This window comes from Lichenostomus cassidix, chromosome 10 (genome assembly GCF_008360975.1).
Source record: "Lichenostomus cassidix isolate B80296 chromosome 10, HeHo_3.0, whole genome shotgun sequence".
Taxonomy (NCBI): domain Eukaryota; kingdom Metazoa; phylum Chordata; class Aves; order Passeriformes; family Meliphagidae; genus Lichenostomus; species Lichenostomus cassidix.
In genome coordinates this window covers 12191437-12427857 of record NC_139491.1, presented here as the reverse complement: position 1 = coordinate 12427857, position 236421 = coordinate 12191437, and the positions used below count along the sequence as shown (strand labels likewise).

Here is a 236421-nt window from a genome sequence, read left to right as displayed (position 1 = left end):
TGTAATCCTCTCTTCAGCTCACTTTAAAATGTTTGCATTCAAGAGAAGCCATGAAAGAGTAGTGAAAATCAAAACATCTGCGGTATCTTTATTTCCTGTATCTGTTAAATAAATACATAGTAAGTGCCTAAATTAATATTTTTAAAGGATCTATAATAGCTCAGCTTTTTCAGCCTTTTCTTTAAAAAAAAATAAATTTATACCCTAAAGGCACATTAAATATATACCCACAAGAAATCCAAATATTTCCAATTTCTGTAGAAAAACATAATAGATAATCTCTTTCTCCTGGATTCTCATGTCCCACAAAAGTATTAAGCTAGGAACTCTTATAAACAAATATATGTGGTCTTTCACAGGATCAAGAACACTGGAAAAGGTGTGGTCATGATACTTATTATGAGAAATTTTGAAACCGGGAAAATTTGTTACAAAAGTTCCCTTACATTTTTCCCCTTTCCACCTTTGCCTCAGAAGAAACACAAAGAATTAACAATAAAGCAAATTTATAGATATAATCTTGCAAGGCAAAAGTGTCAAGTGAGGAATTATAGCAAGGAAAAAGCCTTGAAAAATGTTTCCGAGAAGGACACAACAAGGAGTTTAGTTCTACGTGCTCCAAATGCCGTTAAAGTGCAATTCAAGAATAAGTCAGGTTTTGAATGCCGAGCAGAATGAAGTAAATAGGATTTTACCTTCCTCCCTGTTGGCACTTTGCTCCCTCTCCTGGCCAAAAGGCTGTATGACAGCCCTCGGTAATTGCAATAAATAAGCCGAAGCGGACTTATTACTCATATTTTAAAATAAATAACGTTGTGAAACTACCTCTTTGTTGGATCTAGTGTCTACATTTTACTTATTTTCGGGGAAAAACTCAAACAAAAACTAAATTTTGTAAATCCAATATGAAAATTATTAAGAGGTTGAATTCTGTATTACCAAACACTGCTCAGCTTTATTTCCACAGCGTAACAAGTACAGACGTATCTCACCCTTTTATCGGACATCAATTTGCGAAATTACATTTATTCTCATAAAGGTTTGCTGATTAAATCAACAGCATTCTTAGGTCTCCACAAGTCCAGCCAATGGTGAACATACCCATAGCTTATCTTTGCCAAACAATAGCTCCATTGACATGAAATGTGACATTTTTTCATCAATATTTCATCACATTATACATAAGATAATACAATAAATTCTCAGTACTTGACAACTATCCCGTAATGCAATCTAAGCTAATGCTGTTTCACATTTCAGTATGTGACATCTGTCAACAATGTTGTTAACCACTAATTGCTCTTATTCATCTCAGAAACATGCCTTGATTGCTAACTGAGGCCAGATTAATATTTTAGTTTATTGAAATTGCTTTGCAGCCCATTCAGATAACAAGGAAAATCTTTAAAAGAAGATGAAGAGAAGAAAACGAGAGAAATTAATTATTGGATGATGGTAACAACAGAGACTGAAATTATATGGTCTGAATGATTAATAAAATAGTGAGCCAACATTATTTTTTGTGAGAAGTAAGAATGTACCTATATAACTCCAGATAATAAGAAACAGGCCCAGTTCTTCACATTCCCATAGGTTTTTTTAAAGTTTTGAAGTGCTTTTCATTAATAGTTGTCAAAGCTTTCCACAATGGAAGTAAATGTAATTTTTAACTGAATTAGAGATGGGAAAAATAAACCAGTGATGGGCAAATTGGCTGCACAGCGTTTCCAAGTAGATGAACACTCAAGTCTGCAATGCAACATTGCATTTCTGAATCTAGCACTAGTTCACCAAGCCAAAATAAAAGTTCTTCAACAAAAAAATCTGAAAAACACTTTACAAAAGTACATTTTACCCATTCTGTTACAAATAATTAACTTTGGATAAAATGAGATGAAGTGGTGTGCAGGGCAAAAATTAAGAACTAGAACTAGAATGCAAGCATTCTGAAACAGCCCATCAAAGCAATGCCCAAGGAGTACAACTTAGCAATTGCTGCCTGTAGCTGTGATGCAGAAAATTCACTTTAGGAAAGAAGTCTGACTTCCTTCAGAAGAGATTTTTTCCATGCCTACATTGTTCCCATTCTCCACCCTTTTCCTTCATGTACATACTCATCTCTGGACTGCCCTTGCCCAATGCTGATTCACTGTGGATTTCAATTCAAGAATGTTCTGTAAACATCACAAGTTATTCATAAAAGTTGAGCCAAGGTAATCTTCTAGCTTGTTTTCATATGCAAACCCAGCTGATATCACAGTGGGTATGAGTTTGATGAGTCTGTTCATTCTGACTTCCCCATAATGCAGTCCCTTCCCAAGAACCATTGCCACAAAACAGGGAAATACAGAATACCTAATCTTTGCAATTTTATCTTCCTCTGTGAATCTTGTCTTTGCCACAACATTTTTAACTTAACGTGCATTTTTACTTATGTAAAAAATATTAAAGTGTTTACATGAAAAAAATATTGAACACAATAAAATAATCAAAGGATCAGATCTTTAACCTCATCTAATTACTCTTTTTATTAGTGCTATCGCCTATAAGGGATTTCTCAGTGGCGTAACAGCACCATTCAGTGATTCTCTTTGCTCAAGGAAATAACAAGATGGCTATGCCAGGGATAGTGAGAAAGGGACATGGTAAGGGATTATTTCACAGGAAAAGGTGAGTGATAGTTCACAGTTCTGTGAACCTGATCATCATATCAACACTTTCAGAAATAACACGCAAAAGTTACAGTAATGATTACAAAAATTGGTTCATCCTCATACTCAACACAAGTCCTTTTTTGGCATTATAACTAAGACCCTCAATTCTGCTCTTGAAACATGCTTCAAAATCTCACTTTCTAGTTTCTTAAGAGAAGTTACAACAAAGTTCCCAAACCCTCAACAATGCCATATTAAAAATCTTGTGCTATCAAAACTCATACCATTTGTTTTCAGAACCAAATCATTATTTTTAAAAGAACAGTGGGACATGAACAGTACAATTTTCAGCAAAAGTCTTTTAGTGATTGCCTGAAGGGGACCTAGAAAGAAGCTACAGAGGGACTTCTGACAAGGGTATGTAGTGACAGGACAAGGGGGAATGGGGCAAGGTTTACAGTGGACATTAGAAAGAAATTCTTTTCTACGAGGGTGGTGAAGCAGTGGAAGAGGCTGCCCAGAGAAGCTGTGGATGCTCCATCCCTGGAAGGATTCAAGGCCCAGCTGAAAGAGGCTCTGAGCAACCTGGTCTAGTGGAAAGCGTCCTAACCCATGGCAGGGATTTGGAACTAGATGGTCTTTAGGGTCTCTTCCAACCCAAACCACTCTGTGATTCCATTAAGTATATTTATAATGGTATTAATAATGTGTACTACTTTTATGAAGTGATTTTTTTTTCCCAAGACAACAAATACCATGCTGAAAGACAAAATAGAAATCACACAGTTTTGTGACCCTGTCTGGGCATAAGATGCAATTAAGGTCTTTGGTGTGACCTTCCCTTTGTGTCAAATTGTGCTAAAATGTATGTGACGGTTTTTGTTATGGAAACCTCCGTGTATCGATGATTAAGGAGAACCTGTCAAAATAATTTATTTAGGTTCACAGGCAGAATTCGCAGCTCACATGAAGTGTCAAAAAGCACAAGCAATATCTAGTTTATCCATTAGGTTACCTGGTCTCATACAACTATTTCACTTTCTTGGTAGAATTTTTTGACTACAAAAACTTTAGCTGAGGTTCCAGTTATCACTATGGACTTTAAAAGGGCAAGCGTTCACCTTTTCTGAGAAAAACAGTATTAAGGTTCTGAAAGTAAGTTGACTCTTCTCATTTTGACTTCAATATGATTATTACTAAAATCTCCATAAGCAAACTCAGAAAAGAGGTACCTTTGTAAATTTTCACCTAAGATACCATGTTTCAGTGTTCTACACTCGGCCTGATGCAGACTAATCAAAAATCACCCTTTTCATTAAAGGTCTATTTTCAGGACTTAAATAACTTATCTACATAGAATGATACATAGGGTGGAGTGGTTTCAGAAGTCTCACCTTCAAAGTTTTTTATTTTATTGTATTAAAAATATTTTGAAATCTAAACTGCAGAACTGCCATACAAAAATTTGTAAGAAATATGTTTTAATATGCTACAAATTTTACATGCTTTTGTTATTATTTATTGTGTTCACTTACCTTTAAAAATTAGCCTATTGATGCAGACTGTAATTATATTAGCACATTTGAGAACATTACTATTTATATCAAGGCAGATGTCTTGGGGAAATAGTCTTGGTGTAGTTATAAATTCAATGTTACTATAATAAAAACATTGCATACTTTAGCTACTACATTTATTATATTAAAATAGGAAAACCATAGGCAATAAAAAAAAAAGAAGCTACATCTCTTGATATCCTTCCAACCTGTGGGTTTTAGGCAAACAAATGTAGGAAGACAGGATTTTAAAGAAAATAATTTCTTTTTTATATAACGAGTCTCATGACTTTGTTTGCAGCCTTGGCTCTGACTGTCACAAAGCACTTCTGCATTGAGATGAACTCACCTGTGCACTGCACAGCCCGTTCAGCCCAGCTCCTCACAGGAACCTCCTGCAGACCTGAACTTCTCTGGGACTGACCTTTGAACAAAGAAGAAAGACTGAACAACTGAACAGACATCGCGTTTTGCGTTGTTACCGTATTCATTCAGTGCAGTCTATTAATTGTTTCCAATCTGAAACACCTGAGCTAACCAGGCGCATCCTCGCCGATCCGCAGCCCTCATGGCACCTCAGGGCTGACGAGGCTCGAGCTCCCACAGCTGCTGCTGTCCCACACCTGCGAGAAACCACGCAAATCCACCCGCCTCCTGCCAGAGGAAATGGTCTTTTCACCGTACTTAAGGCAGGGCGCACAGAGGACACGTTTCCTGTGCTTAATCACAGTGCGGGGTAGCTTTGAGGGGCGCCTGAGCGCTGTGCCTGTCCCGCGGCAGGTGGGCTGCGGCCGTGAGGGGAGCGCTCAGGGGAGCGGAGCGGCTGCAGCCCGCCTTTTTCCCACGCACTTCTTCTCCAGCCCAGTGAGGTGTTTCATTCTCACCGTTTCGCTCCGGGCGGCCGGACCAAGGAGCGGCCGCGGTACCTCGTTCGCTCAGCGGAAGCTCACCTTGGCTGAAGGCGGTCGTGCTGCCGGGAAATGCCAGCTGGAGCCGGCCGGTGCCGGGTGTTGCCGCTCCCCAGTGGGATAAAACCTGGCCCGCTCGCTCTCCTTCCCTTCAGCGCCCTCGCTGCCTCCGCGCAGTGCCTGGGAACCGCTGGAGGTAAGGGCAGATACCCCTCAGCGCCCCGCTTTCCTGCCGGGTCAGCTGCCCCTCAGCCCCCTGCTTTCCTGCCTGGTCAGCTGCCCCTCAGCCCCTTGCTTTGCTGCCTGGTCAGCTGCCCCTCAGCCCCCTGCTTTCCTGCCTGGTCAGCTGCCCCTCAGCCCCCTGCTTTCCTGCCTGGGCAGCTGCCCCTCAGCCCCCTGCTTTGCTCCTTGGTCAGCTGCCCCTGAGCCCCTCATCCTGCCGGAGATGCCCTGTGTGGCCTTAAGGCTCCGCTTCCTCAGGTCAGGTTTGCTAATACTGGGTTTCCCAGAGCTCTTCTGGTGGGAGCGAAGCCTTTTCAAGTGCTGCGGTTTTTATTCTTTGTTATTTGGGCAAATCTCGTCTGTTTCTGGTCGGTTTTGTTTGGCATCAGCTTTGTAACTTTCACCTCTGGAGTGTGGTGTTCCATGTCTGTTACTTCTGTTTTCAAGGTAGTTTTGTGAGTTACGCAGATTCCATTGCCTTGGCAGGTATCTGTTCGCTGAATTTCTTGGAGAAAACTAGCAATGTGAGAACACATGGAGTGCCAAATATTAGCTCCTTAAAGTGGGAAATTGCTTTTGTGCTATTTTGGTGATTCGTTATTGGGTTTTCCTTACTGAGTAGGTGCCAAGCATTAGAGTACAAATAATTTTTTAATTTTTTTTTTTTTCCACAGCGGTCCCATTTTCTCATGCAAATACCTCTGGTTAGAGGGTGCAGAATTTTTGAGACTTGCTAATTTATGAAATTAATTAGGATGGCTCATTTAGAGTTGGGGCATTTCTGTCATGATTGCTTTTCTAGTTGGTGCTTTGAAGAGTAGTAGTTTTCTGAATATATCACGAAATTTTAATGTGTTGGTGATGTCACTAGTACAGAGTTATGGTCTTTTTGGGATACCTCATCACAAAAATGGTTGTGGTGAGGTAGGTCTGCTTAAAAGGTTTGTGTCAGTAGGATTGATTACATGACAATATCAGGTTTTTCTCATTAAAAACTTTTCAGTGCTAGAATTTTAAGTTCACTGTGATGAAAACTGCAATCCATGCATTGTAATGCTTTGAATAAGTTTAGACTTCGATCCTGCTTCATAATAAACAGTATCTTTTTACTTAAGCATGTTAGACTGTGTATATAACAAATCATTCAGAGCTGTTTACACTAAACAGCTGCATGCCCTGTAGCAAAGAACAGTGCAGAGAGGTCTGTTTGTTAATTGAGATTATTCAAAAAGTAAAATTGAAAAATAGGTAGTTCTTCTTGGCAGACTTTAGAAATCCTCATTGTGATGCAATTGCTTACACCACTAATTAATGATTATTACATGAAAATCCAAAAAACAAGGGCTGGTGAAATGTTCTAGTTGTTTTATTTTCACCATCTGATTCCAATTTTGTTTGTTATTTAAACATCCCAGAGTACAGTGTAGCTGAACCAAAAACATAATCTCTCTGGTCAGCAAAGTTTTTTGTCTTAAATGAAGTCAAGGTCACTTGAGTAAGACAAAATTATTGACTTAGAGCTTTGATTCTTAATGCTTGCCTGTCAGTTTGAGATCCTTGTAAATTTTGCTTTTAGCTTTCATGTGCTTTGACTTTACCAGATTGTATGTTTTTTGTGTTAAAGCAGTGTAAATAAGAACAAATTCTGTAATTATGGCTAGACCATGCTAGAATTTGTGATATTTCATAAAATTGAAGGTCAGTCAAAGCTCTTGTAAAGTAGAAGTGAATTTGCTTACATCTATGGGATGTCCTGACACAGACTCCAAGTTCATTACTCTCTACACTTGCCAAGTTCTGAAGGCCATAAACTTGGAGATGACACTATCTTAGCAGCTCCTGTGATTCATATGGGATTATGTTGAGATCACTGACTCTTTAAAAGACATAAATGTGCTTCTGCTCAGAAAACAATTTATAGTTAAGGAAATGTAAGGAGCTGTTCCTTTAGTAGCATAAGGATGGAGCACTTTCTTGCATGGAAAACTGTTACTTTCAGTAAACCCAGGCGTGACTGAATGTATATAAAACTGAGGGTAAATTGTGTCTCTGTGTTTCATTGAAATCACAGCTTACATTCTGCAGAACCTGATGGCCCTTTCTGTCACATGCTTTCCTGTAGGAATTGATGTGTGAATGTCCTGAAACCTGATGGAAGCTCTGCTGCAGCAAAGTATTTCACCATTTGTACATGAGTAACTCCACTGGACATGACCTAGTGATCCATTTTTCTACGCTTGAAGCCTTGGAAGTGAGAAATAAGTTGCATGCATGTGGTTCTGCATAGTGCCTCAGCAGGGTTTCATTTCCTGGTGTTATCCATTCTTGTGGTCCATAGGACATTCAGACACCATATTCCAGACAGTAAAAGTAAATGTGATTTCTTTTTTTTTCTTTAGAGAAAATGTCTTTTATGGCTACACACACACACACTTGCATAATGTATTTTTTTTGGAATAAACTTGATTTATGTTCTTGATACATGTGATTTAAAACCAAGTTTGCTATCTCACATGTATTAATTGTTGTCTAACATGCTACCATGTTGTTGAAGCCTTTAATGACAGTTGAAGAAAGCGGAAGTCTCTATTTTTGGACACATTTTTGATTTATCTACTTAGCAAAAAAGCATGTTGTGATATTTTTCTAGGGAGCTTAATATAATGTAACAGTTTATGAGATAAAAAAGGGACTTCAAGGAAGTGACGATTATTTTACTGTGCCTTGTGACAGTGTGAAAAGCACAAATGTTGAGTTGCTATGTTTTCACTGCCCCATTTTCCAGCTTAGGTGCAACATAAACTATCTTAATTAATATTGTGTCACCAGAAGGTTTTGAGACGGCCAATTGAATTCTGCCAAGATAGAGTCTTTTGATGAAAGCATATCTTTATTGATTGTAGAAGAAGAAAATCATTCTTAAAATGAAATCCAGAGAAAAAAAATCATATCCCTCAGAGAAAATTTCTGAGTGGCAGGTTGAGATTAACATCATAAAATTGAATTTGTGCTGCAAACCTTTGATGTAATCAGCAGCTGGGAGATGGTGTTGCCCTTACTGTGCTCCTTCTGATTGTGGTGAATTATTGTGTGGAATGAAATAAGTGTTTCTTGTGTCACTCGTTCAAGAAATACAAACAAGGTATTACCAGGTGCTTCTTGCTAGTTAAAATGGGTTGTATCGATTCCTGGTCCCAGTGCCTTGCTCCCTTGGACTGCAGGAGCAGGACATTGCCCTCCCTGGGGAGATGTGGGTGTCACTCAGCAGTGACTCTGGCCCTTTAGGGTGTAGCCCAACAGGTCTTGAGGGAAGTCCAATCACATCTTAAACTGGATTACCGGAGATATTACACAACATCATTAAGGAGAGGTTAATATTTACATGATAAAATTTATTTACATGATAAAATAAATTGAGAAAGTTGTGAAAGCAGTATAGAATGGGCAAATACACTGCAAAGCTACTTTTAAGAAAAATAATTCTTTTTACTAAGAGTAAAACCAATATCAATTGAACTTTTTCTCATGTTGAAAGTCAGAGGATATGTCGGATAAGACCAAAGAACAGACAGGAGCGGGAGAATGAGATAGATTAGAAATACAAAAACTTTAGTAATTGGTCATGAAAACCTATCAGGCTTTGCCTAAATTTTAATTCCTAATGCTTCCTTTACTACAAGGATGAGTATAAAGGGGTGTGCATGGGAGGAACTTGTTGAATCCAATGCAAACATTTAAATTCTGCTGATACCTTAATATTTTTAGGACTGTAGGCAAATTTCTGAATATTTTTGTTTTGTGCCTGCATTGATTGCCAGACATTTCAATGGACTTTAAAGAAAGTGACCTATTGACAGTGTGGAATGTGTAGGAAACATGACATAAGTATGCCTATAAATTGAAAAATGTTGTTTTGACAGGTTGACTGTTACCTGTAAAGTGATATTTTGTTGAAAGAAGTCTTTCTCCTTCTGTAAATAAACTATGAATTTGTATTTGGTAGGTTTTTTTCTGGGTTGTAGTGATGAAAAAAAAATTTCTGTCACAACCAGGTTTATAAGGTGAACTGTTTGAGATTAGGTCCCTGGGGAGAGTTCAGCTCCTAATTTTAAGGACCTTGCATGAAATGTCATTTCTGAATTCATTGAAAGATCAGGGTATATATTTTCTTTATCGAGAAATGTCATTCTTACAACAGTAGCTAATAGTTTAACACTGAGGATGTTTCAAACATAAAGCTTCCTTTAGGCTGTTGAGCAAACACTGGAAATGCAAGGACCAATAGGGAATGTGTGTCACAGTCTTCTGTGTTGGCAAGCCAGAACCCAGATTTTTCACTTCAGATCACTGTGAGTGCATTGGGTGTGTGTGCTGCTGAGACCAAAGCCACTGTTCTGTTGTAACCCCTTATGTTCCCAAGACACTGAGTTTAGGATTATAATTTTTATTTTGAGAAAATGCACCAGAGGGAAGAGATGAGTGCCTGGGGTTAAGCAGTAATTATGTAGCAGTGATTGGAAGGTCTGAGATGAGCCTAATAGAGAAGCTAACAATTTTTTCATTTTGTTTTAAGGTCAGTAGAGGAGGCGAAGTCAAGATATACTTGGTATCTATAGGGAAAGCATATGTTAAGTTATGATGGCACTGTTTCTTTGTGGCATAATCTGATCTTTTTCATTCTCTTCAGTTCTTGACCAGTCCTAGTCAAAAAAGCTGAGTGATGAGGAAAAGACCTTGCATAAATATGTGCATAGTAAGGCATTCAAGGTCAGACCTTTGGCTTTCTGGCCTCTTAAAGCTTTTGATTAGACTTTTAAATATCTCATGGCTCCTGTAGAATAAGAGGTGGTGTACTTAACTTTCCAAATTAAGCTTTAATACTACACAAATGGTCCAAAGTAACTAAAGTAGTACAACCAAAGTCCTTGAAGTGGTGCAAATTTGGACAATTTTCCAAGTTAACAGAAGTTTGTGGTGTGAAACAGAAGTTTGTTTGGAGTGAAAAATCATTCAAAGAACTAGAGAGAATGCTAGAGATGTAACGAGTCGGTGGTGAGGTAGGCGGATATGGTTTTAACTAAAAATAGAGAACTTTCAGTAATGAAAGAGCACTCTTTGGTAGTGTGGTTATAAGAGCAGGACAAATAAGCTTATTAGGCTGTAAGCAGGGAGAAATGGGCAGTAGGACCAAGAAACGTGATTTCAAGTTGAATTATGGGTTAACACTGCAAATCAGACATGCTTGAGTGGGCAGAGCTGGAGGAATTTGACACGTGCTGATAAGCTACATGCAGCTCAGATATGCCTTGGGCAATATTTGACTTTGTGAAAACAGCTTTTACCTTTTAAAAAGAAACAGTCTGATAAATATCTGACTTTATTTCAAAAAAGTTTGCTTTAGGTGCCATCAGTATCACTAAAAAATTTGATTAAGTATTGTCAGACAAAATGTGGGCATGTGGATATGCTGTATTTCTAGTGAAGTCATGCTATGCTAAGAAGCAAAGATTTCATTCAAACTGGTTGTGCCTCAAAATATCTTAATCCAAAAGAAAAGTTAACCAAGAAGCAAGTGGAGAAAAAACTGAAGCACTGTTGCATTAATATGACAATTCATGAACTTTCAGCTTTCCTTCATGGGCTTCTGTCATAATGTACAGGAAGGCATACAAAATATGCTTTTAATATTTGTTTTAATTAATTCTCTTACAACCTGTGTTTTGACAGTAGCAGTAGCTTTTTGTTCATGTTACTCATGAGTAACTAAAAGGTCTGCTGATAGATCATTTACACATTAGCAAATTTTATCAGTTTTCTTTTTCACATCTGTTGTTGGAGTTCTCTGTTACTCATCACTTGCTCAGCAGTAGGTCTTTGGCTAAGAATATTGATCTTGATTCTATGCTTCCCTTAAAAGAAAATATAATTTATGACTTAATATTCAATATTCAATGCAGTGCAAACATGAATTCTGCTTCCTTATGATGTTTTATACTAATTGAACACTTGCATGGTACAAGTATAAAAGACTACACAATATGCAAGCAAATGCATTCTAAAGGTGTAGCATTTGCCTGATCAAACTCTTTCGGCAGCCATCCCTACACAAGCCCTGTGAAAATGACAACCTATTTTAGCTTATCTGATAACTAAAAACATAACATTAAAGATTGTCTAGAACAGCTTTTGTTCCAGGGCATAAAGTGCAAGAGAAAAGGATTTTGGTGTTCACCAGTAACCATAGTACTTCATATGACTAGTGATTTTTTTTAAAAAGTTTTAGAAAAGTCACATTCTAATGCTGGGAACAATAACATATCCCAGTATTTTTTTATATATTCGCAAAGAGCTTTAAAATGAAACTGAATGGGATTTACCCTGATAAACTCATGACCTCAGTTTTTCTTAGATTCTTTTTCTTCTGCCCTCAGCATTCTGTCTGTGGTTGTATGGCAGGACCTCGATAGTCTGCCATACCAGTCTTTTCAACCTTTTTTCTCAGTAGCTGAGTCCTTGATCTCATTTTCTTGCTAGGAAGCACGACCATTTCTTTAGTTCTGTGTCACTTCTCGCTTTTAGCAGTGGTCATGAAGATACCTCTTGTCTGTGTCCCTGCTTTCAGCTGCTCTTGTGCTGGGTTACAGCTTCTTTAAGCATAACTTAAAAGGCTGCTTCTGTACTCCATTTCTGTCCTATGGTCTTTTCTGAATTATCACAGGCAATGCTCTTTGTGTCACTTCTCACCAGTCCTATATTACTTTGACTCATTGTTAGTGGCTGCCATGCATTTTGTTCTGCCTAGTTCCTCACAAAATTTCTGCTTTACTGTCATGTTTTTTTTTGACTGAGTTCTCCCAGTTGCACTGCTGTAGCATCTTGTTTCATTTTGAACTTCTTTCCCAAGGATGTGCAAAAAGCTCTGGTGCCTCTTCTTTCTCCAGGGCATATAGGAGTGCACCTTCCCTGAAAGGTGAATTTTGCTTAGTGGCTTGCTCTGAAGTATGTCTTCAGTTGTATTATTGCTGTCTGGATTAAAAAAAGGTGACATACAATACTTTTGACAAGAACAATTAAAATACTTGTTTATTTAAGTGACCTCAGACAATGTCTAAGGCGAATCTGAAGCAGCTTTAAATCTGTTTCTTCTTGTTCACTGACTCATGGGAATGACATGTTGACATAATATGTAGACATATACAAACATTTTTGACATTGCTCAATCTGTCAGCTGTCTGTCCATTGCCCAGCTGGTGGGAGTCAAAACTGCCCTCAGTCAAATGGACAACTCCATTAAATCATTTTTTTGCAGCAGGGACAAATCTATTAGATGATAAATATTTTTGGGTAAGGAACTCATGTCTTGAGCAACAGAGAGAATCTGTTTATTCTGTTTCTCAGCTTGCATCTCTGCCTCCACCTTTATTCTGGTTCTTGTCTCTAGGAAGTGCCTTTTTCTCTTCCTCCTTGACCCACTACCAGTTCTCTCCTTTTGGCAATATTATCTCTCTTGCCTTATCCTCCCAGGAATCACAGAGTCTTTGACATCCTGCTCTTGCATCATCTCTGCTCCAGCAGTTGGCTGCTGCTGCTGCCAATGAGCAGCACTGCTGGTGGGAGGGAGCAGGGGAGTCACAGTGTACTCCACCAGCCCAATTTAGGGAGAACAACACAGGCCCATCAGAGCTAAGCCAGGCTGTGTGAGGCAGCACACAACTCTGCTGCTGTTTCAATATTCTGGTAGTACTGGACCTTGAAGATGTTGGTGTGATGTTGGCCACCTCAAGAAAATATTTCAATGCCTTGTCAACTTCTTACAGCAATATTTTATAGCTTCCCTTTTTAGATGTTGATTAAATTCCTCCTTTTTTAGATTATTATTTCTTGCATTTAATCTTACTTAGGATCATCATGACTTGTTTCTGTTTTCAGGTGTTAACCATGAAGACACTGGTACCGGCTGTGGCCGTGTGGGGGAGAACAGCTCCCTCTCACAGCATCACTGCTGTTATGATTACAGATGACCAGCAGACTATAGTTACAGGAAGCCAAGAAGGGCAAATATGTCTCTGGGATCTTTCATCAGACTTGAAGGTTTGTGTCCACTGTGCTACAGTTTGCCAAAACTGGAGTTTTGTCTTTTATTATTGACAATAGGATTATCTAGACTTGCACTTAGATGGATTTTTAAAGATGCTGTGCTATTTGTTATAAGAAATTCATGAAGCAGAAAGTGAAATACCTATATGAGCAACCTGTTATTTGCAGACTTCGGAGAATTATTCATGGATTAGCATGACCTGTGGATTATAATTTGAGACTCTGTGCTCTGAGTAACGACAGCAAGTAAATATATACAATTGTCATTATTCCTATCTTGTGAAGTTTTTTTCTTTTGTAAACCAATTGCTGAGCGTGACCTGCCATTTAAGGAAAAAGTATCTATTTATAAAACCAGAGCTGTTTATCAAGATGGAAGCAGCCAGATGAAACTTTTATTTTTGATGTAATTAAGATGCAAATTATTGCTTTTATTATTTCATATTTATTTTCCTGAGAATGGAGCAGAGTCAAAACAGTTCCTGTTTTTTTTATTGTGTTCATAGAACAGTGGTTCTATTTTATATTTATTTGCTCCATTTGTACTCAAATATAGCCTGAATGTTTGCGCTTTTATGAGGCTACCTTTTCCAATTTAGACCTTTGCATGCAGTGATAATAACCAGAGAGGTTATTTATACATGTGGTGTGAAACACATGCTTAAGAGTTTTGCTTTATCAGCTTCTACTTCACTGTGCCACTTTTGATGCATGCTGTGAGGTGAAGGCCAGAGATGTTCATCACATTTCCTGTTTTGTAGTATTTGATGTTCCATACATTCTTCAGAAGATGCAAGTTTTAGACTGCAGTGAATACTAAAACTGAACCTTATGCAAACTGCATAATTCATCCACATCTGCATGACTGAAAAACATAGGAATATAAAGCAGGTTGACATTTTGATATATTTACAAGTAATATTCTCTTGCTTTTAGATATCCTTAGTTTATACAGAAATTGTTTAAGATAAATCATTATATTATTCTCCTAGATTTCATCTAAAGAAATTCTCTTTGGCCATACTGCTTCTGTAACTTGCTTGGCAAAAGCAAGAGAATTTGAGAAACAGCCATATGTAGTAAGTGCTACTGAAAATGGGTAGGTAACTGAATATTAAATTATTCATTTCTTAAATCATGAGATGTATGTCAAATGTAGGTCAGATTATGCATTTGCAGAACTGTTTCAATCCACTTCCATGATATTAAAATGATAGCACTTAGGATAGTGACTACATTGTTAATATACAGTAGTCCATCTAAGAGCTCATCCCATGAACAACAGAATGGTTTGGCAGATTGTCGTATCCAGTTACTAGACAGAAAAATGAAATTATTCAGAGGGATCAGATAGTCCCTATTCAAAAGGAAATTACTGGATTATTGGCGGGCATCAGCAAGTTCAACAGCATTTGAATATCATGGTGTTTTTCTCTGTTTCTGCCTGAACTCAGTCTTGAGAACTAAACCAGTAAAAGAGGCTAATGTACTCTGATCTGGTTTATAGCTCCTCACTCAGTACATATGGAAACACAGACTGCCCTTGAATTAAAGGCATATATGTTCCTTGCTTGTCTTTAAATCTGGTGTGCTGTTTTGGAGAATATCCTTTTAGAGGGTCCTGATCTTGCAGCTTTTCTGCTATGTGTTTGACATAGCCTGTCACTTGAGTCCGACTAATTTCTACAGGTCTGCTAGGTTACACTCAAAAATATTTGATAATCTTTTCAGCTGAGATCTGAAGTCCATCTTTTTAGGATTTCATCTGTTGAAAATAGTTAGGGCTAGCTTCTTACTTCCTTAAGTAATTTTTTCTTGCTGCTTAATTATATTCCCCTCTTATTTTTGGGTTCATCTCTTCTAATTACCAGGACATTAACAGAGTTAAATCTCTGTTAAAATGTCTTTCCATGGAAGAGCTGCTGTCAATTGTCCTTCAAGATATACCTTACAGCACCTTAAGGCTGCTACTTTCTCTCTGAGTATCTTATTTATCCTTTCCAGCTCCTAGGATCCCTGTCTGATTTTCTCATTGAATCATGAGTATACAAGAAAGGGATAACCTGCAAAAAAACCCTATTTCAGGTTTCTTAGTCTTACAAGATGAGACTGCCTCACTGGACACCTAATCGTAAACAGTACTATTTGTTGTGTGAAGAGAGGGTGAGAAATCTACACAACCAGTTTTGTATTGCCCATCTACAGTTTGGCTCTACAGTTCTGAGATGAGGCTGTTTTCCATCACAGTTCTAAGTTCTGTAAGTGCAGTACTGCTTCCAGATCATACTGGAAGCAAAGATACTCTATTTCCAAAAAACCTGGGGTGGAAAGTGTTAAGAAACAAATTAGGATTTTGCTGTAGATAGACCATACAGAGAAGTTCACATCATAAAAATTCTACCTCTGAAGGGATACTTAGACTTGTTTGGAACATGTAGAGGTAGGATTGAATTGTCTTCTGGCCCCTTTAAGTGTTCACTTTTACCAAATTAGTGCTGACTTCTCTTCTGTGTGGGTAAAGCATCCATCGCAAATCCCTAGAAGGTTGCAACATGAAGTGGAGATAATTACAAATAGGAAGCCTTGTCTTCAGGAGATGGAGGGTTTGCCAAACTGTGTTATCTGACTTGCGAATAATTCACTTCTGCTATTTTCATTGAATATTATTTTTGTACTTTTAATATGGAAGTCTATAAATGAATCTCCAATGATTCAGAAGTTCTCACTGATGTCCTATGATGTCACTGATAAACCTGTCCTACAGCATATGCTATATGCAGTGTGTGATATTGCTCACTCCTTATTTGTACACACAGTAAATTGAATACATCATCCAGAAGCTGAAATTACATTCTGACATTCTGGTCTCATTTGTGCATGTTTGTATCTATGTATGTATCACAATAATGTAGCTAAAGTAGTAAAGTTCTGATATAAGCAAGGAGAAAATCATTGCCCTGAAAATTTTAACAAGTGTAAACATTCTGCTTAAGTTCTGACTTTGGGTCTACCAACTTTGATAGTGCTATTGCTCAGCTGAAAAAATTTAGTAATATTTTGAGATGAATGTAAAGTGGCAAAGTAGGTAGATTAAAATGTAAATCACTACATAGTATTTCTGATATAATAAAATACTCTCCCCAATATTTTCTTTAAGTCTGCATGCACAAAATGTCTTTTACAATGTAATGTCAGAAATCGTGACATGAATGTTTCGACTGTGAAGTAATATTTGTTTAAATAAAATATAAAATCATCAAAGTTTAACATTCAGTTGCTGAGCTATGATATTTCAAACAACCTCATTTACAACATCTAATTTGTTTGTGTCTTTTGTACTCCAGTCCCCCTCATGGTGAATACTGTGTAGATAAGAAAGATGTGGTAAAGTGTCTGTCTTAAGCAACAACCTTAAATGTACCCGAGAGTAGCTCTGGTGTTGCACAGGTGCTCAGGCTGTTGACTGTATTGGGAGCTGATTTCCTGGACGGCCTCATGATGGCACTGTTTCTTCTTAACAAAAGTTGTTCCTCTCAAAAACTGAAGTCTGATGTGGGAGAAGATGCATAATGCTTTTCAAAACGTGTGGTTTAAGTTCAGTGAAATGAATCATTTTCAGGAGGATGTAGTTCCAGTGACAGATAGTTACAGTGACATGTTGACGAGCTGTAGTGGCAGTATACCTGCAATTTGTTGTAGACCAGAGTTGGTCTTAAAGTCAGGTTGGTTGCAAGGCAGCAGGGTGTAATTACCAAAACAAAAAGAAACAGATACTGTATGTCATCCCCTGCTAACGACTACATTTTCTTACCCAGCAATCTGTAACAAAAAGCTTTATAAATGACCAGACTGCACTTAAATACAGCACTAAAAAAAAAAAAAAACTTGGTGGGACAAAATTATTCCAGCCAATTGAGTGGAAATGACAGAGAATAATATGAAGTTATCTTTGGCAGGGAGATGTGTGTTTGGAATGTCACTAGTGGACAGTGCATTGAGAACGCAAAGCTTCCTTATAGGCATACAGCAATCCATGTAAGTATAGCAACTTTCCATGGGATCTCTGTTCATTACATGAGTTTTGCTTTAGTAACATGATATTTTTCAGAATCAGTTTTAAATATATAGCTTGTAATATAGGAGAAAAAACCCTGTCACAATATAAGTAGGGGTTTTTTTTATTTTCTTTTTTCTTCTAAGAAATTGAGCCTTTTATGTTCCTCTGAATTCCTTAATCAAATCAGACTGAATACTTTTAAGCTGCAAATATTTGAAATGCAGTATTGATTAACTTACTGTTTGTGTATCAGGTAGCCTAGTGAAATGGTCTTAATCTTTGCTCTTGTCTTCTGTTAAAATTTGCATGGAAGCTTCAAGTTTAATGTTGGCTTTTTCATGATACTTTAAAAGTACTACTAATCTAGCCAAACATTGTGAGACAATCTGCTGAAAGACTTATTTTTAAACTTTTGATGGGTTTTGGTGCTTAACTCCTGACTTCCAAAAGACTGCTCTTCACCCCTTTTTCAAAAGTACACTTTCGTTCATTGCAGATAGTTAGGACAGATCCCCTATTTGCGACGTAGTTTCAATATTGCTTCAGACACTCAGAGGTATCTGGTTGAAACTGTATCCAGGCAAAATAAGTATCCAGATTTTGGAGTGTGGGTGTGTTTGAAATACAGGTCAGTAAGACTGAGGAGCCCAACATGCATGGGTTTGATTCCAGGACATGGCTTGTTTCTGGATAGGTCAGTAGAGAAGCTCAGGGCTCCTATGTTAATTAAAATGCTGCTTTTCTTCAGTGAGGAAGTCTAGGGTGGAACTAAGGTTTCAAGTGAGGGAAATCTGCAACTCCAAAGTACAACCAATTCAGAATCCAAAATTATCAAGGCTTCCAGAAGAAAATGTTTTTCTTGAAACTGCTTTGGTTCATATGAGGAGTTCAAACAGAGTTTTTAATTGTAAAGGGAAGAGGAAAAAGCTAGGATAAATTGCCAACAAAAATTAAAGATAAACTACTTAATTATATACTTTTTTCATATATGTGTGTTTATAAAAACATAAATTAAATTTTTCTACACTTTTATTTGTGCATATTTTTAAAGCATATATTTTCCTTAAATGAATGTATATTCCCAAACAAAACAATAGCTAAATTATAATTTATTAGAGGTGCACTATGACCTGCTTTATTCTAATGCTTAATTAGATTTTAATAGATGAAGTTACAGACAAGTTATGCAGGGAAGTACGCAAATCTGGCCTAGCTGATTAGCTGACAATCTGTACATTTTTTGTGGAGATCAGAGGCAGAGTATTCATTCTTACCCTTCAAGGAGGTGTAGCAAATATTTGTAGAAAATAGGTGCTTCATCTCTATTAGAAGTGAGCTAAACCTAGTTGTGGCTAATATTATTTTTGTTTAACTTGGGCATGATAGCTAAAGGAAAATAGGAACATCTAAAAGGAAAACCCTCTTAGGAAAAAGAGAAGATGTTGCTAGGAGGGGAAACTCTTCTTAAAATGCAGCCTTCAGATAGTTATAATAAATTGTGGTTTTCTGTGTGTGTGTTTTGATGTAGGTTTTTTCCTGTTCCATGGGGAATGGTTGCTTTTGCTGTACTTAATGTTTGGTTTTAATTGAACTACTAACCTATCTGCTCTAGTAGGTTCCTTTTGTTCAGCGTAGATGATTTAGCTATGAATGGCAGATGTCAAGTAGTGCAAACTGAATATTTGCCATTTGAAATGAAATTGAACACCAAGGTCAGCACTTAAACATTTGTGGATCTTAACCAGTGTGGAATTTTCTCAGAGGAATAACTGGCTATAAAAATCCTCTATTTCAAGCCTAATTTAATGGTAACAGTAATTGCAAATTCTAAGCCTTTCTGTGTCTGTTTATTATCTGTAGTACTGTTTATCCTACTTCCAGTTATTTCTAATTCTTTTGTTTTCACACTTCAGTTAGTTAACTGAAAAAGTGAGAATTATGTAAGAAAAACTGTGCAGAAAATTTGTAAATGAGGTGCAGTTTTTTTGGGTTGGCTGATATTTTTATCTGACTACATGATTGTTCCCTTGATTTTAAAGTTGGTATTTAAACGTAAATTCCATTTGAGGTGGCTGCTTGTGCGTTTATAGACATTGTGTGCAATTACAGATAGATACACAATACAGATATCCTTGCACATATAAAACACCTAGCAAAAAAGAAATCCTCATGGTCACTCTGCACCACTGTCATTTCTGTTCCTTTGCTTTGTCTGTTTTTTTTTTTTCTTGTGATTGCTGAGGAAGAATCTTCTGAACACTAGGGCATTTAGTGTCAGAATGAAGACTATCCTTTGGAGTAGAAATGCTTCCTAGAAAATAATCAGAAATTTATTATGAAAAAATCAATTACGAATATTCTGCATGTTCATCTGATTTTTCCTTTTCATGTAACTCTTGATGGCTGGAGCTTTATCCTATAATTGGACAGGAGCCTGTCAGAGAAACAAGACTCAAACTCCTTAGCAATTTATAGGGAAAATTAACAACGGTATTTCTTACAAAAATTACAAAAATCTTAATATTTAGGAAGGGTAGGTGCTGCTTTCAGTATTAAGCACCTTTTACTAAGATTTGCACCATGCTAGTGTCACTAGGAATATTGTGTATGGTTTCACATATGCCTTAGATTTTTTTTTAGTGATGCTACAGGTGTTGATTATGACACGTTCAATGTGAAAAATCTGCATGCCACTTCTGTAGTTCTGTGTGCTGACTCTCTGCTTTCCACTTGGACAGTATTACCATTGCTCATTCCGAATGACAGGTGAAGGCTGGCTTCTTTGTTGTGGAGAATATCAAGATGTTCTTATTATTGATGCTAAAACTTTGGATGTTCTTCACACTTTATCATCATCTCAGTCTTCTGATTGGATAAATTGTATGTGTGTTGTACACTCTGCAAGAATTCAAGGTATATGCTTTAGATGTATTTATGTATGCAAATTAAATTGATAAAATATTTCTGTATAGATAGAATGATCCTACCTGATTTAATATCCAATCATGTATCACGGAACTGTTCTGTAGATGTTAGTATTTCCTTGATAGCACAAGAGATGTTTTTAAGGCACCTAATGATGGTCCTGTTTTGTTTAATATGTTTTTTAGAGAAAAACAAACACCTTCTGTACTGGCTGTAAGCAGCTAATTTCTTGAATTTAAGTATAAATTAGTTTTGTAATATCAGAGAAATTAAAGACACAACACCACAGGTCTGTGCCTTCTGTTAATGCATTATTCACTGTTTGCATACATGTTTTGTATTTTTGTCTACCATTTAGCTATTTTTTGTGTGAAACTGATACTTCATCTAAGCACTGTCCTGTACAATCCCTGTTTTAGTGCTGAATATGTAGGTACTGTTTGAGCTTGGCTTCAAGTTGACTATCTCACTGTTAACTTTTCACAGAAGATTCTTTGGTTGCAGTGTCTGTAACTGGAGTTCTCAAAGTGTGGGACCTTTCTTCATCTCTGAATAGCATCCAGGTCAGTGATAACATGAATGTTCTCAAGGGAAGGTTACACTGAAGCAGAATATGAATAAATTTAAATCTTCGGGGTGTGTATTACATAGATTTTACTTTTGTTACAAAATTCTGAAAACATGCCTTCATAGTGTTATTTAAATTTAGTTGGGCCGTTGTACAGCTCTTGCCTTGACAACTACCTTTTGGCCAAGCTGCTTGTCTTTTAATATTCCGGGATGCCGAAGTTGCAATGCTTTACTGCCATCCTGATAATGTCTTTGAACCCCTTCACTCTGTCCTTTAAACTCAAAGCTCTTCAATATTGGCCTTTGTACTCCCTCTTCACCCTTGTTACTCTCTTCAAAATGGTCCTTTAGACTTTATTTTCCTCAGTCTGCTTTTCACAATGCTGTCTTCACTTGAAAAAGACTCTTGCTATGTCAAGTGTCCTATTTTTCTATCTTCAAGCTCACTTATTCTTTTTTGTGTTAATATTCTCAGCAGCTGTCACCTGACCTGAACAAGCATTAGAATTGGGATGCAACTGTTGTGTTTAATTAAAACTCTAAAAGCTAGATTGACAAAGGGACTTCAACAGTACAATTAAGCACTATGAGACAGAAATGGCAAAATATCAACAGACTTCTCTGAACCTGGGTAACTCCTCACTGCCTGGCTTGACAAACTGCAGGGCATGGGCAGCAAAACTTGTTCATGGGTAGAATCAGGCTCCTCAGGAGAGTCTGTCGAGGCTGATATCATCCTGGTGGTTTTGATTTATCTGCATTGTTTTGCAGTGGGTGGATCTTTCCAGCATTCCTAGAGCAAACCCCAGTGCCATGTTGTAAAAATTCTGAGGACTCTAACAACTGATTACAGATGTCAGAGGAACATATGGTGTGGTGCAGTCTTTTTACTGCCTGGGGCCACCTTTTGTGAAGGGACTGCTGCAGAGTTAGTAACTATCCAGCTAAATTCTAAAGAACAGTATTTTAATAAATACTGTTGGACTTAGTTGAAATTAGCTGAAGCTGCAAGGTGTTGTAAGAAAATGGCTTTTAATTTTCTAGCCATGATTCCAAGCATACATACCCCTGCTCTGAGAGGTTTTGAGATGCTTGCTATCTCTCAAAACAGAAAACATCGCTTTCAAGTGATTTAACAAATAATAAATATAATTCCAATAGGATAATTTTGAGCATGATTACTTTAATAAGTCTCATATTCACATAAAAAGTGTGAAAATACATACATTGTTTTTAACAATCTGTATGTTTGGCAATATAAATCTAAGAAAATTAATTCCTTTTACACTTTTACATTTTAAAGGTGTTAAAAGCAAATAAGACATATGGCAACGCCAACAGCTCTGACTGTCCTGGTTGCAACAAGAATGAGTGGAAAAGTATAATATTCATCAGCTTTTCTGAATCTGATACCCTATTTATAGGTTGTGGTAGCTATTTTTTGACTGAAGACTACTTAGCAGATACTCATTACAGCAGATGCTATTTATGGCCTGCTTTTAGTCCTTCTCCACATTCATTCTCACACTCAATTTCTTTGAGATCAAGGTCTGAGCCACAATGAATGTTCACATTCTTCTGTTTACATGTTAGTTGTGAATCCTGTTGTCTTTCTATGTCATTGTTAATTAAGAATTATATGTTGCTTTGAATTTTGAAAGTCTCTTAACAGAAAGTTATTTTCAGTGGGTTGTTTCTATCCTAAAACTCAGATATCTGAAACAAATTTTATAGCTTTTGTTTTCTTCTGTGCTGTAAAGGAAAAACAAAGTGTGTGTGAGAAGGAATCAAAATCTCTGGACTGTATAAATTGTCAAGCAGTAAGATTTTGTACTTACACGGAAAGGCTCCTTCTAGTCGTGTCCTCCATGTGCTGGCAGGTATATTATTGAGCATTATATTTTCTTTTTATTTTTTTAATTTTGAAAAGCTAGTAAGATTTTTACATGCAGATACTTATTTTTCTCCTTAGGTTAATGGAAATGTTCACAAATTGTCAGTTATAATTATGCCTGCAATACTTCTCGGCTTATCTTAACTGTGTGAAAGAGATGAAGCTTTTATTTTTTATTAATGTGTTTCTGCTTTAAACATTTAACACTAAATAAGCTGGATACAAGGGGGATTTAAGTACTAGACAGTTTTAGAGCGCTGGGTGCATTATAGTCCCCTCCACAGTGCATTTGAAAGGGAGACAAAGATTTTAAAACCCTGTTTAAGTATGACAGAAGTACTCACAGTTGGCAAGTCATCAGTAACCAGGGACCTTTGTTTGTTGATAGAATCCAACAAAACTAAAGACCCCAGGCTATATTGCTTTTTCTTGTAGCTGTAATAAAAGAACTAAAATTTAAAATAACCTATTAACAGTTGTAGGGAATACACAATGTATTTAAACTGAAATTTATTGTAAAAATTCTGGTTTTCCCAGTGCTACAAAATTTCTCATACACTAATCACTCAGAATTATTTTAACACGTATATCTGATTCAAACATCTCTGTGGGGACAGGAGTGAGTGAAAAAAATTCACATACAGCTGGGTCAACTTTTAATAATGTAGTTGTAGGCTATCCTTGAGATGCCTCTTGGGCTACTTATATTCTGTACAAAAGCATTTACAGAGAAAATTTCGTATCTAGAATGGATAGGCTTTTCATAAAAAATATCTGTAATGTGCATTGTTTTCTATTATTTTCTATAATGAGACTATAAGACTTTAATGCTACTCTTTGGGGTTTTTTTTGTTAGTTTCTTTAGCTTTGAACTGCATGGTTTGACTTAGCAGTAGTTTGTTAGTAGCAAAACATATTTGCCTTTAAAAGAAGCAGATCAGCTACAAAGAATTGAGCTCCTGTTCTATTTACTGATCCATTGCCCAAACCCAGTTTAGATTAAAATGAATTTGCCAATACTATCTGTTTATATTTTACTGTTTTTCTGAACTTAGGTCTATGATTATTGTGATTTCTCCTTGCTTTGTACTGAGTTCTGTAAGAGTGGTCAGTGCTTTGCTGGTGGAGAAGTGCTGGCAGCTTACAGACTTATCATCTGGACAGAAGATGGCCACAGTTACATCTACCAGCTGCTAAACAGGTGGGCTCAGATGGGAAATTCACTGAAAAAGTTCAGGTACAAGATGAACTTTGGGAGGGTTACTATGGAAAATCTCTGCATGTTGCAAATGATCAAAAACCAGAACAAAACCACTTTGGCACTCAAAGATTTACCCTGAGTTTGACAGCCCTCAGTCTTTGTTTGACACAGCAGGGGACATAGGAATAAGATTAGCCATGTAGAACTTGGGCAGCTGGTGCTGTGATTTTAAAAAGTCTCTTGTAATTACTTATTTGGTTACTTTTAATTGAACTTGTGAATCTTGGGTGTTACTGTTCTGCTTTCTGAAAAAAATGACTTTCTAAAGCTTGTATGTTTAATTTTTTGTTTTTTAAATTATGCAGTGGCCTTTCTAAAAGCATGTACCCTGCTGATGGGAAGGTGCTGAAAGAAACTGTTTATCCTCATTTACTCAGCTTTACTGGTATGAAGGAAAATAAGGTAAATTGATAAGGGTTTGAAAGTTTGTCTGTTTGCAATTACCAGAATAATCCCCCAAAAATGATGAATTCATCAACAGATTTAATTCATTTAGTTGTATGAAAACAATGAGTAATATTTATTCCTTCATTGTAAAATTGTTACTTTTAAACTTGAAGATGCTCATAGCATATTTTATGTTTGATTTTGGCTATATTTAGGGGTTTTTCATAGTGGAAAAAAACCCTTAATCTTCAGCTATAGATAGACTAGTTGTTGAAGCGGTTGGTGTTTCTTTTTTCTAATTTTGGCAAAAAGAAAAATATTTTTCTAACATAAATGTGTGGTTTAATTTTTTTAGAAGCTTTTACTTTCAAATAGGTAAAAAATTAATTAAAATAAAATACGAGCAAATTATTTTGTTCTTGTTTTATTAAGATACGGATGCATGTTTTAATGTAACTACATAAATAGGTTGCTTCCCATGTGTATCTGCCCTAAATTGAAGGGGTCTGAATCTGTATTTTATCCAGAATACTGTTGGCTTGAGCCTGCAGAGGCATAATCACATGCAGAACTTTTTTCACTGTGAGCAGACTGATATACCCACAGTGCATAAAATTAGACACATGTGACTCTCTTCAGGACCATGATCTTGGCTTGAAGAAGCCTCTGATGTTAAGAGGAAGCTGAAAAAGTAGGTGATCTTTATACTTTTATTTGAGAATTCATGTTTAGCAGAGCATGTCACACCAATTTCAAATTTAGAAGTTACTGTGTAGACAAGTATCTCAAACGGACTCAGCTGTGTTAGAAAACCTACATCATTTTTTTGTAGTACTTTGCGTGACCTCAAAGAAATAAATAAGGAAACCCAGTTGACTTAAAAAGTAGAAAATCCATTATAATTAGGAAGCTGGGGAATGGGGGAGCTGGAAAGATATGTGGTAGGCCTTCTTACTTTGGCAAAAAATGAACCAAAACAAATAGAACAGATTATTCTGTGTAGGCTTGGTTCTGTTTTTTTGGTTTGGTGTTTTTTTGGTAAGTCTGATTGCTAATGCTGTTATGAAATTGGAATTGTTTGAAGATGTGGATTTCATTCCTACCTGAAATTGCATTAGTTTGAGTGTTTGTGTGGCAGCTCAAGCTGGTCATTGAGCAGTTTTATGAAGATATGCAAAAGAAAGATATTTTTATTTGTAGCTGACTAGAAACAGTGTTAAATATATACCTGTGTGAGGTTTTCTAGTGTTCAGTCTTTCTGTTGACAAATGTAGGCTCTTAGAAAGCATGTTTGTTGCATAATCCTGTGAAGCCTGACAGATTTAATTTTCAGTTGAAGGGAGATAGCATAAGCCATTCAGCTTTACCCCCAGATGCTGTGATCTAAAATCAGATAGGATAACTGCTGGAGGATGCCAAAAGGTCAGGAAGGGTGAGGGAAAAGAAATAGCCAAAACACGTGGCTTAGGAAATAATAGGGTTACAGTGGTGGTAGAAAGTTCATGCATGCTTCCCTCTAAATAAATGCTTTTAAAAAATAATTACCTCTTTTTCAATATTTCTCCTTTAATATTTACCTTACTCCCTGAATAATTTTTATAGTGGATTTGTGGGACAACCAAATTGCCTTGTGTGATGGTCTGTTTTGAGCTCCATTTTGAGACTATAAATGGAACCATTTTACAGGACAGTTAATTATTTCGGAACTGACTCCCAAACTTCAATTTGTAAATAAAGATATCCAACATATGCGGTAGGAGCAGAGTGATAAATTTTCTCCTGAGCCTCCTTTTTCCCAGAACAAACAACCCCAGCTCTCTCAGCTCCTCCTCATCACAATTGTGCTCCAGACACTTCAGCAGCTTCATTGTTCTTTGGACATGCTGCAGCACCTCATGACTGAATGATGGTGTTATAGACTATTTACCTGTGCAAAAGCATAATTCTTACCTTTCATTATTTGTAATCATGCAAGCTGTGATGACTGAACCTTTACTGAATTTGTTTTGATCCAAAGATTATCAATATTTCACTGCATTGTTTTTCTCGAGCCCGACCTTGGTGCTTATGCTTGTGATACTATTGAGAAGATTCTGTGTTTAGAAAGTAAAGCTGGGGAGACATCACAGTCCACTTTTCCATTTGGGATGTAGGTTTAGCCAGGGTTATTTGCCAAGCAGAGGTGATCTTTGGCAGGCTTGTACTAGGCAGAGTAACTTGCTCTGAGCAGGGTTTAGTGGCAGATAAGGAATCAACTATGGTTTGTTTTATAATTTTACAGCTTTTGATGAAAAAAAGCCTTCACATTTGCAACTATTACATTATTTTATCAGTTGTATTCTTTCAGAATATTGATTTACTGTTCTTTTTCTCAGAGTCTTCCTTTTGTCATGGGCTTCATGAATGAAAGAAAGGAGCCTTTCTACAAAGTTCTTTTTTCTGGTGAAGCTTCAGGGCGGATCACTCTGTGGCATGTTCCTGATGTCCCTGTGTCAACATTTGATGGTTCTCCAAAAGGTTTGGCACTTTTGGCACCTTGCTACCATCTTTTTTATTGTGTCTTGAGGTCAATTTTAATGAAAATTGAAATTCTTGTGAAAAACTTTCCACACTAAAAAGTGATGACCATTTATTCATTGTGTGATGGTTGCCTGTAGTTAGGAGTAGCAACAGCTGATTTTCCATCCCTAGACTGCAGAAAGGATAACTTAAGAGAAATAATCAAGCGATGAAAATGTGTCTGTTGTTGAGTTTCACATTTTATTTTCTGTTTACAAAAATCATCTCTTGCCCCACCCTCTAGAGATCCCAGTTACAGCTATGTGGACTCTTCAGGATAATTTTGATAAACATCATTCCATGTCAGAGGGCATTATTGATCAACTTTGTGCATCTGAAGATGGATTTGGAAGTGCAGCTGTCAGTTCCTCTGTGTACATACCTGGTCTTGATAAGCTTGTGTGTGGATGTGAAAATGGGAAAATTTTTGTAACATTAGGTTTAAAAACTGCAAGAGCAAGACTTTTAGAAAATATATCTTTGCTTAAAGGTAAGTTTTAACAATTTGTTCAGATCGATCTCAGTCAAGCACAGAAGACTTCCTATTTCTAGCATCCCTTCCAGTGGTCTCTGTAAAAATTCTCAGAAAAATAGGCCTGGTGCTCAGGGATGGAATGAGGGAAATGGAAGATTCTTTTTTCCTTCTGTAGCTGATCTATCAGATCACAGCTTAGTACTGCCACGATGCTTTCTAGTGTTAGGAATCTGGGAGTGGCTGTGGGATGGGATATCATGCAGAAGTGAGGTATGTGGCATGTCACAATATTGGCAGTTTTCTTATTTATTTGCTCTCTAAAAGATCATTCCTCTGAAGGGAGCATAAAGGGTACATCTCAGTAGATGAAGTTCAAAGTGCAGAACTTTGTTCTCCCTTTTGGTTGTATTTAGTCTTTTGAATATCCTGACTTTTAGGAAATGTACTGTAAAATATGGAACTCCTATTCTTGAAGAGCAAAAATAATTTATGTGCCATCTTCTTTCAGATAATCTATCCTATACTGTTCTGAATGGTCACAGTAGCAGAGTCACTTGCTTACTTTATCCACATGACAAATCAGTAAGATTTGATCCGAGCTGGCTGTTATCAGGGGGCCAGGATTCTGTTGTGATCTGCTGGGACATATTTACTGGAGGCATCCTACACCAATTTAATCTGCAGTCTGGTCCAGTAACAGAGCTCTTACGATGCCCAGAACACTACAGAGTAAGTAAAAGCATAATAAACGATACCTTAAAAGAAAAATTATTTCTATATACCCATCTGTGAGTGTATGTGTGTGTGTATATACATTTATATGCAAGAGAAAATAAAAAGAAAACCCTATCTGCCAATACTTTAGCCCTTACCACTTCATGCATAATTTCTCTTCACTTAATTGTCTTCTTTAAAAGTTGCTTTTAATTTCAGGAAGTTGAGTTCTTTGGTTTGTGACTTATTATATTGAAGCTCTTAACATTCTATTCACCATTTTTAATACCATGATTATCAACCTGCATGTCAATCTGATTAACTCCTCCTTCTGAAATTTAAAAAGTGTACTCAGTAGGGCTAGGAGCTGGAACATAGTATTTTAATCTAATCTTTTCTATTGGTCCAAACTAGATATACTTCATTTTGGTTCCTGACATATCTTTGTGGTCCTTTGCATGTATATTTTTGCATTTTATGATACTTAGAATAATTTCAAGTTGTGTTCTAATTAATTGAATTTTGAAGCTAAATTTAGGGGAAGATTTACTGTACTGAATGTTCTATGTAACTTTTGAACATTGTATTCCCTGGGGCTGGGATTTCCATCTTTCCTCTTAGAAAGCCTGCAAAGACACATTACATAATTCTGAATGACTCACAGTTCACTTACGTGCCAGAATTAAGTTGTCAAGAAATGGTTTGCAATGAGAAATTTTTAAATGTTTGTAATGTTCCTTTTTGGTTTTATTCTGAAAATGCCTGCCTGGCTGGTGTTTCAGCCTTGTTTAAAGAGCTGAGTTTTCCTGAAGGGATATTCCTCTGTGTGTCACCAAAAATTACTTGCAGGAAGGGAAGGCTTAGCAGAATCAGATCCATATGGTATGAAATGAATTTGTAACTTCCTCAGCTTTCTGTTAGAAAAACATTGCCCTTGGCTTTTGTTTTTAGACCTGACATAATTTTATATCACGTGAACACCAGTTTGGTGTAAGGTAATTTTTTTACTACTTTCTCTTCAAGGACAACTGCTACTGTATAGTTGGTTATATAATACCTGCTTTGATATGCTAAATATTGTGAATAAATTGAATTACAATTATTATGTTTAAAATACTGAAAAACCAAAGGTGATTGTATATTTTCCTGTCAGGAGATGAGTTGTATAGCCAACCTGGTAAAAACAAGTTGAAGATGTTGGCTGAAATAAAACATAATTTTCTAAAATTAGTCGTGTTCTGGGAAAGAAATCACTGGACAACTTTTACTAGGCCTGTTAAAATGATGTGGTTGTGAATGTGGTTACAGTGTTGAAACTGGAGTTTTCTGTTTTGCAGTTAAAAGACCAGAGTATAGTGTGCTGTGTGTGCAGTGACCATTCAGTAGCAATCCTACACCTTCAGAAGGGACTATGTCTCTTACATGCCAGAAAGCATCTGTTTCCTGTGAAGAAGATAAAATTTGACCCTCTTGAGAATGTGCTAATTGTTGGATGTGAAGACAATTCAGTTTATATTTGGGAAATTGAAACAGGTAATAATATAGAGGGATGTTTTGTTTACTTTCCTGAAGGTTTGTCTGTCATGTGGTGTTGTACAATCACAATTTATAGAAGACCAGAACAGAAATATTAATACATTGATTATATTTATTGGAGAGATTCAATGTTTATATAAACAAGCAAGAAATAAAATTTTCTTGTGGTTCAAGGAAAGGTACTAGTAAAATAGAATAGTTTTAAGACAGATCCTGACAATCAGAAGTTTAGCTGTCATGGCAGTGAATTGAGTAGAATATTCCTGGGAGCTATAATTAAAAATGAAGCTTATTAAAAGAACTGATGTTTTCACTCTAAGCAGAGCCCAGCTGGAGCACAAAGTTATGCTTTCTTCCAAGAATTCATAATCTGAGATCTTTTGATTTACTTCATAATCAGTTAATAGCAGAAGATAATTCCAAAGTTCACAACTGTGTAGTCAGTAAAACTAAAGCTGAATGTTTTTGGGTAAAAGTGTAGATTCCCAGGCTATTTGAGAATGTAATGCTGTTCTAGTTTGAAAGCAAACCAGCAGAGGAATTAACTCCCCATAAATATGTTGCAGGAAACTCCAAGTCAGAACTACGATTTAATGGGAAAATTAAAATAAGGCAATAGTACAAAAACACTGGCCTAAGCTGACCAAGTAAGAATACAACCTGATACCCTGTTGGTCAGGGTGGTGACAGCAGTCCAGCTAAATGGTGGCTAAAGCCCCATTGGAGACATGGATGTGGTCCTGTCAAAGCAGTGACTCTGTAGAAGGTTCTGGTCCTTCTCTGGAGGTCTAGTGGTGGTTCTCAAGCTCTTGTCCTCTGGGAATCCAGTGGTAGTGCTTCTGTGGTGTTCCAAGCCTCAATTTATATACAGGTAGGAGTGGTCAGTTCCTCCCCTCACAATGTGGCATCTCACAGTGGCATGATGGAAGGTCTCCAGGAGACCTTGCTGGCCCTTTAGTGGAGATGGCTCCCCACAGAGTGGCTGCTGCTTCCCCAGAGGGTGTTACCAGGGCTGAGTTATGGAGAGGATAAATGCTGACCCACCTATTTTAACAGCTTATGTGGATGGTAATAGAATACATACTTTTGGTTACATCTTATATTATAACCCAAGGCAAATGGTCACTTATATGAGTGATAAGTGTAGTTATCTGAGCTTGGACAAATAGAACTACTAGAAGCTGTAATGGTACTAGATTAGGTACAAGTGTCCAGACAATTCAGTGTGTCCTGAGAGGGGGAAGGTGCTTTGAGTCCAGAGCCACTAAAATGTACAGCATGTTAAAACTGTATCAAAACACAATTTTTCTAACTGAGGACTGACATCACAATTTACTTTGTGTTATTACAACACACTACTTATACTGTTTAGACAAAACAGAAAATATCAGAGCATATTAAACTGTCTTTAGTCATAAAAACATTTTCTATTTCAAGATTAAAGAGGAAGTAAAATTGATGCCACTGCTCATGCATATTACATATTCAGAAAGGGTGCAGATGGTTAAAAGTGTGTATCTTTTGTTATGAGTATCATGGAAGAGTAAGTGCCACAATCACCACCTTGTTAAGAATCGCTGGTACACAAGAAAAAATGCTGTTATTTGCTATACAGGACAAATTAACAATTTCTTTTGGTTTCTGTTATGCATTGCTGACTAAAAGGTGCCATCTAGGTCAATACTTGAGAAAGCCTAGTAGGATATAATGTAGTTGCTTTAATGTTGAATTACATCTGTATTGCAGGAGAACACAAGAGGTCATGGCGTTGATCCTTGAAATTGGCCTGACCTAGATCAAGAGCTATGTAGATACTTCAGTGGCACTCAGGCAGACAAAGCATTGTTCAGTTGTATGACAGGGATTTACACAGCATCACCAAGGAACCTCTGCAGGAACACAGCACCTTTCATGATTTCATCTGTTGGAATATGAATGGGCAACCACACAAAGTACCACTAGCTTACACAGTTACCTCTGAACATGTTCCCTGACTCAGTTAAATAGGATAAAATGTAAGTGAAAGTCTTGTGGTTGCATTGTGTTATGGAAAGGGACACAAGTTAGTTTTTGTTGCTTTTGCAGTACAAAAATATTTATATTTCTTCTGGCTATGCAGTTAGCTTCATGACCGAAGCTTTGCCTCTAAGTTAAAGTCAGTGGAGTATTGTGTCAGACTCATATATCACTGTTTGTAGTTAAAAAACTGAATCTGAACAGGGTTCTTGTGCAAAAGTTAATGGATGACTGGGAAAACAGCCAGTCTGTTTATAATTTCAGGCTGTGGATTAAGAAATTTCTATGAATATTTCAATATTTACACTGTTGTAGAGTCAGCAATAATTCTGCTGAATTTGACAGATGATTTTAGAAAAGTTGAGAGGCCTAGTACCACTTTAAAACTGTTTTTCCATCAGGTAATTAATAGGATGACCCCTAAAGCACATGGAAGATTTCATTATGCATAACAGTTTGTTGTTCAGCTTCGTGTGACAGAGGTTGACACACTTGTACAGAAAACATTTCAAAAGACTTAAAAATGTTTTTTCTCAACAGGCTTTTATAATCATCAGGTTATGGGGTGGAAGAAATGTTGTATCCCAGATTAAAATCTAAGTCAGTACTTCATGTATAGCTTGTACTACATTTTCATGAGATTGGCAAAGATAAACTTATTTTCTGTGGTCACTGGAAAATTTTGAGTATGATAGTCTGTATACATTCTAAATAAATAGGATTTTCATGTAGTTTATTCTGAAGTGTTAAATACCAGGAATGTAGTTGACTTCAAGTGTAATTCAATCTGTATCTCTTCCCCAGACTACAAGGCAAGTCCACCAAAGGCAGGTGAAACCAGGCAAAGATAATTGCCCGCTGCTCTTACAGGTGTAGAATAAGATAAATTTGATTATATCCTTTTATTCCTTTGATTTATGGAGCAGAGTAAAATTATTCTAAGTTTAAATGTTGATATTGCATCTGCATGTGGGTAGTGATATAGAAAATAGTACAGAAGCCATGAAGTAACATCAGGGTAGTTTTTAATGTATTTTACCTAAATTTTAATGTATGGATACGGCAACTTTCCATTACAGTGGAATATCTTTCCATGACAATGAATATTGATCTAATCATACATTTGGAATAATATAGTATGTGTACAGGATATGCTCCAAACTTGTGTGTGCTGGAAGACAAATCTGCAAATCAATAACAAATTTTATTCTAATTAAAGTGCAGAATATTTCTTCCAATAGCCACCACTTGAAATCCACATCAATAAGGAAATTAGCTGTTATCTGTATTGCTTTTACATTTTCCTAACTAGTTGGTATCTTTGCTTTTTTAGAAAGGTAAATATCAGTACAATAAGATACAGTAATAAAAGGATCAAAGGATTTTTCCTTGCTCTGTACAGCGTATGGCAACATGTCTACCACTGCACCTTTATACCTAATATGTATTAGGAGTGAAGAATTAATTTGAATAGCAATCTTCCTTGCTCAGGGTTAACAATCTTCATTTATCAGAGATAAATTGTTTTTCAATTAGCACTGGTTTAATACGAATTTATTCCTTGAGGTTCATAATACTTGCAGAATGAATAATCTACTAATTTCCTGCTATTTTCTTTTGTCTTGCAAGTCCTGGTGTGTTTTATGATATGTTTAGTTTGAGTTTAAAGATAGACTAACATCACTTAAAAAGACTTTAATATATTGTTCATTTATCATACTACATACTTAGCTTTACACTGGCTATATTGTGTTTTTTTCAAACTCCCCCAGGGAATGCAAATTTTCAGAGCTGTCTTATATGCTGCTAGGTCTAACATGAAAAAAAAATCAAAATATACACTTAGAGAATTTTTATGGGGTCAGATCTCCTGAATAGTTGAAACTAACTCTTTGCTCACAATCCTTACTAGAAAAGGTCAAAATCATTAAAAAATAATAGACAATTACTAAATAAATATCTATATAATATTTTTATCCTCAGTTTGTATGTTGATTTCCCTGTTTAAGCTGTACCTGAATCCTCTTCTGAATAGAATACTTTTCCTCGTGTTTTGACGTGTTGATTATCACAGTATCTGAGTGCTTAGTAACAATAGTTCTGCCATTTTCTCCTTAAGTGCAGAAACATCAGAGTTGTCTTGGCTTCTAACTTCTGCATCTAAACAAAGCAGAAATCCTAAGAATGACAGTGTTTCCTATAGAATTATTCCTAGAACACTTTAGGTGTTATGTAATTTTAACCCCACCATGTTTTGATGTATAGAGTGTACCAGAGATTTGCTTAGTAGCATCTGCTACCTCAATTCGGAGGTTTTCTTTGATATTACTGCCTGATTTTGCAAAGGTAGCATCAGGGTGATACTTGTGTTTTTCTGGGGGTTTTTAATAGAGGTAAGTGAAAGACTGTCACTGTTATTTACTGGAATAAGACTAACTCTGTCATCATGTGGGATAGTCTGTATAGACCTCTCTTGGTTGAGGAAGCAGGAGAAGCAACAGTGCTTCCAGTAACTCTGTCACTGTGGTGAGAAGGAGGCACATTGAGCATTGGAGGTGCAGTTCACAGAAGTGAAATGTTCAGCTTTGAGTCCATACTTGAAGGTATGAAGTTTTTCTGAAACACCTATGTGTTTTATCACTTTAACAAGAATGATAAATGGCTTGAGACAATTCTGCTGAGAAAGAAAAAAGAAAAAAACCATGCCACCTTAAGATAACTGTCAAAGACAGAAAATTTTACCTCAAGCATTTAAAAGCTACACAGGTATCAATAAAATAAACCAGGCTTTTAATGAGATTGGCAGCCCTCATAAAATATGCTGTGTCTAACATTAATCAAATCCATCTGGATGATCATAAAAAAATCTTCATGAAAAATAGATAAGAGTTCAGAAATACTCTGAAAGTATTTCTTGTTGTGTTAACGCCACATCAATAAATTTAAATGTTGCATAAACCCTCTGCTGTTTTAGAAGCACACTTACCATGGAGAAAATGAAATTACTCTGCAGATAGCTATGTTATGGATCAAGCCTTTGATCATATTGATGGTCAAACATGCTGGAAGATTTTCAAATGCTGTTTAAAGATAATTTTTATATAGTTAAGTGTTCTCCAATATTTTTCAACAATGGGTCTTCTAAACCTGTGGTAAACAGCAGGCATCCCATGAGTTGAAGAATTTGTGGGGGAAAGAGTTTGGGGTTGGTTGGTGTTTTCTTTTTTTTTTTTTTAATGTAGACCTCCATTTAGTATGTCTGACAACTTTTCTCATCCCATACAGAAATTATGGATTAAACTGTTTAGAAAGTTAAGGCTTGGATTTCATCAGGTGGCTGTGAGAAAAATAAGTTGAATAGTTTTTAAGGAAACTTAGAACTCTATCAACGTAAATTTGCACTTTTATTTTACTAAGATTTATGCCTAGATAATTGTAGAACCAACAACAATTATACTCTTGTGGCCTTTTTGTCCTTGTAAAATTTAGTGATTTACAGTCTCTTGATATATTTTTCATTTTCCCTGTCTCTCTATTGTTCCCTTTTCTCTACAGGTTATTGGTTAGAATTACATCTGAGTGGTTGAATGTGGCCTAACTGATAAATGGAGGCTGTGGTGTAGGGTCAAAGTCATAATAGTCACTACCTTTTTGTTTCTTTTTTAATGAACTTTGCATAGACTAAAGATCTGCAAGTCTCCAAATAAGATTTAAACATTAATATAGATGCTTTGTGAACCTTAGCGTTTGGGTTTGGGGTTGGTTTGTTTTGATTTGTCAGTCTTAAGTTAAAACTTAACTAATGTTCTGCCTCTTTTTTTATTGTGTCTTATATTTTATGTGTGTAAGCCTCGAGTTAGTCTGTAGCTTGTACTTGAATATTTCATAGCTCTCTAAATTTGAGTCATCGTTCAGTAAATACTTATTGATGTAGAATAATAAAGGGTAGTGGAGCTTGGGAAAGTCTGTCTCAGGGTAAAAAAAAAAGCAGTGTCATCTTTTGTCCAATTTGCAGAAGATGAGGATACCTGACTCTTGTCTTGTATAAAGATATACAGGAGTGTACCTTTATATTCATATGTATGCATACACACATGTACATTTATGTACATTATGTATACTTGGAGGTACATGTATGGAATTTACCTGTATGTGTCTGTTCCCTCCAGTTGATAATTGATCTTCATTCTTATTAATAAAGAAATAAGATTTTCCTATATATAGTTATATAGAAAAGAAAAGGAAATGAAAACTGATTGCTATGGTCAGTGCAGTCAGAAGTGCTTGCCAGGAAGGTGTTTCATTCCAGACAGCAAGGGACAGATTCTCATTCTGTGTTTCAGATTGTGATAAAGGAGTAGACGGAAACTGCTTGCGTATCTTCCAAGTTCAGAGCTGACAACTTCCATTCAGCCCAGTTTGGCACGTTTACTGTGTCTTAGCAATTCATGTTACAGGATTATTGTCCTTTACTGTTTGGAATATGTTGTGTCACGGTGCTACAGGAGTAGTTTAGATTGAGTCAGTGAGAGAACCAGGGGAGTTTTCATGTCCTTTCATTTGGAGTCTTGTGCTTGCATCAGAAATCCTGAGGTAAGAACTGGCTGCGTTGGAGAATTGCTCTTTTTACTTATATAAGTAAACCAGCATTATAAATTAGATCTCACTAGTTTTCTTTGTGGTGTTCTTCATTGCTTTCTTCAGCTAAAGGATATTGACAGTTTACAAATACTCTTCTGAAAGTATGTATTCTGAAGAATGTCAATAACACACAGAGTTCGACATGACAGAAATCTTTCAAATGCAAAAATCAGTGAGGAGGGTCTGCAAAGACATTTTCCATGCTCCTGCATACATGACATCTTGATTGTTAATCTCTTCCTTTAAGTAAAATACCTTTTTAAATATTAAATTATTTTAGTAGGCTGAATTTTGTATAGTCTATCCCATTTCTATTTTCTAGATGGCATTTACTTTTGTTTTGATACTGGTTGGAATATATATTCTTAATGCAATGTTTGTTCCATCTGTTTTGGGCCAATTGATGTTGTAGTGGTAGCAGTAGCAATAAGGAGAAATTTTTCAAGCAAAGTGCTTGACAGAAGTCTTGGAGCAAGACTTTAGCATTGTAAAATTCAAGCATTTTTTTAGCAAGGAACATAAAATTTCTGTATGCCTTATTCTACCAGCACAGAAGAAAGTGCGTGGAAGGGTTTTTTCTGGTGAAATAGGTATTTATGGAAAAGAAGATCTTAACAGAAAATAAACCAACTGGTGTTACAGATGATGCTTGTTCTGAAAGGTGACTTTTTTGTTTTGACTACTAGTAAAGAAAAGGATTTGTTCTCGACCACATGCTGTTTTTAAATAAAATCAATTCTGAAATAATTTCTCATTCACAGAGCCCTGCTATGTTGTAAGAGTCACCTGAGTTACTAGGTCACAGCAGCACTGCAATACTGAGGATTTTCAATACTTTAGCTGTGACAGCAAACAGAAAGCACTGGAGCCTGATGATATGACAGGTCATGTGATGGCAGTGAATGCCTTGTCTTGAGGCAGGAAAATATGCTTGACCTCTTCAGTAAAAATGCATCATTCAGTACGAGCAGAACCCAGAGAACTGTGTGGACAGCACTAACACCAAGAGACACAATTTGTAGTACTTGGTCCACAGGAAGAATAAGATGTTGTAACAGTCTCTAGCCAGTCACATCTGGTGGTCCAGAGCTGCCCAGGAGAGTGAAATACTCCACTCTTGTCTGTTCCTGAGACTTGGTTGCCATGGTCACAGCTTTAGAGAGATAAAGACTTTCTTTTCCTGTATTTTGTATGTATAGTAGGGGGTCATAGCAGTGGTGTTGCTGCTATGCAGACACCCCTGTCCTTTCCTGTTCATTGTTATTTTATGCTCCTGAATCAAAATATTTTGGCCTTATTTATGTTTAAAATAGTTTAGGTTTGAAAGTGGATTTTATTTCTGCCCTCCCTCCTGTACTCTGATGTACAGCTTTGTCTTGTCTTGGTTTTTTTTTTCCCTTACAATCAGAGACAGACTATTACTAACAAATAACTGTTTCTGAACAATAACCACCTTGCCCCAGTATTATTCTGGCTGTTTGAAGTGGTCAGGAAGTCTTTGTCATATATGCAGGTTTCTAAGTCCTTTCCCCTCATCCTTCCTCCCTGTTTCTCTGAAGGATGTATTCAGGCATCACAGAATACAGGTCTCTTCCTTTATTTTGTCTCTGCCAACTACTTGCTCTGTAAATGAGTATTTTGGGCTCTTCAGAAGAGTAAAGTTAAACATATAAATACTTAGTAGTACTTTCAAGATCGCACATTTTCCTATGCACCTTGTGCCATTTTATTGCAGCTCCAGCTGTACATACAAACCTGGACATATAGATGTTCACATATAGGGGACAGGATTGGGTAGTACATGTAAGAAAGGGTGGGGGGTTTTAAAGAAAATAGCCATCTTCTGGAAGGTGCTATTTAGTGGGAATTCAAACAGCTGTTATGAATGATACATAAATGATTTGAAGATGTAACTGAAGTTTTTCAAATTGATTTTATGGTGTCATAGTGTTCTGTTGGTAAGAAGCTAAGCTGATTGTCCAGGGCATTTGCTATTCAATGTTCCTGTCTGTAAATGTGCTTTAAAAATAAAAATTAAAAACCCAGCCCCCAAACCAATTGTAGCTCGTCTATGTGAGAAGCCAAGCCCTCTTTCTTGCATAGTGTGAACCCAGAAGGGATTTTTTCAGTTGATAAGATGTTAATTTTCTCTTCTCCAAACTACTCAAGAAATTGTATGCTTGTAATGGCATTGTCTGACACAGTTAGAGAAGAACCTGTGAGTAGCAGAAGTGTTCAGTAACCCAACAGTCTGTTTGGTGGTTTCTTACTTTACATCTGTTAAGTCTGTAATATATGTAAGCAGATCTGTCATCTGTTTAAAATGTTTGTGTGTTAAATATGTAAAATATAAATTCACTTTCACATACATCAAGAATACCTGTATATTCCATCCAGGCCATTACCTTCAAAGGTTAAATTCTGCTGTTGCATTTTCTGTACCTTTTACTGCTTCTGGTATGTTTCATTCTCTGTCAACTAAAATTTTTTTTCTTCAACCAGAAGTTGAAAAATTGTCTCTGAAGCTGTTGCCAGAGAAAAGCTCTGATGTATGGAAAATAACCTGTGTTTCTAAAATGGATAGCCTTAACTAAATTATATTCTATTATACATCCACTAGATTATCCCACAGAATGGTCTGACTCTGAGGGATGACTGGTGAGACACTCCTGTGCATCTGACAAGAGCTAACAAAACATGCTTGGAAATTCATGTTTGAAAAGACTATGCATAATCAGGTGTTTGAAATTTAGTACTATGACCCCAAAAGTCTTGGATTTATTAAAAATTTATTGTAATTTCTCCTTGAAAGGAATGTGATACCTGGATATTATGATAGTCTTGAGGACTTCAGCAGTGAATTGCACTAACTAAAGTGTTGCAGAAAACAAGGTTGGATATGTGTTTGTATATACATACATACAAATACTCACTGTGTAGTGAACTTGCCACAGAAGGTGGTAGAAAAATCTTTGTCCTCCCCACTTAACAGCAAGGAAGAGCAATGATTTCTTTGGTGAATTTGTTCATATTTTGCTCTGAATAATCCAGATAGTTCTGTGGGGAAACAAGGAATATTTATATCTTGAAAGGCTACTTTACACATATAAAGAGGCCAAAATAATAGCTGAGTGACTGTATTATTTCCAAACTTCTTCACTTTGCAAATCCTATAGTATTTTTAAGGATGTGTTTGCTCACGTCCAATGTCAACTGTACAATCATCCCTTGTAGGCATCTAGAAACATTGTTTTTGTGTTCCTGAAATACTGAAATGTGTCAATGTTGGGAGCTTTGTAGACAGTCAAATTATGAAGACCTTTTGGGCAACTTATTTTCCTTCCAGTAACCCTCCTGTTCTGCAGTGGTCCATGATGCTGCAAATCCTGGGGAGAAATTAAGCACATTAAAAACAACTGGGGCTGATTCTTATCCTTTCAGTGTTAACATTACAGTAGTCTGTGGTATTCAACTGATTTTTATAGGGGGCAAAGAATCAGTTGCCCTGTTTTCTTCTGCTCTGAATTCAAAGGCTGTCATATGAGTAGGAGACGTGATACTGTAGTGAACAGAAATGGATGAGTTTCGGAGAAATAATTTCAGATAAAGAGATTTTATACACACAAACACTTATTGTATGAGATCCCTCAATCCCAGTCCAATATTTTTAGCAGGTGTTACTGATAGAACTTCAATGTTACACATTTTTTTTTCTTGTAGCAGTGAAAGGGAAAATTCATGTTGTATTACTTGAGGGTAGAAAGAATTCAAACTTAAGGGAAAAACATTTCATGTTATAGCTGATATTTAATACTTGAAAAATCCTTCAGATGTATTATATCTCTGATATTTATAGGAAACATGCTATTTCAGCAATTTCTTTTAATTCCTATGGGAAATGTGTAGTATATAATAGTAGCTCATTTCAAATACATTTAAGCTCAGTTTAGATATCTTTCATGTTAGTTATAATTAAAATACTATTGCTGAAATAATTACTAAATAAATTTTTTACTAAAATCATATAACTGGATACAACAGCTAGAGGATTTAGGTTTCAGAGAGCCACACAAACAATGAAATAGTCTCTGAAACATCATATTCATACCCCTGATGAATAAGCTACATGTATATTCATGTATAAATCATCTTTGTCTGACAATTTTTAGGAATGGAATGAAAAAAATTGAGCTTTCTCTTGCTATTTGTAATCCAGAACACTAGAGGACAGCACTAAAATATTACATAAATGTGTTGTTGTTTACACTGTTAATGATATAGATGCAGTGGGAGGGCTTTGTGAGGTGAAAACAAATTACTGTTTTGAACAGTTAGTGCAAGTGATATTTTTGTGAATATCCTTGGCTGCCTTTGAAAACTGCATCTCACTGCACTTGTATAAAATATCTGGAGCTGCTTCTTGTCTGAAACAAAGTTATTTGCTGCAGTGCTTTCTTTAGAAATTAAACTTTTTTTTTTTAATATCAATAGTGTAGAATACATTTTTAATTTTAAAAAAGTCGTTATTTGCCTTATCTGTAAATATTTTGTGATTTATTTGCTCACATGAAGTGTACTGTGTTCATAACATGATACCTGTGCAGAGATGTAATAGTGTAGCTCCTTGAAAAAGTTACAGCTTCTGTTGTGTTTCTGTAGGCACGCTGGAACGGCATGAGACAGGTGAAACAGCAAGAGCAATTCTTACTGCCATTGAAGATTCAGAATACTTAGTGGCAGATGCTCTACTTCCTGTATCTCAAGAATCAAAACGAAACAAGAATTCTGGATACAAACACTCCAGCTCCTGTAGGCATGGCATGGGCCCTCATCTTGCTCATACAGAAAAATCTTCAGATAAGGTAAGAGTGAAAAGTAGAGTGTTTCTCAAGAGCAACGAGTTATGATCCAAATTCTTTACCCTTTCACCCACTGATGTTTAAGTGGGATGGTGGCTTGGTTTTAAGTTTATAAAAGCTTCTTCTGGCTGGCTCAGTTTTTATGACTTCACCCCATTTCATAAACAAATGGGGAAAATGGATAGAGGACCTTATGCAAGGTCATGGGTAGGATTTTCTCAAACTTATTACCTGTAGTTAGACCCTATTTCCTTGTGCCTCTAGCTTGTGACTGCGCCTGTTAGTAGTGCCCTCAGAACAACTGAATACACCTTACACCAGTTCAAATGCGTATGTCTTGAGAGGAGGCACACCATGATCCAATGCTATTGGTCTTTCTCTTACTGCTTTTCTATGAAACCACAGATCCCTCTTGTAAGTCAGTGACAGTTTTTATTGGGTGTGTGTTTTCTGTTAGCATCATCACAAATGGACTGCATGCACCTCATGTTTTTATTAGTGTGGTTAAATTTGGCACCTGCTTGGTTAAAAAGAGAGTGGTGATGTTCTTGTGAGGAACTGGGCTGCAAATAATAATGTGCTGTTAAAACTGAGAAAATGAGTACAGAGGCAGCAAATCACAAGAAGTAAAGTTGAAAATGGAATAGTCACTCTATTTTCTTGTGGCCTAGATATATCTTTTTATCAGTTATTTGTAGATATTTGAAAAGCCTGTATTTGCTTTTGCTTTTATTTTAATTTGAAAAACTGATTATTAAAACTGTCTCTAACTTAATACAATCTCAAATTCAATGAGATAGGTATTGCTTTTTTCATGTAGGAAAATAATGGTACAAACCTATTTTCTTAAACCTCATTTATGCATCAGGAGGTAATATATTCACTGAACTCTTGTTGAGTGTATCTTAAGAATAGGGCTTCCATGTTATTTGTTCTGTTCTACCACTTTTTAATTAATGGGTTTTGGGTATTCTGTTCTCTGCAACAAACACAGGAAGTAATGTCTGCTATTCCTCAACCTTCAAATGTACATAGAAAGTATTTTACCGCAAGTATTGAGAAGGAAAAATGCTTTCCTGTTACTCACACATGGAAACAGCCTTCAGAATGGTCTCTGGCCTTTTTTTTCTGGCTTTATTAATTATAGGAAATAGAGAACCAGGTATTTCAAAACTGTCTGATAAAGTACAGCTTGATCCAAGTCCTCACGCTTGAATTTTATGGTCTTTTCTTCATTGTATCTTGAAATTTACATATCACATTGAGTTTATAATGATTGTAGTTTAACTCTTAATATTTTTCTTTGACCTTTTACTAACCTTAGTCTGATTTCTAAAGTTCTTTTTGATCCCATTTTCTGAAAAGTCTTATTAGAGCGTAATCCTGCTGAGCATGTTGTGGGGCAGATGGTGCACTAGTTGGCCATTGACACAGAATCTGATCTCCCTGTTAGTTTGTTAAAAGGAATAGTTTCTTCTTGCCTTTTTAAATAGGAACAAAAGACAAAAGTTTCAGTAGTTGTTTGGTGAGTAGTTTTAGGTATGTCTATAACATTGAGAATTGCATAAATTTAACAAGGTGGGAGGAAAGAAAAAGTGCTGATTATGAAATATGGGAAAGGAGGTTTTTGTAAACTTTCAAGTGTGGAGTTTAACAAGCTTTGAGAATTCTCATGGTCTTAAATTGGAAGAAATATCACAACAGGAAATGGTGGGATTGTAATAATTTGTAGCACTTTTTTTGATCTAATAGCGTCTTGCCTGCTCTGAAATCTCAAAATAATATTCTGTGTTCTTCTTTAAATATTGCTCATTAATTATATTGTCCAAATCAAAACTTCTTAGTTAGCAACACTATTGATGCCTCTTAGACTTTTTCTGTCAAAACCTCTTCTTTTTAGTTTCACAGGTTTTTTGTCATTACAGACCTGTTAGGTTTGTCTAATTTCATAATAAATTAAGTTCTGTACTGAGGAAAGCACTTTTCATTTATCAAACGTGTTATCCAGTACATTCAGAGCTTCTTCTTACTTGCATCTGTGTTAGAGAGGGTTCTGTAGATTGGTGTGGGAGATGCTGGAGGCTAAATATATATAGTGTAGCTGAACCTGGGAAAAATACAACAATGGAAGTCTCCTTAGTGCTATTGAAGAAGCCCACTGCAGGCTACACAAAAGGAGCGTGGAACTCTTCAGCTTTTTTAGCTCTGGTCTGTTATTGCTGAAATGAAGGCTTGTTATGAAGTTTGCTATTTTTCTTAAGTTTTGTGTAGGAAACCTTTTTTTTTTAAGTTTTTGAAAAAGTTCTCTATTTACTCCTTTGCATAATTTTGTTTTAGCATCTTGAAATACTCTAGTAATTCAGATTCCATGAAATTATTGAGAGGACTGTGGGTATCAGACCAACATTCCATACCATATTATTTAAAGCATATAATTCCTACATGCATAAAACTATCACAAAACTTTCAGATTATCAGAGGGTTTTAATATAGAGTATTTCATTATCAATTTCCTTCTCTGGCAAATTGTGTATTAGAAATTTAACAACATACTAAATTGTTAATAACTTTCCTATCAAAAACTCCCACATCATCAATTTTAGCATATATTAAAGAACTCAATTCCAGAAGATTTATGTGACAGAAAAAATGAGATGGTAGCTATTCTATCCTGTTGGGATTGTAATTGTGAATGATGTTTTTGTACAATGAGTGATCCACATGAAGATTGCAAGATTCAACATTTATTCTTAGTATTATTACATTGTTTTACTATTCATATTAGATTTAAGATGAAAGAAGATTTTGAAAATAATGGTCTCTTTTTTCACCATCCTGAGAAAGCTAATATCCTCACATAGTGGTCCAGCTTCAAAGGCTTTCTTTCAAAACGTTTGCCATCATGTAAATCACAGATACAAAAGAAGAATGTTTTGATTTCATGGTGTTTTGACCATTTTAATTCTTTTATTGTGCTGCACGTGCCAGTGGGAGTACCAATAACAGATGACTGTGACAAATGCAGTTAACACAAGATCCATATTAATGTTGTCAAATCCCCTTGATATATTTAAACAGATTTTAATTATTTTTAATGTTGAAAGACCCAAAATATATAGCTTAATAGTTCTTCAAGAAAGCTTTACTTAATATGTGAATGTAAAACCTCTCATAAAAATGAAACTTTTATATTGGCCTTAGTCATTGACATGGGGTATTCATCAAGTCAGCAATTTGTGTGGCAAAGTGCCATTTGAATAGTGTATTGTTAGAATACTTATGGTCCACTTGACAAGGGCTCTTGCTGTAAATAGTGCAATTTGACTCCAGCTGTTAAAGAGTGGCTTTGACAGCAGCCAAATAGAATGGAGATGCTTTACTGCACCGCAGAAAAATCAATATTGGGTTCTTGTTCATAGTAACCTGTTTTCTCTTTTTTTTTTTTTTTGCAGATTTATTCAAGACTATCTAGAGTTCATTTGTGAAAGTTTAAATATTTTGAAAGTGAGGCTGTTTTATTTTCAGATTAATGTTGGTGGTGAATGATGCTTGTGTTTAGTTAAAAAGAAAAAGACAGTGCTTTGTGGATATACATATACAATATGATGATGCAGCATTATTGCAACTCTGTTTATAGGGATGGATGTTAGGATGTGGGTGCATAAGTTGTGTAACTAATGACAAAAAATGTTCTTTCCTTCGTCTTTGTGGTTTTTTTTTCTTTTTGTAGTGCAGCTGTAGTATCCCTGTCAGTTTTCTAAGTATAGGGTTTTTTTAAAGCAGGTTTCTTTGTTGTTCTCCCTCTAACAACCCCCACAGATGTTGACAATCTGTAGTGCCATTGTAGATATTCCTGAAGCATGGTCTTGCTAGTGCTGAACAGTTTTCCAGCAGTATTCAGTGACACAAGGTTGCTATGATACCTGGCCAGTAGCAATAGGTATTGAATCATTGCTCTTAATTACAATAGAATACATGCTAGACTGTGCTCGTGGTGTTTATATGGAACTAGCTCTCGTTATACCTGTAAGTCATAGTTCTGTTTGAAAATTGGAGCTGTGTGGAAAAACTGATTTTACAAAAATTGAAATGCTTCAGTGCATCATTTGAAGATTTCATTGATGCACATAAAAAGCTGGAGGTATCTGGGAATTATTTACCTGATGTTTCAGAAACCTTTTGTGTTGGAAAGTTTCCTAGCTTTTCAGCTTCAATGTTTTGGATATAAATCTGTGTTTATCTTGCACGAATATTTCTAGTGATTACAATAATATAATCATAGTGGTCTGGGTGAAAACATTGGAGGGAAAAAAAGCTTCTAAAATCTGCAATAGTTGCTAAACCTTGAACTCTTAAATGATACTACTGAAAATCTAAACCAGAGAAGGGAATTTTTTTACTGTGCATATAAGACAAGGCAAAGATGGGGGAGAGAAATGTATTAATTTCTGTGTGAACTTTGATAAGTATATGTATTTTTTGTTGTATTATCTCAGGAATTTTTTTAAATGCTTTGAATTAGGAGTTCTAAAGAACTTGATCTTTGCTTACATAATAGTGTATATATTCTCTGAACAAAAATATGTAAGGGCAAGAACGTCCAGAAGTTATAAATAATAAAAGAAATAACTACTTTGCACAGAATAAATAAAAGGCAAATTAAGACTGTAGGTCATCAGCAGCTGTTTGTTTTAGTATAGCAAAAGAAGCAATTTGAAAATAAAATTATTATTGGAAGCCTGGAAAATCACAGCTAGTTAAATCTTACTGATGGAAAAGTTGATAGAAAAATGGAAATAGGACACAAACACAAATACCAAATAATACTTAGCACATAGGAAATCAGGACTGATACCATAAACAATGGTGTTACAGACATGGATTCCTTTAATTTCTTTCCTTTTGTAATTAGAGCATTATTATCAGGAATTAAAACGCTCAATTATTTATGTGAAGTGAATTATTAAGGACAAAGCAAAATAGCAAGTAGAACATTTCTCTAAGTTGGTTCTGCAAGGGTATTTCTTTTTTTTTTTTCTGGGACTAGTGTTCGGTAGCTATATTTAGTAGTTTATTAAGGAAATGTAACAGGAAAATGAGTGAAGAAAAAAAGGACTCAATATATACAGGTTTTTTTCTCTGTAATTCAGTTGCAAAGCATTTTAGTACATTTCCTGTGAAATTTCACAATCAAGTATTTTATCAAGGGACCAAGGTAGCAACATAACTACAGTGAAGTAATAACTTCAGAGTTATGAGATTAAATTTGTACCAGTTAAAAGGAATCATGATCCTGAGGGATATTGATAGCTTTGACCACATGCCATCTTTGATGGAAGTTACTGTAGTTTTTGAATTGCCTCACCAAGTCAAGAATTTGTTGATTTTTTTTGTGTTTACTCCATTGATTGCCTCAAAGTGAAATGAAACAAAAAAGTTGCCCTTGGGATATTGTGGCACATTTTAGTCTTGCAGATATGGATAACAATTAAGGCAGGATGATAGAAATCTGTTAATAAGTCTTAACTATTTCAATGCTTCTGACACTGGTTCTTTTCTACTCTCTTACTGTACTGAGGGTGACTGACTCAAAATTTCTTTCCCTTCCTAGACCGCTAATTGGACTGTGTGATAAAGCTAAAGAAAGTGCTATGGTATCCTACTAGAAATAAATCTGAGGTCAATATCAACAGTCCTTGTGACATGTTGAAGGATGATTTATTGAAGCTAACCTAGTCATTGCTTCCTTAGCTCTGTCTTTTCCTATACCTCTACTGCCATGCTGCAACTCCATTCTGTCTCTAGCAAACTTTGCTTTTTGGAGTTTTTAGGGATATACCTTTATAATTAGAATTATACAATTTCTATCTTATGGAAGTGATGCTCATGATATCATATTTGCCACTTAGGACTGTTTCTTTTAGGTGTGGGGGTGGAGTTGGGTACAGTTTCAATTTTCCCATCTTAGATTTTACCTTTACTACTTTCTAGTCCAGAAGTTGTGACTTTTTTTGTAGATCAGCCTAATTGATCTTCCTTCTAAGTGCTCTACCTAATTCTGAAATAAATTATGTGATCTTTATTATAACCTTTATATTTTCATGTTGTTCAATGGTATTCTTTAAATTCTTCACGATTCTCAATAGTGATTTGGTAGAATCTTTACACTTTTCTATTCTAGACATTAATTCCCTGGCTTCTTATAGTTAATTAGTATTCTTTTAGTGAAGAAAAATATTAACAGCAATTCAGAGTGAATTCAGTGTGAGACTTTTTCCTAGGTTTCCACCTCACACATCTATTAAAAAAAAAAAAAGTGACTTTTTCAGAAGCACATCATCATCATCTTTCATGCAAGTTTAGAAAAAGGAATTGCAGCAAACAAACCTACTCTGCAAAAGAAAGTCTCATTATCTGCTAGCTTCCTTTTGATAGCTAGTTGAATCTCTTGTCTTGGTTACACAGCAGAAATAAAATTCTAGGCTAACCTATGGTTTGATTTCAAACAAAGCAACAGCAGTGGTTGTATGTCCATTTTCATTATATAATTTTTTTGTATATTAATACTCCTTAATTTGTTCTAGTGCTCAGATTTGGTTCTTGTCATACTTAGGGCAAAGGATGAATCATCCTAACAGACATCTGAGAATGTTTGTTTCCAAATACTGTCCTTTTGGAAGCCTCTGCAATAAGATTAAGCAGCTTGCAAGGAGCTAACAGTTTGAAATCTATGTGTACAGAGACTTAGCTGCTATCCTGGTACATCCTAGAATGCTGTAGGATCTGAAGAAAGTCCAGCTGGCCTATTCTTGAGTTTTCAAGAATGGCATTTTCTAGAATACACAGGATTTTTTTTTTATTTTTCTTTAGTAGAAAGTTACTTGTTTATGAGTTGGTCTAGAACTTCTGTGTAGATAAGCTTTCTGGTCTGGTGTCTTATAATTCAAGATGGGAAATGCATTGACAGAACAGCCCCAGGGAAAATATGTTGTTTAGGTTGGAGTCAGCACTCAGACATGTATTGCTAACTTAATTTTTATACACATCACTCCTTCTTCAGACAAAGCAATATTCTCAAGCTCCTACTAAGGTCTTGTTGGCAGTATCTGTGTTCAGCATTATTCTCACAGATATTTGGATGTTCATTCATCCAGTAAATTGTTCAGTATGATAATTCCTAAATCCTGAGTCAGTAGTCTGTGGTTTTGGATTGCTGTAGCATTGCTCATCTAGTTGATGATCAAGGAAGCTTTGAAGATGTTCCATCTTTTCTCCTAAAGTGCTGAGTGAGGATGAAAATGTTTTCGTTACCACCCATCACTAAGCTGTAATATTTCCAAAGACATGGTTTGAAAATTTACATTCAAAATAAGTTAAAACATTAAGATGTAGGCAGAGTACTTGAATATAGTATAAATAAAGCTTAATTTAACCCCCACCTTATTTCTTCCTTCTGCTTAGACTTCTCATGTTGCAGAGACTATCCATCTCAGAAATGGATGTTAGTTTGTGATGAGTGGATCTACAGGTCACTTTTGTATTCTTTCTATGATAAAATTACTGGGTAAGACTTTGTCAAAAGTATTGTGTTTAGAATTGCCTTTCTGATAGCGTGCCCAGACAGGCAATGATATGAATTCTAGACAAAGCAAAAGTTTTCTATAAAAAATAGCCAATACCTTTCTTCAAATATTTTTCTGAAAAATAAAATGTAAACTTACTTCCTACTGTTGAAAGGAATTGTGACGTTTTGAAGACTATTCTGTATATTAATTCTAATTGTCCATTGTTCTTTGATCTCTTTCTGTGGTTTGTCTCCAGAATCACTTTTATATGTTTACTTTATTTAAATCCAATAAAAAACTCTAAGTTGTGTGTTAACTTGAAAACAAAATGTGCGAAACATTTAATTTTCATACCAGACCTCTACATTGAGCAATAGATGTGTTAGCAGTTCTTCCTGAGCAGCTGAAATTTTTGTGCCCAGTAGATCCATCTGGACAGCAATCTGCCCGACAGTGCCCTTCCATACATGATAAAAAGAGGGTTTATTCAGTTGCTTAGACTATTCATCACACAGCTTGAGCCTGAAGACTCCTTGGCTTAATTACTTACATTGTGCCACAGATGCATCAGGAGCAATGCTACAGTTACCGTTCAACGTGCTGTAAAGATAGTAAAGCCTTCCCCTGAGATTTAAAAAAAAAGAAAAGAGAGAGGAAGATTACGGTGTTAGGAGAAAAGAGGGTGGCTCTTCTTATGTTGCAGTAAAATGGATACATAAACACGAGGGCAAAGTCAAAAAATTATGTAGCCTTTTCTTTATGGGAGATGGATTCTTAGGAGCATCTGGGCATCCTAAGTAATACAGCCAGAGTTGCTGTAATGAATACCATAATAAAAGTAATGCAATGCAAGTTCAGAATAGTTTATTTAAACTAGTTTGTATGGGAACATTCATCATGAATTGGCGCATTTGTTTGGGACTGCATTGTCCAAGTGATGAAGCCTCAGGTCAAGCATAAATTGCATGTGAAAGCAAACTGGGGCACTACTACAGATTCCAGGCTTTTTACATATAATCCTTCACATGTGAGTACTGAGTTTTTAAAAGAGCAAATGAATGAGAAAATAGTCCTGAATGCCTCCATCAAAGGGATCCTCTGTCCTATGGCTAAGTGAAGTGTCTGAAGGTAAGGAATATGAATGACCTGGGGACAGTGACACCATAACTGTGTGATGCTCACCCTATGCACGCTGCTAGCATTGCTTTGTAGCAGGTCAGCCTGGCCTTTGTGCACTTTGGGAGACCATGGATACTCTTAGTGACAAAAACTCTTCCCAAGCTCCCTAAATTCAAAGCTCAGGAGGCAGGCAGGTTTAGATGAGGTGTGATATATGGACTGCTGATAGGAGCTAATATTGGATTAGGAGGTGCATATGGTTTTTATGTGGAGATGAAAGTGTAGCCAATAATTTGCATCCTTTCTTCCTCAGCAGGTTCTTTCAGCGATGGTGTATGGTGTATGTTTAAGTGCTATTTCAATTATATACCTGCTGTTTGTAACTATTTTTAAATAAATGCAGCTTTGCACATATCCTAGATTGCTCATCCTTTCAGCAGAGCAAGAAAATAAGATAGCTGTGTATTTGCACAAAGGTTATGAACTGAGGAAAGCAGGTTTGCTGATGTGATTTACCTGAAATAAGACACTATTCAATGCGTGGATTATTTTTAAGTTACATATACATAAATAGGATTGAAAGACCGTATTTTATATCTAGTTATTAACAATTCTTCAAGCATCAGCCTGAGAATTTGAAGTTTCTCTTAGGGAAGGCTTGGACCTTAATTTCAGATTTCTTTGCTAAGTTTCTTAAGGCCCTTGCTTTTTAACTTATTTCATCAAAATTCTAGTCATAAAATACATGAGTGGTCTGTACTCTCCAGCTGTCTCAGTACTATTCCACTGAATGATGTTTGATCATGTGCTGTCATGGGAAAAGGTTATACCAGTTTTTCTTCTTGCTAGTCTTTTAATGATGAAAGTAATGAAATTAGGCTTTCTAAATTTGGAAGTGACGTAATGCTAAGTAGACATGTGAGTTACATCCAGTTTTTAGTTTTATATGTAGAAGACACATCAAAAGAATACAATTTCCTAGCAGATAAAGAGGTGTTCTGTTCATGGCATGGGTTTAAGACATGCTATTTGAAATCTGAGGTTTTTGTGGAACTTGCTAACAATATTTTATGCTCATAAACCAGTTTGAAGCCCCAAACACAATTTCATTTATCTTTATATTCTAAGCTTTATAGAGTCTGCAAAAGTGTCCATCTGTTCAGTCAAGATTGCTTCAAATAGTGAGTGGTCAGAGAGACTTAGCTGATAAAGGTCAAAGGAGCCTCTTGACCCTGTGATTCTTGCCAAAGCAATTGGAGCGTAGGGACTGATATACAGTTAGATATAGCTTGCTAACGTGATCTCCACTTTAATTGGTAATGATAGAAAGAATACACAGTAAAGTCATTGCTGAAAGAAAACAAAAAGTATCCAATATAGTAATTTATTACCAGTCAGTGGGTTTCGCGCACTGGGTTGTTTTACCCCTGCAGTGGTCAGAGAAAGCAAAAAGGTACTCTAACACTTAACTGAAAATGGATGCCCTGCTGCTATCAGAGATGCATGGTGGTCAAACGATTGCCTGTGCCATTAGCTTGGTAATGTTTTCTCTATTGTAAACTCAGCTCCCCATGTTCTTCCTGTGCATCAGCTGCAGATTGAAGGCTTTCTCGTTTGTCTTCTATTTGTGCTGCCAATCATCAAGCTGCTGTTCACCAAGCACATTTCAAGGAGGCAATTTTTTTTTACTCCTATCGACTACCATCTCTAGCAACTGAGGGCTCAGAGGATTTAGAAATAAATTTAATGCTTTAATTTACACTGTGCCAGCCATTTTGAGCATTGTTTATGTATTTGTTTTCTGTGACAATTCCATGAGACAATTACAAGTTTCTTATTTTGAAAAACTGGACATGAGATAGAATTATGTTTTGGTGACACATTTGCATGTACTTTCCCTTGTGCTACTATTTTTATTATAAAGGTTGAAGAGAAAAATGTCTTTGCAAGACAATTTTAACCTATTCAGTAGTTAAAAACACACCAAAAATGCAAACCCAAACCCAACAAAAGCAAACATATTTATTCCATCATGTAGAATAGAATAGAGCTATCACTGGCAATATAAATTAATGTTTAGTTCCCTTAGGTGTTTTAGCCATGCTTCAGTTCAGTTCTTCAGTCTCCAAAAAGTACAAATGTAACAGGAGGGTAAGAGTACCTGAATAGTTTTTACAAGCAGATATGTGATGTACTTATTTTTTTGGAGCCCAGAGCCCAATGATGAGATGTGATTCTGAGGAGTTAGGACCTCTGAACTTTCCTTGACAATCCAGTGACTGGCCTGATCAAGACACAGAAAATTCTTAACACAGAAATTTCTTAACCATCAATAAATTTTTGGTTGACAAATTATGCTACCCTTCTCTTTCATTTCTGTAACAGGCTGTCCATAATTAATTTTTTAAAAACCAAATAGTTTATTGTCAATGTTAATGACTGCTGTAGAGTTAATGAAGGGTGATTCAGACATATGGTCTTTCAAGTTTCCATTTTCTTTGTAGTGTAGTAAAAGGTTAGATTGTAGTAAAGACAGATGACAAAAATAATTGTTAATTTCATTGGAATAAATATATTGATATTGCATTATCAAAGGCTGTTGTGATTTCAGAATTATCATATCAAAACATTTCCTATAGACTATAGTATATGGTAGCTTTAATGATTCTATATTGGGTTTTGTTTAAAAAATCTTGTTTGAAAGTATATGGTATAAGTGGATATTCACAGAATGTCTTCATTGAGCAAACAGTAGGATGCTGGTATTTTACTGATTAAGTTTGAATTAATTAATAAGTATATTTAATAATGAAACAAATACTCTTTTAAAGTCCATCAGACTTTACAGTCCAGTAAAGACTTACTCTTTTATCATGTACTTTAGTGGGCTGTTGTATTGTATGTCTATTAAAAGCCAATGGCCTAATTGCTGTCAAAATAGAAAAGTATATCCCTTCAAAAATACTCTCAAGCATATCAGAAATAGAAAATCCCTGTCCCCAGGAAAATCTCTGTCCCCAAGAAAAATAAAACAGCAGTGCACTTTCTATGAATGAAAGAACCTTACGCTCTCTGGCAATATTTCAGTTAAGCTCCACACATTCCCCTCCCCAGTCTCCACCTGCCTAATCTACCTAAAAATTCCCATTGAAGTAAGTTCTTCCATTTCTCTCTAATATTTTCTTGAGTCTTTATAGGTGGCAAGCAATGGATAAAGGAGGAGATTGAACTTGTTCAGTGTTAATGGATCAAAATATGCTCTTTCAAAGGAGAAAGCTCAAAGGAACAGAATAAAACCCTTTGAATATTACACAATTAAAGCTTATTTAGAATCAATATATGAGCTGTCAACAGGGTAGCTCACACTTATGCTTTGTACAACATGATTCATTCTGCAGGCACTGGGAATTTTGGGACCAATTTTCTGCCACTTTTATCCTGTTATGTGTGGGATAAATTGAGAGTGCAATGGATAAAGAAAGCCAAAAGCCTAGAAGAAAAGTCACATTTAATACTTCAGGGCTTGTTTGACATAGGAGTTGATACTACTTGTGCTGTGAGAACTGACAAACTTGTATTCAGTGGTATCAAAGTGGCATCTCAGTATATTTAGAGTATTGCTTGCCTTCTAAAATTTCTACCTTGAGATTTTGCCACTTTATTTCCTTTATGTAAAATGAATGTCAAGATCAGTCTTGTCAAATCTGTTTTTAGTACAAAACACACAATAGAATATTTCTGGTAAAGAAAGCTGTTCGTGGAGAAAGTACATACATATGAGGAGCTGAAACAATATGGGAATTCCTGCCAGCTAATGGAAGTGTGTATTTTAAGTGGAATGCCATTCCCAGAACAAGTTGTATCCCAGTGGAAAAATGCCTTTAGAGATGAGAAGGCAGCTAGGTAAAACAACACTTGAATTGTACTTCCCATGAAATTTTTATGTGATATGTCTGTCTTAAGCCTGTTAAAGGTAATAGTATGTATTGATGCAGTTGGGGGCCACAGAAAGCAAAGTCCCCTGCTGCCTCCCTCCTATAGTCATGGGGAAATTTTTCCTTGGGTGCTAAGGTAAGAATGAGTAAAGGGAGAAAAGACATAGAAGATCAGCATCGTAACTTGTGAAGCAGTGGTGAATTGCATACCAGAAAACTGTAACAGGCTGACTAGAGAGTTGCTCAATGCCCCAAGCCTGTGAGTGTTTTGTGAGTGATTGTGCCTTTGGACAATGACTTGTTGGACTAAATGATCATTGTAGGCTCCCTTCCAACTGAAATAGCCAAGTCTGTTCTAGCTCTTCTCTGATGCTGTAAATATCTGTTAATCTGATTTTCACTATTCAACAAATGCTGTTCTCAGCTCTCTAGTTTGTATTTAGTTGAATGGGTTTGCCTCCATTCTCTGTACTCTTCTGTTACAGAGAATAACTTGCCCATGTTTTCTAAATAGCATTTTATGTCTAAAGTTTTGGATGCCCACCCTCTTTCACTGGAATGAAATGCCTGTGGCAGAGAGCTAGGATGGCTTGGCAGACACATTTAGGATCCATGTCAATAAGCTTTCATATGGCAAATAAACCATAAATGTTTATTGTGACTTCACATGCAGTAGCATCACCAGATGTCTCAATGGATTGACATTGTCACAGTGTTTTTCTTTGTTTGGATGGTGATTTTACTAGAGGTCTCTAAATGTTAGTCAACCAAATGTAGGTGTATAGACAGAGAAAATCATAAGCCAGATAATAATAGGTTCAATTAATGTCAGAGCTGGCGTGTGAATTCCTGTGTTTGCATTCCATGGGGTTCTCCCTGTCTATTAGGAAACAGCATAATTAAAGATTAAAATAATCCTAGTGCTTAACTACAATGTATTTTTTTTTTTAAGAAAAAGGAAAGGGATAAAAAGAAAACCTGAACAAGCAGTTATAATCTCTTACTTATGACTCCCTATGGAGATCTTTAAATGAGATTATGTATTTAGAGTACATCCTCATCTGGTGGGAGCATCATTCCCTAAATAAAAAAAGGCAAATTATATTACTGCCCAAGACTAAAAACTCAAATGACACAGAGTTGCTACAGTTGATTCTTTCCTTGTGTTATTTATACTACAATATTAACAGTTGAAAAATTAGCTAATCCTATAAAATCATAGTTTGTAATGTAAAAGGAGTTAGGTAAGGAGTGGTCATGAGAAAGATGAGGTAAACAACACTGCATTCCAGCTAGAGCTGGTTGCTGCCCTATTTACTAACACTTGATGGTTTATTTTGAGATTTAACCATTTTCAACAGCAAGTTCTTATCATTAGTGGAATGTTTGAAATTATCATAAGAAAATTAAAACTAACAGTGATCAAGAAAATTCTGCATCACTTGTGATATGGAAGCTGGCATGATTGTTTGCAAAAGTATTACTGAGCTGGAAAGTTGCTTCTTGATGTGTCTTTCTGCTTGTAAAGGTGAAATAGACTGAGCGTGGTGATGAGAGCATAAACTTGTGCAGGACAATAAAAACATACAAGTCATAAATGCTTAAAGAAAAGGGCAGAGTGTCAATGAGGAGTTTATATTCCCTTACTTCTGGTGTTTCCCTGAAGTTAAAAGATACTATTTCTTTAGTAGATGCAGCAGGATTATGATATAAGATGCTGTGTCACTGTGTGAACTCATCAGCTGAGTTTTAAAGTGCCCAAAGACATCCCTTCCACTGGAGTTTGTCACAGCATAGTGTCTACTCCATGCCAAAGATGCCAGTAAAATAAAATATGTAGAATTTTCTTCTCAATGAAAATTTATCATCATTTAAAATTAATGAAATTTACTTTATCGTTTAAATAATGAAACTACGGGGGTAAAATAGGGTAAAGTTTTTTGTGAACATGGTTTTAAATATTTCCTTGTGTTCAGCTGACAGTTCGTCATCATTAAATTCTGCAGTTTAATACATGAGTCTAAAGTTGTGAGTAGCTGTAGCTCTTCTCAAATCTTTATTTCTGGTGTAAAAACTACGTTCTTTAGGCATTTATTAACAACAGTAATTATCCATGTGTATTTATACCAGCACAACTATTATGTTACTATATAGAACTAAAATGATGCTTTACAAATCACCATTATTGTGGATGGGCTTTAAAGTTGGGGAAGAAGTATGGAGAATTTTATAAAAATGCAGGTTGGAAATAGAGTGGCACAAGATAAAGTCAGATGTTCTCAAACATAGTAGCTCTGTAGCATTTTCCTCTTAATTATTTTCAGCTAAGATAATTAATTGTGTATGTGGAGATTTATTTGCTTAGGTTCCTTATTTTTCTTGATATGTGACTCGTCTCAGAATGAAGTAACTTTTAGATAGCTTTGTATGTTATGAAATGGTGAAAGGCATAGTCTTTATCCCATACAAATCCCCTATAAATATATTTATATACACTTCAAATATCAAATTGCAACAAAGCATACAGACACTCAGGGTTTGCAAGAATTTTGCAGCATTGCAGGATTTGCTTCTCTAGGTTTATTTTGAAAATACAAAGGTATTATGCTTCAAAATTCTCCAAAAAGTCTTTTAGTTTAAAATCAGACTTAGCAGAAGAAGTACCAGCCTAGAGGTTTTGCCAAGATATATGCAATCTGCAGTATGGCTATGTAATTGAAGACATTGAGGAGCCTGTCTTTTAGTATTTACGCACAGATGTCTCTGTGTACCTTAAGCTCTTTAGAAGCAAATCTTTTTTACTTAATCAAAACTGAATAAATATAATTGAGCTTAACAGAGTTAATAGATTTTGTCTATTCCATAGGCAATTCTGTGTTGATATAATGAATATTACAAAGTACTGTTGGATTTTTGTTTGGACATTTAATATTTTTTCTTTCAGTTAACTGATACCAGCTGCATCCAACAGCCCTTTACAATTTTACCAGCTAAGACAAAATGGAACAATGCAAACTTTCATATCCTCTTATTTGACTTGGAAAAGCTTGAGGAACTTCTCTCATCTCAACTCCATGTATTAAAGTCATCAAAATCCTTCCACAACCAATGCACTCTAGAAAGAGCTAAAAGTACTACAGAGAAAAGAGCACTGACATTAAAAAGAAATAAAACTGCTGCCCTCATACCTCCACAAGATGGGCAAGCAGATCCTATTTGTTCAGACCAAGTTCATAGGGATAATGCAGCTAGGCCTGTGGAAGAAAGCGGTGGCATGAAAAGACGGAAAAAAATGAAGAGTTCAAGAAAGATCAGAATGCAACCATCAGGAAACATTGATGTGAACGTCACCACTGATGCAGCTAAACTGCTTTTGTCATGTCTCCTACCATGGGGTGTAGATAGAGAAATAGATAATCTCTGTGTTAGACACTTGGATGTCTTGAGGCTTCAGTGTCCTGTTTCTTTTGGACTTGTGTCAAATGAAAGCCACCTGTCACTAATGTTGCCAGGATGGAAATGTACTGATTGTGGTGTGCTAGGAGAACATGAAGTTTTCAACTTGTTTTCAAAAAGAGTCCTTGATTTATCAAACAAATATCTTGCTGCAACTGAAGGACAAACTGGAAAGAAGGATGAACCTGAGAATGATGATTATGGAACAAGAGATTTGGAAACAGTGTTTTTCTTTTTTAGCAGAATAGCTTTAATCAACAGGATCATTAAGACACCTTCAGCAGTTACAGATGAAATTGAAAGGTAAGAACTTCTTCATGATGAGTCTTCTCTTTCTTTATAGTGGTTAAAAAATGGAAAATGAAACAAAGTTTCCTTAAATATGTACTTCTTCAGTGGAGCTTATGTTTTTTCTCTAGAGCTTTTTGGCATATGTTCTTTGAAGAAAAGGAGATTGGGATAAAATTAAGTATCTTTACATTTTTGTGATTAGGAGATGAGAACTGATCCAAGATTTTTTTTTTTCATAAGAACAAGAACTTGAATTATCCAGCTTCTCACTCCGTTTTTCCAGAGATCACTCTTTCCCTTGCAGTTTAAACTAAGTAGAATAATGAGGTCTCTTCAGGCACATTGTGAGATGTGCATTAAGCACATCTGTGCTGTTTAAACTTCCACTCTCTATAAGCAATATACTTCTTTTGCCATGGAACCCTTGACTTCACAGATAAATAAAACATAAGAGACAAGAATAGTCTGCCCTAGTTATACTATCTGAGGTACAATGCCCCCAGTAATGATGGCAGCTACTGGGAATGAATGCCTCATCGGCCCTTATGTTGTGAGAACCATCCCAAATAGCATTTATGTTACTCAAAACAAATTTATTGACTAAATGCTTTTTCAGCATTAAAGGAAAAGTAACATGCTCAACGTTATTTGACCAAGCCAAATAGAGCATGCTAATCAGGCAATGGATATTGCCCACGGATTTTTTGTTGTTCGGCAAACGTAGGTTGGTCTGCATTTAGTTTTTTAGGGACAATTAACTTCAGTGCCGGTGATGCTATGGCCCCAAGGCAAGAAGAGGGGACAGAAAATATTGATCTTCCTGCAAATATCTGCATCTCCCACAAAGCTCTAGGCACTCAGCATCTCTCAAGACATGTGCACCATCCCACAGGACAAGTGCACATTTCACAGTTGCTTTTGCTGCTAATCACATTGCCTATTGGTCCCTATTCAACACAAGCTCTTATATGAAAGCTTGTTTCAGGATCCCAGCTTGAATATAACTTCCATGCAAAAAAGTACTTGATGCTTGCATTGTGAATTCCAGCACTTTTTTTGAAAGACATTGTATAATTGAAATTAATCAGTGTACCAGAATTAAATACTTTTCCCAGACACACACATCCTGGCTTTGGAACATGCATCCTGTAAAATTATTAGCATTAAAGTTGCTGCAAGGAAAAAAATATCCCCCCCTCTTTTTTTTCCCCCCAAAACAAAGCTATATAATTTTCAGGTTTTTTTCTCGGATACATAAAGATATAAGCCCTAACATCTTTAGTGAATGTTATTTTGGTGAGTTTTCCTTTTAAAAGTACAGTATGGAGCCAAACCTCTTTGGACAGTTTCTTTAGCCAAAACTACAGTATGCTCAAGGGAAAAAACCTACATACTGAATTCTAATTCACCACAGTATTTGCAGAAGTAGTAGAACAGCTCTCACAACTTGCAAGGGTTCTGGTGTTTGTCTGTCTGTTGGTTTTTTTTGGTTTTTTTTTTTTTGCAACTTGACACAGCCTGTGAAAATAAAGGAACCTGTAGCAAAATGTGTCACATCATAAAAGTGGGACAAAAACAGGAAAAAGGTAGAAAGGTCTTCAGAAAATTTGTTTTCTCTTTTTTTTTTGACATTTGTGTCTCTGACTTAAAGCTCTCAAGCTGCAAGCTTTCAGAGTTGTTTAGCATTGTAAAGTCTTTTGAAGTACTATGATTCACTGATTGCTGTAGTGAATTTGAAAGGCAAATGTGTTGTTTGTAAATGACACATGAATATAGCTTTTGCAGGGTCACTGTAGTGATTTATTCAAAAGAAATAGTTTAAAATAGTGTGAGGGTTTGGAGTGGTTTTTCACTTTTTCTCCTGTGTCCATATACTTTGTTTTCAAGGGTTAAATTGCTGAGTTAGTGACTCAGAAAGAGCAAACATTTGTGGACACTAGTCTCCTAAATTGTAGCCATCTACTGAAATCCCAATTATTGTAATGATACTCTAAATAATTTACCACAGTGGAAAAAAAGAAAAAAATAGGAAACCTATAAAAAAGGCTTTTAGTTTCCCTTGAACTTTTGTCCTATGTATTAGAAAAAATTCCAGACAAGTTCTTTTATGAAAATGATATTTTAATTCAGTTCTTTACGTAATTAGTTTCTTTTTGCAAAATAAAACTTCACACTTGGCTCAAAGCTTATTAGAAGCAAGTTCCTGCATTTGGATGGTACTTTTCAGTATTTGGCTATGTGTGAATATTTCAATATTCACTATTTCGATATTTGTAGGCAAAAGAATACAAGTGACTACTGATAAGAAACTAAATTGTGGTTGATAGTAATTGTTAGCAGAGTACCTACTGTAAAAAAAAAGGAAAAGAAGAAACACCCTACATTAATATTTAACAATTTTTTGAATGTATGCTCAGGTTTTGTTTTATAGTTTCATATTCTTTTAGTCCACAGAAATCAGAATCTGTACATGACAAATGGCGAAATGTAGAAGCTGGAACACTTTCATGCCCCAGTTTTTATGGAGACTTACCAAGCAGTAAGTATGTGAAGTTGCAGTATTAACTTCTAAGTATTATATTTTTGCATGCTTTTTGTCATTAAAATATATGATTTTATTCCAATAATGATAAAAAAATATTGTTTAGCTTTGTGCAGTCCAATCCACAAATAGAGAAACTGAATTACTGTTTTCTTTTGTGAATGTTACAGAAAACATGTAGAAAAAGTTTTAAGTGGAATCAATGGTATTTTTCCTGTCATGACAAAACATTTAGCTGAGTTTCTAGCAATCTGAAAAACAGAAATGTAATAAGACAAACACTGCCATCTCCCCCTCCCCCTCATCACCCTTACTTGCCCACCCAATAATACATACAGCCCTCCAAGCAAACTGTTGCCTTAGTAATGCAAGAGCCATCCTGACTGTTCAGTGATGCCTTTAGACTTCTGGCTTAGGGCAGAATAAAGTAATCTGTTCCCGTTAATGTCCCACAGGCCATTGCTCATCAATCTTGGCTTTGCAAGCCAGCCTTGGTTTGTTTACAGTATGTAGCTAACCAAAGAACATTTAAATAAAACCCTAAACAGAATATGGACATTTGTCAGTAGACATTACCTAAAAGATGTAGTGTTCCTCTTACAGGATAAACCATGTCTAGACTGAAAACACAAATCTTTTTACACCGAATTTTGATCCTGTCCTGTGTAGGTAAACCTTAATATCCCCATCAAAAATCAGTTACTTTTCCTTCTCTGCATCAAATAAGCATCGTAAGTGTAGAACTTGCAATGATGGCAGAAATGCCCATTGGAAAAAAGAGATGGAACATAAAATCAAGTGACAATAGAAAATAAGTAGGGGAAAAGCATGGAAACGGTGTAGAGGTGACTGAAATGTTCCTGAACATAAAAATAGACTTACTGAGTGACCTAAAAATTCTAAGGTAATCTGAATCATATGCCATATTTCCTGGCTTAATTTAAGAATAAATGTTAAAGCAATAGATTGAACACTTTGTGCTTATTACATCAGATGAAAGCATGTTCTAAGAAATTACATTTTTTCAGATCTTTTTGGGTATGTTGTTGAAATAAAAATTTTAAAATATTAAAATATTTTTCTATTTGTATGTTTCTTTATATATTTCTAGTTCATAAACTATATATGTGTTTTTCAGGTAAGGGTAGATACCATTCCCCAGACATTGGGAGCATTTCATTGCTGAAACTCATTTGTTGTTGGAATGACCAATCTATAAAGGTAGGAAATAGCCTGTGTCAGTTGTAGCAATGTAAGCCTTAAGTACCATTTGCTATAATTTAGTATTAGGAACCAGTAATGTGACCTAATAGTTATAATTTTTGGAAAAGCTATTACATAAGTCATGCCATTCAGGTCTGTGGAAAGCAGATTGTTATTACAGAATGAAGTAAGCTACCCATGAAAATGTTTTGTATTAAAGTACATATTCAGATGTGACAAAGTAACTCTCCTACTAATCTTTCATCTAAGTGTTCTTTTTCATAGCATTTGTTTAAGGAATGAGTTACATGTGGTTGTTAGAGAAGACATAAGTTACATCAAAAATGCAATTTTGTGCTCCAGGAAAACAAAAGGCCAAAATAAGGACAGTGTCCTATACTAGTGTATTATTATAGAAGAAACAGAAAATGCCTTTTTGAAGGGCCAAAATCCTGAGTCCTTAATTATTACACCACTCTTCAATCATGAGTTGCAAGTCATATAATTATGGGTTCTTCAGGTCAGATGATGCTCATCCCTATTGTTAGTGAAGAATCTGAAGTCTTGAGTGATAAATAACTGTTGGAGAGTTTACGGGCAATGGTGGAACAGTCTGAGCAGTGAAATCTAGAGACCATTTTTCATTTTGGAAATATGTATTTAAATTGTGTAGTTTTTTGAGTTAATATTCAGGGATAGGAAAGTCAAGATGTTATATTCTGACCACGATGGATCTTATTCCAGAAAAGGGAAATACCTGTTACAAATCTAGTTTGTGATATTACTTTTGAAATTGAGTGCAACTGTGTGCTACTTCAAATGCAAAGAATATTTTCCAGAGCTGAGTTGTGCAGGGGTGCTGCAGTGATAGTCCCCTGTTCTATTAGACAAAAATGGTTTCTGCAAATATTCATTCAGTTGATTCCAGCAGTTCATCTTAAGCTTATCAGTTGCTTATTATATCCATACTGTCTGCAAATCTTCCTGTGCGCATTCACATTATTTCTGAATTCTTCTTCTCTACCCTTTCTCTTACAGTAAGATTTTTTTTTCCGTTTTTTGACACCTTGATAGCTGCAAGTGTCATGTGAAATGCATATAATCTCTTGCTGACCTGGACAGCTACTGAAACTCTGTAGAGAGTAGTTCATATAATCTTGAAAGTTGTGTTTGCAACATAACTGATTATGTGAGATCCAGGTATTTATATTTTGAGTGTATTTAGCAACTACTGGTCTTGTCTAGCACAGGCGGTTAATGTGCTGGAAGATAAGGTGTGGGATAAGCTGCTTCACACTTTTTCACCTGAGACGACTTTAAATTTAAGACACTGAAATTGTAAATACTGCAAATATCACGCTATCAATGCTTCTCAAATTTTAACTTTATTGAGGTACAGCATTATAGCTTCATTAAGCTTAGTTAATGTACTTAGTAGTGCAGATTTTGTATTGCTTGCCACCAAAGTGCCATAAAACTTTCAAGAGTAATAAAAAAAAGTTGGCAAGAGGTATGATATTTAGTAACAGTGGTTTATACAAAATTATAGTTTTTGTTGACAATAAGATGGTTTGTTAAAATATTATTTATGCAAACACAGTTTAATGGCCAATTTATTAATCCTGAGCAGCCTGATAAGGCTTTTTATTTATACATTTACCAAAAAACATCACTAGTTACTCTGCTTTTTAAAACTTTTTGTATTGTGATCTTCAGTGAAGGATACTGACTCTCAGATATGACCCAGAGGAGTTACCAGTTATTGATTCCTCATCTCCTTACAGCACTGTAACAGATCCTGTGCAAACAAAGAAACTGAAAAAACCTGCTGCAAATGTTTTATTAGGGGTCTACTGACTTGTTGAAGTTGAAGGCTGTCAGGAGGTCTTTTTCTGAATGAAATGTTAAAAATGTGTAAATTTTCAAGTATTTTTCTAGTATTTTCTTTTCCTCAGATGATTTGAAAGGAAAGGTCATCTTCATGTGTTTTGCTGTTCTTTCAGATAAAATACAGCCACTTCTTGCCACACTCCCATCCCACCCAAAAATTACTTAAGTGTGCTCATATTTCCAGATAGATATGTGAAGAAAAATAAGTACTTCCTTAGAAGTATCTAGACAGCTGTCCTGACAATTACTGTGCACAATTAGTGGAAAGAAGACTGGATAATTCAAGCTGATGTTTTGATCTGTGTTTTCTGCCCCATGATGTGAGTGTGCTATGGAGGCACCTGGGAGTCAGCTTCTGCAAGCCTCAGACCTGTGAAGGTTATGGCCTGAGCATTAACCAGGAGCAATATCTATTGACTTCTCTCCTTAAACCCACTCATTATAAGGAGAATATCCTTGGAAGTAATTGATAAAGTGTAGAAAGGAAAGCCAGTATAACTTAGTGTAGATGTAACAGTACAACTAACCTCAACTTTTGTTCACTTGTCTTTTTGAATTATTCTGTATTATTGCTGCTTCAGAGTCAAGCAATTACCTTTCACTTTTAATATCAGTATTTATAGGTTGACATATGCTATTTATACTTTCTCAGTCAAAGAAGCAGCATAATTTCTGTCACATTTAACATCCCAACTTAAAAAACACATTGTATTTTCAAGAGCAATTACAATTACAGGGAAAAAAATGAAAGCATATATAGGCAATAAGGTAGCTAATTTATATCCAGAAGGACACTAAAGATAAAGTGGAAATTATCAGGGAAAATTAAAGGTGCCCATGAAGATTTGTTATGTGTTAGAAACAGGAAAAACTGCTGGAGATTGTTGAACTTAGTGATAATGATAGATGAGGTATATAAATTTTAGGGTAAGGTTCAGCAAGAACACAAAACTAAATATGAAAACACACCAAGTGTGGAAATGCAGATTCAACAAAGACACAGACAAGAAACATGCAGACATCTACAGTTGCTTCTACAATAGTATCATGTTATGCCATTTGTTACAGTTTTTTGCTTTGTTTTAAGATGTTACAGGGAGTTATCACAAATGCTGCATGACTGACATACACAGCAGTGATACAGAAAAATGATATCTGATCCAGATTAATGACAGGCTCTTAGCAGATTTTTTTTGTGTACCTCTGCAAGATTTTTTTGTCAAAAATTTCCCCAGGACAATGAAAACATATCTGTGTTTCCTTCTCTTTCTTAAATATTGTAGGTATATTGTAAGAGCCTCTTGCAAAGTCAGGATCTGTAACCCCCAAAGCTCGAAGTTGTAGAGATGTGAGGCATTGGAAACTGTGTTTGGTTTCCCCTGTAAAAAAAAAAAAAAAGTTCTGTTATGACAAGATGAAGGTTTGTGCTATGTTCAATCACATACGTCTGGGTTCAGTTGCAGTGAACTACGTTGTGGACCTGACTATGGTATATTTGTCTGCAGTAAAGGATTTTGTCATCCCTAAGGGGCAGCACATGAAGGCTGTGGGGCTTATAGGGTACAGTATGAAATCAGCACATGGTCACAGCCTAGAACCCTGTGTGGAGTTCCTGTCCTGACCCTGCTGCAGTCCTAGGAGGTGGCAGCTCTATGTGTGTTTTTCTAGATCTCTTCTCTTCTTCTTTCTTCCTCTCTGCCTCTCTTTCTTTTCCTACTTCTCTTTGACTGGAACTTTTGGGTAACACAGCATTTTGTGAGTTTCGAGGTTTTTCTCGGTAGGGCTAAGTTTATGCTAGGTAAATGCTAAATTAACAATGAATACTGCTGTGATAAGTGATTTAATGTTGAATTATATGTTCTATTTCATCCTTTTTCAAAGGTAGTTGATGTTTGAGCCTTTGCTTTTGATATTTTTGCCAGTAAACTGTAGTGTGGTTTTCACCTCTTGACTCTGTCTGGTAGGGATTTCTCCTTTGCACTAAGAGAGAGCAATAGATCTTTGAGCTCAGCCCCTGGAACTAAGGCTCCAGGGCTAACAGGTGCCTCCATTGCCAGCTGCCCACTGTTTAATCTGTGCCACGGATGGTGATGAGCTCCTGTGGCCCAGTGCCCAGCTGCCCTCAGGGGCCTGAGTCAGGCTGGAGAGGTCTGAAGAGCCTGGAGCTGCAGGCACAGTGGGGCTGCAAAGGGCCTGCCGGGGCCATCACAGCAGGGCCCCAGCATTGCTGCTCCTGCATGTTTTTGAAGGATACCTGCAGCCTTCATTCTGCTTAATGATTTAAATCTATATCGGCAGTTAGAAATATTATTGAGGACAGGTACTTGGTTAGTGAGTTGAAACTGTCTCTCTTCCAGGAATTTTGAGGAGTCCTGCATATCAACTTTAATTCATTTTAAACTTAAATAATTTTAATAGCTTTTTTATAATATAAATATATGCTTAATAATGTATAATAAAATATTTTAAACTTAAAATTTTCATATTCAAATTAAATTAATATTTAAATTGGGTTGGAAACCTTAGGTTCACCGTGTTTTTTGAGAAATTTCTTGTACTTGAGAACAAATACCTTCCCCAGTGGGAAAAATTGTGTTCCTTTTCTGAAGGAAATACCAAATGAAGAGAAGGTGCATATTCCCATTCTGCACCATGCTGAAGTTCAGATTAAGTTACAAAGGTTTGAGGTCTTCTGTCTAAGGTCTTTGTGTGCTTTATAAGCATCTTACATCTTTAAATGTTCTTAGTACTCATGGCACTTGTTTGCTAAACAGAAGGAAGTTAATTACCCTGTTGTACACTCTCCACACTACATTGTGCAAATGCCTACATGCAGTGCATCAGCTACTGCAAGTGGCATTTACAGGCTGCTCAGACCTCCAGTAGATCTTCCTTTTGCATAAGAGGAGTTTGAGGAATGGTATTTTTCTTTGTGTTAGACAAAATATTATGGGGGTGTTATGTTTGAGCTAGAGGAATAGAGCAGCATTGTCGCTGTTGAGCAGCTAGCAGAGTAAAGAACTCAGTTCTCAGTGGCAAGAAGGAAAGAACTTTATTGTTTTGATTTCATCATGTATATAGAGTTTTCAAAAGTCACCCAGATTGGTCGGCCAGAAACCTCCCCCTAGGCCTGATTGGCCAGGCCTGCACCGTCCAGATCTTGGGACACTGTTTTTAATAACATCCAAACTTTATCTTTATTTATAAAACACAAAAAGAATTCTCATGGGAAAGACCTGTGCTAGCCACACAGCATTGCTAATAACACAACAATCTTTAATTTTATCACAAAGATTATATGTCAAAAATTCCAAAAAGAGTCAAAACACAAGGTCATTATTCAGTCTATCAAGCACTTTTGCACACATCAGGAAAAAAAATGAAGATACTTCTTATTAGCCTTTATCAGCTTGTACTTTACTAACGTATATTGTTAGTAATTGTTTATCCTTGAAATCAAGGAGGCAGTAGGTGACTGATTCTCTATTTGACATTAAAGAAAATGAATGTTTATTGGGAAGCAGTCCTGACTGACAACTTACACCATTTTATTGCTATCTAGTTAACCTTTTTTTTCCCTCAACGTGTATGTAGAGACACATAGTTATCACAGTTTGAAAGATTTATTAATAAGTGTTGACTTTCTAATGACATTCACCAGGACAGTCTCAAGATTTTGTGCTAGTTGGTAAAAATTGTCAAATACTTAGATTAATAATTGAGGTACTGATATCATCCAATAATCATTTGCATTTATGACAGATTATTGAGGCAATGCAAGCAGTGCTGCTGGCAGAAGTTCAAAGGACTCTTAATCCCTTGAGAAAGACAACAACTTGCAGAGAGCCATTGGCCATAGTAGAGAATGGAAATGGTAAGTTTTGTATGCTGCCAAAGACTGAGGAGAGAGATTTGTTGTACATTAAAAATCACAGAGTGGTTTGGGTTAGAAAGGACTTTAAAAATCATCTAGTTCTGCCCTCCTGCCATGGGCACAGACACCTTCCACTTGACCAGGTTGCTTAATGCCATGTCCAACCTGGCCTTGACCACTCCCAGGGACAGGCCATCCACAACTTCAGGCAACCTGTTCAGTGCCTGACTACCATTACAATAAAAAATTTCTTCCTTATATTTAAGCTAAATCTATTCTCTTTCAGTTTAAATACATTACCCCTTGTTCTGTCACTATATGACCTTGTAAAATGTCCCTCTCAGAATATTTTCTTTGCCTCATAGGTGGAAAATTCATTGGAATATTATTTTAAAATAATTTCCTCTAGTAATCAGAACAAGCTTAGGAGTATGACTTCAGCATACCTTATTTCTGTGTAAAAGAGGCCAAATGGCCTGTTCCTAACCTTATGAGTTTTCATATGTGATGGTCAAGGATTTAAAGGACTTTCATACACTCTCATCATCTCTGAATACTAAAGAAGAAAGGTAAAGTTTCTTTGACTGTATAATAGTTCTGGTATTTGCAAATAAAAGAAGCCCTGTGTTTGAAATAGAATCAATAAATCATATTGGGAAGAAGTTTTACAAATTTATCTTTCCAGTGACATCAGACCTTATACAGCACTAAAAATTAATTGCTTAAATTTTATAACTTCATAATGTAATACAGAATATTTTATTTTTCTTTTAGAAATAACCTCCCTGCAAGGAGATATCAAATGCATTTTACAATTAGATCATTTCATTTTACAAGAAGCTTACTCTTTGCAACTTTACAATGGTGCTAATGTTTATGGAAAAAAAGATTGAACCTGAATTTATGTTATGAAGTTATACTCTTTTTTTTTTTTTTTTTTTAGCCCATTAGCTGAGTCTTAAAATTAAGTGACCTAAATTTTAGATCCAATCTTATTAGTGAGCCTTCACTTGGGAAACTAATTTATTATCTCATTGAGTGTGTGTGTCTGTCATGAAAATTTGTTACCAATATCCTTGTTCCAGCCTACTAAAAATGATCAGTGATAGTTGCTTCAGGCCACAATACAAAGTGATGTCTCTATAATTTTGGAATACAAAACACTTTCAATAATTGCCATATGTGAGTTTATACTTTGCTTACATTGAAGATTGTTTTGAATCATTTTTTTACGTGGTTTGGCACAGGATGCATTGTAACTAAAACAGCCCCAGCTGTAAAGTTCATATATGAATTTAATTGCCAATTTCCTGAAATTTTAGGGTGTATTTCAATGTAGTCTTTTGACAGAGATTTACAGCTAAAATGGAACTAATTGAGAGTTGCAAATGCAGATATCTCCGAATTCCAGATGTGTTCAGGTCTTTGGGTTTATTTCAAAACCTTTTATAGTAGATAAAAAACCCATTTCTGTTATGTAAGAAGTGCTGGGACGATTCTATGACTGTAGTAGTCACTTGATGTTAGAGATTTAGTAATTAGAATTAAACAAGTTATGAATTCAGGGGAGTTATTTCCACTCTCTAAAAGGGAGATTTGTTTGTATGTCTAGTAACAGATGGTTTTTACTGTCATTTTATTCTTAACCTACTTATTTGATGGTTATTCAGAAAACAACTAGAAAATTGCCTTGCTAGAAGGAGAACAATGTGCATATGCATTTGTGCTGGCTATGACTTTCATACTTTATGATCTGAACTACGTAAATACATGCTGTAAAGAAGAGTGGATTTTTATTTTTTTTTACACATTCAGAATTTAAAGTAGTCTGAAAGAGGCAGAAAACATACAGAATGACTGGAAGAGAGATTTTGCACTGTATTTAATATTGTATTTGATTTCTTTTTGTTCTCATTTCCACTCATGTCTGTTGCATTATTTATCACAGTATGTAAATAGCAGAAATATTTTGATTTAGCTTGTATGCTTTTGTAATGTGTATTGCAAAACTTGGGTTTGCAGAGAATTGAACATATCTTTTTATGATTTCTAATATGTGAAATAGTATAACTATTTGTAGCTTTTAATGATATACAGAAATTATTAAAAACCCATGCAGGAGTAAGTCCACAATCAGTGTAATTGCTAAGACAAGTAATTATGTCTGGGTTTAGTCATTTATCTGAAAGGTATGTCATCCTATATTTTATAAATACTCTGTATTTATGGGTGTTATACAGTAGTTATCTTGAGCAACATCAAGGTAAAGGTTAAATATTGTTTCAGGTTTTTAAGTCATAATTCAAGACTGGGTTTGTGCCCTCTGATCCAAAGTAAAACTATCTGAATCATGGCTGCCATCATCATTGCATTGTGTTGCATTTTTATTTAATTGGAATTAATAGATTGGATCTAGTGATGTTTAATCTTAACATAACAAATTTCTGCTGAAGTCAATAGAAGATTTCCTTAAAAAGACAAACTTTAAAGATTCGCCATTCAGTTTTAATTTTCAAAGTTTATAGTATATTTTATAATTGGGTTGGTTTTTTTTTCAGAAAGCTCCTTACTCTTTTGAAACTCCTGCATCCTTACTTCATGGTTAAGGGTGATTGGATGTAGACAACAGCCTCACTTGATGAATAATTTAAAATGCCATATTTTTCTGTGATTCCATACAAACAGAATTGCTTATTTGAAAAAAAAAAAAAAACCCAAAACCAAAAATCCTAACAAACAAAACCAAAAGAAAAAGCCCAAGCCACCAAACTCATATTTTTCCAGAAACAACGATAAGGAATTAAAAAAAAAAAAAACCAACAAAAACCTCTGCATGTAAAGCATGCCAGAGAAAGGGTTAACTGTGTTATGTCTTAATACATTCTTCCATTGTTGCTAAAAGGAAATATAAATGCAAACAGCTGCAATTTCTTTATGTTAATGTCAGAGATAATAATTTTGGACCTGTTCCAAACATATTGGTAGCAATCTTACTATTGATTTCTGCAGGATTTTCTTCAGTTCTTCAAAGAAGCTTAGGATTTGCCTAATTTTTTTGACATTCTTCATAGTTCTGAAAAAGTATATTGGACTTTATCCCTTCTTGCCTTCTTCTACACACCAATCATCTCAGGTTAATCATACCATTTAACAGGTTGTCAGTGTAGTCTTGTTTTCCACTCTTATGTGAGTGAGAAGCAGTGATTTTCAGGTCTTAAGAGTTTATTTATCCACTTTTATATCCACTTAGCATAAAACTAAGAGGAACTATGCTGGCATTCATTTTCCATTTGTAGTGTTTGATCTCATGACATACATACCTAATCCATACCCAGTCATGTGCAGAACTTCTTTGATCAGAGGAAGTGTGGAGGTAATACCACTGTTGTCACTCCCTAGCCCAGTGGTTGGACACAAAGAAACTGGATAGTCTGTCCTGTAGTAGACTTGAACCTGTGTCTTTCTTGGTGCTAACTCAGTGCTTATCCTTGAGGCATTCAGCAGTGAGCCATCTACACAAATTCTTTCCCTTTTCATGGAAATCTCAAAATACTTGCAAGGGTAAGAGCTAGAAATGAGATTCTTTGCTGCCAGGTGCATGTTGTGTGTAGGACTGTGATCTCCCCATGGCTGCTGCACTGAAGCAGTTTAGCCATGTGCCATCCTTTGATGCCTATTGATTCTAATGCATAAGGGACCCCCAAATATCTCATCTGAAACTGCATTACAACATTCCAGTTCTTCTGGAATTGTGTGTCTCAACTTTTTGTAAAACATGAAGAACTGGATTTATTTACCTTTTAAGAAAATTGTGGGCATAAATGTGTATAAAAACTTAATATTCAGATAATAAATTGAGAAAATTATGCATGTGATATTCCAGGCATGACAAAAACTGGGAAAGTAAAAGGACAGCAAAGTACATGCTTTATTCCTAAATACAGAATAATATTTAAACTGCCTCCTATATTTGTGAAAAAATTAAATGTGAAAAATCACAACACTAAGACTAGTTTGCAATAAATTCTGGTGTGCACTTAAAAATTCCTAGTTTAAGCAACTACTAATGATTCAAGCTTTTAAGTATATTTGAAAGCTATTAGCTATAACCTCATCTTTTGTATGTGGTTTTGGAGCCCTTTAAACTATTCAATTAAATAAATTGGTTCTTGCAGGAAAAAAGCTTCTGCTGATAAATACCAGAGTGAAATTAATGGTAGCAATTGAATTCCATAGGTTAGTGTAAAGAATTGTCAAAGACTTATCTAGAATATAACAATATGTTTTGTTAAAATGAGGAATCCGTTCAGTAATGGTAAATCAATGAAAGGCGGGATATAACAGCTCCTGTTCACTAGAGAGGAATAGTGACCTGCGGCACAGGGCTTTAAACACTCCTATTGTCAGGGTCTCAGAAATCTGTCCAGCTGCAGACAACTTTTTAATGGCAGCTCTTAGGAAGTAATTCTGTGTCTGTCTTTCTATATGGCAAATGAAATTCCTTGCCTGCGTGCTAAGTCTGAAGGTTTTGTGAAGGAAGTGCAGCTAAAGAGGAGGGTTGTTTTCTCTGGTATTTTCTTTCACATTGTTGTCTTGCTGCAACATATTACCTTTTCATATTAGTCCAGATACATATTCTGATCCTGTATCTAAACAAAGACCCAAAAGGTAATCCTGACTTGGAGCATTTGTCCATTTGGGTCACTGGTACAAAGAAAGGTTACGCAGGATTTTAATGGAAGTTTTTGTTGCCTGACTGCTGGGGAAATAACTTTGTGATGTAAAAGCATTGATACTCTTGTTTACTATAAATACATTAATATAATTTATATTGTTTGTGCTCTGGTAAAATACTAAATTCCCAGAAAACGCCAGCAGAATCTGAGGAATCAGTTTCTGGTCTAACACTTTACATTCAGATAAACATACATCTGTCCTCATATCTTTACATTACCCTTAATGTGTTTCAAGTTTGGATTTGAGCTGGTGATATATTTAATATATTCAATCTTAGAACTGCTTGCCTTGCTGGGGCTGGGTTCCATATCCAACACAAATCCAGTAATGAAACACAATCTGGGAAAAGGTGTCCAGACAAAATATGCTGGAGTCCTAGAAATGCACGTAACCAGAAAATGAAAGCTATCAGTGCAGCTCTTGGGAAATTTCTCTTCTCTTGTGAATTGACTGCTTGTATGATCAGGGATTGTTGGGGAGGGGCAAGGGGGTAACAGGACACACAAAACCAAACTCATGGGAGGATTTCTTATAAACAAGAGCCTGAAGTGAAGAGGAGAATGAGAAACAAAGGAACTGGTGTTAAAAATAAAAAATAGGGATGTGGAGAAAAAAAAAATTATAATAGATGCATGACAATGTGAACACATATTAAGGAGTTTTTCAGTGGAAATTACGTCCAGGAAACTGGTTGTTGGTTAAAAAAATGGAAGAATAGAATTTGATTCATTTCTGGTATGACAGAGGTTATTGAGATTAATTGGAATGAGGAAATGAGGAGATTTTCACAGTGTGCATGATTTTGGATGAAAATAATTTGAGAAAAGAGACCATAACTGCACAAGCAGTTATGAATCCATGTAGCCTAACAGCATGGGTTTTTAATAGAAGTAAGAGAAAATGAGAGAAAATGTTCCTTTTTTAGCACATTCAAATCACTTGAAAAATGGAAAGACAATTTAGTTGTCCATATGAAAATCAAAGACAGTAGGAAGCATCTTTCATTGTGACAGATGTCCCAAAGGAAAGCAAGTGAGGCATTTGTGTTAGGTTTTTTTAACTTATTTGCTAAACTCAAAGATTTTTCTCTTTTTTTTAATTATGCAGATATTTGAAGAAACCCAAGGTGATTTACCCCATGTTTCAAAATTTTGTTGCTTTAGAGGAACTAAACTGTTTAGGAATAAGTGCAACAGGACAACTAGATTGCAGTTACTAATTGTGATACTACATTTGCATAAACCCACACTAAATTCTTTTCAAGAACAGTATTTCTATGTTATCCAGTTAAGTCAAAATAGAGTCCAGCGCAAAAAAGTTGAAATCTGAATCAGGCTACCATTGTCATGAGATAAGCACAGGCTCAGGTAAATATGACTGAGAATGCTGTCATGAAGAAATTTTTACATTTCAGGAATTCTTTTCATAGGTGGATCCTCCAAAAAGGGTAAACTAAAATATCCTTCTGAGCCTCGCAGTGCCTGTGATTAAAACTTGAAAAATTTCAAATGAAATTTATCAAAACTGTTCTGCTTTCTATGTAGTCCTCCTGAAGTATTCCCAAGCTTTAGTTGTAGAGCAACATCTGAACCAAACACTATAATCATATTGTGGTTTGTACTTTTCAGCTGTTTTGACTTTTGGCTTTAGATATCTTCCTACCTGGCATCTCTCACATTTTTCCAGTTTAACCCTCTTCTAGTTACATAGTCCACTTGGATTTCTTCCAGCCTGTTTTATTTCTTTCCATACTCATCTTTGACTTCCTCTATTTACCAAGAAATAAGAATGTTAACAATTGTCTCCATAATGAATTTTTTTCTCTGTCCAATTTGTTCTTCTTATTAGTGCAAACATTTGATGCAATAAGTCAACATTTTTAGATGGAACTGAAATTTTGTGCTCTTGGGCAAGTTCATACACGTAACAATTCATTAAACTATTAGACTTGGGGCTATTTTAAAAAGTTATCTGGCCGGCAAATTTTGTGTGTATGCGTTAGCAATAAGCAGTGTTAGAATTGTATAATCAACATTTCATCACTATTAATGAGAATTAGATTAATCTGTAATCTCATTTTAGACTGAGAAACAGCAAAGCAATTAATGTAGCATTTGTTTGATGAATGGACTTTGAGCATAACCTGGTGACAGCAGTAGCTTTCCTCTGTACAGAATATGCATTAAAAATGACTGTATTGTATCCTAGTTTCATATTACAAATATTTCCAGTAAAAGAATACAAATCAATGTTGTATTTTAGCATCTAACTTGCAGTTTAACTATAACCACTGTATCATGTCCTATATATCCAATTAAAACTGTAGTTTGATCCAGTAGTCTTTAATATTAGTGGTCAAGTACTAAAGGAAGTAAGCTTAAAGACTCATTCTAGAAGTACAGCTGATTTCATTCCATGCGTCATATATTTACCAGAGGACTCCTTAATGCAGCAGAAATCAGATTTGGTGTGTATTTTTACACAAAATCAAATTCTGCAGGCGCCATCTCAGACTCCTACAAAACATTAGGAAAGATAGGATTCATTGGTCAAGGAGGCATAAGGATCACATGTATTCTAAATTCAAATGCAGTTTTGCATCTTGTATTTTTTAAACTTTCAGGAGATACAGAATTGGTTCCTGGACCTGGTCTACAAGGGTATTTGAAACGTTTCTATCCTTGAATTCCTGAATATCAGACTCCCCTACCTCATATGAAAAGAAATTATAAAATTAACATCACTCAAATATTGAACTAACAGTATTAGTATAATTATCTGGCAGTAAGACAAGTTAAATAATTTAATAGTTTTGTTAGTTTAAAAAAGTCCTTGCAGAAAGAGAAATTACTTCAAGCTACTGCTAATAGTTTTCAGTAGATGGAAATTTTTCATTATGTGTTTTGTGAAAAACATGCTGAAAGGTAGAGCTACTTTATTTATCCAAGTTGCCATTAGTATGGAAGTAGAGTCCCAGCTAACACAGAGCAGATTAACACAACTGAACAGTGCTTGTCTCTAATAATGAGATCAAGGCATCTGTCTCAGCAAACAAAAAATGGAACTAGCTCCAAAGAAGCCTTTCTTTCCTACCAGGCTTATCAAGAAAATATTGAACCAGTTGGAGGTACACATATATCCATCATCAGTAGAATGTATCTCAACAGAACTGTTAAATTTCAGGATGGACAATGTGTTCATCTGTAGGTGTGTTTCCACACCTGCATGCATTTGTAGAAGTCTTAATGCATCCGTTTGTATTTCATGTCTCGTGTTTTGCAGAATCTATTTCTCTTTGTTACATAGAGGTAAGCTCAGTGTTGTTTCAGGGCAGATAGGTGTCATTAATAGAGAATTTCATATTTGGATGGTGCACACGACTCCCAAATTGTGAAACTTAAGTTGTTCAGTATTTTCTCCTGCCTGGTTCACATATAGTGTTTCACTATTTGTTTTATTTTAAGGACCAAAGTTGTGTGCACCAAGTATCCTATCCTGCTTCAGCATCATGTTTTAGTTTTTCAATTGTATTGCTAATAAAGATGACAATACAAATGTTAAAGAATACAGAAACATATCTGGTGTATCTAAAGAAATTTTTTCTCAAATTCCAAGTATATCAGCAGAAGATTTTTTTCTCCCTACTCTTGGAAAAATTCAACTTACATCACATTTAAGATATGTATCACTAATTCCCTAAAGACCAGGTGCCTGTACTGTTTTCATATGATGGATGTTAGTCACATCACCTGCTGCACTACTAGAAGATGCTCAGATAGCCTAGTGAAGAGGGTGAAGTAGGAACCTGAATCTAGGAGGTATTTCCTGTAGAATAATTAATAGCTCATCTGTGTATTATTGCTTCTCTTGCACCCTCTTATCTGAATAGGTTTTGGATTTCCTTTCTCCTTTTTTTTTCTTCAGAAGTTAAAAAAAAAAGAAGCAAAATCTGACATTATTAAAGCATGCAAGCTCAATTTTATGTATTGATAATATTCTATTGCTAAAATTTTTCTCTTTCTTTTAGAAATGCAGTGCTGTCAGGGTCTTGCATCTCACCAAACTGTCAAGTTTAATGCTGATAATGAACATAAACCTTTGTCTTGACTGAAAAGACAATCTATTTTTTTAATGTAAGTTAAGCAGTCACTGGTTCTAGTTTGTGTTTTCAGGGAAGAGAGTAGCATTTTGATATATTAGGCAGATCTTTCTAATAGGTGTGGCCCAGATAATTTTAGCAGATTAAGGCCATTCTCAATGCACAGGAAGGAATTTATCATTTAATTAGTATGTCCTCTTGAAAGGTTTAATAGGAGCCCCTTTCACTAGTGACCATTGTTATCACTGTCAAGGTGTGATATATAGTATATTATATGAATTACACTTCTGTCAGCAGACTATATTAGGGAATAAAAAAAAAATGACCATGACTTTAATCCTGTGCTTTTATGTACTGAAATGTAATGGTTTAGTTGCATGGTTAGGAATGTTTCAAAATAGGACTTGTATGTGGTTAAGGACTTACATTGGTGACAAGCACAATAGAAATAAAGTACAAGCACCAGCAGATCTGAGCTAACAGGCACAGCAAGCACATCTACCTCACATGGGAAAAGCAAAGCAAGTCACAAAAAAGGAACAGACTGGCAGTTAGGGCAAAGAGAATAGTTTCCAGTCCTCTTGTAATACTTGCATATAGCAGACATACTTGCAAAACAATTTCTTTAAGTTCCATGTCTCATAAGGGAGTAATTTCTCTTAGCCCAGAGTAAACTGGTTTTTGAACAGTCTTGGATGGTCAGCTCAAATGTATGCTGGTTTTTAGTTACTCTGATACAACTCATAGCTATTATAAGATGATGTTCTTTATCATTCTTAGCCTCTGCTTCTTAAAATGGGCTTTTGTGTTCTACTACCTATAGAGGATTTAAGGGGTAGAGCTAGTCTGGAATAATAACTTCCCCTTTCCTTGCTGCCCCCTGCCCTGAGTCACACCAAAGTTGATATTGCAGTTGTAGCCTTAGCTCTGTGATGTGGGTGTGTTTTTCCTAAATTGATGAATGAATAACATGACAAGCATAATCTAATTTATGGAGAGACAAAATTGATAATTTTGGGGTCAGTGCTCAGATGTGTATGGTTTTTATCTTAAAAATAGATACATAATATTGCAGTATATTTATATGTCCATTACATAGTAATAGAATAATACAGAATGAAGGATTTTCAGTCTTTTTCTTGCTGTCTTTGTGTAATACTTACAATTATTTATGATTTTAGAATGGAATGTGAGGGGCCACTGTCCCCCATATAAAAGATCTTGTTGTAGAACTCAGTGCTTTTAGGAGTCAAGCAGTAAAAACCTTGCAACAAAACAAAAACCTTTAAGAACCTTGTTTATTGAATTCTGTTGGCTAAAACTGCCAAAAATAAATTAATAGCTGTTACCACTGCAGTGCTTTTTTTGTTCACAAGAAAAATACCTTGACATATTTTTTCATTCTGTGATTGGTGCACATTTCAAGGGTATAAATTAATCTTCAAAGGATCCTAGGGAATATCTTTCCTGGACACTTCACTTATACATCAAGTTGGCCATGTTAGCAATCTAATCACAATCCTGTAATTCAGTGGACAACAATTCCTTATTGTGAACAGCATAGCAGCTTTTACTATCATTTAGGTCAGCCTAAGATTGCTGATGCACCATATGTTTCAGGCCATGGATGATGGATGGTATCCTCTGGTGCCCATCCCTAAGTGATTGGAAAGATTGAAGACACACAGTTCACTTAAGCTTGCTTACTATTACATCAAGTAATCAGTGTGATAGGCAAACCTGTGCTCTCTGTGTCACACTGCCCAACTTTCTGCAGGGACATTGTGTCAAAAAAACAATCTAAGAACATTTCCAGATGACAGGCCAGTTACTAGAACAACCATTTAACAACTGGATTCATCTAAAAAGCTTAATAACATGGAAAAGTCAATACATGTTTTTAAAACACCTTTATTTATATGAACCAGACACGGTGTTTTGTTTTTAAAGGGTTTTTTATTTCAAGATTGAATTTATGCAACAAAGGTATAATAAAGCAATCCTTTTCATAGTTCAGCCTTTAGTATGTCAAAACATAGTGTTCCTAATGTTAATCAGAGAGAAATACTACTTTGAGATAATATTAAATGCTTTAGAAATTGTTTACAATTTTGTGGTTAGAAACATATGACACCAGTTTAAAGTTTAGGACTGAAATATTTTTTTATTTCCCGGTGCCCATGTCTACTGACAGCACTCAGTGTTGTTTTCATTTTCCTCAACTCTGTTGGACCAGTATCAAACCCAGGAAATTGAGAGCATCTTCCTTTTTATGAGGTGGTACTGTGCTAAGGAGTCTTTTATATGATACAGGAGGAAAATCCTAGATGATACTCTAAATCTCATTTTGCATAAAAATCCTGCAAGACTTGCAGCGTGTGTGCCAGCAGTCAGAACGGATCCAACCAAATAATATCAAGAAAGGTGTTTAAAATATTATAGTTTAAAACTACTGGTGTATGTTATTGTAAAAATAGTCATTTTTCTGGTTGTAAAATAAGTGAATTGAAAGCTGAGTACATAGTATCTATGTACCACATATATATATAGTATATGTGAGTATAGTATATACTGAGTATATAGCATCTATATACCACATCAACCATGAAAAAGGAGCTAGGCAGTTCTGTGAATTCAAACTCGCATAGACAGTCATTAATGACCATATTTTTGTGTATGCATTTTTTAAATAAATAGCATAGCTCCTGTATACAATTTGATTGAATAGCTCGTAGAGCTACATAATGTTTTCCTGAAGTAAGATTCTGCTTATCTTGAATGCTAAATTCTGGCATCTATTCTGCTGTTATTTAATTTTGCCTCAACTTCTTTCCTTTATTTGATCAGTTACTGGTTTCACAGTTGTTCTGTTGGCCTAGTTAGGTAAGTGTAGTAATACCGAAATAAAACATTTTTTACATTGAAGTGTGCAGCCAGTGAGAAGTGCTAGAATTGTAGTTCTAAATGCATTTGAAAACTTACCACTTGAAAGTCAGAATTTCAGGGCAGGCTTCCTCTTGTCAGTCCTTTGATAGATGACACACTGAATTCCATAACCAGACAATTTAGGCAGCAGCCTCTAAAGTAAATATTAAACTAAGGTAATGGAAAGGAATAGCTATTCTGAGGAAAAGAGTTTGGGGAGCAGTGATTTACACTGACTTTAAAACCAAGGCTGTCAAAGATGTGGGGAGTAGATGTGTTGGTATTAGCAAGACTCATCACTGCAGAACAGAAAATGTTGGAAAACTGAATAATTCTTGTAGACAGTGTCTGAATACATGAACTTGTCCGTGTTAGAACTGAGGGTTTTGCAGTCAATGACACTTTGATTGCTTACTGAGACACTTCCTGGGGAGAGATGTTTACTGCTTTACTGTAACTTGTTCTGCTCTAAGGATGCTCACAGTGGAGCACTAGAGCTGAGAGAGTAGCTCAGAGTGAAGTCTACAAATGAATGCAAGGATGAGCTGAAGCATTTCAAATATTTATATGCACTAGACTAGAAGAGTTCATCTGGAAGGAGCCTACAACAATTGTTTTGTCCAGGACACTATTTGACCTTGTCAATGAGAGAGAGAGAGACCTATAATTAAGGAAAAAGAGCTTTAAATATCTGAAAACACTTTCTTATTTAAAGGACAGTTGAAGAGAGTGAATGAGAGCAACTTCTGGAAAGTTGCTTTAGCAACTCCATTAGCCAATTATGCTAATAGGAACTTTTAACTAAAATACGGCCCAGAGTCAAACTCACATACTGAGAAAAAATTTGTGTGGAATTTTTTGCTTTTCTAAAATCAGAAGTGTCAGTTGACGTGGAAATGTTTGCAGAATAAAGAGTGGTAATCATTACATTTTCCTTCCAACTGTTGTGACTTGGATAACAGTGAAAACATATTAATTTGGAAGTACTCTGTAGAAGTTAAAACCATCACCTAAAACTGCACTGAGGTATCTAGAGGGTAGTTTGTGTAGAGATAGGGTCAGAATCCCTATAAAACAGAGGTTAGGTATTTAAGCAGAGCAGAAAATCTTATTAGCCTCTTATACTTGTGTTAATACCAGAGAATAATATGGGGCTCAAGCTATGCATTCATCTTAAATGCTGAGGTCTGTTTGCTATATTATTATTATGTTAGAATAGTGATGAGGATGGGCTGCAGTGGGAGAACCCCTGCACTGCATTGCAGGAAGAGACTGGGTCATGGTATTTGGCTCCCAGTTGGACTTCAAACTAAAAAGGCAGTACAGCCTTAGCTAGTGTGAATCACAGGCAGCTAAATACCTCGAGAACTCCCAACAAAATATCTTCAAGTCATACCATGAAGAGAAGTCACTGCTCTCGCATCAGTTGTGCCCCACGAGTCAGGATTGTCTAGGTGGCTGTAAGCACTTAATATTGGTCAGGTAGTGTAGTATCTTTTCCTAAGAAATAATGTTTGCTAAAAATCAAAAACATGGAGAAAAGGATTCAATTTCTGCTAAAAGTAAATGTGCTATAATCATCCTCTGGCTTTGCAAATATGTGTTCTGTGATATCTGTAGGATCATGTCAGTGAATAATAGAACCACACCCAAGTCATTAGGAAGATAGGATTTACACTTCAGAAAAAGTAAATTACTTCATTACTGAGGGAGGCAGCACAAGTAGATTTGGGCTCTTATGCATAGCAGGGATTTTGCTGGATCTTTTAAATGGGGCACTTCTGCCTGAACAATCAGCCCTATCACTGCAATAAGAAGCCTGTGATAAAACTGATTATATTTTTTCAATCACCACAGTTAAACAGAAAGGAGGTTAAGCATTTAACTACTGCAATCTGCTGTCCCTTTTAAAATCGTGTAAAGATGGCAGACACTTATGTTAAACACAGTGGATTGTTGGTAAAGTTAACCGTGTGCATCCAAAAGTGGCAGAATATGGACTAAGGTGCAACCTCAATCTGCGCTGTAATAAAGTAGCTGTTCATCTGTGGTCAGAGATCGTCATGAAAGACCTTGAGTTCCTTCACTTTATTTTGCAGAAAGGCCATCAGACAGCTTTGCATCATCTAACTCTATCAATCAAGGACCTCAACCACTGCTTTCTGCTGAAAGCTTTCCTGTTTGGCTCTGTTTTTCACAGACAGCTCAATAACTTGTCTGTGGAGCTGTGATAAATGCTCCATGTGCTTCTAAACTGTCTCTTTAACACTGAACTGAATTTCAGCTCCTAGTGCTTGTAACTAATTGTTTTCATCAGAAACATTTTTTTTCCCAATTATTATTCCAAAGTCTCTGATTATTTCTTTTTTTCTTCATTTATCCTCTGGCAATGGTAACATTTGAAAGCTGCCCTGCATAAAGTGGACTGCTAGAAAACTAGATTTTACTCCGTGAATAAGATGCTTAGTATGAAGAATAAAATTAAAAGGAAACTGTATGAACAAGAGGTATAAATCTTTAATACCTTTTTTAGACAAGTATGTATGAAGACCAGAATTTCCTTACCTCTGATTTGTGAGCCAGTCCTAAATGAAGTCCAAAAAGAAGACTGAAATGAAGTGCTTTTTAAGGATTGAGAAAATATGATGACTTTTGACAAAAAAAGCTTGTAAAATCTCTTGTAGTAATTAAGGTCCTAAACAAGAATACAAGCAAAAGCTTTATGCTTTGGTTTGTTAGACATCTTGGGGGTAATATGCAGAGAAAGTTTTTCTTTGAAATAAAAAAAAAATTGATCGCAGTATGTTTATTAGTGTGATAATATGCAAGTTCTACTTAGACAATTCTCAGCTGATTAGTTCATGCAAGTTGCAAAACTGTAGTACACATTCAGAATCAGAATAAAACAGTCTTTTCAAGGCAAAGTGGCATAAGTAATTGCTTAAAAGAAAAGCCTCAGATAGCAGAAGCTGTTCCAGAATATATGAACGTGGCTCTTATTAAGCATAATTTTGCTAAAAAGCTGGCAACTAGGGCTTTGATTTGTCCCATATTTAGATAAAACATACCAAGATGAAGATGTAATTTCTAGTTTTCTTTGTAATAGGAGGAGAAGAGAGAGCATAACGTGTGTTAATTGCTTTTGGGAATACGCTATTCCAGGTTAAGAAGAATAAATATTGTACACTCTGAAACCCATGTTGATTTTTTGTGAACAGTACTAATTTACACATTCTTCATTTAGAGCACAGAGGTAAAATGGATCCTTTGGTGGATGTAGTCACAGCATAAATGTGCAGAATAAAAAATGAAATAGGATGGTGGTGTTGCACTGCATGAAAAGCAGGACAAGTGGTGGAAAGAGCAGCCCACCATGTTGTCACTACAGTGGTACGGGGGCAGAGGGTATGTCAAATCACAGCTAGATTTGTTTAACAATTTCAGTGTGTAGTACCTATCTAGGATGATTTTCTGTAAGATAATTGTTTCCTGTTCTTACAGTACCACTTGGGTACAGTAATTTTTCTGACTTCTTTCCATACATGTACCCTTGCAAGCCTACAGTGAGATCTAGTCTGTTATTTATATTTGCTCTCTCCTGCTGAGCAAAGCTAAATACAATTTTGGCTCACATGTGATCCCAATGGGTGGATCTCCTGAGCTCCTCCTCTCTCTCTTTGATTAAAGCATTTTCAGGTGTTGGTTAAGACAGGTATCCCAACTCCCTGATTCTAATTCCAGATTGCACTGTTCTGCTTTACAGTCTCACTAATAAATAATTAACATAAGTGCAGCTGATTTATTTAATAGAAAATTGCTAAGCAGAAACTTCTGCTGGTGCACAGCTTTGTAGGGTCTTGTTGGGGGAAAATGGGTTTCAGCTACTGTGAATAACTCTGACTTCCAAAATTTCTTGTGCTCTCATGGCTATGAAATAGAGACGCCACTTTAAGGCAGATTGAATGAAATGTTTTTAAGGAAATCTAGCAGAGTTACAACAATACACATAATTATCTAGTGGCAGCACAGAAATTAAAGCAGCAAGACTGAGTACATTTTACTGATGCACTGGATGCAGTAAGAAAGTCTTTCTCGGTAGTAGAAGTTACTCCTGTCTTAAATATAAGAAGCAAAGCTACAGGCAGATTTTTGAGCAACTTTTATAATTTAATCTATTTATAATCAAATTCTATTTCAATTGCATGCAGGCTGAGAGTGCAGGGGCGGGTTACTGTTACTGGCTCCCTAAATGAATGCACTAAGATTTAGAAGCTGGGTTCACTAACAATGAGTTTAATTGGTATCTACACACAGTACTGAAGTCCCAAAATTGTATTCTGGGCACACACTTGACTCAGTGAAAAATTGGGATAGATTATGTAGAGACAGTGTGTAATTCCCCTTGCAAAGTCCTCACAAGTGCAGAGGGAAGGCGAGTGGCCAAGACAATCCCTTGCATGAGCTACCCAAGCTATTGGTGGCTACAAGGTCTTTAGAGGCAGTGATAAATCTGAGGGTAGTCATCTGACTTGCCTTAATCAGCACTGATTAAAAAGAGCTAAATGGCTCCTGGCAGCCCCTGGATCAGAAGGATACAGATGCTCTCTCCCTAGTGGTCTGCCAGTCACCACTGGGTAGGTAAATTCCATCTATAAATGTCAGGGGTAACATTTCAGTCAAAAGTTGTACAGTGGCATGAAGAAGAGCTGGTGTACTGTGAAGATACGAGTGTAAAAAACACTGCAAATATTACAAATGTATTATGTACAGTGATTGGCAGGCCTTTTGGAGAGGTCATGTTCTTTATTACTGACTCTGAAAAGGTATCACTTAAAGAGAGAACACCTTAAAGATAGGCAAGAAAAATTAACAATATAAATGTAATTTTAAAAACTGGTTGGCTTAAAGAGGAGATAAATGGGAAATAACATTGTAAAAGTCTACATATAGTTTGACAAAATTAAATCAACTAATCATTCTTTATCCTTTTTCACAATTCAAGAACATGCAGGCATGCACTTAAATTGAAAGGTTGTAACTTTAGGAAGTTTAGAAGAAAATAGTTTTTCATGTAACCTAGTGTCTCAGATTCCCTTCAATGAAATGGGACAGTATTTTTCCTCCATCTCCACCAAATATTTGAATTTTTCTGGTTTCTTGAACACCAGTTGCTGTGTAAGTTAGAATTAGCTCTGCAAAGGAACACAGAATTGAATAGAACACAGCAACTTTTCTGTAGCATTTTTAATGTAGTTTCTAGGCTTCAGTGAGTGGCTAAAAGACATATTTCATAGAAGTAATAATAGTGACTTTAAAAAGACTGAGAAACTATTTTTTGTGGTTCCTGTAGTTAAACATATTCCCACTGAATTATTTGCAGATGAAGAGGACATAATCAGTTATCTTTCCTTACAAATCAGATCTCAAAAATGCTATTTAGAAATTTGGCCTTGCACTGCTAATTCATGCAGAACATAAATATATAGATGGATTCCTACAAATTCAAACAAGCAGTGGCAGTGTATCTGAGGAATGAGATGATGGTGGAACTCAGACTCAGCACCTAGGGTGAAATCAAAACTCAGGGTTTCTGAGGTCTGGAATGGAGTAGGCGATTTGCAGAGTGAAATATAAGGTAGGTGATAGAATGAATTCTAGCACACTCCCCTCTCTTCTTCATGAACCATGTACTCTGTAACTCATTTCTGGGTGGAAGTGTTCATGAAGCAATGAGAAGAAAATAGTCTTGGTCTTGTATACTCCAAGCTTGTCTTTTACTCACTAGGAAGAAATATGTTAGTTTGAATTTAGGTAAAATAAATTCAAACTTATCTTAGAAGTAATTTTTGTTGACTTTTATTATATTAGGTGCCAAGAAAAGGCACTACCAAAGTCTATCTTCTCAATGTACATCCACTGAATGGGAACCATATAAGCGTGAAAAGACCTTAGAGGAAATGTTAGTCAGGTATTATATTTTCTGGTTAATGGCCACCTAGGAGAAGCAGTAAAATAATCATTGTAGCGAGGATTACAAAGTATGTTGTATTGCACCTCACTGTAAATATCACTTTAATTTTTTATGGCACAGATTATTTGTGAGTTTATTTTATATACTGCATAGCACTTAAATGTCACTGGATCTAAAACCTTTATCCGGGAAGCTCATTAGTTGAGCTGTCTGCGTTTGTATATCTGCCATCAGCATCTGGTGAGAGGGCTGCTGCTGACCCTGCCAGACTTGGGTCATGAGGTCAGCAGGTCTCATTTATTATTCAAAATTGCTTTCTGACCTTTTATCAGCTAGGTCAAAGAATGCTGCATTCTCCTTGGTTGAATTTTATAGTGAAATCAGTATCATGCACAGATAATAAAATTACCAATTCACGTGAATCTCATCCCTCTCTCCAAAAATGTACTCACTTGGAGGTTGATGAAGTTGGAAGAGTTTCCTTTACAAACATGTCTGCTTCAAGATCATGAAGATGCCTTGTCATCCTTGTGAAATAACACACGTAGCTTCACATCTCGTTTGCGATTTGATTGTGCATCTGCTTTCCGCTGGTGTGGTACAGAGGCAGCTGAAGGCAGAGCTCTGTATTTAACTGATGACCTCTCATTTTTATCACTCCCATACTTTTGCACAGTTACCTATTAACTGTTTCTGTTTTCAACATGTTTTCACTGGTAACTGTTATCTTCTACCTTCAGCTGCACACTTGTGTCACTTAAATATTGGAGAACTTAGAAGTGCACTAAAGCAAGAAAAGTCAATAAATTTGAAGACTTTTTCTTAGAGATTATGACAGAATCTGGGAAGAGAAAGCATTGAGTCCAAAATATTTTTGGATTTGAGATGTGATACAGATCTAGGAAGTCACTGGACAGCATCATGTTAGTCCAAACAGAATCCTGCCAGTAGCACTGTGGCAAAATTAGAAAGAACTGATGATCTGAAATTTTAATTCTCTGATTATTGAAATAGGAAGCATAAATGATGTCACAATAAGAAACATATTTTTGGAATTTTAGAACGCTAAACTTTGAAGAGAAAATTAGCCATCAGATCTTAACAAGCCATACTACAGTATGGAAAATTGGAAACCATAAATGGCAGATTGATTCTTAAAGGGAGCTGTGCAGTTCAGCATTATCCCTCTGGAATGATTTCATCCTTTTTAAAAGAAGGAGCCAAAGGTCACATTGGTCTTGCCCTTGAAGCAGACAATATGAGATGTCAGCTTGTGCTTTCTGACACTGCATATGATGAATAACCTTAAGGTAGTAATAAACAAATAACCTATATTAATGTTTAGAAGCACAGTGAAGTATTAATGCAATATATACTTCAACAATGTATTGCAAATATACAGCTTTCATAGAAATGGATTTCCTCTAGTAATGCTGTCATGAATTTATGGTTTCTTAAATGTTGCTGTAAAATAAATTCTTTAAGTAACAGAATGTGTACCATCTGAAATATGACCAATCACATGTGCATAAATGAAGAAAATTGCTATTAACAAGTAGTGATAAATTACAATTATATTAAAAAATCCTGAACATCTGTATTCATGTAGACACTCAAATTCTGAATACTGTATTTCTAGTGTTTCAAATATCTGTAGTCAATTGCCTTTGTAAATGCAGAATACTAATTAGTATTCAGTAAGGTTATCAGCTCTTCTCTTTTGGTATTTCTAGTAGTAGAGAAAAAAATGTATACTAGTAAGGTGTTAAGGTGTTTATAACATTCGGTTAGAATTAAGTGTTTTCTTCTAACTGTGGAAAGTCTGCTTGTGGGGAGAGTTGTAACATGGTGCAATAGTCCTTTTAACAAATTCCTTAGCTTTAAGAACAGTCTTGTACTCGTTACAGTCTTGATGGCGCACTAAGGGTTTTTGTGGTTGGGTTGTTTTTAACTGAAAGTTAAACAAAGCCATTTGGTATTAATGATTTGCAGGATAGTATTTAGCCATGTGCAGTGTTTGAAGTGCAGAGTTTCTCTTGTTCATAAGTAACATCTGTATCTTGCAGCTATTCTGTACTTTTATACATAATACTTGTTTGCTTTTACCTACACTGTGCTCCCAAACAAGTTACCTATCTTTAGTATAGATGAGCTGTGTGGAGAATTCTCAGTGCTCCCTCTGAATCTTCTAGATGCATGGTCATGTGCTGCCATATGCAAGTTAACCTCAGGTCCTACTCCAGCCTGTATTATCATGGAAACAAACAAAAAAAAGATATGGTAGAATAAATATTTGCAGTAAGTGATAGTTTGAGAAACACTTACTGTCTTAACACTTGTGAAACACTCGAGCACATATGCCAGTGTACTTTAGGAAGTGAAAAAAGGCATTTATCATTCCTCCTTATGTATATTATGAGTGTTACATGTCCATGAAAGATAATTTGCAGGAGAGGTGTGTACAGAAGAGACCGAGTTTGCATTCCATAGTATCATAAAAACTCTTCAAAGGTTGTAAGATGTTGGTTAAAGAGATGTGGAGAATGATATGCCATTGCTGGATGAAAGAAAGCAATATTGCTCTAGTTAAAGTGACAAGCAACTCAACAATAATACTTGCAGACATATAATAAGCAGAAAAATACATAAAAAACAGTACTTACCAGATTAATGAAAAAATAAACTTCATCTTCCTTTTATAACAAACGTTTAACTGGTCAGAGAATGGCCTGTCTTTACAAGTAGCAACCAAATGAACAAGGAGAAAGGAGAACCCCTCTATTGGCTTTAGTTTGAGGGGTAAGTGAAGCTCCCTGAGAAGTCAAAAGTAAAGAAAATAAATATGCATCCAAAAGAGCATGCCAGTTGCAAAGAATCCAATAAAAAAATCTGCTCTTTAGAAGGTGACATTGTTAGAATAAAAAATAAGACAAGAAGGGAAGTGAGCCCTGCCTATTCATTTGCACTCTGTAGCTCTCTTCATGAGCTAAAACAAATCAAGTCATTTGTTCTTCTAAACCACATTTTCACTTTCCTTTAGCTCTGAATCAGTAATTCCCTGGGAATGGAGCCTGAAGTGGCAGCTGCGTATGCAACTCTAAAAGTGTCAGATAAATAGGAATAATGTATTTTATAACAGTACAGTATGGTAAATACTGCTGTGATCCCAATTTTTTAATGCTGAATTTGATATTTCCCATTGTAAGAACTACTTAAATATGTTCTTTAGCCTTTCATATTTTCTAGGAAAAATAGTGTCTCTAAGTAAGTTAATACCCCTAAGTACTAATGCCTTACACAGCTGCAGATCTGTTTGCACCCTCTTGAAGTCCAATAGGCCACTTGCACTGCAGGTATTTTTTCATATACTGCCACAAGAATTCTTGCAATTCTGTAGCAATGTGTAAATGTGAGGTGGAGCTCTCTTGCCAGAGGTACGGCATTTGCCTTTGGAAACAGCCTTGGGTTATGGGAGCAGTTTATGGCTAGAGGCTCACCTGCATTTGTCATTTGTGAAAAAGGATGTGCAAAGATAGGTGGCTGTGAGCTTCAGTGGGCTCTGTGCATTAAATGAACAACTGAAAGCAGTTACACTGTGGTGCTACAACTGTGTACTCTCAAATCATTGGAATAAGAAGTCTGAGGCTCTATTTTGGAGATTAGAGTTTACTTGGGTAATTTTGGAAAAGATTAAGCAGATTCCTGAGTGTCAGTTTTAAGTGAAGTTGTCTTCTGTTCTTTTCAATGTAGTTATGGAAAGTCATTTTACTTCCACAGTATCTGTTCTAAGCCTTTTCACATATCCATTAGAATTTCTACTCTGCTTGCTTCATCTCGGTCACCTTGGCCAAACTCAGATTGTGGTAAATCAAGAGCAGCTCTATTGCTTTTTATAAAAGTGCACCTAGTCAACACAGAGGTGAAGAAGGGAGTGAGCATTCTGTGATTTATTTTGCAAGACTGCTGTGTTTTCTGTTAATTACGCTACAGCCATTGCACAGTGCTTTTGAAACTGCAGTCAAGGTCCTGCTGCACATTTGTACCTTTTTTGTGCAGGAGCCCTTTTGGCATTTCCACTTCACTCATCTTACAAGCTAGAGTGCAACCTTCAGTGATCTCCTGAACTGGCAGTTTTGTATCCTGAAACACTAAATTTGTTTTTATCCTTCCATATGAACAAGAATATATATGACTGTCCCTAGATTCACCTCTGAATGTGCAGACAAGTTGGTAGTTGAAAGGAAATGGGAACAGAAACAAATCAACCAGTAAAAGAGAAGAATACCAGCAATACAATTTGAAGTACCTGCAGCAGACAGGTAGGACACTTCCATATGGAATTTCTTGTTGAGGACTGGAGTATTTCCAAATAGTCAGTGTATACCTGCCTTTCTGTGTGTTAATTGGAATGTAGATGGGCACAAATAAACCACACCTTAGTACACTTAAGTTTCATAAAACCTAAATAAAGATATTCAAGATGCTTTTGACTAGGTATATTGCAAAAAGCAATAGAATTTTTTGTTTTCAGAACTAACAAGAAACTAATGATCAGACATTAATGAAAAACCAAATTCTAATCAGTTATTTGGCTCCTGTGATAATAGAAATGCATGTAATGTTTCACCAACCCTCATAATTTTATGGTAAACATTATGGCACCTTGTGTATTTCTTTCCCCAAAGTCCCAGTTCATGTGGCAAAGTGATAGTATGCAATTACTGCTATAAGCAAATTGCTCTTCCTGTGGAATAAAGGCTCAGCATGCAAAAAGGTTAACACCTAAAAAAACAACTGAAAAAAAAAGAACTGAAAGAAAACTTTTCTTCTTTTCCTTTTTGCTTTTTAACCTTATACCACTGCAGACTTGAGTCCTATGCTGAAAGTGAGCAATACCAAAACTGATCACAGACTTTTAAGTTTGGCAGCATTGAGCAGCATCCTCCTGTTACATTTGACCAACCTTATTCAAGCAAAGTGCAGTGAATATGATATTTTTAAAATATCCTGCCAGTTTTCCATCTAGATAATTTCTGCCCCACACTCATACATGACACTTGAATGCATCACAGAGATCATGGAAGAGCTCACACTTGTGTTACTCCTCAGCTCTTTATGCCACCATGGTCCCTAACTCCACTAAGAACATGGTCTTGTACAATGTCTCACCTGTCAAAGCAAATCAACTGCACTTTTTGGACCCATGCTTTTTAGTTCTTCACACATGTGATTTCACACAGCCTCTGCAGCACAGAGACAGTTGTCAATCACTTCCTTAGATGTCCAGCTGCTTGGAAGTGCCTGTGGTGCCTGTCTTACCTCTTTTTTACCTGTCTCAACAGGGAAGCTCCAGGCTCTTCTGTAAACTTACAGATAGGTCTTGCTGATGGCCTGAAGAACAGGGCTGAGCGTAGGTGGAGTGGAGGTGCAGAATTTGGCAGGGATCATCTTCTACCCATTAAGTACTTCCCAGATTCTTGCTTACCTACTCATTTGAGGGAGTGCCACATTCCTTTTCTGGAGATACATCCGGTGGTGCTTAAAGGGCAGAGTGTTTCCCAAACCTGTGTCTGTTTTTTGGTAACTGGAGCAGATGGTCCACATTCATTACCAATATAATTATGTCTTCTCCACCTTTCTGATACTTACACATAGCAATAAATGCTGCTTATTAATTCAGAGAATAGCAAAGTCCAAATTTTGTTCTAAGTTGCATCAGGTGAAGCCTTGAAACTAATCTAAACTCATGCTTCTGTAGCAGAGCCCAGAGTCATTGTCCAAATACACACAACTCATTTCCAGCTACAAAAAAACAAAGGGAACCTTAGTATCTGGTGTTTGAGAAAAAATACAAAATTATAGCCTGAGATGTTAGTTTGCTGCCCTAAATACAGTTTGCTACAAATCTTAGCTATGTACTTGGAAATCATTAATTAAATCCTGTGCAGCCAAGAGTCATGCATAATGTAACACAACTACTGCAAACAGTCTGCTCCTCATCATTTAAATTTCCTTCTAGCTCTTACCGACATGAGGAGCTTGTATTTGAAGTAGTCCCTGATGAGATTTTGCCTTTACATCCTTGGAGAATGTCCTTGTGCATATTTATAGGACAAAGTAGAAAGATTATATATGTGTGTTTTTTGCTTTTAGGGTATTAAATGTATTAATGTAAAAAATACATACCTTGATACAATATGATCACCTCAAAAATCTTTTGGCTCCATAGAAAATAAAGGGTCTAATGCTCTAAGTCTTTAAGTAATCATAGTTTGATTGGGTCATGTTCATAAGATAGCCACTTTTACATTGAATATGCAATTCCCTGTGAAAAATACCATTTCCATATCTTCCATTAAATTTTATGAAGAGGATTTTAGTAAGCAGCCCACTCTAAGGAGTGGTATTATTTCTATTGCATTGTTATGTTAGGGGTGAGAATAGATAGGTTTCTCCATCAGCACTGCTAATGTTCAAAAAGGCAATTTGTTTAAAGGATAGGCACAGAAGGAGAAGGAAGTGGACTTCACAAATTAAAAACTGCGCAGCAGTTTCACTGCAAACCATCTACTAGTCGTAAAGTACTATCCAATTAATCCATTACTCTTAGAAGAGGAATCCCTGTATATCCAGGTACAATCCTTACCAAATATCTGGACACAATCATAGGCTTTTAGGATTACAAGTAACATAATAAAGGATAATGATCAAAAATTAAGTGCACCAATACAGAATGCTTGGGTTAACTGGACTTGCCATGTGCACTGTAAGGCAGCAGTCTGTTAGGTTTAAAGTGAGATTAAGGAGTTGTGTAACCTGTAATTATGCTGGTTTTCATTAAAAAAAATAAGATGATTTGGCTCAGTAGGGCCCTTCCTTATATTTACCTCTGTTTAATTGGATTTGGAACTGCTTAAACATCTTTGAGTTGGAGCTTATAAGAAGATGATCCCAGCTGTTTTTCAAAGCTTAAGACAGCAGGCAGACAACATGATCATGTCAAGACTCATACTAAAGCCTTAATCCTACTTTTTCATCAACTAGCACTACAGCTGAGTCTTTAACCTTCTAAGTACTAAATGTGCTTTGGATCTCTCACAATACATTTGCTGTCAAATGTTATTCTCTGATAATAATAATTTTGCTTCCTTTCTAAAAAGTACTTTAAAGAGTAGCCTCTATCTATCTGAATTTGGAGAGCTATAGTGTAAGCCTGTATTTCCAGTCCTTTCATTTTCAGTCCTTTTGAAAATACTACTTATAAACTTGCATGCATTGAAGTCTGTTGTTCTCTGTGGGGGTGAGGCAATGCATTGACATGTAGCTCACATTGCTATAATGAATAATCAACTATACTGGTAACTATTTTTCATTGTACGTGAATAACTGGATTGAATAGGTTTTGTTTTCAATAGGAAAGAAATGAGAACAATTCGGTTTTATTCAGATCCTTTTCTTAGGAACTGTCACTGTGACCAAAACAAAATTTTCCAGTTTTCCACTCTCAAAACTTGCACTATTTTGCAGCAGTGCATTATTTACCTTAATAATCCTAGGGTTGCATAGAAATTAAGTGTTCGAATGAGTTATTCCTGCATCTGTTAATAATACTCATGCAATGCAATAATCTGTGCTCCTCAGCTTTTCTCTCTTCTCCTCTTCTCTTCTCTTCTCTTCTCTTCTCTTTTCCTTTTCCCTTTTCTTTTCTTTTCTTTTCTTTTCTTTTCTTTTCTTTTCTTTTCTTTTCTTTTCTTTTCTTTTCTTTTCTCTTCTCTTCTCTTCTCTTCTCTTCTCTTCTCTTCTTTTCTTTTCTTCTTTTCTTTTTTTTTCTTTTTTCTTTTTTTTTTCCCCTTTCTTTTCCTTTTCTTTCTTTTTCCTTTCTCTTCCTTTTTTTTCTTTTCTTTTTCTCCTCCTCTGTTGGGTAGTGCTCCGATTTGTCCTAGTGACACAGGGCTGCCAGCAGGAAAGCAAGCGTAGTTAATGCTCAGCTGCTCAAACCAGTCAAGCAAGCTAGCAAGTCCCAGCTGTGCTACTTGATGTTTTTTGATTGCACCTAGTCCTCAATCTGTGAACTGTTTTCTGGACTTAGATTCATCAAGCTCTGCCGCTTTAAAAACTCATGCAGGCAGGCATCCTAGGATATGCCATTATAAGCTGCTGCCAGGGGATCTTCTAGGAGATAAATGGAATCTGTGTGAAGTAAATTAGTGTGAACCAGTCAATCTGTGTGTCAGCCTTGAGCCACATCCATGGGTAACTAGCTTGCTGACTGAAAAGTCCACTGTCTTTTGCCAATCAGAGGTCTCAGCCACCAGGAAGCAGTCCTATACAACATTAGTTTCTTGGAATAATGCCTGTTTGACCAGCTAGTGAAACTCCTCAGTATACAGTTCTGTACTGCTTGAGTTTACTTATTGCTTACAATTGAACTGAAAATCTTTTAAAGTCAGATAACATTTTAACAGTAGGGAGCATCACAGAAATGTCTTGGAAATAAGTACTTCCACTTTCCTACAGCAGCCATTCAGCAGAGTCATGCTGTGCTGCAGTTGGCTTTACCTCCCTATCAGTAATACATCTCCAAGGCTGTAATGCAAAAGAATAACAATAATCTGGCCAGAAGAGGTTAATAAAGAGGCTCTGTGTATTTTTTTTTCCTTGGATTAAGCTATTTGGACAGCTTTGATCGAGAGATGAGAAGAGTATACAAGCTGTAACGCTCATATTATGCACAGGGATGTGTCAGTGTCATAACTGTGCTACACACTTTCATTTTGATTTGGTTGTAAAAACAAAGTGAAGCAATCTACAGCAAGAATTTCTCTGTAGAAAGGGACTGAACCAGAATCCTCTGCAAGTTTCCTGTTTAATGATTTTACACTTGAATACCAAATCAATCTACTGTCGTGAAAATAATAATGTCAATACTGTCATTTATGCGATTTTAAAAATAGGAAGTGTTTCTTTGTTGGTTTTGTAGGTGCTACTGATACACTGATAGATTCACATCTCACTGTGTGCTCTCCCACACCATTCATCTAATGTACAGAAACTGGAGGGAATTTAGCTATATTTCTTTAGACAAAGGTTCTTCATCCTTGGTGGTTGCTGGTTGTGTACTGGAACAGCCCCCCAGGGAAGTGGTCACAGCACCAAACCCAACAGAGCTCAAGAAGAGTTTGGATAATAAATTCAGGCAGATGGTGGGATTCTTGGGGATGGTCCTGTGCAGGGCCAGGAGCTGGACTTGATGATCCATGTGGGTCCCTTCCATTTCAGCAATATGTGATTCTGTGATATTTTTAGAAATTTGGATAGGCGAGCAAATGCCTTAAGTACTTTATTAAGCAAGAGACTGATTATCTAGTAACTAACAAATTTCAGCTTTCTTTATTAATTCTGTGATATTTTTTCTTTCCTGTTGTCTCCCAGTTACTGAAAAAAAATGAGAGAGGGATAAACAATGTTGATGAAATAATTCAGTCTTACCTCATGTTTGATTAAAAGACACACTTGGGAAAAGAGAAATTTAGGCTTTCTAGCCAGAGAGGACATTGAGAAGAAGAAACCGTATATAACAATAGAAGAATTATTAAAAGGCAGTTTGGAGTTACATTTGCCATTTTTAAATCTTCCGAAGTTTTACAGAAGCTTGTGCTTCAGAGCTATGCAGTAGATGCTGTGTGGAATTTTATGGGAAAGTATTTTATTTTTTGCAGCAGAACCCACAGAGACAAATTTAACTAGTTAGGTGTTTTATAATATATACTGCACAGAATACATGGACAGAATCTGGTATAAATCACAACTAAGATCAAGACAACTGCTTTAAAATTGAGTGAATGTTTCATTGCACTAATGAAACAAAAATGGGATGTCCTTTGAGAGCATAATTTGTTACATGCCATTATATTTTAGTTGAGAGAAGTAGGGAAGTCCCTCTGGGTGAATAAAACTTAAAGGTATATTGGGAAAAGAATCACTGAAAATTTCACTTTTTCTGTCTGGAGGAATGCTGCCCTCATAGATATAAGGAGAGAGGAAAATGGACTTTCAGGGGTTTTTTTATATATATTAAAACCTTTCACACACAGAGAAGGAAAAGTATTCCTTAGTCACAATTCACTTGGCAAGCAGCACAAGCTCTGTTTGCCTGTGCCTTCAAAGTGCAGGAGCCACTTTGCAGCTCAGGCTGCCCAGGCACCTGGGTTAGGAGTTCTGCAAACTGAGCTCTGCCATGGCATGTTGAGTCCTACTTCTGTATTCATTGTAATGGATTCAAGTGACAGGACCTTCCTGTTTGACTGGTTCCATACTGGTGTATTTCAAGGACAGTTCCATATGCAGCAGCATTCACTTCAGCATAATAATGTGTTTCTCCAGGTTAATTTCTTCATCTTTCTTTTTGAAATTAAAATGTAATGAAAACTGGGCCAGTGTGATATTTAATCATCAGAAGATAACAAGTAGCCATTCTCAATTAGATGACAACTACATATATCTCGGCAGATTTTTTCAAATGACACTAAAAATTGTGAAATGACCGGCAACTGATGTCTATTGTCAGTGAGATGAATTAGTGGTTCAGAGGGGCTGAGAAATGGTCTGGGAAAAAAAATAGGGTTCAGCTCAATAAGGATCAGAGCAGGAATCTAGACTGAGGTAGGATTAATCTTCTGTGAAGAGACAGGATGGGGAAGAAAACCAAGATAACAGTTTCTCAGAAAAGAATCTGGATTGCAAGCTGGGCAGGAGTCAACAGCATTCGTGGTGAGGCAACAAAGGCAAGCACCATACCAGGGAGTATCACCTGGAAAAACTGTGAAGTGATCCTTGTGCTGTGCTCAGCACTGGTGCCATCAAGGGCACATCCCCATCCAGCCCCACTCCTGTCTGCTGGGACACTGCTGGGCAGGAGCATGACCTGCCACAGGGGCAGGGCAGGAGCTCCGTGGGAGCAGTGTCACCTCAGTGTCTGCCTTTCCTGGGGCTCTGTGATTGTGGGGAATGCTGCTGGTATTTCTCTTGGCATCTCATGAATATGTTCTGCATTCCTTACACATTAGTGAAATAATCTTACCTTTTCAGTTTACCTGGAACTATGTGAGAAAAGCTAGGTAGATTAGGAACAGTCAGTCTGGGAAAGAGAGAAAACAAAGGATTTCAGCTGCAGAGGTCAGGGCTCTTACCTGTGCCTTTTCTCAAACAAGAAGTTGCACATTAAGCCAACAGGGACTAAGCAGACAAACAAAACGAGATGCTTTCCTATGTGATAGAACTATGGAGTTTGCCGTGTCAAAGTGAGTTCGGGTGTAGGATGTTAAGGATGCAAAAATTCCACGTTTAAGGAAAAACTGGAGATGTTCATGAAACAGAAATCTACTGTGAATTATTATAGGAGGGCAAAAGAATTGTTTGTAATTCCTAGAGTTTCAAATTGGACTTTAGGAGAAATTTCTGGTGAATTTTTATTTTATGGCTGTTGGTCTCTTACAGTGATACTTTTTAGTCTCAGCAAACGTGGCTGTTCTTATGCTTTTCATTATATTATTTTTATGATACCTATGAAATGCGCTTTTAAAGTAGTACTCAAGGCATTTATTGCTCCATCAAGCTTCTTAGGTATAATACAGTAAGTGCCTGCAGAAGCCATGCAGCTCAGAAGTGACATTGCAGCACAATAGTTCTATCCATTTACAAAAATTTTTTAAAATACCACCATTTTGGTTCCCTTTACAGCTTTTCTTTCATGCAGTTTTATTTAGATTCAGGTTGCCCTGTGTTCCATATTGGATCTTAAATATATTTATCACCTGTGTCCTCTCTTGCCTAATATCTTTGAATGAAAAATAATTTTTGTTTCCTTGTCTAGCTGTTTTGAATGACAAACAAGTTCTTGTTTTCTCTGCAGACAGGCTTTTAGTCACTAATCCAGCTTATCAATAACAGGCATCTTATCAGAAAATGCTAAATGTTTTATTTGCCTGTGTTATGCAAACTTTTTTCTCTAGTGTGTCTGCCCTCTGAAAATTGGAATACAGACCATGTTATTTAGACTTTAGTGTGGGATATTTCTGGAGTGTAAAAAGGCTTTTCAGAGTTTCAACCAAATGTGTAGAAATAAATGACAGTGATCAGTTGTTGCTGTATTTCATGATTAGGCTGTATTCACAAAGAACACCTCCAACAGTTTGTTTAAAGACTGTTCTTTAAAGACTGTTCTTTAAAGACTGTTCACCAGTCTGTGGTATCTTTCTGGAAAGTATTTGTTTGTATTGTGTGGAATTGTTTGAAATAGTTTGAAACTAGATACATAAATGTTTCATTAAATACCATGATCTTATGGCATTCCTTTACTATTCTAAATCCCATATCTATTTTAATGACTTTTTCTGTTTCAATAATGTAAGAGAATGGGTATCAAGTTCAGTAAACAAGTCTTCAGAGCTCATTAAGATGCATCAGAAAAAAATACTACAATTCTCAAGATTGATCCTGTACAATGAAGATTTATGTCAGCTTTATATGCTAAGTTCAAGGTCATCTGCTTCAATGAAATATGTCCTTTTACCTTATTTCCATGCTAACAAAGGTAATCTCTACTGTCCATAAAACAATGGAAATGACACTGCGCTGAAGAGAAAGAAAATGTTATTGGAGTTATAATACCAGAAATTGTTTTTAATTTTCCTATGACTCGTAGATTTGAGGCTCATTTATACTCTACTTATGTCACTTTGACTACAGAGATTACCTTTCAAAGGGAAGCAAAAGTAATTTTAAGGTCCATTTAAACCCAAAGTAGGACAGAGTATCTTCTGAATAAAGATGACACTGTTTATGTTTAAATAACTTAAATTCCATCAGCATCCTCAGTATAAGCAATTCAGAACACTATTTCTCCTATTGATATTTGTACATAAAATCCTATTCCCCTAAGGGAACATGCAGTAAAGTAGGTGTTAGTGCTGAGATTTTTTTTCTATTTTTCCATGATTACATAATGCCATTTTTACTTTCCCTCTTTATTTGGGCCAGACTGTACTTTCCTTATTTTTAACTTTTCAATTCCCTTTGTTCTTTTATGATATTTTTAAGAAACCTTTCTTTTCCAGTTGAGCATATAACGTGATGTTTTAGAAAGGAAATCTGAAGGTCTCTGCCTTGATCCCTTTCTTGCTCGCTGCATACACTCATTATGTAACTTCATAAACCAGGGTCTTGTGAGGTTTATTTGCCTGGGTTTTGTCAAGGGAGGTGTGTGCACTTCTGAGAGGTGACAGGGCTGAGACAGACTTCCCTTCCTTGCACCGGGGACCCAATTCCAGCCTGTCCCAGCCTGGCTCCTGGTTTTCTGAGATGTGCACTTCCCTCCCCTCCCTCACACCTGCTGAACTGCCTTCTTTGTCAGCTGTTTTTGCACAAGTTGTCTAGAGTTCTGTCTCTCTGTCCCCATGAAAACCCTTTCCACCGCTGCTTCCCACTCCTTTTAAACTGTTCCTAATGACCAGCTATTACTGTGAATGTTTCATGCTTTTTGGCATTTTTCAGCTCTATCAACTCTGCCTGTCATCCCTTTTCTTCTCATTTTTGTCTTACTTGGCTTTTAATGACTCCATCCTCTCCCAGATTTCCCCAAACCTCTGCAATATCTACTCAGATATATCGACTGGAAATCCTTTGGCTCTGTCCAAGCATCTTGCTGTCCTCTCTTGGTTTCTTTCTTGTTCATTTCACATGTATGGACCTGCGTTTGGTTGTATTTGTTATGCTCTGAGTCACTTCTCAGCTGGATCTGCTACCTTCACTAAAAACTCTGTTCAGTGCTGTGTAGTAAAATCCAGCAAGTTAGTTGAAGTTGTCTGACTTGTGCTGACATGGCCTGGGAAGGAGCAGAGCACTTGAACAAGTTTTTCCTAGTCCCATGCAAGGCAATTGCAGCACAGACTCCCAGTAAGGGCAGTCTCAGCCTGCTCCTATCCGGGACTGAAGCTGGTGCTGTGGAAGTGTCTTCTCTCTTTGGTTCACTATGACAGTTCTTCACTGGGTGATGATACACAATTAGTTTTGAAAGGCTGGTTCTGAATTTTTGGTCACTGCTGTGAGACCAAAACAAACAGGTATTGTGATTTTTTGCTTTCTCTCCAAAGGCATAGCTGTATTTTCTGTTTTCTCTCTTTCATCACTGGCTACTCTGTTGGAAATTTTCCTATTGCTCTACTTCAGAGTAGTTCTGACTTTTAAATTCAAGCAGCTGTAATGACTCGATCTATCACTCAGCACAGTGGAGCTGCCTCCACTGTAGGAAGAAGTGCTTTAGAAAAAAATGTTCTAAAAATTTGGTTCAAAATTATTTTTATTTTAAATATAATGCGATTACTTGTATATTCCAATTTTTCTTTTTTGAAGGGGGCATCTTGGCCTTTAATTAGTGTATTTGAAAATTATTTAACTGTTGTAAAAAGTCAGAGAAAAGCACAGATATCTTTAAAGACATTTCTTCCTTTACGTCATAGCTTTTTTGTGTGTGAATAAGAACATTTGTTACTTGTTATTGTAATTGTTCTTCAATATCAACTCACGCCATGCAGATTAAAATGTCAACACTTCCTGCTTTACCTGGGCAGAATTTTACTGTACTGATTTTCCAAGAGAAATATTTCAAGCAAAATTTCCTGGTTTTTTTGTTTTTTCATGTGAAATCCTTGGTGTCACTATTGTAGATTTTTTTATATATTGTGTTTTAATATTACATTTTCAGTGTTCTAATTCCACAATCGTATTGAAGCCCTGATTGCTTCAAACAGACTCTGTGTAGTTGCAGGAGTCAAGAATGATGGAACCTTTTGGTGACCTGGGATCAATAGCTGCAAACCCATGGAAAGCACAGAGCACTGAAGTGGAATATGTGTCTTTTGAGCTCCTCATGTCTGCATACTGCCCTGAGGCCTTGTTGATTCGCTCATACTCTTGGAAAATTCAAATAGGTGTTTAAATTACATAATCCTTCAGCAAATATTCATTTGGTCTAAAAAAAAAAAAAAAAAAACCATCAAAATTTCTAAGGGAATGAATTTCCTGTTTTGAAAAGAAGACAAAAGAACACTGAGATTGTGCATAGGCATTGGTATTCCCATTCCCCTGGAAGTTTGGAACTTCGCTTTGTTTTCTAGATATTGAAAAAAAATATTTTCTAGCCACTGCTTTTGTCCTAGGAAACAGGATCAGCTAAGAGTTTTAACACGACAGAAGAATCGAGATGTAGTCTTTACTATGTTATTCTATAATATACTGCTTAATAATTGTACTTCATCTTCAAGCTTTATTTGTGGCTCCATATAGAGATGTGAAGCAGAAGAGAGGGAAATGGACTTTGACAAGAGAAATACCTCTCTACTGCTCAGGAAAAGTTATGTGGGATTTGTTCAAAAGCCAAGTGAATTAAGAAGTCATATATAGTCAAGTAATTGTTTCCCTGAAAATATTTGTATGCTCTGAAATGAAAAGGTTTTTAGCAATTAAGACATGTAACCAAATTTTGTAATCTCTAAACTACAACTCAATCTAAGTGTCTCTGCACTTTGGAATTATCAGTAATTTTCTTACGCATTCCAGCTTGTTGTATACAACATATTTTCATCTTAAAACAAACACCATTTCTTTCCCTGCTGAAGAACTCCAGTAATTACAAAACCATCTAATTGATCTTCTATGTTGTTTACTGTCTTCTTTGGTGAAACAGACAAGCATTTTCTAATGATTTCTAAATTATTTTATTTTTTTAGGGTTCTGTAAGAAAAAACTGGTTTTCTACTTCAAAGGGACTTGACTTAAGCTGATGCCTCAAACTTCACCCTGCATAAATTCTCGTCTATAGATTTTTCAACTGTCCTGTGGTTGCATATAAGTAGTTTGAGTTTCTGGGGTTTTTTCAGTCTGTTATTTGTGTTTACAAATTACATCTTCAGCGTTGAAAGCTCTGCAGAAAATCAGGAAGTGTTTGTTTCTGCATACATTACATTTCTCCCTCCCTGTGTTTTTGTTTTTTATTGCTCCAGTCAGTGTGCTGAAGCATGACAAGAGCTCCAACTCGGCAAACTTCCTAGACGTGGAGGATACACCTGACAGATGTGTCTTGGAAGAGTCTGAGAGTCCAGGTGAGAGGCGTTTAAAGACAGCCACCAAGTATCCAGTAATAAATCTGACACAGCTTTTGATCTGTAAAAAAAGCACATTGTAATGCTGTTTCCTTTTTAGCAGCTGCAATGTCAAATTAATGGTCACCTCCAGGGGTCACAGTGTGGAGCTGTTATCCTTTCCTCCTTCATCAGGAATTCAGGTCTTAGAAAGGATAAAGGCTTTATGACCAAAAAGAAAGCTGACACTACTAGTTCATTATAATTACTTTTGGACTACACTGCTTACTTAATATATGTACAACGTCTGACCCTTTGAAGGTAGTGTGAGATTATGAAAAATTAGAAGTACTGTATGTACTGCAGCTGAATGCAGCAGTGGACACTCAAACACCATTTCTCTGGAGGAAAGCAAATTGGTGGCATTAAATAGCTTGATTCTTTCCTTTAAATCAGCTCACAATCATTATTTCATTTTAATGACTCTTAACATTGATTCAGCTAAATACAGGAACATCCATAAAGTGCATCCTTTTTGGTAACTGAAAGATTTATCTTCATGTAGTTTCATTATCTTTCTCCTTATGGAACATCTACGAAATTTATTAAATGAATCCCAAAAGGAAACAATTAAATATAAATTGTATTGAGTCACAGATGATTAAAAACATTCTGTGTGACTAAATACTAAGATCTTTTAAGCAAACTGTGAGCTTGACCCATATCCACCACACACATAACCTGCACATAGTCCTCATTAGTGAAAGAGTTAAACATCTTTCTTCACTTGGTGTTTTCCTTCCCTGCTTTATCTGGTTTCTCTGTACCCTCCTGCATCTTTGTGTGCTGATCCGTGTATCATATTTTTGATTCATCGTCTCTGCGGCCTGTCAGCTTAGTTAAGAGATTTCCAAATCTTGCAGCCTGTGCTGACAGGGGGCAGCTGCCAACAGTCCCCTGATCCTTCCCCAAGGAACACTGCTGAGATTTAATTTTCAGTCAAAGGGTGCAGTCTGAAATCCATGTCAGGTCCCCTAAGTCATCTCAGAACCCGGATAGGACCCGTGTCTGGGGGATTAGATTTCAGCACACTCCACTCTTCCAAGATTCCTTGGGAGTTCAACTACTGTCATATACCTGATTTGAACTACATTCCCTTTTCATCTTTTCCAGAGAAATGAACACCAGTGTATGTTACAATAATTGAAACCAATGAATTGTAAATCTCTATTCATTTTAAAGCCACATAGACTTGGACTCAGTGTTGTCCAGCAGAAACCAGCACGAGATTTAGAAATAAATAGATAATCTACTCAGAAAGGAGCCGAGTTTGACAATCTGTGGTGTTTAGTATCTCTTTCAGAAACTGTCTGTAGTCCATTCAACAATTATGGGCCAAAATATGGATTATCCAAGGTTTGATCAGTTTTGAAATGAGAAAGAGTTAAAGCAAGGTGGCACTAAAGTGTTCAGGGGAAAATTGATGTACCTTAAAGACAACACTAATTTTAACCTTAAATTAATTCTGTCTGGGAAAGTGTACCTGTTTGGATGGGAACTTATATCTCTAATACTGCAGTCTGAATATCTATATGAAGTAATGGAAGGAATAAAAGCCTTTCAGGAGGTGAATATTGAATGGCAAAAATACATGTTGATAAAGCATCCAAACTTAAAAACTGAGTTCCAATCGGTCCATCTGACATCATTAAACTAGTAATAAACAATGAATTGCTCTGGCTTTTGTTTCTGTCCATTCCTGCATTTTAAGACATCTTGTCTTATAGGTCTGAAAACCTCAGGAGATTTCACTACTGGTCTCACTGCTTTCCACTGAGAATTTGTGGCTTGGTTGTCATGGAGACATCGTATTTCTCCAAGAATTGCTCATATTGATCCGTGGACAGGCGTAAATGGCCAGGCGAATGTGAGGAGTAAAGGGGGTTGGGCAGTACTATAAAATGACCAGAGGTTATGGGTCGGAAATAAGCTCATAGCAAACACTTAGGTAAAGAGAAAGAAACAGTTTCATTTTGTTTCAGGATTTCGTTTTTGCACTTTATGCCATTGTCTTCTTTCACTATAGACTGAAAGAAACTTGTTAGTCACTTGTCATGTCAGATCTTTGGTGCTTGTCCTGACACAGCTGTCAGCCTTCCAGCTCTGTGCAGTTCAGGGACACACAACAAAGAGCTAGGAACATGAATTATTTATTGCTCCTTGTGCGGATGAAATTCTGTGATAAGAAATTAAGACACTTCTGACAGAAGTGCTTGTTTGAAAGGAAAGATTTGGTAACACAATACATTTACTTAAAGCTTACCATTTACTTTTAGTAGAAAACATTGAAACAATAATATGACATTCAGTTTGCTATGATTTTCTCAGGTGCTTTAACTTTGAATTATGGAACCTGAGAATGCCTGAGAGGTCAGCATTTGATTTGGTGAAACCTGTGACTTTAGAGTCTCTCTCACACATATTCAAAGTTCAGAGAAACTTGCAAACTTAATTTATGAGTTTTTATTAATAACTCTAGAGTCTCTTGTGCTTTGCCTACAAGATATAGGTGCAAAAGTGATGTTAGGAAATATATTTATTATCTCTTCTGATGAGGAAAAGGTCAAAATATGACAATATACCTGCAAAGAATTCCAACTGTTTTTAGAAAGGGTTCTTTATTACAACTTCTACCAGGTTCAGGATAGCTGTAGAGCAGCTGTTAACACACCTGTCTGTGCGTTGTGTCTTTCAGTGATGAAAGGTGCAGTCTCTGTGCTTGACATTAGAATGAGCTTTATTTTCAAAGTGATTGTTTTCAAAAATCATATAAAGCTTACTCTGTTCTACTTTCACATTGTCTATGTCTGCACATGTTCTCACTGCTCTGAGTGGGCCTCCAGCAACTGCAGAAGAGGCATATACTCAGATGAATAGCAGGAATCCATTTGACTACCCAAGACACCAATCCAAGATTTACCTGTGATTTCTTGTGTTCAATGTGTGATCTGAACTACTCTCAGATAGGTAATGAAACCCCCTCAACCTGCACTTTTCTCTTGGATAATTCACGGTAAACACTTTTCACATGTGATGGACACAGGTAAATATCAGACTGCAGTTTCTTGTCTAAGTGAAATGGATTTTAGTTGCTCCCTTCATGTGGCTACAGGCTGCCATTATCTGTGATAGTGGCTCATGTCTATTTTAGGCCCCACACAGAGGAGATGCTGGGCTTCTCTCCTAGATGCCTAATAGTAGGTTTGTCACTGCCATTTTTCCCCACATGCTGAGGACTGCTCCTGTTTGACATGCAAAGCCTTGGCTTTTCAAACTTGTCTCTGCCCTGGCCTTGAACATAATGATCAGATAAGAATTGCAACAGTTTTCTGTAGAACTTGACTTTTAATCATATCAACCACCCATAAAGAATTCACTATCCCTTAAAGTGCTTCTTTCTTTAAATAAATATTCCCAGCAGTCTTCCATTTTACCAGACAAATGTTCCAGATTTAAAGAAGCTGAAAAAGAGGCTGAAAGTGAGTGTACATGGGTGTGTTAGTTAGACTTCTAGGTCTGAGCTATTCACCTGAATTTTCTTGTACAAACAATGGTGGAAAATTTACACCTCCAGGTGCAGATCATCTTGTCCAAAGGTAGTTGCTTGAGAGGGTTCTTAAGGGGATTGAAAATGCTCTGAATTTTGTTAATCAAACTCTCAAAGGATTGTAGCAAGACTAAACACAACTTGAGGTGTCTTAGCTTTCATAGGTGGTGCAGTCCTGCTAAGGTGGGTGCTGCAAGTGCAGCTCCTGTGGGAAAAAAGAATATATTAGAGCTGAAGTCAAAAGAAACAATGTAGATGTAGATGCCTCTTTCCTCTTATTTTCCCCAAAAGAGACATTGCAGGGGAGTAGGAAATAGACTATTACTTCACTTGGAAATAGAGGGAAACTCAACCTCACTGATGGAAGATGGAATTGGTAGCTGTAGGTGGAAAGTGTAGTGGTTTCCATCTTTTGGATAGTAACCACATAAATGATAAAAGGCAGTCTCTGCCTGAGTGTCTGCCTGGTCCTTTCTGCAGCTCATGATCTCTCCCATCACTTTATTCCAAAACCATTGCACGTATTAATTTTTTTTTCTTTTCTTCACTTTTCAGGACAGAATGCAATTCTGGGTGCATAACAGATAATAGGAAAAATCCAAGCAGTTTTCACAGTCTTGCTTAATTGCTTGTCCTAGATAGACCTTGGCACAGAGATGGGAAAGATCTCTGACTGTCCCTGAAATACAGTCTGTGAGAGGTAGAACTGCAGAAAACAGAAATGAAAATGTATGAAGAACAGCAGATTCTTATTAGCCACAGTGTGCTTAAAAATACAGCACTAAAAGTGTGACTATCTTGTTATCAGGCAAGTTATAATTACTGCATCAAATATTCACTTACTAGCTCCAAGTTCCATCCACTGAAGAGTGTTTTTTAAATCAGCACTGTGTCACCTCTATGGCTGTTGATCAGAACGCAGGCAGAATGTAAATATTCAGTAAATTTCCAGGTACGAAGCACCCTAGAAAATCATGGTTTTCTGTGTTTGCATCCTCATGAAAAGCAGGAGGCAGTAAACAAGGACTGATTTGGGAGTGGAGTGCTGGAGGCTGTTGCTGGTGAGGATGCATGAAGCAGGAAGAGGATGCAATATAAGGGCAGCCCACTGGTTACAGGCACAGTACTGTTCTGCTCAGGGATTCAGTATAAAATGTCAGTGCCCAAGAATTATTCCAGAAGGAAATTATGGAATTTCCAATGTAGGCATGGATGAATTCATCATAATTTCACTGTAGTAGATGTAATGTCATATCCTATCAGTGTCCTGGGTTACTAGAATCATGACTCATATGTTTTGGTTTGGTTTGGGATTTTTTTGTTTACTTTCAGTTTTGGGTTTTTTAATAGCAAATTAAACTGTAAACCCAGAAGACAGCATGATAGTCATCAAGGAGATGTGTATGTCTCTGGGTCTATGATGCAGATAGACAGAGAGATCATAGATAATATGATAAATTTACAAGATATTCATTAGACTGGGATAAAATAGTGTGTGCTGCTTTCTCAATATTTATGTACTCATGAAAGGTATGGTACCTGTTTGAGCATTGTTTCTAGTGCAAGTGGTATTTAAAATTCAGGTTGCAATTATTACCATACATCAAATTAAAAGAAATTACAAAGGTAAAAATTGGTGATTGAAAGCTTTTCTGTGGAATTCTAAAAAGCCTTGACAGGATTAAAATATAGTGTCTTATCAGTATGACTTATTACTTTGGTTTACAGCTGTTGTAGCATTATTTCTGCTAAGAGAAAATATATATGATTTGATGATTATTTTTTCAGAGGAAACATAAAAACCTTGTTACTTGAGAAGGTAAGTAAGTCTGCTGATCCACTGGAGCATTTTTCCTTTGAAACAAAAAAAAAGCAAGAAGCAGAAGACTGTGCAGGAGAAGAGTTTTGAGGAATGCCATACATTCTCTTGAGCTGTTTTGGGTTCCATATTCCTTCTTGTGGCATATCAGTTATAATGTGAACAGTCTTCTGGAGGTAGATTCCTGGACTTTTTAACACTAACGTGAGGGTGCTGAAAGTTTTTGTTCCACTACAAAAATTACAGAGTTCGTTACTCTATCAAAAGACTGTAAAATAACATATCTTTTAGTTACAAAGTCTCAGCTATTACCTCAAATTGTAAAATCATTGAGCCTCAAATTATAAATCATTAAGAAATCCTACATTTCTTTTCCAGATGACATGAAGCCACATCCCTGGATATCTAAGGTGTGCTCCTGCAAGGTGTGTTAGAAAAGTCTGCTGAGACAAAAGAATTAGAAGATGTACAAGGACAGCCAAGAAACAGGACATATGTGGACATGAAATGGCTGCTTGTATTTATTATGGTTCCTTTAACAACTCGCTTTCAGAAGAACTGCCTTTCATAAGATCAGCTTCTTGTGGCTGATTTACTGGCTTCAATTCATACTTGCATCACAAATAGATTTACATGTATTCAACTAAATTTGGATAGTTTTGACATAGAAGACATCAACTTTTCATTTTTAGATGTCAGTCACTTGTTTATGTAGTGATCCCAAATCTTTACAACTTTGATCACCATTTAACAATTATATCAATTATAGTATTGTTTTACATACATCAAATATAAGTTTTTCTCTCTCCTTGCTTCTGACTTTTCTTACCAATAGCATTTTAACACTGAGCAAAACCAAGTGGATTTCAAATAACTGGAAAATTTGTTTTCACTGAAAAGAGAAATTCACAATTTGAATTAAACATGGAATATTTAGAAATAACTAAAATACAAAGAATGTTCTGTGCACAGGAGAGAATGGGAAATTGATAACAAATCTGGTCATGTCTAGGATGTAAATTTTCCTTTTCTGTAAATGCTGCCGTTGCCATCATCTGTCAAACTGTAGTACCAGTACAGAACTGGAGAAGCCCATTGGAGTCCTCTTCTGAATTGATACACTTAATTGAATATCACTTTGTGCTCATTGGGGAAAACAGCTATACCTTTTTTTCTTTTTCTTTTCTTTTTAATATATCATTATATTTGTAGAATATATGCAGCTGATTAGATCTGTTTATCACCTGATATTCTGGGAGACTTAGGTTGGTTTGACAAATAATGGCTGCTCAAAGCAGTCAGCTCTTTTTTTGTATTGCCAATAGTTGGAGTGCCAGTGAAGGCAACAGGACTTAAGGATGTGCCTTTCTGGATCTGTACCTTATGGTGGAAATCCTGGTCTGATGTTATCTCTTTTAATTGTCACGTTAGCCATTAATTGCCCTAACTAGGAGACTGGAGATTTCTTCAGTGTGGAAGTTTTTTCTCGTTATGTTTTTTCCCACAAGGGAAAAAGAGAAAAAAATTTCTCTTTTTCCCTTGTGGAGAAATGTCATGGCTGCAAGAGTGATAAAACCTGGTTTCTGTTGCCACAATATGAATGAAGCAGACATGAAACCTTCTTCTGTTTTTTATAACCCATAAGTCCATGTCCCTCCATGCTGTGTATGGTCTTTAGACACACTGAGTGGTGGAAGGGCATTGTGAGAAGTAGTATCCCAGTTTTTATTCAGTTAAAAAATATTTAATTCAAATTGGCTGCAATCCAGAGAAGAGAAAGATATTTAATATTATTTTTCTGTGACTGTAAATACCATGTGGTAAAATGACATCTTTGGGCAGAAAAGCCAATGGTTTTAACTCATTTGATATTTTTCAGAAACAACTTTCCTTGAGTGTAGAAGCCATTTTCCTCTCTAAAATGTATCTTTTGTTCATATGTGGTTATATTTGAATTACAGTGACTGAATATTGAATGCTATGGGTTCATTTTTGCATTTCTTGGGCTGGATGTGTGGAATAATATCACTGATATGATATTTATACTTGTACAACACAGCCGAGAGCAGAACATATCTTCAGCTGACATATGTCCTCCTCTCAACTTTTGTGGCTGAATGAGAGTTGCAAACATCAAGAAGGTAAAAATAAAATTGTAAATATATTTACAGGAACTTAGTAGCCCTACAGGAGCCTTGCAGACATTAGAACAAATTACAAACAAAGGATGGACCTGTCTCCCTCCTTTGCTCCTCTTTCATGTAAACATCCACCTCCAGTTTTTGCAGTCTTCCATGGGCATCGAAAAGTCTGTTCACAACAAGAATCACTGCTTGGCATCAGCATTTGCTCACTTGGGCCAGCTCTGCTCTTGTGCCAAGGTAACAAATCTTTTGAAAACTCTTTCAGCTAGATATTTCAAATATGGATGTGTTCAAGGAGGGCTCAGAGCTCAAGGAATTGGCATTGTCCATAACACCCAGTGCTGCTGTAGTAGTAATTACATTTGTGCAACATGATATTTGATTGCTTGTCTTTAATTCTGCAAAGCAGTGCACATCAGCAGCCTGCCAATACAGCCAGCCCTTTGGAATGGTTTGTGCAGTGATGATCAGTGTTTGGCACATGCTTATGCGTGCTTTGTGCTAATTATAATTACAGGATCACTAAGGTAAGGCAGGAACTTTTTTATTAGGTGCATTTATTTCCCAGTAAAGCAAATATATTTCCCTTGTCTTCTGGATGTCTTTCAAACAACCAACTTTATAATATGTGCCCACGATGAACTCACTCAGAAAAAATCTTTTTGCAACAAAGTGACAATTTCAGAGCTGAATACAGAAATAGAGATAAACTTCCTGCAATAGTTTCTTGTAAGCCAAACTGAAGAAATATTTCTGTATGAATGTGGTCTGACATAGCACTGCATTCATGCTTATGGAGATTGAGTTTACAATGAAGTCCCAAGGTAATTAGGAATATATTTTTCTTTTGTGTTACTCTGAAGGAATCCTGTCAAAAGAAGTAGTATGCTATTTTGAGTAGTTATGTAAATTTTAAATATGGGGTACAAAACTGATGAATGCTTAAACTGCTTAAGGAGCCTGGTGTTTTGGTTTGGCTTGGATTCTTTTTCCATCCAGAAGTCATAGGGCTGAATGGCCTCTATGGCTCAAGGTGTGGTTTCACAACTGGGGATTTCTCCCCACTCCAGCCTCAGGCTTCTATGTCTCCTCACTTATGTTTGCACTTCTTGTGTACACCAGGCTGTGCCAAGTGCAAAGGCCAGAGGAGGAACAAGCAATCCAGAGGAAAATGTGAGACAGTTCACACAAAAATGAGCATGGAATTGGAAGTTTGGGGTGCTATATGCAGGGGTCCTACTTAAACATAGATTTTAAGCTTTGAAATCCTATAAGCATTTTTTACATTACATGCATGATTCCTTATATTATTATTTTAAAAAAATGAGAAGGCATGTACTGCTTTAATATAAGCCCAAATCAAAAGTCTTTGGCATCTCTTCATTTGAGGGATTTTGACTTTTCCAAATAATTCATACTTGGTTTGAATGGTCGAGCTGAATGGTCACTGACTTAGTTTCCTGTCTGGAAACCTCCCTGAAGTTTGAACTGTTCATTTATGTGTCCAAATCCAAATATAATATTTTGAAATCTCTTGAGACGTTTACATATTTCAAATTTGATCATTGTAATAAACTGCTTCCATTTTGGGATTGTATTTTGTTGAGTAATGCCCTTCCCCAGTCCAATGAAAGATGTTCTGAAAGCACATTGGCATGGGATTTGAAAAATATATGTATGAGATTCAGTGTCTCTGCCCAGGATTTTACTTCTTTTGAAAGAGCAAGTTCTCTGAAGGCAGACCAGGACAGTAAGCTTCAGCACAAATCCCAAAGACATTGTGCCAATGCTGAAAAGCATTGCACCCACATCCATGGTGGGGGAATCTGTGAAAACAAAACCCTTCTTCTTGGAATGGATATTTCTGCTGGATTTTGCAGGCCATTCTTCTTACATGAGAAGAGGAGGCAGAGGAATTTCAAGGTCTGGTCTTCCCGTTTTTCCTTCCTCATTGAATATGTAGTTTGAACTGCTAGACAAAGATCTTAGCCTTACTGCTAGCATTTGAGTTATCATTTGAATTCATAGATCCCCAAAGTGAAAATTCATCAGTCTTATTTTTGGAAAAGTAGTTGTGGACTTGGATGCAACATAAAATTCTCACAACAACCCAAGGTTGTTTTATTGGGCTCCATGGGAAGTTTGTTTCTTGAATGACACCTGCAGGAAAGTCTAGAGTATGTCTGTGAGCTGTGCTGGGGGACAGAGGCACATCACAGCAAGAACACCTTCCCTGTCTTCTGATGGATGTGGCCATGATGGGTGAGTACAGAGCTGCCAAGGTGAAGCAGTGTGAGTTGCTAAACAATATTGAAGATAATGAAACTTAGCAAACATCTGCAGAGTTTTTTTAGAGCAGATTGTGCATTTGACAAAATTTCTTGGTAGTACAAATTAATTACTTTTATCTGTTTCTTTCATATATTTCAAGAAGGTTTAACTTCAGAATACAGAATTGTGCAGCCTGAATTTACATTGTGTTATGCAAATATAGCAATAGAAACTGGTTTTCTTCCTCTGCAATACTCTCAATGAGACCATTGTGAAAAATACCATCACTGGATTAAGTACTATATGTAAGTAGTATATGTTGTTTCATTAAGTACATCATCCCCTCCAGTTTTACATCAACTGGCAGATTTTCTTTCTTTTTGTCATTTGAAAGCATAATATTCATCAGAAAAATACAAAAAATATCCAACACTAGTAAAATAGTGATATTTTCCTTATTTCTCACATTTTGTCAAAATAATGTGTGATCCTTTTGATAATAAGGACCTGGGGAAATCATTCCCTAAATCATTATGAATTTTCCACAGAGAAACTCAGGGTTATAAAAGATTCTCTTCAGTTTCAGAACTGTATTTCCTATCATCACACTGACCTGCAGACTTACAGCTCTGCCCAGTAAATGTAGCATACACATTTTTGTTGTTTGTTTTGGTTTATAGTCTTCCTGCCATGTAGATGGCAGCAGCACTCAAGCCTTGAAATTCACTCCAGCTTTCTTTTGAGTTTGTTCAAAAAAAACCCTTTTTAAAGAATATTATTGCTGAGACTGAACTCAAAGCCTGATTACTTTAAAGATGGATATCAGTTTAGTAACATATACCTCTAAGAAGCTTTTAACTTCCTAATATCTGTATTTAAAAGACAAGAAGTCATATCTGTCTGTATTAATATAGTTGCCCCTATTATTTTTTTTCTACATTTTGACTTTTTTCCTATAAATTAAATTTCTAGAATTTTTCCTACTGCACTAGATTGCAAGACATGCAGGATGTTTTTGAAAGTTCAAAATTTTATTTCCTTGCAGAATAAGAAGCAGCCTGGGCAGGAAAGCTGTTGACTGTGGACATCCTTGCCAACAATACAAAGAGGAAGGACAGATAAAGGTAGTGGAATACACAGTGTAGGATTTTGTGCTACAGGTTCCACTAATCATAGTGCTTTATAGAAAGTATCATGAATTATCCTGGAAAAAACATTTTGAAGGTTCATATAACTTTATCTTTGCATAGTGTGGAACTGTCTGCACTGATATTTACTTTGGCTAAGAAGTAGAGAGAGATTTTGAAAGAGAAGCAACAAAACTAAGACCTGGAAACAAAGCTGTCTAGCAGCATTAGTCTCTGCAGCATCAGCTGAAACCTTAGGGAGACTTTGTGGGATCATCTCCAGACCCTCAGAGATAAAAGCAGGTGTTACATGTGTAACTGTGCACAGAGGGAAAAACTAGCACAAGAAAGAATAATGATGATAGTGCCTTGAACTAAAAAATACTGTTTAAATGCTAGGGGCAAACAGTAGTGTTCTAGTGAGCTGTCATTCAAAGCAGACCAGCATTAGCTCCCTCAACACTTCTAAGCAGTAGCAGCTGAAAAGAGAGATTAAATGCCCAATGGACAGCATATCTCATTCCATAGGATCCTGTCTGAGGATGTGTTGGGTGGAGGTTTAATCCACACTGACGATGGAATCAGCTATGGTAACTGGGAAAGTGGGCAGACTGAGGCACTGAGCCACCCATCCTCATCCAGCTGGCACAGCTGCAGATTTGGGCAGAACTCTCTGCAATAGCTAGGAGAGAAACAGGAACTGATGACCCTGTGATGGCCTTGCCATGTGGTTTGAAACAGAAACCCTTGGCACAGGGTATCATGCAGCTCTTTGTCGGGCAGGATCCTGCAGAGGCCAGAATGCCACACTGCAGGGTCAGGATTCCACACTGGAGGGTCTGTCCCAGCTTCATTGTGCACTCAGTGGATGAGCTCTGACCAAACAATCTTTTAATGTCTAATGGGGCTATGACCCAAAACATGTTACAGATGTTGTGATACATGTCTTGGAGTCACAGCACTCCTTCTCCTCAGCTACTGCTTCAGACAAAGGACTGACAAAGGGAAGTACGAATTCTTGGCTGATAAAATGTGTAAAAGTAGATGTGTGGTGAGAAAAGGGCAGCAACTGGACATGTGTTGCATCAAAGCAGTGAGATAGCCAGCTTTTGTCTCCTACTCTTGTTGAGTACAATGTGTTGGACATTGGTCATGGGAACAGCACTTCCCTTCTTAAATGTCTTCCAGACTAATGCGGGCTGAGGCTCTATATTTTTGCTGCTTATGGAGTATGTTTTGGAGATTTGATGGGTTTTACTTCTCACTTTGTAGCATCCATTAAATCAATCTTAGATTTCATATCAGTGAGCAGATATTTGTCAAAAAGCTACTTCAAGGTCTCTCAAATCCACTTTTTTTTTTTCTATATTTTTAAAATTATGCCACTGCTTAAGTAATAAAAAAAATCTTCACCTTCCGTCTACCTCACTGGTAATATATTCAATGTAGTTATGGGAGAATTCTGTGCATTGCAATCATGCATAAATTTAGAATTTGTATTAGTGCTGATTATTCATGACCTATAATGAAAACATATTTTAGAAGCTCCTATGTACTTAAAATAACTGCCTCAGTGTTATCTCTGTGTAGTACATTGGAGAAGTTTTGTAAGGATATATAAAGGGATGGTAATGGCATTTTGCAAGTTAATACAAAAGCAAAATTCCACATTACAATTATTGGTAGATTTTCATTATTTTCATAAACTTACTAGGCTTAAGCAGCAAAATCACCTCAGTAATATGATATAGAAACTCCTAGAACTACCAAATAGGCCTTCCTTAGAGATATTTTTACAGAATAACTTTGGAGCATAACATTCCTTAGGAGCTCGAGATTTGCAGCAATAATATTTCAAGCTTTTAAAGAAGGTGATCAACAATTTTAATGGATTGGATACTGAGAAAATATCAGATAAGACATCACAAGCAAAGACTCATTCCGGGCACTGTTTCTTGTATTTGTTGCTTTAGTTATATGAAGTGACAGCCCAATGAATCACTGGGTGGTCTTTTGGTCTGACAATTTGGGTATTGTCCAAGCAATTAACAGGCAGACAGCCAGTTGCAGTGGCTAGTGATTAAATTACAGAGGTTCTTTGGTGGTTTCCATAAAGAAATCTCTGGGAAGTATTAGATGGATCTACCCACTATCATCATATGAAGAGCATGTGTCCTACTTTGTGTACATGTTTATTTGACTCGAGAATATTACATCACTTGAGAAGAGTTGATATTTGAAAGACATTCCATGCTTTTGGTTTCTCCTGCACTAACCCTGTGCGTGAGGAGAATTTATGATATTGTTGGAGTAAACCTTAAGCTTTGTATGGGTTTCTTGTATTAGATTTTAGAAATGTGTTTCCTTGTGTCTTAAGTCATGTTTCTGACTACCTGCATAAGTACTTTACAGACTTCATTCTAGATTTTTCATTTAAAAAATGCCTTCTCTTATATAAGTCCTTTAAACAGATATAATTGGTGTTAATGTTTGCTTAGCCCATGGAACATGTAGCATTCTGTGTTATTCCACTTTTTTTACAACACCTAAATCTATAGATATTCATCTGTGTTCCTGCTACTTGGATGATTGGTTTTTCCTCTATGTGTGGGAAAAATCTATCACACTTTTTCCAGAATTTTGAGTTTTTCTTCCTCCCATAATAGCCTGTGGTTAAACTTCCACAGGGAGAGAACAAGGTAAAAGCAGCAAAAAGGAAAAATAGGAAGAAATAAACTCTATTAGCTAGAGTAAATATACCAGCACAGTGAAATTATGATCACACTGGCCTCCAAGCTGCACTCTGATCTGCTGTGAGAATTCTGAACAGTGCTCTGAAGGGAGGTGTAAATGTCAATACTCTAGGAAGACTGCGAATTTCTGGGAATTTGCATAGGATACATATAACCAGAACTACAATCCTTCAGGGTACAGTACCCATGGCACTGAGCTCACACGTGGAATTTTTGAAAGGGAAAAGGAATAAAAGGAATCTCAGCAACACTAAGTTTTCTTTAGCATTTAGCCTTTTTCCAGGGGGTAATTTTTCTGGATTAGCCAGGAAAGTGCCCTTGCTGGCTAGCAGGAAGGAGAGTAGGTAGTTTTGTACATTTTAATGCTTTTACAACTTCTGTGCTAAAAGATACAGGGAATAGAAGGGAAGCTTGCACACCTTCCTTAGAGGTAGACTCAGCCTGCTTCCACACAAAGGTTTTGCCAAGGTTTTTATAAAAGGGATCCCCACTATAGATTATTCCTATGCTTATCCAGTATTCCGTCCTGGACTACATCCTCCAGCAGCTTTTATTCAGCCAAAGCTGCTTCCAAAAGGGCTCAGGGGCATCACTTGGTCAGCAGCAATCAGTGGGTTAATACAGCCTGGCTTCTGCCTCCCTCAGATGTTCAGGAGAAGATAATGAGGCAGGGATAGAGCCTGCAGGTTAATGAGATACCCCAACTGGAAGACAGAAATCTGAGAGGAGAGACTTGGGAAGTAGAAGAGGAAGGGGAAATGTGAGTGTCTTTATATTCAGGTGTTACTCAGTTAAGAGAATTGCTGGGGCAGGATTGTTTTCCAGTACTATAAAGACCATTTGATCTGTTAGTGCACTGCTGAAATTACTCATCTACCTGGCAAAAGCTGTCTGCCTTTTACACTCCTGTTAAAATCAATACTGAACTACATTTGGAACTCTGGTATGCTAAAAAGAAGTGTCCCCCCCCACCCCCAACCCTAAACAAAACACCAAAATCCAAAGGCATTCATAAACACTGGAATCTCTAACAAATTCTAATCAGTGCTTGGGTAAGCATTGTTAGAAACATCTGTCATGCATTTAAATAAAATCTATTAATAAAATGAATGAGTAGAACTTAGACAAGTATAGAGAGGTAATACAGTAAAACAAATGGCCCTACTACAGGGAGCTGTTGTACTATGCTGTTTTGAATATTGTCATGAAAGCAGCTTACCTTTCAGCTGAGTCTTTTCAATAATCCTGGACTGTAAATGGTGCAGCCATGTAAATAACTCTGACAGTTGCACTTTGACCATATAATATGAAAAATAGCTTGTTCTCTATAATCGCATTGTCAAAAAATTCCTCCTTCTTATCAGTATGCGACCTCCTGCTACAGACAAGCAGAATACAGAGCAATCTGCACAGTTTGCAGCATTCAAGATACTATTCTTACTGTTATTATCAGCAATGACGATTATCTCTAAATGCTCAACAGTAAATCCAGAGGAATATATGGGAACATTTTTCCTAAGTGGTGTATAACAATACCTGACATTTATATAGCACCTTTCATCTGTAAGAATCCCAAAGTGCTCTACAAAGTCTGCTGGGATCACTTCATCCACCACTGAAATGTACCTATCTCTAAGGTGAAATTCAACTTGTATTCCACACCACTGCCATTGCACAACGGTGTTTTTGAAAAAAGTGACAACTAAGTGAAATGCATTGAACTGTTCTTGTGAAAGCTATCATAGGGTCCTCTGTGGCAGTCCATGGCTAAAACTTTGCAGTGGCATCCAGAGAACAAAACAGCAGATACTTCATCCTCCTCTGCCCTCAGACACTTCCCTCCCACCAAGCACACTTCTGTTCTCAGAGCTGTTCTCAGTCAGTTGAAATACTACCAATGAATGAAATTCTACTAATGGAATCATGCTAGTAAACCTTGGTGTCTGGGGTTATCCTTAGAAAGCAAGTAATAATGAAAATAAAATCCTTAAAATTTTATAGGACAAAAATGGGCGTAACTAATCTATAATTGTGCTTCTCTGACAATCTTGCTCTATTGAGCCCAACACTGTGAAATTAAGTACTAATCTATTTTTCCTTATGAGGTATTTATATTCTTTTTCATGGTTTTAGTACTATGGCTATGTATTTATATGAGCAGGTATGACTGGGCCCTCACTGCAAGTTGACTGTAAAAACAGATGCTGTATCTGTACTGGTAAATTAGAGTGAAGTAACATTTTAAGTTATGGAAAATTACATACATTGATAAAATGATGGAACAATCTCCATGCTCTTGATCTACAGCAACTAATACACTCCTGATGACCATACCTGCTAGGAAGTGTTTGAACATGCCCATGCTTTTCTGGAGGGTAAAATAATTTTTCACTCAAACTGACTTTCTGTTCTTCTACTGGCAGTTGGCTTTATTGCCAGAAAGCTGAGGGACATTAAGTTGCTATTACAGATATATACACAAAGGGTATGCACAGAATGATGGAATGTATGTAAAGCATAATATTTGTGCATTCCTGGGTGTGATAAAAGTCAGTATAAAAGTGGATTGAATCCTCTTCAATAGAAATGCATGCTATGCAATATGAGCAATCTTGAAAGTGCTCTACCAATATTAATCAAATCATGGAGCTGAAAATACATGTTCTTGCTAGAGTTACCTATTATATTTTCATCTCACAGAAGGATGGGAGCAAGCCCAGCCAGGAGCTCTGAACCCTGCTGAATTTTGGAGAGCTTAGCTCTTGCTGCTGATATAGATTTGATCTTTCCAACTCAGTTTTATGTCTGTAATATGTCACTTTGAAAAAATAAGGTCCCATTTGGGTTCACTCCACTGCAGTGTTACTACTTTATCTTATATTTCATCTTCTCTGTGGTCTTGGCTTTTCTCTGGCAAAATGTGAGTTCCTTTTCTTTTAAACCTGGGGAAGCATTGGACATATGTCACCAGTGAACTCCAGAGTGTGTGGGGAAATTAGCTAAGTAGACAGAACCACTTTACTGCTGAGAATATAGTGGTCTCTGCTCTTCCTCAGCTACAGACAAGAAAGAGAATCAAAAGTGTTTCAGAAGTTACTGACCTTTTGAAACTAAGCTGTTACATTTCTTTAATGGAGCAAATGCAGGTAAACTGATTCATATAACATTATAATGATTATATTAAGATATTAAATGTAATTAGAGAGATATTAAATTAAGAGATTAAATGTAATTTTCCTTCTCCTAAGAAGCTTCACTGTACTTTTGAAATAAACTGTAGAGTGAAGCCTAAAGAAACAGCAATACCTGTGAATCCACTATGAGATATTCTAGTGGCATCTTAAGAATGCAGGGTGTGAATAGACTATCAGAGTTTATCCTGCACATAAATCCAGAAAATCCTGTGGCCAGAGAGACAAAATTATGCATGCTTATGATGAATGTCTGATTTATGAAACTTATGTGTGAAGGTATAAAATATATCCTTTTAGAGATGCTAAATTAAAATGTTTACTATGTTTTTAAAATGCATTAAAATTTAAAGTTGCAGATTTATATTAAGAGCATCACATTCATTTTCTGTGACCCCACTGAAACAGGTTTACTGATTCCTAAGTATTTCGAATCAAGCCTTGTATATATGTACAGTATGTGTACTCTTTGTTTGTATCTACTACTGTAGATTCCATATTGAGTCCTATTTTAAAAGTGAACATGAAGATTGCAGTTATATTAGGAAATTTCAGCTCTAGGACTGCAGAAAGAACGGTTGTGGCAATGCTTAACTCTTCCCTGTGCATGTGTGTATTGCACAGCAATCTTTATGTGTATTAGCCCATGTCCATTCATAATCAATACTATTGCCTCATCAAACCCTTCTATACTTTTATATACACACAAATGTTTAGCACTCTTAGAGGTATTTTAAAGATAAGTGTGTCTCATTTTGGTCCTGACAATCAGACTACAACAATACAATTGATAGATTTGGCTTCACATGTGAGATGTTAACCCATTATGACGCAGGTCTTAGCAAACATGCCAACAAACATAAAATCCAAATCTTACCACTTATTTTCCCTCTCTTCAAAGACTTCATCTTTCAGGCTGAAATCTACAGTGCTGCTTTTTATATTTCATTAATATTTGACTACTGCATCTTTAGTAAAAGCTATATCCTCCTTAAATTTTCCAAGCTTTTTTCCTTTATTTGACAGACAGTTGCTAATCACATGTATAATACCCTGAGCAAATTTCAGGCCATAGGGGGATAGGATAGCTTCCTGCATATTTTACCCCTTCCATCCTTATTTTTTCCAGTTTATATGACAGTCTGCTTGCATTTGTGAAGGAATGCTATGGTGTGTATTGTCTGTATTTAGAAGAGGGATAATGTGAATGTTAAGCTTTTAAACATAAATGGTGAAGTGTAACTGAGGCTTCAAAATTCACACATACAAAGACATTTACTGTTCTCTCTGCTCACTTTGAAGCTCTCAGCAAAGAATCTGCTGAGCACACACAGTCAAATATTGTTTGTACCAATCCTGGGCAGGTATTTTGCATTTGCCTGGCAGACAGGATAGGGCTGCATCTCTGCTCTGAATGCTGCGCTGGGCTCTGCTGCCGATGTCTCTGCTGGTGAGCGCAGGGGTATCAGAATCTTTAGCCAGCATTTAGCAGTGACATGAGAGCTCCAGGAAGATTCCTTTGAGACAAATCATCCACTCCTGAAGCTGGATTCCAAGTTTTAAAGTTTTGGCATATGGATTTTAATCTCTGAGTTGCCTTAACAGAAAGCAAATTCTGTAACTTCCTCTGCAAGGTCTGTTTGACTTTGCTGGAGGAAGAAGGTTTGTTCAAAGCCAGCCCGGCAATCATCATTCATCACCCTGCCAGTCCCACGCAGATACCAAGGTACCTTCAACAAACCTTCTGTATTGTAACCCCTGGCCTGGTTATTAGTGTTTCCCACAAAGATTCAGTAGTCATAGGACATTTTTTGAACTTTATGGGAGTTATATTAACTCATAGCAATCTTTGCAAGGTTGCCAGGAGGTGTAAAGAAACTAATGATTAACTAGATTCTTCTTAGTAATTTAGAAATATTGATGACTGCTAGTTCAAGTTGTTGCTACCAGCAGTGTATTGCCCCCAATGCTTGACTCTTGATAAGAAGAAAGTCTTCTACATGCTTACTTTTCCTTTTTTCATATTTTAATATGCAAAATACTTTTTTATTCTCTGATAAAATTTATTTTCAGCAGCTGCTAAAATATTTAAGTCCTCTCAAAGACAGTCATCAGCTGTAGAGTCCTGTGTCTAAAATAGATGCAGTAGTGTCCTCAAAAAATGTTGTAAACAAAACAAAGCTTATTTCTAATAATGAAGAATTATGTTACTTTGTATCTGGGAACATATGAATTAATTTCATGAGCAGTTATTAAGATATCATTATGGGTATGTAAGTTAAACTATAGATTTAAACTATAGATTTAGTCTTATTTTAGACTGTGAAGAGAAGTTGAAAAACATTTAGATTTTGTTCAAACACTCTCTTGTGTACAATTCAGAAAAAAGTACCTATCTGATAACAACAGTACCACGTGCACCTTTTCCCAGAGAAGGCTGTTTACTTAAGGCCTGAAGCAAGGGTCAGTTCTGAGGAAAACTTGACAAGAACAATTTCTTACTTACCTTTACTAGCAGACAAAGCACAATAATAATAATGATGGGTGGTTGCATTCCAAGCATTTCACTCACCTGAAACACTGCAGAGCAATTTATATGTATTTGGTTTTTTGCTCTCACTACACTATTACACAGCTAGCTGGGATTTCAAAATAAACCTAAGAAATGAAGCATTCAGCTCTCAGAAAGAGCTACTGAGCTGCTTGAACTATGCTCATTCATCCACAGCAATGCTGGGGTTTTTTTCTGAGGCCCTGTGCTTGGGAGTGGGAGGACCACACTCCTGACACTTCCTTGCATCACTCCTCTCTCTGCAATATTGTCACATGCATGGGGCACTTTGTGGAACTATAAATGGGATTCCTTTTTACTGCTTACCAAGAAAGGCTCTGCCAATCCTTTAGAGCAATTTTGCTCTTTAATCCATCTCACTCATCCTCTTTTCCAAAGATTGAAAGCCTTGTGTTCTTCTGCCTTTTGCAGCTTTCACTTAGCTGTGGATGTCTGAGGGATATCTGAGGTTCCCCTCTCCTCACTGAGAGATACAAATGCAGAGCTGACTGCTCCCTTCAAGCTTCATTGCTGGCCAGAGAGTGATTTTCCTCTGATACCTATCCCTGATCAGTACATGGGATTGGGAACAAAACAAATCACCCATTCACTTTCTCTGTTCCCTGTTAGTTCTGAGCTACAAATACAAGAGGTGAGTGTTTCCTGGTCAGCTTTTCTGTGGATATTCAAAATACCTGACAAATAAAAGGAACATTTATTTAGCTCTAGAAAATCTGTTCATAAGTATTTTGGGTTGAAGGAAAGTGTTTTTCACTTGCTTGTAGAGCTCTGTAATCAGGATCACATACTCATCCAAAACACTGAAGTACCATCATTGCAAGATCTGGCATTACTGCATTTTTCTGCTATGTGTTCTAAAGAAGACATTTCTGCATTCTAAGTTTAGACCTTTGTCCTGTAGCTGGACAAGCAGTCCTGGAGGGTAGTTGGAAGGAACAAAGATTGAGCTCCCCAACTCATCTCTTGTCCCATTAAGGCAGAAAGGTGCAGGATTTTAATGTACTTTGATTTTCAATATGTGTTTTTGTCCCCCATCAGATGATAAAATCTTTCCACGGATTAAACAGTTTTGTATGGCAAGATCGTTTGTCCATCTGACTCACACTCTGGTTTTGAGCTGTGGGTCTGTTTTTCCATGCTGCCTTTTGAAAGATGGAGGTATCAGTAGAGCAAACCAGAGCAGGCAGTTTCCTGTAATCATCTATGCCATCATCTGTGCTGGATCATGGCAGCAGCTGATCAATAGAGGAGTATTTAAATATGTTAGAGCCTGAATCTGATATTCTACATGTTTAACTGCATAAACAGATCAATGGGATGGGATTGATCTCCATTGATATTTGGCAGTTTTCAAATACAATTAAACCGCATTTGGAGTACTGAAAGCACTTGAAATAAACAACTGGGCACTATTTATAATTTAAAGAGCTACTCAAAAAATTTAATAGATCAAGTGGTTGTTTCAACAATGCCAGTGTCAAGGGAAAACTTGAAATCCATGTGCTGTATATAAATAGCAAACTGATATTGATGGCAAACTGAAATTCAATGTGTTCTTTAGCACATATTACTATACACAAATATTTCAGTATTTATGAGATAAGGATATGCAATTAAATTGTCATTAACAGATATAGATGAATGATTATGCCTGAGCAGAATCTGGGATAGGAGTTATTGGACATGCTGTTGATAAAATGGCAACCTTACCTTTCTCACTTCCATAAAACAATGGAATTCAAGATTTACCCAGCCAGTTTTTGGGTTTGCTGATCCCTGTTGGCTGTATTCTCAGTGTGTCTGACAGGGTTCCAGCAATTCCCTGTATCCCCTGTATGCTGACACCTGGCATCTCTATTGCTCCTTCTGAGACCTTGGCACCAGCCTGTGTTTAGGCTACCATCAAAAGCTATTTGCTCAAGTAGCGTCAATCTAGGAATGTCCTTGGGTTGCCTTTGAGGGTAATGTCATTGTCACCACAAAGGCACATCAGATAGCTAAAGGCTGCTCAGAGTGTTTGCCTCGCTGACATGCACAATGAATAGATACTGGTGGTCATTAAAGAACCAGTGCCCACAAGTTTCAAGAGTGGCCAGTTCAAGAGAACCACACGAAAACAGTCATTGGGGGAAATGAGATTTAGTTGCCCTCCCTCTGGACAGTTTTACACAGCAACACAGGTGCAGTTATAATGAAACCTACTGAGGGAGCTGAGGTCCTACTCCAGGATGTACAAGGTGATTGGGAGGGTTACTTTCTAAAGAATTCTTTGCAAAGAAAGGCTTATGGTTCAAATCAATTTGAAATACATAAAGGAAACATGGATCTTTAAGGCTACCTTCAGCTATAAACTCAGAGCACTGCTGTAAACCCCAGGTTCTGTAAAGACATAGACTTGATTCATTACAAGGACACTGAATGTCAGCTCAGCAGTACATTTACCAGACAATTCCAGTGTGGGCATGGGGAAATGTAATTTTGCACTTTTACTGACAACATTCTAAAACACAGCTAAGCAGTCTCAATGTGTTTTTCTTTCACTGGCATTTTGAAAATAATCCCCTATGTTTGTACTAAGGTCCTTATCCTGAAAAGTTAGGAAAGTGATTTCTGCATGTACCATTTGCTTAATCCAATGCCAGTGTGAAAGAACAAGGCTTTACTGATGATAGGGATTGTGAAGAGGAAAATATAGCAAGTTCCTTTTGCACAGGAAGGACTGATTTAACAGCATGAAGACAGTAGGGCTTCCCAGTGTATGTCTAACAGACTTGGGACAATGCAATCCCTGGCTCTTCAAACCTTCCCAACCCCCTCCCAGCTTCTGTAGGGCTCTGAATGTGTGTAGGAGTGTGTACCCTTCTACTTGAAGTGCACACGTATCATTCCAAGGGAACTGCTTTTTCTGTTCATGATATCAGCAATACTTTCACCTGAGAGGCTGTTGCAGGATGAGATCCAGAGGTGATATTCAATATTCAACTTTGCATTGTTCCAATGGCCATGGTACATTCTGCTACCTGTCTGTGCTACACAAAGCAGCACAGTGAAAACTGTACAGCAGAAATACTTTGGCATTTTACCTGAAGAGACATGGTGATGACTTATAGTACACCCTGAACAATATTTCTTCTCTGTGCTTTATCTGGACCAATAAATGCTTATGCTTCTGGATGCAGGAAGAGCTGTTTGTTCTCCTCAGCTGACAACCCATTAAAAAGAAAATAAAGTAAACATATCAGAATTAGTCCCCTAAAGCTTCCATCAAGCCTTCTGCCATGAGCACTTTGCTGCTGTTTTTGTTTTTTTCCATTGCCAGCTTTTGGCACTCAGGGGCAATCTATCTTTGGGAGAGAGAATAGAATCGCTCTCCTTCCCCAGGATGTATGATCCAAGAGCTAAAAATAGAGGCTATCCAGAACAATATCAGAGGGCTGAATAACAAATAAGTAGCCAAAATTGTTGAAGAAATCTTCTTCAGGTGTCAAGCAGTAAAATACCCTTCAGAAAAAATACAAAACCTTACAGGAAACAATTATGAGATAACTAATTAAAAGTTATTTCCTTACCCCTTGCAGTAGTGATCAGTTTAAATTCTGAACCTGTGGCAGTTTCTCAGAGGAAATACCTGAATTTTGATTATTTTTCCTAAAAATACCATTCAGGTTTTCTTGTTCACCATCACAGGGTAAAGAAGAAAGAAGCATCAACAAGATCAAAAAAATCCACAAGGTGCCATTTCACCTGAATTTTTCTGTAAGGACTGTCAAGCACTGGGCTTTAGGACCTACTGGAAATGCAAACTCTAACAGCTTTCAGGCAAGCCCTTGTTTTCAGCTGATCATTACCAGTTCTGACCTTTTAAATCTTCTGCTGCTAAGGGAGAATCTGGTCTTTACAGAAAAGCTGCTCTGTATTCCATTCATAGACAATGGAGAACTTAACTATATTTACTGGTATTTAACATATGGAGCATATTTGCCTGGAAGGTAGATGAAATCTCCTGCATTTAAGATCAAATCAATTTGAATTTAAGGTCACATTTGCAGAAGTCAATGTTCCGTAAAATCAAAGAAGAGCTTAATTCAACTATTTTTACTCTGTCAATCAACTGCGTGGTTTCACACAGCGGAGTGTGCTAGCCTTCCTCCCGGAAGGAATCCTTGCACACACAAATATTCAGACACAAAGCTTCAGCAGGAATTGGATCTTACTCACCTGAGTGGAGCTGGGAGTGTTCAGGTCCAAGTCAAGCTTCCTGTTCTTAATTCTTACTGCCATAAATAGTCTCAGTCATACTGTTAAGGCTCCTCGCACAAGTATCTTACCTGCTTACAGGGAGGCTCTCAGGACCAAACCTCTTTTCTTCAGATGAGATGTATCCAATTTGGAACACCTAATTCATGTGCTTCCCGGACTAAATGGAGAAAATAGGCTGATGTGATTTCAAGGTCAAAGTGTGTGTATCTTCATTCATAAGCAAGTGCTGCTACTTCAAAGGAGAAGAGATTTGCAGGAATCAATGATCTGCAATATCTTTTTGCTTAAAGTGTAATTGCCATCTAAGAGCAATGAGGGATTTTGCTACTGCAGAGGTCTGGGAAACACAAGCCCAAAATACAACTTTCTGGTTGGGAGATTTCTAATATTGGAACATTGTCTTTGAATGCTACTAACCCACAGCCTTTTCCCCTGGAAAATTAAACACCAGAGGAGACAATAGGAGCTGCTGTTGATTTCTCCTTCTGCTTTCCCTGAGAATGTCTGATACAGCAGGTCTTAAAATGGCGTTTATGTTGTTAATGAAAATATTTTTGTCTTTATTTTTAAATGAAAATATTGATTACTTAGCCTTGATGAAATAATGAATAGACATAGTCAAAGTGCAGTGGGAAAAAAACCCCAGTATTAATTGCTCTCTCATGGTATAAAAGAAGATTTTGTTTCATTTTTTAACATAATGGAAACAACAGCAGAAAAATAATGCAGAACAGTGGAGGAAATTCAGAAATGCTTTTTTAATGGATTTTTAATTGACATTATTCACAGTCCACCTGGGATGGTCAATTGAAATACATATAGCAGCATTTTCTGTTCTGATGAAAATCTGTCAGCTATTTAGAAAATGAGTTTGAATGATAAAATAGAACAGGAAAAAACAATATTATCATTGGCCCATTACTAACAGATTTCAGGAAAAGTTAACAGAAATTTCTTAGGTAAACACATGGCAAACTGTAAATGTCTCTTTATATATTTCATGTTGCTTAGTTGTTGAGGTTTTTGACTGGATAAAATAACTTTTTATATGAGGGAAACCACTGTTTGAACACCTTTTGGTAAGATGTCTTGATAAACATTTTTGAAAACCAGTGGTATCTTCAAATAATATTTGGAGAAAATAAAGAAATTTTGAAAGGAAAGGGGGAGGGATTTTTTTTTCTGTTTGATATGCCATGCATTTGTAAGCATTTCCAAGCCAAGCCTTCTTCATTCCTGGGTGTGTCATATCTTTCACAAAAATAAGGATTCCACTTCTATTCACAATAGCCATTCCTAATCCAGCATTCATAAGAAGTCTTCTCTCATATTGCTGAGTTGACAATCCACTCTTCACTCATCTGTGGCTGCTGGGATTTGAATCTCTGCTTCCATGCAGACTCAGGACAAGTTCACCTCTGATGTAAATGTGCTCAGTTCCATTGAAGTCAGACAAGTTGCTTTCTCTTGCACCATGGCTTAATTTGATCCCCGATGTTCAGATCACTAAACTATCCCCTCTGGCCTAGCAATTCTCCAGTTGAAAGATTACCTTCTGCCTGTAAATGCCAATAGTCTTTTTACTCTGGAAGCTGAAGAAGTAGTAAGTGCATGTAAGGGTTTCATGAATTGCTTCACACGTGATGAGACAGCCCATTGCATCCTGGAAGCATCTCTTACCCTTCAAATGAAGAAAAGGAAGTCTGAGTGAATGAAAGATTACTGTATTTTTGTGACTGCTACATCAAAACCAAAAGAGTTTGGGCCCTTAGAGGTGAGGAGGATCATTGTAACTCGTTTCCCTACAGGACTCATTCAGCTCTGAATCAACAGAGCTTGTAACCCTCTGACATACAGATCGACCTGAGGGGGAAGAGAGAAAGAAGGATGTAATTGTGCCAATTAATCTGGGAAGGCATCTGAGAGAACAATGTCTTTAAAGAAAGCCTGGTAATGATCTTGGTTAGATTAGAGTAAATCTAGAGCAATGTCACTGAAATCAAAATATCATCCTGTACTTGCTGGTTATAACCTGGATCAGAATTTGGCCTGGCATTGATTACTCATCCTGGACTAGTACCTCTCAAAGGAGAATATAAATGGTTGTAATTAATATAAAATATTAAATAAAATAGCAAATATTTTCAATTCCATAATTAGAAAACCCAATTACTTTTCAGTGTTGTTCACTGCTTTTGCATTTTTTACAAACCCCACAATATATTTTGAAAAGGGATTTAGTGTTGTGCTTGTCAGGACGGGAACCAGAACTGGTAATGTGTACAGATCTGAGTAATAAGTTTATTCTAAGACCTGCTGTATTCTACAGAGTCAGAACATCAGGAAGCCTAGTAACATCTTGCCAAAGCAGAAAGAAGATAATGAGCCATCTGTACTTTTGATGTATTTCACATTAAAATATTAGTAAATCTGGGAAAGAAGAGAAATGTAGAGCAGAAGTATATTCTCCTTCCTGAGAAACTGGGGCATTTGAGTCCTAGGGAGCTCTGCAGCTGGAAGCAGTGGAAGCTCTCATATGCTGTTCCCTTTGTCCATTGCCCTGTCCTACTGATGCAGAAGCAGAGCCAAGCTGTTTGCTGGCTCCTGCCATAAGAGGGGCTGCAAGCCAAGGAGAGATGTGCAGAATCCAACCTGTGTGTGTACCTGCACACTGGGGAGCACCAGCAGGTGCCTCTCATCCTAGTGTCACTTCCTGACACAGGATTTACTGGACATATTGGAAGACGCACTCTGTAAAGCCACTGTTAACACATAATTTAAATAATCCCTGATTAACTAGTGAAATTATAATTTTAGGAAGTATTGAGTGAATTGGAAAGTGTGGAGTCCCACTGAAACATAATATTGATTTGTTGCCTTTTAATTTGTTAGAGATTGTAACTAGCAACTCTGTTCACCTATTTACTCTTCCCAAGTTATTTATTATTGACCAGAAATAGGTCTGGATGAGAACTGTTAATACAGAAGTGCCAGGATCTGCCCAGACCTGAACAGGGGAATGAATGGTTGGAGGTAAACCTAAGGCACATCTGAGTTGTAGTCAAGGCTGTTTAGTGCCATGTTTTCCAAGCCTCTCCATTCCCTAATTTGCACATAGCTGTTTCTTGGAATAGCTTCCACATGTAGAATTGCTAATGTAAACGTAAAATGTAAATCAGAACCCAGTGTCTTACCCTGAGCCCCACGACACGTACAGCACTCTGGCGGCAATGATAGCCATTGATAGAAATGTTAGAAGGCAGACCAGCTAGCTTCTTTTTTTTTTTTCTTTCACTTATTTTGAAATGATAGTAAGCTTTTCAGTCAGAGAATATGCTATTTGGTGTAGAGAAAAGATTTGTGAATCCTAGATTTTTGGCTGCCTTTAGCATGATCATTTGTATAAGTTCAATTGCTTTGTGGGTAAGGGTTTTAACACAAAGTGCTATAATCAAAATTTTCCCTTCTCAGCACTGAGGATTAGTCCAACTGTCCAAATCAGACCCTGCTGGAATGGCTCAAGTCTTTTAGATTCAGTGGCTGCTGCCATTGTTTCTCTGATACTGCCAGACACAATGAGACATTAGGTCTGGATTTTAATCCACCTCTTTTCTTAGGAAAATGCAGTTGGGAGATTTAAGATCTGTTCCTGTAACTTCTGTTTCACATGAGCAATCTCACTGCAGATTAAAGACTAATCATAGAAGGATTGGGAGGATTGGGCCCTTTGATTTCTCTTCATGTTAAGGCTCCTTTATCTGGATCATCCCGTTGATTATCCTTCTCCATCTTTTGCATATGGCTTTAGAAGTAATTAGAAGGAAATAAGATTTTCTGACTTTCAACTTAATCAGTAACTTGTGTACTTTGAAAAGTTATATTTTTACATGACAGAGAATGCATCATCCAAAAGCAAATATATCTAAGGTATTTGGACTTGCTTCTAACTGACAGCCTGACGTTATCACAACTGTGTGGCTGCTCTTTGTTCTGACTCACAGACACTGTGAATGTTTGATAAATGTTACCTTTTTAATTCTTGATAACATTATGAAAATGTTAAGAAATGTTACTGCAGATAACCTTCCTAGACCAAACAGCAGTATTAACCATGTGAGGTTAATAACTGACTACGGGACATTTACTTAATTTACCTTTAAAAAAAGTTTTGCTCACACTGCTCAAACTTTCCCTTCATTTTTATCTCCTTTTCTCCAAGGCCACAGATAAGATTTTTCTCTTACTTACTTGCAGGTCAGCTTTCCATGACACTCAGGTCTGCCTACAACCAAAACCAAATATTTATGGGTATGTGGTATGAAACACCATAATGATAAATGTATGATAATACACCAGAATGAAAGATTTCAAGACAACAATGTTTGCTGTCTGCACTGGACATTTACTTAGTCTGTGTAGACAGGAGCAGGTACTTTGATATAAATCAGATGAAGTGTTTTGGAATGATTAAGTCTATACTGTGAAGTATGACTTCAGGGATCAGGACATACAGGCACACAGGTGTCATTTTGCAATGAAAGCTGCTAATGCTTTCTGTGCATGTCTAAAAACACTTTGTTTCAAGGTTGTGCTTCTGAGGATATAGCTCTGCAGGTTTCTTTTAAAGAATGAAGTGCTAAATAATGGATTAAAGGCTAAAAAAGGATTTGAAAGGTCTTCACCGTATTTTTAGCAGATTTCAGTTATACTTTTTCCTCCTTAGACACACACTTCCAGACTGTATTTAAATTTGAAGCATGTCATGACATTGCATATTCTTAGAATGATCAGATAGGTTTGGAAGATTTAATGTTTAACCTTCATCAATTATTACACAGAGCTCCTCACTTAAATAAGCAGATGCTTGATTTTCAGCATTTTAGCAGTCACGCTAGTTTTATTCTTAAACATTTTGCCAAACCAAGGACATAGTGGACTTTCATGAAATTCATAATAAATCCTTCAAGAAATATAAATATATGCTTTGTTTTATGCAATTTAGTGAAGAATGTAACTACCAGAGTATTTAAATTAGATGTTTTGCTGCCTGAAAACCCAAGCAGAAAGTCTCTTCCTCACTTTTGTCATTGATAAGAACACAATTCAGGTCCTTTCTACCTGTGCAGGAGTTCTCTACCACACACAGGAATTCTCATGGGAATCTGGCAGTCAAAGCACAGGTTTCACTTGGGTTGAGTGCGAATGGAGGCTTCTCCAAAAGAAACTACTGACAAAGGTATGTCACGAAAAGCTATACTTTAAAGTGACCACAACCTGGTACTGTCATTTCTTTTTCACATCCTGATATCTAATCATGCCTGTTTACACCACCCTACATAATCATGCTACTTGGGACATACATAGAGGAGCTAGTTTGAGGGCATGGGTCAAGGACAACCAAGGAAAATCTCTCATTATTCATCTGTGCACTATACCGAACAGTGCTTAACTGTGCTAAAAAACTAGAGGCCAGTTTGCTGATACATTTCTTCAAGGACCCCAACTCATTTGATGATCTGATGTCACTGATTTTGCCCTTGGAATTTTTCTCCTAGGAATGCATGACCTACTAGATTTTCAAAGGTAAACACCAGTTCTATCCAGCTGTGGATGTTAAGACATCTGGTTAATAAGAATAATCTTTCAGGATTTAGCAGTAGGAACAGTGGCAAAGTCCAAAATCATCAATAAAAACTCTGGGAGATGGATTAGACCTAATTTTCTTTTTTGTTCCCTGTCTTAAGACAAACCTTATTACACTAATTTTTCAGCTTGTTCTGTAAGCCCACTGCCATTCTTGCAGCATGATATGAATGACATCATCTCCTCTTTAAATTTTCGTGAAGTTCAAAGTACAACAGCGATAGAAGAACAGAGATTATTATTCTTTTATGTCCTAGAAATTATTTACTCTCAGTTACTGCCAGGGTTTGAAGAATTCTCTCCCATTTACATTTCTTTAATGAATTAAAATGACTGTTGGTATGTATTCTCATTTCCAGTGTTGAAGTCCTTAACCTTTGCAGCTGTAGTTTCTTGATTTTTACTTGACAACATTTAAAATTTGACCTGAAATACAAAATTATTTCCTTTTGTTTCCTCTGTAAATCAGAGTTCTGATTTACCTTGTGTATACTATTACGGCACCACTGCAGAAGTGCTTAACTGTGGTGACCTGTTACATCTGTTGAAGTGAACATCAAAAGACCATTTAATCACTTATAATGTTTTTTCCTTGTCTGGGCCAGGGTTTTGTAAGGGTAGAGTTCCGCTAATGCACACTTCTGCCAGGAAGCTTCCCAAGGTGGGGCACAAGAGATGCTAAGTGGCAGAAGGAGGATGAGCAGAAGCCATTAACATTTCCCCAGCAAGGTCAAATTTGATGTTTCCTTTGTTTGTAGTATCCAAATTAAGAAGATGCTTCTCTGCTCTGAGTGTTGCCTCTACATAAACATACTCCTGGGTAATCTCAGGCTGGTCACTTCTCCTTACCATTAGCCACCCATTAACAAGCTGATTGAAAAGGACCCAGCACAGCTTACACAAAGCACTGACCATTTTCCAGGAAGACCAAATTTCTCATCAGATTCATCAACACTTCAGACTATCAATATACAAAATAAAACATGCTTTTTCTGAAAGGCTATGATCACAGGCGAAATCTTTGCATTCTTTCTTCCTTTTTTTTTTTTTATTGAAAACATGTTGGGAGAAAAAAAGGTGTTATCTTTCTCTTTTTTTTTTTCCTGAAGCCAGTATTACCAGCCATTTTACTTGTACTTTACTATTATTATCTAGGTGATGGCTGTGACATGTTGATCATATATGGCAGTGAGAAAATTGATTTCCCTCAACAGAAATGCTTCCAATTTTCCCTGAGCCATAATTTTATGTCCACAACAAAATAAAAGGGTCATTTTCCTTAAGATGAGGGAATTGAAATCTTTGATAAAAGCCATAGTAAATGTTGTACTTTTGATTGCGGAAACTGCAGTTTTCACAAACATCTCCTTGTCTGTTCTGTATGTGAGTTTCTGGGTGAGGAAAGGAGAGAGAAAGGAGGCAAAAACCAGCTTTTGGAAAGACTGAAGTTGCTTTAAGAAGTTCCGCAAATCTACAAATTCTTCCTGGACACAATTGTTTGTTTTCTCACGGAAAACTTAGGACTCTATTTTTAGCTTTCAGTCAAGCTTCTCCTTTTCAAAAATTACTCTAGTTAAAACCACACTTCTCAATCACCTGTTTTTATGTATGACTGCCTGATTTTCTTGTATGATTTTAAAGGATAGGTTTGGAAATTATTCATATAAATAAAATTGCAAAAAAATTACCTTTCTTAAGAGACTATAATCGCAGCATACCCTCCAAAAAAAAGTAAATGGACCCTTTTTCCCTTAAAGAACGATCTCTTCTATCCTTAATCTTTTTTTTTTTTTTCTGAAAGAGTGTCTCTTTTATCCTTAAACAGTTCTGTAGCTATGTTTATTAAATTACCATTTCAGGGAAAATAATGGAAATATTGGCAGATGAGATGAAAAGCTACTTAAGACTTATTATTCCGTTTGAAAATTATTTAAATATGTAATAGACTTTTTTAAAATGTTTGTTTCTTCTTTGACTCTCAAGTATGGAAGCTCTGGGAAGTTGACCAGGCAATCTACAAGCAAGGTTTTTAGTTTAAATTGGTTTTGTTCAATAGCAAGAAGGAAATCTATGCTGAATCCTTGAATATTCAGGAAATCTTGAAAACTGACCTTTTGGTACTTTTCTGCATTGATCTTTTATGTCCACAGTCCCACAGTCCCATTACACATGTGTGAGTGTAATGCATGTGATAATGTCTCACTAGAAGTTTTTGCCTCTATCAAACTACACTCTTTGATATCTCACTTCTACAAGATGAAAGACTTCCATAATTGGCCTCATCTCAGTTTGGCTTGTGAAGTGGCAAGGGAATTGTGCCCAATCAGAGTTGTGTTTCCAGAATTTACAGTGAAGGAGACAAGCAACTAGAGACAAAGCATGAACAGCCTTTTACCAATGAGTCTGATCTAAGGCAAGTTCCTGAAGAGAGATATAAGGAATGGCTGTTATTTTGACAGAAACACAGTATCAGGTAAATAAGAAGTTTTCTCTTACTTCATAGAAGCGAGAGAGAGTTCACTCTGTTTGATGGCTTGATGGTTTTTACTTGGCTGCATTTCTTCATACGTGACTTTTTTCAGACTGTCCTTTGCTTATAAATAGGAAAATGTTGCAAGAACCCAGCACTTAAAGAATACAGGAGTGCAAAGTTTAATTAAGATGCTGAGATGATGTTAACATTGAAAGAGAATAATGATTTAGAAATGTCCTTGCATGCTACGTATATATTTTTCACAACATCCAGAAGATGTGCATTTGATGGAAGAGTTAATCTTGTGATCTCTTTGCTTATTTCATCCGTACTCCAGAGAGGAAAGAGATGGAGGTCAGTTCAGATGGATAGATTCTGATTGTTTCACCAGGGACATAAACAGGAGGCAGTAAGTCATGAAACAAGGATAATGTTGAAAAAAAAATCACAAAAGCTTTTTGTGAGACAGTAATTTTCCCAAAGCCAAGAAAAGTAATTCTTCCCCTTTGACTTGGAAGGTATTCTTTATTAATATCATATTAATCATTCTATTTTTTTTTTTTCAATTTCAGTGGATTGGATTGCAGAAAAAAGAAGGCCATGCTTTTTGCACACTGTTGGGAGGGCTTAGTTAAGAGAGGACTTTTGCATTTGGTGTTCTCTGCACACTATATTGTCGCTGTTGAGCAGCTAGCAGAGTAATGAATGCATCAGTTCTCAGTGGCAAGAAGGAATGACCTTTATTGTTTTGATTTCATCACATTTATAGAGTTCTCAAAAGTCACCCAGATTGGTCAGTCAGAAGCCTTCCCCCAGGCCTGATTGGCCAGGCCTGCACTGCCCAAGTTCTGGGACACTGTTCCAAAACATCCAAACTTTATCTTTATTTACAAAACACAAGAAAACCTCTCATGGGAAAAACTGTGCTAGCCACACTATATGAGAGAATACATTGGATAAATTTTCTGAGGTTGCTGCTGATTTTTGTGGGTTTTATTGAGGTACAGCACACAAGTTCCCCTGTGCATGGTATTTACCTGCAGAACTAGTGTCAAGGGAAGTACATCTTGAGGACAAAAGGAATTCTGCACTTTGCTTAGAAGTGTTGGAAAAAAGTCACCAACAAAAATGGAAAGACCATAAACAATCAAAAGCAATCTACTGTCTGGTGGAATGAGCAAGAGAAAGGTAGACAGGTTTAATATGACATTATATCTCAGCAGATAGAGCCAGCTCTATTGAATAAAAAGAACTTGAGAGACAGGAACAGATGCTAGAATAGGAGTTTTCTTCCTAGAATAGACACACTCTTGAGCTTTCCTCTTCAATATTGACTCAGAAAATAGTATAGGAATGAAAAAGTTTGGCTCTGAGGTGACATTGATACAAGCAGTGACATTATTGGTGCCTTTTGCTGTCCTCTCTCAGAGGAAGGAAGAACTCAAACATACTGAAATGTTCCTGGACACCAAAAGCAGCCTGGTTTGATCTTGGAGACTGACAACTGTGTTTTACATGGGCTGTGTTTTGCAACTCTTTGTTAAGTGTTTGGAATTGTGAATGGGGGTTTCTGGTGCACTGGAAGCAATCATCCTGTACAGCTGAGAGTGGATGATGGGAAATGGAATGACAAAGAGCAGCTGTGTCTGCTGGGATGTTGAAATTACAAGAAAAAGAGAACATATGGGAGCTAGATGTGCTTGGAAATCTTAGGGTATATGGTTATGCATAATACACACTCCCTATCTTCTTATTCCCAAAACTTCTTCAGGAAGACTCCTCAGCATCTTTTATTGTTATGTAAATGCAAAACCATTTGGGGGCAGCATGTAGAATTGTGCAGTTGTTCTCAGGACTGAGTAGGGCAGCTTCTACCAGGAGCTGCATCTGAGCAATTCTGTTCAGAGACCTCACACACATGACTGAGAAAGGAGCCTGGACCATCTCAGTGTGCAAACCAATAAACATGTTGGTGATCCAGTTGGCCTATGGCTCTTTAACAGAACATTTCCACGTGAAACAATTTCTTTGGGATTTTTCCAAAAGACAGGAAATGCAGTTGTTGAAGTGCAACTCTTCAGGATTCCTTGGAGCACTGGAGACTACCCAGTTTCACCCAGAGGGCAGATTTTAAAGAAGAAAAAGGTGATGAATATGTACCTAATTAAACAATAACAATACCATTGGATGTTCCTAATTTAGCTCAAATTTATCACCTTAAGTCATCTAGATCCCAGGTTTGTCTGACCAAATTTCAACAGCCCTTACAGGAGGAAAATTTCAACTAGCAAATATTTTACAACAGGCATTGTTTCTTTGAATAAAAGTCAGGTAAAAATACTGGGTATTCATAGTCAAAGTGGGACAAAATGCGTTGAAAACAAAGTCTGAATTGAAAGGGTAAGAAACTGACATCCTGGAAAAGTAAAAATCATCTTGGTATATACTCATGCAAAAAATACTTCTGAAAGTGCTGCTTTACAATGCTCAAGTTCACATCCTATACTGTGTCTGCAAAGGAAAGTAAAAATGTTTGCCACTGTCATCCCTAACATTTGCCTGTTATTTTCCTTAGGGAATCTGCATTCTTTAATTCTGGATTGTTTCTCCTAGACTAAGGTTATTTGTCCTTCCTTTTCCCTTCCTTTCTATTTCCATGGATCTCTAGAGATGTAGAATTTGTTAATTCAACTTTTTCACTCAGGTACTTTTTCCATCATCAAAAATGCTATTTCTTAAGGATCAAATCCATACCTACATGATGATCATTAGAGAATGCCATGAGGAGACACCAATAATGCTGCCTTACCAACACCTGCAGATATTTACAAGTTTTCAAGAATGGCAGAAAATGGCTTACTTCTCTAAATGAAACAGATATAACAATAAACAATATTTTTAGAAAAAGAGAGTAGTATATCATTTCCAGACATACAACTGTGGCTCTTGCCAAGGCACACACTCCTTTTGGAAATTAAGTCCTGAAAGTCAAACACAGAATATACAAAACTAAGACTCATCCAACAGGGTAGCTTTTGAAAATTTGAGTCTGACTAAGATATACGTCATCCAAGCTAGAATCAAGGAAAAAAACTTCCTATTTTATTCTCAGTTCTTCCAGATGTATTTCCTAGTGGGCAGTTTGCCAGTATAGGATAATGTTACCAAAAAATATTATTTCTCTTAGCAGCCAAGTGTATCACTGAAACAAAATACATTGACAAATGAGAAACAAACCACCAGGCAGAAAACAGGTGCCCTGAACAACCTCAGAAAACATTCAAACCACTTGGGCAGTTTATTATGGATCTCCTACAGGGCTGTCCTTTCTGCAGCACAGAGCTCCATCTGTGGCACAGGTCCAGTGCAGTAAATTGCATTGCACATCCATGTAAATCCATGCAAATTATTTCCTTTCATATCTGTGAGGTTACTAAATCCTGTCTGCTGATGGAGCAGTGTGAATGGGACATAATGGAAGAGAAACTGTAACTCCATAGCAGTAACAATGTTATAGCTGTTTTTGTATCCTACTGGAATGTTGCAGACACTGTACTGTTTCTTTTTTATCTATTTAAAATAGTATAGAATTTGGTACCTTTTATAAGAGTAAAGCTTTATTTCTTTCATGATTTTTAATTGATTTCTCCACGTTTCTCCTCAGTCATGTCATCCAGACATACCTCGTAATCCTGTAACATCAGATTTGGTGCAATATTATTGCATACTTATACTATAGACTGTAGACAGAGATGGTGCAATTGGGCCTAGTTAAATGTTAAATTATTGCTTAGGAATCACAGCCTGGTGGTCCCACCATCAGGGATGTGGGTGCAAATTCTTATACAAGAGCCAAGTGTGATTGCTTACTTCTCACCATATTAAAAGAGAAATTCCTAAATCCAAAGTTGGCAGTTGGAACCAAAGAGGCAATTCCAAAGCTAAAGCAGGGTCCTCTAGCTTTCCTTTTTAATGGGTAACAGGCCTCTCTGACTATTATTAGAAGTGATTTGGCACTTCAACATGCAATAGGCATAGAGTGAGATTTTTCAAAACCATTACACATCTAATTTACATTGACTGAAAGTCCCATGAGACACCTAAATACCTCTGGACAACCTTACTGTGTCAATTCATAAAGCTCAGTTAACTTCCTCTTTCTCACATGGAGCAAGCTCCTGATTTGTGCCATGTGAATCACTATGAATTCCTATTCCCTTGATTAGGATGCCAGGTTTACATGTAAACCATTTTCAGCTATTATGGGGAACATTTGTAAACAATTCTTTCTTTCTTTTTTTTTTTTTTTTTTAAATATTTGTTGCAGTTCCCTGCAGTCACCCTGCTGCTGAGCATGCGGATCAGATTCTGACCAGGGCAGCGTGATGCAACAAGCTGAATTTCTTGACTGACCTTCAGCCTTCCCCCTCCGAGGCGATATACAGCTTTCTGTTCTGCTAAGTAAAAGTCAGAAACAGGGGCCAACTGAAAAGTAATTCTTTTCACTCTTTTGCAGAAACAACAAAAAGGTTGCTTCTGTATTTGAGAATTCTTTTGCTCATCTCTACTGGAGACCAAATTGTTTATTGTATTGACTGCACATCATTGTGGGCTGGGTTTTAACAGATATGACAATTTATCTGTATCAAGGATTGAGGGGGTGCTGTTGTGATACATTAAATACCTTTGCAATCTTTTTTTTTTTTTTCATTCTATCTTTCTTTCTCTCTCTCTTTTTTTTTTTTTTTTAAGCACTAAATCTCAGCATGACTGTATCCTGCAGTGGAAAATTACTACCATTCAGAAATGTGCCTTGCTGCATTACGGTTGTATATTTGAAGACTCAAAGCTCTATCTGCAGCACAAAGGCAGGCTCAACAAATGACTTAGCATCTTTGTTCCTTTATCACAACACTTTATGGCAGCATTTTCTAAATGTTACAAGTCAAGGTATACTTGTGAAATTAGTATTTTTTGCTCTTTATTTGATATAACAATTATGCATCTTCATTGAAATGTCATGTTATGGTTAATACCCATCTGAAATTGTTTCTAGTAGCATCTATGAATGAATATTTTCACAGCACCAGATGACAAAATTTGCAATGACCTATCTCTTTATCTAAGCTATTGCTTGGGAAGATATTTAAAATGAGACATTATTTTTAGACCAAATTCAGAGAGACAGACTCCTTGTCAGCTCTGTATGTAAGATAGAAAAGGTAAGAGGATCCTGCTACACCTACCCTTTTGGGGGGTTGATTTTTAAGAATTTCTCTTTCAATATGCACTTGGATCCACATTAGAAGCAGTCAGAGGCTTTTAAGGGGAGAAAATCTCAGGACAGTGTACAGAATCAGAGCCAGGGTCATGACCTTGACTATTGATCCAGCCTCTCTTATTTCCACAGCTTGCTGAGGCTTGTTCTTCCAACCTGCTGGTGTACATTAGAGCAGAAATCCATAACATGGCCATGTTCATCCAAGCACAGGAAGAAACTAAATTAAATGTTAAAAAACAATCTGAGGCTGGAGTTGGAGACAATTCATCATGATCCTAGACGTCAGGCAGGTAGGATGACCAAGAGTTCCTCAGCCAATAGACCCCAAACAGAATATGGAGGGTCCTCACTGCCTCATTTGTCAGGTACAGAGCAGATAGTGGGAAAAACACTGAGGGAAAAAAAGTATACCGAAGGTCAGCATTTTAATTCCCAACCATGCACAAATATTCATCTTTTGGAATGCAACCTGTAATTGAGGTTTAGGGAAGAAAGGGAGGGCGATAAAAAAAATCTGACATTAATAAATTAGCAGTCAAAACTAGAAGAAAATAAAATTTAGCATGGAAGTAATGTAGTAAAAATTGAGGTCCAACTGAGTTCTTATAACTCTGGAAGCCAGGTTTAGGAGAGAGAATTTGACTACAGACTTGAGTAACCTATTAAAATCATAAGTCTGTCTAGTCTGTCTCTTTCACTTTCAAAGGTTATCTCTGTGGACTGCTAACCTTCCTTCTTGATGAAAAGGGTTTGTAGCCATGTGATCTGTGATGTATCAAATGGAGAATAAAAGAGTTCTGGGAACTACAGAGCATACACACCTTGGCAATACTGTGCAAATATTGTGGTGATTGAAAATATTCACAAACCCCACTATAGTCTGTGTAGGTGCTGTTTGAATTTTCCTGGCTGGTGAGAAAGAAGAACTTGCCAGTTTTGTGAACATTAATTAAATTTCTTGTGGTTGAATTGTGTTCTCTCTCAAAACATTGATAAGCAGGTATCTGAGCTGAAAATAGTCTTCTGCCCTTTAATTTTATTCCTAAGTTATGTTACACTATTTGTGCGTTATCAGCATGTGCTGTTAAACCTCATCATGCTGAATGCCAATCTGATGAAACATAATAAGACATAACACAGTTTGACAGCTAATATTTAAAGAAGAAATCTTATCTCTCAGTATCTAAATAGCAAAGGGCTCCCATTCAGACACTTAGAGATTCTTAGTGGATATCTTGAGAGAACAGTTAACCTGAGCTTCCTTGGAATGGTTCCCCAAGATAGACAGCAGCTTTGTACGTGTGTGAGCTTAAAACACAATGCACTCTTACAGACTGGGAAATTCACACCGAACAATTTCTGAACTTCCTTTTTAATCTGTACTGCTCTAAGCAAGAATATGTAGGAAATAGGGGTGAACTGATGGATTTTTGTTTCCTAGATCTCTCTTAGCAAATACTCTGCAATATCCAAATGAAATAATGTATTTTAACAAGTCAATGAAAAATGAGGTATTTTTTAGTCAAAAAAATGTGGGAAAGATGTGACATATCAGATATAGGAGTTTGCTGAACATAAATTCCTGCATGCTGAGCAGCACTAGTTGCTCTGTTTTCTTGTCTAGCTCTTTTCAGTTATCCCAGGGTGATTATAATTTCATTTTCCTGCATTATTATTACTTTCCATTCACACAAGCTTAACAGAGTACTTGAAGATCTACATATGTATAGAAGATCTATATTCTACTGCTTTGCCATCTTTTTCAAGTGTCTCAGATTTTGGATTCTTACTTTCATCCATCATTAGCCTGGTTTCTGTCACCACAAACTAACTTACAGTTAATACTGTTAACTTACAGTAATTTCAAAATAAAGGAAAACTATGGATAGTTATGGATAAATATATGGATACATATTGGGGTAAAAATACCATATGCTGAACACTCGATATACAAGCACCTCAGATTTCCTTATTTGGAAAATTTCACAAATAATGAAAAGATCCATCTGCTTCCCAAAACATTTTTTTTCTTTTCTGAAAATACAGGATCAACCTTATACCTGGCAAAATCAAGGAGATTTTGACACATGTACATCTGCTGCCACTGAATTACAGAAATACCTCTGATAGCAGAGACTGTGATAATCTCTGTGCAGGTGATGAGTTGTGCCCATCCAGAACCCCACATTGAGATGATGTCAGCACACACCTGGTGATGCCTGCTGCCCTCACCTGTGCACACACCTGTCCTCACCAGCATGCACACAAGTACCAGCATCAGATAAACATGAATCCTCTGAAAGAGCTGAAACAAAATGCAAGGCCTTTCTCGTTTCATCCAGGTAGGAACTGTTGTTATGGCAGTTCTGTAGCATGCTGTAAGAACAGGGTACTTCCCCATTGTGCTGACAATGCCCTATGGCTGTTCTCTGCAAGGCTTTACTCATGACAGTACTGAAATTTCTAGTTTCCCAACAATCAAATAACAGAAAACCTCACCAGCAGGGTCTGGGATATTCTTTCAGGGAAATTCAGGCAAATTTGGACAAATTCAGCAACACTTTGAAATATTGATTTCCCATAGCATATTAGCAGCTTGAATCTACATACACGTTTGTGTGATGTTAGTGATTTAGTGTATTTGAATGAACAGTAAGAGACTGAAGCAGAAATGTGTCAGAAGTTATGGCTCTGAAAATCCACTTAATACCATGACCTAAGAAATTAATTTTTTTTTTTAATCAAAAATACATGTTTCTGAGAAACTTGATGTTATATGGCAGCCCCACACAGTTCAGAGAGACAAACACACTCATGACTCATAAACGGCCATTTGCACTGATTTTGCAGTCACTGTTAAACCATAGAATCTACATTTTAGTGCCTTAATTTAGTGTTTATTACATCTTAATACAAAAGATTTTGCATAGTTATCTACACATTCTTAGGGTACCTTCAGCTGTGCTTGCTTTCCATAGATTAAATGTGATCCTACATATTGTTTCAACCTGAAATAAGAAAATAATAAATGAATTACACAGGCATTGTTTAGCTAAATGTAAGCTGAACTAGACTGCATCTTTTACAGCATCACATAAAGGCTCTTGAACATTGCTGTTTGACCATATAGATTCCTGAAATGCTATAAAAACATTTTCCCATTTCATTTGGAATCGGTATTCTTAACTTTTGTACCCAGTTAACATCTTAAAAAATAGATTTGAAAACAGTTTTGTGGTGCGGCAGTTAGAATGAGAATCTCTGAGGATATGTCATTTTAATTGTTTGCTTAATTTAGCTGTGAAATTTGAGTCACCTTTTTATTGCACTTGAGCCCACACTTCCTCTTCAAAATACATCAGTGCAGTTCCCCACTGCTTAGGTAATAGGCAAGAGTGTGTCTGATAATTTGCTTCACTGGAGTCCTTGTATTTTATTTCTTGCATGAAGGAAAGTGGCATCAGTATTTATGTGTGCAACAATAGAAACAGAGCAGGGTTTAAAAGTAAGAACTTAATTCATCGTGGTCTCTTTATGGACTGTAATCCAGTAGAACTCAATAATGTTCTGCAGTGAAAAAAGTACCATCAAAAGTAATGTTTGAATCTTTTTTAGTAGTACTGCACAGTTACGATTGTCTTTTTAAAGACATCACAGAGGACTTAAAGGACTATGACAGATAAATGCAGTCTTTAAAGCTACTCATGCATTCTTAATGGACAGCCTGTTAATTTGAGGTCTAGGTCAAGAATTTGAATGCCATTCACTAAACACCTCTTTGTCAACAAAAGCTAGTTTTCCCTTAGGGTAAATTGTAACTCATTAATTGTAATTAAATTAAACATATGCGACAACTAGAAAACCCAGGGTGCATTCTGTGAGGAACATCATTCCAGCAGTCCATGGCTGAGTGCTGGGATGGTCAGGGGTTCTGCAAATGAGCAGATAATATGTCTATAGCTAAGTAACACCTTGAATAAAGAGGGTAAGTAGTAAATATATTACTCATTTAATATATTTTTAATTAATTTTCCATTCGATGGTAAATATAACAAAAATTTTAAGATTAAACATCATTTGGGGGTTTTGGCAAGTTTAACCTAATAGACATGATATTCAAGATATTTTGCATCCTGTATATCAACCATAAGAAGGTATAATCAATTTTAAGCTTGTATTTATGTTTATGGCAGCAATTAAGCAGTGTTAACAGCAGAGACCTTTGTATTTGGAAGCTCCATATAATCCATCCTTGATCCTACATTAAATCAGTTTGGTTGTCACAGATGAGTCCCTAATGGGCAGTGGTCCACATCACAAAGCCATCATGTAATTGCCACTATTTGGCATATTTGGCAGTTCCGATTAGGCGAGGCCCAGGACTGAGCTGGTACACTGAAGCGTTACATCAGTGCAGATTGGAGGCAGCAAAACAAGGATTGGGAGGAAAAAGATATACCGGTTTGGACATTGCTTTTTTCGGTCAAAATGTGAAAGCAGATTTTATTCAAGAGATTTAGAGGCCTTTGTCATCTTTCTGCATGGTGAAGATTTCTATTTTGATCTAAACTGAATTAATTGGCTTTTAAGGGGTTTTAGCACTCTCATTTTTAACAAAAATAATGTTTTTCCAATTAATTGGCTATAATTATTATAAATCCATTAAAATTTTCACATATTTCTGGGAGAAAGAATATTTTTATTAGAATGTTTAGTCTGCTTTCATGTGAAAAAATATAGTTGGCAGAGAAACAGTGGGCTGAAGTCTGACACACATGAGGGGAGAGATAGCTCTGGTGCATACAGATGCTGCAGCTGCACTTGTGATCTGAACAGTAAGTGGTTAAATTGAAGACTGAGGACATTCAGAAACAGTAGATAACTGACCTTGTATTTTTGTTCAGCTGAGATATGTGCTTATAAAAATTCAGTTAACATGTTCTCTGCAGTTTCCTAGCTGCAACTCTGTTGGGAGCACATCTCTATTTAAAACACGTGTGTTGTTTAGCATCGCTATTTGTATCAAAATCCCCACTGTGAATAGTCGAGTGACAAATATTAAAGTGGGGAACCGTGTATAAACAGGAGTGCTAGGCCCCTTTGAATGTGTTTGGAAAATGTTAAATGGAGTGTAGGGGGAAGATATACCTCATGGAGGAGAAGATATACCTCAACTGTCTCCTATGTTATTTACTCAGGAGAAACATAATAAAATGTGTTATTATTAAGCACCCTGCTATTGCAGATGTATAAGCTCTACATAAAAACTAATCCATGAACTCCTGCAATTAAGGCTTCTTTCACATAACTGTGAAATATGTTATGTGAAATACAATCTAAGGATCATGGATCTGGCCAGGAGGAGAAGAGTGTCTCATCAGCAGCAAACATCCCACATTTAGTTCTGAATCAGAGAGGCAGTTTCGCTCACAGACCGCCAGTGCTGTAAAAAGTTTGAATCTCTCCCTGCTGTACAAAATGCAAGCTACTGTGCAACTGATATAAGTACATGAGAAATGCAAACTCCCAAAGAAGGCTGTAAAGCAGAGGGAAACAGGAAGATAAATATCAGGTTTGCTTCCTTTGCTCGCACTAGAAACACAATCTTGAGAAGAAGCTATTGCCTGGGAGCTAAGCAAGCCTTGATGTGAATGCTGGCTCCATCACAACTTACTCTTGAGGTCTGGGAGTTAATAAACCTACCTATCACAGGGAGTTCCTTTTTCCTGTTTCAAGTTACAACATAGTAATGCTTAGATAATACAGGAGTAATGAAGACTAGTAATTATTGTTTTAGTTGACAAAGCTTTATCCAGCTTTCTTTCAGCTCCTGTACTGGAGCTTGGCATAAATCCTTGTTTCTTCATGTCTTCTTTTTTGTTTACTTCCTTTGCAGAACTTGCCAAATCAAAAACTTGCTGAGAAATTACTGTCCAAGCTCTGGAAGCTTCTGTTTTACAAATAGCTAAATGGTAGCCAGGTGGGGTTATATACACACCTGTCGCTGTTGAGCCGCTAGCAGAGAAAAGACCGGGGTTCTCAGTGTGGCAAGAAAGAGGAAATTTATTATTTTAATTTCAATATATATAGACTTTTCAGAGGTCACCCAGATTGGTCAGCCAGAAACCTCCCCCTAGGCCTGATTGGCCAGGCCTGAACTGTCCAAATCTTGACACACTGTTTAAAAAACATCCAAACTTTGTCTTTGTTTGTAAAACACAATGGAATGTTCTCACGAGAAAAACCTGTGCTAGCCACACACACTGGTCTCAAAATCGACCTGTGAAGTTCTTTGCTGTGCCCTCTGGGTGGTGAGCTCTTCTTTCCCTTTCTCTATTAGTGATCATAGTGCTGTTGGCTCAAGTCTCTCACCTGTCTGACACAGTGTATTTGTATGACTGAGTGATGATCAGGAGGGGGAATACCTGTTCTGCTTTCCAAGGTGTTGTAGACTCCTCATCACAAAATATGCAGAGTACACTCCTGCTTGCTTTATTCTCTGGGGGGTTTTCCCATCTGCTTTATTACATATGAAAAAAAATTGCTTTCTGAGTCCTGACATTCATACATCCAGTCACCTCCTATCCTGCTACCAAAGCCTGAGAGAGAATGCCCTCTCCCTCCACTCAACTCATTGAATTTTCTCTCTGAATCCATAGTTTGGAAACATGATTGGGAATTTGTTAGGTGCAATATATAGTGTGAGGTTTGCCATGACCCTCAGCCTTGTCTGGATGTCAGACACATGTAGAAGATGCTGCTTATACCTAGGAAGGTACCACTCCTCTGTAGGCTGGTTGAACTGAGCACATTATGGCATTTTCTGACCATGGATGGACACAGTCTCGAAACTGCCCATCCATTTTCCCAAATCTCAAGGTTCACACTAGCATTTAGAACTGTGGCCATGGCCCTTGACCACAGCTCCTTATCTACCCAGCTGGCCATAGGCCACTTGATCACATGGACCTTTGTTACTGAAAATTACTTATTCAGTTAGGGCACATTACAAAATTTAGGTTTTGAATCCCATTGGCTCTGTTTTTATTGATGTTGCAAGGAAATAAAAAAATACCTGACTGGTTTTAGTCTATCTGGTCATCTCAAAAAAAGCCCCTTTTTATTTTACTTCTGCAAATACTAGGCATCCCATAGCAAGTATCATGCCATTTGTAATTATACCATGATGACAGTGATCACAGCTTTATCACTGTGGTCACAAGAAAATAATGGAGGTTCAGTAAGTGCAAGCAAAATACCCCTTACTGTCACCCTTTAGGGGCTGCTTGTGACCAGAATCTAAAGTCAGGAAGGACTGCAGTGGACTCGTGAAGGAGTGGTCACAGCCTACTCCCATCATCCCAAGTTGTTCAAAATCTCTCTCTCCACCCAGACTAAGTCTGGGCATGGGACAGCAGTGCCACTGCTTCTGGTTTCATTAAATACTCTATAAAATCTTCCACAGATGTGAAGAACAGGAAATCATGGCCAAAGCCAGTAAAAGAAAATAGTTCACACTGAGAGAAAGCACTGATGTAAGTAATACATCTTACTCATAGGTTGGTGTTAGCTTGCTTGGGGGTGTTGATTTCTGGCTGTCTGGCTATATGATTGCCATTGTTAAGACCTGTCAACTATTTGTGATTTGATGAATTAAGTGAGTGCTCTACTTCTCCATAAAATGAAGTTTTATGTAGATACATCAGTGCCATGGGACATCACTGCTAGCTTTTTTCTCCAGTATAAGCATCTGCTGTCCAAAACATTAGATCAGATGTTACTGAAAACACTTTACAATCAGAAAAAAAAAAAATGTAGGTAATTTCTGTGTCTGTAATAATTCTGAGAAGCTGTTTTTAACTAATGTTATTAATATTTCATTTCCAGTGTCAAGTGTTGATGACATTTTTCTGTGGGGATGTGTGCATGTATCTCTATTAGACTACTTCTCATGTCAAGAGTCTTCATGTTTCTCAGCAATTTCAGCCAAATCTAATGTTCTTTGCTACTTGCTTAGTTTACTATTGAGTGATACCAACTAAGAGAGAAGAGTATGGAAAAGGAATTCTTTCTGAATTTGCAAACAGAGTACTCACAGTCATCTTCAGCCATTTTTATAACAGTTTTGCAACAGCTCCTCGTATTGTCCCACAATGATGACAAAAAGAGACTTAAAAGATTTGCATTCTCAAGAAAGGTGTAACAGAAAATCTTGCCTCATGAGATCTATGTACAGGATTAAGTATTCCTTGGTGGGACAGCCAGACTTGCTGCGTGCTGATCAGTGTCACCTGTTGACAGAGCTGGAGCTGTCCCCACTAACACACTTCTACATTTCAAATATTTTCAGAAGACTAATTTATTTAAAGGTTTTTCACAAAAGCAATTATTAAAGTTAGCAAAGTATGTTGCCACTCTTACAAATGGGACGTTTCCCCAGTGAATGAGCTATCAGGTGTTGTACCAGCACATGGTGCAGACAGTGCTGTGGGGCACAGCCATGGCCCACAACCACCAGGAACACGCTTTGGGACAGCTCGGGACTGGGCTGTGGCCCAGGTGGCACTGGGGTCACCATGCTGCTCCTGAAGAGCTCATTAGGAAGCGTCAGTGAGCTAATGAGCCTCCACAGGTGTTCGCTGTTGACATCAACGAGCGCCTGGGGGAGGCTGCAAGGAGGAGCCTCTGAGGTGGGTGAGGCTGCAGTGAGGTGAGGGGATTTGTGTGCTCCTGAGGCTGCCAGAACCCATGAGGGCAGATATTGTTATCCTGCCCCAGTAGGACTAACAGGGGCCTTGGGGAGCTGGCTGGTGTTCTGGAGGAATGGTTGGTGTGTGCAGCACGCAGTCTCCTCATGGCACAGGGCTGCTGCAGCCGTGCTGGGCCTGCAGCAGTGCTTTCTGGAGCGAGGGGTGGCTGCCATGCCCTGGCATGAAGAAGCCAAAGGCTTTACTATGGAGGGCTGTGCAAGCCCAGCTTTTCCTGCTGGTTCTTGGCAGGCCATGGGGCTGCACAATGGCTGGGGTTTTCCATCTGTCTCTGAGGCCATCATGACTGAAGTGAGCAGCAGCCTCTCATCTCCTCCATTGTCCAGACAGAGCTCTCTCGGTGTGGCTTATGAGCTTAGTGACCATAATGACTCTGGGACAGAAAAAGAAATACTTCAAGGAGCTGTACTGACAAAAGAGGATGGATAAAAGGCATCATATGCCTTTCCATGGCAGACTGCATAAGGACACTTGAAAGCCAGAGTGGTGTGCACTACCTGCTGGGCTGTCTGAGGAGAGCGGCTGAGACACAGGTAAGAGATCTGTTGGGTGCTGTGGGTGCTCACCCCTGCTTTGGTTCATAGAATCGAATCCTCCTGCACTGAAGGAGTGTGTAGTTCTGTGATGAAAAGCAGTGAGGCAATCGATGACAGAAAATATTTAAGAATACAGAGAATGTAGTGGAAATATAGGGAACAGGACTGTGTGGCTACGTTCTTGGCTGCCTTACCCTTCTCCCGCTTTGGTTTCTTCATTTTATATTCTTTATTTTATAGAAAAGTAAAGCTTCAGGAATTCAGAAGCAATGGAGTATAATTAAAGTAAGGCATTCCACCTGTTGCTAGAGTTCTTGTTTGCTGTGAAGTCAGGAGACAAATATTAAAAAACTTGATCTTCTTAGGGGTTGATGCTATGGTACAGATTAAGGATAAGATATTAAACAGCAGAGTTATTAACTGTTTTGCGTCTGGTTTTACAAATGAAGATGGTGGAGATTTACTTAAACTGCATCAGATGCTTAAGGCTAACAGATGAAGAATTAGGAAGTGTGCAGATTAACACGAGGGATGATTAAGAAAAGCTTACAAGCTCTAAACCCTATTAACATTTCTGACAAATGACAAGTGATACAAGAAGGATATGCATAAATGTGGTTTAAAGGGGTTAGGAAGACCTTGGAAACAGGCAAAACTGTGCCTCTGCAAACAGAGCAAGGATGGCTTGGTTTGATTTGGGGCTCTGAACATCATTGCAAGGATAAAATTACTTTGACAAACTCCCAGCTCTTTAGATACCTCTAATTCACCCTCTTCACATTCTGTGACCTATTAACTCTGAATTTTTCATTATATTATTGTATAGCACTGGTTGCACAGTATTGAGAAGCACTCTGTGGCCTGCACGTTATTCCCTGTTTGCCTGAGATGGCACAATTCAGACTTGAAAGGCAAACCTGGGTCATCTGGTTTATATGTATCAAGCAGATCCTATCCTGGCACTCCATGCTTACTTCAGCTGCAAGAAAAAGGACTTATAATGCAGACATATGGGGTTTTGAGGAAACGGTTGTTGTCAGTGTAAAATATAAAAATATGGCAGAAGTTTTACAGAACTAGCAGCAATACAAGAGATTCTGTGCTTGGAAATGGTACTTTTACCTCTTGAGCTAAAAACATATTAGCATCTGAGAACTCTTACAATTAATATTTGATAACAGCCATCTTGTCTTTTTTCTGGGACCTGCTCTGTCACTCCTGGGGAAAAACAAAAGGAGAAGGCTGACCCATACAGATGGACTCAGGGGTGGGGGACATGCTAAGTGGAGTGTGTTTGAAATCGAACAAAAAATGGAAGGGGCTGTAAGAAAAAAGGGTTTTGGGAGTTTTGGGGGAGGGAGGTGGGCAAGCACATATGTTTGGAGATAAAAAGCCTGAAATAAAGGAGAGGAGAGGAACAGAAGATATGTGGCAAGAGGAATTTTATCTACTCCCCACCAAGCCTGGAGTTAAAAGACTGTAAAGGTAAGAGAAAGAGGCAGCTGCAAGTAGTGAGCTGGTGAGTATTGTGAAAGAAATGGGAAGGAGTTTGTGCCAGTATAGTGCTGATACTGCTTGGGAAGTCTGCTGAGAAGAGGGAAAGGGGGAAAGCCCCATGGCAGGGCTGGAGATGCAGTAAATTCTGGGCTGTTGGATGCCATTTTGGTGAAAGAATAAACAATGCCAAGGCAGGGTGAAATGCTGAAGTAGGAGGAAAGGTGCAGCCACTATTCTTATGGGAGGAAAAATGTAGTAAAATGGCAAACCTGGTTTTCATGATGGTTACTTTCTCTACTCTATTTCAAGACTGGATGGTCTGCCCTACTTGGTAAGGGTCCAGGGATTGTACTGGCTTGTTTCAGTTCTTTTCTTAGTCATAAATGTGTTTCTTCTGATTTCATTTTTGCTTAGTACCCACACCATCCCTGAAGAGTGTTTTTTGTATCTGTGAAAATGCAAAGTGAATCAAATTTGTGCCTGCTGTTGTAGGTGTTGCCCTCTTGTAGTTTTCATGTGGAAACTTCTGCTTACTCTTCTTTTTGCACTCAAAATACTACTACAGGGATATAGAATACTGTAAAAAATGTTATACAGCCTTATGTACCCTTTGATTACAACAAGTAAAAGTTGAAAGCCAAAGTGATTGTTACAACTGAATTCCCAAACCTTTTAAAGGTAATTCCTAAAAAGTACTTCTGTTATCAATGTATTTTAACACTTAGAGCTGGAGAAATATAGGGCTCTTTTACCCATGGTATAACCTAACTTGAGCAGGGCCACAGCAAAATCTTCCTGGGGGGTCCTGGCTCACAGTTCTGATTGGAGGGGCATTTTCCTGAGATACAATTGGAATGGTTCCTTCCCTTTTAAAGGAAGGTCAGCTGTGTTTCAGAAAGTGAAGCAATGTTTTCCTGAAATTGTATTTTTGGTAAATCTTTTCTCTTTCTATTGAAATTGTATTTTAGGTCCAGCCTCTCCAGATATTGCCTCTTCTCATGTCTTTGTGATATATTAGCTGGGAAACTGAATTACTGTAACTTAGGTTCTTATGCAGTCTTATGCTACATACCCTGAAAACTTACTCTGTTTTTGTTAATTTGCAGAGATAATAATTTCAAGAGAACTATTTGCTGACATGGTGACTAAATTCTTTGTTGATACAAAGAGTTGGACTCTTATTTTAGATCTGATCCAAGAGCTAATACTCTGCTTTTTTTTTTTTCTAGGTGTAGGCGACACTTTGTCTCTACTGCGCTATACTCAAGTTACTAAATCTGGTTGAGTGTTTTAGAATTGCCATTTTAACACAGAATGGGGTTTACCAGAAAACTACACAGCAGTGAAGTGTTATCACCCTAGGCCACATGTGTGTTTGCAGACCATATGTGTATCCAGTGATTGAGCACAGGCTCTCAGTATTGCCTTTCATATTTTGATAACCTTGATATTCACGTTATTGACAATGCTAAGGACTTTTTTCCCCAAATAAGCAATACTTTGCCAAATATGCAGAGTGAGAGAGGACTTGGGGAAATGGAGTCCTGCTCCCTGGATGCTGCCTTAGCTTGTCTAAGTGTGGGAAGCTGTGTCTCCATCTGAAAGTGATGACTTAGTGATCCCTCCTCTTCTGGGGGCTAAAACAGGGCAGAGGATTACTTCCAGGCTGAGCAGCAGGAGGTGGATGAGGTATCCCAGAGGGTATCAGGGTTCACTTTTTAACATAAGGTTGGCACAAAATCTCTCTGCCCCCTGTACAGAGGTACGGTACAGAGATCCTGGCAGTTCTCAGAACATGGAGATGGGATGTGAAAGTGAATCTGAGGTTGTTCCTGTGGGAAAGTGGGTATCACCTCATGGCAGTGGACTGCTAACATGCACCAGACTGTCATAAGGGCTAGAAATGATTTTTAGCCTTTGAGACTGAAGGGAAAGTTCAGCTGCTGGGCCAAGCTTTCAAAGTAAAGCACTGGGTGAGAGGTACCATGAATGGTAAAAATCTTTCAAGAAATAAAGAGTTTCAAATCAAAATTTTTCCATAAAAACTGATTTTAAGGGTATGAAGGAAGCTTAAAGAGAAAATGTAAACGAGTTTGACTATGTCATGGCTCAGACTGGTTCCTAAAACTATTCCAGTAGCTGGAATATGTTAAAAAGGTGAGGCAAAAATTCTGAAATCTCCTCTAAGAAGGGTAATTAAAACTGAAGAGCAAATTACAGTACAAATGAGGGTTTTTTTAAGTTAACTACAATAAAACAGGAGAGATGCAACTTAACAGCAGGGTTTTAATATACTAGAGCACATAACACATACAGGAGCCTCCTTGTTTTAATTTTAAGTCGTATTCCCTCCCTGGTGCAGTGGTGATCGCAGCGTCACCAAAGACTAGTGACCAGTAATGAATGTGTCGCACTCGAAGATCCCTCCAGGGTTCTGATTCAATCTTTTGAGTTATAGGATCAGGACAAAATGAACTATTTTTCAGGCTTGTAAATATGTGACAAATGACAGTGCAGGAACTATTGATTCCAATCACACTGATACAATGTTTCATAGTCAGGACAGACCCGCTTTACAAATTACTTGCAAGTTGAAGAGCAAAGCCATACATAACATGCTTCAAACCATATCAATCTTCTAGGGTGTTTCTGTCACTAGTTGCCTTCAGATTTGAATAAAATGCCCAAAATTGAAATGTATGTTTTAAATATTTTTCTGGATTAAGTCAGTGCAGCAGTGCTTTTGACTTGAAGCAGTCAGAGAGTGAGACTTGAGTCCCTCATGCAGGGTTGGGGCTCATGTACAACAGCAAGCACATGCTGTCATTTATCTAATGCTGACAATGTTTAAATAGCCTGTAAATGTGAATAATGGGTTCTCCTCTCTGCAGAGATTGTTACTGCAATTATTGCACTACAAGAAACATCTAAAGATGAGTCTAGGACATGTCAGCTGACTCTGAGGACCAAGTTAAGTTTTGGGGGAGTTTCTTTAAACAGTGGGCACATTTAGAAAATGTGATTAATTTTCTTTCTGTTTCAATAGCTAAGATTGTAATGGGATGTAAGTGTGATAAAACACTTGATTATGAATATTTAAGATTGCAGGCTACTAGATTATTACCATCTTGGTAAAGAAAGTCAATCATGAACAAAGAAAAACTCATGTTGTGTGCACATGTTGAATGCACAATTTTCTCCTGGGAGATGCTCAGAGGAGCCAACTGTGGCAAGTTAGTAGTGTTAATGTATTAATGAAAGCTGCCTGGATGCTGTGGTAATGAAGGCAATACATAACCTATGCAAAATGGAAAAAACACCTCTAGTCCAGTGCTTGTTGTATAAAAATAGGTTTCTTGGTGGTAGTGATTTGTTACAGCTGAGGACCTACACCATTGATAATGCTTGAAATCTCCCTTTGCTGTTCAGCAAAGTCAAATGAAAGCAGAACACTTTTTTTAGTTGGCGATAAAATTACAGGAAGTTTACAAAAGCTCATTTGATTAACTGATAATAAATGGCTTGCAATATTTTTAGTGGGACATGAATAAATAGTTTTACCTGAGTATGGCTCTTGGTCAATAGTAGTCATCTTCAAAGCTGCAGCAGGAAAAAAATAAAAAGAAATATCTATGTTTCTAATGAATTATTATAGTGCACTTTTGGTTCCAGAAAGGGATGCATTAATCTGAGCTATGTAACCATTATTTTTGTTTGCTGGCTCACTACTATTATCCAGAATTCAGTCCTAGTTCACCATACTTACCACGTACCTTAAAGGAGCCCTTTGTGATGATTTATTATAGACCTTTTTCCCTGCTGCTTCAAGGAATAAGCCATCTGTGTACCATGAAGGTATTATAAAAAGCTTTACAGTGTTGTCTGGGAGGCAGATCTGGGCAGTCAGTACAAAGAGCAGCTCTTGGTTTAGAAGGTACTTCTAACCACTGTGAGCTCTCTGGACCAGCTGGGATTCAGTTCCATCCTTTGCTTCACTTGCTTTCCCCTCCTTACTTCTAATCTATTTTTCTTCTCCATTAACATGTGATAAACCAAAAAGCAAGAGAGATTAGGAAAACAGTAATGCTACAACCAACCTCTCATTAGAAAGTCAAGCTTCTGGCAAGGCTGTAATTAATTAGTGTTTTGTCTGACCACATAACTATATCAAACCATATTATTGGCTCAATCCACTCAAGCCAGGTCAAGCTCCAACTACTGACCTCACTAAGTGAAATCTTGGTTGGGAAGCTATTTTAACTGCAGCATGCTTCTAAATCTAGGCTGTAATTGTCTGGAGTTGGCTGTGCAGGCTGCAGTTATAACCCAGTCAATGCACAAAGGATTCAGCTTTCCCAAGCCAGGTCAAGCCAGGCTTGCAGTTTCCCAAGTGAATTTTTCCTCAAGCTGGAATCCATTTTTTTGCTGCTTCACTTGGTTGATCAATGGATCCCATTCAATGATAATATTGACTTAAACTATCTCAGAATGTCAGATGAAGTTCATATCTCTCTGGCTTACAGGAGGCAGTGGTAATCATCTGCACTTCATAGACCAACAGTGCAAAATGAATTGAGATTTTACTTACTCCTTTCCCAAATCTGTGGGAGAATGCTACTTCAGTGCTTTGTCAGGGGGTTGGGGAAATACTTAATTGTAACTTTCACTAGCTTCTGTTATTCGTGGAGCCGTGTGCTTGCTGTTCCTTAAGTGTCTAGGGTCACAATTTCTGTGTCAATATTGAAAAAGAAGCCTGTTTGGGGTTGTATACAGCAATTGGTTTTTAATCTGTTGCTGTGTGAGATTTTGTGTTGACATCCATGCTTTGAAAGGGGAGGTTCACTTATGCCTTTTGACTTCAAGCAGCAAGTGAAAATGCAGTAGGATGTTCTAAATCCTCTTAACAGAGCACCTGTATGGGTTAAAGCAAACGTCAGAAAACTCAAGTTCAAATATCACGGTTCAAATATCAATGTTCCTATTGTTAGCTCAGTCAATTCAGATTCAAATTCTGCTTTATGGTAATCTTTGTTTGGTGTTAGCTAAAAAAAAAATTAAAGGATTAATAACTGTTTTACTTCCCTTTCCTATGAGTTGTCTACAGAAGTTTGACATTCCTGAGTTTCTTTGACTTTGAATGATACAGTACACAGGGTAGTTTGTACTGATGCAAGGGTGTAAGAAAATAAAATTTCTTATTTCTCACTTAGCATCCCCAACAGTGCTGCTGCTGATGAAAAAAACCAACTGCTGTGGCAGCTCCATAAGAAGAGGGATAGACTTGGCTCCACTTTGCCATACTGCACTGGTCACTTTAGCTGATGCTAAAATTGACAGTACACACTATGTGTAAACCTGAAAAAAAAGTGTTTCCAGTGTGTCTGTGAGAAGGGGAGATACAGCAGTGCTGTGATCCTCAGCTTTATGTTCTCAGAAACTCATGCTGACTCCAGCATGAAAAATATATTTTTTCAGGAAAAAATACATTTAAACCTCTTTCTACTCATGGTCTACAGAGACCTCTTTGTTGTGTGTACTCAGGTTGAAAATGTTGGTATTAAAAAGTTCTGTGAGGTTGTATGAGTAAATCTGCAATGCCTCCTTGCGTAAAGTATTTTCTGAAACTGTCTTCCAACGTGTAAGATTTTGTTTCTTAGAACTGAATTCATAATGGATATAAACTTATATCAGAATTTTAAGCAAGCTTTATTACTCCTTGAATGATAGAATGGTTCAGGTTGAAAGGGGCCACTGGAGGTGATCTTGTCCAATCACCCTGCTCAGACAAGGCCACCTAGAGCCAGTTTTCCAGTACAGTGTCCAGGTGGCTTTGGAATACCTCCATGAATGGAGATTCCATAACCTCCTTGGGCAATCTGTGACAGTGTTTGGTAACCTTCACAGTAAAAAAGTATTTTCTACAGTTCATACTTCTGTGTTTCTGTTTTAGTCCATTACCTCATGTCCTGTCACTGGGCCCAACTGGGCAGAGCCTGGTTCAGTCTTGTTAGCATAGGCCCTTCAGATATTCATATACATTGATAAGATCCTCCCAAACCTCCTCTTCTCTAGGCTAAACAGCCCCAGATATCTCAGTTCTTCCTTGTAGAAGAGATCTTGCCCTCTCTATAGCTCATTTTTGAGCTCTCCTCCTTCTCCTTTCATTTCTGTGACCCTTTGTTGGACTATCTCCAATCTGTCCATATCTCTTTGCAATGTAAACTTGTCAATTCCTGGACCCTTGGCAAAGATCTGTGTCTATACCACGTTTGGGCTTCCAGCCTGCCACCTCCTTTCCTTGTAACAACCAAGAAAATTGTAGGAAAACTGGTACATGTCTCCTACAACATTCCATTCCCACAGTCATGCTCTGTGCCACGTGGGCAGTTGCTTGTTAAACTTAAGAAGGTAATAAGCACCTTTAATCTGTTAACTTTTCATTAAATGCATGGCATTAAAATTAAAACCCAACTTATTCTCTCCTTTAGAAGGTGAGATTACAGCATTGATGCAGCCATATTAGTGAAGTGAACATTAGGGGTTCACAGCAGTGATATCCAGGGTCCCAGTGCTGCTTGAGCCTGGACTGCTGGTGAGAAGGGATTATGTCCTGGCAGGGTTTTTTCACAGTCCTGGAAGGGATATCTGCTGTCTCTGAGCTGACACAATTGCAAGGCTGCTCCATCTGCATGCAGACCTTGGGAGTAGCAGATGGCTGACTGCTGTTATTAAACTGTGCATCTTTCCCTGAAGAATTAACGTTGTCCAAGTGTAATAACCTTTCCTTTTTATCTCAGAATTCTTCTTAAACAACAGTAAAGAGGAGGAAAGCTGCTAATAAAATATTATTCCTTTATGTTTGCTACTTATTTATCTAAATGTTTGAAGCTTGTATAATGTAGACAAAAAAAAAATCATTTACTTAACACCAAAATTGGAAGAAAATCTGTTCAGTTTAAGTGGAGATCAAGTGAACTGCATGAATAAAGCTCTGTGCATAGTCGTTCTACAATTATTAAGAAGGGAACATGTAATACTTATTACCACTTTGGTGCTGGCAAGATTTTACAACATCACTAAATGATCCTCCCATAACCTCTAGCTCCTTAGCATTTTTCTCCCCTCAGAGGGAATGTTTTTATTATACATGAAAACATAAAAAATTATTTCATTTAAATTAGACATGTACATCCTCAGGTGTTCTGCTATATTTCATTAATACTGAGTAATGTCACCCTTCTAACTGATGAAATCCATCTCTAATAGAGCAATATTTTTGAAATATGTAATAAAGTGGCCTTTGAAGTGTCCACTACTTGTAAATTCACTAGATATTACTTTAATTTTAATGGCACGAAGTCCAGTAATACTTCGTTGCTCATTTACTCAAGATTTTTCTACTGAGAAAAAAAAAAATCTAACTCATATTTTTAAAATTAATATCTATTTTTCAATTTAGTGTTTTCAAGCCTTGTACACATTGCCATTTTATTCAGTGTTTAACATGAGCTCATGTGCATGATTTTGCACAAATAGGTAATGTGCCATTACTAATGGTCCAGTTTTTAAACCATATCAAGCCACTTCTCCCAGCATGAAACAAATTAACTATTGGGGATCCAAACCAGAAATCATTGATAGATCACAGTCAGGTCTTCAGGGTTAGCTTGAATCATAGTGCTAGGGGTGAAAGGTCAGAACTTCAAATACTTCCCAATTCGTTATTTCCTTTCTTAATAACCTTCACTTAGGTACAGCTGTTACTACTTCCCGGTCCAAATGTGTGGCCTTGTTTGATAAAGCTAAGATTTCATTCGGGAATACCTATGTGCAGTTTCTCCTTAACTTTGTAGCTGAAGCACTTAAATGATCAAACCCATTGCCAGGTCATTTGTACTCACCATTCACACTCAGCACCACTGCACCATCACAGGCATCAATTCCTGAGCAGAGCAGGGTAGAATAGGAAAAACCCCCTTTGCCCTTTGTTAATGAGCTACTTTGTGTTTATTGAAAAAAAATTAGCTGAAATTTGAAGGAGTTAAGATAGATCCTTGGCTGAAGGGAATTTTCTCATCCCATTCATGGGGGCTTCCATGAACTTCTCTCTGCGCAGGAATAGGTCCCAAGTCTGTATTGGTACCTGAGCCCTTGTAGAGCCTTGGTCTTTAAAGGCACGTCGAGGAGTAGAAAGTATATAAGCAAAGTCCAATAGTCCCTTCCTGGCAAGATGGGTCCCCAGACAGCCAATGCAGTTGGTTGGACCAATCGACTGGTTCATCTCATGCTTTATGAGGTTGCAGAGCCCAGCAACCTACTGGGTATGTGGGGGCAGCTGTGTGCAGGGGGGCTGTCTGGCCTGTTCTGCATAGAGATGAAGTCGTAAAGGTCTGCTCTTGTGAACACCTTGTCTGGGGGTACAGACCTTGTGTGTGGCTTTTCGTCTCGGCATGGCCTGCACAGTTTGCCAGAAGCAGTTGGAACACTTTTAGAGTGAAGATAAGAGTCACTTTTAGGGTGTTCTCCCAAGAGAATGTAGGTGCTATGGCTGCCTTCAGGAAGTATGGCTGGTTTTGAAATAGTCCTTTAAAGTAGTATTGTGTCATTTGCCTGTATCAATGTTTTTAGAACCTTAAATTAATCAATAGCTTACAAATGCCTGGAAGTACATGTCAAGTGAAATTTCAAAATCTGAGTAAATGCATTAACTTTAAACAGAAGCTCTCCTTTCCTGTTCTAGGTAAACAATTAGTGTTTGGCTTCTCTAATTTTGTCTTTCTTTCAAGTATTAGTATTTTCACCCAATTTTTTTTTCCTTTTCTGACTGATGGGAAACATATCATAGTTTTGGTTTTTGGTCATTTTTGTTTGGTTGGTTTTTTTGTTGAAAAAAAAAAAGCTGTGGTGTTTTTGTATTTTATTTCATCTTGCTCATTTCACTCTCAATCCACCAGTCCCTAAAGCAGTAACTCACTGCCCCATAGTGTAGTACATTCCCTGAATGCAAAGTCAATTGCTTCCTCCTTGTGAAACTTCTAGGGTTAGCTCTACTTAGGTGGCAGGTGAAAGCACACCTGGGTCCTGGCTGCAGCTTCCACTTGGAAATTCATCGATGCCAGGAAAACGTTGAAAATATAACACTTTATTTACATTCCCAAAAAGGACTTGCAGTTCCGTCATTGAACTTGTCTACTAAAAAAATAGTGTTTGTTATTAATCTTGGCCATCTCTTGCTGTTTCTATTTAAAGTCCAGATATATCTTTAGTCCATAAGAACTGTGTTAATAAGCTTAATGAGCTGTATGTATTCATGCTCTTTACTCAGTACATTGAAAGAACAAAATATGTACCCAAGTGAAAACAGCTACTAGCATACACTGCAAATTAACTTTTGGAGACAAGTTGTAAACTTTTTCCTCTTTACTGAAATCTTTGTTCATTAAGTGTTGTCTTTTTCTTTATTTATCAGATACACTTTTGTGTGAATGAATAGTTCATGTGAAGCTGAATGGATAATTCCATGTCTGTTTCTACCTCTGAAATTTTTTTTGCCTAGCATGGCACCCAGAGTACTGTTGCTTTACAGTTCAACATTAATTCCAGGCAGGAGATAACATTGTTTACTTGTCACAGTGCTATAATACTTCCATTGTTTTTTCTCTTGTTTAATATATTACTTGAGAGAGACAGTGAATATAATTTGCTTCTAGCTGCTCTAAGCAGAAACATATGAAGTGTCACTGGTCAGTAGTAGCAGTAGATATGTTCACAGCTTCATAGCTAAAAGTTGTGTAATTTGAAAGAGAACAGAAGGCTATTGAAACATATGGTAGGTCATTGTGATTGACCTTACAATCATCCGAAGTGATTTCAGGGCCAAAACTTAATCGATGAATTCAGTTTCTCTCTAGAATAAGTTTATTTCTGTCATTGTCAGGAGGTAATCTGTGTGCATCTGAATTCTTATCAGTGCTTCCAGGTTTAAAACTTTGGATGCACATTGTGCTCTCAAGCTGAAACTTGGGATGCGACATTGCATTGCACGCAACCAGAGCTGAGGTCAATAGAGAAACAGAGCAAAGCCCATGTGGACATGATCAGTGTAAATTGAAACACAAACATGCTTAATTTATGTATAAACTGTTCACCCTTTCACTATGAGAAAAATCCTAATGAGTGTTAAAGCAAATGTTAATATAAGTACAGCAAACATACTCGGGATCTATCCTATGACATTCATTGGTTGTTAGTCTCTGTGACTTCTGCAGTTTGCTGTATTCCTTTTGATTGATCTTCAGAGGGAGAATCGGGTAGAGCAATATCAGGAATGAAGTCTAATTTGCACAAAGTAAAAATTATGAAATTAAATAATTAGCTGAAATTATTTAAAATTGAGGCTAAACAAATCTGTAGGTTGTAACTGCTGTCACCACAAATCCTGCTTCTGCAGAACAGCTAAAGGTCTGAGATACCAGGAAGAAATATCGGGTTTGAAAAGTTAAACTTTGGAAACAAACTAATGGAGAAGTTAAAGCTATGTAATATTTCCATAAATTCTGATTTGTCTGTAAATACACACTATTGCAAAGACTTTAAAGGAGTCTTTCCATTCATTCATTTATAATGGGATTATTCTAGTATACACTATAGAAGGGATTTTCCATGCATCAGCTGCTATTGTATGACCATACATAATTGGGTCTAAGTGCTTACATCAGCTGCCTATTATGTGAAATTAATTTTTGGAACATATGCTGTTGTATTTATACCATTGTTGTTTCATGCTAGATTAATTCTTCAAGGGTTATAATCACATGACACTTATCATTTTAATTATGCCTCTTTAGTTGCAACATATGACAGCTTTTGACTTCTCACCCTCTCCTTCTACATGTGTGACAGATAAAATTATTAATAAATGCCTGTTTATTATGTAGTTATGCTGTACATGTCCACAGGGTGTAGGCTGGCCTCATGTATTTTACCCAGAGTACAGTGTCAGCAGAGCCTTTGTGGTTTGCTAATGAGCTAAATCCTGCTAAAACCACACACACTCTAAACTGCCAAAAGCCCTTTACACATTCAAACACATACAAAGACTCAGCTGGGTCCTTTGTATAAAAGATTAACTCTTTATTCCAATTAAAGATGAGCTGGCCTGACTCGGTCCAAACAATTAAGAACTGGAAGTAACGAACAAAGTGATGAGCAAGTTGGTTTCGTAGTAACATTCAACCTTGCGATAGTAAATAGATCTTTTTGCAGATTTATGAACTTGGTAGGGAGAAATAGTTGGGTCCTTGAGAACGTGTTCTCATGTTGGTCTCTGAGATGACATCTGTCAGACATCCTGATCCTGGCAAGTCTTATTTCTAGCAAGGAGGTAGATTTGGCTGGTGGAAAGGGAAACACTGGCATAATTTAGAGCACTTAAACCATAATGTTCTCTGTACTGTCACTTCCTACTGAGACGTGAATTGCACATTACTTGAATACACCTTCAATTAAGGCAAACATCTATTAGTAATTTCAAAGCATTTTGGCTTTAAAGAAAAGTTTGAAACAGTTGGATTTGGAGCCTGCTGGCCAAATTTTCTTGTTCTATTTTGTCTTTTCCTTTAATTTTCTGTGTCTCACTACTCTGAAATATCTGAAACCAGCAAAGCACATCTTTCATGGAACTGTTGTCAGCTAAGACTGACCAAGTCACGGTCAAGGGCACTTGACTACATGCAGTGAGAATGAGTAGCACAGACACAGTGCTGCTCAATATGTGAAGAAACTAAAAGGCCTTTTCAGCAAGAGTATCTGATAGGTGATTAGTGACACCTTCTCAGAAAGATGTATCCTTTACCTGTTTTTAAGTGCATGTAGGTAAGTAGTGCTGCTTTCAAACAGTCTGTCTCATTCCGTGCCTGGTCCTACAGGACATTTCTAAACCCTTGTGCATGAACTTCATTGCAAACAACATACAGTTGTATGCAAGGACCTTCAGGAGCTAATTACTCTAAAATAGCATAAATGTTTCTGATCTATTTAGGCATCCCTGACCTGTGTAGGCAGAGATTCATCCTGGCCCTGTTTGCTCTCAGTTTGTCTGGGCCATCAGCCCTCAGTGTCTACCTGTGTCTACCTGCCTTCCAGCTGAGCACTCTGAGGCTCAGGTGTGGGGTGGAATGACATTCCCTAATGACCTTCTGTTAGGGGAACAATTTGATAAGGTTTTAATAGCACAAAGTAGGAAAACCATGTTGTAATTTGTTCATTTGTTTAAAATTAATATCTAAATTAACGGAAGGCATTTTTAAAGCTACTTGGGCAAGATATTAGCTCTTGTAAAAGCAACTTTTAAATAATGTCTGTCATATATGTGTATTAATAGTTTTTGACAGAGACTGAACAAATTATTCTTATGTGCATTACATACTCTTTTATAAAGCATAAGTATTTACAGAAAATTCTATGCAATATGATGTGATTTGGCAACCTTGTGAAGAAAGATACCTTGTGACTTAAACACTACTTTCAGTGAGACATTCATTGTCTCAAAATGTGGAACAAGGTCTAATTGGTCTTTTCAAAACCTGAACTGACTACTCTTCTAGTTGAATTTTACTTAGTAAGATGAAAGAAAGCAAAACTTGTGCTACTGTTACATCATTTCAATGAATGGAGTTGCCTAATTGGAAGGAAAGGAGTTCATGTAACCTGCTAGTATTTGAATCTGAGTCTACAATTTTCCTTAGATTCAGCAGTAAAGGAAAAAAAGTTTTCAACCTAAATCAATTCTGTAAAGTTATTTAAATGACAAGAATGCTGCTGAGATGACAGTGGACATTTCCAAACTGTCACTAATAAGAATTACATATCTAGGCTCTCTTAAAATCCCAGTGGACACAATCTACTGTTTTAAATGTCTGAATACCTTTGGGGGAAAAAAAAAAATCTGTACTTCTGTAGGTTAATATCAGTAGAAAATTCCTGTGAAACCAAAGATGTCTCAGTACTTTCACGGCTGGATATAAATCCCCATTAATTGGAATGAGACAAAGGATTATTTGAAATTAATTTTTGTAATGTTGTTACTGTAACACTTGTTTGTCGTATTTTATAATCACACAATCCAGTAGATTCCATTGTCACTTTGAAGGCTGGCACAGAATAACCTTCCCAATGCATCAGTTAAAGCATGTCATTGGCAGCTGGGGGAGGGCTGGGCTTCTTGTTCTTGCTCTGCTTTTTTCACATGTTCTGTTTTTTCACCTCCATAACCTTGTCTGATGGGCATCCCTCACATTTACAATGCCTGATGTGCTTCCTGACATCTGTTCAATTTGATTTTCTATAATTTCCATTGATGCCCCTGTTTTCCTGCCATTAAACTAGTATATTGCCCAGCTGTATTCTGGGTCAAGAATGGGCAATCTTTTAAATCTAGTATAAGGTGAAATATTACTGTGGGATGGGAAGGGGAGGAGGGAGAAGACAAGGATTATAAAACTGACTGAGGGGCTGTCTGTCCTGGAAAGGGAAAGTATGTGTTTTATCTGGGAGAATGAAAGAGAGGGAAGGTGCATGTATATTTAAGGGAAGAGTATAATATATTTGCTGGCACTGGAAGGCTGTGCATCACCAGCAGCTGAAATTCTGTGGCTGTAGTTGAGATGAATACAAGCAGACAAAATCAACCTTTCTACCCCACAGTGACTAGCCATTGACCTTAACCCTGAAGGAAAGGGGCACTCTCACTAGGGGAATTGCATGCTTACTCAGCCCTAAGCCACATCTGAGCCAAAGCTGCCAATTTTGCCAAATTATGTGTGATGCTTTTGAAATGTGGACTATTGTCCACCAGGGACTAAGCTGGAATGACCGAATTCATTTCACTTAGGTTTTCAATGGCAATAACATTATTTTTAAAAAATACCAACTATAAAACATTTATCATTCTGATTTTATTCATCTTTGTCATTTACTTATGTTTCATGGTAGTTTGTAAAAGGCAGTGAAGTTAATGTCCCATTATTTCAAACCCCCAAGGTTAGATTTTCAGGCTTAAATTGAATTTTAAAACCACATCTATAGTTAATTTATATATTAACAAAATTTTTTCCTTTACAAGAGCCTTGAGCTTTTGCATAGTTTTTCACATTTTGCGGAACTCATTAATAGCTGAAAAAGAGCCTAGAGATACTGAGATGGGTACTCTGAAATGCCCCTGAGCAATAGACAAAGAAATGCTTCCTTAGGTGAATCTGTAGCATTCTTTGCTGTTCAGCATAGCAAAAAAATCTTAAGATCTCATTTACCTTTTGGTCATGGGTGCCAGGACTGTCAGAGCATCCTCTAATGGACTTGCTAGCAAGTGTAGTTACACAACATTTAGTCAGGCGATTTTTTTTTTTTTTCCCCCTAAAATTTTAAAGAAAACTAAGCCACAGACCTTTTTACGAAGCAACTAACTTAAAGGCGTTCACTAAATCAACTGGTAAATTTTGAACTAGTTACTTGGTAAGGAAATTTCTCATTTCTCTTTCCACTGAGAAATTTTTAGAGCTGTTCTGTCCTGTTTTCCTGCAGACAATGGAAATTGGTCACAGGACTTATTGTTCTTGGAGATATAATGATAATGTGTTTTGTATTAGTGTTTAAAAAACCCAGACCTTTTTTCTAAAGCAGTGAAGTTGTAGGAAAACCCTGCTGCTTATTCAGTTTGGAAAGGGAGTAGAAAATGCCCAGACAACAAAAGCTGTGCTGCAAACTGTGTCCAGCACAGGTGGAGAACGACTGCTCTGAGTATTATCTTCCAGACCTCAGCTATGAGTCCCCACACGTTTGGCTGCTTGCAGAGCCATACGTTTGGAAATGCCCATAAAGCTGTCTCTCATCTTGACGAGCTGCAGAATTAGAGACAGCCTTAAACTCTGTCTTGCTTCAGCACTCTCTAAACCTGTTTGAGGCCATACAAGCTCTGAGAAATCAATTATTTGATAGCCTATTCCTCTGTGGTCAATTGCTTGCAGCTCAAAACTAACTTTTGGCAGAGCTGAGGATGAACAGACATAGAGGCAGCCAGCCCAAACATTCCTTTTGAACAAAGAATGAAATATGAGAACTACCCTGAAGTAACCAAGGGACCCAGGATAATTTATCTGTGTTTAAAATAAACAAAAAAGAATTGGTCTTCTGCCCAAAACTTTGTTTTCCCATCCTACAAAAGGCCACGCTGCTGTCATACACTGTTCTTTCTGGAGACCTCTCTTTGCTCGGAAGCAAAAGGCTAATAATGACCCAGTTGACAACCAGGCCCTTGCAGGTCTGTTTGCACAATTATTAATGGAAATATTTACACCTTCACTGATCTGTTGCCTGTATTTATATTTCCTGAAAATTGTACCTGAATCAACTTCTTTCCATAGTATCTTGCCTGTTTCCTCTTACCAGCTAGGTTAATTTCTTACACTTGATTCTATTGTGCTTTTTAAAATCTAATTTCTCAGGAGAAAGGTCTATAACTCCTTATGCTATTCACCTTCTGAGAGTGAAAACACTGCCCAGGAGAAACAGTGCCCAGGCCACTACCCCTGCAAAGCTGCAAAAGCTACTAATTGTGGCAGGGGCTTTTTGAGAACTGGTGGCTCCTCTCTGCTGTATATTATGGTCTGTGGACCATCTCTTCTCATACAAAGAGAAAATGGATAGAATTTGTGGGTTTCAGATCTATAAAAATGAAATATTCTGATTTGTATGTATAATTATTTTAGGTTTTGGAAGAGAAGTGAAAATAAATTAGCTGGCAAACATTTTCACCTCAGTTCATCTCAAAGCCAACTTCTTCTGTAGCTTAGTAGGGGTTAGAAGAAAATTCATTTGGCCTCTTTCTGATAATCACATTTCTCCTCTACATTATTTAACCTTGTGGTAGGACTGAAAATGAATCTCCTTCCCCAGTTTGAAACCACTTTGACAATAAATATGAACCTGGCCTTTGAATCAGCTGTGCCTTAGGAAAGCAAGTGTGGTGATGGTGTCAGGCTGCTTTTCAGATGAAGATGACTCCTTGGTAACAAGAAGCATGTGCTGAGCTGACATTGCTCATCCTGGGAATGTCAAGATCCACCAGACCCTGAGCAAAAATGGAAGTGGCAACAACTAACAAATGATCTATGTGGAGTCCCTGAGTTTCACTGTGTGTGCTTTTACTCTGTGCACTGGGCAGTGATGGCATGTGGGCCTTTGGATGTGTTGCAGGAGTTGTGTGAAACTCTGGGTAGTGGAACACAACACCCTTTCAGAAAATGCATTTTGGGGAAACCTTGGAGGGGAATCTTCCCATGTCATTGAGTGCCGCAAGTCTTACTGTTCAGATGGTAATCTTTTTTCTTCTAAGTTGTAATAAAATCCTTATATACAGCTTTAAAAATGAAGCTACAGTGTTGCAGTAGAATCAGTGAGAGAATGATATTAAAAAAGTGCCATTTCATACCCATCATTTTTCATCATTGGGTTAGGCTGGGTGAAATGCTTCTATCTATCCCCATCAGAATCTCATTACAGGTCAACTTGCAAAGTAAAGTAATACTCAGTGAAAGTAAAAGGGACGGGATTTCTCAGCTGGCAGATGGCCTGATTCCACAATTATTCACCTTACATGGTAGTTGTGAATAATATCAAAGAGCTTGTTAGTGCTTTGCCAGCAAAACTTGTTAATTTACACCGGTATGTAAAATAAGCTGTGTAAATGAAATGTTTCTTTTCCATTTGGAACCAAAGAACATACAGTTTTCTTGTTATTTAATTTAGACTACCTCAGAAATGGTGAAATGTAAGAATGACCATACTGAGATGGCATTGAGGTGATTCTGAGTCTATTACCTGGCCTCAGAGAGGAACCTAAAGTAGATACCTAAAAAATAAAACCAGAACAGGGCAAGCATGTAGTGATACTTCACCAAGTGGATCTGTTCTGCTGTGACTTGTAGCTTATAAAGTCTTCTGTGGTACCTCTTCTATTCAGTAGCTCTAAATTAATTTTCCTTCCATGAATTTGCCTTGTTGCACTTTGACCCTCTGTACAGCTAATAATCAGAATTTATTAGCCTGTGTTCAATCTGGATGAAATCTGCATCGTAATCATTACAATGAGTCTGCCTGAGCATATGTTGGTTTCGGTTTTTTTTTTTAACAACTGAACGGTACCCTCTTAGATTCAGGAAGATTGGTTGAACCTTGATGCATCTGAATGAATTGTTCTCCAGCACTGGGGAGAGTGCTATGCATGCATAATTATTGGACAAATTTAAAATGGGTAGATAAACCTTACATTTTTGTGTGCAATCCTAGCAAAGCATAGTAAGCAAGGGGTGGGGGACTGCATGGAACTTTTTGAATCTACACTGCTCTCTATTTTGAGGAAACTGTGGGTTAATATTTTAGCAACTAGAGAGAGTAATTTTGAATTAATAGTTTCTAAGGAAAAACATGCTTCCAAGGAAAACAGAGGAAAGAGAATCTCAGGGAAAGGGTTTTAAGCACCTAAGGCTGCATTTCAAGGATTTTGACTAATAGTATTATTTTAGTGAGTCCTTTTTACAGACTAAATTTTGTATAAGCGCCCTCATTGTACACACAATGATTTTGTCAGCTGCCTACAGAAGTTTCTGCCTTTGTAGGACCTTGCTGATTCCCCCAGGTCCAGTTTCTTGTCTGAGGAAAGTGATTCCTCCCAAGAGCACTGCAGTTGCTCTACAAAGGTGGTTGCTTCCCCAGAGTTCTCCAGCTTCCCCACAGGATTAAAGCCACTTGTCTTTAGGGGTCTGTCTGACTGAAGACATTGAAGTTCTACTTTCTGTGAAAGTTCACTTTTATTGTTAAAAATCACTGTTTGCCTTACTTGGCTTAATACTTTAGACACAGATTGCTTCTCCTCACTACTCTAATTTTGGCTGTAGATGAATTACCTCTTCCTAGAGAGAAATAAAGATGAAACAATAATAATCCTTCTGTCACAAAAGAATATTGTTTGGGGGACTGTTCTTAGAGATGGAACAGGCTATTTTTTAAAAGGAAACAGGCTGTCAGTCCAATGTATTAGCTTCACTTGAATCTTTACCATTCCATGATATTTCTAGAAAAGGCAGAAATGCATTTTTCTGATTTTCCAGTTCTTATGTCCTATGCTATTCCTGCAACCAATTGAAAACACTTAGTGCAAATATTTTTTTATTTAATGTCCTAACTGTAAATTATGAAAAATGTGAGATTCCCTGGTGGTTCCACTTTTTTAAAACAAAAAACATGCTTTTCTATCTTTTCTGGGTTCTTGAGAAACATGCCTTGTTGCTAACAGATCTGGGTCACTTCTCTAGAAGGCTTTCTAACCCTAGGAAGCTGGCATAATGGGGAATGGTGCCTTTCCCAGTGATTGTTGTTTGAACTCATATCCTCCCTTTCATAATCTCCAGTCTCCTGGGTAGTGAAGGGATAGGCAGGGGATATCTTCTGCATGATTCAAAGCAATAATCAAGGAGTATTTCCCTCTTTAATGACCACATTACTATAAGACAGATGAGATATTTTAACTGTCTTCATTTTCCAGGGTATGGGTCCTTCATCTGTTTTTCCTTGACAGGGACAACTCCTCTCAATCAGGAAATGCAGTGCTAACAAAGCCATAATATGATCATTTTGGGCAACAGCCCCTTGTCGCAAAGGGAGGTTTGTAGACAGGCAAGGGTGGCAATGTCAAGAAAACAGGGAGGTGTCTGAGCCCAAGAAGAAGAAATTTGGAGCTCCCAATTAAGAGATCTTGTAGTGCTGCTACTCTTTAAGGCAAGCAAAACTTTGGACAGATGTATGGACAGATGTGATACCTTGGATGTCGTTGACTCGAGTGATCTCCCTGCATCTCAGTGGATGCTGTGTATCCATGCCACTCCTCCCAGGAGAAAGAATTTTACAAGCAGCATAACTCCACTCACACTACAGGGCCCTAGCAAGTTTTGCAGGAAGCCTTTCTTCCTCGTCATCTTTTGCAGTGCATTCAAATATTGGACTGAGGAAAAACTGGACAGTGAAGTTCATCTCCATTTCTTCTTTGCACATATTTTTTGGGACATAGAATTTCAGGCATCGAAGTGTGCTTGTTGTTGACCTCAATTTCAAATTAGGAAATCTCTGCTGACACTATCCTATCTGAGCTATTGGCTTTAAAAATGATGCAATCTTTATTTTGTTGACCTTATTTATCATAATAAGGGCAAATGCAGTAGTTTTTTCCTCCATTCCAACTTCATAAGCCCACACAAGTCCTTTTTCAGCTCCATTTGAAATCAATGTGAAGAAATTGATTTCAAAGCCCAGTGAATTTAGTAGGAGTTACTTTGTTGACTTTTAATGTGCTTTCAGGTGTGCTCTGTAATAGTGGCATGACCACGCCTGAAACAGGAAAAAATAATTTTAGAAATATGCAATAGGATGATGAAACTCTGATTAGAATGAGGTCTGTCCTGCAAGGTGGACTCTTGGGCTAGTGTTTGCCCCAATTTAGGCATGCATGGCTCCCACTGAGGAAACAGTCTTAATCAATTCAATGAGTGTAGAATCTGAATCCCCAAGGGCTGGGATAGGCCAACTATAAATTTTAAACTCTAAAGAAAGTATTCCTGAACTTCAAAAGGGAAGGCAGTACTATGGATTCTTTCAACTCTTTTTAACTTGCTTTAAGTTAAATTATGTAGCCAGTTGCTCCAGTACCTTTGAAGTGCCTGGGGATGCCTGTATATGTAAGCAAGTATTGAAATTAAAAAATACAGAAAAACAAGACTGGTCTGGTTTTAATTGTCAAAGTGGGTTATACTAAATTCCATCTGTATTTGAGATTAAAAAAAAGAAAATATTAACTCTAAGCTTTTTGGAATCTCCTTTTTAAATTAGAAATGAAATTTGGAGGCAATTTTTTGTGCTTACTTATTTAAATCCTTGAGCCATTTGCAGCGACAACATTATAGCACTGCTTTTAGGGAACTAGATCAATTCACAATAGCTTCACAAAGACCCAGATGCTTGTGTTATTTCCTGTACTCAGTGTTTAGTGTCAATCCCTTTTGATTTTTTTCTTTCCTGCACCAGGGCAGAGTGTACATAACTGCATCTGCAGATTCATTCCAAAGCAGCCATTAAATTAGTGCAGTAGGCAGTTGCTCCTTCAAACACTAAAAAGATGCTCCCTAGTGAACAGGGCAAATGTCACCTGTATTGGATCAGGCTATAGGTTATTGTTCCTTCTGCAATTAAATACAGACAGCCTTCAAATTCAACCTTATAATGGCTGATGTGGAAATGATTGTGAACATGAAGTGCTCAAACAAGAGTACAAATAAATATCAGTGCCTTTTACTGGGTTCGAGTTTGAAGATTTTCTTTGGTTTCCTTAGGCCCCAAGGTCCCTTAAAACACAACCAGAAACTTTACTCCAAGAATACTTCTACATTACTTTCAAAATATATGTTATTTTCAGAATACAGCAACTAGTTCTTCAGAAAAATAAAGATGTTTTAACAGTGACAAAAACCAGTAAGGTTTTCTATAAGTAAAAATTGTGAGTGAGTTCTTGTACATGCAATCAACTTTAGTTTCCTTGTGAATCAAGGAATCAGAATTTGCCCTGATGCACATAAGCTGCTGTCTCCTCTCCAAATCCTGCAGGAGAAAATTAACTTTACAATGTCTCCTGTACTGTTCTTTAGCTTATGTAATCAAATTTTACTTTTTTACCTCTAATGCCTACCAATATGAAAGATTACAAACATATAACACGCTGGAGTAGGAAATAAATACTAAAATGGACCTAAATAAACAGCACGTTGGTTAAAAAGTTATATCTCCAGATAATGTATTTGCATAATGAAAAATTGACTGATTTTGTTGTATTCCTGCCATTGCTTCTGTAAGTTTTCCATGAGCAGAGTTACTAGATAAGAGCAGTTTGAGGGAATACAAAAAATATTCCTGTTAAATTTCAATTTCTAAAACCTGTTAGGCAGTGGCACTTGCAAAAGGAAGCCTAGAAGTGTTCTATACCCACTGCCTCAGGAGGACAAAGCTTCCACTGAGTAGTTTGAGTTCTAGGAAGTTTCTCAATGACTGTGAACTGGAAATATGTCCAGGTAGATGATACCTCTACACCTATTCTTGCTTTAACCATGTGTGTCAAAAGGCAGGTAATTAGGAAGGAGCAATATACTATTTTAAACAAGTTCTAGCTTGAATTTTATTGTACAAAGATCTTCAGCTGATTTGTCATTATTCTCTTAAAGAATAAATTAAAAAATCAGAAGTCTCTAGAATGTCTAATATTTTCCACAAACAGCCCCATATAGTCCAAGGTCACTATTGTTGAGAGCTCAACACAAACATGAATTCAAGCACTTCTAACATAGGGCTTCTAGCAGAGCAGTATATAAGGGTTGCAATGTCTGAATTAATGTAGAAATAAATTATATTGCTGACATTCAGAAGAAGACACCTTTATGTGAAGTAAGAGTTTGCTTTTATTGGCTAACCATTGGAAAAAAACCCATAAATTCAAAATAAATAGGGCTAAGGAGTAAAGTTTGGAATGAGAACACAAAAATCCTCAGGGCTTAACCTTGAAGTGATTCCGTGTTACCACCTGCTGGAAGCTGATTTTCCAGTTGGCATATACCCTCTCTGGGTAAGGACAGGTTAATGCCCAGCTGCAGACCTGCTGAAGGGAAAATAACTTTATTCTTGTAAACACAGCATTTTCCATAAAGCCACATGGGTCAGTGAATGTTTGTCTAATACATATGGGGAAGCTGCAAAATGCAGCTTGAGGCAGCAATGCTTTAGTTACTCCACTAATGCAGTGTGCTAAAAAGAAACAAAAATTAACTTGCCAATGATTGCTACTCAACTTTTTATAGTTGCTGCAGATGCTGTGATATTTATTTATTTTTGCAATTAATAAGCTTGAATCATTTTTTAAAGCATCTTACTCTTATGATTTACAGGGGATATTGAGCCATCAAAGCTATCAAAAGCATTAATCTTTAATATGAGGGCAATTCAGTTATCTTGCCAGAAAGTTTTAATTAGAAGGAAATTCTTCATCTCTGTGATGCTTAGCTGTATTAATCTTTCTGCACCAGTGTATCAAGTTTTGGCTGCAGGAACAATGTTTTAACTTAATTAATTCTTCAGGAAAAAAGGTTGCTCTTGAAAATTGAGCTTAGATCTTTCTTGCTAGACAGCTACTTAGAGTTTCTTCTGCCCTTAAGTAGAAACTTACTTTTATAAATTGTGCCAGTTTGAAAAGTTGAATGAGGTTTTCTGAAAGCTTGTGCTTATAAACCTTGGAGTCCCCAAGTGGATCTGCATGTGCCAGCAGGACAGGAGAGAGGTTTACATTTCCAGGTGGGCCCTTTAATCAGCCTTCTCAACAGCAACTGAGATCAGGAACTTGGGCCTGTAGAAATGTATTGAATGCAGAAGACTTCTCCAGAAGTCATTGCAACTGTTATGGTAAGAAATGGTAGTGCAATTAATTTTTTTTTTTTTTGGTCCCATGATACATTATGAAAATGAGAATTTTTCCCTTGGATTCCAGGAAAACATTTCAGACATTATAATTGTCAATATATTAGTGGTAAACCTTGATTAAAATCATTTTTACAACACAAAAATATATTTCAAAGTTTCTAATTCGTCCTAAATTACATTATAGAGAAACCACTATTTTTCTTTAGTAAACCAATTGTATAAAACCAGAGAGAACACTTACATTAAATGAAGAAAAAAAGGAAACTAATTCTTGGCATTTAGAGACATTCACAAGGGAAAAAAATCCCCAAGCTAAGAATGGTCTAATTCTCACTATATGTTTATCTACTTCCCTCAGTAGTGGTTATTAATTGTAGTTGTCAGTTTTACAGGAATTTTTTAATGTATTCCTATCTAATATTTAATAATAGATACATATTTCTTTCTAAATGTTTATGCATATCTCTTTCAAGCACCAAATTTAAATGTTACCTTTTGCCTATTTCTGACCATCTTCCAATGGTTAGGACATAGAAATTCTGAAAATTTGTGAACAAGAATTTGCTGCAAATAATTTTTTGTTAAATACTTTTTTTTTTGTTATGAATATGCTCCTAGCATCTTGTTATACTTTTTTCCTGAACACAGTGATAAATTGTATCTTTCCCAGATGATCAGAATTCTGCATCATGTCTGTTTCTCATCCATTGTTCAAGCTCTTCCTAACTTGGTTTGCCAGAATAGAAAAGTGGAGTACATGCCTTTTTCTCATTTGTATAGTGGTTTGGAAAAGCTGAACATTTTAGGAGTTAAGTTTCTGCCTTTCTCTTTGACTTAGAGTAATTTCTTGGTTATAGCCTCTTCATGCTTATGCAAGGAAACACATCTATTGCGGAAAACAAAGACAGTCCTGCACCAGCAGAAATTATTTCACTGTATCAAATGTTGCTGATATTGCCAACAAAAAACCCCAATGAAAGCTTTCAAGCAAGTTGCTTTACAACTGTCATTCCTACACAAAAGGTATATTCTATTAAGTCTATATATTTATTTTTTTTTTAATGCAATATGTTTACAATCCTATGCTTATTCTTGGGAGAGAATGTTTCCTTTAGACATGAATTTGTACCTTTCTGAACACTGGGTTACAGCTGAATAAAAATAAGTTTGACAGGCAAGTACCTTTCAGGAGCCATTACACATTAGGCAAATTATGAAGAGCTAGTAAAACTCAACTTGTATCTAACTTGCCCTGTTTGTTAGGCTCTATTTGGAACCCTTTCTGTTTCAGTTAATGAGTGTTTGCTGTTTAGCTAGCTATTGCATTTCAGATATTACTGTTCATTTGGGCACTAAAAATATCGCTGAAAAGTGCCAGTGGGCCAAGACTGACTTACTTATATTGTCCTATATTTTGTCATTATTTGACATCCATCTTTTTGAGAGCAACTGTATCTGGGTTTTGCCCTTGAAAGATTAATACTTGTTTCAGGCAATCCCATTTCAGCATCAGTTTCCAAATCCAGGATGTTTTCAGAGTTGTGTCTCAATAGTGTGTTATTTAAAAGCTTGCTCAAGCTTCTGAGTATGTGGTGTATCTTCAAGAAAAAGGCCTGCCACACTTCTGTTTTTGAAGGATACATCATGCAAATATAGTCTTATGTGCTTTGGCTACATCAAATGCCAAGATCTAAAAAGGCTTCTAAATAATGAGCTGTGTACACTGCTGCTAATTTGCCATCACCATAGCCAAACATATTATTTGTGCATTTTCTGGCTCAGACTGTGAAGTTCAGTGACTCAAGAAGACTCAGCTCTTTCCCCTTCTAGAGATGGGCCCCAGGTCAGGGCTGAAGCCTGTTGAAATAGCTCTTCAGTAAAGTAGCTACTGTACATTGCCAGTGCTCTCTGTAATGTATTTGCCTGGTGGATCAATGGCTTAGATTTTCAGCGTCATAAATCTGGAAGTTCAACAGCTTTCAAAAGCAATGCATGCACTTACAAAAAGTAACCTAATGGTTGAGTAGAGATTTCAGTAATGGGATCAACAGTGCTCATGGAAAGCAAAACAACAGAGAAGGTATTTTTAAGCAGAAGGAATCCTGGCAAAATAAAACATTAATCAGATATGGCAGAGTCCTATAATTACATTACTTGGTTTTAAAATGCAGCCATGAATAACCCATTACTAAACATTTAAACTTCATAAAAGACTGTGCTAATAGGTACTTGCCAAAATACATGGCAATGATTTTGCATGTGTCAAATACCAATAACTCTGAAGACATTTATGCCTTGTCAGAATAGAAATTTAGCTCTCATATTTGTAGTTCCTTTGTGTGAATGTTTGTGATATGGGCCCAGTTGCTGTCTAGAGCACAGGAGGATTTTAGACTATTAATACTGTATTTAGAGCAGAGATTCCCAACATGTCTAGCATTAGAAGTATCAAAATATTACCCCCAAAATTTAAATTGTGATCAATGTGTACAAAATTTTTTATATATTCCCAGGAATTTAATGCCCCCATCAGTTTTGGTGATGTACACCAAATGTTCATCCTCTGTATTCATCTTGATGCAAAATAATGATAGAAGTGTATTAATTTTCTTGGGAAATTGTGTAGTCTCTTCAGAACATGAATGATACAGTCTGGTATGTTCCTGTGTACGTCTGAAGACAGAATCCTTCTATAGATTTAATGTACTATATCAAGAAATCTTCAAACTGCAATATGTATAGGGTCCACCTTCCTTATAAGGCACTTACTTACATTATTCTCTTTGAAAATTTTCTGGCTCACAAATACTGTGCATGAAGGCCTATTACATTCTCCTTTATTACAGCAACATCTCCTCGTGACATTCAAAATGCTTGTCTTTCAAGGATGCTGTTATAATAAGGTCCAGAGTGTTTGTAATAAATTCATAGAGATCAATGAGTAGTTCATGAAATAGCTTCACAGTCACTTTTGTGTGAAGCAGCAGTGCAGCAATATAAAAACTATGAAAAAGCAGTCTTATACAAAATTAAATGCCTTGCTGCTTTTTACATGATATTATAAGAGGTTATGCTTTTCTTCTAATCTACGTTATATTTCTGTCTTGAAAAGGAATCTTCAACAAATTGCTGAAAATTTGGATACAGAATTCCAACTTTTTCTTGCTCTGGGTTTTCAAAAATTCCTGTGTTTTGATGAAAATATGCCTAAAGGAATAATCATAGGAATAGTAAGCTAATACAATAATAGGTGTGTAACACCTGCTGTAACTGTTGACTCCATATTGTTGCTGCCAGTGAAAATTGTGACTCTCATGCGCAGCAATTACTCTTCCAGTGTTTCTGTATATTTAGCTTAAATGCATTGAGAACCTGGAAATGATTCAGCAATGTCCATGTAAGTAAAATGCCATAATAAAATCCAAATGCCATTTTGAAGTAGTATATTTTGATAAACTTTGATTTATCCTTTTATCATTATTTTATCATCTTTTTAAAAGGAGCATTTTTATATTTTAGAATGTGCATTTGTACTATTGCAATATAATTGTTTTCTTATTTAAAGTTTTTATAAAACACCCTCTAAAATCGTTTTATTGATACTACATGACTTATAAATAAAATTAGCATTTTGAGACATATATACTCTATAAATGTGGTAGTAATGGTTGAAGGTAATATCAAGCTGGTGCCCTGTGCTTAAGTGAGAAGATGATTCAAAATCCACAAGCTTTGAACTGTGTTTATTCTTTAAAAAGCAAATTTTAAATTGAATGCATGTAGATTAACTACACAAAAAGTCAGTTTCAAATAAAGTTATAATTAGAAACAACTAAAATTTTTATAGTTAAAACTTTTTATGAAAGAACCTTATTCATACTTGGTCTAGAAAGCTGATGTCAAAATTGGATAATTTCATGAAATAACACTGAAATAGAAATACTTCAAAAATTGCTTTTCTCACTCATAGTCAAACCCATCACTGTTGCTCTTTCAAACAGCTAAGCTGCTCTTGATTCCAAAGATGGAATATCACTCTGCTTTACAATTGCTTTAAGCCAGTTTTGCTCTTTAGAAATCCAGCAGAAAGAAGAATGAGGCTGTGTGGGATTTTTGTCTATCAGTCTGCATAATCAATATTTGACACAAAAGGACTAATTGCTCTTAGCATTTAAACAGAAGTGCTTATTAGCACAAAAGCTGTGTATCCTCTTATTGTAGCTAGTAACTCTACTATCCTGATACTTATCTACAGTCACAATCAGATAAAAACTGTTGATTCCAGCAAGGATCTAGCAATAACTAAGGACTGTAGGGAGGTGAGAAGAACACAGTGTTAGAAGTATAATCCAGTCTGTCGAGAAGTTTCTCTTTACTGTTATTGGAAGACTGGTCTGATGCCTTTCGATCTTACCTCTATTTTTAATATTGTGATCAAGACAAAATTGGAGAGAGAAAATATTTATTCCTTGAAATTCATTTAAATGACACATCATTTTTAATGTTTTAAAGCATTCTGCCTCTTAACATTTTGTAGCCGTGTCTGTTCAGCACTTCCTTCCTTATCTGGAATCTAGAAGTGTAGCAGAATTATAGTGAAAAGCTATCGCCATTCAGAGATGCTTTATTTTAAAACAGTGAATAGGAATAGGCATAAACAAAATGTAAAGTGCCTTCCACTGGCTGGCCACATCAGATAATGCTCCAGACAATTGATTTTGTTGCATGCACTTATGTATGAAGAAATGCATTGGCCTGATTCAGCACATGTGTATCACGAGATTGTGGAAAAGCCTTGGTCTGCTTCCCAAAGGTGGGGGTGTGAGTAAAACCAGATTAGTGTGTGCACACACAGAAAAGAGAAGCTCAGTTTGATGAATAAGTTTACAATTTATGCAAGACTTCTCAATGTTTCCCACTATCATTATGTCTTAGAAATTTACTGTACCAAATGCTTTTTGGAGTTATCTCAATTTTACATGACCTTTGTAGAAAGATTCCAGTAACGTTAATTAGCAATGCAGGAACTCAAGTGCCTTCCACACCCTGTTTCCATGTTGTTCCACAAAGATACACTGAAGTCGAATTAAATTAATGAGAAGATTCTTGCTAATTTCTGTGATATTTTGCTCACAGCCCATGTTCCCTGCAGCCTATGGCGGGGAAACCATGCACAGCTTCCTGAAAGTAGGACACTACAAAAGAATGAATGTCATCATCTTTTCTTAAAAATATAATTTATTGAGGTGGCTTGCTCTGGAGCAAGGGTGAAAAACGAAGGTATTCTATTTCCTATAGAAGGAAAGCATTTTTTGTGACCAAAAACTTTGTTAGGCACTGACTCTTTGTCTCCCTGCAGTGCCATTCCTCAGCTTTCAGCTCTCTTCATTTCCAGCTGTTGCTGCAGCTGGTGCAGCCATGGCAAGGTGAGGAGCAAAGGGACAAAACCCAAGAGGCTAAAGGGTGGGAAGGTTAGCATGATTTCTCCAGAATGTTGAATTGCAGAAAAACTTTGCTTTCAGATTTCATTTACCTACCACTAAATGTCTAAAACTATGTTTTGATATCTCTGTGGACATTATCTGTTAGCTCCATGTATTCATGAAACCCATGAGAATTGTAGAAGTACAGCATGTACATAATACACCTGGTATCTAGTTCTGCTGTCTAACCTCATGTGAGAAGGGTGCTACCAGGGCTGCTAATTCTAATTGGAAAGTTGCTGCTCTTTCTTGTCATATTAATAGAAAAAGCATATACATTATTACACAAAGATACTTTAAAAAACTCCTTTAACTCACATGGTTAGGAATGTTCTCCTAAGCAGCTATTCCTAACCAAATTCTCATTTATCCAAGAACTCAGAAGCCTTGCTATAGAACTCTGTGCAATACACAATAATCATAGCCTAGCTAATTTGGGGTATGAAATGGAGAAAAGTCTGTTTCTTAAAAGACATGTACTTTTTCAGCAGTGTCCCTGCAAAAGTAGGCTTTTTCTTCCCTTCTTCCATCTTACATTTATTCCTAAAGACTTTCTCCATCAATATATGGCAAAGTCATTCTTTTATCTTGGTTTTTGTGAAAAACTGCTTTTCCCTTATGGCTTCTTTTGGCCTAGAGCTTGTGAATCTTCAATCTTTGTCAGTGTGAAGTGAAGGAATACAAAATTTTCTGCAAATTGCCCCAGTGTATTAGCACTAGGGCTATGCAAACCTTTCCAAGTGTGATTTGAAAGAGCTACTTTCAAACCATGACTTCTATGGGAGATCCAGTTCATATGGGTTCACAGGCCAACCAGTTAAAGGAAAGGTTTCAGGCTGAGCCACCCCCTCCCTTCTCCCTACTCATTTTCCCATGGGTTGGATCTCATTACAAACCCACAGGCAAGGTACAGGGTCAATCACATCAGGTTAATTCATACAGGTTGACTGGTTTGCTGGGACTGGAAGCTGAAAAGGTGAGAAGTTTATCACAGCAACAGAACTCTGATCTTAGAAAAACAATCTCTAAACTAGGTCTCTTCTTATCATATGAATCAAAACCTTAAATAAAAACAAGATAATTTTAAATAATTGAGGGAATCATACAGGGAATCAATCTTCCCCTGCCAGGAGTACTCAGAGGTTGGCTTTACTTCTAACACAAGAAGATCTCTGATCTCAAGGAACTATTCCTTTCTGAAACTTGGATATAATTACATGGGCTGAAATATAAAATAATAATGAGTCAGTTCTATATACCTGGGAGAATTACAGTCTGAGGCACACAAGGGGAGGAAGCATTTTAATGACTTTTCTGGCTGGAGAGGTGAACTCAACTGAAATGTTTTATCTTTCTGGGGGGAGGGAAAGAAGTAAAAATACCCTCAGCTGAGCAAAAATGACACTAGGTAGCACTGATCCCATGCATTATTTTAACCTATGGGAAATGTAAGAAGCATGAAATACTTGTCCTCCATGAGCTCTGTTATGGGATATATTTGAAATAGTTTATAAACATCCTGAGTGTTACTATGCTTGCTCTGAAAACAGCCAATGGTATCCCAAACAGATTTTTGCTTCATTTCTCTTCACTTATTAGTATTGCATTATTATCAGAATGTGTTAAAAGGCTTTTAATCCTAGACCTAAGCAAAACCAAAAGCAAAGTTTGGATTGTTACCACTTTGTGGATGTCCATGCAGATTTGTACACATCCTTTTTTCTTTGTGTTTTCACTTGACTAGGTTGCCCCCATCAAAAACAGGGTTCAGTTTGATTTCCAAATGTGCTTTGCACATCTGAGTTGTCTTTGGCAACTATGGGGATATTCAAAAATGGGTAGTATGTCTGTATATATACTGTACCTAGCATGTGCTCTGCGTTGGAAGGTGCTGCTGTACAGTAGATTTGAACCTAAAATGGCTGACTAGTTTCTAAATAATCCCTAAGGAAACAGTTTAGTCTAGGCCATTATCTTGATAGTTCATAATTAGGTTCAATAATAAAGCTTGTTTTGCTGACCTAGGTCAGATCATGGCGTCCACCGCATCTGTGCGCAGTGACCTTGCTCTGGGAGTGTATTGTTAGAAAATCCATTATTATCATCACATACACTTCGGAGAAGTGGCTGTTTTGTGAATTGATGGTGTGATGTTGCCACTTTAGATAAAAGAATCCATGAATTATTGACTTAATGAGTTAATGTTGCTTGATTTCACAACAAGGTCTTTTTAGTCTGGGTGCTATTTACTGAACACATAATCACAATATATGAAGGAAGGTACAGATAATAGTACAGTGCATTTACAGCCCTCTCCACTTCTAATAAAGTAAATTGTTAGCTGAGAATTGTTGTTTCTTTTAGTAAACTGTTAAAACTTAGGTAATTACAAGCAACTCCTGTTTAAACAATTAACAAATAAAATGTTTATTTGCCACTGATTTCTTATCCTTTCCTTCTCTTTGGCTTAAACTTTATCCGCAAGAACCTACTCTTTTTTTTAGAATCTAAACATATCTTTGTCCCTATGACTAAGCCTAATGCTGCTGCCACATGGAAGCCCAGTAAAGACTGTTAAAAGTCAATCAATGTCATCCAGAGTTCATTGTAATTTTTTTCTTTTAAAGCAGAGTTTTCTGGTAAATTTATGATATTCAGAAAGCTTGAGAATATAAAGGTTTTATTACAGAATATAACTTGTGAGAGGAGAGAAGAAAAACATACGGTGCATGTCCCAGAGCAGATATTTTAATGGTATAAGCATCGGGTTTCAAATACCTATGCTCCTTTGATCCCAAGGTGTGAATCCCAGCTCTGTTAACTGCTCACTCCTACATGATAAATAAAATAAGGTCTGTTTGCAGTATCTTGTGGAAATATATGTCCTAGGAAAATATAACTCTGACTAAAATTTAATAGAGACTGAGGATTGTATAATTTTGGTCTACATATAGGTCTTTTGAAGGGGACCATATCAACCAAGACCTTCATTCTTCTGCGATTTACATTAGTTTTAAGTAACTCTATGCAAAATTAACTAAGTGCACAGAATTCTCCCAGTGGGACTTGATAGGTATGTAACTCTTGCACTAGGGTTCTGTAGAAATGGATATAGGTGTAATATGCTGTCTGTGTATGACCTGAAATACTGTAATGAGAAAACTTGATCTGGCACCTAATGTTCTTTTTTGTTTCAGTCTTTAATTAAATAGTTTTAATTGCATCATCCCTTGTGCTGTTGTCCCAGTGGTCTAAGGATCTGCCAGAAGGTCTGCATGTGTAGGTTTGCCTCTCCTCCAGGTTTCACAACTCGCTGGATTGTGCAAACTCACCAGTCATAGATCAGGGAGATGACAGACAAAGCTTTACTTAGGAGCGTGTGTGAGAGCTTTGGGGTACATAAAGGCAGTGTGATGTTTTGCAGTGCCTTATATCCCTCCATCCCAGTACATTACACAGACGTGGAAGGGAGGCAGTGCTTTCATTGCTGCTTTGGTTTAATGTTTCTCTGTGCAGTGGAATGATGTGCTACTTAGCCCAAGTTCCCAGTGAGAAATGCCTGCCTTCCACTGAGGCAGAGCACAGACCTTGACTTCAGTAGTTCTCTGTACATCCAACCAGTTAGTGAAAATGTTGGCAGTGTGTCCTGGTATTTTATTTAAGGCACAGAAGGAAAAAAATTAAATCCAAGCGTGTGACAGACTTCAGTTGTCCTTGGAGTAAATTTGATGTGAATAAACTCAGACTGGTAAAGCACAGAGCCACATAGCAGATGTATTTTGCAATTTTTAAGGACTGTGTGTCCATGCCCTTCTCTTTACTTCCTTTGTACTAACAATCTTCAGTGTTGTGAACTTAATTTTACAGGCCTTTCAAAGCAAAGAACCCGAATAATTAACTTCAGAATATTTAAGTATGAACTGAGAGCCTTTCTGTGCCTCACAGCACTCCAAATTGAAAAATTGACATATTATGATCTACCATGACTAAAATAAAAACCTTTACATCTAGTCAAGCCTATACTGAACAATTAAGGGAGTGAATTTGTACCTCTTCCTCATTTATATAAAGCACTCATTTCTAACCTTCAAGTGTTCTGAGATATTGGACTTTAAACTTGTCAGTGCTCCAAGAATGCCCTGAACCTCAGACCAATACATTTTGGGGGCAAATTCCTCATTTGTAGGAAGGAAGAAAACATTTTTTTTTAGCAGGTTATTATCTGAAAAAAATGATGGTTGTCTGCAAGCAGCTGATAGGTTTGGAAGGTTAGAGGTAGTCCTGGCAAAGATGGATTAGTGGGCAGAGTGCAGGTGAGGCGATCAGAGGTGCTGGAGAAACGCAATTTATCACTTGGTTTAAGAGTTTAGTACATGTATGTCACTGCTGCATATGTGCTGTGTGTAAATATTACATGTGAGGGATAATAGTGGTTTTAGCCTCACTTTAAACAGAAGCAGTGCCTTTACTAGTGAGATGATATAAACTAGCAGAGGAGTTGTAATTATATTAACTGGAAATCCTTTCTGGAAACTCTTTGACCACGCAGATCCCTATGCTCTGTTAAAAAAGGATGCTTCTATTTTCCATTTTGCATATTTGCAAAGTGGAATCTTTACACTGAGATTTGGGTTTCATTCTGAGTTTGGGTTGTATATTCCAAATAATTTGAATTATTTCGTTAGCCACACTTCCAATCAATCCCTTGCTCACTTTCCTCTTCTAGGGTCCTGTAACTCTGTGCACTTCCCTCTAGCTCCTACATTAGTCAGATTCATTTGAGCTATGCTGTCTTCTAGAAACTTCAAGTTCCTGCATAGGTTATGTTGAGGGTTATTTCCCCTTTCTGAAAGAAAGGAAATTTTAATTTTAGATGCCTTTACTGAAGCTATTAGCACTGTAAGCAAGAGTGGCAGAATTTGGCTCATTGGATTTACTACAAATAAGGAGTTTCTTCCTCCATCAGTAATTGATATCTTCACAGCTAGAATACCTGCTAGGAAGGAATCAAGGAAGGTGCTAAGAGCTCAGATAATCCTTCTGTTCTTTTCTAATAAAATAACAGTACTTGTTGAGAAATCTTCTGCAAGGCTGGCTGTACTGTTTCTTTGTAGTTTTCTGTAGTAAGTGGTGGTCTGCTTTTGTAATTGTGGGAAAAAATATTAGAATACTGGCACCAGAAGAAATCTTGCTGGTGAGAGCAGAGACAGTGTTAATGAGAGCACATCTGCTTTTCAAAAGCATCAATAAATTATTCAAAATACTAAAATGCTTCCTGTTCATTCCTACCTATAGCAAAACAGCACAGTGTTTTGTTGCATTTCTCCACTGGTGTAATTTTGACATCTGCTCATATTCTCTGGTGGAAATGGGGATCTAATGTAATTTTCGGACACATTAAACTTATATGGCAGTGAAAGCAATAACATGTTTAGAAGAAAAAAAAACCAAAACAAACATGTAGTTTTGATGTAATTATGTGTAAATTATAGTTTCTGCTTTGATTTTCTAAGTGAATTACTTCTTACCTTGTGTAACATACAGGTTAGTTTTATTTCTCAAACAGATGCCTGCTTTTCAGCCTGCTAGAAGTCACCTTGTTTGAGTCTTGCAGGGTTTTTTATGTTTCTCTTCAGGCAAAGACACCTGTCACTCATGCTCAGAAAGGCTTTTGAGCAGCATTGACAGCAGGCATGTCTTTGCAGGATATGCTCTATTGGGCATATCTCACATCTCACTACACCATGGCCTTAGAGGGGGCAAATGAGTAGATGTCTGAGGAAGGAAATTGTAACTTTGTAAAGGAATTAATACATATGATCCATTACACCAATGTGTAATATCTTAATAGAAATCACAGTAAAATCTGAGAAAGTAACTCTTAGGGAAGAAATCTGTCTTAACTGTTTAAACACACATTTTCAACAGGATCTGTCATTTGAGACAAGAAGATAGCAAACACAAGGCTCACTTCTGCTCTCAAGTGTAAATCAGAAGCAGCTTTAATTTGTTATTTAAACCAGTGCAACAGAGGCAGACTGTCTCCTGACTCCTAATAGTATCAATGGCTCCTGGCACTGCAGTTCCAGGGCCCAAATGTGGTCACTGCTTCAATTACATCTTGCTCAAGCATGGTCCATGCCTGCCTCTGTCAAGCAAAATAACTCTTCAACTTCTGTATTCCTCATCCTTTCACCAATCTCTTCTTCTCACGAGAAACTTGACCACTAGTTCAGTCTTGACCACCAGTGAAATGCTGAATTGACTCACCATAGTCAGACTTGACTGTGGAATGTTTTTGCAGATGAAGATGTCAAAAGACAATCTGTATGAGAATGACAGCATGATTAACCAGACTGAGGCCTAAGTCAGAAGTAGCATGGACCACTGGGAAATTAAGGCACCAATTTTCACCGTCAAGATTGGCTGTGATAGGGCAGTATATCCTAGCAACAGCATAAACCTTAACCTTGCCATCACAGCAAAAACTAATTTTGTTGTGTTATCTGTTTCAATGTCTTTTAATCCAAAGAGTCTTTAAACAGAAAGTAAACACTCACATGTCACTTTTCCTGGAAGTGCTTTCTTTTCTAATCGGGAAATACCTAATTTCATGAATTAGAGGTTACAGAAGCTTTAATACAGATTTCTTTTACCTTGTCTTGAAGAAGTATGGTGGGAAAGGCTTAGAATGCCTCTTTGCAGCTGCAACAGGTTAAGAAAGATTTTAATGGGCAATGGTTTTCTTCCTGCTTAGGACAAAATCTGTAGCATAAAATTCATGTTACAAAGCTGCATGTTGTAGGTTGGACCCGTCATGGAAACACCTTTTAGAAAAATTGCTAGTACATAGTAGGGTCAACATTCATAAGAAAAATGGTAGTATTAAGCACTTAATTTTTATGGAGGGCATATACTTCACCATATGAAGAGGAGTATAGCTTAAAAATCCTTTTATTTAAAGGATAATGTATCTGTCTTCAAAGAGCACATTTTAGTTTGCTTCTTACCTAGTAAAGGATTTCACAGTCAAATAGTCACTAGTGGATTACTTTGCATATTTTTAGAAAGGGACTGTCATGGTCTCAACAGTACAGTTTTTCTGAGCTTTGAGTGGCACCAGTGAATCTTTGGGCAAGGCTTATACAATCTGGGGTGGACACCCATGATACTAAATTTTGGACTTGTATTTTCTTCAGTCATTATGCAAAATATCTCTATTTTCAGAATCTTTTTCTGACTTGTGTGTACGTATATAAAGGCACATACCTGTGTGTATGTATTTATGTATGTATAAGCTATAAGAACAGGTGAGGAGCCTGTTTCTAGAGCCAGCTCTAGAGCAAGTTCTGCAATGACAGTGTGACAGGCCAGGACTTGAACTGCTGGTCTAAGACTCATTCATTTCCCTTTGGGGGAGATTCCATCCCACAATTTCAAAAGTGGGCAAGTTTTCAGCTAGAGAGAGAGTTCTCTGGGATTACTCTCTTTAAGCAGTTTTGAAAACCTTTAGAATGTGATTTTTTTTTTTTTTAGTCTAATTTTGATGGAGATATGCCAATACATCTTGGTAATTATGAAAATTGGGCGTTCCACAGACTTGGTATTAAAAGGCTGTGCATGGTTTACACTGGTAATCTCAATAATACAAACAAGTTTGAACATGATTACCAAAATGTTGATTCTATCCCATTCTCCAGCATCTAGGCAAAAGAAGCTATGTTTCCCAAGCTGTCAAGTACCTGAAGTACCTCTAATTGCATTTGGATTTCTGGGCATTTATCACTCCTGAAATTCAAGTCAATTCTATCAGGATCCCAAATTAGGTTCAGAGTTTTAAGTGTATCCATTAAGATTTTCAAATTTTGGATCAGACACCAAGAATATAATACTTTTAGCACACAATCCAAACATAATAGCTTTGAATAGTTGTTGTAAGACCCACACTCGTAAAAAGAAAACCAAATACTCCTTTTCAGTCTACCAGTTCTGGGAGATCAGAGCCACCATTTTGTAAAATTTGCAAGAAAACAGAGTAGAGCCAGAGAAATACTCCGATGTCATCCTGCTGTACTGGTTAATTTACATGTGGAACATGTATTCCTGTTAGCTTCCAGGAAAAGTTTGAAAATCTAGATGTGAAAGTTTGTCATTCTGTGAGCCAACTGTCCCATATTGATGCAAAAGGGAGAGGGAAAAAGCCAAGAAAATGCTTTAATTGATTCATCAATGCACCAAAGTGTGAACAGGCGTGATGAAGTGTAAAGAGGGATGTGACACCAGTGTGGCAGAACTGTCACAGTGGAAAGGATTTCCTGTAAAAGTGATGGCACTTAAATGTTATCCAGGCTTCCTGTCTGAGCTTTCATATTCCCTGGAAACTTATGTCTTGGGGGAAGTGTCTGACCAACTTGTGAGCAGCCAGGCATCATGCCATCTCAACAGGTAAACACACAGACTGTGAAGAACCCCTACTTGTACCAAGTTTGGGAGTTATGGGGAGTAAGTAATCTCTGACAGATCTAAACAGTTAACCCATTCATAGAGATATCACTGGGCGAGAGGTGATGATCATTAACAGTGATTCTGTGTGGTATCTTTTGCCCTAAAACATTAATTTAAACCAAGTTTAAATTTGGATTAATATCCTTGTTATTGAAATGATATGCTCTTCAAGGTATAATGCAGCAGCTCCTGGGTATTGGATATTAGACTGGGTTACAGTATGGTAGAGTAAGACTGTGAAGGAGAGGCTATTGATAATGAAATATAATTATAGCAGATGGATTTGAGCCAGAGTGTTGTACTGAAGGGTTGTTGCAAAGTTCTCTAAGGGATTTTTACTAAAGAGATTGTAGTGTGCATCTCGTCCAAAGAATAGGAAATCAAAGAGAGTAGAAGCCCTTAGAGTCACTCTGAGGTTTTGGCTCTGGATTCATTTGATTAACTGGGTATGAATGTTGCTGATTTAATATTGATGCTTCTTACAACACCCAAAATCACTGCTGTGGATAAATTCAGTATGCCAAGTTTGCTTGTAAGGGACTAGACACGTGAATTACTCTGAAAGAGGTTTTGACAACTTTGGAAAAATATATTTGGTAGGAACCCCTACCATTATGGCTTAGGCTATTTGCTTTTGCATTCAGAGATGCAAAAGTTCCTTTCTAGCTCTGGGAAACCAGAGATTCAAATACAATCTTGAACAGAAAACTTTGGCAGAAATACAAATGCAAGCAAATGTGTGTTGTTACTACTACAGTTACTCTGCCACTTGGAAAATCGCTAGTCAGGCTCCATTTGGAGTATCTGCAATTCTGCAATGTATTATAGGAAGGACATTGCTGACTGAGCTTGTAAAAGTGCAGTGGAAGGCAAACAAATGCATGATTTAAGGTTTTGGAGGTATGACTTATAAAGAAGGATTGAACTGACCTGTATTCTGTAAGTTAGAGGAAAAAGATTTGGAGGAGTGAGGAATCCTGGAATGGGCAAAAAAATACTGAAGTCATCTGGAGATAGATATATGTTCTAGTGCCACGCAGATCATATAGCATCACCAAATCAATGGCATGTCTGAGGCTAATTTAGACCACTATTAACTGTCTTATGATAAGATGGATGACTGCTGATCCAAGACCCTGTGCTTGGTGCTGTGTCCAACCAGGGAGCAGGCAGGAGGCTGGGGTGCTGTGAGCTGCCTTGGGCCAGAACATCCACCAGTAGCTCAGCACAGCCCTGAACTCCTTTTATCAAGAGCCTGGCTGCCCTCATATGGAATAGGGCTGTTAAACTGATTTTTAGGTGAAAATCCCTCTTAGCTTTCCAGAGGTTTCTGAAACACTCAGCCAAACTAAAGACCATACAGGAGAGGATGTAAGCGCTCTTTAAAAATAAAGGGTGGTGGAGTGAAATGAAGACAGGCAGGAACTTACCTCTGGCAGTGAGTCAGCAGAAGTATGGAAATCAGAATGTGCCCTGTAAATAAGAGAGAAATAAAGTGGGTTGTTTTTCTGTTATTTAGAGATGGCGGAGCCAAAGCAAAAGCATTAAAGAAGGTCAGAGGATGTAAAAAATTATCTTGAAGTAGGGTCTAAAATATATACACTTAGAAGGTGTGGCAGAGTGCTATATGAAGATGGGTAATGCTGGCTCAGAATCTAAGTGTTCAAAGCAGTTCATTTGGTTCCTGCTTGTACTCCAGCTGAAAGGAAAGGAAAGGAGGGCAGAGCCTGAGTTGATGGTTTTATATGTTCAGCTGCCTAATTTCTTGTGCAATTGCAAAGACTGGTGCAGCAGGGGAGGACCGGTGTGTGTGCTAGCTACACCAGCTACACACTTTGTATCTTGAAAGATATGTGTGTGACGTTGGCATTGCTCCTCTCAGTGAGATTGCACAGTGTATTTACTGTGTTGCACTGTGCACTATCTGTAGTGAGGAAGATTTTGAGACAATCCCATTTGTGACTATTTTTTCCTATTTTCACAAATCTACAACAGGATACACATCCAGTCATTCAAAGCTTATTTAACATTTCCATCAACACATCACTTCTGATTTTTCTGAATTTTTAAGACCTGAATCTTTGTGTGTATGGAGACAAATGCACCTCTCCTGTAAAACAGTTGGGATCCAGGTCTTAAGGATGAGTTTCTGAGATGCCTAAAAATACTTTTGCTGGTAAAAATGGATTTCCAATCAGTGTGATATCAGACGAAATTGAGTCTTTCACTTAAAGATAATTTGTACAAAGACCAAACAATTACCATTGATTTTTAAGTTCCAAATTGTACCTTTCTTTCAACTACAAATATAGCAAAGACAGTGAGAGGGACATAACCCTGAACTGAGCTTTCTCTGTCAGTAGTAAGAAGACAGCTCAGGTTTCCCTGCTGTACAAGGAACTGCTGGGTGATGATAAATTTCTCAGCCAGCCATATACTATCTCTGTCAGAAATGAGAGATGCTGCTAGAAAAAAAATCTCAAAGACAGGTACTGGGAATGAAAGAGTGGAAGAGATCAAACAAAAGGTGTAAAAGGTCTTTTGGCAGCAATCCTTAAATTCTAATTAAAGATCACTGTTTTAAAAGGACAAACAGCATTTTCATGCCATATGAGAAACTGGAATTTCAGGACTTTATAAGGAAACTTGCATTCATCCAAGGAACAAAATCATTATAGACAATCTAAATATCTACCTCTTCCTTGATTTGACACTCATCTATCTAAGGAATAAAATGGTCCCATTCCAATAATATTTGAATATCCTGCAATATCCAGCTCTGAAAAGTATTGATATGCTGTTTTTCCTCACTGACTGTTTGGAAGGGTGGATGGGAAAATGAAATGGTGTGACCACGATCACACAAAAAATTGTGACAAATTGTACAGCTTACTCAGAATAATACCCTGTCTCCCTTCAGCAGCATTCTATGAAAAATGCTGATGTATCATTTTGGGCTAAGGATTTTTTGACTGGTAAAGCACAGGTACAGGTTTAATACTGATAACATCAAAACCTTGTATTCTGTGTTTTCTGTTATGTTCTTACTCATCTATCAAACCAAAAGGGTGAGGAGCCCCAACTAGCTTATAGGCAAGAAACTTAACATACATCACCAAGCTTGGAAGACACTAAGGCAATTCATGGCATTTGAAACTTTAAAATGTTTCAGCAGCTGAGTTATGCAGAATTTGTAACAATGAGCTAGAGCACAGCTGAAACATCTGTGTTGCTAACAGAGTGCAGCCTCATGTCAGCTTTTGCCAGCTGCCCTATATTAAAGGTGTGTTTTGTCTTCTATGGTCAACTGATATTCCTTACACTGCATTAGTAAAGGAGATGGCTTGGGTTAATACAATGTCTAAATCTCCTGAAGCCACAAACTGCCCCAAATCACCCACTTCTGCCTGGCAGAGCTCCAGGAGCTGCAGGTGCACTGTGGACTGCTTGCTGCAGTGTGATTATGGGACTTTTGCCTCTCCTCTCCCAGCCACAGAGGAGAGTCTTCCTCTGCAAGAAGAAAATCCCACATTGTCCTGGAGAATCCCTGCCCACAGAGCCTTTCCCAGGCAGCTCTGAGCTGACTTGGGATGAAGAGGGAGCATCCAGGAAAGGTGGGGTGAATCTGAGCTTTGGGGATCTATGGCTGTGGACAAGCCATGCAAGTAGAGTGGGGCAGGTATTCACATGGTGCCTTGTACCAAGGACAGGCCAGGCTCAACTGCTCTAAAACAAAGGCTTGGCAAATCCTATGTGCTGTTTAGCTCCTACACTGAACTCTCTGTCAGTGCTGGGTTCCTTCTATGCTTTTGGGGTTTTTAATTTATAGTAAAGATTTTGTGCTTAACCAAGTCCCTGTTTTCTGTGAGACACAAGTCCTGTAAAGAGACTTGTGCTTTTTTTTTCCCCCTTTTGCATCATACATTTACACAGACAGAAAGAATCTACAGCTTTTTAAATATCTTTGGCAATATCTCTTCTCTGTGCTCATGAAGAACTCATATCTGTGAGCTGGAAAAAGGGACATTTTTTTCCTCTGCAGGTCAATAAAATGATAGATGGATTTGAGTGGAACTGCAGTAGAAGGCACACACTTCATTCGCTGTAGAAATAGCTGAAAAGACAAGTTTATACTCAAGTGGATAATATTGGACTGTCTTGCAATGTACTAAAATAAACTAGAGAAGATTGCCAGCACTATGCATATTCACTTGCATCAGCTTTCACATCTCTGTATAATACACATTATTGTGAGCAGCAGAGTTGGATATGATCTCCATTGGTTAAAAAGTAACAGTAGTTAGGTTTTGAAAAGTAATCCATGTTGGGTTTATATTTAGATACATCAAAGTCTGATTTTCCTCTCTCCGTGATCAACCTTGCTGGATTTCAGACGAGATATTCCTGTTTTGTACTTGTGGAAAGATAAGAATCCCACTCCTGAGGCTGAATCTTTTTCCCCATTATCCACACTCTGAACATTGTTGTTGTTCCTGCCAGGTGCTGAACCCCTCTAGGGATGTCTTGGCTCTCACTGCAGTACCCAACCTACTACAAATTCTGCATTTCAGCCCAGCTGAATCCTGCAGTCCTATGAAAATGTGCAAACATTTGGAGATTAGCAGGCAGTATTTTAACTCAGCAATTTGTGCTCTACTTGGTTCTGAAGTAAAGAAATAATGTTCCTGACTTTTCCCTGCACTGTTTTAAAACTCCTAAATATCTACACATAACAGATTCCATTACAACGTTGCATCAACAGCAGATAGCTAAATTAAAACATTAAGGACTTTTATAAGTACTTTTCTGAGGCACAGTCAGTGCAGAGCAGTGATGAGCTCCACTCTCCAGGTCAGGTTTACAAAAGAGCATAGGTGTTTTAAGTTTTTGTCAGGGAAAATCCACAGTAGGTTGGCATAGATGTCTAAGCACAAACCTATCTGCCCTCACAGACAATTGTATTACTTTGACTAGTGTGGCTAATCTACAAATATGTAAACTGAGATATGCTAAAGCATCATATTTGAAATATGTCAGCATAAATCTTCAACTGAATATGCTGGATCTAAACTTTTTTTAAATGTAAGCATAAACTTTACATGTATTTCGTTAAATATTTCTATTTGAAACATCTACAATTACAAACTAAAACCCTAAGCACCAAAACCCTAAAATTCCTTGTGCTGATCCAATGGAAAAGTTTGAAAAATATTCAATAGGTCTCAGAACTCTTTCATTTCTTTCCCTTAGAGGACTGCTTTGGTCATTAGGCAGAGCTGCTGATTAAAGCAAGTAGAGTCTTGTAGAATTTCTGAAATAGCAAAAAGTAGCCCCAGAGGCTCTGGGGGTTAGTGGAGAGGGTTTCACCGTGGCTGAAAACTCCAATTCAAAGGGAATTCCAGCTACCACATGGCCAGGTAGCACAGGGAAGAAGGTGGCAGGGCAGCAGCATCACTGCCTGGGCCCCAGGATGCAGGGTAAATGCATCACAAAATCCCTTTCCCAAAGAGTCTCTAGAGCCTCCAGAGCAAGAGTCATGTGCTGTGACTTCAAGCTGTGAAAAAGCTCTCAGGTGCTGCAGATACCTTGGCTGACATTTGCTTCACTTAATAGGCTGACAAATGCACCAACTCCTGATAATAATCAGGACCAAAAGAGGGTCCTGGGACAGCTGCTGCAGTGTGGGGTGGGGATGGGCTCACTCAGTGCCACTCCTCCAAGAGAGACACTTCAATCCCTTTTCACTTTCCACACTGGACTTCCTGCAACACTGCAAACAGCAGCTCTGCCACTCAAAGGGCAAAGCAGATGATGAAAGCTGCCTCTGGGCAGCTGTAGACTCACACATAGATATAGGAGTTCCAGGGATAGTGGAACTTATGTTTGGGATGGAGTTTTTTCCTATTTTTGTCTGTTCTGAGCACCTCTGCTCTTCGTAACTTCTATCTGCAGCCTCTTGTGAGGACTTATTGATCTTGAAGTTTGCTCTTGTGTTGGGCAGTCATTAATTTGGAGATGCTTTCCTGTATCACCATTGTATTGCAAAACTTCCCCTGTTTAAGGTGTTAAGGTAGTAAAGAATAAAATGTATTATGTTGGCCAGCTTCCCTGGTAGAATAAGCAGGTAGAGTTCCACTGACTAATGGCTTCTGACAGCTGTGAATTTGATCCCATACCTTCCCTGCATAATAAGATTTAAAATAATGTGAGTTTAAGGTAGGGCAGGAAGCCCTGGATGAAATATCTTATTGCATTGATTTGTCTCTTATTTTCTGTCCTATGAGAATACCCAAGTTGCAAATAAAGGGTCAAGAAGGACATTTAGCAATATATGGTATATACAGTATTAAAAGACCATCTCACAGTTAATCATATGATTAATTTCTACAAGAAGGCTCCACTAAGTCTGCAATAAAAAGAAGTAATGAGGTTTAATAATAAAATTGAAAAGCTTCTGTGATACACACAGAAGTCTTTTATACAGAAAGGTAAGAAAAAACAGTTGTCTTCCTTTCAGTCCATAGATTGCTGCAATAGCTTTCTCTGTGAGAGCTCTTGGGCCCTGGAATGACATCTACTGCTGGCTTGAAATGGTCAAGTTATAGGCTATGTTTGAGGACCCTTTTCCTTTTGCAAGGTGTATTTAAAGAGTGAGAGGAGTTTCATAAACTGTCTAATGTACTGTTATTAGGTTAGTGGCATTTTATAGTAAGAGTTGTTGATCTACAGGAAGGTTGACTCTGAGGTGTACAGGATGGCACTGTAATTGTGTAAGAACTGCCTGGTCCCTCAGAGATTGTGTGGAGGCACACATTCACATTTCAAATGGCAAGCAATAAATCTTACTGCAATGCTACACCAGCCATTGTTGTAGTGACTTGGCACCTATGCTCTGTATTATGAGGATTTTCAGCAAGCACATTAAATTCCACTGAAAATCTCAAGATGTACATAAGGATATCAGCTTTCCCAAGGACTAGAAAGAGCAAGGATTTGTGAAAAATACCTGGTTGAAATAGGGAGCACAGAATAATGCAGCTGAATACTAATCCACTGGCAAACCGTGCTGTGAACTGGTGTCACTGGGGCTCTATTGCAAACTGAAGGGAGTTTGCTTGTACAGAATCCAAATCATGGGGCTGTTGGGGGAGAAACCCTCAGCTTGTGAACTCTGTCAGTTCTCTGTGCACCAAAGAAGGTGGTAATTTTTGAAAACATCAGAGAGGTCTTGCACACTCTGTTTGGGATCCGGCAATGTGCCGTAGCAGCTATTTCAGCTCACAGGAAGCAATTTTTCTGCCAAGTCACATTTGCAGCCTCAGTATTGAGGCCACTACTGGGTTTGACAATGCCGTAGTGGTCCAGGTGAACCTGAGGTTTGAGTTCATTAAGTGGATTTCTGTAGCACAGTCCATTTAATATGTATGGATATATATTTTGTTAAATTTACCGTGTCAATCTAGTCACCAGTGATCAGTCAATATATAATGTTTCCAGGACTGTAGTTACTGTGATGTTGGTTCTTAACATTCCTTGCTTAAGCTATACTCTGAAAAGTACTTCACTTTACTTCATTGTAGTTAAACAAAGTATACCAAGGTGCCTTTGGCCACTATTTGCACAGAGGCCACTGCTTAGAGCAATTTATTCAAAATTAACAAAGTCTCCCAGGCTCCAGAAGACCAGGAATTCCTAACTGGAGCAAGCCATTAACTCAGTGAAATCCTGCTTGTCTGTAAATATAATAGTGAGAAACCTGCTGAGACTTCCAGTCTTGTCCTCAGGGAAGGCCAAAAAAAATAGTTTTGAGGCTAAACTGACAGTCCCACACATTGTGAATCTGAAATTGTTTTGGCTGATGGGTTCAAAAATGTCTCAAGTCCTTTATGAGACTCAAATATTACTCGAAAAATTTCACTACATGGAATATTTTTTTACTTTTTTCCTCAGCATAACTTAGAGCACAGCCCTTTGATATGAGGTTATTGGAGGGTTCTGACTCTTTATAAATAGAATATGCTGTTAAAATAATAAAGAGTTTCTCACCTTTTATAATGTCTGCATAATTTTCTAATTTCACTCATGTAATATTTATTTCATGTAAACTTGTGAATTTTAAACGTCTAGTAGGAATAACTATTTCAAAATATGTTAGTTTTCCTTATTAAAAAGAAAAAAAAGAAAATAACAAAAACCCTCAGTCAACTAAGAACAATTATTTTGACCTATCTCTTTGTGCAAGAAGTATTTTGGATTTGACCAATGTGTAGCAAAACTCTACATGACTCCAGTCAAACCCAAAGACCCTCCTTTGGAGTCTCTTTTAGGGTCAGTAACTCAATTGGAGTTGAAATATGCCTTATTTTGGGTTTTGGTAGTTCAGGAGTCGTAGGAGTGTCTTGGTTTTTGCAAGTAGAAAAGTCTTCAGGGAGTTTTGTGGTAACTGTACTTCTAAAAGGCCTCCAGATTCTGACTGATTCACGTAGAAATTGTCTTCAGGCAGATTAAGTTCTCTGAGAACCTCAACAAACTTCAGTACAAAGTTTCTCCCTTTAGTCTACCCTAAACCCCTTTTTCCTCTTAAGAAAAAAAAAAGTAGACATACAGGCAAGATGAAGGAATGGCAGATCTACAAAACTGGGCAAGCTGGAATGAAGGCATTGCAAAGATGGACCCATAGCATAAGCAGTTTGAGCAGACCAGGCATAGAGCTGCATGCAATTCCAAAGATTTACAATGAAAGTAAGCGAAATAATTTTTAGAAGCAACCAAGGAACTGCACAGAATGTCAGTGTCTGCAGGTCTCTAAAAACACTTAAGGCTGAATATCAGGTAGAAGCTGATCTCTGGATTTGTAGTTTTGTTTGCTATTATGGTTTTTACAGCATGCTGAGATAAATTGATGTTTCTGCTAAAGGGATTACATACCTTGGAAATCTCCCAGGCTGCAGAATGTGCCTTTAAGAAAGCATTTCTTATGAGATCTTCCCTAATGCACTAAATATCCTTTTAGATTGAGGGCAAACTGGAAGTACTTTATGATCCCTCTTCTGCATTGCTTAGTAAGAGTAGAACAAATCCCTGAGTCCTTATAAAATCATTACTGAAATTATTAGGCATTTTGTCTGATTAGGGATCGACTTTAAACTGAGCAGAGGCTTCATGACTTTTCCCCATGGGACTTCCAAGGCTGATCAAAGTTGGATTACTAATGCTGTGTGACTTATTCCCTTATGACTAAAATTTAAAGGGCACAAAAATAGGTTGAAACAGGAGACAGTCATCAATTCTAAATATCGGAAAACCTGTTAATCTAAGAGGCACAAGTGAAACACATGCATATGTATTTTATTTTTCATGTATTTCATACATGAGTGTGAACACATTTTCATTCTCATCTTTCATGTGTCACCTTGAACACATAAGCATGTAAAAATATGGGGAGCAGACTCAGTATTATGTTACCTGCAATGCTGATGTTGAAACTGAAACACAAAACAATCACTGCCACAAAAATGCCATCCTACAGTGTCACATACCAATTCAAACTATGGAAAAACTGTTCTATGGGTCAAAAATTATGGAAATTTTCCTCCTTGTATATATGAATTCTTTAAATTGTGGTGTAAAGGATACATGCAGTAGGATAATAGCATTTTGGGTGAAATCCTTGTCTATTACTGTCAAAGGGAAAATTCCACTTTGTCATGGGAACAAAACTTTATTATTTGTCATCACATCTGCCCTGATAATATCAATGTTGGCTGCTTTCCCCAGACTACATGAAGATGTAAGCAGTTGGCAGACCTGATGACAATATGTAAATTACTCAGAGTGAACCTAATCTTGTATAATAAATGCCAATTTGACTCTAAATTTGTTAACAATATTTTAATGTGGTAATTGAGGTCAAGGGAGACTCCAGTTAAATGCTAAGCTATCTATAACTGTCAGTGTTAAATAGTACTTAGGTATCCTTGCTGAAAATCAGATACCAGGTTAACATATATCATTGGGTTTTGCAGCCAGAAATCAAATAAAGTGTATTAGTCTTGGCAGCATGTAAGTATATTAGTTTAGAAATGTGCAGCTGCAATTATCCATAGTTTTTTAGACTTGTTTTGTATTGCAACAGACCTGTAATTGCACTTTTTCCTGTTCTGTATATACTTTTGATTAGAAATCCAGTAATAAATACATGCCTAAAGGCCTCTGGAAATTAACTGGCATGTTTCTGTTCTATCAGCTGATTGACGAGGTTCAATTTTAACCATTCTATTCATGGTTTCACTTATCATTCTTCTTTAAAAAGCTTTCCAACATCATGATAGACATGCAAGTGATGAACTTCAGTAGCAACTACGCTGAACTGAAATGATTTTGTCTATTAAAATATTCTGATTTCCCCTGGAGGTGTTGGCATTCATTAAACTGTGTAGGTAATTGTGAGCTATGTGTGTCCATCTCTTGTGTGCAACTGGGTGTGTATCTTGGGTGTAACTGCAGCAGGTATAGGTTTATGCAATAATCTCCCTCATTCTCCCTCCATTTAGCATGGACTTTAAACATGAAGGGTCCTATCTTTCCCTTATACCCCAGTAAAAATCCATACTAGCTGAAAAAAACAGACTCTTGTAGGCTTAAGGAAATTCAAAAATTTGGGTTTTTAAATGTGGAAAAGATGGGGGTTTTCGTTTGTTGGGTGCATTTATTTTTCTTTCTTTCAGTGAAAGTTTCAGCTGAGTAATATTTCAGCCAAAACAGAACTGTGCCATTTCCTTATCCCAGTTTGTCACTTGTTCAATTGTCTCTGTGTTCAGCATAAGACAAAACGTTTTTTCCACTGGAAATCAGCCTCCTTCAGTGTCATGAGCCTCTGTTTGCAAGGGACATCATCGACTGAGAAGAGTGGTCTGTCTCCTTCACTCCCCATGGCAGCACACAGCAGCTCTGGCAACACCACTGGAGTCTCATGTGCAGTGTGTGTGGAAGAGATTATGCAAAAAACACAACTGGAATGCCTCATTTTCTTTGGTCCCATAAGGAGTGGGGAATCCTCATGCAGCCCTTTGCACTGACAGGTACTCTCTGTGCACTGTGGGACAATTACAGAACTTCTTTGCACCACCCTCAGTGGTGAGGAGATGCAGAGCAATGAGGTTAACATGCACAGGTACTGCTCTTTAAAACAAGTCCTCAGCCACTTCCTCCCAGGCAGATGCTGGCAGCTACTGATGATGTGGACACAAGGCCATGGTGGATCAGATAGAGATGGGTTTAAAGTACTACAGAAAGGAAAGGAGTTTAATAACAGAACTGATTTTAAAATAACACTTGTGGAAAATGAGGAGGTCCTAGCTCATTTGGTTCCCACAATGCCTGCTCAGGACAGACAGCAGCTGCTCCTCTAGCACTCCTTACCACCCAGGCTCTGTTCTTAGGGGAGCACTGCGTGTGTTAATGGCCTAATAACAGTGATTTCCAATAGGTTTAGAGGAATTACTGTTTAATTCAGGATTTCAAACTTTAACAAACAACTCCTATTCAATTTTGATTCCAGAAAGGAAGGGCAATATCTAATTTTATCTGATCCTTTAAATATAAAATATTGTCTCCAATTCTGAACACTCGGGACCCTGTAGAGGCATTACTGACTAGAATTACCCTGACATCTATCTCAGCTAATCTGGTTGGTTTGGGTATTGTTTAGCACCTTGTAAACTTTGCAAATCTTATAGGTCTGCACTGACTGAATCACCAGATAAGTAATAGCTTCAATAAAATCTCCTTTGGTGGAAACACTTCATGATAAAATTTACCGAACAAGTAAAAAAGTTCTGTGTATAATCCCTCCCTCCTTATTAGTGCTCATAAAGGATAACACTACTGTAAAGTATGTTTATGCAGTGAATAAAGGTACAGCATGATAAACCAGTTAACAAAGAGCTGATGTTAAATTTAAGCAGATTCAATTATTTCTACTTCATCTGGTTTCAGGCTCCCATTGCAGGCAGTGGGGATGTTTGTCTGGGGGAAGAAAGGAAGGGCTGGGCAAGGACTTTAGGATTTAGCCCCAGGCTTCAAAGTGGATTTAATAAAAACAAGTAATAACCTGCAATACACTGTAAACCCTGCAAGGTATAAGGAAGGAGAAGGTTGGCTGAAAATGACCGTGCTTTTCAATACCAGTGAAGTGTGGGCTATTCATAGTTAACATAGTAAATCTTGAAAGTCTGATTCAAATCCCTTAGAAGTCAGTGCTTGTTACACAGACTCTGAATCAGGTGAGTGGCTTGTGCATTCACTGATCAACATAACGTTTCTAGAATCATCAGTTTTTCCCTGTTAGTGTGTTTATAATTTCACTGATTCCCAATTACATTAAAAATAGCATCACAAATGCTGTTAGTTCTCATCTGCCTGTTTGCAAATTACACACCAAACATTACTGTGGCACCTGAACAAAAGGCTGTGATATAATCTGGAGGAGTGCCACTATCAAAATCCCCACCAGGACTGAATGCAGTGTCTTGATTATCACACCTTCACATGTCATTTAAGAATAATGTCCTTGTCTTTATTGGGAGCCAGGGCTGACATACAAAAACATTATTAGTAGCTCAGCTAGAGCAGCTGCAGCAGTGCAATGGCACTGAATGCAGAAGAAGCAGTTCAGCCACAGAGCATCTTTTGTCTAGCAGTATTTCCTGCTCATCCTCAAGGGAATCCAGCTAAACCCTGGACATTCAAACCCAGAAAATTGCTCTGGCCTTGGCTGGACTAATAGAAGTCAAAACTTCAATCAGGCACTTATTAGTTACTTTGCGCACGCGATATAAGGTGCCTTTGTTGGTGGCAAACAAGTGCAATTGCAACTTGGAATTGACAATGAATTTTTTTGCTATCTTTGACTGCTCAATATAAGGTTAGGATTGGGTCATGTACCAGGGCTTTTACCAAATTAATGCTATCGGGGGAATTACGCTTAAATGGAATTCTTTCTATCTAAACAATTTAATCTAGTTTTTCTCCGCGGTTTTTCTTTGTCAGTTGGTATGAGTTTATAAAATAATTCAGACAAGTCAACAAATGAAACTATACATAAAATGTCATGTTTTGAGACAGAAACAATGGTGTAGGCATCAGATCTTGTGTTGCTGCTTCAACCTGAAAGTTCTAAGGAGCTTCTGGGTTTTTTCAGTCTTTGCATCAGATTTTTCAACTTGCTTTCGAGAGGAGATCCTAGTTTAGGTTAAATCTAGGATATTTGCCTGAATTTTAGAAGATAATTTGCAGTTTTACTGAGTCCTAGGCAGCACTGTCAAGTACTTACCATGAGTTATTCTGTACTGCTATAATGAAAAATTATTAATATACAACTCAGTTAATTTCCACTGTAAAGCTGTAGCCATATAAAGACTGATTCTTTACAAATGACATCTGCAGAAATCAACCAAAGTTGCACCTTGTGCATTTGCCTTTCAGGGTGATGTTTGATCAAGTGAAATGGCAAAGCTTTTCTTGCCCCAGAGGTTATTCCAGGTGTAGAACATTGCCAGAAGTAGAAAAAAAATCCACTGTATAAGCAATATAAGGATTTAGTGAGGTTGCACAATATTATCTGACTTCAGATTCCCAAAATAGAAGAATAAAAACAAGTTTGAGCGTAAACTTTCTAACTTCATAGTTGATTGCCTGATGAATGCAGAGCTAGTATCTGACTGATGACTCCAAATCTCATTGGAAGTAACTGAGCACCAATATCCTTTAGACCCACCTGAATCAGAAAGGAAACCTTTGAAACCAGCTTATCTAGTGCCTCATGCTGACCTCAGGAATCATGGGCAGGGCTATCAAAAGGAACGTGGTGGAGTTGTTTAAGTCTTCAAACCTTGTTTATCTCAGGAAGTTATGACTGACATTCATGTTTCCTTAGTTACATTTCTGCCATTGGAGCTGAAACAGTCAGAACTCTGCAATACTCAAACAAAAATGGGTGTTGCTCACAATTACATATTTATCATTTTATTAGACTTTGGGTTTGCTTTGTATCATCCCCTTCTTTTTTTGACAACACCTATGCTGATAGTATACAAAGATAACTGTAAGCAATACTTTAAATGAAAAATATTTCTAATACAAATGGATAATAATTTTCATTTAATAACATGGTTCTGTTAACAACAGGGAGGGAGGCAATGTTATGGAGTCAAATCATATGCTCCAAAAATTTAAAATTAAAGAAATCAAAGAATAAAAAGAAATCTGGGTGATCAGGTTTTTGTAAAGCTATATCAAAGCTAGCTTTCAATGGCAAGGATAGCTAATAAAAGCTATAGATGCTCTACTGACAAAAGCCTATGTGACCTAAATAGTAACGTACAGGTTTTCTATAAGTGGTGCTGTTTCTTCTTTATTATATTAACAATGTTTTGCATGTGTTTAATCAATGGAGTTTTAATCAGTTAATTTTGATTGCATTTGTGTGCTTATTTTGATAAATTATTTTAATATACTCTAACTTTAACTATGCAAGTATAGGCTGGTAGTCAATGAAGTTTAATTTGAAAGGAGTGCTTTCACCACTGACAAGAATTTAATTAACTTTTTATATTCTTCATGGCTAGGAAGCAATCCTTTGTTGTCCTACCACCTGAATGAATTGTGCATGATGCTGGAACATAGCTAGGGAAGATATCTGCCAATTTAAACCCCATCAAGAAGTTCCAGTACATCTCCATACTTGTTGATTGACAGCACTTTATAGATTGCTAAAATTTCTGTGACGACATCATGTAAATAATACTTTTCATTAGAATATTATACCACATTATTATTTTGTTAGTTCCTACTTTATCTTCTTTGAAATAGAAAGAAATAATTTTTACTAACAATATTTATGTCAGCATTCTCTCCCAGATTTAATTGAAATAATTTATGTGAAATAATTTTGAAATACTTTTAGAATTTTACCTTCAGATCGAGCACTTCTGTATAAGTGTGAACAGTTGCACCATAAGAAGTGGAGAAATACTAGGAAATAGAGAGGAAGAGTTGAAATCAGTTGTAGGCAATTTCTCTCTAGCTATCTTTTCCCAGTGCATACATTAAACAAAGATGATACAGCTGTTCCTCAGCCCATTTTAAAGTGCTGAGCTTTCCCCCTCCCATCACACCCAGGAGAGGCAGTGCAGACTGTCCATGTGCTCTTATCTCCCTGCACCCATTGCAGACTTTCTCACCCTATCAGTCTCCATTTCTCAGTAGCACTGGGGAGCTTCATCTACATCCTTAGTGCTCCTGCTTTGTGGGTTACAAAACAGCTACGATCTGCTGGGGTGACACACTGGATCTTCACTTCAGCCGTTCCAGGTTTGAAATCCTGTTCTTCCACATGCCCTAAGAGGCTCTCATATGGTTCTTGATTGTCATCTGGGAATTCCCCAGGAAAGAAAAGGAAAGGCTGACTTCTAGGACCCTGTCATGTCTCTGCATGGTTCCCTGCAGTCCAGCCTCTAGGTCTATTTCAGTCAAGCCTTAACTTTTCTGCTGCTTGCTCTCTTATCTGGACCAACCATTGAAAGATCTTCAGTAGTTCTTGTCACTTGTCAAAATGGGTTTCATGGAAATTGTCCTCATCTTGGACATCTTATAAGATCCTCAGGTAACTTCCTTTTTCTTTTTTCTTTTTTTTCTTTGTGTTTTTTTTCTTTGTTTGTTTGATTTTGTTTGGTTTTGTTTGGGGTTGTTTTGTTGGTTGGTTGGTTTTTTGTTTTTTCATTTCCAAGTCCCTCAAAATAGGATGCATTGGTTGACTGATTTCTGTTCTCTGCAAGAGCCACTCTCTTAATGTATTTCAGAGAGCGAATGCCTTAGAACAAAACCTTCCATGAAAGAATGCTCAGAGCTGACTTTAGAGCTGGCATTTAGCAACACAGAGGGTGATAAGGTTATACAGTGAGAAACAATTGTGGTTTATCTTAGTTCTGTGGGATGGGAGTTGGCAAGAAACCCGTGAAGACACTGTAGTACCTGATTTTGATGTTTTGATAGGTTTCTTTAGACATTATTCCTTTCAAGGATTTGTGAAATTTCCTGCATTTCTGCTGTCTATTTTTCGAGCGATAGATGAAATTTATAATCCTTTGAAGTTTTTGACAAAAATTGCTATGCAGGGGAGCTGTACTGCATATTTACACCTCCACACTACTGCAGGTGAGATAGATACACATTTTCAGACCAGAGTGAAGACTATGTTTATTATTGGCTATCAACTGTGGCAATAATATAGCAGGACCTATAAAATCAGAATGTTTTTGCATGGACATCCCATGGTCTTGGGAAAATTTCCACTGCTGTGACTTTATTTTGTTTTCTGAAACATCTTCTGTATGTATCCCCCAAAATAGGTGTGTTGGGAAGTAAAGGTGTTAGTAATGACAAATTGTACAGATTTATTGGGTTCTAAAAAGTAAAAGGGTTTGAAGTGTTGATTTGAAATATCAGTAACAGGTGTTACTTTGCAATTATCAGAGCTGACAAAGTATAAAAAGAACCCTCTTTTACACTAGTAATAAACTTTGGCAAATTTGTAATTAGCAAGTGTACCTTAAGCAGTCACATTTTAAATGGTTTGAAAATTTGCCAGTTTGTTTTCATGCATGTGAGAAGGAAAACAGTTATCACCAAACAAATCAGCCTCAAATGCTTGCCTTGGTATCTAGTGCTATACAATATGACCTACAGATAATATGTTTGTTTGTAATATTTAATTCTTTGCTAAAACTTGATCAAATTCAATTTTAATCCAATATTGAATTTTTATGTCAACTTAGAAATGTCTGAAAGTTTGCTTCAGAATTTCCACTGACAGACCTTTTAACTACAGCAGTGCATTAAATTCACTATAACCAGAATATAATTATTTGTCTTATATTATACAACAACTATATTACTGCCTACTAATATGAAGAAAAAAGGAAATAAAAAATGCCTATCTTAAATAGTAGGAAAAGAGTGATTAATCATCCTGTTCATGTAAACAGGGTTATTGTTCTTTTTATAACATGACATTGAGCCAAAAGTATGTGATTGATTTTATAAATCAGTCACTACCCTGTTCATACCATGATTTTTTTCTTTTAATGCACTCTGCATTAATATCCTGCCTCTGGCTTGTTTCATTTAATTTCTTCCTTGCCAGTAGAAAGTAAGTAGGTCTGTATGTTTGAAGGCAGTAAGCACTTCTCTGGAAAAAAAAAATAAGTACTGGAAAATAAAAGAGAAACAAACCACAAGGGAAAGGAGAATTTGGGGATCTTCCAGTGGGAATTCAATGATAAGCATGATAAGCTTGTTTTGTGTTTGGAACTGAAGAGTTAGATTTTCTGTTAGGCTTTCAGAAATTGCTCCTGCAATAATAGCTTTACTGCTGTTAAACCTCTCACATAATATGCAACACCTTTCTGACTCTTTATAAGGATTTCCAATATCTAGCAATGGTAGATAACACTCAAGACTGCATCCTGACCTTCAGCTCTATGACTGACTAGGCCATTTTTTCACTGTCCTTGCGTCCTTGTGAAGTACTAAGCTTTTTCTCAGCCTTTGTTTTTATTCTGATTGCTAACCAGGCAATAACTCAGCTGGCTTTTTACTTGGTTATAGAATCAGGGAATTTGACCAAGGCATAAAGGCAGAAATCCAGCCAGAGGGGATTTGAACTACAGTTCAAATTCTGTTTTATTTGTGTTAAACTATTTATTGACCCACATGTGTTGGAGCTCTTCATAATCCGTTTGATAAATTCATTAAAATCATCATAAATACTTAGAAGTGCAGACTTTGTTTTTTATCACTGGCCCCATCTTACTCAAAGTAAAACGTTGCTTCTACTTTTTTTCAATGTACCCTTGATCTTGTAAGAATTAAAGTACTGGAAGCTTTAACATACATTTTAATATTTGATAGTTTGAGAAAACAGATGAAAGTCTCAAATAATTTTCTAGTACAGCCTGTAAAGATCTTGAAATCTACTGTCATCTACTGAGATCACCTACTTTGATCTCTCCTGTGCTGCTGATATAGATTGCACTGCCATGTTGAAGTTGCTTCTAAGGTTTCTCTGGAAAGACCTCTTTGCCTTACAGTTGTTAGTTTGCCTTTGATAACTTATAGCTCTCTCTATCAGTATCCAGTGTCCACATCCTAAACAGACTCAACATGTCCTCCTAATTCTGGAGAAGCCAATTTGTTGGCTAAGATTTATTGAATTTCTTTTTTCATGATGAATTCTCTCCATTTAACATTCAATATCTTTTATAAGTGCATGTATGTTAGAAGATGTCTTGTTTCCTGCCTAATGTTTCAGTAAATCTCCACTTCTCCCCAGCTGTGTGTTAACATTTGGGGGGTCAATAATATAGATTGGTCTTGGCACTTGGCCCTTTCAGATGTCCTTGCACCGGTCTGTCACATCATGAAACCTTGGCTTGATTTGTTGTTGAGAATGCAAGAAACATCTGAAGAAATGCAGCATAAAATCAGCTTGCAATTATTTTACTGTAAACTCATATTAAGCATATTGCATCAAGGTGTTCTCATACCGTTTTAGTCAAACTATGGCATAGTGGTTATGTATTTATGTATTTTTTTAATTTTTCATTCCTTGTGTCAAGAAATTGGTCTTGTTATCTGCTAAGAAAATTTCACATTTCTTACAGTTGGTTAAAAGATGGTGCCTCTTATGTTGTTTTTATTGTACCCTTTTCATTCTTCTGTCTTCAGTTTCAGGACTTACCCTACAAGCCTACCAATCTCTACCCCACGTGATGGTTATATAAAGGCTTTTGTTGCTTCTTGTGCTATTTTGTCATTCTGTTGAAAGTCTGGATCGTGTGAAAATTATTCATTTAAGACCAGTGCATTTTTACATTGTGCCTTCTGCTACAGCTACGTTTCATACCTTGAAGTGTGTATCTTCCTGAACATTAGTTTTGCTCTTAAGATTCTAAACTGACCTCCAAACTATTTCAGTGCCAATTTACCTGTGTATGTACTCATTTATTTATTCCTAGAGTATATGACAGAGAGTGCACATGCCTCCCCTTACCTTGTAGATACCCAGGATTTTTTCCCCAGGAAAATATGAGCCTCTTTCTCCAGCAGTCCAACTGCTTCTTTGCCATGGCAGTTGAGCAGCATCTGCTGTGTGTTTGTACATGCAGTGGGACTAAGATGCCTGCAGCATCCTGGCTGAGCCAGGATTATTGCCACGTGCAAAAACCTTCAGACCTTTGTCATTTACAGTGTGCAAAATGCCTCTCACTTCTCTTGTGATGCATTGCACACATCCAGGAAAACTGACCTATTCTTCCTTTTCAGTTATGTGTTGTTCCTTTTCATGGTCTTATTTAACATCTGCTGGTAAATGCTTTTACATAGCAAAAGGCAGGACATGGCACAGTCACATTAGAGTAGCAGGCAATTTTTAAAGGCGTTATGTTTGGGATGGAAAAAAGGCCAAGATCTTACTACTAACCACATGATCAGAGTAGTTAAATGGACAGGCACATATTTAAAGCTGAGGCAGTAGATGTGGGGCTGTTTGTTCAGTGCTATCCCATCACAGAATTACACAGCTCGCTGTGGTTGCAGTCTGATAATTATTATTGATTCGCTCTCAGGCTGTCAATCTGGGGACAGCGCTAAAGCAGTCCATGATGGACAGAAAGAGGATTGGACAGCCACCATCCAACGAGGAAACTTCATCTTGAAAATGAACTTAGATGAGATGGTGCTAGTGGATAAGGGTAATTGATGATTGTTTCAGAGTGGAAGAACAGAAAAAGGAGAGATAAAAAATTCTTCTTTGGCATTCATCCTCAGTGTCCTGGAACACTCCAGGGACTGTCTGCAAACTCTATAAATTTAAAGTTTCCATTTTTAATGGTTAGGCAAATATATTGCTCTTACTATAAGTAGTGATTAGCTTAGGGTCATCAGGATCCAGGAGAAAGACAGAACAATACCTGAGGGAAATAACTTTTCTCAACCCAGATGTGTTATCTTGATCACTTTTGAGTTCCTAGACATAAGCAAATTGTGGCCCATTTAGGCTGGTTAAAGCATTTAGTACTTGAGATGTAAATATTAGCACTATGGATCACTACATTAATCACTTGCACCAGCAGCAATGAGACAGTTATAAACTGCATTTTGAAGCATCCATGCTTGTTACATTTTTCTTTTAAAATCTGCTCTATTTAAATGTCAACTCATCAGAGAGTAAACAGATATAACAGGTGCTGAACAGTGTAAGCTGACCAGAATCTCCATTTATGATGTGGTCAGCCTTTATACTTTTGAAAAGCCATACAAAATACCTGAGAAGGAGAAATCATAACAGAAGAAATAAAAACCTATCTACACACCTTGATGTATCTTTTTAGCTGAATTATGCCCAAGCTTTAATTTCAGCACTGATAGTGCTTGTTGCAATTTCCTTTGCTCTTTTGCTAACTGAAGTTGAGCCACTGTGGTTTTGGTTGGGGTTTTTCCCTCTTGGTCATCTTGCATGTGCAGAATATCTGGGATCTCAAATTTCCTATAAACTCCAGAAACCTCAGTGTGTGGATTCAAAAGTGCCAGCTAGAAGCAAGCATTTTTGATGTGCCTGCCAGCTGGTAGGAGTACCTCTGAATCTCTCCTGAAAAATAAACCTCTGGGTAGAGGGGAGCAAATGATGGCCCTTCCCTCTTCAGAAACACCAGATTTACTCCAGCGTAAGTGCTGCAGAGAGAAAATGGGGTAAATAGTGTCTTTTGCCAGCTGTGATGTCTTCAGCAGGTAGGGAGGGCTCAAATCTTCTCCTTGACAGGACAACAAGGTTTCTTGCAGCCCCAGGTTTTGGGGTGAACACTGCTGGCTTGGCTCATAGGGTTGACTTCTTGTTCACTGTTGTGTATAAATCTTTCCTTCATGTTCCTTTTCAACCTGTGCTGCTGTATTAATGTAAATATTTTCCCTGTTATTTTTTTCTATTTGCATTTTGGATTATGGCATATCAGCCACAACAGAAAGAGGTCATGTACTAAGGAAAAATGACTTGGATTTTCATATAAGCCCTCACAGAGACCTGACTTAAATGCCTAAGGTGTGATGCCAGTATCCCAAGATTTGTATAGAGGAAGAGATGGACTCCTGCAGAGGGCAAGTCTGAGCAAATGTGTGCCTTAAACTGGGTCAGTTTTGTGCCAAGGATCTCTCCTATCTTTTCCTTTTGAAGCTGTCCCTACAAAGGCTGAGGCCAAGAGAGATTTTCCTCTCTGAACCCAGGGAGAGTCACATAATGCTTGCTCTGACACAGCACCTTGGCTGCTGTTAGATCTTCCACACCTTCCCTGGAGTCCCCAAAGCAGCCAAGTGTCTGCCTTCAGCAGTGGAGAAGGGCCTGAGCACATCTGTACATTCCAGCTGAAGGTAGAGCTAGATGGAGCTTTAGCAAAAAGAGTATCAGACTGGAGACAATGGCACTCACCTGGGATGTGCAGCAGAACATGCACTCCATGATCAGCGAGGCTGTCCAAGCTTTGATGCTCTGTTTACAAGGGTTTTTAGGATGGGTCAGGTGGTACCTACCAGGTAGCAGCCTCTCCCAGGCTGTTCAACTGTGTTAGTGTCTACATCTGCTTGTATTTAATGGCCATGATGCTCTGTATGTAAAAAGTCTCTTTTACTCAGATTTGCTGACTTTCACGGTCATGGCAAGGTCTGTCTAATCTTCTATCCTTTCCCAGAAATTGTGAATTGAATAAGGCTGTGTAAGCTGAAGAATTGTTTCTCTGATAAGATTGTGGTTTTTCACTGCTGATATTAACTTGTATCTTTATTATTTATATTAGTTAGATTTCTTGGCTCTCCCTCCTTGCAGCAACAATAGCTGCTGGTCCTGGTCCTGGACCAAGCTCTGTAAAATGCCAGGAGAAAGCAGTTAGTTGTCCACAGACTATTTGTGTGCTGCTCAAAAATGACTTGAATATCACTGTAGGTACCTTGACTCAATATCTTGTCATATAACTGGGTTGCCCTGTGACACAGGTTATTGTTTTGCAGTCCCCTGTCCCAGGCAAGCTGCAAAGCAAAGAACTGAACTATCTTCCAAGGATATAAAAGGGAGGTTTGTGTGTTAGAGAAATGCAATTGCTCCCATCTTTTATCCCCTTGGTAGCAGAAAGAATCTGTGGCTCTATAGATCCTCACTTCTAGGAAATAAAGCCCATCCTGTGAGCTTGTCAGCCTGGCTCTGCCCAAGCCCCTCAAATCCCTCCCAAATGAAAGAACTAAGGGTCTCTGGGGCCACATGAGGTTCATACGTTGTAAGGAGCAGGCACAGGAGGTTAGAGCAACACATTTGTAGTGCAGGTTGTGCTTTGACTTTAGGGGCCATTTTTTAAAGTTCCAAGATGTAATTTGAGAACCCCAGCAGGAGTTAATTCCGCGTTCTGGTGAATTCTCCAAAGGCAACATTGAGGAGTAGGGGTGAAAGCATGGCAGTAATGGTGATGTCTGTACTCCAAGTGCTGGGCCAAAGTAGAGGAATAATTGACTATATTGGGCAAATGATGGGAGATGGCTGAGCTCTGACAGGGAAGCAGGTGCCCCTCTCATAACTGCTGGAAATAGAAAGTCGTGGCTACTCACAGAAATTATTAATACAGGAAAGAGACTGATCCATCAATTCCTTTGAAGAACACCAATGATTAATGGGCGTTAGCACCAGAATTTTCTCCTAGCACAAAGAGTGCCTGCATGTTCTTAGCTGCTAGAGGCACAGTGGTATGAACTGGTGTGTGGGGTGGATTTTCTGGAAGCCAGAGGTCTGCAATTGCTGGGAAGAATGCTGCAGCTGACAATATTGAATTTCTCTAGATCCCTAAGCAGACCTGCAGGTATACTAATTGATCACAGAACATTGTGGGCTGGTCTGAGATGTGCAGAGATGAGGCAGAAAAATGTGCCGTTCCTCAGCTGCCTCATTCTGCTTCTGTCCCCATCAGGCTTTTTGTGTCCCATCTGCTGCCCTGCATTTTTCAAGCATCTCCCACACCTCTGACCACTGAGTGGCAGCTATTTTCAGGTGATGACCATCACTAGATGGTCACCTTTATGTCTGTGTGCACGTGCATTTTGTTAATACTGCAATGTTTCAGGTGAATCCTTTGAGTCTGTCACGCTACTATTTTTTCTCTTATAGTACCAATGTTATATTCTGGGCAGGCATTAGGAAGCACGGATTTTTTAAAAATTAGGAAGCTCTTTGCCTAAGACTCAGTGGCCTAAAAGTAATGTTCTGCACTGGATAGTTTAGTGAGTTTCAACAGGTCTCTAAGTAACAGAGTAATAATCCAAAATAAGATTCTCATTCCTAAAACTTCTGCGATATTTATTCCCCACATTTCACAACTGGAGTTGGATCTCCCCCAGAAGTACCAGCTCTGGGTTTCTGACCTGAGTCGGGCTGGGGGGTGAGCAGTAGCCTCATGAAAGGAGAGCACGATAATCCTATAAATGGTTGGGACACACTTGTACATCATTTGAATGAGGCTGTGTCAGTCAGCAGGTAAGCAGTTTTGTAATAGAAAAGAAGCTGGTTTGCAGGAGCTGCCCTGCAGTCCCACCACTTGGAGCAGGTGTTACGATAAGATAATGGTCGCTTGTAGTAACCCTTGTGAATCACAATCCTTGAGGAAAAAGTAGGGACAAGCCCTTCAAATTGGGTTTCAAAAGCATATAAAGAGTTGACCTTACAGAGGTAGTTCAAGGAATAACCTAATCTTTCTGTCCCATATCCCCCCATGTACAAAAGCTTGCCTGAAATTGAAAGTGTGGGGGGGGAAGCTTGTAAAGGCAATGTTGATACCAAATAAAGAGACCGGTGTCCTCACAAAATCATTTACAGCCTCTCTCTGCAATCTGCAGAGGATTACAGGTTTGCAGCATGTTTATGTCTGGCTGAGACCAAGGAGGTTTTGCTGCAAAATGGTTATCAGTGTAGAATCAAAGCATAAACAACAGCACCGAAGTAGAAAGCCTAACGATTCGAATGAATTGAGTGGAAGAAATGATGCGTCTTAAAGACATTGTTGCTTGAAGAAAATTTATTTTCTGCTGTGGGTTTTTCCCATTATTAAGCTATAGCAAACCCCTGTACACTCACAGACTTGCCTTCTGCAAAACTAACATAATTTTAACAATTAAAGATTGAAGTGTGGACTTCTGAGATGATCCCTTATGACCTACACTTTATTAGATTTATGTTACCTTTTGATACGTTCTATTTGCTGGAAGCCCCAGCATCCTATCATTATGATTCAAACGTGCTTTGCTCTCTGCTCACAAATAATTGATGCTCCCTTTGCACAAAGCATAGTTTTCAGCTGATAAGCAGCAGGGTAATTGGCACCTTCACAGAATATTAGGCAGTAAAAAGCATCACACTTAGCAGACAGGAAGCAAACAGGAGAAGGTAACTAAATAATTGTGGTAGTGTACACAAGGCTAAAGGCTTCTTCACAAGTTCTGCATGTTTGCATTATCTGTAGTAAATATTAAGACTGTGTTTATCAGCAGAGGGGTGGGGGTATGGAAAGGGGAGCCTTTGTGACACGAATCCTTGTAAAGGAGGTGCATTGCTAGAAGTATATATATGTTACATGGTTTTATTCACTTAAAGCCACTGTGCAGTTTTAAATGCATCTACATGAAGCAGCTCTGTGGTCCCCTGTTAGCTTGTGGGTGTGACATAATTAACAGCACTGTCATATCAGATAGGTGGCTATGAACAACCCTGAACTGCAATGGATTCCTGTGCAGATGCATGTTACACATTGTGCCTACAGACTTGCAGTGTTAAAAAAAATTACATGTATTTGAGGCAGCCAAGAGGTGCTTTAGAGTCTACAACCTTAGTCTACCCGAGGCAGATAGAAGCTTTTTGGCTGCAGTCACTGGCAGTGTCACTGTGTCTGTCAAAATATTTTAGTTTGTTTGACTTTGTAATGCTATTCTGGTATGACTTTTGTGGTGTCCAGCAGCTAACAGCTATACATTTATTTTGAAATTATTCTTTCAAGTTTAGACATGTACCTGTTAAGACAAAACCATCCAAAAAATTAGTCATATCAAATGTGCAATTTCATCAACTGCAGCTTTTTAAGCTTTGGATGGTATTTTAAACAAGTGTGGAATTTCTCACTGCTAATTGCTTTTTCTTTATTTTCTTTGTATGTATTATGGACTTCATAGTAAATGTATTGGTGCATCTTTAATTTTGTGAGTCACTTGGATACTACACTGAGTGCACTGGAAATGTGTATAAATAGAAAGATTAAAAATCATCATAACTCTATGTGATGCACTATTTTTAGCAAAAACATTTCTTTTTACTAAGACCCACTTTTATTAGCTGCTACTCACAACTTCCTTATGTGCTGTGTAAGTGTGTGAGGGGAGGAGAATGTTATATTTACAAAATAATTTGGTGATGAACTAAATTCTATTTTCTGGACATAGGCCAATTCTTAATGCTTAATAGTTATTAAAATATCTTTTTGAATGTGTACAGAGCACCAATATATATGTATGAGGTTTAATTATTACTACCAGGTTACAAAGGCTGTGGCGATGTATTTTATTAGATAAGAATAAAGAGTGTCAGTGGAAATAAGACCTATCACATTATACAACAGCTTGTACCCAAGACAAGCACTTGTGTCTGTCCTGATGATGGTGTTGCTGTATTTGTTTTCCAATTACATCTTGAGTGAACTCAATAGAGCACAAGGCATGATGGGAGAAATCGCCTTTCGCTGCAATTACTCTTTGTGATCTGCCCAGAAATAGGAGAAGAAACATTGTGACTTCCCCTCCTTACCTGATTTCTCAGTACATTCCTTAGTCCTTGTGCTGAAAGATGAACCTGCAGCCAAAGGAGCCACCTAGCAGAGCTCTCAGGTTCGGTCCTATTTCTCACTTGCATGCACAACAATTACACCACAGAAGAGGATTGATTTCTCCAACCAATTATGCTTAAACATGCTAAGCTTGTTATCGAGCCACGTTGTAGTTATGTAGAACACTGTGCTGATGTGCTACAGCACTTCCCACCAATGCTAATTATGAAAGCAGTTCTTGCTGTCTTCACAACGCACAGATGGTGACAGTCTAGGTCTGAGTAACACATGTAGGGAAGCAGTGTGATAACTCTTCATAAAGCAGGTATTTGGGTAATTCTGGCTGTGCTTCACTCACTGGAGTACTTGTCAAACAGAATTAGTATTTGTAAAGCTTGTAAATTTGTTATAATAACAAGTTTCACACGGTTTTTTTCTGTTCATTTAACATCTCCAGAAATAACAATCTGTTTGAACAAAGACTCAATTTTTCTCTTTTAGATAGAAATATAAATACTAGTTTTGTTGGTGAATATCCTCAGCTGCTTCTTCTAATCCAGTAGGAGTGACAATGTACTTAAAATTGTTGCAGATATTCATTTATAAGTCACACTTCTCATCCACCCCTACACCCTAAGTGTGAATTAGGATGATACTTTCAATGCCAGGATGACAATTTGGCATTCTTGATATGATGTGCAATATTGGAACAAGAGAAGACAAAGCCTGCCTGTTTAGATCACTTGGTAGGATACTTACTGTTCTTCTAAAATCATTGTTAGGCTCAGTTATTGAGTTAAGTGTATGAGATTATGTTAATAGTATGTTAAGTGATCTGAGATTATTAGGTGAGTAGTATGTTTTTATTAGTATGCCATCTACCTCCTATTACTATTTCTATAGGGCAGAGAACTGCTCTGGTAGCAAAAGCAGAAACTGTAGAATCAAAAGATGTGGCTCCATGTCACACCTGTGCCAAAGTTTTGACTTGTATTGTTTTGCTTTGTTTTGGGTTAGGTTTTTTTGTGACAAATAATTTAATCTCAGAGTCTCAGTTCTCCGGCTATAAAATGGGAATAATAATAGTGCCTTTGTTTGTCTTATTATTGATGACTGTATTCTCTTTGGGGGTTAGACTTTCCCTTGCTTAAAGGCTTAACACAAAGAGATCCTAATCTCAGCTACTTTAGTACAAATAACAGCTACAAAAAATAGTGCTATTACTACCTGGGCATCAGCATGACTTGTGACACCAGTATCATGCTGACAAGCTCCTTACCTCTCAGGATTTGCCTTGCCCATCTCTGCTCCTAATCCTAATGCATTCTGTCCCACTGGTGTGAAAAAACATCTTCATGGTTAATATTCCTTCTTCATGAGAGGAACATTTCTCTGGTTTTCTGCCTATCTCTGCTTGCCAGGAGGAGCTGCTGGCACTGTATTCTGCATACACCATTGCTTAGTTGCTACACTCCAAGAAACATTTAGTTAGTCCTGGCATTTATTTCTCCAATGTGCGTCCACTTTTAGAGGTTTGGCTCTTTTGAGAAGTGCAACCAGTTCTTCTAACTTCTAAGCATTTTCTGCAGTACCTTTCATTAAAGTGGCACAATCCTCCAGTTCCTCCTCCTCCTCCCCTTTCCCTAGTCATCTTCACTAGGTTTATACAGACCTTTCCTCCAACAGCACCATGAAAATAGCAAAAATATCATCGTTGAGCTCATCTGTTTTATTCAGGGCAGAGTTTCCTGAAGCTCTCAACTGAGACAATTTCAAGATCTCTCCTGGGGGTTCTTGAGGCTCATATGCCTTGTGATCAGCTCCACAAATGCTGCTGCCATCTCCAGGTGACTGGGCACCAGAGTCGAGCCAGGCTTCTAAATAGTTCCCATGGTTGCAACCCTGCTCTCTTTTCTGGACTAGTGACCTGCAGGATTTCAGGATGATCTCTTTGGTCTGCAGCATCCTCTGTAGGCAATGTGTGTTCTGCCCTAATACAGTAACACAGGCTACAGTAATCATGCTGAGGAACAGAATAGTTCTCTGCTATAGACCTCGTTAGCAAGAGAATGAAACAAGCATTTATTCAGGAATGGATTTGGCTAGCAAGGCTAATATACTAAATGACAGTGAAGTCCACCTACCAGAACATGTATTATAGCCTTAAAAGATCTAAAATGATAGAAATGAAAGCTACCATTAAAGAAAATTTAAGGCCAGGTTAAATGTTTTTATGATGTGTAGAAGTATAATAAATTAAAGCATTTCATAGTGTTTATTACAGTTTCAGCTTAAGGAAATAATAAATGCAATGAGTGGATGATTAAAAAAAATATCCTGTTATTGGCTAAATTATTAGTGGGCAGTGACCCTAATTAACAGGGTAATAAACTTGAAGATTTGCTTATGATGCAGCTGTTGAGACACCATAGGATCCAGGTAGAGTTTTCTTTGAAAATCAGGAGACCAAGGTTCCCAGAAGAAACAAACCGAACAAAAATTTGTTGATGAGGGTCCCTGGGTTACTGGAACTGACACTGCATTGTAGGTTGCAGACCATAATTGTCTTGTAAATTTATGGCTTGAGTAATAAGAAGAGGCTACACCATAGTTCTTGTGCAATACACCGAGAAAATGTGAAGGCCCAGATAACAAAGTTCATATCCAAGCTCTTCTGGAAATAAGGCTGACTTCCATTTTCTTTATTGCACCTTGCAATTAAGCAAATGACTAACCAGGAAGTCTTAATTGTTGCCTTGATAAAATATGTTATATGAGACATTTTTTAATGGGAGGGGAAAGAAACAACTGTAATAACAAAATTCAGTGGATCTGAAATTCTATGCAATCAGTCTTTTGGGGATGTCTCCCTTGCAATCTCCCTTTTTCCTGTCATTTCTTTGCCTAGGTCTTTCTTTTTAGCTCATAACCTCTAGGTGATCATTGCATGGTTTGTACAGTGCCTAGAACTGGACCCTATCCCAATTAATGCCTTCATAAGGGTTTTTTCAGCAACTCATCCTGAAAAACCCAGAGAAATCTCATTTCCCTGTTTCTTTGTTAAACTATAAACCTGTATTCTGGGAATTTTAGAAGAGTACAAAAGCATTCTCTGTGTTTGTTGATGCATTTTATCTTTAGAAATAACGGATAACTTCAAAATTATTTATTTGTGCAGGTTTATAGATTCAACTTAGGGATGATTAATTTAATCATGCTTAGATGTCCAGCTATCTGATTTGCATGTTTCATCTGGTCATCAGATATCTAAGGGCTATAAAGTGCTCCTGAACTTACTCTGGGTGCAAAACTGATGGATAAAATTAAGGTCATTTTCCAGCATCAGGCCTAATTATGTGCAGGGTGGCCTTCAGGCAGCAAAATTAATCATGTACATTTAGTGAGGCAAAACGAAGTGCTCCAAACCAAAGGGCCATTTCACTGCTGAAATTATTTGTTTCACCACAAAATAATGTACAAATAAGAAATTCCCTGGTTCACTCTTCCTTCTCAGCTGCTCAGGGAATAAATATTTCTTAGACAAGTCTGCTGTACAGATAGCTGTGTGTTTTGAATTTCTTTAGCCATTTGGTTTCTTGGAATTCTTCTTGTTTGAAAATGGTGGGGAAAAATAAGGAATTTTTAATTTGAGTTTTGTCTGTAGTTAGGGATGGAGTGATCCCCAATGTCTCTGGGGGCTGAATCAAATTCCACTGAAGCTTTTGGATGTTTTTAAACTGCTTGTGAGTGGTTTTGGAATAAGCTATCAACGGCCTAAAATGAAAGCACAGAATTTCTTAGCCAAAAGTTAAATTTGGGGATAGAAATTTCCAATTTGACTGTAGTTCACAAATTTACTGATAAATGGAGAGGGTTTTAAGGCAAACTCTTTGGAATATTGGTGATGTCTTATCTGTAAGTAGTTTCACAGCATTTTTCCTCACATACATAACTTATCAAAAAAAAAGTCAAAGGCAAACCAATATTTTTATTGCAGCCATTCTTTGGCAAAAATCCCTGCTTCCCATAATGCCACCTGACATTGCTTGCCCTGTGAAATTTTTATTGCTACTGTGATTATTCAAAGAAATTGCCATAAAAAATATATGAATTATGTTCAGCAGTAACCCTTGGTATTTGGGGCTGTGATCAGACATGAAAGCTGTGTGTAACACATTTGATTGGTTTCAGGACCTTACATAAGGTGTGCCTGCTGCATCCCCCATTAACAGTAATGCCATGACCAGAATGGTGTGCTGTGTTTCCTACACCTGCTAACTAAGGCTCCACTTCCTGCTGAAATTTAGAGGCAACAGCATCATCATCTTCATCATCTGTGTGCATATGTGAATATAAGTATAATAATGTTTGCAAAGCTTTCACGCACTTCCTCCCTCTGCTACCTCCTTCCCCAGTGATTCAGTCACTTCATATTGTAATACTTTGTTGACTATTGATTTTTGGTTAAGGTTGGAGCCCAGTACAACTGTATGAGCATTCGTTGGCTTTAATTTGATGTTATGCTGCTGCCTTCCATTCCATATTGACAGGCATCCTCTTATTTTCAGATTGGTGTCCATTCACTGATGAACACGCACTAGGGGGATCATGACCTTTTCTCTTATCTGGACAGCTCTTGGCTTCATGAACATTTTTTGCTGCAGGGTGTTATTAACAACAGGGTGATAGAACAAAGAAATGAAGCAATGGGAAGCACATCAATGTATGAAATTTGCTTTATTAGGATTCCCCTGAGGCCAGAGCAGTCCCTAATTACAGAGGTGTTACATCCCTTCTTGGGATAACAAACTATATTTTTAGCAGTAATGAGAGCATGATTTTGAAATCACTGTGTGGTCATCCTCCCACTGTACAGATGCTTGTTAATGCACATTTTCCCAGATACTGATTTTGAGAAAAGCGTACAACAAAAGGAAAGCTAAAATCTGTGAAATTACCTACCTCCAACTGAACAAAACATCACACATTTCAATGTATGTATTTTGAATTTTGAGCTTTCCTGCCATTCTACTTCACTATTCACAAATGCAATATAATTAGTAAAATAAACCAGTTTGTTAGTATGTTTATGCAGAGTCAAGGCCAAAATGCATTGGTGATGTGAGCAATTCTCTTGTAGCATCAGGATGCTCTGTTTCTTTTCGTCACAGAAATCTCATCTGAGCATGCCTGGGAGATGAGCTGGCATACTGAATTTCCAGGAGCAGATTTTGGTTGATAATTCCCAGATTTTTCTTTCCATCTTGATGTGATTCCAGAATATTCTGTTTTAATCTTTTGGCCCTCCTGCTCCCAGGCTTCTGATACAGACCCAAGAAAAAGTGAAAAGCAACCAAAATTTGTTCATCTGCATATACATGCTTATTATAACCCATATAGCTTGTAAAAATAGTGTGAGCTCTGCAGAGCTCATCTGCACAAGCTGGACATGCTCCCTGGCATAGAGGACTAAGAGCAGCACTGCCAAAGGTGAACCTGCTGATTACCTGAGCAGTTCCTGTGCCACTGCCACAGTTTCTCACCTCTCACATCAACTGTACCTGGCAGATTGGCCCATCTCAAGACTTTTATCTTATAGTTTAAAAACAAACAAACAAAAAAACTCACCCAGAACACAGGAGGCAACATTAGCAATTGAACTATATGAGTATTCTCCAAGATTTCTATTTGCACTCTTGCTGCTCAGTCCTGCTTTGCCCCTTCCATCCTGGGTTGTGTTGGGCAGCACTGTGTGTGACAGAGGCTTGTCCTGACCACAGCCCTGGTTGCACTGTCACCAGCTTTGCCACTTTCCCCAGGGTATGGAGCAGCTCCATGTAGAAGGCCTTGTTGCCTTTTGATCCAGCACCTTGCTCTTCCAGCATCAGCCAGCTTTGGCAGTTGGCAGAAGAGATCCTCACTCCCAGAAAGGCCCTGTGAGGAAAATTCCAGGGCTAGAAGGACACAATAGGTGGTAAAATGGCATCTCTTGTTTAATCTGATTTTGGAGATATTTCTTTGTTTATAACTGAAAAATCAGAAAATCTAGGAAAGACCTTTTAAAGTTCTTCATTACATCAAGATTTACCAAAATATTTTCTTGCCACTCTATTTGTTGTTAATTAAAAAATTGTGGGGAAAAAACCCAAAAAAAACCCCAGTCTTTAATTGATGATATGTTTTATAAGTGTTTCTAACTGCATTGTAATTTGGGGATTATACAGTGTCTCCTTCAGCCCATAAATACTTTTCCTCAATAATAAAAAGATTGTAAAAGGTGAAATTGCTCCCATGTGCTTCAAGACTCTGATGGCAGTGCTGGACACTGCTTTGTAAAAATGTGTCTGGCCAGGGGATGGGAGAAAATTTTTGGAGCTCAGTAAATAGGATCTTCAGTTGGGCAAGGGGACAGGAATTCCTGTGCCTGGTTTGATGTAAGATTATTTGTATGAGAGAAAAAGGTTTTGAAAGGTGAGATCATAGAAACCTCACCTCAAAAGGTCCTGTGCAAACAGGGTGAGTCACTCACCTGGGAACTGAGGAGGACAAATCCTTGTCCTTGCCCTGGAGTAGCCCCAGGGACTGATTCCTGGGCTCCAGCCCTGCCATGCTGCCTTCACCCAGCTTCCCAGGGAGCTGCCTCTGTGTTGCCATCACACTGTCCTTGCTGCTTAGGACAGACTTCTTTTTTTCCAAAGTACTTTTTGTTCAAAATGCCAGGAAATGAAAGAAAAGTTTTGCTCAGCCTGAAATTTTTGCATGTATGAGGGGAAAAAACCATACAGGGTAAACAGAATTGTGGTGCTGTTTTGTTAGATGATTCAAACTTAATGTCAGAAAGGGATCCATCTATGCAAGCACTGCTCTGTGCTCATTATGATTTTTAAGGATTCTGTTTTGGGGGGTTTTTTAATGTGCTGTGTACTTCACCACTCAGGATTGCATTGCAGGCATTTCCCTCTCTCTAACAATAATTCAGTCAGCCAAATACAAATCAAAGAAAACACTTAAGTGGCTCATTTCATTTTAAAAGAAAAATGATACCAATAAAAATATTTGGCTTTAGCCCTCTTCTGCCCCAGAAGCTCCTCTCAGTCTCTTTTCCCTTTCCCCAGATAGTTGTTTATTCAATATTAAGCTCTCCCTTCCCAGAAGACCAAAGCATCCACGTTCACACTTCAGCAGCAGCATTGTGATTCAGTAATGAGGATGAAATGCTTTTGGGATCCTGTGCTCATTGAAAGGCTGAAGCTAAACCAATCTACTTGGTAAGAAGATGACTTTGTTCGGCCAAGAAATATCTCTTTACTGGGCTTCTAAAGCCCACCCTAACTACTAGAGAGAATGCTAATTAAAAGATGAGGGTGTAATTGCACCAGACAAGTAATTTTTATTGAGTAATTTTTCAGTGTTAGGTGGGCAGAAGCAGCAGAGTCTCCTATTAGTGTTAAGGAAAGATGCACAGCTGAATCCCAGAACCTGATAATGAAAGGTTTCCTCTTTATTGTAACAGTTAAAACACCTGAAATGCCTCTGCAGTTAAAATACAATTAAATCCTTTCCTTTTTTTAGATGACTGACAGATTTACAGAGCATTTTACCCTCAAATATATATCTTTACACTCAGTGTACCTGTGAACACAGCATTTGCTGGTATCATTCCAAGTACAGAGAGAAAACCACACATACTCATGTGCAGAAAAAGGGCTTTAGGTGGTTGATCTTTCAGATAAAAGAAGTGGTTCTAGCACTAAAAGGGAAGGAGGCAGAGAATGTACAGCATCTTCTGTTGTGTGCCTGTATTGCATCATGAAAGGAAAATGGAGAAAGCAAGGGAAAGATAGCAACCAGTCAGGTGGTTTTCTCTCTTTTGGGAGGATAGTCTGACTTAAAAGCAAAATTTAAAGATCCTTGTATTTAAAACCATTTGATAGTAAGATTATATTGGAGCCAAGGGTTTGCTCAAATCTATAATCTGTTCTACTGTAATGCAGTACAGCTTATTAAAACAACAATGTCTGAGATTTCAGGCTCAAAATTTTATCTTAAAATGTCATGGGGTGTTTACTTTGTCTCCTTATAACCACACAAACATGGGAAGTTTCCTCTTTTAATGTAAGAGTTAACTCAAATATCAGGGGTATGTTTAACTTTGAGGGCTCACATCTGTGTGTGATGAAACTAAAGCCCTCATAAACAGGAGAGAATTGTGATGTCCTTTTCAGGCACTGGGCACTCAGAGAAGGCAAAAAAGCTGAAAAGAATCTATTGTCCCTTCCTGAGTGCTGGCAGTGTGTTTAGCAGCAGAACTGATGCATGAGGAGATGGGACTGCTTTCCCAAAGAGTCCATAATTTAAATGATGCAGGGGGCACCAGGTAGGATGCTGCTTGGATAGTCAATAGCAACATCACAGGGCAGCAGGGGTTCTGGAGCACAGAAATGCTGCAGGGCATGGCAGTACACCCACCTGGATGGGTCCTGCTGGTTGAACCTGTCCAGTGGAATCACCTCCTTTGGCAGCACACCTGTGGGAGAAAGGTGCATCACCTCCTCATGTGTGCTGCTGAAGGAGGAACACAAACAGGTTTAGTCCATAGACATTATACAAGTTTTTTCAGCAGGGAGGATGAAACTGCCAGAATAATAATTTGGCCAGGTAGCCAGAGATACTGCTCCTCTTCTGTCAAAATCAGTCACAGGAACTACAGTGAATGAGCTGGCAGAGGGGCTAAAAATAGCACCAAGCCCACTACCATTATATCGAAATATTGGTTCAGCACTGATTAACTCTCTGCTTCTCACCACCCAGTATTGAGCTGTTGCAGCTCCAGTGTCTTCCTCAGCCTCACAGCAATATAGAATGTGGCTTGTTAAAATGAAAAGCTCTGCTTTGGGTAGCTGAAAAATCATTTGTTTTCTATGTAAGAAGACACATACAAAAATGAGTTGTCATGGAATTTCAGCTGTGGGCAAAAGAAAATTCCCCCTCACCCTCCTGACAGTGTGATGCTGGGAATCTTTCCTGTGGTTCCTGAACATTTGCAATGCCTGGCAAGGCCCAAACTGAGAGAGATCAGTGTCTTGCAAGGTCTGACTTGTCTGAAGGGCCAGAGATGAAGGGGAAATAGGCTTCTGTAGCAACTGGCCTGTCATGTCATAAGCAGCCTTAAAGCTGGTTTTCCACTCAAAATGGACAAGAGGGAAATCTTCTGTATTAACCTGGGCAAGATTATGGAAAGCGCATTTACCTTGATATGGAGTAAAGTGCAGTAAGAAGAGATGCTGTGTGTTATTTTCAAACCATGGCCAAATGAATTGCTGGTGCAATCAGTTTAGGTGTAATGAATAAAAAAGAAATTAAGTCAGTCAAATATTTAGTATCAACAAAACAAAGAACCTATATAATCCAAAATCTAGAATAAAGACCAAACAAAGGTCCCAGATACATAAAAACCATGTCTGGGTTTAAGGGCAAGCTTTCACTTACTTTTCTTATCCTGTAATGACACATTACACTGAAATGCCTGATATACTTGGAGCTTGTGGATGCATCACTGTATCCAAATTAAAATGGGATCTTAAAGAGCATTATGATTCTTGGAGATCCTGCCTCCCAGAACTGGAGCTGTTGCAAAGGACAGTTTGTGATGAACAGCAGCAATCCCAAAAGCATCTGTTCACTACTGAGCAGAGATGTTCACTACTTCAGAGGAGGAAGGGATTGGTACTTTACTGTGTGCAGGTTGTTTTCAGCTAGGACCATGTAAAGGTTCTGTAACAAAGTCTGAATACAGTTTGCATTTATTTTAGCTTCCATTGCAAATGGAAAACTTCCACAAAGACTGAGAAGAGGTGAAAGTGAATCTGAGATTAGTGCATATGACCAGAAGATGAGGGCATTTATGATGCAGGAAGAGAAATATTTAGAGCTAACTCAGTAATATGCAGGCCAAAACCTTCCTGCTGAAGCCTGAGATAAAAGTGTTTGTATAAATTGGCAGTGATACTGTACCATCATGAGGGTGACCAAAAAATGTTTGCTGTGATGCAGATTTCTAGAAGTGTCTGAAACAAGGCCCAGTTATTTTTCTTTGGCTTGTAAGTTGAATCTCTCCGTTTGCTAGCCACCTCCTACAGGATTATAAATCCTTCCAGATTCTGTTGGCATCAGAGAAACTCAAGGACAGTCAACACTCTCAGGATATATTTTTTCAAAGCACTCAGCATTGAATTAAATGGTTGCCAGGCTGGCTAATATTGAGTGTCTTGAAAAATCTATCTGCAGCTACAAGTTATAAATATCAACTCTTTTGTAATAATTTTTGAAAACACAGGTCTTACAGACCAATGCTATGGGCAGAGGCTCCAGGGCCCAGGAGCTCTCAGCCAGGGAGAGAGGTCAGGAACCTGCCCCACACAAACTAAATGATTAAGCCTTTATTTTTCCATCTGCACATGTGTACTTGGCAACATGGGGCTGCTGTGGTCCAAGCAGCACAGACAGAATCCTTTGAAATCATTATTGCAAACACCATTTTACAGTTTATTTTCAAAATCTGCTTTAATGACAAGCTTTGTAACTTAGCCAGGACAAAGCTTGGAGGGGCTTAGGGATACTAATTTATGTCAAAGATATCATGCTTTAATAAAACTCAAGTATTTGTTCAAAATATCTGATCTGATTTCCCAGAATTAATCATATCTATCACTCTATATCAGCTAATGTTTGATATACTTAATTTTGCTTTATTACTAGTTTAATGAGGAAGGTGTAGCAGTGAGTCCTGGAGCAGCACAGTTGGTCCTGATCTGTGTGCAGAGCTATGTTTATATAAACAGCAATATCTGCAGCTCCATATCTGAACAGACATCGGCAGAGGAAACCATACAAAGGTGTGGGAACAGATTGGTGATTGTGCTGAAAAAGACTTTTTTTGTGACTGTGAGGTGCTTGCAGTTTGTTCCTCTATAGAAACCACTGCAAAAAATGCTGGTTCTGAACTAAGTGATTAAATACCAGGTTTGAGGTCTGACATTCATGTCATAGCTGTAACATTTTGTTGAACTTGACTGAAACTGTTGAAATTTTTTACTGCTCTGTGTTTTACAGAGAAAACATGTAACACAACATGCAGCTTAGGGCTTCCCCTGCATTTGTCCTGCATCAGTAAAACCTCACCAAAGTCAGCCCACGCGGCTGTAGAACAAAATTAGGTACAAGCAGATGAGGGTTAAAAGCAAAATACTCGTAATATCTCAGGTAATTTACACGTTAAAGAGCACTGTGTAATGAATTACGATGTCATGTCAGCAGCCACGCTTCAACCCCAAATCTGCCAATCATTATAAAGCTGAGTTTGCTGGGCCTTAGATACAGGGACCTCACCAACTGCCTCGGGCAACATCCATACTTATTAGACAACATGGACCCCAGGGAGCTTTTCAGAGCGTGGCCCTCACCACCTGGCCAGAGCAGAGAGTAATGAAAGGCAGCGCTACAACAAAGCACTGAGAGACTCCAGCCCTGCCTGCCGAGCGCCAGCCCAGCGCCTACTGGGGAGTAGCCTCAGTCCCACAGGACACCCAGACACGTTAGGTTCGCCTTTCACATCCTCTGTGGTCAGCGCTGTTGTCAGGAGATATTCCAAAATGTTGGTAGCACCCGCGTTTCTCAGAGCAGCGAGCGTGCGGGCTGTGCGGCTCCGGCGGAGGGATGGACGGACGGACGGACGGACGGATGGATGGATGGAGGGACGGATGGATGGATGGAGTTTCCCCGCGGCTCGGGCGGTGCTGTGGCTCGGGCAGGGGCAGCTGCAGGCTCGGGTATCGATCCTGTCCCCTGCTGTGCTGGCAGCAGGGACTAGAGGGAGCCCTCGGCGCGCAGGGAGCAGCTGCAGCAGCAGCAGGAGGAGAGCTTCAGCAGGACGGAGCGTAATGACAGAACTGAGATTTTCCTGAGCCTTTTCTTTGCTCTCTTAGTAGGGAATATTGTCAAGAAGAAATGCCTGCGTGATGTAGGTTTTGCAGGTAGTTTTATACTCTGCTCAGGAAAAGGATTGGAAATAAATCAGAAAAGCAATTTTGAAAGGTGAAAGAAATACCTAAAATTGTTATCTATGTCATAGGCAACAGGATGCTTCCTTTCTATGCATTTATTCACTGTTGTGTAGGGTACAGTAATATTTACATAAATTTTTTTTGCCCTAGTTAAAGCACTTGGTCCTTACATTCTACCTTTTTTAAATTTTTTTTTTCCTCCCTTCTGCAACCTGCTTTGTAATATAATGACTAGCTTTAAATACCTGAGTAGAGGACTTAAACATAAAGCCTAGCACGAAGTCATACTTCAGCAATTCAGACTGAGAAATGAAGTAAATTTTGTTTTCTATTCAAAGTGGGCTGGGGAAGAGGAGCATCCATAAGGCAGAGAGATACCATGCTGAGCACAGGGGCTGTCAGTTCTGCTTCCTTTAACTGATCACCTTAGATTTTTCCTTCTCTTTTGAAATACTGTGGGAAGCACTTGCTCCATCACTGTATGGTCTTTACACATAGGTATTAATAAAATCCAAATCCAGTGAAACATTTATCTGGTAGTAGTCTGCAGCTCTAAGGTATATTCAAGGCACTTCTGGATTTAATCTTAGAGAGAGTGTGACAGTAATAATGATTAGACTTTTTTCCCAATTTAGCCATATTTATATGCTTTTTTAGTGCATATCAACAAGGGTATCAAGAGGTAACCAGAGATAGTTAACACTTCCTATTGGCTTTATAAGCCTTCCCATTGCTGTTCATCTGCCTTTCAGCAGCAGAGAGAGAATGAACAGGATGGGGTGTGTGCGTCTGTGTGTGTGTGTGTGTGAGAACAATTCTGTAAAAGATTATCTTGCACACAAAGCGGATGGCCCTGCCCCCATTGTGAAGGCAGAGATTCCCCCGAGATTAGGAGAGAAGGAATTGCTTGTGGTCAGAAGAGGCGGGAGAACAATAGAGCCCAAAATGGGCAGCAGCAGCGGCAGTCGCTGAGGTGGGTGGGAAGAGTGGTCAAATGGCCATTGCAAGCTACGTGGTGTTGTCACTGACACCAGAAATGGCTAAAAGGTCTCAAATTAGCAATTGTTATGATTAGCAGGTGGTTTGAGAGATAGGAGGTCTAGGGACGTGATTGGTGCTTTAGACATCACATGCTATCTGGTCCAAAACACTCTTTGCTTGCTCATTAACAGAGAATTATGAAATTACTTAAAGGAAAACAATTCTAATAAAAAATAGAAATAAATTAAATACAGATAAATACAGAAATAAATTCCTTAAAGGGGTCTTGACTTCTTATGAAAGTATTACAATTCTTGCAGATTTTATTTTTGTGAAGGAATTTCATCAGGAAATTTGGCAGGGAAACCAACATTGTACAACAGTATTTCATCTGACTAGGAAAAAGTGATAGAATTATTTTAACACATGCATTCCTTTTATGAATAACTCATGTATTTAGATTGTGAATCTGCTCCTAAGATAGGTCCAAAGACACATAGCTCAAACCCAAATTTTAAAAGAACCAAAGCTTGGAAGCATTTTGTTCTAGAGACTGGTACAGTTTAATCTACAGCACTAAAGGAAAATCATATAAACAAAACGTGAATCTCCTTCTATTTCTTGACTTTGAAGATAAACTCAAGGATGTCAGGGCTTTATTATCACTGGCTCTTTTAAAGGCTAGGATTGGATTCTCCAATTTCATGGTTGTGCAGTTACCAATACTCTCCTGAGGACTGTCTGTGCTCCAGACCCAAAATCTGGAGCATAGCAAGCCCAAAGACACTCTTGAAATAATATCCATTTACACATTAACAGCCTGCTCTTCTCTCTCTTAAGACTTATCCTACCTACTCCCATTTTCACGCCAGACAGCAATGACTTGTACCCAGACTCACTGAGCACTCACTGAGTGATCTGCAGAATCCTGTCCTGTACATGTTAGGGGAGTTCATTCTGCCAAAATATCTCTAGCTAGGAATTTTTTTTACAGCATTTTATGTTTAATTGGGATTTTGCTGTTCCCAAAATGTGGCAGAAAATACCAAGCTGATTGCACTAGTGCTGGACTATATCAGTGCTACTTTTCCATGTGCTGCAGGTCACTGGGCAAATATGAGACCCTCTTTGCTTTTGCCAGAACTAACTTTAAAAGTAGACTCTGAAAGCAAAACCTTCAGTGTCCTGTCCCTAAATCCAAGAAACCTGACAGTAATTGGTCTGTCAGGAGCTCTGGATAAAAAAATCAGACTGACATATCTAGTACTGGTGGTTATTTTGGAAAATATTAGCTCTACTGTCAAGAAAGTCACAGCATGTGCTTTGCTCCCAGATCCTTCTGGATACAACCAACAGGAGTGTCAGAACAGCTCTGTGCAGGAAAAGGGTGGGAGCCCAAGGTGGTATCCCTTAAATTTTAGAATTAGGCAGCTAAAAATTAGTGGGATATATCTGCAAATTGGGAGATTTCATGAGAGAAGAGATAAGGACACTTTGGCAAGGGAAGGTTTGCTTGCAGTCTCATTGAATAAGCAGAAATAAACATTCTGGGCTTGTTGAATAAGCTGAATTAGCAGTTCAACTGCCCATGCCACAGGAAGTAAATGGAATACGTTAAAAATGGAGAAAATAAACAGTATGAAGGAAGATGAAGAAATGCCAGCTTTTACAGTCTTTGTTATCATAATTATTGATTTGTCAACATAAACAGTGCAAAAGTAGTTGTGTATGCATTCTAGAGTTATGGTATGGATATTTTAATTGTAAAGGATTTTTTAAAATATCTTAAAATTAAATATTACAGTATTTGCAGTAACTCTGCTATTAAAAGTATTGTAATTCCTAAAGATGTCTTTTGGTGAAGGCCCCATGCATGGCAAACCCTTTGTTTTATGTTCAGTGAAGCCAGAGGTGTTATTTCTCACAAATGAGATAATTTCCGACTCATAATGATATGTTCACAATCATATATATTCTAAATAAAATCTTGTCAAACCCCTGCAATTTCCCCATCTTTCTGTAATATAATTTATGCTTGCAATTTGAACACAGAATATTATGCTGCAGGTCCATGTCTGAGTATTTTTTCCTTTGCTGAGAAGTTGGGCGTGAAGGTATCTAAACTTGTATTCATAAATTAAGGGAAAGAACTCAAAATCTAAGACAAGTAAAGTGACAAAAGCCACTCTCCCTTTCTGAAATAATTTCCTATAAAACTATAATCAAGCACTATTGATAAAATCTTTAATGTCAAATTATTTTTAACCTTGTTGCTTGCTTCTGAAATAATTGTTCTTTATTCTATTTTCACTTGGAGAAAAAAAGTACAGTAATGGTCATAGCATATCTACATGCAATTATTTTTCCTATTTCTTTCTGCTAAAGAGCAGGAAGCATTATCACAGGTTTCCTGTGCATGCTCCTGTTTCCCTTCCCATTGGGGCTGATAGAATTTCTATCAGCCTCTATTCCTGTCCCATAACCACCCAGGTGTTCTCAGGTGCAAAGCTGAGACTTGGGCTTCTTTCTGATCCTCCACTTTTGCTTTTTTTATCAATGTAGATACGGAGCACAAGAAAACCTTCAGTAATTTTTTTAAGCTGTTGCAATTGAAACATAATTTTTGTGGTTTAACATACCAGAAACAAGTGATAATGAGCACTGAGGTGGGAGGCTTCCTTGATGCTACTGCTGCTCTCGAAGATGAAGAGCAGAAAAGTTTGTCAGCTTGATTTTAAAAGATAAGTATCCTGGTGGTCATTTGTAATAAAACACGAGATTTCCCCCCACCCCCCATTTGTAGAAGTTCCTAAACCTTGTAAAAGCCAAGCTGTGCACAACACATCATTTCTCCTGTGGTGAAAGAGAGCAAACCTCACCTGAGAGGTGATACCAAAGGCACCCAAGCTGCAAAGTGAATCAGAACAACACTTCAGTTACGTGGAAAGGGATGCTTTAAACCCTTTTTTTTATTTAGTCAGGTACCCTCCAGCTGTTCTTCTATTTCCCCATGCATTATTCTGAGGTTTGGCTGGGTAGGAATCTGCAGATTAAGCATCTGTGTTGTTGCAGAAAACATCAACCAAGACTGGGAAGTTGTTTACCCTAGAATAGAGACCTTAGATCAGATGATTTGGAAAATGCAAATTTTTATTTATTACCTTGATGCTTATATTATGCCCTTCTGTGGGAAAGATTAACAAGGATTTAACCAAAAACCAGAATAAATATATTTTAACTCCTAATGTAGAAAAATAAATAAGATTTAAATCTCCTGTTTAAAATTTATTTAAAGACTCTAGAAATTTCAGCCCCAAAGGATAACCTTTTGAGAAAGCTGTGGAAAAAGTTGAAAGGGAAATTGTTTTGCAGAGCTCTGGTGCTGCAGCTGCTGTTATGGGTACCCAGCAAAGTGTATAGAATGAAACAGCACCGATAATCCTCATAAAAAATTTATGATGGATGCAGAGTTTGAAACTTTTCTATCCTGAGTAGATTTTATTTGTTTGGTACACGTGGAATAAAAGAGGATTCATCCAGTGACTGAGAAAAATAAATAAGGAAATAAGAGAAATTACAGTTTTTCATTAGTCTTTAGGTGGTTGGGCTTGTTTATCTGTTTTTGTCACTGTTCTCCATTATTTTGTGTTATATTTAATTCAATTTCTATCAAAAGAAGCATACAAAAAAAGGAGAATTATTAGAAAATTCAACTGGCTAAAGCTAATTTGCTGCCATCTATGGATTTTCAAGTAGAAGTCAAAATGAGTGCTGCAAAGAATTAAGAGAAATATGTTCCTTGTAAGAAATCTGGATGAGGATGAGATGTTTGAAAATAATACCTTTAAGTGAGGCATCAGCCCTTTTTCCCCAGACCTCCAGACATTTTGAGTACCACTTCTCATAATACTGTCATTGGCTAGAAATTAGGCTGTTTTGTGCTTTTTGTGACAGATCCTTCTTTGCTCAGGATGCTGTGATAATGAAGAGAAGCTGTAAATTTTGTTTAGATATACCTGGGATTTTCCTCTTTTGAAGGAGGTAGAAGCAAAATTAGAATGAAAATAACATGTAGAGGGACTCCCAGTCCTCTAAGCTGGCGGGAAACTGGACAGAAGGGTTGTGCCTGAGCTTTTCTGTATGGAGAAGTCAAAATACATTCAGAATTCAAACGCAGATTAAACATTTTAAATATGAGCAAGTCTCTATTGACTTCAGCAGCTTCTGTCAAAGCATAAGAGGAATAAAAGTTGTTTGGTATGGGAGGAGAGAGAGAAATCTTGCAGGATATGGGTGTAGGAATGTGTCTGGAGTGCTGTGCAGGAAATAGGAAGCTCTGTGGGTGCTCAGCTCAGCTCAGAGGAGGATGGAGAAAGCAGGAAGGGAAAGTGCAAAGAGAACTTTATATTTTAATGGCAGAGAGAGGATTCAGAACACCACTGAGGTTCGAAGAAGCTGGACAATTGGAGTTTTTTGTTAATGGAAGGGATATGGAAGGTGAAATGGAGATATAACCTTGGGCCAGAATGTTAAGATGTGAAGATTAATCCAAAAGGATCAAAATGCATAACACTGGAGTTCATTCAATACCCAAAGAACAGTAGGTCTGACTAGGATCTGTTAGTCTTCATTTACATGTGCAGAACTGCACTGACTTAACACATCAGATTTGGTTCAAGTCACTGCTCCTGAGAGCAGAACACCACTGATACCTGTGTAGAAAATTATTTGGTGTTCAGCATTTTCAGAGCTCCAGCATTAGGAAGACAACACCAACTGATCAGATACTTTGCAGGTCCCATTTTCAGGCATTTCTCTCTTTGTAGGGAAGTATGACCTTGTTTTTAAAAATGTGAGATAATACACAAATGGTCAAAACAGGAGGAAAAATACAAAGCACATAAGAGTAAGCAAAACCTGAAATTTCTTCAAAGTGTCCAGTCCCACTTCACATTTATGGAGGTACACATGTGCTGTAAGTGCACATACATAAAAGACACGTTTATCTACACATGTGGCTGGTGATGCTTTAGTTTGAAAAAAAATATGTACTTTCCCTCTCTTTTTTAACCTTATCTGTGCATTCTTGGGTCATGTAGCCTTTGTGCTGACTCTGGACAAAAATCCTCCTTTGATGGAGGATACATGCTGAAAGGTAGAATTCTGAATTATGTTCTCTAAATTATCCCGTGCTCAGAGAGCAAGTATTGATTTTAAAAATGACTGAGCCAGACCTCGCATTGCAGTCCCCCCAAAGCACAACAAACAGCAGTCATGTGTTCAGCTACCAAGAGGCCACTGTGCTGGCATTGTTTCAAAAAATCAGAAAGTCATCAATCAACCAAATAGTAATCGGAATAAGTACATGGTATCTAAAGACACATTTTATCCAGTTACATGCTCCAATTCAGTCAGCGATGAGGAGAATTAGAACAATATTGGACCGATTAACAAGTCTACCTTGGGAACTGTGAGCTGTTAAGTTATTTATTTTGCTGCCTTGTATAAAAGAATGAGAATTTCATCTGCATAGTTAGGCATTCAGTAACTTCCCACCATAAATAACCCAGCATCTCTCTGTGCTGGAATGTTTTTTATGGAGCCTGATTGAGAACACAGAATTTTACTGTAATTGGTTTCTGTACCTTTCAAATGGCTTGGACACAATTGTGTTTCAGAGGAAGATTTTTATTTTTTTCTTCAGGCACTCTTAGTCACTGGTGCTGCAATGAAACTTCACAAGCAATAAAATTATTAGGATCAGTGTATTCAAAACATCATCGAGTTCTATTTTAATGATACGATTTAAGGATCAATGCAAAAAGCACGGTTTAGAATTTCAGTCTTGCACAATTCAATTGAATCAATAAACTACGGAGTTTCTATGAGGATGCACTTCACAATAATACAAAATAAAGCATTTCTAAAGAAATACATGCCTGAAAATACACCATTCAAATGAATGCTCCAGCTCTGTATATTTACAGCTGTCTTTTGGGAGATGTGAGAGAGGAACAGACAGATTATACAAAATGCTTTGTAAGTTAAGATAATAGCTCATACAATTAAGATGGTTGAATTTTTCACTACTGCTATGTAGCACTTCCCATAAAGAAATCTCTGATTTTTTGGGTTTAGAACTCTCAAGCTCTGATTGCTATTAAATACAGCACAGGGTTTTCACTATAGAAGGAATTAATTTAGAACTCTTTTAATTCAGTAAATCTGGAGTTTCCTAATGAAACAAAAAGGCAGTACATGTGTACTTAAGATGCTGTAGTACTGTCTCCTAAGATTCAGGGCAAATTTTACGTTTAAATTTTGCGTACATTTTAAGCGTCTGGAGGAGAGCAAGTTTTGTTGTATTCTTACTAACCACAAATACAAACGAGTTCATGGCTTTTTTTTACTTGGAGCACTCCACTTCTCTGGGTTGTGTAATTATGTATGAAACCTGTGGGGTTTTATTACCATTAATTTGTAGGGTTTTGCTGTAACTCAAATTTAGTTCGAGTTTGTATCACACAGCCACTCCCTGCTCTTTGTTTCCTTAGCTTTCAAGAGATGGCAAGGTTGAGGGAGTGCAGCTTTAATTACCTTCTCACCACAGAGAAGGGTGGCTTTTCCAAATCTGAGTTTACAAAACAGAGCTGGAAGAATCAGAATTAATCTATGTGATAACTGGCAATGTATTCAGCTACTTGAGGGTCATCATATTAACATGCTCAAGTCCCATCCCTCTCAAAAGCACTTACTTCTGTCCTTTCTCCTTGGGAAAAAACCAGCTTCTGGGCAGCAATGCATTATTCGAGCCAGGTGAATAAGGTGAATAAGTTGGACATAGGCAATGCTGATAGGAAACATTTGAATCTTTGCTTTCCCATGCAGGGCTCTGAAAAATATGCAAAGGGAGGGAGCATTGCTGATTTGTTCAATATTTAGGAACCAGTATCCAGAAAGGAGATAGGTGATAGCTCTTCCTCACTGTTTTCAGTGAAAACACAGTTTCACAGAATCTGCCAAAGGTGAAGTGTAGGTAAGATGTTCAGGTCTGCTCAGGAAGTTTTTGATATTTCCTTCTCCAGATATTTAAATATGGTGGAAAACCTAGGCCTGTGTGACTCAGAAGCTCAATCCCTTTGTAAGCAGCCCCTGTTTTTTTCAAGAACCATAGTGTTCTTCAAAGTTCCAGTTGAACTAAATATGTATCAATAATAAAACTAAATGAGGTTTACTTTATGAGTTTTGTAGAGGTAGAAATAATTTTGTGTCTTTGCTCTTTAGCTCTTTAGGTCTCATTTCAGGGTGTTTTCCTACTCGGATATGGGTGTCTCTCTGCATACATTTCTCTGGTTTCACTGAGATATTGTCAGAAGACTCTGCCCTGTTGAAAAATAATTCCACTATAGCTGAATGGCACTTAAGTATGAAAATCAGAGCTTTTTAGTTGATTGTTATTAATACTGTCTTTAACTTCAGCTCACTTGGGCCACATCATAGTTATCCAGACTTTTACTTTAGATTTGCTGTTTGATCATATGAATAATGATTAACTGGAGGAACAGGTGTTTTGGTGTGTGGTTTTTGGCATCAGGAGCTATCACAGGGCAGAACATGTTGCTCAGCTTACAGACATGAGAGCTAGAAATCATTACAGGCAGTTTCAGCTGCCACACTGGGCTCATATCACTTCTAGAAAAAAGATCATTATTTTGTGAAATGGAATTACAGAATTTTGAAGGTTCGCCTTTGCTTTGCATGAAAGTAGGTTTCTACATTATGTTGCATTTTCCCATTTTCCCTTTCTGATATCTGAAGAATTAGCCATCAGAAAAAAAAAATTCCTATATACAGTGATCAACCTGTATGAAAAAAAAGTCAGGAAAGCCTTAGAAAAATCTAAATAACAGTGCAGAAGTGCTTCATCATCGTTCATCATTCAGAGTTGTCCAAAAGAATTCAAAGTAAGACATGCTTTTTAAAGGACAGCTGCTAGTCAGGGTTTTATTTGCCTTTCCAGTTCACAGCAGACATTTTTTCTCTTCCTACAGTGTTAAGCTGACAAGTTTTTCTCTCAAGCAGTAGCTTTGTAAGAGCCTTGAGTTTTTCATGTGTGGATGTTTGTAATTTGGGAGTAAGGAGGGCATGAACAGCAGAAGCAGAAAATGGAGACAGTGTAATTCTTACCTGTTTTCAACTCCCATATGCTGCCTAAAAATAACTCTTTGCAGAAACTACCTGATTTTCAAATACCCTTAAATTTCAAACAAAACCTACATGAAATCCAGGTTAAACATGGATGCAATGTTGGGTAAAGTAGGTATTTTCCATTAAAGTACAACTCATAAAGCTTAATGGAGTAAACTTAGGCCAACTGATGAGGGCAAAAGTTAGTCCCTGACCACTTACCGTGACCTGTGGCTGCCTCATCTGCCTGGGCCTATTAGTGAGGATCAAGCAGCCATTAAACCTTCCCAGATTTGGGTGTTGGCTTATCCAGATCTGTCAGGAGAGCAGGAGGAGGTAGGACCTGGCCATACTCCCACACTGAGCCATCATTCCATGTGGGTGGCTCTGAACAGATTCCTGGTCAGAGGAAAGGCCAAAACGTTCAGTGCCATGTGTGTGTTGTTTCTGGAAGGTATTTTATTTTTATGATGACATTCACACCTGAAGGTTGAAGGAAGGAGAGAAAGGAATGCAGAGAAAGAAGTCTGGGTTCTTTCCCCATTCTGCCAATATTTTACTTCAGCCTAAAAATCATAAAATGGCTTACTCTGTCTCTTCATCTGCAAAATGAAAAGCAGAGGAGTTGCTTGCAATATTTCAAGTGTATAAATGTAAAACCCTAAACCTCAAACTGTTCTTTTTATATATTGCAAGAGGTTTTCCAGGTTCTAAAAGGTATGCGTAGCAAAACACCTTTATCAGAAAAAAAAAAAGGCCAATTTACCTCATACTTTGATCTTTTTTTTTCAAAAAAAAACCCCTCAAACACTAAATTATCCTTGCTCTGTTAGCCAATTCAATTGTTTGGTTGCTTATTGCTGAGGGCCTGTATGAATTAGAAAATGTAAATGAAGCAGTGAGAAACATGTGGCTATATCCAGCTGTGGCAACCCTCTGTTGGGAGTCAAAGTTTGGTTCATATTCACATTCCTGGTGGACAGAATAATATTAAATGAAATTCTCATACTTCAAAAAAGGTTCCTCATTTGCAATTTATGAGATGGAAGTGCATCAAAGACATAAAAGCAGCAAATGGTCAGAAGTTAAAAGTGAGGGGTGTCCAGACTTCAGAAAAATTAGTTAACTGGTGATGTCATTCAACAAATAAAATAATTTGCCTCAAGAAATCTATAGTTACACCATCTCCCTTCAGATGAATATCTCTATTCTTAGGCAGTAACTTGCAATGAAAATTATTTTCAATGTAGTTTTCCCTCTACACTAGCAAGGTGCAGGAACCATGGGTTTGTGGAGTGGCTGAGTATGAACCAAGCGATTCCTTCCAGGGCAGCTGAAGAGTAACTCCAGGCAAGACAGGATCTGTCCTCAGTAACCCCAGACCACTGGATTGAATCCTGCTTTTGCTTTCACCTCCTTGACTTGGAAGCCAAAAGCAGGGGAGTGAAAGGGTGGGCAACAGACATGATGCATCCCAGATTTCCATTCCAAGGTGTCCAGTGAGATCTGACACAATTCAAAGGTTTTTGTTCTGGTTTGTGCAATAGGAGTGGATGCTCTCTTTGTTTCCCTTGCTGTACAGCATTGACTTTGGCTGATCCTTGGTTCAACCTACAGTCTCTGCTTCTAATATAATTTAAAGCTGTTGTTGTGGTTGGTGAGTTAAAATTCATATTGACTTTGTATTTCAGTTGTTTTGGGGGGTTTGTTTGAATATTGACCAATATTTTATAGTGCAAAAAAGGAAAACCCCATCTAAGGAGGTAACATCGTTTACTTACCATGGCCTCTTGCACCTTTTCTTGTAGGGGTCCAGAGTTTGGGTGAGCTCTGTTTTGCTCCCACTGGGAAGTGTCTGAGGGCAGTTGGATATGTCACAAACTCTCTGAGACAGGACAGTCATTTTAATCTGAGTTTTAATGAAGTTGTCACTGTGAGGTCTATGACTCTGAGGTGACACAGCCCTGGTCCTACCTGCTGCCACCATCCCTGGAAGTTTGCAGCTGCAGACTGTCCAGCCTGCCTGACCATCAACCATCTATGATATTCACTTTCTAATCTTATTTTCCTGCTTCTCAGTGTACCTGCTAGACATTATCAGAATATGCCCAGAGGAAGAATATTTTTTCTCATTTTAAGATCCTATTAGATGAGAGAAAGAATAGGTTTGCTTCAACTACCATATCTGCAGATGTGTTTTCATCAGCATATAAAGGAAAAAATAATAAAGTAAAAGGTCTTTACCTATTCACTAGGCTGTTTATTCAAAAGTCACTCAGGAATTACTTCTAACACATGTTTTGCCAGTCTTTTTCAACCTTTTCTGCCCCCATTATTGGTGTTGATACCAGTGCTACTGGGTGGTTTTTATTCCTTATAAATAAAAGCCTTGTACAGAAAGGGTCATCCAAACCTCCCAGTGACATTCCTAGTAAATGGTGGGTTTTCACCAGGACCCCAAGAGCTGTCTGCACCCAGCTTACCTGTTTCTGAGTATTTATATGGAGACTGTTACATCCTGGTTCCTTCAAATCAACAATAATTCCCTCTGCACAGTAAGATGCCCTAGATTTCTCATGGTTTTCATATGTGTTTTTAAGGACTCTGCTCTTAAAATTCATGGCAGGCACTTGAGAGGTTATGTCCTTTTCATGACTCACTTCAGGGAGTTTCACAGATGTCTTCAGTTTGTTCAGGCAGGATTTCTACCTCTGACTCTCCAAGCAGAAGGGAATTGCCATTAGCCTTTTATACCAGGCTTAATTGCCAATTACCAGCGGGTGAACAGCCTCATATGACTATGTTGCTCCAAGCCTGCCATGCTTTGCAAAGGAGTTCTGTGCAGGGAAATCTCTGCAGAAGGAGGGATAAAGGCCATTGAAGGACCTCCCCATTTCTGCCAAAGTTTCCAGTAGCTCTTTGTAGTTTTGAGAGCTCCTCGTGGATTTAACTGGAATATTCATATTAATAAAACTCATGTTTCCACCTAAAAGTAAGAGCAGAAAGCATCTAAAAGAATTGTCTTTCAGAAAATAAGACAAATGTATTTTGAAAATTGTATCAACACAAGAAAACATAATTTTCCAGTTCATTTTTGAAAAATAAGAAATTGCATATGCAAAATGAAGTAAAAAGGGAGCAGCTGTTTTGTTCTGGTTTATTTAATCCCATTTCTCCATATTTTAAGCAGAGCAGGTCAGAAGCACAGTCCAGTGGGGGAAGTTCAGTATATTAAATGCACCAGCAGTTTTCCCTTGCAAATTGATTATTTAAATTGAGCTACTCTCAAGTAATGGACAATACCTGTGCTTACAAGTATGAGTTTGTGTGGAGATTTGCATTCCAATCCATTCTTCTTTCTGTGCTCTCAGAGACATCCAACTTAATTTCTTTGTGCTTATCTCAGCACTTATATCTTAAAATTAAAACTATTAGGTGTTCATAAATTACTGTAAGGAATTATTCTTTTTACTGCTTTATTCTTTTCTGCATATGGACACACCTATTTAGCTGGATGCAAGGACCGTTTTTGCTGATGAAACTATTGCAGAAATTTGGAAAGGTTAAACAAAAAAAATTGCTGTGATGTTTTCATGCAGCTGTGATATGTATAGTGCAGGACTGAAAAGTAGGGATTAGTGATGATTCCTTGTCCAGTACCAGCCCCAAAGG

The 236421-nt window shown here is 37.4% G+C and overlaps 1 protein-coding gene across 3 annotated transcripts; it reads left to right on the top strand.

Annotated features, from left to right (window-relative positions):
- Nucleotides 1-4820: 4820 nt before the first annotated feature.
- WDR72 (WD repeat domain 72) lies at nucleotides 4821-107989 on the top strand. 3 transcript variants are annotated; one of them, XM_085070673.1, is made up of 20 exons: nucleotides 4824-5314; nucleotides 13270-13431; nucleotides 14430-14536; nucleotides 17394-17472; nucleotides 20233-20407; nucleotides 20906-20982; nucleotides 22750-22869; nucleotides 23939-24084; nucleotides 24450-24546; nucleotides 26907-27048; nucleotides 27335-27580; nucleotides 28074-28294; nucleotides 29617-29812; nucleotides 41132-41334; nucleotides 56895-57709; nucleotides 60145-60236; nucleotides 61378-61460; nucleotides 67095-67206; nucleotides 100997-101095; nucleotides 106879-107989. In XM_085070673.1, exons 2-20 carry the CDS (start codon nucleotides 13279-13281, stop codon nucleotides 106932-106934), a joined length of 3219 nt encoding a protein of 1072 aa, XP_084926799.1. In that variant the 5' UTR covers nucleotides 4824-5314; nucleotides 13270-13278; the 3' UTR covers nucleotides 106935-107989. The 3 variants fall into 3 exon arrangements, with proteins under 3 accessions (XP_084926800.1, XP_084926799.1, XP_084926802.1); XM_085070674.1 differs by lacking the exon at nucleotides 22750-22869 and having other exon boundaries at nucleotides 4821-5314; XM_085070676.1 differs by lacking the exons at nucleotides 4824-5314; nucleotides 14430-14536 and having other exon boundaries at nucleotides 13308-13431.
- The last annotated feature ends 128432 nt before the right edge of the window (nucleotides 107990-236421 follow it).

Excerpts from the sequence above, each read along its gene's own strand:
- WDR72 (XM_085070673.1), top strand. The coding sequence starts at position 13,279 with ATGAAGACACTGGTACCGGCTGTGGCCGTGTGGGGGAGAACAGCTCCC. Across the intron at positions 27,581-28,073 it reads AAATATATCTTTGCTTAAAG|ATAATCTATCCTATACTGTT; the intron begins GTAAGTTTTAAC and ends ATCTTCTTTCAG. Across the intron at positions 41,335-56,894 it reads CAGAAAAATCTTCAGATAAG|TTAACTGATACCAGCTGCAT; the intron begins GTAAGAGTGAAA and ends TTTTTCTTTCAG.